This window comes from Hyperoodon ampullatus (genome assembly GCF_949752795.1).
Source record: "Hyperoodon ampullatus genome assembly, chromosome: 19".
Lineage (NCBI taxonomy): Eukaryota > Metazoa > Chordata > Mammalia > Artiodactyla > Ziphiidae > Hyperoodon > Hyperoodon ampullatus.
In genome coordinates this window covers 5,140,874-5,391,555 of record NC_136932.1, presented here as the reverse complement: position 1 = coordinate 5,391,555, position 250,682 = coordinate 5,140,874, and the positions used below count along the sequence as shown (strand labels likewise).

At 42.3% G+C, this 250,682-nt stretch overlaps 6 protein-coding genes and 1 pseudogene across 13 annotated transcripts; 3 read left to right on the top strand and 4 right to left on the bottom strand.

Annotated features, from left to right (window-relative positions):
- Nucleotides 1-28,893: 28,893 nt before the first annotated feature.
- LOC307067993 (large ribosomal subunit protein eL19-like) lies at nucleotides 28,894-29,736 on the bottom strand (annotated as a pseudogene). Its single transcript has one exon. The product of its transcript is annotated as a large ribosomal subunit protein eL19-like (transcript).
- A 25,173-nt stretch (nucleotides 29,737-54,909) lies between these two features.
- Nucleotides 54,910-93,829, bottom strand: CDK12 (cyclin dependent kinase 12; the record flags this gene model as incomplete). 2 transcript variants are annotated; one of them, XM_079725014.1, is made up of 14 exons in its annotated part: nucleotides 54,910-55,736; nucleotides 59,604-60,056; nucleotides 61,143-61,354; nucleotides 63,166-63,297; nucleotides 63,776-63,892; nucleotides 65,137-65,214; nucleotides 71,049-71,150; nucleotides 71,538-71,594; nucleotides 76,833-77,022; nucleotides 79,901-80,071; nucleotides 80,860-80,999; nucleotides 81,934-82,110; nucleotides 87,766-88,647; nucleotides 92,781-93,829. In XM_079725014.1, 14 exons carry the CDS (start codon nucleotides 93,827-93,829, stop codon nucleotides 55,024-55,026), a joined length of 4,473 nt encoding a protein of 1,490 aa, XP_079581140.1. In that variant the 3' UTR covers nucleotides 54,910-55,023. The 2 variants fall into 2 exon arrangements, with proteins under 2 accessions (XP_079581140.1, XP_079581141.1); XM_079725015.1 differs by having other exon boundaries at nucleotides 54,910-55,709.
- A 2,599-nt stretch (nucleotides 93,830-96,428) lies between these two features.
- LOC307068385 (tumor suppressor candidate 2-like) lies at nucleotides 96,429-96,751 on the top strand (the record flags this gene model as incomplete). Its single annotated transcript, XM_079726215.1, is given in 2 exon segments — nucleotides 96,429-96,447; nucleotides 96,450-96,751. Coding segments are annotated over 2 exon segments (321 nt in total).
- Nucleotides 96,752-102,505: 5,754 nt separating this feature from the next.
- MED1 (mediator complex subunit 1) lies at nucleotides 102,506-127,687 on the top strand (the record flags this gene model as incomplete). Of its 3 annotated transcripts, none has more annotated exons than XM_079725980.1 (18): nucleotides 102,506-102,530; nucleotides 104,510-104,616; nucleotides 107,325-107,403; nucleotides 108,904-108,958; nucleotides 109,063-109,195; nucleotides 109,903-109,931; nucleotides 112,716-112,787; nucleotides 113,537-113,611; nucleotides 114,133-114,206; nucleotides 114,848-114,937; nucleotides 116,212-116,323; nucleotides 116,847-116,971; nucleotides 117,226-117,344; nucleotides 118,122-118,323; nucleotides 119,775-119,870; nucleotides 119,994-120,099; nucleotides 121,961-122,101; nucleotides 127,371-127,687. In XM_079725980.1, the coding sequence occupies 18 exons, from the start codon at nucleotides 102,506-102,508 to the stop codon at nucleotides 127,399-127,401; spliced, it is 1,671 nt and encodes a 556-aa protein (XP_079582106.1). The 3 variants fall into 3 exon arrangements, with proteins under 3 accessions (XP_079582106.1, XP_079582105.1, XP_079582104.1); XM_079725979.1 differs by lacking the exon at nucleotides 127,371-127,687 and adding an exon at nucleotides 122,296-122,410; XM_079725978.1 differs by lacking the exon at nucleotides 127,371-127,687 and having other exon boundaries at nucleotides 121,961-125,446.
- Nucleotides 127,688-129,726: 2,039 nt separating this feature from the next.
- FBXL20 (F-box and leucine rich repeat protein 20) lies at nucleotides 129,727-224,401 on the top strand (the record flags this gene model as incomplete). Of its 4 annotated transcripts, none has more annotated exons than XM_079725211.1 (15): nucleotides 129,727-129,774; nucleotides 169,908-169,969; nucleotides 192,901-192,955; nucleotides 195,569-195,643; nucleotides 196,233-196,327; nucleotides 197,031-197,099; nucleotides 209,314-209,409; nucleotides 211,040-211,166; nucleotides 212,455-212,529; nucleotides 215,906-216,036; nucleotides 217,969-218,029; nucleotides 219,184-219,228; nucleotides 221,460-221,516; nucleotides 222,519-222,731; nucleotides 224,294-224,401. In XM_079725211.1, the coding sequence occupies 15 exons, from the start codon at nucleotides 129,727-129,729 to the stop codon at nucleotides 224,399-224,401; spliced, it is 1,317 nt and encodes a 438-aa protein (XP_079581337.1). The 4 variants fall into 4 exon arrangements, with proteins under 4 accessions (XP_079581337.1, XP_079581338.1, XP_079581336.1 ...); XM_079725210.1 differs by lacking the exon at nucleotides 129,727-129,774 and adding an exon at nucleotides 130,305-130,624; XM_079725212.1 differs by lacking the exon at nucleotides 209,314-209,409.
- Nucleotides 158,207-158,461, bottom strand: LOC307068493 (small ribosomal subunit protein eS27-like; the record flags this gene model as incomplete). The annotated part of the gene is made up of 1 exon (XM_079726359.1): nucleotides 158,207-158,461. One exon carries the CDS (start codon nucleotides 158,459-158,461, stop codon nucleotides 158,207-158,209), a length of 255 nt encoding a protein of 84 aa, XP_079582485.1.
- A 9,542-nt stretch (nucleotides 224,402-233,943) lies between the features above and the next one.
- Nucleotides 233,944-242,255, bottom strand: LOC307067560 (transcription factor CP2-like protein 1; the record flags this gene model as incomplete). Its single annotated transcript, XM_079725013.1, has 15 exons — nucleotides 242,158-242,255; nucleotides 241,508-241,659; nucleotides 241,298-241,371; nucleotides 240,455-240,560; nucleotides 240,240-240,346; nucleotides 237,977-238,129; nucleotides 237,627-237,737; nucleotides 237,055-237,152; nucleotides 236,785-236,839; nucleotides 236,408-236,501; nucleotides 235,924-236,014; nucleotides 235,388-235,470; nucleotides 234,779-234,924; nucleotides 234,583-234,634; nucleotides 233,944-233,981 (listed from the first exon to the last, which is right to left on the bottom strand). The coding sequence occupies exons 1-15, from the start codon at nucleotides 242,238-242,240 to the stop codon at nucleotides 233,944-233,946; spliced, it is 1,443 nt and encodes a 480-aa protein (XP_079581139.1). The 5' UTR covers nucleotides 242,241-242,255.
- Between the last annotated feature and the right edge of the window lie 8,427 nt (nucleotides 242,256-250,682).

The following is a 250,682-nucleotide window of genomic DNA, read 5'->3' as shown; positions in this document are numbered from 1 at the left end:
CAACATGGAAACTAGCATATATTTGGAGTTTATTATGTATCAGTAACTGACAAGCATTATATATGAGCTGATGATCATCTCAACCACCCTATGAATTTGGGACTCTGGTTATACCTATACTATAGGTAAGGACACATATTTGGCCCAGCTTGTATCCTAGGCTTGGCTTCTTCCCTCTCGATAGGAAAAAAAAGAAAGAATAATTACGAGGTCAAAAAAACTTTAGGAGATCCAGTATCCTTTCTTTTCCACTTACTCTTCTCCTTCTGCTTCTCTTCTTCCTCTGCCTGCTCCTCATCCTAAGTCAAATATCCACTCTCCAGTGATCATCCACACATGCTGCTTTCTCTTCCTGCCACTGGGGCAAATAGGTGGAAATACCCCCAAGGGGGCACCCACTCCTCCCATTCCACCCACGGGGAAACCACACAGGCAGATTTGATTGCATCTGACCTCACCCGCCCTGTTTGCTAGGGCAGCTTCTCCTCACATCCATAGTTTTGGCCCATGGGGCCTTTTGCTTGAAGCTCTGGGTGAACGATGCCACTGTGAACAGCTCCAGGACTTCCAGTCTAATCTGGGCCCCTGGGAAGCTCGAGAGAAGCAATTTGCTCCACCTGGCATTCTTCCTCTGCCCTTTCCCTGGACACTGCAGTCTGTCTGAGTCATTCATGCCCTCTCTCACTCCTGTCATCTGCATCTCCACCCTCCCCCTTCCTCTTTCTCCAATCTCTTTCCTCTTCCCTTCCTTCTTTCATCCTTTATCTTCACAATTCTTTCTCTTCTCCTTTCCTCTTTTTTCTCTCTCTCATTTCCCCCTTCATTCTCTTTTGCCTAGTTATATGGTAAACCTTTTGGTCCTTGAAATCCTTCCCTCCCAATCAGGAAAGTGACCATTACTCGTGTTCCATAAATTTCACAACTAAGAGGTTGCTGGTGGGAGATCCATTCTTACTAGGCAATCCTACCAGAGGGAAGCTTTTATCTCAAGAGAGGGAGATAGGAAACCATAATCCAATCTTGTGGATAAAATTAAGCAGTCACTAAATCCCTGCAATCCCCAGAACAAATCCAGATCAACATTGTTGTCCACTTGCCCAACACCATTTGGGATAAGAAATCATGTGGGGAGCTATCTGCAGGGTCATTATTGGGTTTCCCTGGTGTCTCTCTCCTTACTCTACTGTTTTAAGATCCTCCAGGGCAAGAAGACACCCTGAAAAAGACAACTGGGGGTCAACAAAAACCACACATCCAGGGTCCCTCACATGCCATTGTACCCCTACCAAACTCTGTTCATTCTTGGCCCTGAAAGGCAAAGATAGATAAATCCTTGAGCCTGATACTGCACTTGGGCGGGAATGGAGGACTGAGATCACCTTCCATTATCACCTCCCTCTCCTTGTCCCAGTGTTCACAATACTTTGGTTCTCCTGGAATCTTCTAAACTCTCTCTCTCTCTCTCTCTCTCTCCCGCCCCCCCTTTATCTGTGGATTTCCCCCTCCCTTCTCTTCTCTCTCCTCCATTCCTTCTTTCTTGTCCATTACCTATCCCAAGTCTCTTTCCATCTCTTCCTTCTGTAAAGAGGTCTGTCTGATTTCAGCACCACGGACAGAGGCACTGGGTGGGTTTGCCTGACCGGCGGGGCCGGACCCTAGCGGGTCTACTTCTGCCTGCCGGGATCTGTGCAAGTGGTGACTGCCCACGAGTTTCTTTCGGCATGTGTGATTGTGCGTGTGTGTGTGTATGTGAGTGTACCCAAGCCTGTGTGAAGCCCGTGTCTGTGCCTCTCTGGGGCACACGCCTGTGGGCATTTCCAGGTGCATCTGTGTGTTTGTATCTGTCTGTGCTGTGTCCCCACCTGCTGCCTGTGTCCCTGGCTGAGAAAGGGGACGGGATGGGGACGCTCCGTTCTGGAGGTGGGGGAGGGAGCGGGTGGCTTAGTATCCCAGCCGGGCCTGGGGAGCGTCATCCTTGCCCAGACGTGCTCCAGTCACCATGTAGCATGTGTGCCAGCCGGCACAGGCTGAGGACATTCTGCCCCGGTAAGGGGGGGAGGTGGAGGGGGATGCAGGCAGCTGGAGACAGGCAGGAAGAGGTGGGAACTGAGCTCAGAACTCAACTCTGGGGCCAGGCCCTTTCCATCCTGCATGAACTCCACTCACAGTCACGGGCATGAAGCAATGTACAGATTATTTGCCTTTGTGAGGGCCTAGACAGCCGGATACCTCACACACACACTCACACATATCCAGAGGGAAATGCATGGGAGGCAGGCCTATTCTGGCTTGCACATGTGTGCAAGTCACCTGGCCCTTTTTGTACCAGTTCCTGCACAAATGCACACACACAGACACAAACGCCCAAGCCATTCTTAGAGTGTGGGGGAGGCTTTGTGTCACAGAACAGGACGCCTCATCATGTGAGTGGGCACTTCCCTCCAATGATACCAGGCAACCACCGTAAGGGTCTGGTAGCTCCTATAATAACTGTTCCTTCCCCAACAACTGGGCAGTGCAGGCCCTGGGGTTGTCATCAGGAGTGCCTGCCCTCTGCACCCAGGTCAGTCTGGGAGGATGCTGCTGCTTCTGTGCTTCATGTGGGAAAGAATGAGTGAGGGGGAGGGGAAAGGCACCCGGATGGCTCCTCATGAAACCCTCATCCTCCTCAGAGAGCCTGGTGTACTGGAGACAATCCTAGATTACTCATCCCAGTTTCAATACTAACTGGCTGTGGGACCCTGGGCAGGTTATTTCTCAGTGTAATTTAAATACGACAGTTCATGGGGCTTCCCTGGTGGCGCAGTGGTTGAGAGTCCGCCTGCTGATGCAGGGGATGCGGGTTCGTGCCCCGGTCTGGGAAGATCCCATGTGCCGCGGAGCGGCTGGGCCCGTGAGCCATGGCCGCTGAGCCTGCGCGTCCGGAGCCTGTGCTCCGCAACGGGAGAGGCCACAACAGTGAGAGGCCCGTGTACCGCAAAAAAAAAAAAAAAAAGACAGTTCATGTAAAGGGCTTATAGCTCAAGAGAGTTGTCATTAAGTGATCACTGTTAGTATTGTTACATTAATACTATGGAAAGGGTGGTTATAGCCAGATTGGATGAGAAAATGTAGCTAAAGCTTTCCAACACAGTGTCTGACCCATAGTGGGTGCTCAATGCATACGAGGATAGTATAAATTTAGTGGTAGAATCTCAGGAACTTAGGCAGTTAAAGGGAATTGAGAATGGATGACAGTATTCTCTCTCCAAACCTGAGAGGCATATGCACTCCCAAGCACAGCAGGAGTGGAAGTTAGACTTGCAGAAAAGCTGAAGGGCAAGCTAGGAAGCAAAGGACTGGGGAGGTGAGAGGGAGCCCCATGGTTGTGGGGCATTCAGGTCTCTGTCCTTCAGAAGCCTCTAGAGGGTCTCCATTCCAAGTCTGAACCCATTGTCCACATGTCTTCCCTCTTGTGTCTTCTCTTGGCTTCCCCATCAGTAAATGGCACCACCCAGTTAGTTGCTCAAACCAGAATCCTGGGAGTCATCCTCAAGTTCTCCCTACCTCTCACTCTCCATATAGACTCTCACCCAAAACCACGGATGTACCCCGAGTCCAGACCCCTCTCTCCTTCCTCAGTGCTTCCCCCCTAAGGAAGCTCATGTCACTTCTCATCTGAGTCTCTGCTCTACCTCCCACCTTGCCCCCCTGCAATCCAATCTCCCACAGCAGCTAGGGTGATCTTTTAAAAACAGAAGCTGGGCCTTTCGCTCCCTGTCTTAAAATTCTGCAGTGGCTTCCTTAGCACGTAGACTAAAATCCAAACTCCTTACCTGCTGGGTCTGGACCCTGCTTCCCTCCCCAGTGTCATTTTCTGCCTCTCCCTCTTCATACTCCAGCTTCATTGGCCTTTCTTTCCACTCTTCAAACATTGGAAAGATCACCTTCCCGGGCTTCCCTGGTGGCGCAGAGGTTGAGAGTCCGCCTGCCGATGCAGGGGACACGGGTTCGTGCCCCCGTCCGGGAAGATCCCACATGCCGCAGAGCGGCTGGGCCCGTGAGCCATGGACGCTGAGCCTGCGCGTCCGGAGCCTGGGCTCCACAACAGGAGAGGCCACGACAGTGAGGGGCCCGTGTACCACAAAAAAAAAAAAAAAAAAAAAAAATCACCTTCCCCCCCTAGGGACTGAGCTGCTTTCTTGGCCCAGATCAATCCTCTTGCCTCCCTCTCACTCTCTGTGTGACCAGCTCCTTTTCACCCTTCAGGTCTCAGTTGTCCCCTCACCCCCACGAGAAACCTTTCCCGATGTCTTTCTCCAGAGTGGTGCCCTGATTATTCTCTAGCTCAGCATTCTTTTATTTCCTTTGCAGCACTTTACTTAACTCTTCATTTTATTTTTGTAAATTTATTTTATTTATTTCTTTTTGGCTGCGTTGGGTCTTCGTTGCTGCGCCCCACCTTCCCCTAGTTGCGGCGAGCAGGGGCTACTCTTCGTTGCGGTGTGTGTGCTTCTCATCACGGTGGCTTCTCTTGTTGTGGAGCACGGGCTCTAGGCTTGCAGGCTTCAGTAGTTGGGGCATGCGGGCTCAGTAGTTATGGTTCGTGGGTTTAGTTGCTTTGCAGCATGTGCGATCTTCCCGGATCAGGGATAGAACCTATGTCCCCTTCATTGGCAGGAGGATTCTTAACTACCGCGCCACCAGAGAAGTCTTTAATTAACTCTTGACTTGGTTTCTGTCTGTCTCTCCTGCTGGTCTGTAAGCTCTCTGAGGGTAGGGACTGTAGTATTTGTTCTGTTCCCACGGTAAACTCTGGGCGCAGCATGCAATAGGTACTGAGCCAATGTGTTTGTATGGTTGAATTGATGAGTACTTTGACATATTCGAAGAGGAGTGGGGGAAGGGTAAGCAGGTCCTGTAGCCTGGGCTCCAGCCTACACCATTAGGGGTCTGTCTCATCTCTCTTTCTTCCTCTCAGGGGGCCTGTCTACTGGCAGCCTCCTAATTATATTTTACTTGACTATAAATCTTTTCGTTAAATGTAATTGAAAAATACACCTTTCCAATCATCACATTAACCTAGCATCCACTCCGAGGCTGTAATTAAAGACTTCCTAGAATCTCCCACTGGCTTGGGGAGAACTGGCTCAGGGATCACCCTCTGCCAATCCCAAACGTGTCAGCATCAGCCTTCCTGCCCCAGAGAAGGTGGAAGCACAGGACACACGCTGCCCACACTTCAGGTTCAGGGGGTCGAGTATATTTTCCCTCTTCTCTCCCCGCTGCAGGACTCAGACAGCTGAGAGAAGTGCTCAGACCCCAGTCCAGCACTCCCTCTGGGACCTGAGGTCTGCAAGATCCCCCCTCCTCATTCTCTCCTGGGCTTCTGGCTCAGAGCTGTCTCAGGTGGAAGGTCAGGGAGGAAGGGGACAGAGAATGAATAAAAGCTCTCCCAGCACCTTAAATGAGTCAGGTCTGTCCCAATCAGTCTTTGCAGCTCGCTGAAAACGGGCTGAGGAAACTGATGCTGCGAGGGGCTCTGCAATATGTAGGGATACAGTCCAAATTGAAAGGCCAGGCGCTTAGAACCTAACTCATCACATTGCCCCTTTCAGAGTCCCGGTGCTGCCCTTGGTGACTGGTGCCCTCAGGCTAGCCCCTCTCCCTTTCCAGGACTCTAGTTCCTCAACTGTTCTGGTTTCCTAAGCCCAAAACTCCGGAGTCATCCTTGATAATGCTCTTATACACCCGCACCTGATTCAAAAGCAAATCTGTCTGCTCGGCCTTCAAAATAAATCCAGAATCAGAGCACTTCTCAACTCCCCACTGCTACCACCCTGGTGCAAGCTGCCATCTTCTCGCTCTTGGATGCCCACAGCTTCTGTCCTTGGTCTGCTTCAGTCTCTTTTTGGTGTAGCAGCCAGAGTGATTATTTATTTATTTAATTAATTTTTGGCTGCATTGGTTCTCTGTTGCTGCGCACGGGCTTTCTCTGGTTGCGGCGAGCAGGGGCTACTCTTGGTTGTGGCATGCGGGCTTCTCATTGCAGTGGCTTCTCTTGTCGCAGAGCACGGGCTCTAGGCGTGCGGGCTTCAGTAGTTGTGGTGCACAGGCTTAGTTGCTCTGCAGCATGTAGGATCTTCCAGGACCAGGGCTCGAACCCGTGTCCCCTGCATTGGCAGGGTAATTCTTAGTGACTGGGCCACCAGGGAAGCCCCTATTTATTTATTTATTTATTTATTTATTTGAAATATAGTTGCATACAATATTACATTAATTTCAAAGAGTAACTTTTAAAAAAATAACAGCTTTAGGGAATTCACTGGTGGTCCAGTGGTTAGGACTCTGCACTTCCACTGCAGGGGGCACCAGTTCCATCCCTGGTGGGGGAACTAAGATCCTGCCAGCCACATGGCCAAAACAAACAAACCAACAAAAATAACAGCTTTATTAAGATATAATTCATCTGGGCTTCCCTGGTGGCGCAGTGGTTGAGAGTCCGCCTGCCGATGCAGGGGACACAGGTTCGTGCCCCGGTCCGGGAAGATCCCACATGCCGCGGAGCGGCTGGGCCCGTGAGCCATGGCCGCTGAGCCTGCGCGTCCGGAGCCTGTGCTCCGCAACGGGAGAGGCCACAACAGTGAGAGGCCCGCGTACTGCAAAAAAAAAAAAAAAAAAAAAAAAAAAAGATATAATTCATCTATTTAGGTATACAAGTCAATATCTTTTTTTTTTTTTTTTTTTTTTTTTTTTTTGCGGTACGCGGGCCTCTCACTGCTGTGGCCTCTCCCGCTGCAGAGCACAGGCTCCGGACGCGCAGGCTCAGTGGCCATGGCTCACGGGCCCAACCGCTCCGAGGCATGTGGGATCTTCCTGGGCCGGGGCACGAACCCATGTCCCCTGCATCGGCAGGCGGACTCTCAACCACTGCGCCACCAGGGAAGCCCTCGATGGCTTTTTAGTATATTAATGGAGCTGTGTGACCAACACCACAGTCAATTTTGAACATTTTCACCACCCCCCAAAGAAACCCATACCCGTTAACACTCACTCCCCATTTCCCCGCTAGGCAAACAAGATTAAACATCACCTTCTCTACGAAGCTTTTCCAGACTACCCCATCCAAAGCTGTACCTTGTTTCCCTTTCCCCCTTCTTTGCTTTGTTTTTTTTTTTGTTAGTATGTATCACCATCTAAAATACTATGTATGTTACACATTTATTATGCTCACTGTGTAGTTTCCCCATCCCCACATCATACACAGCAAGGTTCCTGAGGGGGGCGCTTTATTTACAGTAGCACTCCCAGCACCTAGGACAGGAACAGGTACATAGTAGGTGCTCAGTAAACAAATGTTGCATGAATGAATGAACTCAATAATAAAGGTACTGAGATCAAGGATCTCAAAAGTGGCATCCATTCTCTAGGGGCTGGCAATGAAGACCCATCCTGGGGCCAGCTCTTGGGTGCCTGGATTTCTCTTTTTTTTTTTTTTTTTTTGCGGTACGCGGGCCTCTCACCGCTGTGGCCTCTCCCGTTGCGGAGCACAGGCTCCGGACGTGCAGGCTCAGCGGCCATGGCTCACGGGCCCAGCCGCTCCACGGCATGTGGGATCCTCCCGGACCGGGGCACGAACCCGTGTCCCCTGCATCGGCAGGCGGACTCGCAACCACTGCGCCACCAGGGAAGCCGTGGATTTCTCTTTCTCCTCACTCTTCCCTCTTGGTCTTCTTTTCTTTCCTGCTTCAGGCACATATTCCCCTCACCTCCCCCCTCTGGGCAATCCTTAACACAAGCTCCCTAACCTGTAGACCTGACCCTCCTCCTACTCTCCTTCTGCCCTGACCAATCCCTGGCTCTTCCCCGCTCTGTTTTCAGACTCAACCCTGGAGAACATCAAGTGGGCGGTCTTCAGCAGGCTATCGGAAGAATTGTCGGTTTCACTGCTTGAGTCCTTCAAGAGTGATGAGCCCTCCAGTAAGCGTTCACATTACTGTGCATACTACTTTGGCCAGGCCCTGAGTTGAGTGCTTTGGACCAGTGCCGTCAGATAGAACTTTCTACAATTATGGAAATGCTCTATTTCTTTTTCTTAAAATTTATTTTATTCAAGTATATTTGCTTTACAATGTTGTGTTAATTTCTTCTGTGCAGCAAAGTGATTCAGTTATATACATTCTTTTTCATATTCTTTACCATTATGGTTCATCACAGGATATTGAATACAGTTTCCCTGCGCTATACAGTAGGACATTGTCGTTTATCCATTCTAAATGGAATAGTTTGCGTCTACCAACCCCAAACTCCCAGTCCATCCCTCTCCCTCCCCACCCACCCCCCACCTTGACAACCACAAGTCTGTTCTCTACGTCTGTGAGTCTGTTTCTGTTTTGTAGATAGGTTCATTTGTGCCATATTTTAGATTCCACGTATAAGCGATATCATATGACATTTGTCTTTCTCTTTCTGACTTACTTCACTTAGCATGATAATCTCTAGTTGCATCCATGTTGCTGCAAAGGACATTGTTTTGTTCTTTTTTATGGCTGAGTAATATTCCATTGTATATATGTACCACATCTTCTTTATCCATTCATCTGTGGATGGACATTTAGGTTGTTTCCATGTTTTGGCTATCGTGAATAGTGCTGCTATGAACATAGGGGTGCATGTGTCTTTTCAAATTATAGTTTTGTCTGGATATATGCCCAGGAGTGAGATTGCTGGATCACATGGTAACTCTATTTTTAGTTTCTTAAGGAACCTCCATACTGTTTTCCATAGTGGCTGCATCAGTTTACGTTCCCACCAACAGTGTAGGAGGGTTCCCTTTTCTCCACACCATCTCCAGCATTTGTTAGGAAATGCTCTATTTCTGTTCTGTTCAATACAGTAGTCACTAGCCAATATGAGGTTATCAAGAGCTTTAAATGTGGCTAAATATGACCAAGGAAGTGAATTTTAAATTTTATTTAATTTTTGGACTTCCCTGGTGGTGCAGTGGTTAAGAATCTGCCTGCCAATGCAGGGGACACGGGTTCGAGCCCGGGTCCGGGAAGATCCCACATGCCGCGGAGCAGCTAAGCCCGTGCACCACAACTACTGAGCCTGAACTCTAGAGCCCGCGAGCCACGACTACTGAAGCCTGTGCACCTAGAGTCTGTGCTCCACCACAAGAGAAGCCACAGCAATGAGAAGCCCGTGCACTGCAACAAAGAGCGGCCCCCACTCGCTGCAACTAGAGAGAGCCCGCGTGCAGCAACGAAGACCCAACGCAGCCAAAAATAAATACAGTTATATTTAAAAAATCATTAAAGATTTTTAATTTAATTTAAATCAACTTAAATTAAAATAGTCACATGTGGCTAGTGGCTTCCGATTGGGCAATGCAGGTTTAAACATGTTATTTTATTTAATCTTTACAATTATCTTGAGGAGTATGTATGATTGCCCCCATTTTACAAATGAAGAAAAGTGGCTAAAAATGGGACCACCCTCCAATCTAAATCACCTTTTCATGAATTCCCCCCCCCCACCATAGCATTTACTGCCTTCTAATATAATTTACTGATGTACTATGCCTGTCTCCTCAGCCAAAATATAAGTTCTCTGAAGGCAAGAATCTGAAACATCCCAGAGCCTCAAACAGTGCCTGGCACATGGTAGGATATCAATGAAATTCTGCTGAATAAATGCACACACATGCTCAAGGTACTTCTGCCTTTGCGGCAGGAGGGATGGATTCTAACCGGAGCCCCTTTGCTTCCAATGCCTGAGTTCTTCCCCTTGAAGCCATTTTCTCTTAAGTAGTCTCCCCAGCTCTCTCCCCAGGTTCTCTTCCTTGGGGACCCTGGCCTGACCCAGGAGTTCCCCGCTCCTGCCATTTCGAGCCCAGGCAGAGATATGGCTTCTTTTATATGACCTTGGCTACGATGCCCATGAATTTGACTAAATTTTACCAAAACTCAGAGATCCTCCTGCCTTCAAGGCAGGAGCCCTGGGTCTGTTTTTCAGGCTGTGGCCCCAGGAGGTCTCCCTCTCCTCCTTGGTTCTCTTCCCACCTCAGACACTGCTCTTCCTTCCCCTCTCTGCTGAGGAGGGGCTGGGCCGGGTGGCCTGGTCATTTCCTCCTTTCAGAGGGACACCTCCGGGGATGCAGTGACATGCAGGTAAGTAGGTAGAATTCTCCCCCATCCCCTGAGTCCCACCCCGTGAGGAAGGTGATGAGGTATGTCCTCGTGGCTGGGTGGAGGGGCAGGGGCTCTTCCTTGAAACTGGCAACTGGGGTTGTTCGTGACTCCTTTAGGAGAGATGAGAGTTAGATAGCAGGAAGGACTTCCCAAAAGTAAAGGTATGATTCCCAACTTAAGGGTTAAGAGAATGAAATGCACTCGCTTTCCTGTGCACCTTCTTGTACATCTTCCTGAATGGTCAATCACAGGTAAAAATGACTGCCGGCTCTCCCCTCCAAGCTCCAGAGCTCATCCTTCTCCAACTTCTCTTTTCCACTCCTCCGCACCCCTTTTCCCACATCCCTCAGCTCAAGGCCACTTGCTGGGGCCAAAGGGGAGGGGGACCAGCTCCCTAGGTATCCCAGGGAATATTAAGCCACATCAAGAGGGAAGAGCTGACTTCTGATGTGTGGCCCAACCACCTTCTGGCAGTGAGATGGGAGGAAAGGCTAGGGCTTCAGGTCAGTCCCAGCTCTTCCGGATCATAGCTGTGTTGTCCAGAGAAGCTGGTCAACCTCTCTGAGCCTCAGCTTTCTCATCTGTAAAATGGAACTAACAGTATTTGCCCTACAGCATTATATGAGTTGGAAATGGCTCATGGGAAGTTCCTGGCACAGGGTAGACACTTAATTATTATGATTATTATTACTTAGGTTCCAGGAGGCCCTCTCTTTCATCCCCATGGATGAAGGAGGGCCTTTCCCCTGTCTTGTTCTCCATTTAGACCAGTGCAACGGTTTCCTTACTGGATTCGCTGCCTCTAGTCCCACTCTGTTCCAATCCAACCTCTACACCCTGCCAGAATTCTTTTTCTAAAACTCAATACAAACACATCACTCCCTTCTGAAAATTCCTCCCAAGTTTCCCACTGCCTACCAGGACACAGGAAGCATAGTGGATTAAGAGTGTGGCCTCTGGGGTCAGACCTAGGTTTGATGCTCAGTTCTGTTGCTTTCTAGTTGTGTCTCTTGGGCAAGTTACTTAATACCCCTGAGCCTCAGTTTACTCATCTTAAACATAAAAGAACAGTACCTGCTTAGTGTGGATATTGAATGAAGACACAAGGCAATCAATATAAAGTGTCTGACACATGGAAGATGCTAGCTCTACCTATTATAACAGTATGAAAAAGTTGTAACTCCTGAGAATGGCATGCAAGGCTGTCTATACCAGTTAGACAATAGGAAAGACTTCCCAGTTTTTAGAGCAGGATTGTCATGATGAAGCAGCTGGCCTGCCTGTCCAGCCTTGTTTCTCCCCATCCTCCACATGAACCCCATGTTGTGGTTGGCACAGTGTGTTACTCACCATCCCCCATGCTGAGACTCCTTGCAGCGCCTTTGCACATGGTGTTCTTTGCTGCCTTGAATGCTCTTTCCTTGCCCTCCTGGTAAATTCCTACTCCTCAGTTAAGACCTCATTCAAGCCTACTGTCCTCTTCAGAGATTTCCCAGGCTCAGTCGCGTTCTGGTCCTTCACCATCCCAGCCCTGACCTCTGCTCAGCATCGGGTTAAGAGCCACCTACTTCAGGACCAGGCAGCCTGGGTTTGAATTCTAGTTCTGCCACTTCCTAGCTGGGTGACCTCAGGCAAGTTACTTCACCTGTCTGTGCCTCAGTTTCCTGATCTGGAAAGGGGGATAATGATAATAGTATCTATGTGATAAGGGTGTGAGGAGTAAATGAGTTACTACTGTAAAGAATTTGCTCCCACTTGGCACAGGGTAAGTAAGGGTAAAGCTGCCATAATTATTATTCTAGCCTCTCTTGCCTTCCAGGGCAAGGTTTGGTCTACCTGTGTGTCTTCCTCACTAGGCTGTGAGCTCAGAGGTTAAAGGCAGGAGCTGAATCATAGGCTGGTGCAGAGTAGACACTTGGCACCTCCACCTGGATGGACAGTCACGAAGGCTCTCCTTTATCAAGAGCTTTCTCGTCTGTCCCTTAGGGTAATTCTATGAGCTGGGTACTAATGTTCTTTCCATTTTACAGATGAGGAAATTGAGGCCCAGAGGTAAATGCCTTGGGGTCCGAGTACGCGAGCAAGTAGCAGAGCCAAGGGCTACTCTTGGACCCAGATGACTCCAATCAACCCCTCCTCCTCCCACTCCTGAGCCTCAATTTCCTCATCTATAAAATGGGATGATAGCTATTCTTCCCATGTCTCAGGTTGACAGTGTGGATTAACTTGTGTAAATGTAAGAGATCTTGAGGAAGAATAAGGTTGGAGTCTCCCTTATGAACTGGGTAATGCTTTGTCTAGGATAAAAACAAGAACTTTTCTAGGGGTGAAACTGAGGAGTAGCTGAAACCCAAAAGGCCCCAAAGCCCCAGTTCACCCCTCTCCTTAGGGTTTGTCTGGAGCCTGGGGTCAATTCAACAACCTCCCCCCCTTTCCTGGGCCCACTGCCAGCCCCTCCGCTCCTTCCCCCGCCACCCATTGCCACTGGAAGACAATGGTGGGCAGGCCCAGCCTTTGTGAGAGGGGTCAGGCCAGTTAATCTTGGGCTGGGCTGGGGAGGGCGCATAGGGGGACCAGGGGAAGGGAGGAGAGAGGATGGCTAGTGGGGACAGACAGCAGCGGGTCTGTGAGGGCTGCGAGGACGTGGGAGGCCAGAAGCCTGAGGAATAAAAGCTTGAAACAGGCTTTGGGGAGCTTTTCCTCCGAATGTAGATTTGAGCTCCTATTAAACTTGCCAAAAATTTGTGTTAGCTAATGGATTCTTAATTCTGTCTAAAATGAGAGAGGGAAAATTATGCCATTCATCTTGTATTGGTTTGAAATTACATCTGACACCTAATCGATCATACTGTGGAACATTAACTCTTTGGAAGAGGCCCAACTTTTCCTCTCTCCCTTGCTTTCCAGTGTTCTCCAGCCGCTCCCACCCCCTGACTCCTTCTTTGGTATTTCATTAACTAAGCAAAGCTCTGGCTGTCTCTGGGGGTGAGGGGTGGGAGTTAGGGAAAGGGTTCATTTGAATCAAAGGAGATAAGCAGGCCCCCAATCTTTTGCCCAAAACCAGCGCCCCAGCTTCCAACCTTCACGTGACCTCCTCTCTCTGCCTCCTTTTTCCTATGCATCCTGAGATCTGGAAGCGCAGAATGGAAGGCATTGGGGTGTGGGGTGACCTCAGAGCCACCTTGGGGGCGCCAGGGAGAGGCAGGGAGCCAGTCAAAGCCGAGCTAGCACCTGGGGCTGGGGCAGGGGCCGTGGCAGGGGGCTCACCTGCGACTTGCCTGGCAGATGGGTGAGGAGGAGGAGGGCAGATGACAATAGATTTGCCTCTGGGGATCCTGATGAGCTCTGCCTGAAAACCCCAACCCCAGACCTGCTTTTCCAGGAGGAGGACTTTCTGGCAACAGGGAGAGCCCACTGGAGGCTGACAGACCTGGGCTAGGATCTTGGCTTCACTGCTGATGAGCTGTGTGACCTTGGGCAAGTTACATAACACCTCTGAGTCTCAGTTTCCTCCTGTGGCACAGAGCTGTCTGTGAGGGTGAGAACTGGATGAGACGATCCAGGTAAAACAGGGACAGAGCCCATCGCCTGGCACACAGTTGGTGCCCGATAAAGGCGACGGTCAGAATCCAGACCAACGCCCTCCGTCCCCACTTCTGCTTCCCGCCCTCGCTCCCCTGCCCACAACCCCATTCTTCTCTCCCTCCTCCAACTCCCCGGCCCCTCCCTCAGGGCAGACACAGGGCTGAGAAGCCACAGGGTCAGGTCAGGCCAGGAGGGCCAGTCAGTATCTCCTCCTAAGAGGACACCCCAAGGAGGCCTGGGCCCCTGGGTCTCTGCAGCGCCCCCGGCCCTCTTCCTTCCTGGAGCTCCTCTGTCTCTTTCACGAGCTGTGGGCGTTACCTCCCGCATGGAGTTCCCTCTCGGCACTCCCCTCCCCGCCCGGAAGGTAAGGTCTCTTGAGGAAGGGGGTCTCTAGGAAGTGAGGCCAGGAGGAGGGGCAATCCAGCTGGGAGAGAGCCGCTTGCTTCTACTGAAGCATCTCTGACCTCTGCCTGTGGATCCCAAAGGGCTCCTGTCCTCAATCCGGGCATCCCATCTTTTATTGGCGAGGGGTAGATTGGGCTGGGAGGGGGGCTTGGTCCCTCAAGAGCATGGGACGGCAAAGGGAACCAGGTGGGTGTGAGAGAGGGGAAGGGGGCAGGGACATTGCCACCACCTCTATTCCCCAGGGGGTACCATGGCTTCTCCCCTTGGCTGGCTTCGGGCACTAAGGGAGGAGAAGGTTCCAGCGCCCTCCGGCTCCGTGTCAAGGGGGTAATCATGGAAGGAATAGAGCACGCAGCTGGTCTCTGGTGCAGGACGGCATGGGGGGCTGAGATGCCTTTTCATGAAAATCTGGGCCATTGCTGGACCGTCTCAGTGTAGGCTACTCTTGTTAAGCACCCACAAATACTAGAATAAATAAACGTGCCGATGAAGGGCCCAGGCTGGTTTAAGTGACCAGTCAAGGTCACACAAGGAATCATTAGCTCCTATCAGGTACCTGCTCCAAAGGCAGGAAGGAATGGCCTAGAATGCCCTCACTGCATTCTCGGGCCTTGTGGAGGAGCTCCAGTGCGGGGGCTAAGAATGACGGGGAAGGGGCTTCCCTGGTGGCGCAGTGGTTGAGAGTCCGCCTGCCGATGCAGGGGACACGGGTTCATGCCCCGGTTCGGGAAGATCCCACGTGCCGCGGAGCGGCTGGGCCCGTGAGCCATGGCCGCTGAGCCTGCGCGTCCGGAGCCTGTGCTCCGCAACGGGAGAGGCCACAACAGTGAGAGGCCCGCGTACCGCAAAAAAAAAAAAAAAAAAAAAAAAAAAAGAATGACGGGGAAGTCTCACCTAGCGCCCTCATTTTACAGAGGAGGAACCCAGGACTCCTGGGTGCAAAAGGGGTGCAACTGACCGGGGCCACAGGGTGAGGCAGGCAGCCGAGGACATGGGCCTCTGGCTCTCAGTCCCCTGATCTTCCCCACCCGCATCATGAGTCTGAAGGGATGTTTTCTGGGTCACTTGTCCAGCAGAACCCACACTGTTTCTGGGGAGGGGGCTGGAGTTTTGGGAGGGAGTGAGGAGAGATGCTGAGAGATGCTTTCCCTGAAGAGTGAAGAGCAGAGGGGGATGGGTGGGGGTTTCTTAACTCCACCTCCCACCCCAACACACATACAAACACACAGAGGCAGGATTTTACTTCCGAGTGTCCCTGCTCTGGGGAGCTTGCTGTTTCCCAGGAGACGCCTAGTGGAGATGCTCCTTCCTGCCAGTCTCCCTGGTAGCCACTAGGCGGCTGTGGCTCCCTCTTCTGCCTAGAGACACCACAGCAAGGGTCCCACGTGGTTTGTATTAATAGGAAGTGGAGCCCAGGCCTATGAACGCTGAGGATGGAGCGGGCCAGCCAGGGGCAGGTGGGCAGCAGGGTCAGTAGGTGGACTCAGGCAGCTGCTCACAGGGCCACACTGATCGAGGGCCCTGAGCAGCCTGGCATGCCTAGATACGTCTGGTGACCAGAGGGGGGAAAAATCCTCCCTCCCTGACATCTTTTTTCCCAAACTGGGAATGTTTTTATTGTGTTCTTACCCTGAATATGAAAGTAATGCATGATTGTTATAGAAACAGATAATTCCAACAAAACAGAATAAACCAAAGCTCCAGGCTCAAATTTTAGGGTCTGCCTTTTCCCATAGGAAAGCAATTAGCTTCTGGCTCAAGAGTCCAGGGCAAGAGTCTGCTGTGTTCAGGAAGGGGGAAGTGTCATGACACTGTGGAATGTTCTATAATCTGGGGGATCCTCCTGAAGTAAATACCCTTGTATTAGAGAGGCTGACATGTGTGTCTGTCTGTTTTGCCCCCAGATCCGTGGCTTCAGAGTAAAGTGCTTCCCACCCACTCTGTGTTATTCCCAAACTCCCACCTGCTGGGTGCACCAGTGTGGTCACCCAGGAAATACAGACTGGAAGAATAAATGAATAAACTCACCCATGAGGAAACACGCCCAGAGACAGATACTGAGTTGCCAGAGTGGCCCAGATCAGGTTCGCAAACCCCACTGCCACCGGAAAAACTGGCCTCAAATCCTTCACCAGCTTTCTCTTTCCCAGGGCTGAGGAAAGCTAAAGGTTGGAGTTAGCCAAAAAGCCTAAGCGTATATAAGAAATAGTCCAGGTTTGGCCCTTGGAAAGGACAGGGCCCAGGCGCTAGAGGGAGACTGTCATGGCTTGTAGGAAGACAGGCCCCACCCAGAGAGGCATGGAGAACCTGATGTGAATTTAGAACTTAAGTCTATGCCAGATTAAGCTCTATGAGAACTCTTGAACAACAAGATTTGATAAGCTTCTGGGCTGGTGAATGTATCCATGTGCTGGGAAGGTGGTGCACCCCCGTTCCATGGGGACCCTTCTGGACCTTGCCCTGTGTACCTCTTCATGTGCTGTCTGCTGTTCTTCTGCAATCTTTATAATAAACGGGCAAATGTAAAAAAGAAAAGAAAAAGAAAAAGGAAGGGAGGAAGGGAGGGAGGGAGGGAGGAAGGAAGGAAGGAGGGTGGAAGTTAAGTCCATGCCACGCCAATGAGGTGGAGAGAAGTTTTGTCCCTTTTCCCTGACAAGGAAGCAGCTCTGGCTGGAAGGTTCCAGGTCTTCTTCCAATTAAAAAGGGATGTAAGCATGTGGAGACTTACCTCCTTCAAGGAGAGAGCAGGGATCCACCCAACACAGCAGCAGGGATGGAAGCCAGCCCATCTCCTTTTCTCTTTCTTGCCAGAATTTAGGCAGGGTCCTGCCATCAACATATTATCCCATTCAGCTATTGACAACTGTCAGGGGAGTCTTAACCCCATTTGACAGATGAATAAACCAAGGCTAAGAAAGGTAAAGTCACTTGCCCAAGTCACAAACCAAGCAGCTGACCTAAGAAGAGCCTCTAATCTCAGGTCGGGCCCCAGATGCTCTTTCCACTGAGGCCTCCCCTCAGCACTTGGCTTCCTGGGGGCCAGGATTTCATGGCCAGACCACCCGTGCTAGATGTGGGGACAGGTTCTCTAGAGGCCCCTGGCCTTCCTTTGAGCTCAGATCCTTGCCGTGTCCTGTGTTGTTTGAGCAGACCCTGTCCCTACTTCCCCTAAGAACTGTACTTAAGGCACCCAGGGAAGCATCTGATAAGACATGTGCCACCCGGTCTTGGCCCATGTGATCAGTTCTCCTTGAAGATGTCACATTTCCCATTTTGCCAAGGCTTGTTCCACCGAATTTCTCAGTCCATCACTGTGCTCCCTCCCCACCCCAAACCATCCGTACCCTCCTGGGGAAGGGGCAAAACTTTTGCTGAAGGCAGGCCCGAGGCCGGCGGTGTTCGTGGCCCAGGGAGGGCATCTTGGGCCCTTGGGACGGAGTTCAGAGCCGGACTCAGCTCCGCTCCTCCTTGAGGCCCTCCCCGCCCACCGGGGGCAAAGGCCGGCCGGCTCTCCCTACCCGCTCTTCCTGGCCTGCCGCAGCAGGGCACCGAGGACCCGGCAGCCCGAGGAGCGACTGGGGGCAAAGGCCGGGGAAGGGGCCCGCAGATGCGGCCTCGGCCCCCCCTTCCTTGGCCGGGGCCCCCACGGTGTCGGGGAGCAGGAGGAATCAATCAGGATAATGAAGCCGCAGCCTGCCACGCACCGCGGGGGCACTGAAGAGCCGGGGCCGGTGCCAAGTCCGCCAGACGGTTCGGAGGAGCCGAACCCGTGGTGGCGGCGGCGGCGGCGGCGGCGGCGGCGGCGGCGGCGGCGGCGGCGGCGGCGGCGGCGGCGGCGGCGGCGGAAGCCCGGAGTCGGTGCGCGGAGGCCGGACGCAGCTCCGCGCAGGCCCCTGGCAACCGCGCCTTGGCAACCGGGACGCCCAAGAGAAATCTTAAAGCTGCAGCGCCTCTTTCCTTGCCGCCGCCGCCTCCTGGACCCCAGGGGAAAGGGGCGTGCCCTTAGTGGTGGGAGTCAGGCTCTTTGCCTCTCGGGATTTGGGGGTCTGACTCATACCCTCACTCGTTTGTTTATCAAATGTAGATTGAGCCTACGCGCCCAAGCAAGGGCTAGACTGGGGAGGGGAATGGGCAGTGATTAAAAATTGAGCGAGGTCCTGCCAAGAGGAGTTCACAGTCTAGCGCGCAAGGCAGACCAGACTGGTTGAGGTGAGCAAAGAAAGCCCTGTGTTACCCAGGATGAAGGGCTTCGGCTGGAGGGCTGAGGGGCTGTTACAAAATAGTCTCACAGCACCTGCCTTGCTCCAGGCTATGGGTTAGCTGCTGCTTTCCTGTTATTATACCCCCACCAGCCCTGTGAGATGGTATTATTATCATTATCGATCCCATTTTAAAGATGAAGAATTAGAGGCCCAGAGAGGTGAAGGGACTTAGCCAAAATCTCATTTTATGTTTTGGACAATCTAGGACCGATTTACGTGACTTCTTACGCTGGCCAGTTTTCATTACAGCATGATGTCTGGAAGGTTAGGCTTGAGTGAGGACTTCCCAACACAAATCGTGTAAGAAGTGGGGAGAAAGGGTAGCTGAGATAAGAGATGGCTACTTCCCCCTTCTCTGCCCACTACCCTGACCCTGTCTGTCCTGTCCTCATGCGCAGGCCTGTATGTGGGCAGAGGGCTAGAAGCGGTGACCTCCAGAGTTCCCTCTGGTTCTGTGATTTGATATCTCCTGCCTGAAGTCCAGGCACTGTGCCACCCCTCTGGGCAGCAGTAGTTGGCAGGGGGCTACAAACTGGGGGAGATTCCAGTCTTCTGAAAAAGGGGGTCAAGGGTGATGGGGGAGGATTAAAGAAGTGGTAAGGGGTCTTTGGCAAAAGAAAACCTGAGTCAATATCATTAGGCAGGTTGGGCCTCATCTTCCTGTCTCTTGTCCACCTATCCTTCTCTTTCGGCACATCTATTCAGGTAAGAAATTTGTGCCAGGGCATGAGGTAGGCTCTGAGGCTGCTGGTGAGGCAAAAATCATGCTGGCTTTGGAACCAAGCTCATCTGGTTTTAAATCCTGCTCTGACACTCATCAGCTATGTGAGTTTGGGCAGGTGACTCAATCTCCCTGAGCCTGATTCAGTTTTTTATCTGTAGAGTAGAGGCATTAATATCTACCTTTCATAATATCTTTATTGTGAGACTTAAATGCAATGAGAAAAATGTATGTATGGTGTTTGGCACATGGCAAATGCTTATCAAAAGGTAAATTTAAAGATGTCTTTGCTTATTTTGGTAGTCTAAAGATATGTCCACATTCTGATCCCTGGAACCTGTGAATGTTACCTTATCTGGAAAAAGGGCCTTTGCAGATGTGATTAAGTTAAGAATCTTGAGATAGAATATGCTGGATCATCTGGGTGGGCTCTAAATGCCACAAGTGTCATTATAAGAGAGAGGCAGGGGAGATTATACACACACAGAAGAGGAGAAGGCGACGTGAAGACAGAGGCAGAAATTGGAGTGATGTGCCCACAACCAAAGAATGCCCAGCAGCCACTAGAAGCTGAAAGAACAGATTCTCCTTTAGGGCCTCTAGAGGGAGCACAGTCCTGCTGACACTTTGATTTGGGCCCAGTGAAACTGATGAACTACTGGCCTCCAGAAATGTGAGACAATAAATTTCTGTTAGAAGTCACCAAGGTTGGGGGAATTTGTTACAGCAACTTGTACTACAATACAGCAATACAATACAGCAATGTATTGGGGAAACCAATACATTTACATTGGAAATTCCATCTTGAACAAAACCCAGTACCTGCCCTCTAGGAGTTCACAGTCTAGTGGGAAATGAGAGAAGTAAACAGTGCATAGGGATGCCCAGAGGGTGGAAGGGTAAGGTAGGTAAGGCTGTTGTAGTTGGAGAAGAAGTTAGCCAGGTGAGGGGCTAAAGCAGGAAGAGCATTGCAAACAGAAGACACAGTGTGAGTAAAGGCACGGAGTAAGAGAAAACACTGCCTTCGGGAAACTACCCACATTTGGAATGGCAGGTGCATGGGGATGTGGGGGGTGGCATGAGAGAACTGCTGAGGTGGGAGGCAGGGGCAAGAGAGCCGAGTAGCTTCCACCCCTGAATGGAATCAAGCTGTCTGCCCTGGGCTGGCACTACGTCCCAGATCAGAGAATCCCAGACTGTCAGTTATGCACAGAAGCCTTAGAGACCATCCTGTCCAGTCCTGCCATTTCACACATAGGAAAATTGAGGCCCATAGAGAGAGTCCATCCAGGGAATAAGCTAGAACCAGATGGCCACACTCTGGCCTCTCTTGAGCCTGGGTGTCCCATATCTGAGGGTCTCAGAGACACTGCCTGGTGGTCCCTCGGTAGCCCACTTCCAAAAAGCACAGGCCCTGTGGTCTCTAAACAAAGAGGGGGTTATTTGTATATTATTTGCATGTTGTTAATTAGATGAGGGAGGCAGACTCACTCAGCCCCTTCCCTTCATGTCCCCCTGTCCTATCTCACTCCCATTGAGTTCTTCTTCCTCAACCATCTCTTGACCTCAGCAACTTCTCCCATAATTCCAGCCCAGGCCTCACCCCTCAAGGCCCCTTACCTAGCCCCAGCCCAACCCCTACTGTATTAAGTGTTTGGTCCTGTCTGGAAAAAGTACCTGGTGTGGCTTTAGTATGTCTAATCTGGATGGAGGTACTTGGAGCACGTTGTATTGGAAAGGGAGTTGATGGGCTTTCCAGCTCGAGGTTTTCTCTGAGAATGGGGAGCGGTGAGCTCTGTCTTCCTGTAGCCCAGGGGCCATCTAAATGGGGCTATGGAGTGGGGGAGGAGGGTGCTCCTTGGGGATCTGGGGGGCAGGTGCCAGCTGCATGCCCCAGGCCTGCCCCAAGCCTCTTGGCTGGCAGCCACACCAGCCCACAGAAGAGCTGGCTCCCTCTTTGAGGGAGGGGGAATCCTGGGGAAGGTCAGGGAGCATCCCTTGGCCTAGCAGCCTACCATGGATAAGGTTGAGGTTACCATGCGAGTCATTATGGATCCTCCAATGGGGAGAGCACATTCAGATTCTGGGGCTGTCATCAACCCAGTCCAGAAAATTATGAGGCACTGTGCTAAACTAAGCACAGTGTCTCCCCGAGGGTAGGCACTCAATAAAGTTTTTCTGATAATGAGGGGAGACAGGTAAGGAGGAAGGCGGGTCACAGAGAGGCACAGGCTCTGCTTCTCTCACCTGCCATTAGCCCCCTCTTCTCTCCGAAACCAAGGCTATGCCCAGAACCTCTCTCAGATGAGATGTCTGAGCCTGTCACCCGATGGTCACCAGAGAAGTCACCACACTGTAGCCACAACAGGTACACAGGATGAGCTCAGGTGCCCCCTACCCCATCCTGGCAGAGTTGATCTGGGGCTCTGTCACAAGTACGGCTGACTCAAGGTAGCTGCCAGGAGCTGGGGAATGTTGGTGCATTAGGATTCCTGGAAGAACCTGAGGCACAGCTCTGGCTAGCACCTTGCAGAAACCAACTTGCTCTGGTTAGGACAGTGGCCTGGATATGAGAAGGATGACTGACCTGCACATGTGAATAATTCTTCTCCATGTATGAGTGATGTACAAGGTGCGTGTATACATGCTACAGGGGGACTCAGGAAGCATTCTGACCTGCGTGCACAGCTGTGTGTACATATCCCAGTGTGCACAAGTATATGTGGCATGTGAGTGTCTTCATGGAATTCTACCTTTTCTCCGCTCTGGGACTTCTTTTCTTGTTTTCTGGTAAAATGGGAAGTGGGGTAGGAATGTCAGTTTCACCATCCCTGCTCCCTTGTGTAGAGGTTCCCTGGCTCCATTTGCCCATGACAGCAAGCAGTGGATCCGTCCCTGGTCCTGAGTGGGGGGGTTCTAGTTGCTTACTGGCCTGGATGACTCCATCCTGCACCGATTCCTTCTTCCCCTAGTGTGCCCCATGCCACTCCCGCATCTAGTGTCCAAGTCAAGGGGAGAGGAGGAAGGAAGTGGGGTGATGCTATGGGAGTGGGGGTGGGAAGGGTGGATCAGATACTGTTCGATTTTGCCCGGGTCCCTCTGGATCACTGCTGCACATTTAAAATTCTGATTTAAAGCCGAGCGGCTCTTTAAATTTCCACATTAGCATGCTGCCCTGATGCCAGGCCAAGATGTTGGGATGGATTTGGCAGGAACGCCTCCAACAGCAGCAAGCAGCAGCACTTGCCAGCAATAAAACAACGCATGAATAAAAGAAGGCTGGCTTGGCGGCAGCAGCAGCCCAGGTGAGTCAAGGAGGGGCCCTCATATTCAGAGGCTCAGAGACATGAGGGCCTGTGCAGGGCACATGTGAGTGCAGGACCCTGCGGCTGTCGGGGCCCTCACCCTCAGTCCGTGCCTGCAGTGGAATCTGCAGTGAGGGCCCAGGAAGGATGGGGGTTCCTACCCTGTGCCTGTCTCACCCCCCTCCCCACAGGGTTATCTTCTTGGAGGGAACAGATGTTGCTTTGGATGAGGACACTCGGACTTGGCCCATAGCCTGAGTTGTCCTCCTTCATTAGGGACCCAGAGAACAGGTGGGGTCAGAGAGAACAACACTGCCTAGAACGGCTTCCAGATCCATGACCCCGGGTGCCTGGGTGCTGAGGGGCACTGTCAGGATAAGGGGGCTGGGTATTGTCCTGAGCTGGGTGGGAGAGATGCTCTGGGCTGGGTGGTTGGCTAGAATGAGGAGTGGCCAGGGAGAGCAAAGGGCTGCTGGGCCTGGCCTAACTCCTGCAGACTGGGGAATATTATTTGAGGTCAGATGGCAAAGGGCAGCCAAGAGGTCAGATAAAGCGCTGGACTGAAGCCTGGCCACTCCTCGAGGTCACTTTGTCCCCCCCTGCTTCCCAGGGTCTAGAGAGTTCAGCTCCAGAGGACTTGAGGCCGCTGGATCCTGGGTTCTTCTGCTCCGGTCACCTGGCTGAGGCTCATCACCAGCCCCCAAGAGATTTCAGGGAACAAGCGGACTATCCTGCCCTTACCACCTACCCCTCCCGCTTGGTCAAAGCATCTTCTTCCTTGAAGCCCAGGGGAAAGAGACAGAAGCGAACAGAGGGGTGATAGCAGATGGTCTCTGCAGCCTCAGCTAAGGCAGTAAGGCAGAAAAGAGGGGTTTTATGCAGAGCGCCCTTCCCCAGTGGAACTCCTCCCTTCCAGCTCACGAGGGATTTCAGGCCCCAACATGGGGAGATATTGTTGGGACTTTGAATTCTCTCAATCCCTGGAGAAGCTGGAGGGCGGACGGGCAGGACCAGGCTTGGGCAGGGCAAGGGCCCCATATCCTGGGACTTGGCCTGTCCTCTCCTGATAGCTTTTTCCAGGGAAAAGGAAGTGGCCTGGCCTCCCAGGCACCTTGTTCCCTGTTCCACACATTGCAGGTGAGTCAGCACTGGGGTGGGGGTGTGGCTACTAAGCTGAGTTTAGGCCAGAGAGATGTCCTTCTGTCATTTTTTCATTCACTCAACAAATATTTACCAAAGAGCTGCTTTATACTAGGCCCTGTGCTGGGCACTGGGCTCACACTGGGGAACACAGACAGACATGGTCACTGTCCTTGTGGAACTTTCCATCTGGTGAGGGAAATAGGATCATTATTCAAATGACTGCACAAATAAGTATGAAATAACTGCACTAAATGTTATGAAAGAAGACGATATAGTACCATGAAAGTATATAATCGGGGGACTTGGCTGAGTCTAAGGAGCTGGGGATGAGCTTGCAAAGGAGACAGAGAAAGAGCAGCTAGAGCGGTAGGAGAATTGGCAGTGACATCACAGAATCAAAGGAGGAGGTGGTCAACTGTGCTGAGAGATGCTGTGAGCTGCTGAGACACCTATCTGCCCTGACTCTTCACCTGCTAGTTGTGAGTACAGGTATGGAAAGGCTCTGGCATTGTGCCTGGCTCACAGTTGTTGCTCTGTAATGTTAGCTCCCTTTTCCCCCTCCCTAAGCTGAGCCTCCCTCCAAGGACCCCAGATTTCTGGAACAAAGGAACTGCCTAGGCTTAGCCTCCTCTGTCAACTCAGGCCCCCAAACCCCAGCCATCCATCGTCAGTGAGGGACTCTGGGCCTCTCCACATTAGTCCCTTCACATAGAGCTCTACCATCCCCCAAACTGCTTCTTCCTTTGCATTGGTCTTCCATGAAGAGGGGCTGGGGTCTAGGTCTTGGAGAAAGATGGCATTCTGGCCGTGCTTCTGGGGCTGAGTCTGAGAAGGCAGTTGGAATCCTCAGCATCTCTCAAAGCTGCCCGGGGTGAATCTGAGTGTCTTAGGTAGGGAGAGGGAGTAGTGGGGAGATGAGGAGGGGGGCTGCCCACCCAAGACGGCGTAGAGCCCAGAGCCTTTTCCATTGCAGACACCCCATCTGTCTCCCACAGAAGGCTCGGGTTGGAGGAGGTGCCGAGGAGGGGGTACAGAGGGTGACATTGTACACTCTGACAGTGAGTACAATGGCAGTGAAGGTGCTGACTGGGGAGAAGGTGGAGGGTCAGCACGGGGAATCGGCAGGAAGAACTAGAGGTCAGAGGCTGGGAATGGAGGTGGGGAGGGTAGGGGAACTGCATGCTACTCTCCCATAGAGCTTTGTGTTTGATTTTGATTTAAAGTGCCCTACCCCACTGACCAGAGGGCAAAGAATCACACTTTTCTGGCTAACCAACTAATGATGTTCCTAAGCCCAGGGCCAGGCTGGATTCATGATGCTTCCCTCTTCCCAGCAGTCAGACCTTTGCCAAACCTTAAAATAATAGTTTAGTTAAATTGGATGGCTTCCAAGGTGTTTCCTTTCACATATTACTTTAACTGATCCTGCTAAAGTCCAGGGAGGTAAACATTATTATTATTCATCTATAAATAAAACAACAAGGAGTTTAAAAGATTAAGTGAATAACTTGGATCACAGGAGAGTAAGGAGAGGGGACCGGAACCCAAGTCTCCTGACTCTATACGCAGCCATTAGGCGACTCTTGGGACTTCCTTGTTCCTCATTTTTGTTGATTATTGTACCACCTCCACGGCCAGGTCAAGTCTGAGGTTTCCTAGTAGAGCGCTCAGACCTCCTTCCCTGAAAAACCCAGGCCTTGTTGAACACACATCAACACAGCACCCCCTTTTCTAAAGTCTAATCCAGACATTAGAAAACTGGACATCCCCAGAGGGATGGGCCTCCCGTATACGGAAATATGAGAGCGCTCTAGACCAGAAGTGGTGAGGATGGAGGGACAGGGCAGGGTGTGGGCAGAGGAAAATGCCAGGCCAGGAAGCAGCTCTGTTGGCATCCATTCGGGGTCCTGAGTGGACCCTTGGGAATCCCTTTGGACATCCCCTCCCCACATTCCAAGCTCTAAATACTAGTTTTTTTCCTCTACCTATACTTAAGAGAATATGAGTCCACAGCTTCCCTACCTACTCCAGTCTTTTCTCCAACTCTTCCCTGTTTGGACATTCTTCCTAGGGTGTAACTTTATAAGGCTGCAGCTTATTCCTTCTAAAACAGACGCCAAGGGAACCCAAGACAGGGCTTCGGCTATTAAATATAAATAGACAAGGGAGGGAAACTGAATATAGAGACAGATATTATATCTCTCAGTCTCTGCGAGTTATTAGGAAGAAGGCACTAGTGGTTGCTAAGCAACAGGTTTCCGTAGAGGACAAGGCACCTAGAGGAAAGAGCCTCCTTTGACTGAATATTGGGGTGAGAGAGTAGGGAAGGTGGGGGGTCAAAGGGCTATAGACTGGCAGGCTGGGCTTCTGGGGAATGGTTGGTGTGTCCTCCAAGACCAGCCCTATTACCCAGGCCTTAGCAAACTCCGCCTTTATAGCCTTCAGGATTGGTGGAAGGAGGAAGGCCTCAGGCACTCCTCCCTTCCTGCCAGGACGAGGGAACCTGGTTTCCATAGCAACCCAGAAACAAACCTGGCCTTGTTTTGCTTATGGCTTCTCTGTAACCCCCTCAAGGAGCACCAGCTTTCATAGAGCCCTTTCTCTGACCTCCAACTTCTGATTTGAGGGGCAGGGCCCACAGGAAGGTTAGGGGTGGGGATGCCACAAAGCAGGTACACTTGGCTCTAAAGTGACCTATTAAGACTCTAAAGGGGGAGTGACTTTTAGGGGAAAGGACTTCCAGGTGTCCTCTGACCTCTGCACCTCCTAAGGGCTGAAAAAAGCAGGGGCAAGTGGTGGCCTCAGAAGCAAATTCTGGGCTCAGGCTTCCTTTCTAAAGATCAGGTACAGGCTGGGGCTGGGGGTCAGGAAGAGTGAGGAGGCAGGGTCTGTTCTTTGCCCCTTGGCCGCCCAGACCCCCATCCTCCTAGACCTGAAGTCCACCGTCATCAAGCCCCGAGAATGGAGATATAGAACATTAACGTATGTCAAGTATAAGTGAGTGGCACCGAGGGGCATAATCTGTTTTTCTAATATGACCACAAGCAGAGTGTTAGAAGAATTAGGCCGACAGCTGCTGGTTTCCCCCTCCCTTTCCACCCCCCCCGCCTCGCTCTCCCTCTCCCTCTCCCTTGCTCCTCGGCGTTTGCACACACCAATGGCAGCCGGGCCCTGCTCGCGATTTCTCTTCATCTTCCTCCGCCATCCTGCGCTCTTTCCGCAGGCGGTGCTGCGAAACCGGCAGAACTCCGCGTCACACCTTACTGCTCTCTGAGATTGCTCCACAGAGAGCTGAAGGAGATGGCAATCCGGCGCTGATGCCGGCTGGCAGCAGTTGGGAGAGGGGCAGGAGGAGAGAGGAGGAGGAAGGGGGGGGGAAGTTGGCACGGATACCAAGCTTCTCCCTAGAGAGACATGGTTGGGGGGGGCGGCAGAGAAGAAGGGAGAAGATGACACAGAGAAAAGGAAACGAGGAAAAAGAGGCAGAGAGAGAGCGACAGAGACAGAGAGAGAAGTAAAGTTCTCTCAGACATTCACACGTAGGCATCCTCAGCCCACCTCACTCATGACCCTCTAAAGATCATACCACACGGTCGGGGTTCCCAGCCCCCACTCTCTCTCTCCTTCTCTCTCCCCCAGCCAACCTGGAAGTCAAATCGGCCGAGGCATGTTGTGTGTAGTGGTGCAAGTGTGTGTGTGTGTGTGTGTGTGTATACGCCTGTATGTTGTCTCTGTTTTGGATCGCAGTAGAATGCAGTATGTAAATGAGATGGTTATTACCGCAATGTTCATCAAGCTGAGCCGAGAAGACATTAATAGCCTGATGAATATGCATGTGAATTTGTTAATTAAGTTAATTATTCTGCTGAAAATGCATTCGTCTTCCAAGGACATTTTCCCAATGATTTTTACATGCTCTAGCCATTAGTCATGCTATATTTTATCAGGGAAATGAGTTTGCTTAAGTTGTAAAAAAAAAAAAAAAGAGAGAGAGAGAGCAAGAAGAGAAATAGAGGAAGGAAGAGGGAAAAAATGAAAGAGGAAAGAGGAAAATGTGTTGAAGTTGAGAGTCGGAAGGCATCCGAGGCCAGCCTGAAGTTTGAGGCCCAGCTGGGCTTTTGAAGCCTGCCCTCGATTTTTATGGGTATCTCACTCTACAATTTTTGCCCTTTTTTTGATGACAAACTTTTTTTTTCCAGTGCCAAATTTCCAACACATTAATTAATTGTTGTAGCCAATTAACTGTAGTTGTGCAAATGAGTTTAGCACTAATTACCATGCAGTGCCTGTAATCACATAAAAAACTTGCTGAGAGAGAGAGAGAGAGAGAGAGATAGAGAGAGAAAGGAGGAATGGGAAGGGAGTGGTGGCAGGAGAGGAGGGTACCTGGAGTACAGGGGCAGCCAAGGGAAGGGAAGAAGCAGGGGTCCTGAAGTTTCCTGATAAGGCGCCATCTTGGTTTCAAGGGCAGGTAGCTGTCTCCACATTCAGGACCTCTGACAATCAGGAAATCTCAGAGGGGATAAGAGCCAGTAAACAGTGGTCTCCTTTTGTCTAAGAACTTCCACCCAGGGAATTTCCTGGCGGTCCAGTGGTTAGGACTCCATGCTTTCACAAACAAGGGCCCTGGTTCAATCCCTGGTCAGGAAACTAAGATCCTGCAAGCCCCTAGGCACAGAAGAAAAAAAAAAAAATGTCCACCCAAAAAAGAGGTTTAGAATGGATATCTCTGGTTGCTTCAACAATGCAAAGTACTCCCTATACATTCTGAAGCCCTCAGTGTTTATCCCCCATGGCTGGAATTACTGGATAAGGATGGAGGGCACCATTGGGAGAAGATGTGCCATTTCTGATGGGCCATGGAAGATGGAGAAGAGTGATATATGCTCTCAGCCTGGTTCTGGAGCTTTAAGTAGACACGGAAAGTTGTTATAAGTCCACCAGAGCTACTAGAATAGGCCAAGGGAGCAATGGTAACATCAACTGTAAAAGATCCAGTTCCAGCAGGAGGTGGGAAGAGGCAGCCTTTGGCCAGACATAGCTCCCAGGAGAAAAGCCAAACCTTCTCTCCTGAAAGCTGGCATTTCTGCCATTCATCACGTTTGGGCTGACTCTAGGTTTCCACCTGTCAGCTTCTACCAGTGCCCAGAGGCTGAGGGATAGACCAAATGATTTCTCTAGCTCCTTCTGACTTAGCTTCCATGATTTGGAGAGAAAGAGCAGTGGTAAAGTGAGGACTAAGTGTGAACTGGCATTTTTTTTTTAAGCAGATAAAGGCTTGTTTTTTATTGAATGAGTGATCTATGTAATTGCCGAGGCCACTATGAACAGAGAAGAGGGAGAGAACTTTATTCCTTGGTCTCTTCCTCCTTGGACAGAGTCTTGATGATTTCCTCCTTCTTGGCCTGGAGCCACTCTTCACGCTTTTGGGCTTCCTTGGTCTTAGACCTGCAGGCCTCAGCCTGGTCCGCCAGAAGCTTCTTGCGAGCCTTGTCTGCCTTCAGCTTGTGGATACATTCCATGAGAATCCGCTTGTTTTTGAACACTTTACCCTTTACTTTCAGGTACAGGCTGTGATCACGTGGCGGTCAATCCTCCTAGAGTCACGGTATTTTCTGAGCAGCGGGCGCAGAATTCTCATCCTCCTCAACCAGGTTACCTTCTCGGGCGTTCGAGCATTGGTAGCACCCTTTCTCTTACCTATGCCCATGTGCCTGCCCTTCCGGCGGGCCCAGGTGTGTTTCCAGCATCAAGCCCAGGAATGGACTGTCACAGGCTTCCAGATGATCAGCCCATCTTTGATCAGCTTCCGGATCTGCTGATGGGAGTTGACATTGGTAATTTCATTAGTCTCATTGGGGTCCAACCAGACCTTCTTTTTGCCACAGCAGGGGACACTGAAGCCAAGCCTTTTCTGAAGCCTGAGCATACTCATGCCTGCAACCGCAGCAGCAAAAGAGTGAACTGCCATTTTTTTTTTTTTTTTTTTTTTTTTTTTTTGTGGTACGCGGGCCTCTCACTGCTGTGGCCTCTCCCGTTGCGGAGCACAGGCTCCGGATGCGCAGGCTCAGCAGCCATGGCTCACGGGCCCAGCCGCTCCGCGGCATACGGGATCCTCCCAGACCGGGGCACGAACCCGTATCCCCTGCATCGGCAGGCGGACTCTCAACCACTGCGCCACCAGGGAGGCCCTGAACTGCCATTTTTGATTCCGCTTTGTGCTTTCCCCGAACCATGTCCCAGACACTGAGCCTGCCCAAGGGGGGTGTGTGTGTGTGTGTGTAAATGACCTATAGCTCACCTCCACACTAAAAATAAATTAAAATGCTATTTCTCCCTTACCGCCCCCCGCCCCAGAATAGAGAGCTCACTTGTCATGGGACTCAACTTCCTCAGACCTCAACAGAGATACACTCAACTTCATACTTCCAAGGGGACCCTTGACCATTTATCCTCTGATAGACACCCAAAGGCTGAGTCCTCCCTTTCCTATTCTAGGTCCCAGGTCTGTGGGCAGATTGCTCACAGGCTCCAACCACTTCAGTCTTGAAGCGGCAAAGGGGAAACAATTTGAAGGGCATAGCTGTATTGCCCCCTGCTCAGGACACTGATCTTCTAACCTATGAACCAAAGTTAGGTGTGAGGACCTGAAGTGACCCAGGCTGCTCCAGTGCTCTTCCTGCCTCCGACATCCCTCTTCTGGTTCTGCCTACACCCTCTTCCCAGCAACCTTCGTCAAGGTCTGAGAAAGCCTGGTGTCGTAGGAAGAGCCCTACTGTCTTGAGTTCCAAGCTCTTCTTTGCCATTTAACAGCATGTGATCGTGGGAAAATCATTTACGATAAGCCTCAATTTTCCCTGTCTATGAAATGGAAATAACAATAGGTGCCATGCCTGAAGGGTTAAGAAACTTAATAATTGTGATTATAAAACAACACTCAGGACACCAAGTAAAACAGGCTATTTCATTAATTGCTAGTGAGTACAAAGTGGGAGCACAGTGTTCCTTTTTTAAAAAAATATTTTAATTTTATTGGAGTATACTTGATTTACAATGTTGTGTACAAAGTGTTCTTAACAGGTGAATGGTTAAACTGAGGTACATCATATCATGAAATAAATAAAAGAAACAAACTATTGATACATTCAAAAACTTGAGTGGATATCCAGAGAATTATGCTGAGTGAAAAAATCCAATCCTAAAAAGTTACATAGTGTATGACTCCATTTTTCGAAAGAAAAAATTGTAGAAGTGGAGGATAGATTAGTGGTTGCCAAGGGTTAAGAAGGGGGTGATGTAGGCGTGATTATAAAAGAGCAACATGAAGAACCCTTGTGGTGTTGGAACTGTACAGTGTCTTGACTGTAGTGGCAGATGTAAGAATTTACACAGGTAACAACATTGCACAGAACTTAATATACACACATACACAGGTAAAACTGGGGAAATATGGATCGAACTAATGTCAATATTCTGGTTGTGATGTCATACTATAGTTTTACAAAGCGTTACTACTGGGTAAATGTGGGCAAAATGTACAAGGGATCTCTCTGTATTATTTCTTACAACTGCGTGTGAATCTACAATTACCTCAATTTTTAAAAAAGGATATGATAGATTATTAATGTTTCTGGTGGGTTTAGGAGAAAGAAGGGGCTGGCCATGTGTTTCCATTGAAGAATTCCGAAGAGGAAGATTAAAAATATTATTCTTATTATGGTACATCAATAAAGTGATCATACCTATGGGGAGGGGGGATATTTGTATCTGTTGACCCAATAATTTCACTTCTTGGAATTTACTATAAAAAAATGCATGAAGTGGGCTTCCCTGGTGGCGCAGTGGTTGAGAGTCCGCCTGCCGATGCAGGGGACACGGGTTTGTGCCCCGGTCCAGGAGGATCCCACATGCCGCAGAGCGGCTGGGCCCGTGAGCCATGGCCGCTGAGCCTGCGCGTCCAGAGCCTGTGCTCCGCAACGAGAGAGGCCACAACAGTGAGAGGCCCGCGTACCGCAAAAAAAAAAAAAAAAAAAAAAAAAAAAGCATTAAGTTTTAGGATAGGATGTCCATCATGGTATTATTTATAACAGTAAATATGTCTAAATGATTAAAATAGTGGATGAGCTTTATACATCATAGCATATCTAGGTGATGAAATACTCTATAGACTTTTAACATACTTAAAAAAAAACATACACTGAGCACAAGGCCTGGCAGTCAATAAATGGTAGTTCACTTTACTGGGATGTTCTGGGTATTAAAAGAGCTAATGTAGGTAAATGCACTTGACAAACTGTAAAGTGCTTGGCAAGTGCTCTGTGTTGCTATCTTTTTTTTTTTTTTTTTTTTTTCTTTTTTGGTTGCGCCATGTGGCATGTAGGATCTTAGTTCTCTGACCAGGGATCAAACCCATGCCCCCTGCAGTGGAAGCACAGAGTCCTAACCACTGGACAGCCAGGGAATTCCTCTGTGTTGCTATCTTAATGGCTGTCTCTCCCAGCTCCATCCTAGATGAAGCTGTACTTCCAGGCAGAACACTACGTAAGGAACTCCTAGCTGGAGGCATGGGAATGGGGAAACTGACTTCTTTGGGAGTATGAGTCAAAGGATTGGGGCTACTTCCGTTCCAAGAGACTGCCAACCCCTGCTCCAAATCATCAATAAAACTATGGACATTCTCCCCAGCACACGCACATACTCACATTTGGCCTGTAATTCCAGGGGACTCATAGAGTCTTTGACACGGTGTCAGCCCTGATGATTCCATAAAATTAATAGACTCTGTTGTATCAACCACTGTTGACTGAGCACCTACTGAGTATCAGGCACTGTCCTAGGTACTTTACACACATTATTTCACTAAATTCTCTTCACCACCTTAAAAGGTTGTTTATCTGCATTTCACAGACAAGGAAACTAGGGCTAAAAGAGGTTAAGCGACTTACCAAGGTGGCACAGCTCGTAAATGGCAGCACTGGCATTACAGTCTAACCACCACACATACTACGTTTAGAAGAACTGAGGAGGAAACCGCACTGAGGCCCACATCTGGAGGAGCCCCAGAAAAGCACCCTTTGTTCTTCCAATGCCCCCTGGGTGGACACAGACTTAAACTCATACCAGGCAAAAGAAAAATCTCTAAAGAGAAGTAGGTCCATTCTGAAGTCTTATATCCCATGAGTAAGTTTTTCCATGTATCTAACCTCTATCCTTTCTGCTAAAATCCAATCCCTTTTCCTCTCTTGTTTCCAGTGGGGATGGTGAATATATGACATGGTGCCCCTCCATGAAAGGTCCTGAGTCAGGAGGGGATAGAGGAATTTCTCTTTCCCCAGAACTATTGAGGCCTCAGTTCCCTTGGTCTCTTGGATCTTCCCCAAGGTATCAAACCAAAAGATGAGCAGCAGAAAATGGACCGGAAGAAAAGCGGAGAGAGTATCCTACCCAGACCAAGGAGCCCAACTTGGAGGACGGCCTGGGACTCTTTCAGGACCTAAGTCCTGGGCTCAGGGTGAAGTTAAGGTGGTCAGTTTTCCCCACCAGGCTCAGCAGCCAGCTTCACGTTTGACATCTATCCAGCTGTGGAAGTCTGGCCAGCATCCCTCACGCCAGAGCCTCTTGTTTGTCACAATGTGACATCTCTATAGAAAGGAGGGATCTGGGGGTTCTGCCACTCTGCATTTATTCCTCCCGTCTCAATACTACCTTGCTGTACTTGCTCAGGACCAGCCAGCCCAATGGGAGGAGCTTAGAGAATAATCTGAGGAAAAAGAATAATCTTGTGAGGAGGAGCCTGGGATCCCAAGACTAGGTCCAAAGCTCTTTTCTCTCAACATGAGAGCCAGGAGGGAAACTGGGGCCTGAGTCTAGACATAGATTGGGAACAAGAGGTGTCTTGGGAACAAGAGGTGTCTTCCCTCCGTCCATCCTTCCTTCCCTCCTCCACGCACTATTCTACCCTGCCAGGGCCTAAGCATGCTCACAGCCCACTTTGGCTTCCCTTGGCCCATCTACCTTATGGACAGGAGAGAGTTAAAGGCATGGTATGGGCAAGCTATAAATTTCCCATCAGTGTGGGGAGAGGAGGACTGTTGGCAGGGAGGGGGTTGGGCTGGGGGGGGAGGGGGAGCTGGGAAAAAGCCAGGAGGTTGTCTCTAGGTAACAATAAACACTGCAAGCAAGGAGCAGCTGTTACACTTACTCTCTCTGCATCACAATGCTGAAATAACACTAATAAACCAGTGTGCCCAATACACAGGCATATGTGCATTTGCGGCCAAGCCCCACTGTACCCCTAGGGCTGCCCTTTGCTTCACGTCAGGGGCCTTGGTGCCAGTGGACATACCTGTCTTGGCCTGGCTATACTTATGTGGAGGATGAGGACTGGTGAGTCAGTCTCAGAGCCAGAGTGGCATTCTCAGAGGAAGGGGGTGATTCCAGGTTCAGATGCTGACGGCATTCACTGGTAGGAAGAGGTCAAATGGGGTAACCCTTGGCTGGGAGTTGGGAGGAGGGGAAGAGAGTGAGAAAGAGAAAAGTGTAGGGAACAGACAACTACTTACCATGTCTTCTCAGATTGGAGGGCATGAGGTAGCCAGGAGTGGAGCCAGCTGAAGGGAGGTGGAAGAAAAGGGGGACGGAGGAGAAGGTTTACGAGGAGGAACACGTGGTATTGAGGAGTGATCCTTGTATCTCCTGGGGCTGAACTCCCTACACCTGCCTACATCCCACCCGGTGCACCCAGGCTCCCCCTCAGCACCACTTTTATACCAGAGCCAGGTGATATGTCAGTTCAGTTCAGGATTGGGCTTTATTATGGGTGTTCCAGCAGGGGCCCCTGGGCTCCTGATGCTGCCAGGGAGAGCTGGGGGAGTGGAGCTGGTCCCATCTCCCTACACGAAGAGCAGCTGGTCTGTCCCTGCCTCCAATCAAAACTGTCTCTGGATCCCCAGGAGCATCCCAGCAGAGGGCCCCTCGTCCCAGCTGGACAGCAGAGCCGTGATCAGTGAAAGGAATAGAAACAGGCAAATGAAAACTTAGGCTCTGTCAGAGAACTCCCCTCCTATTCTTCTCTGAGGTTAGAAGGAGGATATTTATTGTGTGTCTGGATACACTGGTATCCGAGATCCCTATTTCCTTTTGCTGAAACAGGGAGGCCCTTGGGACTGTGGTCAGAAGCACAGCTGATTCTCCTGGTCCACTTTCTGGCCCTGTTCTGCTGATGTGACCTCAAACACAGTAGTCTATCATCCCCCTGATTCAGAAAGTCAGGAGAAGATGCACATTGCCCACCTGACCTGTAAGGGAAGAGAAAATCAGCACCTTTGAAGATCATGGTTTCTGTTTCCAGCGAAAGAGTACTGAGACCAAGTAGTGGTAATCCTTCCAGGTTCTGGTCTTGTAATAGTGCCTTTTTCTTTTCTTTTTTTTTTTTTTTTTAATTTCTAAGTCGTGTGGTGTCAGCTGGGTACCCAGACCTCTGGGCAGGTAAGTGAGAGTAGGGGGGAGTAGCTGTGTCTGCCTGGAAAGCCCCTTTCCTGAAAGGTGCCTAGGAGCGCTGAGCTGACTCAGGACAGAACCCTCTGCGCAGCCCATGGATACACTGGGGCAAGAATGACTAGCCTCTCCTATCCTTTCCTCACTGGGAAGCCTCTCCCTGGGAATGCTCAGCCTCCCCTGCTATCTTCTCTCCCATTTCCCTCTCTTCTTTCTTAGCTGGGGCCTCTCCTTGCCCCACAATCCAGATGAGAGACCTCTATCCAGAGCTCAGGGTGGGGGAGAAATGGGGTAAAAGAGAGCTCTAACAGGCCTGGACCCCCTTCCCCTCTGTTGTTTTCATGAGCCACCCCTGTTGCTATGAGCCACCAGAACCTTGAATTCAGGTGAGCTGCCAGCAGCCTGCTCCCTCCCCACAGCCGCTCCAGCCAGGAAGACACGCCCCTAAAGGGCCCCAGAGCCCACTGTCTTCCTACTCGCAGGGCCACAGCCCCCTCCTGCATCCCTAGGAATCTGCACCACAGACACACTGGGATGAGTTAGAAAGAAGTGCGACAGACCCCACCACGTGCTCCGTGCTGGAGCAGAGGGCCAGCTGCCTGTACAGCAGAGCAGGGTCACCAGCCAGGAGAGCTGGCACACCTTGGGCACAGAGCCTTGTTGGCATGTTAGAGGGGGCAGGGGAGGGGATGGGGTAAGAAGGCTGTTTCAGGAGCACACGTCTCCTCCTGGCTCCCTCTCTGGGCACTGTTTCTTCTCCTTGGCTTCTCTCCCCGGGTACTGATGGACATCATGGCGCTGCCACCTCTGAAATGTCTTCCTTCACTTCTTCCATGGCTTTGGGAGCTACAGAGGGGATCTGCATGATAACCTTCGAGGTGGGAGGTTCAGACATCCAGCTCTCTCACCAACCAGTGGGACACACTGAGGGAGAAGGAGGAAAGGAGTCCCATCAGAGTAAAAGCTAAACCCTGGGCCAGCAACGAGCTCCTCGACAATTCCCTCTTCTCTAGAGCACAGGGGATTCTGGGTACCGCTACCTCTGCCTTCTACTTATTTCAAGTCTATCCCTCCTTCCCTGCAAAAGCTCAGGGTTTCTTCTGGATTCCAGAGTAGGCTCCAGGCTCTGACTCCAGGGCTGTAGATCTCATACCCTTGGCTAAACCTTGGGAGTATGAGGCAGGGCTGGTGGGGACTGAGGGGAGAGAGATCTTGTTCCTTAGAGAAACATCAAGAATCTAGATTGAATGCTTTAAGGGCCTTTTAGCCCCTCCAATATACCTCTAATCTGGAGTAGGGGTGGACAAGGGGGGAGACAGAGGGCCTAGAGAAGCCCGACGCCTCCTCTCTTTCTTCACTGCGTGCCCCTCCTGTGCTGCTCTCTGTTTCAGAGGAGAAACAGCAGCTCTGCAAACAGGAGCCATCTAATAACCCCCCTGAACAATACTCAGTGCGAACGGCCTGCCTTATGTTAGGCAGCCAGCCCCACAGGTGGGACTACAGGCCTCAGTTTCCAAATTTCCCCTCTCTAACTTCTCCCCTCTTTCAGGCTTCTCCCCCATCTCCCCCCACAAGAGAATCTTCCTTTTCAACTCCCTGGCACAGTTTTCCTCCCCGACCCCCACTTCTGCAGGCCCTTGGAAACAGGGGAGGAGCTAGATGGAGTCTATCCAGACTGTCCTGAGGCAACGCAAGGGGGCCCTTCTCATCTTGTTGGTAGTAGACAAGGCAGAGAATTAGATAGCCAAGGAGATGACCCTGAGTGTCTAAGAGAGGGCAGTGTGAGTCTGGGGGCACTTAGAGAGGTGCGTCTTGCTCTTCCCTAGGGACTCTGGGGATATTAAATGGTGTACTAGGATAGAGGAGAAGACAATCCTGGGAGTAAAGGATAAGTGTTGGGGGTTTGGAGGGTGTGACAAAGTTTCTACCCATACTGCTTTCCAAGCTCTGTGGCCATCCTCGCCCTGACCGCAACTTAGTCTCATGAAGCACAGAACAAAGAACGCTGAATTTTTTGAGGAAGGAAGGAGATGCCAGGAAATGCCATCTTTGGCAACTTGGTGGGCAAGCCACTTCTCTCCTTCATTCTTTCTTAACTCTGGTGTCTGAATAGTGAAGGAAGTGGGGGTGGGAGATGGGGACAGCTGGAAATGTGCCCCTCTCTCCAGTGTGCACCAACACCGCATAGAGCCAGATGGGGCTTGACTGAGAGCTCCGGGCCATGGCACCGCGTGAATACAGGGGCATTTCTGACTCAGCTTTCAGAGCCTTGAGTTTTAATTCTGTCTCTCTTCTTGGCTTAGACATGGGACAAGACCACTCCTCGCTACATTTTTTGGCATAATTTTCTCTAGCAGCTTATATTGCAGCAGAGAAACCTGTGATAAGATCTCAGAAAAAGCTCAATATTTAGTCACCATTGGGGGATTTATTTCTTGGTTAAGGAACTGGGGAAGTTAGTGTATTTCCTGCCCTGTGGACCTTTTAGAATATGGTAAAATCTCATGGGAGTGGGAGGTTCTGGGGGATCTGTCTACTTGGAAGCAAGGGAATGGATGAGATGACCTCTGGAACAGGCTGTACAAGGGAAATGTTCCCCAGTAATGCACGCACCTGGCTCCGCTGAGTTGCTTCCAAGACTTAGGAGCCAGAGACACGAGACTCCAAGCAATAGAGAATAATATTCTGCCTACCCTCTTCCCTTGACTTTCCTCCCCACACCCTACCTACTTACATTTCCCTGTGTTCCCACGAACTCTCCAAATCCAGGAACAAAAGCAACTCCAGGGCAGGATTCAACTGAGTTCCCTTCTCTGGGTCTCTGTTTTCCCATCTGTAAAATGAATCGTTTGGCAAGATGAGCTCCAGGTTCTCTTCCTTGCAACAGTAAGGGTCTATGATTCATACCCCAAAGGCACCAGCCCTCATTTGCATGCTGTTTTGCATGTAATCTCCACGGCACTTATTTTACGTCTAAACACACAGAAGTATCTCTGAACCCTGCCCTTCTCCTCCCTGTCACCACAGTCTCTGGTTCTACGGTCCCTAGTTCTTGTCCTCCCCTTCAAGGAGCTCAAAGCTCTGTCCCCACCTTCCTTTCACAGTTGTACAGCACTCAGTGGGACAAGCTCAACCAAACAAAACCTCGGGAACAAGAAAACAGCCTTACCTAATATCCTGGCTGCCATTTGGGGGCCCCAAACTGAGTCAGCTGGTACAGTTCCATCCTTTCTGGAGGTCCTGGCCATTGGGGGGAAATCCTGGTGCCTCTCCCCATGCCTCCCCTCCTCCTCCACCTTGCTATTCTCCATGCCAGAACGCAAAGTGGCCAGTGATTGATGGGCCTGGGTTCCTGGTAACCGCACCCAGTGGCCCAATCCTCCTCCCTTACCCAATCCCTCCCCTGTCCCTATTCAGAGATCAGATTGTCTCATGTTGGTCCCTGAGGTCCCATTAATTAAAAATACATCCAATTAAATGGCAGGTGAAAACGTGCTATTGGAACTCTCCACCCCCCTGCCCCAGCTTGGTCCTCCCCACCCCCATTTTAAGGCTCAGCTGTGCTTTGAGCTGAGAAAAAAAAGAGAGAGAGAGGAAGAAAGAGGGAGAGAGAAGAGGAAGACATAGAGGTGGGGGTATTCAGCGGGGGAGCTATTTGAACCTCTGCCAGGGTAGCATGTGCCAGCCTGGGAGGGTGGCACTGTGCCCTGGTGTCTAATTTCTGGAGGTGTGAGTAGGTTCAGTCAGCTGGGTACCCACTTCCATTTCCCTTAAAGGGGCAGAGGGAAGTCAAAGGGTGTGTCTAGCCACACTGCCCCCCTTCTGGGCTTGGTGAAGGAAGCAGTAGTAGTATAAATGGTAGAGGGCCCTTAAGAGGGGGTGTGATGTTCAGGGGTTGGGAGAATCTGAGGCTTCCATTCTGGGCATATCCCTGCTCTTCCCTGAACTGCAAAGACGATAACGAGAAGCTGTTTGGGACCCAGGTGGCAGGGCATGGCAGTGCTCCCAAGCCAGGCTGTACCTACCCCTGCCCACAGGAAAGCTGAGAAAAAAACGGAGGGATGAAGGAAGGAGCCATAACTTGGGTGGGAGCAGATGGGTCAAATAGGATAAAATATACAAGCGTGTACATTTGTGTGGGCAGCACCTTATAGGCAAGAGGATCTGGAGGGACTTGTCCTATTTGCCCTTTCTCTAGGCAAAAAGAGGCAGCAGTAGTGTGAAGTCACCTCAAACTGGCAGGCTGTGAGTAGGGCATCTCTTCTCCTCCACATTTATGGTGTCCCCAGCATTTTGTCAGGTAAGGCATCAGCCCCACCCTCCACCCCTCTAAAGCCCTCTGGCCCCAAGCAATGCAAAGCTAGTAGGCACTGAGAGATGTTGGGAGAGGAGCTAGGAGAAAGAGGGTGACTAAGGGTGGTACTCAGAATCCAGGCAGTAGTGGGGGTATCTGCCGACCGAGGGCCCCCGTCTGGCCTCCTTGGCAGCCTCAGTACCTCCTCACTTCACTTTAACGCTAATTGGAGATTTTAATCTGCACTGCTGCTCTGCCCAGGGTGCTGGGGGGAGCGCCAGCTGTGCAGCAATTCCAGCAGCACCGACTGTTTAATCAAGCTGTCCTCCTGGGGAGGGGCCCTCGATCATGGGGGTAGGAGGGAGGAGGAGAACCTCTGTCATCTCCCTTAGCCTGCTCAGCCTGGAAGGGCTTCATGGAGACTGAGGGTCAAACATGGGACACCTCATCCCCATAAGGGCTCCACGGCCACTTGGATCCCTAGCAGAGACATTACACAGTACGGGGGCGGCATGAGGATCAAGGGTCAAAGCAGCCGCCATCCCCATCCTGCTTTCTGAAACTATTGTTGTCGCAGAGCCCCAGAGTGTCCTGGGTGTCCTCCAGCCATTCAGGTGGTAAACATCCTCCAGACCATCTTGAGCTCTGCAGGTTTGTGCTGGGGGAGGTGATGGGGGCATAGAAGACGGAACTTTCCTAGTCTCTCAGTCTCTCTGAGAGAGTCCTCTCCCCAGAACTCTTTCCTAAGAGAGCTAGTTCTTTAAGAGCTACTTCTCTTAAAAAAAAAAAAAAAAAAAAAAGAGCTACTTCTCTTAAAACAATTGTAAGAGATTTTTTTTTATTTTTCTCTCTGAAAAACCAGACACCTCCACCCTCTGGGCCAGAAGGAGACTGTGTCTTAGAGGCTGGGGACAGTGGGGTGGACAGCTGGAGCCTGCTACACCTTGAAGGAGAGAAACACCTCTGCAAGGTGTTTTGTGACTAGAGCTAGGGGGCTTCCCAGGTTCAGCTGGGAATATAGTGACGTGTCAGTCCACTAGGGAAGAGCATTCAGGGTCTCAGGCCATTTTTAAGGAAGAAGCAGTGGAAGAACAACTAATTATTCTTCTGGCTCCTTGGGCCCCTGGTCTCAGGCTCTCTGGGGGGGTTTCTGACCCCCGTCCTGGAGAAAGATTGCAGTGTCCCCCTCTCGCCTCACCCAAACTCTGTCCGCAGAGGGGCAGGAGTTTTAATTGGTCAGCAGTGCCCTCGTGTGGCAGAAACCAAGACTGCAGCCGCCGAAGTGGACCAGCAGCTTTGAGGGATCGGACATCCAGGTTGACAGAGAGGTAGGCAGGGTACCCCAGGTACCCAAAGCATACTTACTGCTCAACCACGTCCAGAGACATTTCCTACTTTCTAACACCTACTCTATCCCTCCATCCATCCCATCCTAACTGCTTCACCTCCAACTCAAGGTATGTGCCTACCAGGGGAGGGAGCACCTTACCCAGACCTGGCACTTATTTAGGCCTGCTGCTTGTGCTGTCCGGATTGCAGGGGTGAGAGAGGCATTGTTGAGAGAGGAGACCTAAGGTCAAAAGGGTAAGCTGATGTCAACTCCAGTGGCAGGAGAGGCTCTGGCAGCCCTGCCAACTCCCTATAAGTGCCAGACAAGAGCTGCCACCCGAGCTCAAGACAGAGTATTACCTATTGGTGGGTTCTTCCCTGCAGCAATCCATTTGCTACCCCCTGGAGGGGTCTGGGAATGAATACGGAGAGACTCTCAGAGTCTGAGATCCTTGTCCTCAGGAATGGACACCAGATAAAACCTTTCCCTCAAAAGATTCAAGTATTCCCCAAGGATGCCAGGCCGCTGGACAGAATGCACATCTGGGCTTCAGGCTTTCAGCTCGAGGAGAAGGGTTGACTGTCATTAGACGCTTCCCCTCCAGTGTCAAATACCATCCATTGACTGTTTACTGTTCCCTTCTTTCCACACGCACTAAATGGGGGAACTGGTTTTAAACTGCAGGAAAGGGGGTGGAGAGTTAACATTAGGAAGGTCTCTCTAAAATTTAGGGCTGGGGGCTTCCCTGGTGGCGCAGTGGTTGAGAGTCCGCCTGCCGATGCAGGGGACACGGGTTCGTGCCCCGGTCCGGGAAGATCCCACATGCCGCGGAGCGGCTGGGCCCGTGAGCCATGGCCGCTGAGCCTGCGCATCCGGAGCCTGTGCTCTGCAACGGGAGAGGCCACAACAGTGAGAGGCCCGCATACGGAAAAAATAAAAATAAATAAATAAAATTTAGGGCTGGAAGTCACCAAGGTGGAGAGCTGAGTCACAAAGGCCTTCCCCTCGTTGGAGATATTTAACAACAGAGAGAAATAGTCCCAGAGAGAAATATGACCCTGTTTAGGGTTGGTGGGTAGGGAGAGGAGCACACCTACCTGGCAGCAAGAAGGGTAGGGGTAGGCATAGTAGGTTGGTGACCTGCCCAGTTCTAAGCATTGAGGATGGAAAGAAGCAGGCTGGCAGACCTCTACTTCTCGTGACTTTGCACAATGTTTGGACAGGGGGGATCTCCCATCAAACCTGGAAATGATGTGGAGAAGCTGATGAGAGGTAGTAAGAAGGGATATCAATGCCCTACCCTCATGCAAAAGAAAGAAAGAGAAAGTAGCTTCTTGGGGAAGAAGAAGGCAGGACTACGTGTACGTATGAGGTGGTGGGTGAGTGGGGCAGGTGTTGTAGAGAGGCTGAGAGCAACCAATATCAGCATCACACTACTGAGGAATATTCATTAGCACAGCCGGCCAGGAGAGAAGAACAGGAATGAAATGACCACCAATGCCAATTGAGGGGGTTACCCACTCCAGCCAGGAGGGAGGAATTGCTAATCAGAAGATGCGACACCATAATAGGGTCAAGTAAAAAGCTAAGGATCTCCCAAGGCAATAGAAATAAAAGCAAAAATAAACAAATGGGACCTAATCAAACTTATAAGCTTTTGCACAGCAAAGGAAACTTATAAACAAAACAAAAAGACAGTCTATGGACTGGGAGAAAATATTTGTGAATGATGTCACCGATGAGGGCTTAATTTCCAAAATATACAAACAGCTCATACAACTCGATAACAAAAAATCAAAGTACCCAATGAAAAAATGGGCAGAAGACCTAAACAGACATTTCTCCAAAGAAGACATATAGATGGGCAGTAGACACGTGAAAAGATGCTCAACATCACTAATTATTAGAGAAATGCAAATCAAAACTACAATGAGGTATCACCTCACACCAGTTAGAATGGGCATCATTAAAAAGTCTACAAATAACAAATGCTGGAGAGGATATGGAGAAAAGGGAACCCTCCTTACGTTGTTGGTGGGAATGTAAATTGGTGCAGCCACTATGGAAAACAGTATGGAGGTTCCTTAAAAGACTAAAAATAGAGTTACCATATGATCCAGCAATCCCACTACTGGGCATAATATATCCAGATAAAACTATAATTTGAAAAGATACATGCACTCCTATGTTCGTAGCAGCACTATTTACAATAGCCAAGACATGGAAACAACCTAAATGTCCATCGACAGATGAATGGATAAAGATGTGGTACATATATACAATGGAATATTACTCAGCCATAAAAAAAGAATGAAATAATGCCATTTGCAGCAACATGGATAGACCTGGAGATTATCATATTAAGCAGTGTAAGTCAGACAGAGAAAGACAAATACCATAGGATATCACTTATATATGGAATCTAAAATATGACACAAATGAATTTATCTATGTAACAGAAACAGACTCACAGACATAGAGAACAGACTTGTGGCTGCCAATGGGGAAGGGGGTTGGGCGGAGGGTTGGATTGGGAGTTTGGGACTAGCAGATGCAAACTATTATATAATATATAGAATGGATTAAACAACACTCTATTGCATAGCACAGGGAACTATGTTCAATATCCTGTAATAAACCATAATGGAAAAGCATTAAAAAAAAATGCTAAGGAAACTCCTCTGGAGATCTTTGAGTATAAGAACTTCCCTGAGACTGTGCGTGTGTGTGTGTGTGTGTGTGTGTGTGTGTGTGTGTATGTATTAATCCCTTACAAAAGCAGGCCAGTGGCCTCTGATTGGCTTAAGGTCCCTACCTGGCCTTAAAGTCTGTGAAAGAGACTGAATTTTGCAGGGGTCCGGATGTCAGGTAATTGATGGACATGACCAAATTCCTCAGGGGCCATCTCTCCTACTGCTGCTGCCACCTGTAAAAGAAAATTACAGGTTATATTAGAAATGAGATAAGGGATTAGACACCAAAAAGGGTCTATGGGCTTTCACCCGGGGAGCATGGCCTTGGTAGGTAAAGTGATGGTGATGGTCACCACTCTTCTAATTCACAGAGCTGAGAAGGATTCTGGTGAACCTTAAATATGCTCCCTTAAATAAAGAGAGCTGTAAGTGTTCTAAGATTCCTAGCTCCAGGGAACTAGCTTCCAGTCTGATAAAGTAAAAACCATGGTTCCTATACTTAAAAGTTAGGAATTCAACAGAAATAGAAGCTGTGAAACCCAGAATTATAAAGGGCAATGAAGGTTCAAGGCAAATGGAAAGTTAATGCAAGAAAGTGACTCAAAGGAGGGCATCTAGTTTTAGATCAGATAATCAGATTGTATTTGAAGCCTCTCTTGTCCAAAACAGCTTCTTGAAGAAAGGCTCAGAGGCCAGAAAAAGGTCCTATGAGATAGAAAGGAGGTTTGTGGGACAGCAGATTTGATGCAATTTGGGCAGGTAGGTCTATACACTCCCTGTGTAGGGATTAATCTGCATGGGGACCAACTCCACATTCCTCCTGTGCTATCAACCAGGGTGTGATGGAGGAAACGTAAAGATATGTACTGGAATCTATTTGTCAACAGCAGTCAATACTCATTTTGCAATCTCCCTGCCCCTCTGACCCAGACCTATAATTCTATCTCTAAGCTGCCTTACTCCCTCCAAGATACTGCTTCCACTTTAGGAACTCATTAGCATTCCCCTCCCTGCTTGTCAGTGGCTCCCAGACTCATGCTCAGAAAATAAGCGTTGGAAGGGACTGTAGAAACATCTGGGAGAGGTCCAAAGAAGGGAGGAGAGTCTCAGCACCACAGTGAGATGACTTTAGAACCTGCTGTGCATGTCAGCCCTTTGAGCACACTATTCAGGGCTTAGGTCATTGTGGAGCACACCACCTTCCTTCCACCCCAACAAAGGAGAAAACCAACCCAAAACTAAAAATCAGGGGGGAGGAGTACAGCCCCGTCCCCATTTGCCTGTAATCTCAGAGAATATCTTATTTTACTCAGAGTTCTATAATCCCTTCTCTCATTCAGCAATTCCCCTTAGTTTCCCAGCAAGTGAGGTGTTTTCTTTCTCCTTTCCTTCTGATTTTATTTTTCAATATAGCTGTATTATAATGCAAAGGAGCCTGAGTTGAGCTTTAGGGTAAATTCCTCACAATGCCTCTGAGGATCTTTTCCTACTAGCCAACCCCCAGAGATAGCTGGCAATGAGCTCCTTGAACTATGGTGTAACTCTGAGGCATCAGGATCTTTGGCTGTGGCTTGCCACTTGCTTCCCAATAAACCAGAGTTCTTGACTCTAAATAAAAAGTACAGTTGTACAATTTGCATGTCATTGAAAGATTAATCTTCGAGGTAAGAATATATAAAGCTTCTCAGTTTTTCTACGAATTTTTTTAACCTAACTTTTCCCCTCAATCTGTCCTTCCCCCCTCAAAATCTCACAGCCCTACCTTCCCTTCTTGAGGAAGCACAGGGCTGTCAGGAATTGATGCTCTTGGATGCTAGTCTTGGCTGGCTGCCACTAACTCACTGTGAGACTGTGGACAAGTCATTTTCCTTCCCTAAGCCTCAGTTTCTTGCTCTGTAAACTGAGAAGTTGAATTAGGTGGTCTCTAGTTCCCTTTCTAGCTCTGGCCATCTATGATTCTATCAGGAAGAAGACACAAGTGTCCTTCCATCAGGAAGTGAGATATTCCTGCCCCTCACACCTTTCTCTCAGGGCCACTGCATAAAGAAGCTCCCCTGTAGATGCCTGCCTTTCTCCTGCTGGCTTAACTAAAGGGACAAACAAGTGAGTTCCAGTAGGAGGCCAAACTCCTCTTATTATGAAGAAAAGATGTTAAAAAGGTGATCTAATTCTAACATTGAATCTTGAAAGCAGATAGGAGAAAAGGCAGGTATGGGGCAGGAAAGAGTATGATAAGCACGCCTCCCTAACACACTGAGCATACTCACCCTAGGGAGCCCCGAATAACCAGTGACTGCTTAGCCAACACAACTGTGTGTGGATGGAAGAAGCAAGCAAGGACATGTGTAAACACTTCAGGAGCATAGACGTAAATGTCCGATCAATGCATATACACTCACTCCTGTTCTCTCCTACTCAGGCCTATACGTGCCTTGTAAGAAGCTATAGTGGGAGTGGACACCACATCCCAGTCTTCTCCCTCCCCAAAGTCAGAAAGGAAGAGACAGTGGGACAGGAGATACTTGGCTTCCTGTAAATTGTTTTGTCCTTCCTCACAGCTGCAATCAGAAGCTAAGGGCTCCCGCAGGCCTTGTTCTGATCTGCTGCAGGCAACGGAGGGTTTTTGAAACCGAGAGGACTTGGCTGCGGCCCCGTTTCAGCTGCCATTGGGGCTGGCTAATGGGCTCATTCGGGAAGACCCCCGCCTGCTGCACTAAAGAGTCCCCTGCCGACCCCTTCCCCAGTCCCAACCCAATTAATAAATGGGGGCTCCCACTTTATGGCTCTGGGAGCAGGAACCAGAGATACAAATGACCCCCAGGGAGGGAGAGAAAAAGGCCTTCCAAGAATCAAGCCAGAGAGTTGTGCATCCACAGGCACATGCTGCCACAGGCTAGTCATATCCCATTTTCAAAGCATTAAAGGGGAAGAAACTGGCAAAAAAACTGTATTTTCTTTCCCAGATCCAGAGTGGGATAGCATTCCTGAAGTCTGCAGGTACACCCCAGGAATAAACTCTCTTTCACCTGGTTCTCCAACCTGAAAAAGGCAGAGTGCAGGTGATCATCTGGGCACATAGCATGTGCTCAACTATTTTCCAGGGGCTGTGCCTCCTCCTAGACTCTACAATAATGAACATAGACATATTCCATCAATTGGTTAATAAAGTAAACACTTTCTCCTTATTAAAAACAAAGCAGCTGCCTCTTTCCAAGTTCTCATCACCATCAACAGCATAGATATGTCCTGGGGTTATCATCTGCAGCCTGTCTTTTATTCCTCCCCTCACATCCAAACTATCATCAAGTCTTGCTAATTCTACTGCCCCCTCTCTTTCTTCTCCTTCCCCTTGTCCTACTCTAGTCCTGGCTCTTCGGGCCTTACATCTGGATAAGAACAATAATATCCTAGCAAGCTTTCCTGCTTCCATGACCTAGTATAGCTGCAAAAGGCCTCAACGTCATATTCATCTCATCATGCTCTGCTGTGTTACTGCTTACCAAATCAAAGTCAAATTCCTCATGCAGGCCAACAAGATTGCTCCTCCAACTTCATCCCCTAATATTCCTTTCCCCTACTACCCTGACTACTCCACTCATAGCCCTCTGCACAAAACATAATTTCCATAAGTTTTCTCCCTCTGATCATCTTCCTCTTTTCTGTTTCATGTCCTCTATCTTTATTACCTTCGAGGAATCTTTTCTGGTTAACTCCAGTTTTTCTGATTACTTCTTTGCTTTGGTTCCTTCTGTACTATGTTACTATTTTATTTTATAACCTGCATTAATGTACTGACTTATAAATACCAATTTCCCTACTTCCCACCAGGTATAAGCCTCATCTCTCACTAGACCCAGAAGCTTCCTAAAGTTGGGACCCTCTCATAATCTTCCCCACAAGTTGCCCTGTACTCAGGACATGATCCAGCTAATGTATTACTGCTCCCCATAGAAGCAGCCCTCATGGTATAATTCGGGATATCATATCAAACAACTACAAGAAATACAATCTTATTCTCAATGTCCGTTTTCAGGCTGCCACCTACCCTTACCAACATTGAACATGACTTCAAAGTGTGTTGCAAAACAAAACAAAAACCTAAAAAAAATAAATAAAAATACAGTAACCATAGGATTTTATCTTCTTAATTCATAGTATATATACTAATTTTTTTAAGACCCCTTAGGATGAGAAGCCCCATTTTTTTCCCTATTCCTAAGATTAATCCTATGTTCTCAGGTCATGACCTGATTTTCTAGAATGCAAATCAATCCCAGAGGCAATAGTAATCTTGTTTCCTACCAGCCTTGTCTCTAGCCTGCCTCTGACCCATCACATTTTTGGAAGGTATCTAGGAATAGAGAAGTTATTCATGAGTCTCTCTCAACTACTTAGCAAGTACTTCCTTAGATTAACCTCACTCTCAAATGTTGACTCCACTTCCTCTAGTTTAGCCCTGTGTGCTTAGACAGGAAAAAATGATCTGCCAGGCCCTTTTATCTCCTACATATTGCTCAGGACGATAAGGATTTGCCTTTTATTCTTTCCATCCCTTGGCCTCAAGGTGCTTAATAATCCAGATAATAAAAGCAAAGGTACTATGGTACCTGACGCATAGTAGGTTCCAGACAATGTTAGTTCCCCATTCTTTCCCTTCTTCCTCCCAACACTTTCTCAACCTTTTGGGTCTGTTTTTTCACTGGCTAACGACGGCACTGAACTAGACAAACTAATGTCCTTTGGTAGCTCTAACGTTCTGTGACTCTAATTCACATCTTCTGGTTTGTTTGCTCTTCTATGCATCATCCTCACTTGGGTCTAAAATGAAGGGGAGAGGGATAATTAGCTTCCACGTTGACCTAAAACATACAAAACCACTTGCAGGAGAGTTTTAGAACTCCAAAAATACAAATAATTTTTAGCTTGATGCATCCATATCATTTCCTTCTTATTCCTGAAATACTCTCTTGAACTACATAGATAGCAGTGCTAAGCAAAATGTCCTTGATATAAATTATTTGCTTAATATAATCTAGCTTCCCTTGTGAAACTGTCTGCAGAGCATCCCCCAGCTTAAGGGTTCCAGGCTCATCCTCCAACCATAAAGGTAACACTACTGTAATCAAGGGGACACTTTACTCTTTAATGGGGCTTCCTTGAAATGAATTGTGAACCTTTAAGGCAGTTATCCCCTTTCAGAAAGAACCCCAACAACAATTTTTCCTTCCATCCTCATATCTGTATCTCTTCTTTATAAGCAATGATACACTGTTTCTTTCTGCAGCCCCGCCACCAGACTCCTCTGGTTCTCCCTGCTTTCCCTTATTTCCATCTCCTTCTCATATTGCTTCATTTTATATGAGGCCTTTGGTCCCCAACAGAAATTGCAAATACTGATACAAGGCCAAACCTAGAAGTTCCTGAATTTATAAAATGGATCAGACTCCTAGGCTTTCTCTAGGTCTCTGAATTCAGCCTCCTTTCTCCAGGGCCAAAAAGCATTCAAAATTGCGTTAGCCTTGGTAGGGAGGGCTATCTGCCTACAAGCTGATCCTCACCAAGGGTGTCCCTCATCAAACACAAGAGGAAGAAAGATCCTCTCCTTGAGACAACCCATCAGGCAGGCGCCTTCAACTAAAGACAAGATGCTCTCAAAGACCCAGGCTCTGCTCTTCACTTAGCTTTGTTTCATTATAGCCTTTTTAAGGTTTCTCCATGTTGCCGGCGTCAGGGATGGTTTGGCTTGGATAAAATGTCCTTCATTCTTTTAGAACTATCAATATTATCTTCAGGTTACAACCATGCCAGAGTAAAACATCCCCAAATCCATCTATTTCCAGGTCCTAGGGAACATATGTCTAAATGAATTTACTTCACGGCTATACCCTCTCATTCCAGAGAAGTATGATGTGGCTGAGGGCTGCATATTGAGAAGGCTTGGCTAACAACTACCCACCTAGGGAGTGTTAAAGACTAACTGCATATAAGCCTCTTTGTCTCAGCCTTGGACTAGTAATTCTTGAGATAGAGATATGAGAGCAACCCAGTGGTCCAGTGTTTTGGCAACCTAGTGATTAATCACCAGGGCATCAAAGCAACCCTCATCTGCTTTCTCAAGGATAACAGGGCCCTCTTCTCATCAAGCTTTACTTCCTATAGACACCATCTGCAACCGAGCTTCGAAATGTTATCAGTAAGAGCAACAGTCTCAGGATATGAGGGAAGAGAATGAAGAAGCAATGGTTAACCAGCTAAAGAATCTCTTGTACCCCACACAACATAAATTAAAAGCTCCTTTCATAGCTTTTAGCAATAAGAAAGTTATCTTGCTTTCTCCTTCACCTCTCACCCCATTAAGTTGAGGATCTGGAATAGACATTTGTCTCCTGAATTGCTTCTCACTACCCTTCAAAACTACTAAGCAGCAATAACTCTAAATACCCTGCAGGGTTAATCAATCAATGTCTCTGGCAGGACTAAAGCATGTGAGTTGGGTAGTGAGTTGGGAGAAAAGAGAAAAATAGGAAATGAACGGAAGTGGGTGGACAGGAGATGGAGAGATAACTGCACATGGTGAGGAGTGGTAGAGTACCACCAGTAATTCCTTTAGGTGTCATACCTCCCCCAACTGGCTTGGAGTATACTCTCACTTGAGAGTATTCCTAAGGCTATATAGGAACACTAGAAATGCCACACCTGGACAGTAAAATTAACCAAAGTGTCCAGGAATGCTCACCTTTCCTCTCAGGACAACCAGAAGACTCAGCAGTTCCATTTCTCCCTTGGAATGTTTGAATATTTACTCACTTGAGGAACTCCCCACTTCCATTCCACCTAGCTGTTCAGGACGACTAAGTTGTGAACAGAGAAGTAACTCAATACAAAAAAAAAAAAAAAGTCAAGCTATTGGGCAGTCTTTAGTAACAATGTAAATCCCAGTTCAGCACAAAGAATATTAACTGTTAACTTCCTTGAGGCATTAACCTTACCACACAGTTAAGGATGCCTGTCTAGGAAAAGATAGTGCCCAAGAAATTTAGGTACTGAACAGTATGGTTTCTACTTAGAAATAGCCTTGAGTGTGATAGAGAAAAAAGTCCAGGTTAGTTAGGTCCTCAACTTTCAGGCCCAGAATTGAAGACAGCCATTGCTATGAAGTGGAAACTATTCTCTACTAGGTTGAAGTTCACACTCCTAGTCATGAACTTGCAGTACATAAAGATCAAAAATGAATTCCTTTTCTCTGGAGGCTAACAAGGAACACAGGACTCCAGGAATTGGAACAATCTTGAGCTCTCCATTCTCCTTCTGGGTAAAGACATGACAGCCCACAGGCAAGGAAACACCTTACTTAAACTGTGGGGATTCAAAAACAAGCTGGCAACCCTCATCATCGTGTTTTTGAATTGGATTTCTTCCTAATTTCCTTGTTCTGGTGTACCCCTTAACCTTGTATGATTGCTTACCCCACTCACAACTTCCTGATACTTGTCTCCCCTCTTCCTGTCTCCTGATGCATTTTTTTTTTCTGTCCTCTGCCTACTTATGTCATAACTAGCAGACTGTAGCACATATTACAAGGGAAAGTTTAGTCCCCAGTGTCCTAAACCATGAAAGGGAAGGGAAAGCAATTTTCTCCTCATGTGGAGACAGGAAAAGATTTTGGAAATAATAGGAATTTTACCCTTATAAATAACTTCGACTTACTTCCTGGATTGGCAATGTATCAGGAAATCTCAACAGAACTAGCAACACTAATCCATCCCCATGCTGGCCCTACTCAAGGTAACACAGGAACTGGCATGAGGGTGAGGGTTTCTGATTTAAGAGAATATATATTTTTTTGGTCTAAACAGCTTCTTACCAACTTGATGACAGTTGAGCTCAAACCCACTTACCTCTCCTTTCAGGAGGAGTCAGGGTACATGAAGCTCAACTCTTTTGATGGCCTGGCACCATCATTACTTTTGTGCAACTGTTTTTTACTTTAGAAAATCACATCTTATGATTTCCCCCAATTCTTTATTCTCTAGTTCCTAGTCTAGTGTTTTGAAGCACCTCTTCAAATCCTGAGAACTTTTTTTTTTTTTTTTTTTTGGTAATTTATGAGTCTACAGAGATTCTGAGACAAAGAACCCCTAGGATAAAGTGGAGGAGAAATGCCCTTTATACATATAATTAGATCTGCTCAAAGGGTACAGATTAAGAAGTAAATGCAATGGAGCAAAAGTGGTATAGTAACAGGAAATATTTAATTTTCCAATCTCCACTTTCCATTTTTATAAACTGAAAGAAAAAATTTAATATATTACAAAATATCTATACATAGACAAGGTAAACCCGATGGAGGGCAAAAGCAAGAGAGAGAAAGGAATACAGTGTCAGGAACCTAAATCAGGGAGAATGAGGTGGCAACTGACACTTTTCTGATGCAGCATTCTCTCTCAAAACCTGCTGGTAACCATTCTAGTACTGTAACTATATATGCATATTACATACACACACACACGCGCGCACACACACACACACACACACAGGTGGCTGGGTGATGTCTATGGCATAAGCTAACAGAAATCCTACTTACAAATTCGTGCTAACTGCCCTGCTTTTAAACATATAGATCTGATATTTTCAAATCCTTATCGTTCCCATGGACAGTTGAAGAAAAAAACTAAAGAAACTGGGTCAGGCAAATTTGTTTTCAAAACACAAAAATGATCATGGTCAAACCAGTTTTGCCTCTCATTCGTGAACAGAATCAGACTTCTCATCTGTTCAAAATAATGTATTTAATGGACAATACCTCCCATGGTTCAGTAACTAAAACCAAAACCACTTTTGAATATAATTGGGTTTGTAATTTTCTAATAGCCAAGCAGAAATTCTGCCAAACCTGTACTTCCATCACGTTTATAGGTAACATAGCTGAAAAATTAGCAAATACCTTTCCTTCCTCCAGACAGATTACAGGTTCTTTGTCCCTCCGCCTTTAGAAATAGTCCAAAATATTTTTTTTTCTTTTTAAAGGTTAGACTCCCAAAATGGGGGTGGGGGTTGAGATGGGATCATACATACACAAACACACACACACACATACTCACCCCCTTCCCTAGTAGTAGGGATAGGGGAATGGAGATTTAAGTATATTATTTAGAGTATTTGGCATAATTAAAAATAAGGGGTGGAGAGGGAAAAACACTATTGATGACTGCTGATAACCAAAATACAATTAAAATATATAGAGAATTTTATTCATATTTGATGGGAAACCAATGTTTCTCACTGGATACTTTTGAAAGTATCCCAGGCTTACGTTCTTTAATCAAAAATGGGAGAGCAGGGCTCAATGACTCTAATTCAAATATTCTAAAATACAAAGGCCCATGTCTGAGGACTAAGAAGTCAACAGACAAAAGGTTCAGATGAACTTTAATGCAATTTACCAATAGCATGTCAGTGAGCCTAGCAAATCTAATTGGACACACTGGTATAAAAAGCCATCAATGCCAAAATGGCTAGAAGGTCCTCTTTTTAATCAATGTTTGGCCCTGAGGGCAAGGCCAGACCAAAACCCAGAGAATAATAAAGAAATGCACACACCGGATATCTGCCTATTTCAGTAACAGGGGAAATTAGTCTTCATGTAAGTATCAGAAGAGGGTTCTTCTTTCATTTCTTTAAAGATTTTTGTTGTTGTTGTTTTTGTTTTATTTTTTAATTAACGCACCTCTCTCTTACAAGTAGTGTTTATTTTTTAATATAAGAACTTGGCATTGAAACATGAAACTTTACTTGAGGTATGTAAACTGTTCTCCAAGATGCTGAAACATATTTGCCTTTTCTTTGTAAAACGGGACTAACCTATGTTTCACAAAGGCCTAGGTCTGTGCAGATAATTTATTTAAATGTATATGTTTTAAAAACACGTTATATGCTGGTACTCACACAAAAGTGGAAGCCAGAATGAGAAACCTCCCAGGTTATCCCACCCTGAAAGCCTTTCCCTCTTCCATTTTCTGTTTATAATAAGGCAAAATTCTTGCCATGAAGTCATAATTTAACCCCTTTTACCAAAACCAAAATCAAACCTCTCTGGAGGGAAATCCCTAAAAGAATTGGCAGGATATACATGCTGAGATGTGTATATGTCAATACTGTTCTTTCTTATGGTCTGCTCTTTTAAAATTATTTTTTTAAAAAAGGTCTCAGGTAGTGATACATCTTCAGAAAAATATCCACCCTAAACTAAGTTACATTTCCATGTATTTTCAGGATGTATTTTTTTCTCTTTGACAATATTACAATGCTCTGTTTCAAAGGTTCTTCTTGACATAAAAATATATGCGTAAACAGTATGTATGCTAACTGATCTTAGTAGCCCTCCATGTATGGAGGCATCATCTCCTACCCTAGCTCAGCAGCAATGTCCTAGGCTGGTTGCATCTACAAATCAACTTCACCATCAGAACGTGGTTTTAAAAAAACCAAAAAACATTTTAGAATTGAAGATTTACAGAGAACAATATAGGAGTTTGAATTTCCTTTCCTTTATTTCAAAAAAAGTAAAGAATTATCCCAGGTTTTTGGGCATCTCAACAATTAATTTTTTCCAAACAAATGCCTCAAAAAAGAGAGAAGACAGAGCGAGCGAATGAAAGAAAAACTATAAAGATGGGGTAAACGGCTTCCCTGGTGGCGCAGTGTTGGGAGTCCGCCTGCCAACGTAGGGGGCACGGGTTCGTGCCCCGGTCTGGGAAGATCCCACATGCCGCGGAGCCGCTAGGCCCGTGAGCCATGGCCGCTGAGCCTGGCCTGTGCTCCGCAACGGGAGAGGCCACAACAGTGAGAGGCCCGCGTACCGCAAAAAAAAAAAAAAAAAAAAAAAGATGGGGTAAAAAAGGTAAGAGACGGGGTAAAGTCCACCTACTTGCCCAAGAATGCCACTTTCTACAACCTGCTTCATGTGCAGGGAGAGACAGGGCATGTTTTTTCTCAAAGTGGAGCAAACTTTAAGGACAAGCAATTTATTTGGAAAAAAGGTATGTTCAAGATGCTCAATGGGGTAAAAAAAGAGTTCACTTGAAAGCAAAAATGTGAGATGGTGGAGAGGAAGGAAACATTTATTTAAATCAGCCAGTCACTCTGTTTCCCTTATAGCAAAAGCCTAAGAGCAGCTCAAATTTTGTGAACACTGTTCTCTTAAAAAAACAAAAACAAAAAAGCCCACAAAACTTTAAAAACCTAAAGAGAGCCTCTCCTGAACCATCTCAAAATTGAAACTGTTTCCTTTTTCTTCTGTTCAAGAAGTACAGGGAATGAACTAATTAAACATTTACTTTTCAATTGAATGACCCTCTCCGTACTCTCTACTTATATTTACTAGGTAGAGCTGAAGTAAATGTTCTGGCTATAGCCCATCCAGGGGGAACTGGTGCCAACATCACTATTTTATAAGTCGCTTGCTAGTGGCAAGTGAGCAAGAAATACAACAGACAGCTTTGCAGTAGCCAAATGCAGATGATTACCTCGCTCTGGCAAATGATTTCATTAAAGGTTCAGAGGACTGGGTGGAAGGATGGATAGGGAAGGAATCTTTCAGGACTCTGAAGTCTCTGGGTTAGTAAGGAACTCCTCTCCCTCTTCCCCCTCTTGGAGGGACTCTTGTAGGCCCCCGATAGAGTTTTCCATAAGCAGAAGACTGAGCTGGGGCCCCCCAGTTAAGGCCTGCTCCTGAGCTGCTGGCCCCAGTGGTTCCTGGCCCCAGCTCCCCATAGTTTTGCAATTTGGTCTCTGCATGTACCACAGAGTTGCTGCTTCCCTCAGCCTTCAGGAATGGTTGCCCGACCACTGAGTGTAATGCTAAGGGGACCCTGGCAAAACGGAGGTCCTGGTCCCCTGGGAACTGCACTGACCCTGTGCCCTGGTAACTGCTAGACTCCCCAAGGTGGCTCACAGAGCCCGAGAAGGTCCTGTTCTTCACCAGGGTCTGGGCCAAGGATTCTGTCAAGGCTGGACCAGAGTGGCGTTCATCAGTGTCAGTGGCACTGAACCCTGTTTCAGGCCCATCATTGTTTCCATAAGTCCTGTTGGGATGGGGTCGGGTGGAGTAATCCATTGGTCTCAAGGCCTGGTGCTCATGTGGCAGGTGGCCAGGAGGCTCTGCTTCAGGCTGGGATAAAAGTTGCAGCAAGGCGGCTGTCACGGCTGGGTTCAACTCCTGGGGGGCGCTGGAAAGATCGCCTTCAACCAGAGGGGGTGGAGGTGGCGGCGGTGGAGGTCCGGGGGGCTCAGGGGGCCTCTTCTCTGGTGGAAGAATGTGAGGAGGACATGCTGTGGAAGGGTTACTTCTTTTAAACACCATCTTAAAAATCACATGTGACTATAAACACAAACACACACACACACACACACATACACACACACACACACACACACACACTGCCCGACATAAACAAATATCAATACAAGTAACCAAATATATATAAAGAATAAAACCTTGGGATCAGGAAATCGCAATTTATAAATAAAATCAAGTGATTAAAAGTAAAACAGTTGCATTCTGGATCTAACAGCTGGTGTAAAAAGATCATATATTTCAAATGATTGTCCTGATTTTTGTCTGAGATTTCCTCCATTTCCTTCCTTAAGGAATTGTTCTAACATGTAGGCTGTTGGTAGCCTCCCCGCCCCTTTTTTGCTGTTGGATCAAAACATTAATGAAAATTAGAAAGAAGATGAGAGGGAACAATACAAATGCTGTGGTCACATATCTAGGACATAATCTTGCTGTACAATAGGAGACCTTGTATGGACTTAGCTAACACATTTTACAGAACGTTTGATGATATAAGGTTAACACGTAAAACAGAACTAAAAGAATATACAGGAGAGGTGAAATAAAGTAAAAACCTTCCATTACCGTCATGTATAAATTATACACTTGCTTCTCCCAACTTGAGTCCCTTTTCCCCATAATCACATTCTGAAGAATAGGATATTAACCACCATACTGTCATTCAGTTTCCTTTGTTACAGTAATTATAAAAAATCACTATAGCAATGTCATGCAGAATGGGATGTTGATAAACATCTGTTTATCTTGGAGACAGTGACAAGAAACGAGTATTTAGAAATGTACTGAACTGATACTACACTCCATCTTTCCAAAGATCTTACTAGAACCACTCCCTAAAGTTTTTGTCACCCACTGCTGGATTACTTTGCCTAACCATGGCAATCATTGTCTGATAATGAACTCCTGCCAAGGCAAGAGACTAGAAATGTACAATGGCGTGAGTTTGAGGACACACAAAACCAAGTACAATCAGAACTGTGACTTTAGAGAGTTGGGAGTCATCCTGCTGAAGAAAAGACTTAAAGTTTTGGGATATCTTCCAAATGATTGATTTTTCTGTTCCCTATGGAAGCATATTTTTAAATGTCCATATAATCAATTCTTTATTATTATCTGAGATAGTGATATAAAGTCATTACTCAGGCAAGCCAAAAGTAGTTTTTATAGTTATTAAGTATTTTGGTTGTATATTTACCACAATTGTATTTTGCAAAAACAATCAGGAAAGTAAGCATGCCCTTAGCGTGCAGATGAAAGTACTCTGAAAACACTACAAAACTTTTGAGCAGTAGGAGGATAAGGTTGGTGTGTAACATATAAGTAGGGTGACCAAGAATCCCAATTTGCCTGGGACTGAGGGGGTTCCCAGGTTGCTAACTTTCAGTTTTAAAACCAGGACAGTACAGGGACAAGATGGTCATCCGATACACAATACGCACCCAAGTTACTTGTTAACAGACTGGCTGGTTGACTAGGTGGTAGAGAAAACTGAATTAAAGGACAAAAAAATTAGCTGTAGAAAACTCACAACTTGAAAAGTAGACATCCAGAAAAGGGAGAGCTAACTGGACTACAAACATCTATAGATTTCAGAGCTTTTTGCCGTGAACACTACATATCTCACTACATAAGAACATCAATCACAGTACCAGTTATTTTTTAAAGTATTTTTAGTCTGTACATGAAATGGAACACCAGTTTTTTTGTTTGTTTGTTTTTTTAACACTAAGGGCAAACAACTTTAAAAATGCCTAACTGCAAAAATGGACAAAGCTACACTTATTTTCTTCCATCTATACTACTTTTCATATTTGCCTTTTATGTAAATAGCCTAGTTGTGTTTCAACAGAACTAATTCTTGAGCTCACATTCTTTCACATGTATGAGAGGATGAAAACTATTTCAAAATAGCAAAGGCAGATGGATTGTAAAGAACTATTAAAGGTTAATAAAACGTCTTAAGAGAATTAAAAGTAAAGATCACATTAAAAAAACATACTGTTATAAGATTCAAAGTATTAACAATATTGCCAATCCTTAACAGCCTGTACCGATGGCGGGAGGGATTAATGAAATACACAAATAACTTAAAACTTCATTTTACTCATTAGATTTCAACCAAAACCCTTTCCCAACGAGTACAGAATAGCTGAACAGTAGCCAAAGTGATAGATTTTTACCTTCTCTGGCTAACTCAGTCTGCCCTCTGGTGGAAGTGCTAATGAACACTAAAATGGCCAAATGAGAGGTAGCAGGGGAGAAACTAGAACATAGAAACATCGGAGAGACACCAACGGGATAATCCAAAAGTGACTGTATTCACTAGGAATGGCATTTCTACTCTCCTCTGAAAAGTAAATCCAACAATTTCTGGCCATGAGCCAGGCCTTAATTTTAGTTCAATTTCACCATTTGGCTGAGAGCCTGTTGACTCAATTACTGGGTGAATTTCTTTCAATCACTATGCCATTGAACTTGAACAACTTCTTTCACATATTTTGATTATAGCTGAATTTTTTTTTTTTGGTTGGGGGGTGGGTGGTGGTGCAAGGAAGGAAGGTATGAGAGATGAGACAAAAAGGCCTACTTTAATTCTAGATTTGCTTTCTCTGTTATTCCACGTCCTAGAGTCTCTTAAAAAAACTGGAATTGTTATGGCATAATAGCAAAGTGAATTAAGAAACACATTAAAAAGAAACACATTAACAAAGTACAGGAATTCTAGTTCTGCCTCTGCCAATAATACGATTTCAGCAGTGGGACCATAGGCAAGCTTATTTAAACTCCCTGGATTGCAGTTTCCCTATCTATAAAGTAAGGGGGTAATTTTATTTATGTTACCTTCTGTTTTTTTTTTAACTTTACATATGATAAATAGTTTATATATTTGACCTTGTACTAGTGGAAATAAGGCATATATTCTCCATACCAACCCATATGAAATGTGAATGCAACAGCCTAAAAGTTGAAGGTTAGTGTACCCCATCAGACCTTGTACATCTTCTCATTTCCCCAATTCATGGGGTCTTCATGGACAGCAAAAATTTCCAAGGAGTTGGAATCACTTTCAGATAAGTAAAGATTTTGCAAGTAAAGACTGTGAATCAGAATTCATTAGAAAATTTAAACTTCTTTTCCCTCTAATAAATTGTATGCTGTGGTCATGTGAGATCAAGGTATACATATTTCCTTTTTTCAGATTTTTTTTTTTTAATATAATGCTCAATTCCTAATCTGGGGTCCATTTAATTAACTCTTTCAGGAACACAGATTTAAAGGAATCATTTTTATATGCTATTTTTTGGAAAGGAAATGTACTTTGTTAATTATCTACTTAGAAATCTCAAATTATTCTTCAGGAGATTAACAATGATATCTTATTAGGGCTTTCTTGACTGTATGTTTCTGGCGAGACTCTGGTATCTAGCATCCACTATACTAGAGTACAATTGACTATTTGTACAATCTGATAATGGTTTGTTTGGAAGGCAGATTTTCAAGTGCCAATACTAGCTGGCCACCACACACACAGTGGTTCAAGATGCATCACTAGCTACAGTTGTGGTTTCCTTGTGTGAGAACACAGGGACTTTACTTACCTACTTCCTAGGAAATGGAAAGATGGAAAAACAATCAGTATATGAAAGGTGCTTTAAGAAGCTTTGAGACTTAAATAAAAGAAGCTGGGCAAGAAATACATCATTTGGTGCTATGTTCTCCTGTAGACTAGGTGACAGAAAGACTGAAACCGAGGCCACTGATGTGAAAAAGAAAATGTTAGAGATTTTTTAAGAGGATCAACAGCACCTGAGCTCAATGAGATTCATGACCGGTCTGTTTACCTGCTGCCTCCTCCTGTGGCATTGTGGGAGTTCTTCGGGGCCCCTGTGGCCCACTGTTCTTGTCACTGTTGTTTTCCTCCAGGTTGCCTGCTGGCTCCTGGGTTTTCATTAGTTGACTCAAGAGAACTGCCAACATATTCTGCATGTCAGCTGGTGTGCTTGAAGCTTCAGGGGTTGTCTGTTCTGCTGAAGGTTGGACCACTGGGGCAGGGGGTGCCTCCTTCAAAGACTCCTCTGGGGCCGTGGGCTCTGAGTCCTGCTGGTGGGAAGTGGCTTCTGTTAGGGCACTGATGGATTGGTTCAGGGCCTCCAGCTGCTGCTGTATCTCTGGATTGGAGTGGATGTTAAGCAGCTGTGCCATTTGAGGAATACTCAGGTCGGTTTGGCTCTGGAGCAGGTTCAATAACACTGCCAATTCACTTTGATTCAACTGCTGTGTGATGTCACCGAGGCCTGTGGAGAGACAGTGGAGCCAATATAAGAGGATGAGGCAAGGCAAGGACCTTTGCCTTCTTCAATTGGCAATAGCAACTTACAATATCCAATGAATGAAGTTTCATTTTGAATGTCTCATTTTTCATTCCTCCAACTGTCATGACACATTTGTTATTCTTTATATTTTCACTTAAAAATACAGGGACTAATTAAAACATCTCTGTATTGTGAGTAAAAGTGACTTCATTTTATCTATATTCTTCAAGGTCAGTGATTTTCAACCCTTACTGTACATCAGAATAGGAGAGGTTTTTTGTTTGTTTGTCTTTTTGTTTTTTTAATATCTTTATTAGAGTATAATTGCTTTACAATGAGAATAGGAGAGATTTTAAAATTCAGAAGCCTCAGGTCCCATCCCTAGAGATCTGGCAATTGTTTGGAGGTGTTTATATTTAAAGCTTTTTAGATGATTCTAATGTGCCGCCAGCATTGAAAACCACTGTTTTAAGTGGAAAAGGAAGGAAAAATGAGCCAAGGAAGGAATAGCTATAGTTCAGAAAAAATGGTTGCACCACAGGAGAGCTACTTTGTTGTTTATAATAATTCATTATTATACAGTTTTTGATATATTTAGATCAAATAACAGGCTACAGAACTAACTACATTTAGCAATTGTGACTTAACATGATTAAATTCTAAGAAGGTCTTAACAAATCTAACATAAACAGGGCTCCAGTTATATTAGGGAGCCATGGGTAAACTAATCTTAAATTAAAACACACACACACAGGGCTTTCCTGGTGGCGCAGTGGTTGAGAGTCCGCCTGCCGATGCAGGGGACACGGGTTCGTGCCCTGATCCGGGAAGATTCCACATGCCACGGAGCGGCTGGGCCCGTGAGCCATGGCCGCTGAACCTGCGCATCCGGAGCCTGTTCTCCGCAACGGGAGAGGCCACAACAGTGAGAGGCCCGCGTACCACAAAAAAAAACAAAAACAAAAAACACACACACACAAACACACACACCCTTGCACTTGACCTTCAAAATCTGCCAAGTGCTTAGTAAAAGCACAAAGGCTCTATCCCAGCACTGCCAGCACTGACCTATTGTGTCCCCAGCCCCAGGCTCCACCTTGCCAGGAGCAGGCTGAGGTGGTACTGGGCTGCTGTTCTTCACAGGCTCAGCACTTGTCCCTGAGATAGTTTCTTTTCGAGAGGCTTTGGGTGGAGGTGGCTCTTCTACCAAAACACCGCTTTGTCGCTGCCGTCGCCGTTTCTTACTCCATAATTCATGGCAATCCTGCCAGTGGGGGAGGCTGGAAAAAGACAAAAGAAATGTGTGTGGGAATGCAGTAGTGAGTGAATGGAGGAACAAGAGATTAAAATGGGAAGGCAGGGGCTTCCCTGGTGGCGCAGTGGTTAAGAATCTACCTGCCAATGCAGGGGACACACTGGGTTCGAGCCCTGGTCCGGGAAGATCCCACATGCCGTGAAGCAACTAAGCCCATGTGACACAACTACTGAGCCCGCGCTGTAGAACCCGCAAGCCACAACTACTGAAGTCCGTGCGCCTAGAGCCTGTGCTCTGCAACAAGAGGAGCCACTGCAATGAGCAGCCCACAACCGCAACAAAGAGTAGTCCCCGCTCCCCGCAACTAAAGAAAGCCCGCGCAGAGCAATGAAGACCCAACGCAGCCAAAAATAAATAAATAAATTTTTAAAAATAAAAAAAATAAAATAAAATGGGAAGGTAAAGAGCAAGGGGAAATAGAAAGGATAAGGAAAACATAAAAATAACCAGAAAAGTTAGTAAACAGATAGTAGCAATGTAAACAGAATCATGGCATATGGTAGTCTGAGAAACTAAAATTCCAAAAGCCCAAAGAATTTCTTTCTACAGTGAGAAATGAAGATCTTGCTAATACCAGAGACACACTTGCTATATAAATGCCCATATTCCAGTCAAACAGTTAAGTTTTATAACTATTCTTGCTTGGCATAACAAAAATAAAGGAGACCTTTATTGGTCAAGTTTCAGTTGGGAATAAATAGAACAGAGGTGACTGCCTTGTTAATATCTACAAAAAGTCCAGGCAAGGTGGTAATTTAAATCTTGGAACCACATGAGCATATCATGATTAAATCACCTCTGTGTAAAATCGATTTATGTATTACTTGGTCTGTAACGACCAAAAAACTGGTTCTTTCTTCTTTATGCCCACTGAATTTCATGACTGGATATTTTCATTTGTGAGGTTTATTAGTATATTTTAATATATTTCCAGACTTTCCTATACTCAATAAATTCCAGTAAGTCAAACCTTACCACAATAAAGATTATCATAGCCAAAATTGCTCTATAACAAGTTTCCAATTTTTACTAAAAAGCTTACATATTTCAATCACATTCAATGTATCAAAATTCAAACACAATAAATGAATTCAAACATTTCTTTGGATTATCAGATTTGTAGATATTACCTGTTCGTGTACTAACATCTCATACATTTAAGATACACAGTATTTCTATAAGAAAGAAATGCCCAAAAACTCTGACATGAAAGCTATAATGCTGTCAGTGAGAGTCAAAGATTTTTATCTATCAGAATGTGAGATGTGAGTGTAGAACCTTTGAGGATCTCATACAATACAGGAAATTAATAAGATTCTGATGGAAGAAAGACACATTCATAGACCATATTTTCTATATCAAAATTCAGGACACATGGCTTGATAGTGAGACAAACTATTTAAAATTAGGACTGTCCTTGCACGTGTGGGATAACATGGTCACCACAGATATAGGGAATTAAAAAAGATGAAATGGTTAAAAAGCAAAAATTAGAAGGAATACTTTCAAAGAGGTTATATAGAGCAATATGCTGGGGATCCAGGGACAAAAGAAGATAGCATGAGTCTAGTTAGAACAAATATCATATCTAAATCTATTCCTTGTTTAAGAAAAAAACATAAAGCAATAAACTTCTTATCAACCATAATACTCAAGGACACCTCTCTATTTGGTTGGCCACTGCAGTTCCTTTTTTAAAAAACCTATTATTTTGAGTTTCTCATCTCCTGAAGCCTCGGGAAGGTTTAGGGTCACTACATGGCCGCCAGCACTTACTCTGGAGGATCCATTTTGCTGAGCTCGACATCTTTAAGGAAGTCACTCTGTAGGGTCTGTTCAGCTGTACAACGTTTGCTAGGATCTAACGTCAGCATGTGGTCCAGTAAATCAAGTGCTGCTGAGGGAATGCTGTGAAAAGGAAGAGAGAAAGAATGAGTTCACAATGACCCCACAGTTCTTATACCGGTAAGCTTATGTCAAAGGTCTCTGAATTTCCACCTCCATGTAAAACTATGGGAAGGGAGTTGGAACCTGGCTAAACAAGCAAGCAGATTTACTTCCACAAAGGATTCAAGAAATGCAACAATAATACAGGTAGAAAACATGAAGCCAGCAGTTTTATTCTTTTTGTTTTAGGAAGATCAAAAGGACTATGAGAAAACTTGTATATCATTCAAAATAAAATGGTTTTCTATCAGCTAAAGCCTTCATATGAGAAAATTACAAAAGGGCTATGATAAAACTCATACTGCTGAAAAATAAAATGTTTTCCTATTGTGTGTTTTCATAATAAATTGGGACAGCACTAACTCCCTAGGACAGGAAAAAGTCAAGTCCAAACAACAGCCAAACACGGAAACTAGATGTACACATCTGTCAAACTCACAAAGAGAATTCTTCTCGTAGGCGCCTTCTATATTGCTTCTTCGGTTTCATTGTATTGAAGTAGGGCAGCTTGATAACATCAGGCCACACAGCTGGACAAGGGCTACCACAGAGTCGACTGAAAACAAAGCAAAAAGCAAGAACAAGGAAGTGAGTGAGTCAGCATCATAAATTCTGGAGATTCTAGACGCAGAAATTATTACCTCCTCAGGTCTGGGGGATTTTGGCTTATTAAGTTAAAAGGCATGCAGAGAGGTAAAACCTGATCGCACTGCTTTAAGGACAGAAGGAACAGGACAGAAAAACTGGTTACATGATAGTGAAGAGAAAATACTGGCACAACAGTCCAAACTGATCCACAGATTTGGTTTTGTAAAACACGTTCTTAATCCTCCACATAGGTTTCAACTACCAATTTTGTTCTGTTCAGTTAATATTAATTTCAAAGAGCTGAGCTGGTCCTATAATGTTCCTAAAAGGGAAAATTAGCAGAAGAGAGCCTAAGATTGGAATTTGTTGGAAAACTGAATTTACTGCATAACACATGAGTTACACACCACCTTTAAAAAAAAGTCTACATTAGGGCTTCCCTGGTGGTGCAGTGGTTGAGAGTCTGCCTGCCAATGCAGGGGACACAGGTTCGTGCCCCAGTCCGGGAAGATCCCACATGCTGCGGAGCGGCTGGGCCCGTGAGCCATGGCCGCTGAGCCTGCATGTCCAGAGCCTGTGCTCCGCAACGGGAGAGGCCACAACAGTGAGAGGCCCGTGTACCGCAAAAAAAAAAAAAAAAAAGTCTACATTAGCCTGTCGTATTCTTCCCCTTAATCTTATTGAAAAGAAAAAAAAAAAACCCGAAAAACAAAACTCAAATTCCATCCCAACCCCAGACCTTCCCAAAATCCTCTATTATAGGCTCCCTTTTATAATTATCTGTTTACCTGATGCATCACTTACTAAACTCTGAGTTCTTTGAAGGCAGGGACCTATCTTATTTATCTCTGAATCCTAAAGTTTAACAGAGATAGGAATTTATTATAGAACAGGCTCAACTAATGTTTGCTGGATAAAGTTGATCTTAATCTAACCTAAGTAAGAATGGAACAGCTATCCTGAAAACAGCATGCTTTTATATGAAGAACTAATAAAAAAAATGCAAAGAAAGACCTAAGAAGTAGGTGGAATACAACTTCTTTCCATATACAACCCATGACAAAATATATGGTAAACCTGATTGAGTGAAGAGAAACTTACATAGACATAAGGAGCATAAACTCACTTAGTAGAATGACTGAAAAGTGTTAGAAATTAGAGGATGAGAATACCTATCACCCTTGGGCACTCAGAGCACATGCACAGCTGTACCTGATCAGTTCTAGCTGAGCCAGTTCCAGATTGGCTTGAAAAATTGGCTTCTTTGTGAACAGTTCCCCAAGGATGCATCTAGAAAGAATAAAATTGAGAGGTCAGAAGAGAAATCCCTGGAGCCTATTTAAAATGTGTCTCAATAAACTTTTATAGTATATCAGACTGTATCTGATATACTAAATAAGCCCAAAACTCAGGGTCTGAGTTTCATAAAAGAAAATATTTCTTGCAGTGAAAATAGTACAAAGGATTTGCTGGTAGATCAAACTTTCGCCACCTATAAAGGACAATCTATAAGCAGAAAAAAAGGAGTCAAGAAGCCTTTTCTATCAATTCCACTGTAAATTTAGGAAATAACTAAACACTGAAAAACACAGACTTCAATTTTACAAAGATGCTCAGCAGTTTCAATAAAAAGAATATTAGCCTTTTTCATTCATCTGCTCTGCAGAATGTGCACTATGTACATGTACAGGCCTCTTGGCACTGTATTTGTAAAGAAAAGTTTATTGTCATCAGTCAGGCTCAGTTTCAATAGGACTTTCAAACATATTTTGCTTAAACACTTTTACCATTTTGAAAAGGCCTTTCAAAACTATATTGACATATTTACAGTCTCCAAGTATCTCTCCAAAAATTACTTAATTACAAAGGGAAAACTGATAACTATTTAATGTGGAAAAAAGACAACACCTTAACCAAGTGACCAAAATTAACATCATCAGTAAGAGGCAAACAGGGTTCATGTAAATACAAATGTAATACCTTAAAAAAAAACACTTATGAAATAAAAAAGAATGAAATTCTGCCATTTGCAACAACATGGATGGACCTAGAGGGTATTATGCTTAGTGAAATAAGTCAGATAGAGAAAGACAAATACTGTATATTATCATTAATATGTAGAATCTAAAAAATAAAACAAATGAATGAATATAACAAAACAGAAATAGACTCACAGATAGAGGGAAAAAACTAGTGGTTACCAGTGGGGAGAGGGACTTGGAGAAGGTCAAGATAGGGGTAGGGGATTAAGAGCTACAAACTACTATGTATAAAACAAATAAGCTACAAGGATATATTGTACAGTACAGGGAATATAATCCATATTTTATAGTAACTTTAAATGAAACATAATGAACAAAAATTCTGAATCCCTATGTTGTACACCTGAAACTAATATTATAAATCAACTAAACTTAAAAAAGAACACTTGGGCCTCCCTGGTGGCGCAGTGGTTGAGAGTCCGCCTGCCGATGCAGGGGATACGGGTTCGTGTCCTGGTCTGGGAGGATCCCATATGCTGCGGAGCGGCTGGGCCCATGAGCCATGGCCGCTGAGCCTGCGCATCCGGAGCCTGTGCTCCGCAACGGGAGAGGCCACAACAGTGAGAGGCCCGCGTACCACAAAAAAAAAAAAAAAAAAAAAAGAAAGAACACTTATGGAATATTCCATCCAAAATCAAAACCAAAAAAAGGCTAAGGAACTGTTCCAGATTAAAGAATGAAAACTAAATGTAGTATATGATAATGGACTGGATCCTCTATCAGGTGAAGTATTGTTTCCAGGACATTATGAGGGTACCGACAAAATCAGAGTATGGAATGTAGGTTAAAGTACTCTATTAAATATATTGTATCGATGTTAAATTCCCTGAATTTGATAATTATACTGTGATTATAAGAGAATATCTTTGTTCTTAGGAAACGTACATTAAATATTAAGAGGGAAAGGAGCATGATACATAGAACTACTTTCAAATAGTTCTGGAAAAACATATATGGTATACCTATATAAACGCACATTTTATTCTATGTATATACTGTACGTTGTATTATATGTAAGTACATATATATAATACATATACATACCACATAACATATACATACGTGAATATAAAAGGAAATGTGGCAAGATATTAAAAATTAGTGAATCTAACACAAATGATCTCAAAATAATTAATGCTGAGTAAAGGATGCCATAGCGGAAGGGCTTCCCTGGTGGCGCAGTGGTTGAGAGTCCGCCTGCTGATGCAGGGGACACGGGTTCGTGCCCCGGTCTGGGAAGATCCCACATGCCGCAGAGCGGCTAGGCCCGTGAGCCGTGGCTGCTGAGCCTGCGCGTCCGGGGCCTGTGCTCCGCAACGGGAGAGGCCACAACAGTGAGAGGCCCACGTACCGCAAAAAAAAAAAAAAAAAAAAAAAGATGCCATAGGGAAAAAGGAGCATATATAGTATGATTCTGTTTACATAAAATTCTAGAAATGGAAATCAATCTAAAGTGAGAGCAGAACAGTGGTTGCCTGGGAATGGGATGGTATGGACAGTAAAGAGAGACTACAAAGGAGCACATGGAAAATTTTGGAGGTGACCTTGGTGATGGTTTCACTGGTGTATATAAATAATATGTCAAAACTTAAATTATACACTTTGAATATATGCAGTTTATTGTAAATCTCAATTGAAAGGTTAAAAAAAATCAGTGAATCTGGATAAAGGTTATACTAAAGTTCTTTGTACTATTCTAGCATCTTTTCTGTACATTTAAAATGATTTCAAAATAAATTTAAAACATGAAAAAAATTACACGAATACTCTATACTTTTTTGTATGCCTGAATTTTTTTTTTTTTTCAAAAAGTGGGGAAGAAAAAAGTGAACGAATCTCTTCTAACCTGTGCTCTTAAATGAGATTAATTTACAAATATTCCCAAAACCAATGTTTTCAGTCAGCCCTCCGTATCCATAGGTTCCTATCCACAGATTCAACCAACCATGGATTGAAAATATTTAGAAAAAAAATTCCAGAAAGTTCCAAAAAGCAAAACTTAAATTTGCCACACTGGCAACTATTTACACAGCATTTACATTGTATTTACAACTATTTATGCAGGATTTACATTGTATTAGGTATTATAAGTAATCAGAGATGACTGAGAGTATACTGGAGGATATGTGGGAGGGTGTGTGTAGGTTATATGCAAACACTACACCATTTAATATAACAGACTTGAGCCATCCCCACGTTTTGGATGCAGGGGGTCCCGGAACCAATCCTCCTGTGGATACAGAGGGACAACTGTATATAGTTTAACTTTGAAATTCTTTAGCTTGACAGAATTTGAGAAAGCAAACAAACCCAGCTTTTAAAGTTATTAGCACTTTTCTTTTAGTATTTGTTAACTTCAAATTCTTATTTCCAATATTCTCACAAACCTTATCCAAAGAAAGAAAAGTATAAGTAAAATTTAATTGTTTCTAATACTGACTGCCAAATCAAATTCCAAATACAGTGTTATCACAACATGTAAAATAAAACACAGAAAGAACAAACCCAGATGAGTTTTCAGACTCTAGGTATCATGTGTTGTACTAGTCTTTCTGGTTTCTCCCGATTTTCAAACTGAACTGCTCCATCAATTAATTCTGTCAAGAACATCCCACAAAAATATCTTCAGAGAGACTACCATGGATCACCAAAGCAGTAAGTGCACAACAAAAGTCAAGCAAAATCTCAATTCAATGAGTCACTGAGCTTTAAAGAAAGTATAATTTTCTATAATTTTAATTTCCAATTGTGTTTTATTTCAGTTTCCAGTCCTTTGGTGGGGAAGACATCATTATGTAATCAACACTTTGCTACTGCACTGATGTAGCAGGTTGCACAGAAATAGTACCAACAGAGCTATGAACTTTCCCTGTGCATCTTAATGGGGCATTAACTTTAGAGCCTAGTTGTGACAATTTAAATGCTAATACTGTTAGAGCAAAGAGTCCAGAACATAAACACACCCAGCTTGAGTCAGTAAAATTTAACTAAAGCTTCATTTGAATTGGGTAGGCTACTATAGAAATTATGCTCTTTCTCCATCACCCTTTTGAATTTTGAAATAAAAGCCCTATACTGCTCCTTTTAAAGAATGACATTAACAGAGGAGAGAAAATGGAAAAAAGTGATATGCTCCACTGGGAAGTATGTGTGTCAGAATCCTGAAGTATGGAGGTCAAGGTCAGTGTGCATACATAAATCATACAGTGTAAGAAACAATTAACTAGGGGACTTCCCTGGTGGCGCAGTGGTTAAGAACCCGCCTGCCAATGCAGGGGACACGGGTTCGAGTCCTGGTCCGGGAAGATCCCACATGCCGTGGAGTCACTAAGCCCATGCGCCACAACTACTAAGCCTGTGCTCTAGAGACTGCAATCCACAACTACTGAAGCCCGTGCCTAGAGCCCGTGCTCCACAACAAGAGAAGCCACCGCAATGAGAAGCCTGCACACGGCAACAAAGAGTAGCCCCTGCTTGCCTCAACTAGAGAAAGCCCACGTGCAGCAACGAAGACCCAACGCAGCCAAGAATAAATAAATTAAATTAATTTATATATTAAAAAAAATGAAACAACTAACACAGCCCATTTAAAATGTCTATGCCCCTAACTTACAAATTGTGGCCTCTAAGTATCATTTTGTACTAAAAGGAACTAAGACTCCTTAGAGAAATGGCCAATTCCAGGTCTGTAGCAGGAAATGAACAGGATGAGCCTAGAATCAGAAAACAATGAAGGCTATCAAAGACTAATATGGTTGAGTCAAAAGGTCCCAAGAATTAACCTGCATAAACTCCCACTGACCAAAGACTGGACAGTTTGAAGAAGAATAAGGATGATAACTACAATGAATTAAAACATGTCAAATTTGTTTAAATCCATGAGTTCATAATGAAACTAAAAAACAAACCCCAAATAACTTCTCTTTGGCCATCTTTGGAGGATAATAGTAAGCCACCTCATTATTTTGAAAACTGGTAAATGAAGAATTCAACCTTTTCAAATTTTTTTTTTTTTTTTTTTTGGCTGTGCCACGAAGCTTGTGAAATCTTAGTTCCCCTTCCAGGGATCAAACCCAGGCCCTAAGGAGTGAAAGCATGTGGTCCTAACCACTGCACCACCAGGGAATTCCCTAATTAAACCTTTTCTGTATCATTTGTACCCAAGGGTAGCCAAATAGATAAACTGTCTTTATTTCAAGAAAGAATAAAATGATTAGAATATCGTATCACAAAACAACCACAAATGGATTGATGGATGTGGATCATTAATAGCTAATAACATTTCAAAAAGAGACAATTACATATTATATAAAGTGGTGTGTGTCGGTGTAAATCTGCTCCGATAGGGATGATTATTTTATTAGACATTGTTTAGAACTGCTTGTATAAGAGGATAATAAAAAGTAGACTAATTGTAATGGATTTTTAAAATTGTTTTTAAGTTCTCTACAGACAATGTATCCAGTTATTGCCTGTACTATGGGCAGAGGCTCCCACTGCTTCCTACCCCCAACTGTGATGTACAAGTGACTATGTAATCTGTCAGAAGTACTCAAAACCACCTGTAAAATAGTTTCAGGGTCAGTGGGTGTTGGGAATCAAACCTGAATTCACCTACAATTTACAGGAAATTAAAAAAAATAGAGAACCATGCTAAAAGATCACCATGAGAATGCAACCAGCAAAGTCCAGATTATGGGAAATTCTGTAGGACAAATGACCCAGTTTCTTCTAAAAAAAATTGTAAGGGGGGGAAAAAATCCTAAGAGAGATGGAGGGGGAATCTATAATTAAAAGACTTGAGATAATCAATTACAATCTATGAGCCTTATTTGAATGTATTTGGATCCAAATTCAAAGTAAGCTTAAAAAAAAAAAGAAAATTGGAGAAATGTTAAAAAAAAAACTATGTGTCTGATATTAAGAAATATTCAACAGATTTCTTTGAAATCTGGCTAAAAGTTGATCCCCATCCTTTTGAACTTAAAGAAGAGCGGCAAAAAGCCAATGTAGAGATAAAACAGGATACAAATTCAACAGTATGTGAGTTACAAACAAAAGAAAAGGTGAAAAAAGCCTTACCCACAGCTCCAAACATCTATCGCTGGCGTATAACGCTCCTCTCCCAGCAGAAGTTCTGGAGGTCGGTACCACAGAGTAATGACTTTGTTTGTATAAGGGCGGCTGAAATGTAAAACATAACCATGACATAAATTTACAATGGTTACAACGGTTTCTGATGAAAAATACTTGTACAATTAAATGCAAATTAAAATAGCTGCCAACTGGAGACAGGATCATCAAAACAGCTCCATAGCAACCTAAGAGTTCAAAAGTAAACTGGACAGAAGGTGATGAAGAAATAACTTCCATTCCAATTTGGGTTGATTTATTTCAGTCTAAGGCAGATTCAAGAATTTAGATAGAATTTACTGTCTAAAATCTAGGTGGTAACACATTTAGAAAATTAGGGAACTCTGAGAGTTATTGCAACTTGCAGAATACTAGCATATCCAAGAATGAAAAAGACTCTTTCCTATTTCCCACATGTAATTTTGCTGAATGACTCACCTCTCTTCAGAATTATAGAGCCGGGCAAGTCCAAAATCTGCTAGTTTGATCTGCCCACTGTAAAACAAAAATTAATTATTTTCATAAGTAACAACAGCAGCCTCCAAATTACACCTAAAAAGTCAAGTGCTCATTTAGGAGTTAAAGGAATTACAAAAATGAATTTTTAACCTCTGCTCTTTCAGTTCTACTCTTGATGGTCACTCTGCCAGATTAAGCCTCTTTTGACGACTCCACTATACAAAGCCTTAGGGAGTTTTTTTTGGACTACTACTGTATTTTTGGATTTGACTCCTTAACTAAATATTTCTTTTATTTCTTGGCAAACAACAGTGGCTAGAACCTGCTAGATTAAATACCTACTGTTGGGGAAAAAAGGAATGGGCTGTTTTAGATTAAGAGAGATTTAAGAGGCCTAACAACTAAATCCAATTCATAATCCTTGACTGATTCTGGTTTGAATAAACTAGCTATACAAAAGGCTTTTTTTTTTTGGCCATGCCACGGGGCATTCGGGATCTTAGTTCCCCAGCCAGGGACTGAACCTGGGCCACAGAGTAAAAGTGCCGAGTCCTAACCACTGGATCAAACGTAATGATATCTGTAATTTACTTTAAAATACGTCAGGCAGAAAAATAAAAAGGGAGCAAATATAGCAAAATGTTAATTGTATATGTATTATTAATTATATTAGTGTCTCAACTTTTTCTTATAATTCGACATTTTTCATAACAAAAAGTAGACTGCAACAATTCTGTGGCTATAACAAATTTTTCAAACAGAGAACATACCTTTGACCTGAACAAACAATTTTTATGATGAACAAGACCCCTTCTACCAACAAACTGCCATCACTTCCTATACCATGAAGATACACAATTATGACTTTAGAGGGGTTCTCAAACGTTATTATGAAATAAGAATTACTTGGAAAGCTTGTTAAATGTTTTCTGGGCCCCATTCCCAGAGATGCTGATTCAGTAGGTCATGGTCCATGAATCCAGTTCCAACAAGCCCACAGGTGATGCCAATGGTGCTGATCTGAGAACCACACTTTGAGAACCACTCCCTTAAAGGGATCACATCCACGTTTCATTCTGCTAAATATTCCGTGTTTGACAGTGATGTCAAGCAATATTTTAATAAAATGCAACACAAAATGTTGGGAAACTATTTAAAAACCATCATTAACTATTTTGGATTAATCATATTTATCTAAATTCTTGTGTAGTCTATTTATTCACATTTACAGTTTGCCTTACGTCTTACGGAATGAAAAGCCAATTCACCTTTTTTAAGGGACTGGGGATATCTCAGGTGCCTGATAGCTCAGATCAAGCAGAAAAGTGAGATAGAAGAGAAAAAAAAAGGGCTCTTCTAGGAGGTGCTCTTCAAAGTCTGAGCAATGGGACAAAATATTAAAACAAAAAAGCTACTAGCAACGAAATTTTACATTAAATCAACTTTTACCATTCCTAGTAAAGGTTATGGGCACCTTACCCACCTGTCCCAGACATCATCACATTTTAAGTTCGATTTATAAGCAAATTCTGAGAGAAGCAAAAAGGAAAGAAATAGCTGACTTGAGCCCTATATTGAGACAAAAAGCGTTCCTCAGATTTCTTGGCATCCTTACTTTGATCCCAAGACTCAAGGCAAGTCCTACTATGGTAGGACTGAAAATTAAAATGGCAATAGATATACAGTTATGGAAAATGAGGCTAGACCTAAACATCACCAGCACCTACCATATTTCCTAATCCATCCCCTCCCCCCTCTTACTCTCAGTAAATAACCTTCTTCATTGGAAACAGAAGCTATCAGGTGGGACCTATTTAACATACTTTTACCTATAAACTTATTTACACCTCTAACCTTGCTTTCTCCTTTCCCTTCAATTACAGAAAAAGTGCGTCAATCTCTTTTCTTATTCAAGGATAATCAGTATTACCACCTCTGGCCTTGACCCCATCTCCTTTAGAAACTCATTTCTTTAAATTACTTTGGTTCTTTCTTGAATCTTCAACTTCCCCCTCTCTACTGATTTTCTTTTTGCTTAGCATTTAAATATGCTCAAACCTCTGCTTCTTTAATAAAAAATTAATAAAAACAAAAAGTTGAAGTCACACCTACAATCACCTTCCCATTAATTGTGCTACCCACCCACTTACCCCACACTTTCACCACTGACCTTTTAATTTTCAGATTCTCTCCTTGGGCCTTAAAATCTACCTGCATCACCTGACATCTATGACCACTCATTTCTTAAACCTGCCTACTTTGCATTCATATTTCCTTATTTTCTTCCTATCTGTCTAATCAGCCCCTCGGGTTCCATCTTCTCACATCTTTTCTATGCTTGATAACTCCTGAATCTACAATGCTAGTTTGAAACTCCCATGTGACCATATGCCTATTTGATATCACTACCCTGGATATATAACAGACATATCCAAAAGGGGTTTACTCTTCCCCCGATGCATCCTGCTGTTCCTTCTGTATTCCCTATATTGACCACTGTGCCACCCATCTAGATAGTTTCTCAGGTCAGAAATCTTTGAGTTAAAGTACTTTGATTCATTCGCCACCATTCACTCACTCATCAAAGTCTACTGATCTACCAAGTCCATCCTGTCCATCCTCTTCTAGCAATGCCTTGGTTAGTTCAAGCACTGACCATTTCTTACATTGTTCTTAATAAGTCTCTCTGCCTCCTGTCCACACGCTATATGGTGACCATTTAGTGATGTTTCTAAAACAGAAGACTAATTATGTCTCTCCTATATCTAAAATAATTTGGTGTCATTTATACGTGTGTAATTAAGATAAAATAAACATCATGGAGCCCAACACTGCTCTCCTCCCTCTCGTCAATGCTTTCTCTTCTTTGTCCACCTGAGGACTCCTCTCTAGGCCATCTCACCCAGAAGTCTCTGTGTAGACAGAACTAAATGGGCAAGAGCAGAGGCTGGCTGGATCGGACTAGACCATGAGACTCCTGCATCCTGCTTAGCAACCTGAGAAGGAAATTCACTTTAGTCTAAAACCTTATCAGCTTCCTGAATATGGGAAGTCAGGGACAGAAAGGGGCCTGACCCACCAGAAAGGACACCAAGCAGGACTGCAGTTATTCCCTGGCCTGAAACATCCCCTAATAGAGGAGCAAAAGGAATAGAAAAAAGTATATTAATACTATAGTCCAGAAAGCTGCAAGATGATAGCCATCATCAAATTTTTGAAGCACTATTACTGTGGATACAGATTGACCAAGCCCAGCTTTAATGAGAATTGTGGTGGATCACAGGGATAGTGACAGAAAGGAATGACATATATATATATATATATATATATATATATATATATATATATATTTTATAAGACTTTTTTGTTGTTGTTGTGGACCTTTTTTTTTTTTTTTTTTGCGGTACGCAGGCCTCTCACTGTTGTGGCCTCTCCCGTTGTAGAGCACGGGCTCCGGACGCACAGGCCCAGCGGCCATGGCTCACTGGCCCAGCTGCTTCGCGGCATGTGGGATCCTCCCGGACCGGGGCACAAACCCACGTTCCCTGCATCGGCAGGCGGACTCTCAACCACTGCGCCACCAGGGAAGCCCATGTTGTGGGCCATTTTTAAAGTCTACATTGAACTTGTTACCATATTGCTTCTGTTTTATGTTTTGGTTTTTTTGGCCGTGAGGCATATGGGATCTTAGCTCCCTGACCAGGGATGGAACCCCCACCCCTCACATTGGAAGGCAAAGTCTTAACCACTGGACCGCCAGGGAAGTCTCCAGAAAGGAATGATATTTTTAATATCGTGTTTTGTCTCAAAAAGGTATTTAAGTACAAATAACAATTTTACAGTAATTTGTACAATTAATAATGCATTAACTGTATAATTTTAAAACAAAAAATTAACCAGCACCCTTCAATGGCTGTTACCTGTAAATAAAATTTAAGCTCCTTAGCAAGATATACAAGATCTTTAAATTGGCTCCTTGCAACTGTCCAGCTTCATCTCTTGCCATTATGTGCTTCACTCTTCTTGCCCTAGCAATACTGACTCCTTTACAGTTTTCCAAACATAACATGTTGTGTTATCTTCACATTTATGTGCTTTTGTACATGCACTCTTCTTTTGCCTAGAAATGTGAACCTCTGTTGTCAGTCTTTCTGATAAATTCCTATTCATTCCTGAAGACTGCATCTTCCCAGATGCTCCCAAATTCAAGGGGAAAAAAAAAAAGCTTAATAAATGTTTATTGAATTGAGCAACTTATTTGTTTAGCCTCCCTACTAAACTCTGAAATCTTCAGGGACCAACCATCCCATGTGGGACTTTTAGTGCTAAAACCAGGACAGTCTCAGGTAACACTGGAGAGTTGGTCACCCTACTCCACAAAGACAGGAAATATGTCATAACCATTCCATATTCCCATCTAAATAATGTTTGTTAAACAGAACTGATCCGAAATATTTAAAACAAAGGGTGCATCAGACAAAAATGGCTATAAACAGCCCACTACCTACAGAACCAAACACTGGCCTTATTCCAATGGTACCAGACTTGCTTTTTATTCCTCAGTATGTAGGGCTATCACCAAAGACTACTGTAACGCAACTGATATCACCAACGCAATTTAGGCAAATAGCCAGAGAGGAAGAAAGCAGATGATAAAAACTTCTGAAGAATTAACACTGTTCTTCACCAAATTCCTGTCTGTCTATACTATTAAAACCCAGGAGTAAGTGCTGGGCAGAAAGGTCAGTCACCAACTACATCTGTGTTTACTCTGAAATTCGATAACTAAGAAAGTCTCAAGAGCAGTTAAAAGAGCACTAAACAAAGGAGAATGTCATTAAGAACTTGATGTGTGTTTGAATTTGCCTAAGACCACAGAAGTATTATTTACTAACTATGGCAAAAGCTCTTTGAATATTCCTATAGGATGTAAGTAATTCTCTAAAATGTCTGCATTTAAAAAAACCTTTACAATCCTACCTCTTTTAGTCCTTACCAACACTGAGTCTGGAGACTCTGCTGATCAGAGTACCCCTATCACAAGTTGTTCCTAAGGTACAGACATCAGATGTACGTAAATGCAAAAAAGTGCATTATTGGGTTTACCTATAACCCCAATTAACTAGCTGAAACTAAGGGTGTCAGAAGAGAGGGAGAAACAGATGTATATGTATGACTGATTCACTTTGTTGTAAAGCAGAGACTAATAAATAAATTAAAAAAAAAAAAGAAGAGAGGGAGAAAATGCTTAACCTCATATGGTTACTGTGTTACCTGTTGTTCAGCAAAATGTTAGAACACTTAATATCCCGATGCAGGAAATTCTTTTTGTGACAGTAATCCAGGCCTTCCATTAGCTGTTTCATGAATGACTTGATATGATCCTCAGAAAAGTGCACCAAACCAGATTCCAACAGTCCCATTAAGTCATGGTCCATATACTCAAATACAAGGTAAAAGGCTCCTACATAGGATGAAGGAAAAAATTAAAAACAAGAGAAAAAGGATGCCGAAATAACAATGTGTCAAATATTAACATAATTTTGGAGTTGACCATAAGCTTTCTGGAAAAACCACTTAATTTTACACATGAAGAAACTAAAACTCAAGCAGTTGAATAACTGCCCATTCTAACAATAAATAACAGAACTATTTTTTGAATTAATCTTCTGACTCATAGTCCAGTGCTCTTTGGACTACTTATTTCTCTAAAGGGACAATTGCCCCAATTAGATTGTATAACTAGTCTTTTATGATCTAAATCAGTTGGCAAATTACAGACCCCTTGGGCCAAATCCAGCCTGTCTATTGCTGTAAATAAAGTTTTATTTGTAATATACAACCATGCCCATTTGTTACACATTGTCCAAGACTATTTTGTAGAAATCTTTACCCTAGTTAACAGCACTCACATAATACGCCAGGGGTACATTTAGTATGAATTATTAGTGAAATTTATAGTACTTAAGAATTGAAAGAAAAATGAATCATCTAATTCAACTCCCTAAATTTAAAAGTAGATAAAAGGCTAAGAGAATTGTGAAAGATCTGAAATCCACATTATCTTTCCACTTTCAACAGGGTGCATGATAGAGGCAAATACTATAACATAAGAAATACTAGACCTAGTTAGACAATGATCCATCTAGTCTAAAATTCTTCTCTCAGTAACATAAAGGCAAGGATTCTTAGTCTAGGGGAGAGGCTTCAAGGACTCTTTGAACTCTCTAAATAGCATACTACATTTTAAATACATGTGTATGCAACATTTTAAATGTATTTTTTTGAAGAGTGAATCCATAAGATATTTTAAAAGGTTCATGACTCCCAAAAAGTTAAGAACCACTGCATTAAAGGAATATCTTAGCTTTAGCTAAGCCCTCATATGAATTAAGAAAACACTAAAACTGCAAAAGAGAGTGGATAAAGGACACAAATGGACAACTCAAAAAAAGAGAAAATAAGTAAAATTGATAGACATGGAAAAAAACTCAGAATATAAAGAACGCAATCCAAAATAATGATATCATTCATACTTCACCTATCAGATAAGATGACAATTTTTTTAAAAGATAAACTCAATGTTAGGGAGGATAAAGTGGGATGAGACTCACTGGTGGGACATAAATTATTACTATCTTTCTTAAAAGCAATCTAACATTAAATATGAAAATTCCTTTGACCAAATAATTCTACTTCTAGGAAACTATATTAAGAAATAAATCAAAATACAAATATTTATGCAGTGCTATTATACTATTTTTTTAAACTGACAACTAATTGTTCAACAAGGACTGGTGAAATAAATTTGGATTCATCTATCTTTATGCACAGTCATTAAAACATGTTAATGATACAGGAAATTGCTTATGACAACTTATAAAACACTAAATACACTTTTATCTTGGTTATGTTAAAATAAATACAATACATATAAAATATAAAGTACTAGAAAAAAATATGCCAACATGCTAATACTACAGTGATCTTCTATGGATGCTCGTATACTGGGAGTGGGAGAGAAGTGATTGCCATTTTCCTTTTCTTACTTGCCTATGTTTTCAATTTTTCCACAAGGGGCATGCATCACATCCATTCATTCATTTATTATTTTATGATTAAAAAAATTTTTTTTTAAATTTTTTGGCTGTGCCACACAGCATGTGGGATCTTAGTTCCCTGACCAGGGATTGAACCAATGCCCCCTGCAGTGGAAGCACAGAGTCTTAACCACTGGACTGCCAGGGAAGTCCCCCATTATTTTATGATTTTTTTAAAAAAGAATTTAAACAGTACATGGTAAATTATTTAAACAGTACAGAAGGGCATGGATGAAAAGCAAGCACCTCTCCAGGAGCAACCAATTAACATTTTCTTACACATCCTCACAGAAACTAGTTATACACTGCATTATTTTTATAATCAGAAAAGGTTAAAAAAACACACCCAGAAATATATCTAGTATACTTAATTCTATTCCAATCTAACTTTCATAAATTTATCTAAGCAGGATTTCCTCTTTTCTTTAAAACTACTTCTACTAAACTCAAGAGGTATTACTCCCCTAGTGCTAATATATTTGAGGCTCTGTAAAGAAGTCCAACTTAACTTAATCCATTACCCTCCTAATTTTATGTATTTCAATCATATTCTCTGTTAACATCTCAGGCTATATTCACAGATGCCACCTCTTCACAGCTGCCCCTCTCTAAACTTTCAGATTTACTTTAATAAAAGTAGGCTGGATGTCATATATAGACTACTTCAAACATAAGTATGAAAACAACAAACGAATGTATCCCCCATAGACAAAAGTTACAAATCCAGGAAAACAAACCACTATGTGACCTGAAAACTGTTTTAGATATACCTGCTTTGGATTCGAAACTGTATGAGTAGAAAACTACATTAAAAAAAAGATGCATATAAATGAAGGATGTAAAAATGAGAATAACTGTCAAATCTGGGTTTTAATTTCCATTATTGTTATTACAATTTGTAAAAAACAAAAACAAAAAAAACCGACTTCAAAACGTTGGTTGGAGGAGAATCTTACATTGTTTATGTGCTGGCCTTATTAGGTGTTAACAGCAGACTCTAATTTTAATGATTAACAATGATTTCTAAAAGTATAAGAGTACACTAATGACGAACGGACATTTTATAAAATAAGCACTGTTCAGCATAAGAACAATCTGTTAACATCTTAACTCTGATGTGGATTAAAGAAAGAAGCTGGACTTTAGTACAACTTGTTAAAAAATGCAAACAGGCAAACAAGCTAATAAAGGGAAATAAAATGTACCAATCTCCCATGCAGAAACATGATTCTTTGCTAGTACCTTTGTCTTTCTTGAAATCCAGCGCGTCTTGTTTATCTGTGACAATTTCCTTCATGTTAACAACACTTCGGTGGATTAGCTGACGAAGGATTTTGATCTCACGAATGGCTGTGATTGGGAAGCCCTCTTTCTCATTGTCCAGTCTCACCTTCTTCAGGGCCACTAGCTCTCCTGTTACAACAAATTCAAACTGTTATATTACAATTAGCATTTTTTGGCCACAATCGTGAATCAAACAATATATGCTCTTGCTCTGAAACACAGACTTAATGCCTACTTTTTTTTTTTTTTTTTTTTTCTTTTTTTGTGGTTCGTGGGCCTCTCACTGTTGTGGCCTCTCCCGTTGCGGAGCACGGGCTCCGGACGCGCAAACTCAGTGGCCATGGCTCACGGGCCCAGCCGCTCCGCGGAATGTGGGATCTTCCCGGATTAGGGCACGAACCCGTGTCCCCTGCATCGGCAGGCGGACTCTCAATCACTGCGCCACCAGGGAAGCCCCTTAATGCCTACTTTAATGCTACATGGCAGATACTTTTATACTGTTTAAAAAAAAATTAAAAACCCCCATGTACCCTTTCTTTGTCTTTTTAAAGATTTTAACATTTTAATTCAATATTCTGTTAAGCCTAAAAATTTTGTATTATTAAAATATATCAATAATCCAACTACTTCATTTTATCTTCAAGGACTAGCCCTTTACTAAAGAGCAGCTGACAAATTTTATTTTTACCTTCTCTTAAATTCCCAGCAAGCTTATTATAAAACACTTACAATGGACAGAAGGAGGAAGGTTTTTAGACAGTAATAATTATACTATTCTTTTGGAAAATTTTAGTCTATTTCATAACTTTTGGAGACCAAATAAGAATTCAAAGTTTACTTTTGCTAAATCCACTTAAGACATCAGTACTGCTAAATTTTTAACCTTCTGACATCTAAAATTTTGTGGCAATATTTACCTGTGTCTTTGTCCTTGGCTTTATATACTTGGCCATAGGTTCCCTCTCCAATAATCCCAATAATGTCAAACTTGTCCACACAGCGTTTCCCCCAGTCACTTTCTGTTTGTCTTCTTTCTCCATAACGAGGACAACAAATTCTAAAAAAGGCAAAACAAAAATAAATACAAACAAAAAAGTTATTTTAAAAAATTAAGTGTATTCCTTTCTTTCTTTTTTATTTATTTATTTTTTGGCTGCATCACACGGCTTGAGGGATCCCGATCAGGGATCAAAACCGTGCCCCCTGCAGTGGAAGCATGGAGTCCTAACCACGCCAAGGAATTACCTAAGTGTATTCAAAGAACAAAACAGAATTCTTTTATGATGATTTCTCTGGCTCCTAAGTCTTTTATCAGTTTCTTTATTAAAAAAGCAGGAATCAAATGATATGAAATAAATAGTTTAAACAGTCTCTCACAGTGGCTAATCTCTCACAGATTTTTTTTTTGCTTCAGGAAGACATAAGATCAAATAACAATAGATTTGCTACTTTATTGAGTACTGGCTTCCTCAGCCATAGAATGGGAAAATAATCCCTACATCATAGGGTTACTATGAAAGTAAAATATAAAACTTTGGCAATAATATGTGCTCAATAAATGGCAACTATTTTTACTACCAAGAGAAGAATGCTAACAATCTGAAGATCAAACTCAGATCCTACTACATTTATGGCATGGCAATTTATGTAGTTCAGGGGAAAAAAAATCCCACATCTATTAATTCTTCATTAATGTGTACATGGTTGACACCCTCTGAATTAAAGGATTTTTTTCTTCTTCAATACGCTAAGTATTATGAATTCAAAAGATACAGTGGGATCAATGTTCATGGTATCCTTGGATTTGGGAAATTATTCTTTTTCTAAAAAACACAACATGGTATCTATGAGTGTAGATAAAAGGATTTTATCCATTAAAATAAAATAAGATCTACATTAGGCCCAATCCTCTATAAGCCTACTGGTGTAGGTTGTGGTCCAAAGGTAAGGAAGAAAGCTATAATTAAGGATGGGTCCCTCCAAAAACTCACTTTGGTCTCTTTTTGTATGGTTGATGAGGTGGTGTGATTGCCTTTGGTTCTGGAGAGTCTGGGGGAGATGGATCCCCACCAGGGAGCTCTGGAGGGAGAGGGAGGTCTGTGAGTAGGTGACGTGGCCTTTGTTCCTTCTCTTTCTTTACAGGTTTTGAAGGTAGAGTTTCTTTCGGACTAAACAACAGAGAGGAAAAAATGAAAAAGATCACAATTACTTAAAGGATGTGCAAATAAAACTTTTCAAAGATTATAATGTCTGGCTGTTAAAAGATTACAAAGATTTTAAGGGGAAAAAAACCCAGTAATATAACATAAAGAAATGGCGTTTATGACAGTTAAAGAGACTTGGATTTTGCAAAAAGAAATCTATAGTATATTAAAAAAACAATAAAAAATTTGGCATATTATTTGTAGAAACTTTAATAAACTTCTTTAATGTTCTTCCTAAGTTTCTATTTGGATTTTTATTGAGATGAAATAAAATGCAGGAAGTTATAATCTTAAATTTGCAAAGCAGCACTGCAACTCACGAAGTCACCAAAACCGCTCCATATTTTAACCAGCAAAGGTTTAAATGACTGAAAGCCCAGCAATGCAATATTGGGTTGGCCAAAAAGTTTGTTCGAGTTTTTCCATGTTACAGAAAAACCCGAACGAACTTTTCGGCCAAGCCAATACTATTATGTTACTAAAGATGTGGTGAGAAACTTGGAAAAAGCAAATAGTATTTTACAGTGTTTTGTAAGAAATACAGCTAAGTTGGAAATCAAAATAAGTGAAAAATATACTTATTTATTCTACTGGCTGGGAAGCAAAAGGCAACCATATCCAACCATCCAAAATGGATAAATAACCTTCAAACTAAAAATCTAAGGAGAAAGAGTCCAAGAGACTATTTCAGAATCATTAAAACACTGGTAGCAGAAGGTCTCTCATGATAATCAACAAATTTTAATAGTCAGTGGGGGAAACAGAAGGGATGGCTTTCCTGGAATAGATTAGAAAATTCAGTTTTCAGATCCAATTTTTGACCACCTCTATTTATGAGTAAAGGAAGGATTTTGTGCCATGCATGTCCTCAGAAAAGATAGTGCAGCATACTAATTCATGCCTACATATAAAACCATGCTAGATAGTCTTTTGTATTCCACAGTATCAGAAGTATTCACAGTATCAGAAGATTAAAAAGAATCTGAGAATCCTAACCATAGTACGAACCTCCTCGTTTTCAACAAGTGGTTATTTAAAAAAAAATTCTTTCATGAATACTTCCAGAGAACCATAAAGAACAGATCTACCCCTTACAATGTATCTTTTTTTCATTTTTTTTTGGCTGCGTTGTCTTTGTTGCTGGGCGCGGGCTTTTCTCTAGTTGCGGCGAGCGGGGGCTACTGTTCGTTGCGGTGCACGTGCTTCTCATTGGGTGGCTACTCTCATTGCAGAGCACGGGCTCTAGGCGCGTGGGCTTCAGTAGTTGTGGCTCATGGGCTCTAGAGCGCAGGCTCAGTAGTTGTGGCGCACGGGCTTAGTTGCTCTGCGGCATGTGGGATCTTCCCGGGACAGGGCTCGAACCCGTGTTCCCTGCATTGGCCGATGGATTCTTAACCACTGCGCCAGCAAGGAAGCCCCGCAATGTATCTTTTTAAAGCATACTGCTGCCCTCTGTGTGTGAAACACAATCCCAAAAGCTACTACTTCCTACCAATTTTCATCATTTTAATCTCTTATAAATCAGACAGAACAATAGAATCTAGTTTGTACCATATCAACCAGAACTGGGGTAGTCAATGGAGAGCAAAACAATCACCTGAAACTTTGTTAAATTACTGATAGAGATGAACTCACAACATTATTATAATTTGCACTAAGATTTTTCTACCCTGGGAACAAAGCCTGTTACCAGAAAACTCTTGAGTCAAGATGCCATATAGATTTTTTTAATTTCCCCAATTTTTAAGACATTTGGGAAAGAAAATTCCTAATTTTTCAACTAATGTCAAAATATTTTTTTATAAATTTCAATGACTCAGAAATAGATTCCATCTTGGTTCTGTGTCACTAGAATCAAATTATCTGAATTCTTTCACCATCATTTAAGTTCAGTCTATATTTTATATTTACACTTGTTTTCTCCAAAATTTACTTTATGGGTTCAAATATTGTTTGCTACTGTGAAAATGTACATTGCTTCCGAAAAATTATATGTTTAGTATGTTTATGTCAAGAAAGAATGAGTGGGCTTCCCTGGTGGCGCAGTGGTTGAGAGTCCGCCTGCCGATGCAGGGGATGCGGGTTCGAGCCCCGGTCCGAGAAGATCCCACATGCCGTGGAGCGGCTGGGCCCGTGAGCCATGGCCGCTGAGCCTGCGCGTCCGGAGCCTGTGCTCCGCAACGGGAGAGGCCACAACAGTGAGAGGCCTGCGTACCGCAAAAAAAAAAAAAAAAAAAAAAGATCATTTATCTCCTTCCCCTTAAAGCAGGTTGTTTAAAAAGTGATTTATTTTTATAAACTTCTATTAAAAATTTCAGTGAATACATTAAAAACACTGTATTAGCAATCTAGTAAAAAACAAGCATTCTATTACAAAAATCCTAAAATCTAATCTGAATGTTTACCCAGGTCTATTTACACGAGCTCAGTACTTTAAAAATACAGCCTTTAAGAATAATGTAGACTCTACTCAAGTCTGATAAAACTCCAAATGAACCAGGCTATCAAAAAAATAAAGAAAACAATATTTAAAAAACCCTATGTGGTTAACTGAAAATTTTTTAAAAAGCAGCAGATCCCCATGAACAGCTACGTTCATGAAGAATGTACTATATCACGGTGGATGTTTGGCAGCCTTTGCTTCTTGAAACCAAGAATTGTAGACCATGAATCAGAAAGGTTTTTGCCTTTTTGCCTAATTAAAGTGAATTAATTAAATTCACTCCTGCATTTGATACCTGGGTTAATACACTCCTGCCCAATATATATGTTTGAAAGAAAAATTTCATTCTTTTCCCAAAGGACAAATCCTCTAATACAAGCTTTATGTCATCCAGGTGGCAAATAATTTAACTACATGCCCGATGTCATTTCACACAAGCCCTGGCTCTGACTCCTTCAGCAGTTTTACTTATTCAAATAATCAATATTTAATGACTGCATTCTGTGCTCTATGTTTAAAGCACTGTAGGCAATAAAAAGATGTGTAAGTCACATTCTCAACATTTAAGCTTCTGAAGCCTCACATGAGAGAAATTAGAGAGGAATATGAGTCCCATGTGCAACTTTCAGATTCCTTCCTAAAAAGTTTTCTTACATAAAATTATTTTTTGGGACTTCCCTGGTGGTCCAGTGGTTAGGACTCCATGCTTCCAATGCAAGAGGGGCAGGTTCAATCCCTGCTCAGGGAACTAGGGTCTTGCATGCTGCGCGGTGTGGCCAAAAATATTTTTTTAAATAAATAAATATTTTTCATGTGAAAGATAGGTGCAGCTGGTACATGGATAGGGTGGCACCAAATAAGTAAATAAAGACAAGAACAGAAAAACTATCTTGAATTTATAGTTTTATAGTGAAAAAAAAAACTGATAGTGGAAGAAATCTTCACTTCCATTTTTCTACCTTTAATAAGGACTATAAAATAAAATAGTTACACTTTTGGAATCAGAATAAATATATAACAATTTTTTTTTTTTTTTTTGTGGTATGTGGGCCTCTCTCTGTTGCGGCCTCTCCCGCTGCGGAGCACAGGCTCTGGACGTGCAGGCCCAGCGGCCACGGCTCACAGGCCCAGCCGCTCAGCGGCGTGTGGGATCCTCCAGGACTGGGGCACGAACCCGCGTCCCCTGCATCGGCAGGCAGACTCCCAACCACTGCGCCACCAGGGAAGCCCAACAAAAGTAATTTTTCTCACTTCATTCTCTCTCTTACACATTTTTAAAGATAGCTACACATACTCAAATAAGCACTGACTGGTCTTACTTTACCCCTCATCCACAATCTGAAAGATAAAAATTCCTATGTGCTTTCTATCAAAATTGTTCCACCTCTGGAAACCTGCACTCTATGCTGACGCATGGTAGGCAGGTTCATCAGCTATTTGGTTAGCCAAGTAAACATTTCAAAAGGAAGATTCTTAGCCACACTGATATTGTCCTAGCCACTACGTAAACTAATATTTAAACAAGGTTCCTGTGGATATAGTGGCCTAGGTTCCCTTTGGGTGATACTCAACTGACTATTTTCCAACAAAAACTGTAAAAATATATCGCTTGTATCTATGAGAAGTATATTGTGTACCTCAAACAAATTTTTCTACATAAATTTCAGGTTCTGTTCTTTGCAGTTCTCAGGATGTGACAGAATTCATAAATACCTATTAATATTAGAAAGAGCATGTGGAATTTTTCTTTAAAATCAGATTTACAGCTATAGTAAATATAAATATAGTAAATATAGTAATGGAGCCATTCTTTTAAATAATCTCTTTCCCCCTCATTTATTGCACTTGCACCTTCTAAAAAAAGCACAGAGTGTAATCTGAAAAAATATAAACCTAAAGGGCTGAAATGTATCACTGTTCAAACTACTGATGTCACCTGGAAAGTAAGGGAAGCTTGGGAATTGGTCTGGGATGCAAGACTGATAATACTTATTTTTGTGCTTACAGTGGAAGTTTGTTGCAATAAGTGAAACTCATATCCTCCAGAACAAGAGGGCAGAATCTCCATAGAAAAAAGAATAACACAAAGATTGCCATGGCGTATGTCACTGCTAAATCATGTTTGTTTGGTGGTACTTGCCTGGCTAGGCCTGTCAAGAAATTAAACAAATATATTTCCTAATGCCTTCCATGAAATCAGATTCATGCTTCAAATCATTTCAGTTTTCAACACTCAGAGGACTCATTAAAATTAGAGCTCTTCCCATCACCCCACTGTGAATTTATATTCTAATTAGCAAAGATTCTACATATTGTTCTTTTCTTCTTACAGGATAATTAATTTTTTTAAAGCATCAGGAGGAAAAAAAAAGTAGCTATAAAAGACATTTTTGGGACCACTGAGGTTATTATTATTATTGATATGCTACTGATATTATTTAATAAATGAATGATAAGTTTTTTAGGGTGATAAAGGTATTGTGATTATATAGGAAAATGTTCTTGTTAGGAGAGACATGCTCAAGTATTCAGAAGTGTCATGATATCTACAGTTAAAACAAATATGGCAAAAAAATTAACAACTGGTGAATCGAGGTGAAGAGTATACAGGTATTAATTATATTCTTTTAACTTTTTTGCAGCTATTTAATATTAAAATTTTCAATATAAAAACTTAAGGAGAGGGCTTCCCTGGTGGCGCAGTGGTTTGAGAGTCCGCCTGCTGATGCAGGGGACACGGGTTCGTGCCCCGGTCTGGGAAGATCCCACATGCCGCGGAGCGGCTGGGCCCGTGAGCCATGGCCGCTGAGCCTGCGCGTCCGGAGCCTGTGCTCCGCAACGGGAGAGGCCACAACAGTGAGAGGCCTGCGTACCGCCAAAAAAAAAAAAAAAATTTAAGGAGAAAAACACGAGTTTTTAAAATTTGAATCAAAATTATCAATAAATACACTTATGAGAAAAAGAGTTACTAGACCTCACACTGTAATTCTCTTTTCCTAATAAATGTCATACATAAGGACTTTTCCACTGAAAACCAAACATCAAAGGCATTTCCTATTCATGAAAGCATTCTAAACAGCCATTCGTTAGATCAATTTTGACAAAGCTTGAGAACAAAAAATACATTACACTTAGAACAAGAGGGTTAAAATTTCCCAGTTAACTACAGGACTTACCTATCCATGTCATCATCTCCCAGTAATAAGGGTGGGAGGGGCAGAGGAGGCAACGTTGAAGTTTTTAGGTGTGGAATAGCAGCTGTTACAGATACTTGAGTCTTCACAGAAACCTGTACAGGGGGCTGAGAATTTGCCTGAGAGGACAGAGTTGATGTCCTTGGGTGAATAGAAGGGGGCAAAGTTGAAGTACTAGAAGAAGGAACCTGACTAAATGCTGGTTGGGGAGGAGGCAGAGGTGGTTGCTGTGGAAGAGCTGGTAGTGGAGGCAAAGGTGGCAAGGGGGGTGTCTGAGGTGGAGGGGTAGTAGTTGGCAAAGGAGGTGGAGAAGTAACTGTGGGAAGAGGTGGAAGGGTCTCCTTTTCAGATGTCTCTGTCTCTTTTGGAGTAGCAATCTCCTCTGTCAGTGCTACAGGTTTAGAGTCTCTTGTTCCCTGTCCTTTCGAATCTTTAAGAACAGGATGTTTTTCAGAGTTCTCATCCAACTTTATTTTCCCTGTATCTAAAGAATTTTTGACCTCTGTATTTAGATGTGTTACATTCACCAGTTCAGTATCTGGGGCAGATTTTTCCAATTTTACACCTCTGGGTAACTTTTTAGACTCCAAGCCTGAATCCTTAGCCTCTACTGAACTGTTCTCTTTTCTAGGCAAAAATATAGGTGAACCCTTGGATTCCTTTCCATCCATTTTTGCTGCAGCAGCAGCTGCTCTTTCCTTCTTTTTCCTACTGAGTTCAGCTCCCAAGCTGGAGTTCAGTGGAAGCCTGACAGGTGAGATACTGGAATGTCGACTGCGTGACCCGGATCTCTTCTTTTTACTATGAGAAGATGAGTGTCTTGAATATGCGGGACTTCTACTTCTAGACTTCATGGATTTTCTACTGGAAAAAGAAAAAAGCAGTTTAAAATGGATAAGACTACAGCAATGTGGAATAGATCAGTTAAACAAACTATGAAGAACTGTAACTTAAAAAACCCACTGAGTATTTAGCAATCTTAAAAATAGATTAGATACCATCAAATAATAATAATAATGTATCAATATTGGTTCATTAATTGTAACAAATGTAAGATGTTAACAATAGGGGAAACTGAGTTTGAGGACATAAAAGAATTCTTTGTACTATCTTTACAATTTTTCTGTAAATTTACAACTGTCCTTTACTTAAAAAAATAGATTAGAAGGAAATAAATCCTGCATGGCAACATATTTCAATCATATAATCTAAAAATTATCCGCTACTTATTCAACTGAAGGAAAATGGATGGATACTTTTTTCCCATGTTAGAAAATACCCATATTCACAATGATTACTTTTAGCATTTTGGTTTAAATATCTGATAAAGTGAAAACATGATTTTAAAAAGTCATACTTAATGCTAAACGTCAGTTATATCAATTAGGAAGTTAAAAGTAACTAGCACATTTCACCAAAACCTAAATTTTTAAAACTAGACAGCTATTTTATTGAGAAATCCCAGGAAAAGATTCTGTTCCTTGTATCCTCACTTTATAATTAAGTTGCGTCTATACTAAACAAACCCCCAATATACAAGAGTTAGGATTTACAAAAACTAGATAAACCGGAGAAACTGTCTTACCAAAATAATTTATTAGACGTTCTTAAAACTGTGATGGCTTCTAGTACTTTCAAATATAAAATGATTTCCAATAAACTTTTTAGGAATTCATAAAGCAAGGTATTATAGCATGTTCAACTTATCTTCTCCATTATTGGGGAAGGATTGGAAAGTAAAATCTGGGAATCTATAAGGCAGATTATTCTAAATTAAAACCCAAACCCTATTAATTCTTTTTTGCTTTTTCATAAAGCCTAATGTGCTCAGGCCTCAGTGTGAGGAGGAAAAAGAAATTAGCACAAAAAATGTGACTGGACAAAAGATAATTTGCCCAGTAGTGTAAAACAAATTGTTCCCATTCCAGATCTTCAATATCTCCCTTTATCGTTGATCATTGGTAAGACTGATGTGATTCAAAATGTTTCAAAACAAATAGCATATACATGGTAGGTGAAGCAACTCACATGATGTTAGTCATGATTTTCTTCTACCTATAATGCTTTTTGGAAACTTTCTTCCAAGTTTATTAAAATGTAAAGTTATCATTGGAATCAAAGTGCTCGAAACAACAATAACAACAACGTATATATGAACATGAGGATATAAAATACTGAAAGTAGTTAAGTGAATTTACCAAATATCCACTTACCCTTCAGAAAACTAATACTTCTCTTGTAAATAAGTGGCTAAAACAAGAGGTTTTCTCTGATTGAATTATAGGCTGGTCTAAAACTAACCCTATCTCAGGAAAACACTAAGTAATGTCAGAGACCCTGCTCTACAAACCACCGTTTCTTTCATCTTTCAGCATGACTAAATCTTCCTAAGGAACTCTGCTACAAACCTTCAACTTCTGAACAGAAGCCTACTGTTAATAGGACGTTTGGATGGCCATAAGTTATATAAATGTTACATTTGAGGTCCAGGTCCACTCTTCAAGGAAAAAAGGGGGTAAAGGGAACAACAAATAGGTAAATGCAGGCAACAAAAAAAATTGTCTTCAAAAACAAATGTATTTTTTCCCTGAATTAAGTTAGGTTCCACCATTTGAAATGAAATTTCTACTATTAATCACTACTAATTTGGTGGATGCAAAAACCTTGCGTTTCTGCCAAAGCATTTTCAGCCTTTAAAAATGAAATCTTTTGTTTAATTTTGACTGTCTCTCTCAAGGGAAAAAAAAAAGAGAATACCATAAAAGGGATCTGTATGTTCCTCCACTCTGACTCTAAGAAATTGAATGAGGAAAAATACGTACATAACGCACACACCCAAACACATAATGCTCTTTTCAAGCCAACTAAAAACGTGCATGTGACTCCAGGATTATTATGTAGTGTTTATATTTGTGTCCTATAATACTGTGTCTCCAATTCTTTCTTGATTTATTTTTACCATCACTGCACTAGTTCCAACTAAGTGAGTAGAGGAAGAGAGAACTTGAGATTTGACTCCAAAAGGAATCATTGCAAAGTAGCAGTTTTTACTGAAACTTGTTTTAGTGTTTTAGCCTCAATGTAATTCTGTATTCCCAAACCCCATAACAATCAAAAGTTCTCAGAACAGCCTTAATGAAACTACTCCCTCAAGAAAACAAATATTCTGAGAATATTTCTTAGGCATCCTTAAAAAACTAAGCAATTTTACAAATGGTACACTTAAGACATCCATTTCACTGTATATAAATTTACCCCTCATCCCTCCAAAAACAAAAAAGTCAACTCTAGCTAATGGTGTACATGCTAAAGTGTTTATAGTGAAGTATATGGATGTCTGCAACTTACTTTGAGATGAATCAAAACAAATGAAGGTGGAGAGATGGATAGAGATGATAAAATGTATAGCAAATATTAATTGCAGAATCTAGGTGGTACATACTTGAGTCCTCACTACAATTCTTTCAACTTTTCTGTGTTTGAAAAATTGTAATAAAATGGAGGGGAAAAGCCTAAGGAATTTCAGACTCTGACAACTAGGAACTCCTGTAGCTTGATGAATTCAAACTAGTTTATGAATAATTATAACTTTAAGTCAGCAAAAATTATTCACATTGACATATAAAAGACATGCATGGATTTTTTCAAATTCGCATAATTTCTCTACTAGTGTTCAACAACATTTCCCTCATTCATTGATAGAATTTACTGACTGGCTCCAAGTACCAGGCACTGTACCTGGCTTATGCATTCATATTTACTAATAAATCCTCACAACAACTCTAGAAGAAGGTAGTTATTATTCTCATTTCACACACAGAGAAATTAAATTATACGCCAAAGGTCACAAAGCAAGATTAGGATTCCACTCAGGTCTAACTCCAAAGCCCAAGTTCTGCTTTTGAGGAAAATGTTAAGTCTACAAAGAGGGAGGTACATCTCACCACCTAGAAACAAGAACAGTTTTCTGTAGACAATTCACTTCAACAATTAAATTTCAAACTAACATGACTTTCTCACCAAAAATATCACAGTGAAGGTACTATTACCAATTTTTAAGAGAAAGATTTTGAAATTCACCTGTGGTCACAAATAAGTCAATGGTGATGCTGTAAATAAAATCAAATTATCCTTGGAACCAATTTCTGCTAGGTTATACCATAAAAGGGAAAAAGAACTAATTGGCTGAATTTCCACTAGAAACATCACATAAAAGACAGGAGTCTCGGGCTTCCCTGGTGGCGCAGTGGTTGAGAGTCCGCCTGCCGATGCAGGGGACGCGGGTTCGTGACCCGGTCCGGGAAGATCCCACATGCCGCGGAGCGGCTGGGCCCGTGAGCCGTGGCCGCTGAGCCTGCGCGGCCGGAGCCTGTGCTCCGCAACGGGAGAGGCCACAACACAACAGTGAGAGGCCTGCGTACCGCAAAAAAAAAAAAAAAAAAAAAAAAAAAAAGACAGGCGTCTCTTGTAAGTTACCAAAAAATTGTCAGTTAGGAAATAAACTTACAAGTTTGGAGACTCAGGGGACAGCACAAATGGTAGATGACTTAGGCAAACAGCCCCGAGATAATACAAATGAAAAAATTTTAATTTCTTACATCTCCAATCAGGTCCAATGAAGCCTAAGGCACTAATACCAAGTGATTTTTAAAAAGTTAAGACAAAGCAACCGAAATAGCTGGATTAACTCTGGGCCCCAGTATCAATCCTATGCAGTCAGTAAGCAGAAGCCTATGGTTTTTCTCACATGGGAGCTTACAGCTGAAGATCCCACCCCTGGAAGTACCTACCTTTAGCAGCTGTAGGCATGTGAACTCTGCACTTCTCCAGTTCTGGGTTAAGAGGCCACCAGGCTCACCTACATGATGACTAGCCAACAGCGAAGTGTTCTAGTCAATGATGAACACTGGGGGCTTCAACAAAATGTTACCATGTCTAATCGCCAGTTCCTCATAAGCCGGCGTAAGAAAGAACGGGCTGTTAGACAGATAGCTCACCTGGGGAGCGGACTCCGGCTCAGAGAGCGCTTGCTCAGGAAAGGGCTGCTGGACCGCCTTCGGCCGTAGGGACTGGGTGATCTCCCACTGTAAGAGCCACTCCTTTCATAGCTGGAAGAACGTCGCCGGCTATAGGGACTCACGGACCTCTGTCGTCTACTGTAGGGACTGGGTGACCGTGTGCTGGACTGGTAGGCCGAAGGCTCCTTGTAAGGTGGGCTGATCGACTGCCTTCTTGAGGTACTTCCCGGACTCTTCTTGTAGGAGTCATAATTGCTAGAGGTGTGAGATCTCGGGGGACTAAGGTCATAATCTTGGCCGTAAGAAGCTCCTGAGGGGCTATCATCTTGCTTGGGGCTGTCCGACCACTTCCGGTGGGGACTCCTGGACCTCCGTTTGGGGCTGTCCACGGTTTTGTAACTTTTGGGTGTTTCCCGCTTCCGATGACTTTTACTCCGGTCTTTGTGCCCGGACTTCAGCTCACGTTCTTTCCGGGTCTTCTCCTTATGGAGTTTGGATGACCTGGATTCCTTGTTGCTGCTGCTTTTGGAGATCTGCGACTTCCCATGGTCATCATTCTCCTCATTTGAACGCTTTGAACTTCCTGATATCCGGTCCTTCATCGATCCCGACTTGCTAGAGGCTTCCAGGTTCTTTTCTTTCTCTGACTGTTTAGTTTTTAGTAAGTCCCGGGAACGTCTGTGCTGGTGGTGACGGTGTTTGTGCAGGCGGTCACTCCGGTCAGTCGCGCGACGTTCATCAGTCTCCCTCCGGTCCAGTTTGAAGGCCATGTCGTCAGAGAAGGTATCGGAATCAGAGCTAATGTCATCATACTCCACCAAAGGTTTGATAATTGTACCCAAAGGTGCTGCTTCGGGGGTCACCAACCCCATGTCTTTGGAGTGCTTGGACCTATGCCGCTTGTGCTTCGACACCAAGCGGTGACGCTCTCTGCTGTTGGAGCTGCCACCTCCCGATGACGGCTGCAAAGTTCCAGAAGCTCCTCCACTCCCGTCCTTCTTGCCCCCATGTCTCTCTGGATTGGGCATTCCCTTTCCCCTGGCCTCAAAAAGGGGAAAAAGTTCCCCAGCACTCCAAAAAGTAACCCCCACCCTCCCCCCCAGCCCCAGCCCCACGCCTACCAAAGCGCCCCTACAAGGGGGTGGGGAGGGAAGGGACGGTAGCCCAGGCTCCTCCTCCCTCCCGACTCCTCAGCACCCTCCTACATGAGGTGGGGGGTGAAGGAGCCAGGGAAGAAATGAGAGTTCCTCAGCAGTGGAGTTGCGAGACAACGGGTAGCCGCTCGAGTCTGTTTCCCCTCCTCCCCACGCCGAGCCAATCCTCAGGCCCAGGCGCCGGGGAGGTCGAGGAAGTAGGAAGCCGACGGCCCGGGGCTGTGGGGCCGACTCCGGCTCTCGGGCCCTGTGAGGGCTGCGCGAGCCCTTCCCCTACCCGGTAGCCCGGCTCGGGGCGGCTTCCTGTCGCTGGGGTCCCGCGGCCTAGGTGCCTCACGCCCCCTTTGTCCCTCGCTCCTGAAAGAGCCCCTTTTCTAGCTTCCGCCTCACCGCAATACCTCACACTCACTCGCTCCCTCTCTGAGGCTCACAGTCACACACTAGGTTAAACCGAAACGGCACTGGGAGGAAGGGGGAGGGGGTAATCCCAGGAAATATCGTGAGAATCTGCAGTTCTCTCGCGGTATTTCGTGTTTCCTTTCACCTCTCGCCACTGCCTCCTCAAACAACGCGAGAGCAAGTCCCGGGCCAGAAACGCATTCCGCCAGATTCTCGCGATAAGATCCCAGCTCCCCGTTTGAGCAAAACTTTATTGAAAAGGACCTAGGGGGAATTTTTGAATTCAAGACTTTATTAATAACTCATTGAACAAATACATATTCCCAAGTTCCGGCGCAAACTAATTTTTGCATACTCTGTAACAGCTCCTTTAGATACCAGGATGAAAATACTGTCAACAGGATAAAGGGCAAATGTGGGGCTATTTCAACCCAACTCCCTAAGTATTAACGATTCTTCCCACTTAGGTAGCATATACTAATACGTGCATATACTAATACTAATTCTCGTACTGGCGTGCAAAACACGATTTCCTCATCCCTATTTTACAGATAAGGAAACCCGGACTCAAAAAAGTTGAGTAAGTTACTTAGGGTAACAAAGCTAATCCAGCAAGGGCCAAAGAAGAGATTAAAATTCACGTCTGGGGACTTTCCTGGTGGTGCAGTGGTTAAGAATCTGCCTGCCAATGCAGGGTACGTAGGTCCGGGAATATCCCACGTGCCGTGGAGCAATTAAGCCAGTGCACCACAACTACTGAGCCTGTGTTCTACAGCCCACGAGCCACAACTACTGAGCCTGCATGCTACGACTACTGAAGCCCGTGCACCTAGAGCCTGTGCTCCACAACAAGAGAAGCCACAGCAATGAGAAGCCCACACACCACAGCGAAGAGTACCCCCTGCTCGCCACAACTAGAGAGAAATCCCGGGCACAACAACGAAGACCCAACACAGGAAAACAACAACAACAACATTCTTTTGTAATCATTTAGCCATTTATCTTCACACAGAAGATTATAGTTATGAACAAGCAAAGCATAGTATTCATGAACAGGAAAAAGTATCTTACACTGCCCCTCATTTTTTATCTTTCAAAACTCCTTGGCACGTGTTAACTCATTCCGTTCACAATTTACCTCTTCACAACTTACCCCTGAAATAGGTTGCATTAATGAGGTGACTAAGGAACAGAGAAGCTAAGTGGCTTGTCCAAGCTTCCCCATTCTTTTCTTCAATAAATATATGTGTGTGAGACTTTAAGGTCCTTCTCCGTGTACTAGTGCCCACTGAGACCCCTCAAGAAGGATATAGACAATATATTCATACCTCAAAATGTAAGGTAATAAATGTCGTAAGAATGATACAGAGCAGTGGGGAGGTTCAAAAGAAGGTTGGGAGTGGTAAGAGAAAGCTTTATAGAAGTATGACAGTCGTAGGGCTTCCCTTCCCTGGTGGCGCAGTGGTTAATAATCCGCCTGCCAATGCACGGGACACGGGTTCGACCCCTGGTCTGGGAAGATCCCACATGCCGCGGAGCAACTAAGCCCGCGAGCCACAACTACTGAGCCCATGTGCCACAACTACTGAAGCCCGCACGCCTAGAGCCCGTGCTCCGCAATGAGACGCCACCGCAATGAGAAGCCCGCGCACTGCAAGGAAGAGTAGCCCCCACTCGCCGCAACTAGAGAAAGCCCGCGTGCAGCAGCGAAGCCCCAACACAGCCAAAAATAAATAAATAAAAATTTTTAAAAAAGTATGACATTTGAGTTGGACCAGAAAGAGTAGATACGGATTTGTATATGAAAAGAGCAGCCAGTAAATTAGGAGCCAGAAAACATACTGAATGAAGGCAGAAAAACCTACTCTCCAAATCACTCCCTGAAAATGTTCTTGTTGCTTTGGGTACAAAAAAAGTTTTTTACTCAAATGTTTGAGCCCATAAATCTTCATTTAAAAAAAATGAGGGAAGGCTGCGGCGGCGGCACCTGCGAGCGGAGGCGGGGCATGGCGGCGCGGACGGCCCTGTGAGAGCGAAGCTGCCGCGGGGCCCGCCATGCGCCGGCGGCCCTGACATGGGCGCCAGCGGCTCCAAACTCGGGACCTGTGGCCCTTCGCCTCGGCGGCGAGGGGCGGCGGCCCGGAGGCGGCTGTCGCTGAGCAAGCTTTGGTGCGACCGCGAGGCCGAGTCGTGCCCCGCTTCGTATTCACTCGCCGCGGCTCCATGTTCTATGACGAGGATGGGGATCTGGCTCACGAGTTCTATGAGGAGACAATCGTCACCAAGAACGGGCAGAAGCGGGCCAAGCTGAGGCGGGTACATAAGAACCTGATTCCTCAGGGCATCGTGAAGCTGGATCCCCCCCGCATCCACGTGGATTTCCCTGTGATCCTCTAGAGGTGTGAGCCTGAGGGGTGGCAGGCATAAACACGCCCTGCCCCAGCAAGAAACCCCCAGGCTCAAGGTGTGGCTTCCATTGAGGAACCTAGGCTGGGGCCACAACCGTGAATAAACTCCACTGGCCCGGAACCTTCACCTGTGAGCAGGGCAGTCCTACAATGCTGGTTGGGTGTTGGTTTGTCTGTGGACAAGAGGTGGCTGGTGGCTGGCAAGGGCTGATGGCGGAGTTACCAGTCCACCTTTCCCAGCAATCCCTACAAGGAGCATGGCAGGGCATATGCTGGTCAGGAATGCGTGGTTCCTGTGCCCTTGCCTGGCCTGCATTCTTCCAAGCTTGCCTAGGGCCCAGCCCTGCTGGAGGCTACAGCACTTTACAAGTATGGTCTGCCTTTTTCCAGCCCCAGGGCTGTGGGAGCTGTACACAAATGGGAACTTCCTTTCCCTCACTTCCTTTACCCTCTCGTTGGAGCATTGCAGCTGTTTGCTACCTCGATTCCTCCTGTGTTGGACAGAAGCTGGAGGCAGAACAAGCCTGATTCTTCCTGCCTACCTGCCCATCTGTTCCCACCCCCAGATGGATGGACAGTTTGCTGGCTGTCAATAGGTGTGGGAGGTTTCTCCCTCTACCCGGGGCTGGGCTGATCCCTCCCCACTGCAACTAGTTGTTGACCCCCACCCCAACTGAGAGGGCATAGGATGGGGATCAGGAAGGGCTCTGGATGCCTGTGCCTATGGGGTGTTGCCACATCCCACCTACTGTGTCTAATCCCCCTTGCCCTTACACATCCACCACCCTGTGATAAGGGACAGCACCCTAGGGCTGGTGCCAGTAGCTCTGAGGAGCCCACCACCCCTTCCACTACAGTATACCCATCCCTTCAGGATCAGTAAGAGGAAAGTACTGGAGCCCTGGGTAGGGAGAGAAAGGAGAGAACAATCATAAAGGAATACTTAAAATGTGAAATCTTGTAAATAGTCTAGTCCAGGATGTTGGGGCAGAGTCTGATTTCTACATAAAAATGACTTTTTTTTTTAATTCCTTACTGGGCAAACTCTGTTCTTTAAGCGTGTGAGAAATGGCTTGGGGAGGGTAGCCCTCAATCTAGGAAGGCTGTTGTGTTATTTGTTCAATAAAATTATTTGTAGACCCTGCCAAAAAAAAAAAAGACGGGGAATTCCTGGTGGTCCAGTGGTTATGACTCGGTGCTCTCACTGCCAGGGGCCCCGGTTCCATCCCTGATGGGGGAACTAGGGTCCCACATGCCATGCGGCTCAGCCAAGAAAAAGACTAAGTTTTTCATGACAACTTTTTAATCATCTACTGAAGTAAAATTAATACCATCAAGAAAAAAGAAAGAAAAAAAGAGGATAGAATTAAGTACTTGAACTCAGGTGTGGTAACTCCTCATTCATTGCTGCAAGAAGGCCTGGATGTAAAGGTCTCCACCAGTGTCTAACATGATGGCAGATGACGTGAGACTTAATGAGCCAATTAGATGAAGTGACTGGTCCACTTTATTAAACGTTGGCATGAGTTCAGCAAAATTACTCTATCAATTTTCCTTTTTTTTTTTTTTTTTTGCGGTACGCGGGACTCTCACCGTTGTGGCCTCTCCCGTTGCGGAGCACAGGCTCCGGACGCGCAGGCTCAGCGGCCATGGCTCACAGGCCCAGCCGCTCCGCGGCATGTGGGATCTTCCCAGACCGGGGCACAAACCCGCGTCCCCTGCATCGGCAGGCGGACTCTCAACCACTGCACCACCAGGGAAGCCCCATGTATCTTTTTGAGTTATAGTTTTGTCCAGATACATGCCCAGGAGTGGGATTGCTGGATCATATGGCACCTCCATTTTTATTTTTGGGGGGAACCTCCATACTGTTTTTCACAGTGGCTGCACCAATTTACATTCCCATCAACAGTGTAGGAGGGTTCCCTTTTCTCCACACCCTCTCCAGCATTTATTATTTGTAGACATTTTAATGATGGCCATTCTGACCAGTGTGAGCTGGTACCTCACTGTAGTTTTGATTTCCACATTTCTCTAATAATTAGCGATGTTGAACATCTCTTTATGTGCCTGTTGGCCATCTGTATGTCTTCTTTGGAGAAATGTCTATTTAGATCTTCTGTCCATCTTTTGATTGTTTTTTTTTTGGTTATTGAGTTGCATTAACTGTTTGTATATTTTGGAAATTAAGCCCTTGTCGGTCTCATCATTTGCAAATATTTTTCTCCCAGTCTATAGCTTGTCTTTTCGTTTTATGGTTTCCTTTGCTGTACAAAAGCTTATACGTTTGATTAGGTCCCATTTGTTTATTTTTGATTTTTTTAAAAGATATGGTACATTTTTTAAACTATTTATTTATTTAGGCTGTGCTTGGTCTTAGTTGAGGTTCAAGGGATCTTAGTGGCCGCATGCTGCATGCAGACTCTTAGTTGAGGCACGCATGTGGGATCTAGTTCCCTGACCAGAGATCAAACCCAGGCCCCCTGCACTGGGAGTGTGGAGTCTTACCCACTGGACCACCAGGGAAGTCCCGTTTGTTTATTTTTGCTTTTATTTCTATTGCCCTGGGAGACTGACCTAAGAAAACATTGGTATGATTTATTGTCAGAGAATGTTTTGCCTATGTTCTCTTCTAGGAGTTTTATGGTGTTATGTCTTTAAGCCTTCAAGCCATTTTCAGTGTGTCTAAATTGTTAAATACAACTGCTGAGATTGGCCCAAAAACTGGTGAGAATTGTGCCTTTGTAAAATAAGGGTTGCTTCCCTCTACAGAAAAACTTTGAACTCTGAAATTCCAGGACTGCATGATTTGCTTTATTTGCATGACCTCCCAGGGCAGGGAGTCAGGGCAACTCTGGGAAGCCCAAGGTGATCAGTCAGGTGATGACTGTAGTTTCCCTGTAAATCTCCCAAAGCAGGTCAGAAAGCTTCTCCTTAGGCTGTACACAAGGGGAAATATTTAACTAAAGTTATAATTTTCCCCCACCCCAAGGCCAATTTGTTAGTTTAGATTTTGGTTTAAAGAGTCCTCTGGAGTCTCCCACAAAGCTTAGTCATTTAAAATTTGTCCATCCTCCTCTTCTTGGCATATAAGATTACTCCTATGTGTACCTTAAATGCTTTTCTTATTTAATGACTCGTCTCTCCTATCTTTACTTTTAGAGTACAAATTTTTCCACAATGTCATTTCAGCTGCATTTTCGGATGAGAAATAATAACTTATTCTATTCTGTGACTAAAATTTGGTAAAGTTTATTCTGTTTTCAAGTTTTGATTTAACGTTTCCTAGCCACACTTAGTACAGACATTATTGTTTATTTGTACAGAGAGCTTTCATGGGGAAATGTAACTGTGTATCCAACAGTGATACTTTGGGCATAAGAATAAATTAACAAAAATTTTTTGGGTGCCTACAATTATGGTGACCAGTCATATTTTCAGAACTCTAAATCAGGTGAGCCCATCAAGGGCTGGGGCTGTGCTTTCAAGTTTATATTACCAGCTCCTAATACACAAGTATTAGGACTCCACAGATATTTGTTGGATGAAAAGCACTTTGATAACAGGAAAGGAAACAGCATTTTATTTTATTTTTTGTTTTTATTTATTTATTTTTTGGCCATACCACACGGCTTGTGGGATCTTAGTTCCTCAACCAGAGATCAAACCCAGGCCCTTGGCAGTGAACGCATGGACTCTTAACAACTGGACTGCCGAGGAATTCCCACAGCACTTTAAATATGAACTGTCTTTGGAAATTCTCACTTGGATAAATGCTTTTGCTAGATTTACATGAACATACTTTTACACTAAAAAAATTTGTTGATTATCTGAAATTCAAATTTAATTGAGTGTTCTGTATTTTATCTGACAACACTATCAGTTTATCCCAACAATATGCATTGAGTCTCTGACATGTGTCAGGAGCTAAGCTAGGCAGTATCACTAGACAGTAGTGAAAGCAGCCGCCCTTCCTGGACTTGATAGTTTAGCAGGGAAGACAGGCACTGAATGCATCATCATGTACTTAATTAATTTTGATGGTGAAAGTGGTATTAAAGAGAAATTTGAAATAATATAACGGAGGACCTGATCAAGTGAGGGGTTAGAGAAGCCTTGCTTCTCTAGTCCAGAGCAAGAGACATTTACATTGAGATCTGAATAAGTCGGCCTCAGTGAGGAGAGGTGTGTGGGGTAGGGAAAGACCTCCCAGCAGTTAAAAAGGCATGTTCAAGGACCTTGGGAGAGGAAGCAGTGAAGGAATTCTCTGCAGGTGGAAGGTCAGTGTGGCTGGGGTTTGGCAAGGGGTGAAGAGCTGGGTCTAGAGGGGCTTTTTAGGCCCAGTAAAACATTTGTCTACTAAGCCCAGGTATAGTGCTAGGTAGTGGGGATTCAGAAATGAGAGGCAATTCCTGCCCCGAGAAACTCACTGTGTAGTGACTGAAAGGAATGAGGGCACGAGGAAGAGACAAGAAGTAAAATTTAAGTTCTACTTTCAAGGAGCATGGTTTATATCTTTGTGGCAATAAGCATGTGGCAAATAAAGATTTATTCTTATTAAATTTACACTGTGCCTGCTCATCTGAACTGCAGTTACCTGCTGGAATGGCTTTGGAGGATGTTTGCATATCATTTTTGAAATATGGGGAAAGTCTGAGACTAAAGAACCAGTGGAAATCCATTGCTTAATATCCTTACAGCAAACTAGGTAAAATCCAACTTTTCAGCAGTTATTCTCAAGGGTGTGTATGGAAAAAAAGAACATAAAAAAACAAAAAGGTAGCCTTAACTATTTTAAGAACTTCCACCCAATGCTAGCACAATTGTATTTTAGCCTGGCTCTTGTTCCAGTGACCACGAACTTCTCGGCATTACTCCAGCTTTCTCTTTGTGAGGACTTACTGATACAAGAGATATGACTACACATTCTTTGTGATTTGTAGAGTATTAGCTAAACTGCTTGTTTTCACTACGATTACAAAAAAGATACAATCAATTGTGAACACCTTTGGGATCCTAAAGATAATTAACAGCATCCGATGATCTGACTGCTGCAAACAAGTTTTCCTTAATCCAGAATCTCCCAGATCTTCCAAAATATTGGAATTGCTCAAGAAAAATATTTCTGAAATTAAAAAGAAAATTAGGACATGTAAATTACGTGTACCGGGCTAGCTTGGGACATTGTTACAAACACCCAACATCTTTTTTCCACCTAGTATCTCAAGAAAGCGAATATTTTAATAAAATATTCCCGATAACAATATTTTCGAAGAGCTAGTCTTTTAGTAAAGAGAGCTGGGGATTTAAATTTGCAAACTGCTTAAAAGCCAAAACGAAAGTGCCAATTTTCGCAGAGGAGCCGAACACTAACAACTACCAAACTCCACACCTAGGGGCCGAGAAGTCTGAGACAATTGAGAGAGCAGGAAGGGTGGGGAGAATCTCGCGAGTAGCAACGTATTAACCATTTTTCGCGATATTTGGTGCCCAGCCCTTTTCCTCTCTCTCGCAGGATCACGGTTAATCTCGCGATCTTTCGGAAGTTCTGTTGGGGAAGATGGCGGCGGCCGCGAGCACCCTTCTCTTCTTGCCGCCGGGGACTTCAGACTGAGCCTTCTCGGGAAGAGTGGGGACTGCAGGCGCCCTACGTCCCGGGAGCCCGAACCAACTTGGTTCCTCTGTTAGTGGTGAGGAGGGGCATATCCTCTTGTGTAGGACTCAGGCCCTTCCAGCTGTCAGGATGAAGGCTCAGGGGGAAACCGAGGGTGAGTGAGTGACTGAGGGGAAAAGCAGGGGGCGGGACACAGTTGGGGGAGCCAATCTCTGAGAGGAGCTGGGGGGCAGATGCTTCCGCGGGGGCCACTCTCCCGAGGGCTCAGAGTCTAGGAGGCGGGATGTGTGTGAGTTTTAGATTCTGACTGCCTTCCTTGGGGATGGAGAGCTTTGACTTTGGGGAGATGGGGACTCCCAACTTCTGTTAAGGTTTCCTGCTTAGCTAGGGGCAATCATTTGGGCCTCAGGACAATTTTAGCCTAAAGGGATGGGAGACGCGGCGAGTGAATGTAAAACTTGCTCCTTCCAGAAGAGAAGTGTGAATGATGACATAAAAACAGTAATACAGCGCTGTATGTCAAAGTACTGGAGGACGTTTTCGCGTGAATGAAATGATTAGGTACTTATGGTATTAAAAGCCAACAGTTCTCAAGAATGTCACAGTGTTCACATCTTGTGCTATTGTATATTCTAAAAATGCGTTGAATTTCAATCTTTCAATGTCTGAACTAATTCAGAACTGCTGAAAAACAACTTTTCTGTGTAACGTTACATAGATTCTCTGAAGCTCCACTTTCCAGTTTAAATGCTTCCTTAGCATTTTGGACATAGTTCTGTTGATACAGCTCACTATTATTTACTTGTCTTCTCCAATGTGCTCTGAGCTATGTAGATCAGGATCTTGCCTTACTCATCATTATATAGTCCCTGGCACATAATAGTTGCTCAAAAAATGTTTCATTAGAGCATTTGTGTAAAGATATTTATCATCAGGCTTCTTAAGGGAAAGAAGGGGGGTGTGTTTTGAAGGGGAGGAAGAAAAAAGGTATACTTCTTGGTGCAGAGGATGACAAGTGTAAAATGGAAACTCGAGGAGGCAGTTTTGTCTAGTTTGCTCACTGCTGTATCTCCATCATGTAAAATAGTGCCTGAGTGAATGAGTCTTGAAAGTGGGAATTGTCAAACATTTCTCCAGAACTATAAATTGGCTGGAACAAACGAAAAAACAGTTTTCCAGAAGATGAAGGCATTGGAGGGAGGAGTTGAATCTTGATTTAGAAGATGTCACTACCTCAACTCAGATTGCTGACATTCTATTCATCTTTCAATGGCACCTTTTCTGTAACATCCCCACAACTAATCACAAACTTTTCCTCCTTTGAATTTCAGTAGTAATGTGTCTCTGTTTTTAAGAACAAATCTCATTTTGCTTTGTGTGACGGTTATTTTCACATAACTTATCCACACCCCCTCACAGGTGTCATCTCAGGCATATTGTATTTTTGCACTGCCGGTGGTCTCCAGCACAGGTCCTTGCTCATGCTAAGCAGTTACAAGAATTACAGGAGTGTTGGAGGGTGTAGGAGGTCCCTTCACACACTATCCAGGAGCCATTCTTTTCTGCCTTTCTCTTAACTTTGCTGGAAATTCATCCTTTAGTCATTGACATCTTCCTTGTTCATATAGTTTGAGTTCAAATAGGAAAAATCTGAATGGCAAATAAAGCCTGTTTTCTTGATAATACTTATAAATCAATTTCTTAAAATTATGTGAAAAAATTAAGGAAGTCTGTATTTTCACTTTGAAAACCAACTAACCGTAGTTAGGCCATGTTCAAATGTATGCTCTGCATATATCATATAAGGGATTTCACGAATATCATGAAATTATTTTGTCACTAAATGGTAGTCTTGATCCTTAAACAGGATTAGAGATGGTTCTTTTTTTGGTTCTCATTAAGTTTGAATAGAAAGCAGTCCCCTTCTATGGTGTTCGTTAGACTAGACCCACAATTGTGTGTGTCTTCTTGTCATTAAAAACAAATTCTTCATATGTTTTGAAGTAAATCATATTGGAAAAGATTTTAACTGAGTTCTTACCAGGATGAAATATGGGAGTTTTGTTTGCAAGAAAAACTGTGGAAGGTCTTGAAAGAAGAGTTGCTAATGATGTTTTCTGATTTATATCTTAGAGTCGGAAAAGCTGAGTAAGATGAGTTCTCTCTTGGAACGGCTCCATGCAAAATTTAACCAAAATAGACCTTGGAGTGAAACCATTAAGCTTGTGCGTCAAGTCATGGTGAGGATTGTGCTGAAGCGGATAAAGTGTTGTGCTTAGATAATTATTTAATAAGCTAAGCTCCCTGTGTAGACTTTTTCTAACTAGTTATTATGGTGTGTCTTCAGTTTTATTTCTCATAAAATCATAAGCACATGATGGCTTTCAACTTTTAAGAGTCTACCTAAGAAGGAGGTGTATTTATAAAATTGTGTTAATTTTGAGTTATAGTACACTGGGGTACTTTAGGCAAAGTGTTAAGAAATACACCTGTAGGGCTTCCTTGGTGGCACAGTGGTTGAGAGTCCGCCTGCCGATGCAGGGGACGCGGGTTCATGCCCTGGTCCGGGAAGATCCCACATGCCGCGGAGCGGCTGGGCCCGTGAGCCATGGCCGCTGAGCCTGTGCGTCCGGAGCCCATGCTCCGCAACGGGAGAGGCCACAACAGTGAGAGGCCTGCGTACCGCAAAAAAAAAAGAAATACACCTATAAAAGATACACCTGATAGGGAGTTCCCTGGTGGCCTAGTGGTTAGGATTCCTGGCTTTCACTACCGTGGCCCAGGTTCAGTCCCTGGTCAGGGAACTGAGATTCCACAAGCACCACAGTGCTGCCGAAAAAAAAAACCAAAAAAAAAAAAACACACATGACAGACATGTAGAGAGACATTTATTTTTCACTTCCTGTCAAGCTCCTTGATTCTAATGTGTCAATACTGTCACTGTATCTATTCTGCTAGTTGAGTTTGCAATTCATTTTTAATTAACTTCACCTGTTTACTCTGTGGCCCTCTTTCTCTACAGTACTACTTCTCCTTTCTGAGTCATTCACCAGTGTGGGGAGCCCTTAGTTAGGTGGAATACAGGGAGTGGGGTGAGGGTAGAGGCTGGATGTTAAAAGTTCATCCACATGATTCCAGTGGTAGTAAAATGTTACAGGAGTGCTTTTTTATGACTTGACCTGGGCAATGGTTATATGGATGTGTTCACTTTGTAATAATTCACAATCTCTTCACTTCAGATTCATATACTTTTCTGTATACATGTTATACTTCAGTGAAAGTACCCCTCTACCAAACCTTACATCGGGTCCAGAGTAAGTTCAGTTTAGTAGATTTATTAGAGCTTAAAATGATCATATCAGTATATAGCCTAGTAAAAAAACTGAATTTGCTGTCAAAAAGCCTGTATTTTAGTCTTAACTCCAGTACTTCTACCTACGTGACCTTGGACAAATTATTTGTTCTTTCTCATCCTCAGTTTCCTCATCTGGAAAGTAGAGACACACAACACCAGTTTGCTTTTTCACACAGTTTTGCTGTAGGGATCAAATGAGATAATGGACACCAAAGTGTCATGCTGCTAAAAGATTTCCGTAACTAAGTTCTACAGATATCTTCTGGCTCAGGATTGTGTACATAAAAAAAGTTTTTTGTTTTTTTTTAGAAGTCTTAAAGAATGGCAATTTTTCCAGTCTGGGAATTTAGAGGTTGTCATTTTTATACTATAAGGCAGCCATATTCTAGTTTGAAATATGGTCAATAAGTGATATTGTCATTAGGGAGACATTATGACATAGAGGGATTCCAGGTGGCTACTAAGACCCTCTTTTGGGTTACCAGTTCTTGGTTTGGTCACCATAGCTTCCATTGTCTACTTCTCACTTTTGCAGATTCAGAAACCTACTTTTATTGGTACGTAAAAGATTTTGAAGAGTTTTCAATAACTGACATACTAACAAAATCTCAGTAGGTTAACATGGAAATCAGAATGCCAGTTTATTAATTTACAGCAGAGTGTTTGTCTTTCCAGCTACCAAAGTACTGGTATCCATTGTCCTTGCAATGGACAAGGTCCTTGTATATTCAGGGTACAAAGGGAGCTAGATTATTAATTAGTCAGATATTTGTGAGGGTGGAATTAGAGCAAAGAGAGATGGATTTAGGGCGTGGAAAAGTCTGAAAAACTATCCTTGTATCATAAAACTGTTCATACTTCTGGGGACTAGAATGTTGTGCAAAGAGAAACTTCTTCCCTGGATATGTTTAGAAAAACTATGCTAAAGTTTTTGCTCTTTGGCTTTCTCTGAACTATGTATCCTGTTTCTTAGAGTCAATCTAGTTTGACTAAGGTCTGGCTGTATTTCTTAGATTACATGCATATCACCTTATTAGATTTGGGAATTGTCCCATCTGAGCCACCCCATTTAACTTGTAGAATCTTAGGATGTAGTCACTTCTACAGGAGGCTGATCTCATTTATTACATTTTGATTCTTCCTAATTTTTCCCTGAAAGTTATCTTATTTTAGATCCGGAAATACCTTTGGTATAGGCTTTTTTTTTTTTTTTTTTTTGGCCATGCTATGCAGCATGTGGGATCTTAGTTCCCCGACCAGGGATCAAACCCACGTCCCCTGCGTTGGAACTGCAGAGTCTTAACCACTGGACTGCCAGGGAAGTCCTAGATCTGGAAATACCTTTTTCTACTTTCATGGATATGGATATGCCTGTATCCATGTATATTAACCTTTCCTCTTTTGGATGGATGGACAGACTAACAGTTAAAAATCTATAGATTATCTAGAATATATAGAAAATATAGAGTATATAGATTATACCATAATATATAGACTATCCTGAAATGTTATTTCTAGGATAATGTGTATGTTTACCCAAAACACTGTTGGCTTTGTTAGTTTTTACCTGAAATGTTTTCCTTCTTAATACAGGAGAAGAGGGTTGTGATGAGTTCTGGAGGGCACCAACATTTGGTCAGCTGTTTGGAGACGCTGCAGAAAGCTCTCAAAGGTTTGTAAACATCTTTGAAATATGCTAATTTCTTTAAAACCCCCCAGTTTAGGAAAGACTATTTTATACTTACACTAGAAATATAAATTGAGATAGGTCAACCGTTCTATGCTAGGTGTTGTTCTTGCTTTCATTATGGAGTTGAGATGAGCTCTTACCTGAACTTTTGAAACATTTATTTTTTATCCCATTTTGGAGGTTGGTAGAAACTCAAAAGATAATTGATGGAGGGTACCTATAAGATTGCAGATAGCAGGAGAAAGTTTTTTTTTTTTTCCTTCACATGTTCTCTCCTAATTAACTCAATAAGAAGATGGACTTTTTGACTCTAAGAGATTTTTACAGTGTTTATAAAGAATGTTTTCAGGAAAGCAAACATAAAATTCAAATCATGAGCTTGATTATTCAAGCTTATAATTACTACTTCTGTCTGTTTTTGAAGGAAAATGAAAGTAAAAACAGATTTTACTCTGATTATCACAAATGAACCTGATTCAGCTGAATATTTTTTTTTAATTGTGGTAAAATGTATATAACAAAATTTACCATTTTAACCATTTTTAATTGTACCGTTCAGTGGCATTAAGTGCATTCACATTGTTGTGTAACCATCACCACCATCCATCTCCAGAACTTTTTCATCTTCCCAACTGAAACTCTGAACGCATTAAACAGTAACTTGTCATTTCCCCTCTTCCCAGTTCCTGGTAACCACCATTCTATATTCTGACTCTAACAATCTGACTACTCTAGATACCTCATCTAAGTGTAATCATACAGTATTTGTTCTTTTGTGATTGGCTTATTTCACTTAGCATAATATCTTCAAGGTTCGTCCATTTTATAGCATATATCAGAATTTCCTTCCTCTTTAAGAAAGCTGAATAATATTTTATTGTATGTATACATCATATGTAAACAAAATAACATTTTGTTTATACATTCACTCATTGATGGACACTTGGGTTGTTTCTATCTTTTGGCTATTGTAAATAATGCCACTATGAACACAGAATATTTGTTTCTATGCTGGTTTTGATGTTAATCTTCCTTATTCCTGCATTAGCAGATAAATGGGTCTTTTTTTTTTTTTTTTTTTTTAGCCGCACCGAGCGGCATGTAGGATCGTAGATCCCCGACCAGCAATTGAACCCGCGACCCCTTCAGTGGAAGCACGTAGTCTTAACCACTGGACCTCCAGGGAAGTCCCTAAGTGTGTCTTCTTTAAATTAAAGATAACTTGTCCCAAATGAGTAATGAAAATGAGAGAGGAGAAAGGTCCAATCATTTTTTTCAAATAGATCTTTTTTTTGATCCTTATTACTGCTTAGGCCACAGCTAAGCCTTACCAATTAACTTTATGCACATTATAAGCATTTGAACTATTGAATGTGTTTCTGGCTTTGCAAGGATAGATATACTCTTGGGATATTTCTGGTTCTGAAGAATACAATTTATTTGGAACATCTTTTGTGATTTCCTTTTTTCACCCTTTTGTAGTAACATCTTTACCAGCAATGACTGACCGTTTGGAGTCTATAGCAAGACAGAATGGGTGAGTAGTGTATCTGTAGGCAGAAATGTTTAACTTAGTGTTGACTTTGGGTGGCTTTATTTATGTGTCTTCTATTAATTTTTGTTTTGATTTGTTCCTGCTAGACTGGGCTCTCATCTCAGTGCCAGTGGCACTGAATGTTACATCACGTCAGATATGTTCTATGTGGAAGTGCAGTTAGATCCTGCAGGACAGCTTTGTGATGTAAAAGTGGCTCACCATGGGGAGAATCCTGTGGTATGTGTTGTTGATATTTCACTGGAATCTGTGGGGTTTACTTAGGGACATTAATTTTAAAAGGAATTGTTGGGGTTTGAAATAGCTTGGGTTTAGGTTTTTTTCACGAGCCACTATAGAGATGATGTGATGGGCTACAACATCAGTAGCTGTAGAGTGGAATTTAGTATAATCTGGGTCCATCTCTGACATCATCCAGAGGCTTTGACAAAAGGAAACACCAGAGGAACCCTTTCCATTTCATATCAACAAACATGAGCCGCAATTGAACAATAGGTTCTGGGGATACAAATAATTTCAAGTTCCTACCTCAACGAACTTATAATCAAGAAGGACAGATAATCTTGTACATAACTAATGTCTCTGAAAAACCCTGTAATAGAGAGGAATGTAAAATGTGTATAACCAGACAGTTGAATATGGATTCCAAGGATGGCTTTAAAGAGAGGTCCTAATGTTTTAAACAAGCAGCTGAAAGTTGATTCCTTTATAAGCTATTTCATATATATTTTAATCTTTAGTTTCCTGACCCAACCCGTGGTTTACCAAGTAGGAAGAAGATATTTTTGATATCTTAATATAAGAACCTTCTGTAGTTTTAATGTTTTTGTTATAAAGCATGTGTTATTAATAAAAGAGAAAAACTTTTGATGTCTTCAAACGTCTTAAAGTAGTTTAAAGTTTTAACATAATTTCTTTAATTTCAGAGCTGTCCAGAGCTTGTACAGCAGCTAAGGTGAGCAGATGACATTTATATTCCCTGATATTGGCAGACAGTACTATTCTTTTTTTTTTTTTAATTTAAAAAAAAATTTTTTGGCTGCGTTGGGTCTTGCTGTGCATGGGCTTTCTCTAGTTGCGGCCAGCAGGGGCTACTCTTCGTTGTGGTGTGCGGGCTTCTCATTGCGATGGCTTCTCTTGTTGTGGAGCACGGGCTCTAGGTGCGCAGGCCTCAGTAGTTGGTGGCATGCATTCTCAGTAGTTATGGCTCGCAGGCTCAGCAGTTGTGGCACACAGGCTTAGTTGCTTCGCGGCATGTGGGATCTTCCCGGACCAGGGCTCGAACCTGTGTCCCCTGCATTGGCAGGCGGATTCTTAACCACTGTGCCACCAGGTAAGCCTGACAGTGCTATTCTTTTTTTTTTTTTTGCGGTACGTGGGCCTCTCACTGTTGTGGCCTCTCCCGTTGCGGAGCACAGGCTCCGGACGTGCAGGCCCAGTGGCCATGGCCCACGGGCCCAGCCGCTCCGCGGCATGTGGGATCCTCCCGGACCGGGGCACGAACCCGTGTCCCCTGCATCGGCAGGCGGACTCTCAACCACTGTGCCACCAGGGAAGCCCGACAGTGCTATTCTTTATAGCTAAGTTTTGAGGACGGTCAGAAGTTACTTTCCTGAGGAACAAATTTATTTTCTTGGGTCAAGATTTTTCACAGGCTGTACTTGTTCACTTTCAGAATTGACTTAGCTTGATTTTTTTTACCCTATTCCGTCTATCCCAGGGTTTCTCAACCTTGACAGTATTGAAATTTGGGTTGGGAAATTCTTTGCTGTAGGGGGCTGCCCAGTTCATTGTTGGATGTTTAACAGCATCCCTGGTCTCTCCCAACCAGTTGCTAGTAATATCTCCTGAATTATGATAATCAAAAATATCTCCAGGTATTGTCCTCTGGAGGGCAAAATCACTCCTGGTTGAGAACTACTGAGCTAACCTTAGGAATTCTGTGTGGAACAAAAATAAATAGAACCTAATTATTGAATCAGAGAAAGCTTGAGAAAATTGAGTCTATACCATGAAAAAACTTTTTTTCACTTCAACTTTGAGAAAAATTATTTTATATTTAAGGTATATGGGTCCCATTATAGTAAAGTGCTAGGCTTGAAGACAGTCTCTTTTAGTAATTGATGTTTTTTGCCATTGGCTTATCTTTTCTCTTTGAATTGAGTGGAAATTTTCATGCTTAAATTTAAACCCAGATTTAACTCTCTGGGAATTTGAGAAAATCATAACATCAATTTTATGTTTTAAATTATAGTGAAGTTATCAGATATCGCATGGAGGAGTCTTAGAAAAGGTGTTAATATTGAGGAAATAAGTTTTACACGCAGTCTTCTCAATGATCAGTTTAATGTCCTTATAGCCAAATACACCAGATTTGAACGAGCTTTGAAAAATTGCAGTGCAACATAAAAAATAACATTTTATGATTTCAGTAACTCAATAAGTCTAGCAAAGGTGTATTACCAGAATAGTCCAGGAAAAAAATATTTCTGGCTCTAATGTGGAGTAGGAGACCATACAAATTTATGAACTGATGGTGTTCTAAAGTTAATTTGTAGGCATGTTTGAAAGTGGGAACCTTAGGAAGAATATTAGTCTTTACCTGGTATTTTTTTTTAATTTATTTATTTTTGGCTGCATTGGGTCTTCATTGCTGCGCGTGGGCTTTCTCTAGTTGCGGCCAGCGGGGCCATCGCGTGGGCTCAGTAGTTGTGGCTCGCGGCATCTAGAGTTCAGGCTCAGTAGTGTGGTGCAAGGGCTTAGTTGCTCCGCTGCATGTGGGATCTCCCCGAACGAGGGCTCAAACCCATGTCCCCTGCATTGGCAGGTGGATTCTTAACCACTGTGCCACCAGGGAAGTCCTACCTGGTATTTTTGATCACTTTGTATAGATGGTAATTTTAAGGTAGGGAATATATTTTGCTGCTGCTCTTGCTTCCTTTTAATGTCTTCATGGCACTTTGGGCAGTAAGTGTTCAATAAATGCCCGACCAAGTATCTGACGTTGTCAGAGCAGTACAGCTTTCAAGAGACATTTTTTTTTTTTGTTTTTAAGTTTGAAAAAAGATGTAGAGAATTAGAGTTGTTGAGTTATGTTGGATTCCTGCCCACAAAAGCTTACTTGACTAGGAAACCATGCCTGAATATTAGGTTCTAGGAAGCCAGGGGTTCATGGTAGTAGTTACTTTTTCCTGGGGTAAAGCTAGTCATAGGAACATTTTGGAATATGTGGTTTGCCTCCACAGTACCCATTCCCCTTTTCCTTAGGTCTCCCATCTCTCTCCTAGTGTTCATTTTCCTTCTTTGCTCTTACGTTGCTATATACATGAAAAGTGTTCTATCTTCCCAATTTATTTATTTCCATTTTCTCTCCAAAAGTTTTTTTTCATGACATCTCATGACATCCAATCATCTCAGTTACAAATTAAGAGGAGAAGAAGTGATTTATTTAAACCAAGTCTCATTACTTAAGAGCAAATTACTGTATGAGTTATCAGGTCTTTTTGACTATCTTTTATACTGCTTATTAGCACCTCCTCCAGAAAAATGGGGCAGAGAAAGGAATACATTGCATTTTCTTTTCCTACTTTTGATTGATTCTAGAAAACTTTGGGGGAAAAAGAGTAAAGCAAATTATTAAGATTAGCTTTATATAGCCATGATTCTTGGCACTTTGCTGATAAGACTGAATAGTAATTGTATGTTTTATTCTCTTCCCTCTCCCCTGAACTTCTTATAGGGAAAAAAATTTTGATGAATTTTCTAAGCACCTTAAGGGTCTTGTTAATCTTTATAACCTTCCAGGGGACAAGTAAGTATTTTTAGTTTTTTGCTTTTTTTGGAAAAATTAGTATAAATCTATAAACCATTTTGTACTTAGAAATTTGCCAAGTCTTCTGCCCTAGCTCATTTGTGATTTCTACTCATACTGACAATGTATAGCTCAGCTTCCAACTTAATGTCTTTTAAAGGTATTTTAAATAAAAAAATATCTGCATTAATGGATTATAGTGCTAGAAGATAATCCTTGAGATGTCTTCAACATACTGATTTCTAGGCTGAAAGAAATTGTTATGGAACTGGGTTGCCACTTTTATTTTTAACCTACCTGGGATTCTGTACACCTGCTTGGCTCTTTTAAGTAGAGATAAAAATTAGCTTTGGTAGATCAGTAATGATTTTTTTTTTTTTTTTTTTTTTTTTTGCAATATGCGGGCCTCTCGCTGCTGTGGCCTCTCCCGTTGCGGAGCACAGGCTCCGGACGCACAGGCTCAGCGGCCATGGCTCATGGGCCCAGCCGCTCTGCGGCATGTGGGATCTTCCTGGACCGGGGCACGAACCCGTGTCCCCTGCATCGGCAGGTGGACTCTCAACCACTGTGCCACCAGGGAAGCCCTGATTTTTTTTTTTAACATTTTAAAGTTTTATTTTGTTTTTTAAATAGATATCTTAGTTGCCTCCAAGGTAGACTTACTCTCTAGGCTTTCATGTTGTGTGTGTGTATATATATATGTATATTTATCAACTATTTAATTCTTGTTTTCTTTATTTACTTTCTAGCAAACTAAAGACTAAAATGTACTTGGCTCTCCAATCCTTAGAACAGGATCTATCTAAAATGGCAGTTATGTATTGGTAAGACTGGCTAAAGTGTCAATTCTGTTTGACCTTGTTCTTAAAGTTTTTCGTCTATGGGGTTACTAGGCTCTTATTTTTTTAAATATATATTATAGATGTATGTTACTATGCATCTGTGTTTTACCTGTATTGTACATCTTGTCCATATCCTTTCAGTTCCCAAATGATTGCATTCCATTTTCTGAGTATCAGTATCCCTAAGTTGTTGGTTGGTATTCCTTAGGTTTTTTTTTTTTTTTTTTATTCCTTAGGTTTTATCAGAAGACTTGTCAAACCTGGCCTCCCTTCTGATAAATAATAGTGTAGTTGTAATTTTTGTTCACCATATTACATACTGATGTATTCTTAGAAATAATCCCTTCACTTTGAAGTTGAAATACAATTGTTAAATGCCCAAGTACAAGATAGAGTCATTAGGACAGAATTATAAGATGTTTAAGAGCTGAACTCATTATCACATTGTACACTAATACCTTCAGGGCTTAAATATAAGCAAACATAGATCATTTGTCTTGCAGGAAAGCAACCAATGCTGGTCCCTTGGATAAGATTCTTCATGGAAGTGTTGGATATCTCACTCCAAGAAGTGGGGGTATGTGATTCTATTTTGCCTGTTTAGAAAAATGTCTAATTTTAGTTGAGGGGTTATTACAATTTCACCTTGGGTTTATAAGCAGAAGGTGAAAATTACCAGTCATTTGTGTTTCTGTTTTTTTTTAATTGAAATATAGTTGATTTACAGTGTTGTATTAGTTTCTGGTATAGAGCAAAGTGATTCAGTTATATATATGTGTGTGTATATATATATATATTTTTTTTGCACATTCTTTTCCATAATAGTTTATTACAAGATATTATGTATGGTTCCCTATGCTTTACAGTAGGACCCTGTTGTTTATTTTATTTATAGTAGTTTGTATATGCCAATTCCAAACTACTAATTTATCCCTCTCTCATTTGTGTATTTTTTTAATGGTTTCTAAGGTGTCAACACCTGCCCTCCCCTAGTTTTTTTTCTTTAAATTGTGAAGTAAATTGTAAAGTGAACATTGTGAAGTAAATTGCTGCTAGAATCAATATTTATGCTTCTGTCATATTTCATAAGCTGCTTTGGATCATTAGTCCTCATATCTGAAACTCTTTTCTTGTATATAGGTTTATAGGAATGGGAATGTTTTTCTTTATTTGTAATTTACCTGATAAAAAAGTAGTGATAAGTTTTATTTTGCATAGGTCATTTAATGAACTTGAAGTATTATGCCTCTCCTTCTGACCTGCTGGATGATAAGACTACATCCCCTATCATTTTGCATGAGAATAATGGTAAGACTTTCACTGTAAAGTAACTGAAGGTTTTGCTCAGTGTTTAAAAAATATTTTCAAAAATTTGAATGCCCAGGCCTGCCTGTACTTGCTGGTTTGCTACTCCCAAAGAAAGTTGCCATCCCTACCAAAGTTTTCCATTTCTACCAGAGTTTGCATCTGATACATACACTTACACTCCTACAGATATACGTATCTATATGTACACATACATACATAATAATAAAAACTTAATAATTCCTTTTGAATAAGTAAATGAGTGAATAAAAAAATGTAAACCATCTGACTTGAAATAATCCCCTTTAATCATTACTTTAAAGGTAAAGAAATTAGCCAACTTACTAAAGAACTAAAATAATGGATCTTACTTTGAATTTGCACTTTTTATTTTTTTTGGCCGCGCAGCACGGCTTGATGGATCTTAGACCAGGGATTGAACCAGTGCCCTTGGCAGTGAAAGCCCGAAGTCCTAACAACTGGACCACCAGAGAATTCCCTATATTTGCACGTTAATAGACTAAAACATAATGAGAAATGACCTAATAACCTCATTTGGTCCCCTTTTAACTTCAATCGTTGACTATCCTATAATCATAATTCTACTTAAATGCTTTCTGAAGTTGGAGAAAATAAGTAAATATTGGTAAAGAGCCTTTAAAATTTTTTTTCCTTGGACTGCATTGTTACCTGTATTTTGTTTTATTTACTGACAGAAATATTGGTTAGAAAACTTGTAGCATTTCTGAGTTATATAGGTATTATAGTATCTGACAAACAAATTAGGGCTGACAAATTATACAGAAGTTAGCTTTTTTTTTTAATGTTAAGATACTTATAATTTATTTAATTTCTTTTTTAAAAAAAAATAAATTAATTTTTTTATTTGCTTTTATTTTTGGCTTTGTTGGGTCTTCACTGCTGTGCGCGGGCTTTCTCTAGTTGCAGTGAGCCGGGGCACTCTTCGTTGTGCTGCGTGGGCTTCTCGTTGTCATGGCTTCTCTTGTTGCAGAGCACGGGCTCTAGGCGCACGGGCTTCAGTAGTTGTGGCACATGGGCTCAGTAGTTGTGGCTCGCAGGCTCTAGAGCACAGGCTCAGTAGTTGGGGCGCATGGGCTTAGTTGCTCCGCAGCATGTGGGACCTTCCAGGGCCAGGGATCGAACCCGTGTCCCCTGCATTGGCAGGCGGATTCTTAACCACTGTGCCACCAGGGAAACTCAGGATCCTTATAATTCGTGTTACTTTGGAGAATACCATTTTTCTTTCCTTTTCTCAGTTCCTCGATCTTTGGGCATGAATGCATCGGTGACAATCGAAGGAACATCTGCTATGTATAAACTCCCAATTGCACCATTAATTATGGGGTCACATCCAGTTGACAACAAATGGTAAGTTAAATATAATTCTAGGATAGCAATGTCCATTTATTTCAACCTTAAGCCCAGTAAGAAACAGGTATTACTTTGACTTGGCTTTTCCCCCACTTGACTTTCTAGAGATGGGCTTTTTGTTTTACCCATTTAATTTCTTTTCAATATTTGCATGTTCCTCTTTGAAGTCTGCTCATAGAACACATTCTTATCCTGAGAGAGAAAGAAGAGAACTGTGCTACTTGCGCTGGTTTAATGATTGCTCTATGGGATTTTTCTATGGGACTTTATGTTGATTTAGAGCTATGCTGGAGTAGTAACTAGAGAACGTGCCTCAGGATAGATGTTTGATAAGATACTCTAGGGTTAACAAACAGAATATTTTGGAATTGGGGGAAGGAAGTTCAAAGAGTGAACTTTTGATAGGTTTTGTGAGTAGGTGGTTATATGATACAGACATGTCTAAGAATGAGTGTTTAGATTTTTCATTTTCACATCAATTCAAAATCCCAATCCTCCACCTTTTCTTTTTTTTTTGAAGGACTCCCTCCTTCTCCTCAATCACCAGTGCCAACAGTGTTGATCTTCCTGCCTGTTTCTTCTTGAAATTTCCCCAGCCAATCCCAGTATCTAGAGCATTTGTTCAGAAACTTCAGAACTGCACAGGTGAGTTTTAAGAAGCATCAGGAGCTAATAATTGTTATAAAAGTGAAAAGCAAACTTCACATTCAGATTATCTTAGACCTCTTTCAGTCTTGGCCTCAAAAAACCACTGATGGGTATAGATGTCATGGTGCTTTTGCTTATTAGTAAGTACTTTTTGAATAAATGGGCGAATGAAGTAGAACTCATGAAGGGAAAACTGAGCTGTCAACGTTTTCATCTTACTGTGATCATTGTATTGATCTTTGTTTTTCTAGGAATTCCATTGTTTGAAACCCAACCAACTTATGTACCCCTTTATGAACTGATCACTCAATTTGAGCTGTCAAAGGACCCTGACCCTATACCTTTGAAACACAACATGCGATTTTATGCTGTAAGTAAGGCCCTATGAATTGTTGTAGATTATGTTTGGACCCAAGATCAGAATGTTCCTTTTATAGGATAACTGAGGTCAGATGATGTTCTTTTGGACGGCTGGATCATGTCCTATTTCCTCAGTCAGGCAGGAAATTACAGAAATCTCTGAAACATACTGAAGAAAGAGCACGAGCTTCCAAGTCAGGAAACAACGTACATTTAATTGTTGAAATTTCAGGTGAAAGTGTCTTAATGGTATTCTGAACTTTTACAAGCATATAAGTAGGTATTAAGAGTTCTTGCTGTTTAATTCTTTCAAGTGTCATGAGCTTATAATCTGCAAAGTATTTAACGGAGAAGAAAGTACTGGAATGAATAAATTAAGGAGCGTTTTAAAACCACATCTGGACTTGAATTTATTTGAATGTTTGACAGTAGTCTGGATTAAGTAATAGTTCCCAAATTCTGGCTCTGTTATAACTATATAGGGTGTTATTAAAAATATAGATTTTGCACTTATGGTCCAGGGACCTCTTTTATACAGATTTCTGAGGTAATTTTTATGTTAGCTAGATTAGGAAACCACTAGCAGAACATTTACAAAGAAGGGGTATTTTCAGCCAAGCGAGTATTTGGCATTTAACATTAGCTGACCAAAGAACTGACTGTGGAGCTTTAATATGCAGCAAGAAATCGCTGATTTTTGAGGAGTGGGGGTTTTTTAAGGATAGTCTGTGGTTGGAGTACAGTGGGTGAGTGAATAGCATTCGTGTCCTTTGTTCTTTTTGCCCAGGCTCTTCCAGGTCAGCAGCACTGCTATTTCCTCAACAAGGATGCTCCTCTTCCAGATGGTAGAAGTCTACAGGGAACCCTTGTTAGCAAAATCACCTTTCAGCACCCTGGCCGGGTTCCTCTTATCCTGAATCTGATCAGACACCAAGTGGCCTATAACACCCTAATTGGAAGCTGTGTCAAAAGAACTATTCTGAAAGAAGGTACCGCCTTTCCTTTTGATATACTTACTGGTAAATGGAAACTGATTACTCTAGTAGTTCTCTGATTTTGTGGCCCATCATATCACCTGTGGAGCTTTTAAAACTACATATATTTGGTTTTCATACCCAAATGAACTTAATGTGGGAGAAGTTGTGAATCTAGTTCAAGCTCCATGAATAATTTTGATGGAACCAGTCTGTAAATTGGCATTTGGAAACCACTGGATTTTTTTGCAATGGACTTACTCTTGTTCTGCATGCAGCAATATAACTGGGTACCTAAGGGCCTGAACCTTGCAGCAGATATATAAGGTAGAATTGGGGATTCTGCAGGAAGAGAGGAGTTCTTGACATCTAAATTTTAGGTTGTTAGGACAGTGGTTCCCACGTTTTATTCCTGAGTAAATTTCCTCTCCCCGTTCTTTGGAGAACTTAATCATATAGCTTAAAAAAGGATGAGACCTGTGCCCTTCTCTTTTTTCTCCCAGGATGCTGGAATGCTGATGTTTTCCAAACAGTTTGCTATTAGAAATCTTGATACGAATTTTGGCTGCTCTAGTTAACCATAGTTAATTTTTTACTTTAGTTGTAAAGCACTTCAGTGATAGAGCTGTATCAGCGCAAATGGTAGGCAAGAAGAAATGGAAGGTAAATCAGGAGATATCTTTTATGGGAATAAGAATTGCTTTAGAAATGAGAAATTTTAGAAGGTTGGAGTAATGACACAGAGCATGTGCAAGTGTCCTTATGACCCTTCTATGTCATATATTTCAGTCCTAGGAGAATTTTCCACATAGCTTCACGGTATTTAAAAATGAGTTTTTGTGAGATAGTTATGAAGTTAGTCCTACAGAGATGCATCCTTTTTCCCAAGAAAGTATATAATCCTTGTCTCTGGGCTGTCAGCCTGTTTGGCTTAGAAACCAATGATAATAGTTACATATATATATATATATATATTAGTGTATTTGGCATAAATATATCATTTTAGATTGTGGCCCCTACATCTGTGCTTACCGAACTATGGAGTGTATAGCTAACAGCTGTATACTGGTAGAAAGCAGGGTTTATGGTAGTGGTTCTAATGTCTGCTTAACAAATAGAATGAGAAACTCCTCTTGGCCACGTTTATTTTCAGAATTCACTTTCAAGGCAGGGTGTTTATATCTGCCAGGGACTTTATCAATTGGGATTAAGTGCCTTCATTTTAGAAAACTGAAGTTTAGTTACTTATTTGTATTGGAGTATTTGTAACATGTACTGGTAGATTCCTTGGAATCTGATACCTTTAGTCACCTGTGGGTGACATAGTAGGTTTTGTGTATTAAAAAAATGTGTGGGATTTAGTTTCCAATGAGGGAGAGAAAATTTCATAGTTAATAATTACCATTTACATGTCTCATGTCTTTTACTTGGTTGATTATTTTATGATCCTTTTCTTTGCCTTTTAGATTCTCCTGGGCTCCTCCAATTTGAAGTGTGTCCCCTCTCAGAATCCCGTTTCAGCGTATCTTTTCAGCACCCTGTGAATGACTCCCTGGTGTGTGGTGAGTTATGTGGGTGGCTAGCACCTCTCTCAGGGCAGCAGTTTGGTCTCTTTATCTTTTTTGGAAAGTCAGAAACTGAACCTGAATCTATCTTAAATGCCTCCTATATATTTTGTCTTTCAGTGGTAATGGATGTGCAGGACTCAACACATGTGAGCTGTAAACTCTACAAGGGGCTGTCAGATGCACTCATCTGCACAGATGACTTCATTGCCAAAGTTGTTCAGAGGTAGCACTGGCCCTTTTCCATCAGAGTCCCATTAAGAGATGTATAAGGAATGTTGTTTTCAGTATTAGAGTGAATTGGAAATTTAGTAGGAAAGCATTTAGTCACTGCTTTGAATTCACCCTTCTCTGCTTTTGGATCAGAAGCAATATGAGCTTTTGGTTTTATAAATCTCATTATGAGAGTAATAGGAAGTAAGGTAGGTAACTTCAGGCCCCGCATTAGGGCTCTTTTATGAGGGAGAGAGCTGAAATAAGATGTAGATCTTTTTCCACTTTTTCCTCTCTGTCATTTTTTTTTTAAACACATATAATGTGTCAAATGGCAGTATGTGGGAAGATCCTTAAGCCAGTCAGCTTCCCATAAACATTAATATGTAATTTCAAGATTTTTTTGGAGTAGGTACCAGTGGTCTGTTTAGTAAATAAATTTTATTAGAACACAATAAAACATACCTGTAAGTGAACACATCTTTTCATTTACATATTGTTTATGGTGGCTTTTGAGCTAAGATGGCAGAGTAGTTGGACAGAAACCATATCATCTTTGAAAGTCTAAAACATTACTCTCTGGTCCTTTAAGAAAGGTTGCTGACATATTCCAGAGCAAAATATTTTCAAACATGTTTATAAACATAAATTTATCTGTAACAGGGCTTCCCTGGTGGCGCAGTGGTTGAGAGTCCGCCTGCCGGTGCAGGGGACACGGGTTCGTGCCCCGGTCCAGGAAGACCCCACATGCCACGGAGCGGCTGGGCCCGTGAGTCATGGCCGCTGAGCCTGCGCGTCCGGAGCCTGTGCTCCACAACGGGAGAGGCCACAACAGTGAGAGGCCCTCGTACCGCAAAAAAAAAAAAAAAAAAAAAAAATTTATCTGTAACATCAAAAGTGCTTTGCTTTAAAATAAAAAAGATTTACTGCCAGTGGTAGCACTTTTCACAGTATAGCTTTGGGGTGATCTAAGCCATTAAAGTTTAGAACTTGATGGGTCAAGAGGTTTTTCTAATGGTTCATCAATTAGGATAAATTACATATACCATTAATCAGATGTAAAGCCCAAAAGGAGGGCATTTTCTTACTGAGTTCATTATTACCAGTTTTATTTTAGTTCACTATGATGTCTAATTATTTGGACTCTTGTTTATGGTTGGTTTATTTGGTGGCACTTCAGAAGAGGTTGATGATTGCCTCTGGTCCAGATTCTTTTTTTTTGGGCTGTGCCGTGAGGCTTGCGGGATCTCAGTTCCCCAACTAGGGATCGAATCCGTGCCCCCTGCAGTGGAAGCATGGAGTCCTAACCACTGGACCACCAGGGAATTCCTTCCAGATTCTTTTTATTTTTAATTTTTTTTTGGCTGCGTTGGGTTTTGTCGCTGCACGCGGACTCTCTCTAGTTGCAGTGAGCGGGGGCCACTCTTCGTTGCGGTGTGTGGGCTTCTCATTGCGGTGGCTTCTCCTGTTGCAGAGCATGGGCTCTAGGCACGCGGGCTTCAGTAGTTGTGGCACATGGGCTCCAGAGCACAGGCTCGGTAGTTGTGGCACACGGGCTTAGTTGCTCTGTGACATGTGGGATCTTCCCAGACCAGGGCTTGAACCTGTGTCCCCTGCATTGGCAGGTGGATTCTTAACCACTGCACCACCAGGGAAGCCCCCAGATTCTTTTTAGAATGAGTTTACCCAAAGCTCTGGCATTTCATAGAACTGCTCCTGCCTTGCGGGTTATTTGCCTTGCCTGAAAGCTGCTTATTGTAAACCTTTTGGCATATGTAAGTCTCAGGCAAAATTAAAGCCTGTTTTCCCAAATAAATTGGTTTCATTAGCAGCTAGTGCAATATTAACTTTGTTTTTTCCATCTTATTTTACAGATGTATGTCCATCCCTGTGACGATGAGGGCTATTCGGAGGAAAGCTGAAACCATTCAGGCCGACACTCCAGCACTGTCCCTCATTGCAGAGACAGTTGAAGACATGGTGAAAAAGAACCTGCCCCCGGCTAGCAGCCCAGGGTATGGCATGACCACAGGCAACAACCCAATGAGTGGTACCACTACACCAACCAACACCTTTCCGGGGGGTCCCATTACCACCTTGTTTAATATGAGCATGAGCATCAAAGATCGGCATGAGTCGGTGGGCCATGGGGAGGACTTCAGCAAGGTATCTCAGAACCCAATTCTTACCAGTTTGTTGCAAATCACAGGGAACGGGGGGTCTACCATTGGCTCGAGTCCGACCCCTCCTCATCACACGCCGCCACCTGTCTCTTCGATGGCCGGCAACACCAAGAACCACCCGATGCTCATGAACCTTCTTAAAGATAATCCTGCCCAGGATTTCTCAACCCTTTATGGAAGCAGCCCTTTAGAAAGGCAGAACTCCTCTTCCGGCTCACCCCGGATGGAAATGTGCTCGGGAAGCAACAAGGCAAAGAAGAAGAAGTCATCAAGGTTACCACCTGACAAACCCAAGCACCAGACTGAAGATGACTTTCAGAGGGAGCTATTTTCAATGGATGTTGACTCACAGAACCCTATCTTTGATGTCAACATGACAGCTGACTCGCTGGATACGCCACACATCACTCCAGCTCCAAGCCAGTGTAGCACTCCCCCAACAACTTACCCACAACCGGTACCTCATCCCCAATCCAGTATTCAAAGGATGGTCCGACTATCCAGTTCAGACAGCATTGGCCCGGATGTAACTGATATCCTTTCAGACATTGCAGAAGAAGCTTCTAAGCTTCCCAGCACTAGTGATGATTGTCCACCCATTGGCACCCCTGTTCGAGATTCTTCAAGCTCTGGGCATTCTCAGAGTGCCCTCTTTGACCCTGATGTCTTTCAAGCCAATAATAATGAAAATCCATACACTGATCCAGCTGACCTTATTGCAGATGCTGCTGGAAGCCCCAGTAGTGACTCTCCTACCAATCATTTCTTTCCTGATGGAGTAGATTTCAATCCTGATTTGTTGAACAGCCAGAGCCAAAGTGGTTTTGGAGAAGAATATTTTGATGAAAGCAGCCAAAGTGGAGATAATGATGATTTCAAAGGATTTACATCTCAGGCACTAAATACTTTGGGGGTGCCAATGCTTGGAGGTGATAATGGGGAGACTAAGTTTAAAGGCAATAGCCAAGCTGACACAGTTGATTTCAGTATAATAGCAGTGGCTGGTAAGGCTTTGGGTCCTACAGATCTTATGGAGCATCACAGTGGTAGCCAGAGTCCTTTATTGACCACTGGGGACTTAGGGAAAGAAAAGACTCAAAAGAGAGTAAAGGAAGGCAATGGCACCAGTAACAGTAGTCTGTCAGGGCCAGGATTAGACAGCAAACCAGGGAAGCGCAGTCGAACCCCTTCTAATGATGGCAAAAGCAAAGATAAGCCTCCAAAACGGAAGAAGGCAGACACTGAGGGAAAGTCTCCATCTCACAGTTCTTCTAACCGACCTTTCACCCCACCTACTAGTACAGGTGGATCCAAATCTCCAGGCAGTTCAGGAAGATCTCAGACTCCCCCAGGTGTTGCCACACCACCCATTCCCAAAATCACTATTCAGATTCCTAAGGGAACCGTGATGGTGGGCAAGCCCTCCTCTCACAGTCAGTATACCAGCAGTGGTTCTGTGTCTTCCTCAGGAAGTAAAAGCCACCATAGCCATTCTTCCTCGTCTTCTGCTTCCAACTCAGGCAAGATGAAAAGCAGTAAATCAGAAGGTTCATCAAGCTCCAAGTTAAGTAGCAGTATATATTCTAGCCAGGGGTCTTCAGGATCTAGCCAGTCCAAAAATTCATCCCAGTCTGGGGGGAAGCCTGGCTCCTCTCCTATTACCAAGCATGGAATGAGCAGTGGTTCCAGCAGCACCAAGATGAAACCTCAAGGGAAGCCATCATCACTTATGAATCCTTCTTTGAGTAAACCAAACATATCCCCTTCCCATTCAAGGCCACCTGGAGGCTCTGATAAGCTTGCCTCTCCAATGAAGCCTGTTCCTGGGACTCCCCCATCCTCTAAAGCCAAGTCTCCTATCAGTTCAGGTTCTGGTGGTTCTCACATGTCTGGAACTAGTTCAAGCACTGGCATGAAGTCATCTTCAGGGTTAGGATCTTCAGGCTCATTGTCTCAGAAAACTCCCCCATCATCTAACTCTTGTACAGCATCTTCCTCTTCCTTTTCCTCAAGTGGCTCTTCCATGTCATCCTCTCAGAACCAGCATGGGAGTTCCAAAGGGAAATCTCCCAGCAGAAATAAGAAGCCGTCCTTAACAGCTGTCATAGATAAACTGAAGCATGGGGTTGTCACCAGTGGCCCTGGGGGTGAAGACCCAATGGACGGCCAGGTGGGGGTGAGCACAAATTCTTCTAGCCATCCTGTGTCCTCCAAACATAACATGTTAGGAGGAGAGTTCCAGGGCAAGCGTGAGAAAAGTGATAAAGACAAATCAAAGGTTTCCACCTTGGGGGGCTCAGTGGATTCATCTAAGAAGACCTCAGAGTCAAAAAATGTGGGGAGCACGGGTGTGGCAAAAATTATCATCAGCAAGCATGATGGGGGATCCCCCAGCATTAAAGCCAAAGTGACTTTGCAGAAACCTGGGGAAAGTAGTGGAGAAGGGCTGAGGCCTCAGATGGCCTCCTCCAAAAACTATGGCTCTCCACTCATCAGTGGTTCCACTCCAAAGCATGAGCGTGGCTCTCCCAGTCATAGTAAGTCACCAGCATATACCCCCCAGAATCTGGACAGTGAGAGTGAGTCAGGCTCCTCCATAGCAGAGAAGTCTTATCAGAACAGTCCCAGCTCAGATGATGGCATCCGACCTCTTCCAGAGTACAGCACAGAGAAGCATAAGAAGCACAAAAAAGAGAAGAAGAAAGTAAAAGACAAAGATAGGGACCGGGACCGGGACAAAGACCGAGACAAGAAAAAATCTCATAGCATCAAGCCAGAGAGTTGGTCTAAATCACCCATCTCTTCAGACCAGTCCTTGTCTATGACAAGTAACACAATCTTACCTACAGACAGGCCCTCAAGGCTTAGCCCTGACTTTATGATTGGGGAGGAAGATGACGATCTTATGGATGTGGCCCTGATTGGCAACTAGGAACCTTACTTTTTAAAGCAAAAACCATGGCCAGAGAAAAACTAAGTGTATAGGCAAATCACCATAAGGAGTGAGACAGGTCTGATTTTGTGTTTTAAGAATCTTAAATGGCATGGCTTTGACACCAAGTGGGGTGAATTTAGAAAGGCATAGCCAGACCCTACTAAAGAGACCATAGGGTTTGATTCTGGTTACCACGAATCACTTGTTCCTTTGCCAGGAAAAAAAAAAAAAAATTAAAATACTTGCTTATGAAAGGGAGGGGGTGGGAAGGGCTTAGGGAGAGGGAAGGGTGGGAAACAGTTTTGTGGGAAATATTCATATATATTTTTTCTCCCTTTTTCCATTTTTAGGCCATGTTTTAAACACATTTTAGTGCATGTATTTGAAGGGCTGGGCAGAAAATGAAAAAGCAATACATTCCTTGATGCATTTGCATGAAGGTTGTTCACCTTTGTTTGGGTAGTTGTCCATTTGAGGCGTGGGCAAATGAAGGACTTTGGTCATTTTGGACACTTAAGTAATGTTTGGTGTCTGTTTCTTAGGAGTGATTGGGGAGGAAAGATGATTTTAGCTATTTATTTGTAATATTTCAATCCTTTATCTGTTTGCTTTTATACAGTGTTTTTTTTTCCTAATTCTATGAGGTTCAGGGTTCAAAATGATGGGAGGTGGAAGAACGAAGCTTATTTGGTGGTAGGGAGCTTGTAGCTTGTGCTGGTACTGCAGCATCAAGCTGAAGCAGATTAGTCAGGGTCCACCTTTGGAGTTAAGTAGAAAACCAAAATGGTATTTTTGTTTTAGGAGGTTTTTCATAGGGTTCAGACATCATAGGAATATTAAGAGTTATCTTTCTGTGGAGGTATTGATTTATAGTTTCTTTTTCCTTTAAAGAAAGCTGGGCTGGCTTTTGGGTATGTAAACGTGTTTTCAGATGCAGTGAGGGTTAAAAGTGGGACAGCCTCCTTGATCCAGTGGCATGAAAACCAGTACAGAATTAATAGTTCTCCTATTTCTACAATGTGCCAAAAGTCCACATCCCAGCATTTTGTTTGTAGGAGAACTGATGCCATTCCTGAGAGCTGGGCTCCTTGTTTTCCTTCATCACAAGGATAAGGAGTCCAGACTTTAATTATTCCATTGTATGCTCCCTTAGATAAAACAGTAAACAAATTTGCAGCCATAGTTCACTTAAAACAGTTCCAAGCTCACCTGCAGTAATGGGGGGGCCTGGAATGCTAGCTGGGTATGAAGATAAACCCTTGCTACTATGTAGCAACACAACTGGACCTTTTTGGAGGAACAGGTCTGAGTCTGGATTCTGGGGGACATCAATAAGAAGCCCTTCTCATAAATATAGAAATCCAGGAGACCATTTGAGTGCAACACAAGTTCTCAGTATTTGGAGGGTCCTCTCAAAATTCTGCGGCCTTACTTTGATTTTGACACCTGCACTGTGCCATTCCTGATGATTCCATTCAGGTTCTGTGTCAGCAGGACGGGGCATGATCCCCAGCACAACTCTTCTGGATTAAAAAAAAAAAAAAAAAAAAGCCAGGTGATTCATTTGTGTGTGTGTGTGTGTGTATGTATGTATGTGTGTGTGATAAATGGAGTGACTTCATCAGATATTGAAGATTTCTATATTCATCCCTTTCTGCAGGTTGGAGTTAGCATAGAGTTGGAAAATCAGCTTTGGCTTTCTTTCCTGACTGTCTCTGATTTCCTTTAGTGTTCTCCCTTTTCTGGTCATCAGCTCACAACAACTCTGCCACTTTTGTGTCCCAAGGTAATAAGAAGTAGGAAACGAAACATTGCAAAGTGGAGCAAGAAAAGTTATCGGTTACCGTATCAGAGTCAAATGTCTTGGGTGACACTAAGGAGGACATGGGCAAGGTGATACCAGAGTGCTTTATCTTGTGATGCTGATACAGTAGCAGCCTCTCAGACATACAACCAGGTTGGATTTCTCACCTAGTTTTGAATCCTATCCCATTGGTTTCTGCAGGAAAAAAAAAAAAAAAAAGGTTTTTAAGTTTGTCTGGGCGGGGAAAATCTTATGGGGAATGTACTGCATAGTATCAGGGGCTCAGCTCCCCCAAGCAGAGCCAACAAATACCAAAATGAGTAAACTGGGAAGCTTTTTCTCTCTTTCTGTCTTCATCCCAGATCAAAGAATCCCGAGTTAGGATCTGGATGAAGGATAAGCCCCTGACTTGTCGATGGGCACACCCCACACACTGACCCAGCATCTGAACTTGCTTAACAGGGAGCCGGGGCTAAACTGCTTCACCCTGCCTGAGAACCAGGGAGCACTGCATTTCTCCACAGGGTGGAGGAGAAGAGGCAGAATAAACCAAGCCTGGGACACCTCCCTCCTGTCTAGGTGTACTCATTCTCCTGTTTCAAAAGACGGCAAGGACATGAAGTCAACTTCTACCTATCTTCTGCTGCTGGAGTCTTTATGTATTCTTAGTTTGACCTGATTCCTCTTCTGTCTTTTGGCTTCATGTTAGGGGTTCTTGGTCAAAACCTGCTCTGATGTACATGAAGATTCCAGGTTCAAAAATCAATTTCTTTTAAAACAAGTATTTGGTGGTGGGGGGTGGGGGGTGGGGGGAATGAAGCAGGATATAATTGCCAAAACTAGGCTTGAGGTTGGTGGCTCTTGGAAGGATTTTCCTTAAGGCCTAGGTCTGAAAATTTAGGGCAGCACTATTATGAATTCTCAAAAGAAACCTTCCAGGGAGCCAGTGAGTCATAGTATCCAGCTGAGTCACTTAAAGCAGATGCCAGTATAGGAAACTCATTATTCACAATCCCTAAGCAATCTCATTTTCTTTTACCTTTTTTTCCCCCCAATCTCCCTCCCCCCGATTTCTACCCTTGAGTTAGTTTTTTGAGGGGTAGGAAGTACTTAACATATCAGAAGCTAGGTTGGGAAACATGCTCAGTTGGAAAAGCTGAGCTTTAAATTGTGTTTCAAAAATGTACATCAGGAGCAGATGGGGAGGGTCTTTTCTAAAATCTTTTCAAATTTGATTTTCTGTGCATATGGCCGTTCTGTAAATACTTTGGGGTTTTTCATTTTTTTGAAAGTAGACAAAAATCTGGGATTTTTCCCCCCGAACATTACAAAAACGTGTTTATTTACATGCGAATAAATTTCTTTGATAAAAAGCAACATGCCTATGTGTAATAAATTTTTAACCTTTGAATAATTTTTGTTTATTCAGCTTTTTTAAAGTCCAGTCAAAAAATTTTAACAAAGTAAAAGTCTTTCCTGAGTATTACTTGAAATTAACTGGGAAGTATAATTGAAATTAGGGAAACAGACCCGTGAAAGTTTTCATCTGATTTATCTGCTCAAGCCAGTTTTACTAACTTTTGCAGGCCTTCATCACTAAATTCATCAGTAGTGCTTGCTGGGAGAAAACTGCCCTTAGATGAGGTGCAACTAAAAGGCTGTTCTTATTTGAAGTGAAGCAATAACAGTAAAAGTATCTGGGACAGGAGGAGGCTGTAACATCTAAACCTGGCTTTGTGGGCCTGAGAATGAGTTTCTGAAGCTGGGTTCCTTGCTTAGGAAGCCCGTTCTAGGATAAAAAAGGTAATTTTTAAAAGTTCTTGAAGAGTTGGTTAATAAGCCTTCCAGCTAAAATATGCCTATTTTAAAAGATCTCCAGCACTAGTTGCTCTTAAATAAGCTCATCTCTTAATCAGACATTCCTAATAAGCCAGTCGCTGAATGTGAAAGTGAAAAGAGGTAAGAAGACAAACTCATCTACTTTGTAATACAATTAGAAGTGGTCCAGCCAGGACTGCTAGAATTTATGATAGTTTCTAATATTTTATCTTTGGGATATAATTCTGTAGTTTGTCGCTCTAAGGGTAAACTCTTATTCGTTAATTCATAGAAATTAGATCATAAGTTTTGAGACCTTGGGGGCTGGGGTTGGTAATGTATAATATGACACAACCTAGCTTCTGTAGAAAGAGCCATAATGAATGTTACGGCTGGGCAAGCGTCCCCGCCTGCTCCTTCAGACACGCTTGTTTCTCCCGCCAAAGTGGCGTCAGGATCAGGTTCTCACCAACCAGAGCCCTGATTGGAGGGCGGGTAGGCACTAGAGCCCATTGGGTGCCAGCGGCGGTCGGGCGCCGGAGGAGCGGGTGAAGCCAAGGCCTTTCTGCCTCACCCGCCCCCACCTCCACCAAGGCGCGCCCCTCCCCCAGCTAAAGGAATGGTCGCCCAGCTCCTACACCGCACCCCCTGACCCCAAGGCACGAGGTGCGGCCTTGCCGCACGTCCCCGGAGCAGAGGGCAACACAATTGTCCCCCTGTCCTCCTGATCCATGCACAGGAAGATCCACGCTCCGCAGCGGCCCCCCAATCCTCCCTGCAACACCCGGTAATGCAATCCACGGGGGCGGGGGAGGCGGCGGCAACGGCGACGGCGGCGGCGGCGGCGGCGGCGGCGGCAGCAGCACTGCCCCAATCTAGAGACAACCAGAGACGAGGAAAATGGCTCCGAGTAGGGACCGCCTGCTGCACTTTGGGTTCAAGGCGACAGTGAGTGATAGGGGAAGGGAGTTGGGTGGCTGGGAAGGACATGTGTGCCAGCACAGGCTACCGGGGAAGCGACAAGACTTAGGGGGCTGGGAGGACAAGACAGACAGCTCAAGTGCTTGGTGAGTTGGTGCGTGCTGTTTGACCGCGGAGGAGAGGAGAGGGGGCTCGGGTGCTGTGTGCAGTTCTCCTGCTTTCTTCTCTCTCACCGGTCGGCGAGCACGCGCGCACTCGCATCCGCCCCACAGCCCCTCCCATACATAAATACACACAGACACATAGGCACTTCCCTGCCTCTCCTTCTCGCGGTGGGCTTTCCTGCCTTGGAGGCGAGAGCGGGCTCGTGCCACCACCGCCGCCGCCGCCGCCGCCGCCGCCGCGCTCCGGCTGCTCCCGGGCTGATGGTCGCCGGCTGCGCCCGGGGGTGGGGGAGGGGTGGTCCGCCGCCGCCGCCGCCGCCGCCGCCGCCGCCGCCGCGCGCTCCTCCTCCTCCCCCTCCCCACGCAGTTCCGAGGCCCGGGCGGCTCTGCCCAATGAGGAGCGGCGTTGCTGGTAGGTGGGGAGTGTTTTTGTTTTGGGTTGAAGTTGAGGCTGAGGAGAGAGAAGAGCTAGCGACGAGCAGTCGTCGCCACCACCGCGGGAGGTGGAGGAGGCCCTGCCGGAGTCGAGAGGTCTCTCCTCCCCGCCGACGGCCCCTGCCCAAAGCTTCTCTGCCTCCTCTCGGTGCTGGAACTCCCGGGCCTGCCCGGGGCCCCCAGTCTTTGCACTCCGCACGCCGCAGCGCCCGGCCCCGGCCGCACCCGCCGGCCCCATGAGGAGGGACGTGAACGGAGTGACCAAGAGCAGGTTTGAGGTGTGCGCTTGGAGGGAGCTGGGGTGGCGGGAGGAAGGCGATTCCCTCTCTCGTGCTCCGAAAAATTCTCTCCGCACCGAGCCTCCTCCCTTGTCTGGCGCCGTCACCCCCCGGCCTCTAGGACTGCCAGACTTCTCTCCCCCTTCTCGCGACCCGAAAGCCCAGTGCAGCCCGGCTTCCCTCTTCCTCCCGACCGGTCGCCTCCTGCCTCTTCCACCAGCGGGGCCCCGGCGGGGGATTAGCTCTGGCGCCCTAATTCCCCCTCCCCCCAGTATCACTCAGCTTTCCATTCTTTACACAACCCTTGGCTTGCCTCCCTTCACCCGGCAGAAAAACCATCACAGCTCCGATCGACCGGAGGGAGCTAGCTTCTTTTCTTTCTGCCACTTTCTTCGTGAAGCGAGGGGGAAATTATGGGCCAGGGGGCTTTTCTCCGAGTTTGAGAGACCTTGGTTAAACTAGGGAAGTGGGGGTGGTAGACTGAGTTGGTAGAGACGACCACGAGTTTTCGGTGCTGTTTGCTTTGGGTATTGTTCTGATACTTCCTCTTCTTTCCCGTTTAGTCTGTACTTTTGTAGCTCATTGTTTCTGGGAACTCTTAGACGTGTACAGGCTTTGAGATTGGGACGAAGGTCTGAGAGACTTAAAATCCATTCAAGTCTCTTTGTCTCTAAGAACTCCACCTCTGGCGAGAGAGGTTTATAGTAATGGAGTTAAGGAATGGGTGAGGAAATAAAACATCCGAAAGCGTCTTCAGAGAGTAGTCAGTGTCAGGAAGTGGTTCCTTTGGGAAGTGAAGTATCGTAGCTACAGGTGAATTACAGCAGTATAGTAATATACGGGAAGGTTTTTTGAGGGGATAAGAAAGAGAAAGAAACTACAGCAAGAAGAGTAAATGTTGCCTGGCCTTTTTTGGCAGAGAATCAGGCTGACCTGGGATCACTCACAGCTCAGTGTACATCTCACTTGGTGTTTTTCTTCATTTCCATTTGAAGGATGAAATTGTAAGACGGTGAGACAGAAGTTTCAGGAAGCTTGCCAACTAGTTGCAGAGGATGAAGTTGTTACCTAAGGTCTTCAGTTTAGTCTATTCCTTGATTTCTTTTTATGCTTATGGGAAAAATATTTTAATTTACCCATAAAGATCAAGACAGGGAGTGTTGGGGAGAGTTTAACTGCAGAGCTACAGTGTTACTGTTGCAGGCCAGGAGTGGAGAAAAATCAAGGAATTGGTCTCCTTAGAGTTTTCATATTTAACTTAATCATGGGAAGAAATTATTATAGTAGATATGTTTTGGTGTTTAATAGAACTTTATGTTGCCCTAGTGTAGAGAGACCCAGTAAACTTAATTTATGATGGTTTCCTATTCAGTACTACTGTAAAAGTCCAGACTGTCATTAAAATTACTGAATAGATATTTAGCAGCCAACAGAAAAAGGGAAACCCAAATACTGAAGAATTGAGTGGAGGATGGCCTTTTGCCACTACAGTCAGCTCTTTATCGTTTTGCTCTTCACTTTTAGGTTGTGTGAGTAATTGTTGCAAAGAGTGCTTTGTAGTTTGTGCTTTAAAATTGCATTGCTATATCCTGTTTTTGTAATTATCTTATATTTTAATTTGTAGTTTATCTGTACTGGTGGTACTAAAATAATAAGAGAATGTATTGCTTTTTTGAGCATGTCTGGGTTTTTAAAATAAATTTATTTATTTTTTATTTATTTTTATTTTTGCCTGCGTTAGGTCTTAGTTGCTGCACGCTGGCTTTCTCTAGTTGTGGAGAGCGGGGGCTACTCTTCATTGTGGTGCGCAGGCTTCTCGTTGTGGTTTCTTGTCTTGCTGCAGAGCACGGGGTCTAGGCGCGTGGGCTTCAGTAGTTGCGGCACACGGGCTAGTTTTGGCGCACGGGCTTAGTTGCTCCACAGCATGTGGGATTTTCCTGGACCAGGGCTTGAACCCGTGTCCCCTGAATTGGCAGGCGGGTTCTTAACTACTGCGCTACCTGGGAAGTCCTGCAAGCATGTCTGTTTACCTTGATTGGTACAACTAAAGTTTTCTGAACATGTCTAAGATAAAAAGGGAGGGAAAACTCCTTCTTCTACAGTGTTTATTTGTAAACAAAAGGCTACTCTTATTATGAAGTGAGGTATTCATGCTGAAATACAAATGAGAAGGGACTGGAAATGATATGTGTTAATGAGTTTCATTGTCTGATGTTCCTTAAAGTCATTTACCCCTTAATGACCTAATTTACAGGTAATGAAACAGTAAACTATTTGGTCTCTCATGAAGTAATAAACCTTGCTGATTCGTTGAAAACATTTTAAATATTTACTTTCACTGGATAAAAGGTGTAGATAAGATAAAGCAGCCTTTTCATATCTAAAATATTTACATCAAATTATTTTTTTAATTCTCAAAAATCACAGGTTTTTAAAGGACTGATAATTTTATGATTGTAAGCAGATAGCTCTGAAAATTTTTGTGAGTGCAGGAAATTTCTACAGCAAATATATAACAGCTAATTTCAAATTAGTTATGGTTAATACAGAAAGTGAAAGATTGATTTCTTGGCCACATTTTTTTTCCGGGCAGAAGATAACTAAAGCTTATCGTTTTTTATTTAATTCTTTAAAATCCTTTTTAGGGAATATTGTGTGCATTATGCTTTTGGGTGTTGTAAGTGAAGGCCACACACTTTAAATCTCACACTCGGGGTAGAGCTGTAGAAAACAGTTTTTTTAAGTTAAAATCAAGGAAGAAGAGTACCTGTTAGGCAGCTCTGTAGTATCCTGTGGAACAGCCAAGTAGATGACTGTTGCATAAGAGTTTAAAAAAGCTATGGAGGTGTGAAAATTATTGTTCTTTGCTGTATCACTTTGGCATTAAATCTGTACTATAATAACCCTTATATGTTAACATAATGTGTACTGAATTGTCTTAGTCTTTTAATTGAAATTCATTCAAGTACTTTTATATTACTTGCAGTACACTTTGTTTTGTGGCAAATTTTGATAATTTCCTTTCAAATTTAATAATGATTATTAAATATGTCCTGTATGCCAGGTGCACTGAGCTAGATGTTTTACCTTGGTTACTTCTAATTCTCACAATTCTCTTTTGAGGAAAGCTAGGGCCCAAGAAGTATTCAAGTTGCACAGCTAGTACTTTTGGGAGCCAAGATTCCAATCTGCATTTTTTTTTTACGCCACTCTATCATTCTGCTCTGTTTTTAGCATAACATAGCATAAAAGCCCATGAAACGTGTGGAAAAGAGCTTTCCTGAAGTTCTTCATCCAGTACATTTCATTTTGCTTTTGCTATCGAGAGAATACAGCTATCCTTCATTTTAAGTGCTGTAGCCAGTGCTATCTTAACATAGTGAAATTAATGACAGACACGTGTAAATATCTAAGCTAGCCCTTGAATCCAAGTTTAGATTTTTTTCAGTTAAGACTCTCCACTTGTCATACTCTTAGTAGCTCCATTATAAGAATGTAGTACTATTGGAGGAAAAAATTCTTATTTGGGTTTATTAAAAAGTATAACTTAAAAAAAAAGTTATAGTGGTAACATTCACTGACATTCACATACCATTTTACAGTTTAATCATTACCTGGAGATGTTAAGACTCACATAGCTAGAAAGTGATGAGTTCCAATTTGGGTATTTTGAATCCCTGTTCATTTTTGTTTTTCATTATACCTCACTGCCTCTCTGATAAATCTATAGTACTACAGTTTGTACGATTAGGTTGTAATATTTCTTTACCTGCTTCATTTTATTGTTTCAATTTGTCCAAAATAAGAAAAATCATAAACTGTTTTGTGGCAGAAAGAAAATACTGCATTGGGAGTTAAGAGAACTGGATATTAGATAACCTTGATTTTTGCAACTAACTGTAGCTTTGGTCATCTCTTTTCACTTCTCTGGTTTAGTCATTTACCTCTTCTGTAAGAAAAGGGAGTTAGAATCAATTATTAAGGTTCCTTTTGTTCCAGATCCTATGAATCTGTAATTTTGGAATAAAAGCCGACCATGGTCCTTTTCTTCTGAAATAGCCACTCCAGTATTTTGTTAAAGTTTGTAGACTCAGTCACACAGTACAGTTAAGACTGCAGTAATGACCCTTTTTCTCCTTTAAGGTTTTATCTTCTAACCTAAAGAACATTCTGCATAGTAAATAACCATATTTTCCAAGTTGGTGCATGTGGAAAATGTTATATTTTCCAGTAGGTGAGAGTCATTTGTGTCACTCTATTTGAAAGGCCTTGCAGTGGGAAAGAGTACTAGTAAAACTAAGGAATTTTGTTTTTAATGCTTTAGAGATTGGTTTGAAAGCAATTATCTATCAGTACTATAGAAAATCCAAATTAAAAATCTGGACTTTTTAGGCCTCTTCAGACAATCTGTCCTTTTTTGAATAGTGTTACTGATATTTCTTTATTGTATAATCATGGGCCCTTTTGAAGCACAGTACACTGTATCATGTACTTATATTGTAGTCATTCATTATTTAAAATAAACATATGTTTGTGTCTTGCTACAGTATACATAAGATAAGCAGTTATGTATTGAAAATTATGCTTTCCATTAAGTCATTAAGTTTTAACTTGGCAAAAACTTCACAAGATGTATTATTGATATTTAATCCTACTTATAAGATGTAATCTATTTCTTTTTTTAAAAATAAATTTATTTATCTTATTTATTCATTTTTGGCAGTGTTGGGTCTTCTCTGCTGCGTGCAGGCTTTCTCTAGTTGCGGCGAGCGGGGGCTACTCTTCATTGCGGTGCGCAGGCTTCTCATTGGGGTGGCTTCTCATTGTGGAACACGGACTGTAGGCGCACAGGCTTCAGTAGTTGTGGCACGTGGTCTCAGTAGTTGTGGCTCACGGGCTCTAGAGCACAGGCTCAGCAGTTGTGGCGCACGGGCTTAGTTGCTCCGCGGCATGTGGGATCTTCCCGGACCAGGGCTCAAACCCGTGTCCCCTGCATTGGCAGGCGGATTCTCAAGCACTGTGCCACCAGGGAAGTCCCGATGTAATCTGTTTCTACACTGAAGATTTTCATTCATTAAAGCAGTATTTCTGTTAGAAGTACCCACACTTTTAAAGTCATGTCTTCATGTTCTAGGCCTTTTGTCAGTTTTAACTGTTAGTACTGGTGTTGTTTTTTAATCTTAATTTTAAAATATCCTTCTATTTTCATCCCCAGAGTTGCCTCTTTTCAAATTTTGGTCTCATTTGTCTTCTAAATTAATGAGTACTTTTGTTATTCCTAGCCCTTAGATTACTGTTTCCCAACTGGTGACAGATTGGAAACTAAATTAAAAATTTCAGTAATCTAACTAATACTGTGGTCTTGCAAGGGTATTTTTAGATGTCCAAAATAAAATATTCTGTTACACCAGGAAAATCCAAGGGAGAGAGGAAGAAGAAAGAATGCCCTTAAACTGACCAAATTTAGCTGCTTGTGCAATTGTCTTTACACTGTTTTCCTATTTACTATCCCAGATTTAGTGAATTCTTAGATCAGACCTCCACCCAAAAATTGCCTCAGAAAAATGAAGGCATCCACCTGTGGTTTTATAGTTTTATGTCTTAATGCACTTGAACCCATTTGGTAAAAGATTTTAACTTAATAGCAACTACAGTAGGTGGTGGTATTGAACTATGCAGTAGTATTTATGCTTGATTCATGTTGCTTTATTATATAACTTTAAAAAGAAAGGTATGTATTCAAATGTAATAAATCCAAAACAGATTTGCGTTAGCTTTTGAAGACTATTTCTGTTAAAAGAATGGCTTTGCTGGCTAGTTATTTTCAGCACATATCAAGTAATGATTTAGCAGGCATGTGATTTAAAGCTATAGGTAAGTAACCTATTTATTCCCGAATCATATTTCCTCCAATTTGATTTTATGATATTCTCTTGGCTTTAATAAGCCTCATATCTGACAGTTGTAATCAGGTGGAAATGTAAGTAATTTAATCCATTTTGCTGTCTTCTAAGTTGCTCTGAGGTAAAAGTCACCTATTAAAACACGGTAGACAAGGGTTTAGTCAGTTATGAAACATATATTGGCAATGTCTTCTGTCATTTTTGTCCTTGATCCCAGGAATTTCTAGTAAAAAGTAAAAAAGGGAAATAGAACACTGAAAGTAAATAGTAAATTGATTTTATGCATTACTTTGGTGCTAAGACAGAAATCATATCTAATAACAAGGAGGTGAAGGTTGACAATATATCGAATGCCTGCCCAGTTTTATATAATCAAATGTAAAAGCTGTTGTGATATTTGTTGGTGAGTGTAACTTTCTGATTAACTGAAGGATACAGGCAGATAAAATTTCACGATCATTTATTTATTTTTCGATTTATTCTGCTACTTTATTTTCATGTAATATTTCCTACATGACTTAAAAAGAGTTATAAATTAATTATATTTTAACAGGGGTGGATAATTATGGGTGCATGCACAGACAAAACTCAAGAATTCAGAATCAGACTGTGGTTTATTCCCTACCTTAGAATTTGTAGCCAAGGGTTTCTTTGTTTTTTTTCCCACCAAGAAGAAATAGATATCTCAGGGACTGAGAAAGTGGGAGATCTTTGCTGACATGAAAAGAGTTGTACTTTCAGAATGGGTTAGAACAACAAGGGGAGCATATACTAACTCTTCGCGGTCCTTTCAAAGTAAAAAATGGAAAAGCATTCTTAGTTTTACTTACAATTTGCAATAATAAGAATATGCCATAGGTATAGCTATTCTGGGTACTTTTTTTTTTTTTTTTTTTTTACTATATGCAGTATGAAGGTATTTATGTGGCAGGAGGGACAGGCAAAAAGAAAGCAGTAAAATTTCTAGATTAGGGCAGGTTTCTAAATGTAGAGTACCTTCTGTCATCCTTGGTTGACAGTTTAGGCCCTGGAAAGGTCATCGCAAACTGCCTGTATCCTGAATTGCAGTTCCCAGCGAAGAGCTAGATTTGTTTTGTTCTTTGTTTTCTTTTTTCCTTTTTTGAGGTGGGTGGGGTGAAGGAAAAAAAAAAGAAGGGATTTGCAGTTCCTTGAAAATTAACAGTTAAAAAAAATGTTTCTGAAGAACCTAGGGGCAGGACAGGAATAAAAATGCAGACATAGAGAATGGACTTGAGGACACGGGGAGGGGGAAGGGTAAGCTGGGACGAAGTGAGAGAATGGCATTGACATGTATACACTACCAAATGTAAAATAGCTAGCTAGTAGGAAGCAGCCGCATAGCACTGGGAGACCAGCTTGGTGCTTTGTGTCCACCTAGAGGGGTGGGATAGGGAGGGTGGGAGGGAGACGCAAGAGGGAGGAGATATGGGGATATATGTATACGTGTAGCTGATTCACTTTGTTATAAAGCAGAAACTAACATAACAATGTAAAGCAATTATACTCCAATAAAGATGTTAAAAAAAGAGAGGAAATTAACAATTTAATGTTAACTATAAATGTTAGCTGCAAGGTGTACCAGAGTTCTCTGTTAGAATATGTTATCCACTTTTTTGTCATCTTATTTTTTGAACCAGATGATCTATGTACTTTAATGTTCTAATTTTGAAATTAATTTGAGTAAGGAGAGGATGGAAACATTAAGATGGGACTTCCCTGGTGACGCAGTGGTTGAGAATCTGCCTGCCAATGCAGGGGACACGGGTTCGAGCCCTGGTCTGGGAGGATCCCACATGCCGCAGAGCGGCTGGGCCCGTGAGCCACAACTACTGAGCCTGCGCGTCTGGAGCCTGTGCTCCGCAACAAGAGAGGCCGCGATAGTGAGAGGCCTGCACACCTCGATGAAGAGTGGCCCCTGCTTGCCACAACTAGAGAAAGCCCTCGCACAGAAATGAAGACCCAACACAGCCATAAATAAATAAATAAAAATTAAAAAAAAAAAAAAGAGTAGCCCTGCTCACTGTGACTAGGGAAAGCCCGTGTGCAGCAACAAAGATGCAATGCAGACAAAGAATAAGATAAGATAAATTAATTAATTTTAAAAAAAAAGAAAATGAAAACGTTAAGATGCTGTGTTAAGGATTTTACAGGGGGAAGTAACTTCTGAACTATGAAGTACACGTGTATGTATTTTACATACACATATACGTGTGTATCTATGTGACCTTGGGTAAATTGCCTTTCTGGACCCCACTGTCTGAACTCTAAGGTTCCTTCTCACATGGAAATTCTGTGACTCTCTGTAAATAAATCCCCCAACTTGCTATGAGTTAGACATTAGATATTCAGTTTATTGCCAGTGTTCTTACATTTCTTTGTTTTTAATTGCCGTTAAACACAAAACACTTAGCCTTTGTGACCTGAACCTATATTCTGCTTTGGATTCCTGCTTGTTTTTGCCCTGAATTTTGATAAAAATGGAGGTGGGCACTGGCAAAAGAAAAAGACAAAAAGTATGGTATATGTATATACCACAAGTACATGTAAACCATATGTACATGTATGTGTATATACAGCTATGGTGTATCTGTCCCAATGACCTTTGCCAAGGGAGTGAGGAATGGATATGATTGTGTGATATCCTGGAGTTTAGGGTGTTGTGATTCAATTTTTAATATTTATGAAATTTATGTACTTATATATAGAGAACCTATTTAAGAGCATTAGCTTTGAAGTCTGAGTTGGAACGCTGGCTTGGAAAAAGTGTATTATAAAGGAAAGAATGTAACTAATGATCTCTTTTCATCTGATTCAATTTTATATATCAGTTTTATTGAACAGGAACATCTATGAATTTTAACCAATGTAGTTGAACAGTAATTAACAGTGTTTCAATTTGGAGTTTATACTGTAACCATTATTGCATTCATTGTTAGGCAAATGTGGATATATGTCTCCTAAGATGAGAATCTGGAACTAAATTGTAAGTTGTTATTTAAAACAGTCAGCTTTTACCCCAGAAACTGGTCATTCTTCCGTCTCTGATTTGTAGAAAATAAAGCTATGGCATGACTGAACATGGACAAGTAAGTAGAGATGCATTTATTTTTTTAAAAGAGCACTGCATTGCTAATACCCTTTCCCCACATTCATCCTTTTCAGTTTATTAGTAAAATTACTTACATGTCCTTCATGTGAAGACACTCATGTTGCAAAAATCACATCATAACTTACTTCTGCAACCCATTTGTAGGAAGGAAACATGATATATTTTGGAAGTATCCTTGGATAAGTTAAAGCATTTATTTAATAATGTAACTTTCCTAACATTATCATGAATGGTAACTTCAGGAAGATAAAGCACTTAATATTCAGTGTTCTTAGTCACAGCTGACTGGAGTTATACAAAAACAGCTTCCCAAATCTAGATCTACACAATAACAAAAAATGCAGTTTTACTGAGGTCAACACGTTCCTTAAGAAAGAATAATTGTATTTAGATTTTTTGCCTCAGAAGGTGGGTTATAGGCCCTAAATGACATAAATTTCTTCTGAGCTCATCAGTTTCTGGTCCAGACAGAAAAGTTTGGCCTAAATATAGGAATCAAAAACTCAAGGGGCCTAATGTTGACAGTACTGTGAACTCAAACTGAACACTGGGGAAAACCACTTACTTCTTTGTCTTTACAGCTCTAAAATAAGATTTCCAATATCTATTTCCCTGTCTTGATACAAACTGGATTGATGTTAAAGATTGAACCTAATATAATGTTGTATGCCAATTATACCTCAATAGAAACAAAAAAGATTAAACCTAAAACCTCTAGTACTCCCTGAGTTAAATGGGTATTATGAAGGAGAAATAAATGAAACTAAATTTAATTTATGGCAACTGAATTCCATAGTAGAGATAAATAAGTAACAACCTGAATGTCTAATCAGAATCACCAGTGAAGTTTTTTGTACAATACTAATCCCTTGAAACACTGGGATAAAGGGTACAAACTTAACTTGTATTTGCAACCTGAACTCCACGAGGAAATCAATTTACATACCATAGATTTGCCATTATAAAACCAATATCTCTTCGTAAGTTTCTATCCTATCCTAGATGTTTTAGCCCTAGAAACAAGAGCAATATCTAATGTATAGCACCTAAAATACAGTTATTTTACAACTTGTACATTTTGCATGAATCAGATACATTCAGTTTTACAAATGAAACCACCACACCACACTACAGCCTCTCAAACTACCAAGAACAGATATGTCTGGGAACTCAGCAAAGCTTATCCGACCTTGTCCGGGGCACAGAAAATCTCAGTATAGAAAACCAGGGCGGGCTTCCCTGGTGGCGCAGTGGTTAAGAATCCGCCTGCCAATGCAGGGGACATGGGTTCGAGCCCTGGTCCAGGAAGATCCCACATGCTGCGGAGCAACTAAGCCCGTGCACCACAGCTACTGAGCCTGAGCTCTAGGGCCCGCGAGCCACAACTACTGAGCCCGCGTGCCACAACTACTGAAGCCCGCATGCCTAGAGCCCGTGCTCCACAACAAGAGAAGCCACCGCAGTGAGAAGCCCTCGCACCTCAACAAAGAGTAGCCCCCGCTCGCTGCAACTAGAGAAAGCCCCTGCGCAGCAACGAATACCCAACACAGCTAAAAATAAATAAATAAAATAAATTAATTAAAAAGAAAAAGAAAACCAGGGCATGGTATTGGTAGTTCAGTTCTATTCAAATTTTATTTAGCACCAATATGTGTCAGATATTGATAGGTGTTAGAGGTACAAAGCTGCTCCGAAGCATTGTCTTTTCTTCAGGGAGTTTGTAGTCTAGTTAAGAAGAAAACTGCATGAGAAAAATAATTTAGTGGGTTCTGGTAAATGCAGTGATAGCTATATGGGAGCGTGATAACCAGTTTCATGAAAAACATTCACACTTTCTGTGATCCTCATACTGCTTATATGAGATGCATTACATTTTATTTAGTGCTTTTAAAAGAAAACAAAATCCATTGAGGCTGCTTTTAAAAAATATTAGCACTATACTACTGTCAGGTGTAAGAATTTATTTTTTTAATAAATTTATTTTTTATTTATTTATTTTTGGCTGCATTGGATCTTTGTTGCTGCACGCGGGCTTTCTCTAGTTGCGGCGAGTGGGGGCTACTCTTCGTTGTGATGTGTGGGCTTCTTGCAGTGGCTTCTCTTGTTGTGGAGCATGGGCTTTAGGTGCGTGGGCGTCAGTAGTTGTGGCACATGGGCTCAGCAACTGTGGCTTGCGGGCTCTAGAGCGCAGGCTTAGCAGTTGTGGAGCACCAGCTTAGTTGCTCCGCGGCATGTGGGATCTTCCCAGACCAGGGCTCGAACCCGTGTCCCCTGCGTTGGCAGGTGGTCTCTCAACCACTGTGCCACCAGGGAAGTCCAAAGTTTATTTTAAAAAGTACAGGTATGAATTACTTATACTTATCTGTACCAGGGACAACCGAGGGAAAAGAGGCATGTTATCATTAGTAATTTCTTTGGTTTTACTGGTACATCTTTAGAGAAACAAAACAGTGGGACTACTAATGATAGAGCTAATCAGAGTAACTGCTCTTCTCTAAAGCTGGACATTTCTCAGAGATGTAAGCAGAAATTAAACAGGGTTAGAAGAAGAGTAACAGGAAAGTAACACTTTCACCAGTAATTCCAGGAATTAATTATATAGTAGGTAGTTATACACATATTGTTCCATTTGTTTTAAAAGCAAAGAATAAATTTTGTTAAGGAATTTATGAATGACTGAATAATACTGACCCTCATTTATGAAGGGCACCTGCTAACCTTCCTTCAATAGGACAGATATTTTGAACTGCCTTAAATAACCGCTTAATATAGTGTTTTACACATTAAAGAACGTGTTCCCATTTATGATTTCATTTGAACTAAAAAAAAAATCTTGTGGGCTTCCCTGGTGGTGCAGTGGTTGAGAGTCCGCCTGCCTATGCGGGGGACACGGGTTCGTGCCCCGGATCCGGAGGATCCTGCATGCCTTGGAGCAGCTGGGCCCGTGAGCCATGGCCGCTGAGCCTGCGCGTCTGGAGCCCGTGCTCCGCAACGGGAGAGGCCGCAACAGTGAGAGGCCCGCGTACCGCAAAAAAAAAAAAAAAAATCTTGTATGTTAGGTAGGGGATATTTTTCTGCTATTTTATAGGTAAGAAAGCAGATGCTCTGGAAGGCTGTTATTTTACCAACATTAAATAGCTAAGTATAAAAGCCAGAACTTTAATCCAGTTGACTTGAAGTTTCTTATACTTGCCTCTAGGGCACACTGACTGAGAATTTTTCTTTTTTTTTGCTTTCTTTTTCTTTTTCTTTCTTTCTTTCTTTCTTTCTTTCATTGGAGTATAATTGCTTTACAATGTTGTGTTAGTTTCTGCTGTACAGTGAAGTGAATCAGCTGAGAATGGGTTTTTTTTTAATTTTATTAAAAAAATTATTTTGGGCTTCCCTGGTGGCGCAGTGGTCGAGAGTCCGCCTGCAGATGCAGGGGACACGGGTTCGTGCCCCGGTCCGGGAAGATCCCACATGCCGCAGAGCGGCTGGGCCCGTGAGTCATGGCCGCTGAGCCTGTGCGTGCGGAGCCTGTGCTCCGCAACGGGAGAGGCCACAGCAGCGAGAGGCCCGTGTACCGCAAAAAAAAAAAAAAAAAAAAATTATTTTTGGCTGTGTTGGGTCTTTGTTGCTGTGCGCGGGCTTTCTCTGGTTGCGGCGAGCAGGGGCTACTCTTCGTTACAGTGCGTGGGCTTCTCTTGTTGTGGAGCATGGGCTCTAGGCGCACAGGCTTCAGTAGTTGTGGCACATGGGCTCAGTAGTTGTGGCTAGTGAGCCCTAGGGCGCAGGCTCAGTAGTTGTGGCTCATTGGCTTAGTTGATCCGTGGCGTGTGGGATCATCCCAGGCCAGGGCTCGAACCTGTGTCCCCTGCATTGGCAGGCGGATTCTTAACCACTGCACCACCAGGGAAGTCCTGAGAATGGGTTGTTGTGAACATTTTACCCATCGTTATTCTTTTGATCCATAACAAGTATTTATAAGATGTTTGGTTAGGATTGATTAACACTTGAGTTTGTGGCGAAAGAATTGAGCAAAGTTAATTTTGTGGGGACTGCAAAACATGGGCATTGAACCTGTACTTTGGCTTACTAGCCAACTTAAGTAACTCTTAAACAGCCATAAACAAATATTCTGGATAAATCACGCTAAGTTGTAAATTCCTTTCAGATACCTATGTAATAAATTACATTTGTAGCAAAAGCTGTTAGTGTATCATTCATATGTTGAATAAAACTGATTTGATTACCTTCTTTACTATAATTCTTCCTCATGAAGACTAGGAGTGAGATACTAAAAGTTTTATAATAAGTATTTGTAGAATCTTGAATATAAGCTTATGAGGCTTCATGTTCAGCCTCTTTGCAAGTTTTGCTCTTAGACTTGATGTATAAAGTCTGGGCAGCATTTGACTCAATTTATCATAATATATTATTAAAGATGAAAGGTAGCAATATACCACTGTTGAGTGAAAAATAGTAAACATTTAGGATATAGTATTTTATGAATAAACAGACATGTCTAGATAAAAGATCAGGTAGGTTTAGTAGAATTAAAAAATTTTAATATCAGAAAGAATACCAGGAAACAATATTACCATCTTCTAGAGTGTTTAAATTATTTATTTCAATAATTTGAAATTTGCATTAAAAATGATCCCATCCATAAAATGCAAGGTGTTCTGGAGTTATGGCCAAGATCTATCTGACCCTTCTAACAGCTATCAAATATATATTCATATGAAATGTGTGATAATTCACTACATTACCTTTTTAGTCTTGTCTATACTATATACCTACCTAGGATCCAGTTTTATTTTTCTATGCTTTACATGTTCTGGCTGTTGTCAAGTGACTGGGGTCTTGTCGGTATTTCCAGTAACGATATTGTTTCAGAGATGAATTAACAAAATGAAAAATTACAGGATTCCATTCAACATTAGGCTGGGAACCAGGGGAGAATATATATGCTCCACATTATCCTTTTTATTTTTTTAACATCTTTATTGGGGTATAAATGCTTTGCAGTGGTGTGTTAGTTTCTGCTTTATAGCAAAGTGAATCTGCTATACATATACATATATCCCCATAACTCCTCCATCTTGGCATCTCCCTCCCACCCTCCCTATCCCACCCCTCTAGGTGGTCACAAAGCACCGAGCTGGTCTCCCTGTGCTATGCGGTTGCTTCCCTACTAGCTATCTATTTTACATTTGGTAGTGTATATATGTCCATGCCACTCCACATTATCTTAATTGGAAATAATGTTTTTCTCTTGTGGAATTAGGCCTGGATACACATTCAAGTTGAAGGTGCATAGCCAGCCAAATAGTATTTGTAAGTAGTTGTTTTGCTTAACGCCAGTGGTACTAAAAAGGAAATGATCAAATTGAAATCTAAGTAAAACTTAACCAAGAATTAGCTCAGTAAACTTTCTTATAGCTTTTATTTACTGCGGCTGAGTTGGACTATGGCTTATTAAATGGCATGCAATCTCCGTGAAGTGTACCATTATTTTAGACAAAGTCAGTTTTAACGTCATCCGCTTTGGCTGTCCTAAAGTAGCCTCAGATCTCTCAGTTTAATGTGTTTCAGGGATGTGTCTTTCTTCTGCCCGCTTCTATTTTGCAAAAATAAGACAGTTATAGGCCTATGGTTTAATTTGGGACTGGTAATGGGGGTTAAATTAAGTTGTTGCTTTAGTATTTGTTCTTGGAAGAGAAGTTAAATTATAATTTACTATGCACCTTAAAGTGAGTTTCAAGTGAAAAGCAATTCCTCCATCTCTCTATTCTCTAGAAGAACAGTTGTTAACTGTTTAATATGTATCCTTTTAAAAATTATTTATCTATTTAATATGTATGAATATGTTCACATTTTATGAACAAACAAAATTATGCTGGACATACCGTTTAGAAACTCGCTTTTTTCTTCTTTTAAAAAATTATAGTAAGTTTTAATTTACATAAGAAATATGTGGATACATTTTTATTTAAAAATTAAAACATTCTGAGTATGATAATTCCTTTTTATACTGCCCATAATCCTGATCCTCTTCACCTAAAGAGATAAGGGCCATATAAACAACAAGATCCTACTGTGTAGCACAGAGAACTATATTCAATATCCTATGATAAACCAAAATGGAAAAGAATTTTTAAAAAAAGAATGTATGGGGCTTCCCTGGTGGCGCAGTGGTTGAGAGTCCGCCTGCCGATGCAGGGGACACGGGTTCGTGCCCCGGTCTGGGAAGATCCCACATGCCGCGGAGCGGCTGGGCCCGTGAGCCATGGCCACTGAGCCTGTGCTCCGGAGCCTGTGCTCTGCAAGGGGAGAGGCCACAACAGTGAGAGGCCCGCCTAACCGCAAAAAAAAAAAAAAAAAAAAAAAAAAGAATGTATGTATATGTATAACATATACACATTGCTGTACAGCAGTAACTAACACAACATTGTAAATCAACTATACTTCAATAAAAAAATTAATTAATTTAAAAAGGGGGAAACCAAAAAAAAAAGAGAGAGAGATACGGACCAATTTTAAATTTGATGAGTGTCCTTGCAAGTCTTTTTCTGTGCTTTTACATAGCCTTAGTTTTCTGTGTGTGTGTTTATGTAAGTTGCCTCATACTGTATCTGGCATTCGGAAATTTTAACTACGATATGTCTTAGAGGTCTGTTAGATATATTTCTTTTCACAGTTGCATAATATTCTATTATATGAATATTCTAGTTTGTATAACTAGCTATTAATTAACCTTTAGGTTTTCTCCTTTGCATTACAAACACAAATGCAATGAATGTTCTTATATATGTGCAAGTGTTCCTTTATGTTAAATACCAAGAAGAGGGTTTTCTGGGTCATATATGATTATTAACTTTATCAGATATTGTCAAATTGCCTTCCTAATTTATGTTTTGGCCCATAGTGTGTGAGTGGACTTGTTTCTCCACATCTTTACCAACATGTGATATTTCCCAACTTTAAAATTTTTCAGTGATAGAAGGAAAATTGTGTTTATTGTATTTTGTATTTCCCTCATTACTATTGAAGTTGAGTATCTTCTTGTTTTAGTCTTCATGTTTTATTGATCTCATGTGTTTCTTCCATAAGAAAGAAATTTTTCTTTCTTGTTTATTTTATCCTTTGTCAAGTTTTAAAAATTAGTTCGTGCCTTTTTTGTTTGTTTGTTTTTTAATCCCTTTAGGCATTCTATATATTGGATACTAACCCTTTGTGTACCCATATATTTGCAAAGGTTTTCATTGAATGGGCTTGTCCAGTGTTTCTTGGTGTTTATTAGGAAAAGGGCCTCCTATCCCCAGATCATAAATATTCTTCCATATCTTGCTACATTAATTTTTGTAAAATCTAAGTCTTTAACCTACCTAGAGCTTATTATATAAGGTAGAGTTTTAACTGAATTTTCCCACATATTGATAGTTCATCTTCTCCCCACTGGTTTTGAAATGCCATTTCTGTCATAAAACCAATTAACTGAATTCAAAGGTCTGTTTTGAACTGTGTTCTGTTTCTTTCATCTATTTTTTTATCGCCAGTACCACAATTTTAATTAATTGGTTTTATACATTAATATGAGGGAATTTATATAATATTTTCCTTCCCATTCAAGAATATGATAGGGAGTTCTTCCTTTAAGATCTTAACACAGTTTGGGTTTCCCTGGTGGTGCAGTGGTTAAGAATCCGCCTGCCAATGCAGGGGACATGGGTTTGAGCCCTGGTTCGGGAAGATAAGTCTGCCATCAGACTTACAGAAGTCAGGACATTATTCTTTGGAGGAATTGAACGTGAGAAGTTCAGGACCTAGGACCCTAAGCCCAGAGGCGAATGAGGCTAAGATGCCACAGCGAACAGTGGAACCTGCTAGTCTCCTTCCCTCACCTAGTTCCAGAATTCCATCAGGCAGGTAAGAGATTAGAGTCTTCCTTCTACTAAGAGAAGGCTCCAGAGAAAAGATAGCTGAATTTAAAATTCTGCTTTTGTATCAACAGGCTTGTGCCTATCGGTGTTGATTTTTTAAAAAAAAATCTGTTAGCATGTTTTTGTTCATTTTTTATGGCTGTTGGCAGACAACCTCGTAAAGTCATTCATGACCAAACTCTTTATAGAACTGTCCCATAAAGCATACATTCTAGGAAATCTACAAAAGCCTTGGATTAGTAAAATGGGGAGAAAAAAAGGGAGGGGGGCTAACTAATAAAAGGTTGCCAACATTTTTTAAATGTGTCATATACCACTGATATTTTAAAACAAAATACAGATTAATTTAAACCAAATCTAAAGGGTATAATCCCAGCATTTAAAAATAGAATGCATGTAGATTTATGAAAAATATCATTGTCCTTATAGTTTTTGTTTTGTCTTGGGTCACCACTGGTTTGGGGAGATAGGCTCAAGCATACTGCCAAAGAACAGAGTTATCAAGCCTGTGTTCTAGGCTAAGTCCTAATTTGTTTGTACATCCAGTAATGACACTGGCTTGCTTTTTCTCAGTCTGTATTGATTTTTTTTTTTCTTCCATACGCGGGCCTCTCACTGTTGTGGCCTCTCCCGTTGCAGAGCACAGGCTCTGGACGCGCAGGCTCAGCGGCCTTGGCTCACGGGCCCAGCCGCTCTGTGGCACGTGGGATCCTCCCGGACCGGGGCACGAACCTGTGTCCCCCGCACTGGCAGGCGGACTCCCAACCACTGCACCACCAGGGAAGCCCTGTATTGATTTTAATTTTGATTTTTTAAAAAGATTTATTCATTATTTATTTATTTATTTATTTATTTTTGGCTGCATCGGGTCTTACTTGTGGCAGGTGGGATCTTCGTTGAGGCATGTGCGATATCTTGTTGCGGCACGCGGGCTTCTCTCTAGTTGTGATGTGCGGGTTTTCTCTTCTCTAGTTGTGGCAAACAGGCTCCAGGGCGCATGGGCGCTGTAGTTGTGGCGCTCTGGTTCCAGAGCGCATGGGCTCTGTAGTTTGTGGCACATGGGCTCTCTAGTTGAGGCGCGCGAGCTCAGTAGTTAGTTGCCCTGCAGCGTGTGGGATCGTAGTTCCCTGACCAGGGATCGAACCCGCGTTCCCTGCATTGTAAGGCAGATTCTTTACCACTGGACCACCAGGGAAGTCCTAATTTTGATTCTTTTTTAATATTTAAGAAAAATAACTAAATGTAAATCTATTTTAGTATATTCTGTATGCCTATGTAAATTACATTTGTTTATTTATGTTGGTTCCCTCTTTGGTTTCTTTCTTTTTTTGTATCCAGCTTTACTGAGATATAATTGACATATAACATTGTGTGAGTTTAAGGTACACAGCATGATGATTTGACATACGTGTATTTTGCGACTACCACAGTAAGGTTAGTTAACATATCTGTCATCTCACATAGTTAATGATGTTTGTTTTGAATGTGTTTTTATTTTATTTTATTTTGGCTGTGCTGCATGGCATGTGAGATCTTTGTTCCCTGACCAGGGATCAAACCCGTGCCCCCTGCAGTGGAAGCAGAGTCTTAACCACGGGACTGCCAGGGAAGTCCCAGTGGTGTTTGTTTTGTGGGAGAACATTTAAGATCTACTCTCAGCAACTTTCAAGTATACAGTATAGTAATGTTCACTATAGTCACCATGCTGTAGATTAGATTTATAGAATTTATTCAACTTATAGCTGGATATTTGTACCCTTTAACCACCTTCTCTCATTTCCCCCACTCCTCAGATCCTGGCAACCACCGCTTATGAGATTATACAGTATTTGTCTTTCTCTGATTTATTTGACTTAGCACCATGCCTTCTAGGTTCATCCATTTTGTTGTAAAAGGCAGGATTTCCTTCTTTTTTGTGTCTGAATAATATTCCATTGTATATATATACCAATGTTTTCTTTATCCATTAATCTGTTGACAGACACTTAGATTGTTTCCATATCTTGGCTATTGTAAATAATGCTGCAGTGAACATGGAGGTGCAGATATCTCTTTGAAATAGTAATTTCATTTCCTTGGATATATACATCAAGTGGGATTGCTGAATTATATGGCAGTTTTGTCTTTAATTTTATGAGGAACCTCCATACTGTTTTCCATAGTGGCTGTACCAATTTACATTCACACTAACACTGCTCAAGGGTTCACTTTTCTCCACCTCACCAGTACTTATTATCTCGTGTCTTTTTTTTTTGCCGTACGCGGGCCTCTCACTGTTGTGGCCTCTCCCGTTGCGGAGCACAGGCTCTGGACGCGCAGGCTCAGCGGCCATGGCTCACGGGCCCAGCCGCTCCGCGGCATGTGGTATCCTCCCGGACTGGGGCACGAACCCGTGTCTCCTGCATCAGCTGGCGGACTCTGAACCACTGCACCACCAGGGCAGCCCCTCATATCTTTTTGATTATAGTGATTCTAACAAATGTGAGGTGATATCTCATTGTGGTTTTGACTTGTGTTTCCCTGATGATGTTGAACACCTTTTCATATACTTTGGAAAAATTTCTGCTGAGATCCTTTGCCCATTTTTATTTATTTATTTATTTATTTTGTTATTAATGTATGAGTTCCTTATATATTTTGGATAATAATCCCTTATCAGATATATAGTTTACAAATGTTTTCTCCCATTTTATAGGTTGCCTTTTCATTTTGTTGATTGTTTCTTTTGCTGTGCAGAAGCTTTTTAGTTTGATGTAGTTCCACTTGTTTTTTGCTTTCCTTCTTGTGCTTTTGGTGTCATATCCAAAAAAATCATTGCCAAGACCAATGTTAAGGAGCATTTTCACTATATTTTCTTCTAGGAGTTTTAGGCCTTACATTTATTTAAGTCTTTAATCCATTTTGAGTTAATTTTTGTGAGTGATGTAATATAGAGGTCTAATTTTATTCTTCTGCATGTGAATATACAGTTTTCCCAGTACCTACTATTGAAGAGACTATCTTTTCCCCATTGAGTCTTCTTGGCTCCCTTTTCAAATATTAGTTGACCGTATATTCATGGGTTTGTGTCTGGGCTCTTGATTCTGTTCCATTGGTCTGTGTGTCTGTTTTTATGCTAGTACATAATGGTTTTTTTTTTTTTTCTTTTTTTATGGTACGCGGGCCTCTCACTGTTGTGGCCTCTCCCATTGCGGAGCACAGGCTCCGGACGCACAGGCTCAGTGGCCATGGCTCATGGGCCCAGCCACTCCGCGGCACGTGGGATCTTCCCGGACCGGGGCACGAACCCATGTCCCCTGCATCAGCAGGCAGACTCTCAACCACTGCACCACCACGGAAGCCCTAGTACATAATGTTTTGATTACTAAAGCTTTGTAATGTAGTTTCAGGTCAGGAAGCGTGATGCCTCCAGCTTTGTTCTTCCCTCTCAAGATTACTTTGGCTATTCAGGATCTTTTGTGGTTCCATATAAATTTTAGGATTGATTTTCTATTTCTGTGAAAAATGCCATTGGAATTGTGATAGAGATTGCATTGCATTTGTACATCACTTTGGGTGGTATGGACATTTTAACAATATTAATTGTTACAGTCCATAAACATGGATATATTTCCATTTATTTGTGTCTTCAGTTTTTCTCATCAATGCCTTACAGTTTTTATGTACAGATCTTTCACCTCCTTGGTTAAATTTATTGCTAGGTATTTTATTTCATTTTTAATTTTTTTCATTGCAGTGTAGTTGATTTACAGTGTTGTGGCAATCTATGCTGTACAGCAAAGTGACTCAGTTTTATACATATAGACATTCTTTTTAAAATATTCTTTTCCATTATGGCTTATCCCAGGGGATTGGGTATAGTTCCCTGTGCTATACAGTAGGACCTTGTTGTTTATCCATTCTAAATGTAATAGTTTGCATCTACCAACACCAAATTCCCAGTCCATCCCTCTCCCTTCCCCCTCCCCCTTGGCAACCACAGATCTGATCTCTATGTCTGTGAGTCTGTTTCTGTTTTGTAGATAGGTTCATTTATGCCATATTTTAGATTCCACATACAAGTGATATCATATGATATTTGTCTTTCTCTTTCTGACTTACTTCACTTAGTATGATAATCTCTTGTTGCATCCATGTTGCTGTAGATGCCATTATTTCATTCTTTTTTATGGCTGAGTAATATTTCATTGTAGAAGAAGATGTACTACATCTTCTTTATCCATTCATCTGTTGATGGACATTTAGGTTGTTTCCATGTCTTAGCTATTGTGAATAGTGGTGCTATGAACATAGGGGTGCATGTATCTTTTTGAGTTATAGTTTTGTCTGGGTATATGACCAGAAAGTGGGATTGCTGGATCATATGGTAATTCTATTTTTAGTTTCCTGAGGAACCTCCATACTGTTTTTTATAGTGGCTGCACCAATTTATATTCCCACCAACAGTGTAGGAGGGTTCCCTTTTCTCCACACCCTCTCCAGCATTTGTTATTTGTAGACTTTTTAATGGTGGCCATTCTGACTGGTGTGAGGTGGTACCTCATTGTATTTTTGATTTGCATTTCTCTAATAATTAGTGATGTTGAGCATCTTTCCATGTGCCTACTGGCCATCTGTATGTCTTCTTTGGAGAAATGTCTGTTAAGGTCTTTTGCCCATTTTTTGATTGGATTGTTTGTTTTGTTGTTGTTGAGTTGTATGAACGTTTGTATGTTTCAGAAATTAAGCCCTGGTTGGTTGCATCATTTGCAAATATTTTCTCCCATTCCATAGGTTGTCTTTTTTTTTTTTAATGGTTTCCCTTGCTGTGCAAAAGCTTGTAAGTTTGCTTAGGTCCCGTTTGTTTATTTTTGTTTTTATTTCTATTGCCTTGGGAGACTGACCTAAGAACACATTGGTACTATTTATATCAGAGAATGTTTTGCCTATGTTCTCTTCTAGGAGTTTTATGGTTTCATGTCTTATCCTTAAGCCATTTTGAGTTTATTTTTGTGCATGGTGTGAGGGTGTGTTCTAACTTCATTGATTTACATGCAGCTGTCCAACTTTCCCAGCACCACTTGATGAAGAGACTGTCTTTTTCCCATTTTATATTCTTGCCTCCTTTGTCAAAGATTAATTGACCATAGGTGTGTGGGCTTTCTATTCTATTTCTGGGCTTTCTATTCTGTTCCATTGATCCATATATCTGTTTTTGTACCAGTACCACACTGTTTTGATCACTGTAGCATTATAGTATTGTCTGAAGTCTGGGAGAGTTATTAGGTATTTTATTTTTTTATATTATTTTAAATGAGATTGTTTATTTTCATCTAGTTTGTTCTTAGTGTATAGAAGTGCAACAGATTTTTGTATGCTGATTTTGTAACCTGCAGCTTTAATGAATTATTAGTTCTAATGGTTTTATGGTGTAGTCTTTAAGATTTTTCTGTATAAAATCATGTCATCTGCAAACAGAGATACTTCTACTTCTTCCTTCTGATTTGGATGCCTTTTATGTCTTTCCTACTTAATTGCTGTGGTTGGGACTTCCAGTACTGTGTTGACTAGGAGTGTTTAGATTACCTTTGTCTTGTTTCTGATCTTAGGGGAAAAGCTGTCAGCCTTTCACCATTGTGAAGTCAGCTGTGGACTTGTCATATATGGTCTTTATTATGTTGAGGTACATTCCTTCTATATCCAGCTTGTAGATGATTTTTTTTTTTTTTTTTTTTTTTTTTTTTGTGGTACGCGGGCCTCTCACTGTTGTGGCCTCTCCCGTTGCGGAGCACAGGCTCCGGATGCGCAGGCTCAGCAGCCATGGCTCACGGGCTCAGCCGCTCCGCGGCATATGGGATCCTCCCAGACCGGGGCACGAACCCGTATCCCCTGCATCGGCAGGCGGACTCTCAACCACTGCGCCACCAGGGAGGCCCTGTAGATGATTTTTTATCAGGAAACAATGTTGAATTTTCTCCAGTGTTTTTTTTCTGTATCTATTCAGATCATATCATTTTGGTCTTTCATTCTGTTAATGTGGTTTATCACATTGATTAATTTGTGTGCATTGAACCATCCTTGTATCACAAGGATAAATCACATTTGATCATGGTGTATGATTTTTTTAATGTGATGTTGAATGTGGTTCGCTGTTATTTTACTGAGAATTTTTGCATCTAAATTCATCAGGGATATTGGCCTATAATTTCCTTGTAGTTTCCTTCTCTGGCTTTGGGTAATGCTGGCTTCATAAGATGAGTTTGGGAGTGATTGCTCCTCTTCAATTTTTGGGGAAGAGTTTGAGCAGGATTGACATTAATTCTTTCTTATATGCTTCCTAGAATTTTCCAGTGAAACTATCTAGTCTTGCGCTTTTCTTTGTTGGGAGGTTTTGATTACCGATTCAGTCTCCATACTCATTATTTGTCTATTCAAATTATCTACATCTTCATGATTCAGTCTTGGAAGTGTTAAAAAAGAATAAACAAAACCTGTTGCACATTAAAATGTTGAAGAGTTTATTTGAGCAGACATTAATTTAAATTGCATAGCACCGGTCCAGAAGAGATTTTAGAAGTGCTCCATGCACAGGAGCTATGGGCAAGGTTTTTATAGACAAGACACCGAAGCAAAGTAGTTATTTGATGGGCTGTATCTTAAGCAGTTGCCTTATTTGGGATTGTTCTTAAGTTTCATTTTCTCAGATTCCAGTGCATTTACACTGGCTTAGGTTTTGGTTTGCAACGTGGGCTACCAAGGCATTAGAACCACCTCAGACAATTGAACCCCAATTGCCTCCTTGTTTAATTACCTTAACAGTAAGTGGTCATGCTTCTAGGAATTTATCCATTTCCCATAGGTTGTCCATTTTATTGGGGTAAGATTGTTCATAGTAGTCTCTTATGATCCTTTATACTTCTGTGGTATCAGTTGTAATGTCTCCTCTTTCATTTACATTTTTTTTCTTTTTTTTTTCGTTTACAATTTTATTTGAGTCCTGTCTTTTCCCTTGGTTAGTCTAGCTATAGGTTTGTCCATTTTGTTTATCTTTTTAAAGAACCAAGTGTTAGTTTCATTTATCTTTTATATTGGTTTCCTTTCTCCATTTCGGTTATTTCTGCTCTAATCTTTATTATTGCTTTTTGCGGACATTGGGCTTAGTTTGTTCTTTTTCTACTTCCTTGAGGTGAAATGTTGGTTGTTTATTTGGGATCTTTTTTTTTTCTTAATATAGGCATTTATAGCTATAAACATTCCTCTTAAAACTGTTTTTGCTGCATCCCGTAAGTTTTGGTTTGTTGTGTTTCCATTTTTGTTTGTCTCAAGATATTTTTTGATTTCCCTTTTGATTTCTTCTTTGATCTATTGGTTGTTCAGTAGTGTGTTGATTGATTTCTACGTATTTGTGAATTTTCCATTTTTCCTTCTGTTACTGATTTCTAGTTTCATGCCTGTGATATTGTGATTTATACACATATATTTTGGTGTTTGTTCTTGATTCCTGACTCACAACTCCCAAAAACCCTTGTAATTTCCTAAGTGAGCAGTGGGAACATCTTTTGTTCTCAGTTCAAAGCCATAAAGGTGAAATGGGTGTCTTTTTATTTACAACAAGCCCCTTTTAACCACACCTGAGTTTGTTAATAAGGTGAATTTTTGAAGGCCCCTAGGTAACTGAATGATGGAGACCAGTTGCCAGGGGAGCCAACTATGATTAGAGGGTTGGAACTTTCAGTTCTACTCCCCATTTCCCCCTTCCCCGCCTCTGGGGAGGAGAGAGGAGCTGAAGGTTGAAGCAGTCACCAATGGCCTGTGGTATAATCAATTATATCTATGTATTGGAGCCTCCATTAAAAAAACCCAAAAGGATGAGGTTCAGAGATCTTCCATGATGGTAGCATCTGCATGCCAGAGGGGTGGTGCACCCCAGTTCTTATGGCGACAGAAGCTCCTGCACTCAGGACCCTTCCAGACCTCACCCTGTGTTACCTCTTTATCTGGCTGTTCATCTGAATCCTTTAAATAAGCTGAGAGGGCTTCCCTGGTGGTGCAGTGGTTAAGAATCTGCCTGCCAATGCAGGGGACACGGGTTCGAGCCCTGGTCCAGGAAGATCCCACATGCTGCAGAGCAACTAAGCCTGTGTGCCACAACTACTGAACCTGTGCTCTACAGCCTGCGAGCCAGAACTGCTGAACCCCTGAGCCTGTAGCCTGAGGACGAAGAGTAGACCCGCTCACCGCAACTAGAGAAAGCCCGCACGCAGCAACAAAGACCCAACGTGGCCAAAAATAAATAAAAATTAAATTAAGTAAATTAAAAAATAATAATAATAAACTGAGAGACATAAGTTAATGTTTCTCTGAGTTCTGTGCACCACTTCTAGCAAATTAATTGAACCTGAGAAGTGGGTTGCAGGAACCTTCAGTTTATAGCCAGTTGGTCAGAAGCACAAAGTAACACCCTGGACTTGCAATTGGGGTCTGAAGCAGGGGTAGCCTTGTGGGACTGGGCCTTTAACCTGTGAGATCTGATGCTATCTCTTGTGGGACTGGGCCTTTAACCTGTGAGATCTGATGCTATCTCCTGGTAGATAGTGTCAGAATTGAGTTAAATTTGTAGGACACCCATTCAGTGTCTGCTAAGAAATCGGGTATTGCTTGGGTGTTGGAAAACACACGTCTGAATACCATTGTGATCAGGAAAGATACTTGATATGGTTTCTGTCTTACAGATCTTGTTGAAATTTGCTTTGTGGCCTAACATATGTTCTGTCTTGGAGAATGTTCTGTATATGCTTGAGAAGAATGTGTATTTTGCTGCCACTGGATGGACTGTTCTGTGTATGTTTACCAGATTCATTTAGTCTGTGATGTTGTTAAAATCTTCTGTTTGCTTATTAAATCTCTGGAAGATCTGTTTTTGAGAGTGAGGTATTAAAATCCCCTGCTACTATTGTATTGCTGTTCGTTTCTCCTTTTAGTTTTGTTATATTTGCTTTATATATTTAGGTGCTCCAGTGTTGGGTGCATAAATATTTACACTTGTATCTTTTTGATGAATTGACCCCCTTTATCATTATATAATGACCTTCTTTGACTCTTGGTTTCTTTATTTCTGTCTTCCTTTAGTGGAAACAAGCCTAATGTCATCTAGTTAAAGCTCCTTCTCAATGGAAGAATCTACTCTATGACATCGCTGATATTGGAGAGACTGGCTGACCAGTAATGGGGAGAGCTCACAGCTTTACACATTTATTTAAGCCAAATCTGTCTTAAACACATTGTCTCCACTTCTCCTAGGTTGGTTATCTTGAACAGTATAGAACTACTTGATTGTAAAGGACAATTTTTCAGCTATTCAATAGCAGCTATAATGTTCTTCCATTGAACATTTTGAGTATTCCTCTTATCTTTACCATTTTCCACAAAACTTAGCTTTAGAACCTCTCAATATCCTGGGATCCATTTTCTAAATGATATTTAGTTGATTTCCTTTCACAAATGTGACATTAGAGTTATTGACAACCACTCATTGACAACCACAACAGTAGTTTTGTCCCTTGGTCTGGTCTGCTTTCCATTAGTGTATCCTAAGATTACAGTTTTTCTTTTCTTTTAAAATTTCTTACAGGAAGTCACATAAGTAACTCATGATAAACTAAAACTCCCTGTTTTTTGTGAAACTAGGTTTCTAGTTTCATATTTATATAACTGGTAAATGCTTAATTTTAGTGAGAGATTTTTAAAAATTTTACCCTGTTTAGTTTCCTCATTATTTAACATTAATTAATTCATTCATTTTTGGCTGTGTTGGGTCTTCAGTGCTGTGTGCGGGCTTTCTCTAGTTGCGGCGAGTGAGGGGTGCTCTTCATTGTGGTGCGCGGGATTCTCATTGCGGTGGCTTCTCTTGTTGCGGAGCACGGGCTCTAGGTGCACGGGCTTCAGTAGTTGTTGCTTGCGGGCTCTAGAGTGCAGACTCAGTAGTTGTGGCACACAGGCTCAGTTGCTCCGTGGCATGTGGGATCTTCCCGGACCAGGGCTCGAACCCATGTCCCCTGCATTGGCAGGTGGATTCTTAACCACTGCGCCACCAGGGAGGTCCCTAGTTTTCTCTTGATACTGTCCTTTTGAAATCATGTTGAACCCTGATTCTGTTATCCAAGGTTATTATTTATCCTAATGAGTTTCATGGTATCCAGAAGTTTAGTAAATATGCTTATGACTTTATTCAAGCTATCTAAAACTATTGCATGGATATTTTGGTTAAACATGGGAGTTTGACTTAATACATTTATTTCCTTTCTTTTCAAATAGCACTAACATTATAATAAAAGAATAAAAAGGAGTATAAGATCACAGGAACAAGAATGACAAAAAAAATTTTAGAAGGTAAAAAAATTAGTAGAAAAGTGTTAAATAATTTAGCCAAGTAGAGGGAGGTACACTCTGGGTTGTCTGCAGAGACTAGCAAGCAAGTTTACAAAACCTCCAAAAAGACTCAACACTTGGGAGTAAAAAGTGAAAATACAAGAATGAGGCTTGAGATTAAAAGTAGGTAATGGTTGACGAAAGTTTTTTTTTTTTTTTAATCCAAAATGTGTTTATTGGGATGGTTTCCCATTCATCTTGATTCTGGGGGCTTTTAGTGCTGCTTCCATCTGAAGGAGCATCCTTCCGTAAGCCTTGCTTTTCCTCCTGTAGGCTGGCAGAGGACGGTAGAGCAGCCAACACACAAAACTACTGTTTGTGCATGGCCAAAGACAGTGGTGATTTTATAGCATCCTGGGCATTTCACATCCATGAAATAGGAATTAGGGCACTGCACCAGGCTCTTCTTCTTGTGTTTCCTCTTCTCCTCTTCTGGAGAGGGACCAAGGAGATCCTTTGAGAGAGGCATGTTCTCGTGGGGAGGTCGTCACCGTCGGAAAGGCTGAAGAAAGTCTTAAATTAAGTGGTTGAATCCTATGTAAACTACTTCTTCCCCCTCTAGGAAACTGGGCATTTTGTTTTCTTCAAGAAAATGGAGGCTGAGGGTTCTGGATCCAGGAATAGCAGATGTATGAAAAGGATAGGGATATGGAGCCAAACAGTGAACTTACAATAGCTTCTTAATGCCATGAAAAGGAGTGGACAGCCAAGGATAACCTGATAGCTGAGGAAAGCCTCCAAAATGAGAGGCCAAACAAACACATAAAAGAAACAAGGTAGAGAGCAGAGGGGAAAAAACTGCGGGTAGGGCAGAGGGGAAGAGGTATTAATCTCTAAGAAATGACATGTTGCATCTTCAGAAAACAGAATGCTCTTTTGAAACTCTTTCAATAAATAAGAAATAACTCTTGGAAATAAAAAATGATACCCCCCCAAAAAAATTAGTGGAAAGATTGGAAGTAAAGTTGAAGCAATTTCCTAGGAATTAGAAAGAAAATATTAAATGAGGAAAATAGGAGACAAATAATTTAAAAAATTAAAGATAGACCAGGAGGTCCAATATTTGACTAATAGGAGTTTGAGCATGAGAGCACAGAGAAAATAGGGGGAGATGATACCAACAGGTTTCCAAAGCATTTTCCAAACTGAGTCATAGATTTGCAAGTTGAAAGATCTGATAGAATAATAAAAAAGACACAGATCAAGAGGACTGATTATGAAATTTCAGTAAACTGGGATACAGAGGCTGTACTAAAAGCTTCCAGCAAGAGTAGCTAGAGGTTACATTCAAAGGACCAATCAGAATAGCATTCCATATCACAGTAGTAACATAGGAAGACAGAAATGCATTCAGCAGTATCTTCAGATATCTTCCGTGGAAAGGATTTCCAACCTATAATTTTATTCTCAGCCATATTATCAATCAAATGTGAGTCTAGGATAAAGATATTTTTAGACATGCAAGTGACCAGAATTTCAGTTCTCATGAGCCTTTTTTCCCCCGTAAGTTACTAGTGAATGTACTCTTAAATAGGAAGGGAAAAGAAATCGGGTCCAAGACTCAGAATTCAGTCAAAGAGAAGAGCCAAGGGAGAGCCCAAGGTGACAGCTCTGTACCTGGTCTACAGAGTCCCCCCCACAGAGGGAAGCAGAAGAAAGAACAAAGGGTTCTGGGAAGTTATGGCTTCGGGAAAAAACAATATCTGGTGTGTTTGAGCATATGGAAAATATTGATAGACATGTGACAGATGCTGGAGCATTTGAGGAAAAGTTAAAAATATATAGAAAGTAGAAAAAATGAGGTTGTCTTTAATTTGTAGGGAGAAAGAGTGCATGGTCCTATTGTTCTGCTTGGCTCAGCACTCAGTAGTATCTGTCCAGTATTACATTCACACTCACTCTTTATTTAAACAAAGATTGTCATAAAATTACATAGGGTATGGAGGCTAGAGGTAGAGGTTGAAACTGAATACTTACATTCCTTGGCAGTATGTCGATAGGTAATATCTAAATTTGATAAATCAAGCATATTAAGAAAAACAGAGGTAAATATCAAAAGAACCCCCTAGAAGATTCGATAGGGTATAGGGGTAGGGTGGACCCTACTGTTTTTCCAATGTCCTTTTGTCTTGGTTGACTTTTTATATAAAAATTCAGTTGTTATATGGTATATTATAGAGACCTCTTTCTAGATATATATATATATATATATATCAATTAATAACAGCCAAATATTTAGCTATATCATGCATCCTTTGTTTAGCTATCATGTTCATAATAGCACCACTGTCTTATTCATATCATGGCCTAGGAAGTCTAATAGATTTCCTTTGTCTATTAATTTGGTATCACTTTTCCTTAATGACTGTCTTACAAAGTTATTTCTTCTCTTCCTTTTTAAAGAATCTTTGTTCTGATTTAACATATTGTTTCTTTTGGTTCCTTTTAAATCTAAAATATAATTGCTGGCATGCAGTTAGGGTATCTAGGGTACTGTGTACTTTGTTTCTTACATTATCAAAAACAGGGGAATGCTTTTTCTACAAATAAGTAGCATGGCTGTATTATAATACCATTGCCTTGGAAATATTTCCAGAGCAGTAAGATGATTTAGAATGTGTGTTTGTGAGTGAGTTGTAAAATTACTATCTGACATATGTCTTGGAAAATTCCACAGATTCTGCCAGTTTTCAGTTTCTGGCACAATGACTAGAATTTGTACATGAGGAAGTCAAACCCTACTCTCCTCTGATTTACCACCCCCCCTGGCATTTTGGAATATGAGATTCAGTTAAATGCTTACTAATCCTGAGTCAGATCCCATCATGGCCTTGTATCTACTAGTAGTTCTTTTGTGTGTATATAGTGTGGTGGAGCTGGGGTAAGTGGAGGAGAAAAGGGGAGGACATATAATTATATTGCCACCTTGACTTTAAAATTCTTTCCTTTCACTTCATAACTTCAAAAGAGGTTTTCAGTAGGGCATGGAAGATTTCCAGGATTGAGCAGTACCCAAAAGGAGTTCCAGTCATATCCAGTAGTTCATCAAAGTTCATGGAGTCGTCTGGAATGTTGCTGTGGATAGTTAAAACTGATTAAGTAGAAGAAATTCTCAACAGAAAACAGAATAAAAATGTATACTTATTTTAGACTGAGAGCAATGGATTGGTAGTGGATATTGATTTCAGTTAAAGAAACAGAAGTCAGGATAAAAGAAAGCTTGTAATATTGAGTCAGATATTAGAAAGTGTCCATAGCAGAAAGTTTGATCTATTAAGTAATGTATCTGTTTTCTAAATGTATCCCTTCCTTGGTGTTTTTATCTAGGGATTTCTTTCTTAAGATAAATTTAGTCATGATATGGTAATGCACTGACAGCAGTTTGCTTCTAAAAAGCAATTATATTTCTACTAGGGACAAGATGTTAGGTGGAGGAATTACAAACTTACTTTGTTTTAGGTTTATTTAGCCATACAAAAATGTTTTTCCTCTTAGATTTTGGCAAGAAAACTAACCAGTTGGAAAAACATCTGGTGTTGGTTGAGTGAGGGAATGGCATAATCAGTAAAAACTACTTATAGGAAAAAATCGTTTTAAAAATATCTCTGCAGCTTCAACTCTGGATTTCTTTATGACGGTTCATTCAATCTCTCTCAGAAATTTTCTTCCCACCAAAAGATTTTACCTATGTTGGGCTACTTCAGTATGTCTCAAATTTTATTCAAATCTATGAAATTCAGATCACGAGTCATGAACTTCTAAAATGTAGAATGTGTTTTCATAACTTTTGCTGTCTAACAACCGCTCTAAAACCTAGTGGCTTGAAACAATTATTCAGTCTGGCAGTTCTTCTTCTAGTCACCCAAAAAGGTCGCCCGTGAGGCTGCAGTCCTCTGGTGGCTTGACTAGGGCTTGAGTGTCTAAGATGGCCTCATTTACAGTCTGAGACCTTGGTGTCACTGTCAGCTGGTGCTCTTTTTCCACAAGGCCTGTCATCGTTCACGAGTTTAGCCTGGGCTTTCTTACATGGTGGCAGGAGTGTTTGAAGAAGGTAAAGTTTTGGTTAAGGCTTAGCTTGGAAATTGCAGTGTTATTTTCACCACATTCTTTTGGTCAGATCAAGTCATCATGTGAACTCAAATGCAAAGGGTGGGAAAGAAAGACTCCACCTATTGAAGGGAGGTGCAGCAAAAGCCCATTGCAAAAGGGTATTGTAGCAAGGAGATAAGATTCTTTGGAGGCCCTTATTATAAGATTCTACCATGTCTGCCCTCTGGCTCCAATGATTCTCATTCTTGTGGCGTGCAAATCATTCCCTCCCAAGACCTCAAAAGTCTTATATCCAAAAACAACCTGTATAAATACACAAATAAATAATGGTGAAAACCTGTAACTTGTTATCTGCATTTGATTTAGAGGTGGATGAGGGTCCTCACCTGCAGTTCCTCTTGATCCAGAGACCTATGAACTAAAAAGAAAAGTTATCTGCCCCGTACACTCAACATATACCGTTATTCACAGAGATAGAATAACGGCAATATACATTCACCCTAAAAAGGGGAAGTAACAGGAGGCATGTAGCATATATCAATTCTGAAATGTAGCAGACACATTGTCAAGGTCACCTACTCCAGGTGAAATGGAACAGGACCCTATGGTCCTCCCCCACCACGTCCTCTGCCTCCTTTTGTCTGTAGAAAAACTTTAGCTAAAGAGTTTAATCAGAGAATTGAGAAAATGCAGAAGCAAAGGAAAACAGTCAAACAAGACCAAATATTAATAGTTCAGTTATTAAACAAATTCAAGGACCTTTAGTTCCTCCTCATGGGCTGTAGGTAATATTCTATGTCCTTCGAGCTGTTTTGTAGGTATTGAAACCCCCACCAGGTGGAAGAAGTTTACTACATGATGACCAGACTGTAGCCATGGCATGAGCTGCCATAATTCTGAGAACTGGCCTCAAGGAAATGGGAACAAACCGACCCTGGAACTGAAGATTAACTGTACTTAAAATCAGGATGACGCTGATCAGACCACCGCATGACCAATTCCAAGATGACTGTCAGAGCTGACTATTTGGTTCCTGCACGTAGCCCCCCTACCTCCGCCTATCCACGCCTGAAACTCCCCTTTAAAAGCTCTTGCCCACTGATTGTCAGTGGGGAGTTGGCCTTTGGGCATGAGTCCACCCTCTCCCCTGGTTGCTGGCCTCTGAAATAAAGCAAATTTTACTTTCCACCAACCTTGCCTCTCAAGTATTGGCTTTCGAGCGGCAAGCAAGCAGCTGGGCCCTACTTTTGGTAACACGGAAGCAGGAAACGTGCCTTGATTGGGGCCCAGTTCTGCTTCCTGGGAATGGTTCCCTAATCTATTGTTCTCTGTGATTCTTGGTACTGCATTAGGAGCTCTTAACACTGCTTTCTGAGAGGTCTGTCCTTTTACATAAGAAATATCTTATGAAGCTAATTAGCTTTCTCAGGGTACTTCCTCCCTATAGAAAGTTGGGAACCCAGTGGCCTTTTTTCATTTTAAATTGTTTCTGTCCCTTGTTGTACCCAGCAGGTACAACTTCCTTTAAAATTTCTGAAATTTTCTGTGAATCTGGTTTGTGTTATTCCATGTCCCCAAAGCTACATCATTATAACTCTTTTAAAGACAGACCTCGGGCCTCCCTGGTGGCGCAGTGGTTGAGAGTCCGCCTGCCGATGCAGGGGATACGGGTTCGTGCCCCGGTCTGGGAGGATCCCATATGCCGCGGAGCGGCTGGGCCCGTGAGCCATGGCTGCTGAGCCTGCGCATCCGGAGCCTGTGCTCCGCAACGGGAGAGGCCACAACAGTGAGAGGCCCGCATACCACAAAAAAAAAAAAAAAAAAAAAAAAAAAAAAAAAAAAAAAAAAGACAGACCTCTCCTGACTTGGGTTGTGTCTGTCTGCTGTGGCATAAATTCCCTTTAGCTTCTTAGAGGCCATTATGTCTAGTTGAGAGAGTCAGCTAGGTATGGCTTTAAAAGTTTCTGAATTAAAAGACAATTGTATAACCTTTGGTTAGGCAGAGTTCACATGTATGATATTCAAAAGCATGATGTGTTAAAAAAAAGGATAAATTGGACTATATCAAAATTAAAAATATTTGTTCTTCAAGAGACACCATTAAGAAATAGAAGTCACAACACACAGAATGGGAGAAAATATTTGCAAGTCATAGAGTAGATAATGAATGTGTATTCAAAATATGTAAGGAGCCCCTGAATCTCAATAGTAAGAAGATAAACAACTCAAAAGGGAAAATGATTTGAATACACATTTCACCAAAGAAGTCTTTTTGAATGGCTGAAAAGCACATGAAAAGGTGCTCAACAGCATTAGTAATTAGGGAAGTGCAAATTGAAACCACAGTGAGATACCACCCCATTAGACTGACTGAAATAAAAAAGACAACAACAAGGAACAGTAAGATGGGGACAGACTGGAAACCTCGTACATTGCTGGTGGGAATGTAAAATGGTGCAGCTACTCTGGAAAACAATTTAAAAGTTTTAAATAAACTTAACCATATGATACAACCCAGAAAATCTCCACCTTAGAATTTATCCAAGAGAAATGAGAACATATTTCAACCCAAAGACTTCTATGAGAATGATCATAGCAGCATTATTCATAATAGTAAAAAAAATTGTAACAATCCAAATGTTTGTCCGCTAGGAATGAATAAACAAAATATAGAATTCCATACACTGGAATACTATTCAACAATAAAAAAGAATGAACATGGTACATGCTACAACATAGGTGAACTTAAAAAACATGCAGAATAAAAAAAGTCAGATGCAAAAGATGACATATTTTATGATTCCATTTTTCTTAAATGGCCAGAAGGGAAAATCTACAGAGACAGAAAGCAGATTAGTGGTTGCTTGAGGTTGGGGATCAGCACAGGGATTGATTGCAGATGGGCATAAAGGATATTTTGGGGGTGATGGAAATTCATCAAAACTGAATTGTAGTGATGGTTACACAGCTTTATAAATTTACTAAAAATTATTGAAACGTACAGTTAAAACCAGTGAATTTTACGATATATGCATTATGCCATAATAAAGCTGCTAAAAATGCTGTATACAGATGAAATCCCATGATGGTGAAAACTTAGGAATTATTACAACTTTTTTTTTTAAACAAGAAATGTATCCTATCCCTTGAAATAAATGGACCATAAGTTGAATCTTCAAACTGTTTTCTTCAGGTATTTTAATCGTTATTTTTGTAATGTATTCAGTCTGTTGCTGTGTTGATGTCATTTGCATGTTATTTGCCGAATTTAGAGTAACATTCAGTTTATTAAATTTCTTTCTTCCTCCTCTCCCCTCCTCTTCCCTCCCCTCCTGGGATGCAAAGTGAAAAAACCATGGAAACCTGCTGGGAATTTACAGTCAAAAAGTATTTCCTGATCTGTTTAGTAAAAATGACATTCATTGGTTGAGGAATTTCTAGGCACTGTGTTGCTTACCGACTATACTGGGGTGAACTAAACAGACAAGGCCCCTTTCCTCTCAGAGCTTACAGTCTGATGTAATGGACACATCATCCTTGAGGAAGGAGTAAGGAAGAGGCACACTCTCTCTCATTAAGGACCCTCCTGATACTGCACACATCACTTTTTCTTACATCCCATTGGCCAGAACGTAATGAGAAATAAAGTCTTCTTTCCACACAGCCATGTGCTAGCTAAAAATTGGGAATTCTGTTACTCTAGATGAGTAGAGAGGATATGAGGGGATACTAGTATTCTATGCCAAAATACATAATTAACTTTTGTATTTCTCCCATAATGCTTGAATAACATAGGTCAGACCTTTTAATTTCCGTTTTTGGAGTTGGTAGCTATACTTCAATCAGCAGGGGTCACTGTTGAGAAAGTATTTCTTTTCCTGTTTCCTTTGTTCAACCCATCTGCATTTCCCACCCAGATCCTGTATTTAAAGCCTCTTGAATTGGTTTCCTGTGTATTTTTTGTGTGCTAAGCATTTAAATTTACTATGTTAGTAAACTAATTCCCAAAATGTGCCAAAGATTTAAAAACTGATCAGAAAGGCTAAAATAATAGCCCCCCAAAATGCTTCTTACTCTTCAGGAAGTCTATGTTGTAATTACAGTTTGCAACAAGTGGTTTCACAGTTATATTTCTCAGCTAGGTAATTTATAGAAAAACGATTACAGTTTTATACAAAACAACAATAAATGCTAATGTATGACAAAACAAATCACTTAGTTTTTTAAAAACCTGAATATTTAAGAATGTCCTATCCCTATAAGACGGGGAGGGGGGCGCTGTTGCAGTGTCTGTTTTTGTTTGTTTAGGGGATGATGTCCTACCTTGAAAGAAATAATCGAGAGAGAACAATGTAGTTGCTCTCATGTTGCCCCCCACAATATCCTTGTAATTTTTTGTGAATAGATTATTAAAATATATAATAATCTATCTACACATTAATGTGAAACCAGATAACCTAAGAATGTCAAATGTTTGAACAGTGACTTCCTCTACAACGATTATATCTAAAACCTTCACAAATTTGTTATAATTCATTATATCCTTGGTGTAATTGGATTTGACACCCTTTTTATTTTGTATGAGAAACCTAGAGTTTTGGATTCAGCTGAAATAGTAAGATATCTAAAACATGTATTCTGTTGCTTCTGTGAAACATTTATTTTACAAACAATACCATGGGGACTTCCTTGGTGGCACAGTGGTTAGGAATCCGCCTGCCAGTGCAGGGGACACGGGTTCAACCCCTGGTCCAGGAAGATCCCACATGCCCCGGAGCAACTAAGCCTGTGTGCCACAAGTACTGAGCCCACGTGCTACAACTACTGAAGCCTGCGCACCTAGAGCCCTTGCTCCGCAACAAGAGAAGACACCACAGTGAGAAGGCCATGCACCACAATGAAGAGTAGCCCCCACTAGTCACAACAAAAGAAAAGCCTGTGCGCAGCAACAAAGACCCAATGTAGCCAAAAAAATTAAACAAACAAACAAAAAAACCCAGTACCATGAACTGGAGCAGAAACCATTTGGGTTTCCTAGAAACCATCTAAAATTAATGTGTGTCTACCTCTAGGATTATTTTCTAAGCTCCATTGCTATGTCACTTCAAATAATAAAATACTCTGATTATGTGTTATAACTGTAATTTCTTACGTCCTGAGATTCTCAATCTATTTTATCTGTTCCATTGGTTCTCAAACTTTAGGAAGCATCAGTATCACCTGGAGGGCTTGTTAAAATACAGATTGCCCCTCTTCCCCTCCACCACCCCTGGCATCCTGTTTCTGATGCTATAGGTCTGGAGTACAGCCCAAGAATTTGCATTTCTAACAGGTTCTGTTTGATGCTGATGCTGTTAGTCAGGTAACCATGGTTTGTGAACCACTGATCTTTTTCTTGCAGACTTGGAGTAGGATACATATGTGCAGAAGGAATTGGAGGGAAATATAAATCTGGACAGATATCCTATACACATGATGTTTCCCAGATACTCCCAGGACACTGTCTATTCCTTTTTATCTTTTCTTTTTTCATATACGTCATGTTCTTACAGAGACAACAACATTTTGTCTGTTTAGACTGACTTAGGGGAAAAAATTGCTGCTGGGTGTGACTTTTTTTTTAATAAATAAATTTATTTATTTATTTTTGGCTGAGATGGGTCTTTGTTGCTGTGCGTGGGCTTTCTCTAGTTGTGGTGAGCGGGGGCTACTCTTTGTTGCGGTGCGCGGGCTTCTCACTGCGGTGGCTTCTCTTGTTGCAGAACAGGGGCTGTAGGCGTGCGGGCTTCAGTAGTTGTGGCACGTGGGCTCAGTAGTTGGTGGCGCATGGGCTTAGTTGCTCTGCGGCATGTGGGATCTTCCTGGACCAGGGCTCAAACCCGTGTCCCCTGCATTGGCAGACGGATTCTTAACCACTGCGCCACCAGGGAAGCCCCTGGGTGTGATTTTTGTTCCTTTTTGTATCTAGAATTGCACAAATCATGTGAACAACACATAGCAGGTTTATATTTTTTATCAATTTAATTACCGTATATATTCAAGTGAGCAAAGTGCCTTGGTGGGTGAGGTACGTAGCATTCAATTAAATACTTTGAATATACAAGCTAAAGAGCTTAGCATTTCTAGTATAAAAATGATTATCTTTTATATTTTGTGGATTTGAGTTGGTCATAGTCTAGTATATTGGGTGCTTAGCTTAGTGATATTGTTTTATACTTACTAACTTGATTTTTCCCCAAGATTTCAAGCTTAAGATATATGTTGTGTGCTAAGAAGTCCCCCAGGCAGGTCTCAATTTTGGATACATTAGCTGTCTTTGCAAGACATTGTTATTTATGTCATCAACCCTAGATTATTCAGGGTATACTTTGTAACTACATCATGCATTCTTTCCTATAAGTGTACCTGGAGAAGAATGATCTTAATGGTGTAGAGTCTTAGAAGCCGTGGAATTTGAGAACTTGTTTAGGAGGAAATGTGATGGCTTCATTTTGAAAGTCTGCCTTATAGAAAAGGGATATGATTTTTTCTTAATACCTTCCATTAATGGGTAGAGAATTTAGGGAAGCAGATTATTCTTTGATGTCAGGCAATTTCCAAAGACATGTAATTGTCAGGCAGCATTACTTTTTTTTTTTTTTTTACATCTTTATTGGAGTATAATTGCTTAACAATGGTGTGTTAGTTTCTGCTTTATAACAAAATGAATCAGTTATACATATACATATGTTCCCATATCCCCTCCCTCTTGCGTCTCCCTCCTACCCTCCCTATCCCACAGGCAGCATTACTTTTATTTTAACATAGTGTGTTTGCTGCACTGAAACTTGGTAGATGATCCAACTTTCCATCAGCAAGTCCTGTAGCTTCTTTAAAAATCCTTTTGTCTACTTTTTTTATTTTCCACTTCCACCACCCCTGTAATCTTACCTGCATCATCTTTTACTTGAACTATAATTTTAATATATTTCTAGCTTATCTCCTTGATGCCAGTCCAAAATTAGTATTTGCTTATTTCTGTGTTCTTCATTGTAGAGCAGGGGCTCCTAAGTACAGAGATAACATCTTACTGTTTTTGTATTTCATTGCCTAGAAAAGTGCCTAATACAGGGTGTTCAGTAAATGTTCATTGTATGAAGTCAGGAGGCATCTATGTCATACCTAATAGCAGGGACTGAACATATTCCTCTCAGCTTCAGTGACATGTGTATTGTTTTTAGTTGCTTTTTATTGGATATACAGATACTTGGTTTTTTTATGTAGCTTACTAGACAAGCTTATAGTGACGGCTCTGTTAAAAGTACCCATTGTGAGTTATTTCGTTTTGTTAAATGATCCTGCATGCATCCAGAATGCATATGGTGGTGGTTATGAGGCATTATTACTTTTCTGCATGATATATAAAATTTGAAAGAGAACATTTCCTATCCTAGGTTTCTGAACATCTCTGTGAACAAATAAATGTGAGTTAGATTTGGAGAATAACCTTACCTTAATGGCATTTTTAAATGGCCACTCTGTACTGATATGCAAATAAACCTTTTGTAACTCAGTTTCCTTATATGTACAATGAAGATTAAGGGTAGTATGAAGATTCAGTACACTAATACATAAAATACACTGAAAATAGCACCTGGCACATAATGTCATGCTTCTGACTGCTATTAGTTCATTTTTTTCCTAAAGACAGGGAACAAATTAAATGTCTCAGACATTTTTTAGCCTAAAGAGTTTCTGAAAATATGACTTTGGCTTATAACCACTGTACTTATTCACCTCTCTCCTAAGAGGATTACCTCTAAACTGTTGAGTTGAACATAATAAAATGTTAAGTGACACTTGACACAATGATTTTGTTTTTGCAGATGTTCTCAAATAGCGATGAAGCTGCAATTAATAAAAAACTTCCCAAAGAACTCCTATTACGGTAAGTCTAACTTTATGCTGTTTTGTGTGTGTGTGTGTGTGTGTATCATATTTGCCTGTTTAAAAAAATTTTAGACTTGTTGCTAATTTTCATATATGTATAGGATCTGTATTATGTAGATTTTAAAATTTATTGATTCTTTTATTAAACAATCTTATTCTAGGGGTTATAGCCTCTTAAAAATTAAAAAGACAAGTTATTTGAGACTTTCCTCTGTTAGACTTATGATTTTACCATCCTTATTTTTAATGTGTAGAAACTACATTTGGGATTACTTGTAACATAAAACACACAGCTCCCAATTTATATACCTCTGACTTAGGAATCACCTGGGAAGAAACAGGCATCCAGGGAAGTTGTTTTCAGTGCCCATTATTTGGGCACATAGTCATACCATTCTTTGTTCACTTTTGTAGAATATCATGACTGGGAAAGGCACATTCTCTTTGCAAATGTTAGAAGTTAACAAGTTACTGTGCTCGGGACATTTTTTTCTTGCTCATAGCTGCTACTGCAGTCTAGCCCATAACCAGCCCAGTCCCTGCTTCAGGGTGAAAAATTCTGCCCTAGTGCTGGTAAAGAGTATTCCTGGCATTCCTAAGTATTTGCATGCTGAGTCCCCCACTAGATTGCAAGATCCATGGAAGCAGGGACAAAATCCTATAAATCTTTACGTAGGACTTACACTTTGAAGATGCTAAGAAAAAGGAACTGAATTGAACTTGGAATGGATATTTTCTGTGAAAGCAAGACATACATACGTGCTGGTTGACTATAGTGTAAAGAACCTCCTAGACTACCCAGAACCATTGGAAAATGTATCCTGAATATCTTGGGTATCCCTCAAATTTCAGCGAAATTTTAGCCATCTTAAAGAAAAATATTTTTAAAACAGGTTATGTTCTTCACTGTTACCATAAACTGAGTACACTAAGATACACTTATTTTCAATATTAAGCATTATTTTGTACTACAGTAGTTTACCTTGAGACTCAGAAAGATATATGGAAGTTATTTGACTTTGATAACTGGCTGCATCCTGTTATGGTTATATTTTTATATTTTATTAGAGTTTTTCTGTTTTTGCCATGAAACTCAAATTCCTTACTGTGGCCTACAAGACCTCTCATGATATGGCAGGGGAATAACATGATCTGGTTTATATTTTTAAAGGATTAGTCTGGGTACTATGTTCCAACCAGATTGGGGGATTGGAGTGGAGGGCAACAAGAAAACTTTTAAAGAAATCCAGGCAAGAGATGAGGGTAACACAGATAACATTTTCTGTAATTTTTTACACTGCGTTGCCTGCCCCGGCCCTTTCTAGCTTTAGTCACTGTTTCTTTCTCTTTTCCCCTCCCTTCCCCTCCTTCCTTCCTTTTTTAGATATAAATTGACGTATAATCTATTAGTTTCAGGTATACAACGTAATGATTCAATATTTGTATATATTGCAAAATGGGGGCTTCCCTGGCAGTCCAGTGGTTAAGACTCCATGCTTCTACCGCAGGGGGCACAGGTTCAATCCCTGGTCGGGCAGCTAAGATCCTGTATGCCATGTGGTGCAGCCAAAAAAAAAAAAAAAAAAGATATATTGCAAAATGATCACAACAATAAATCTAGTTAATATCCATCACCACGGGACTTCCCTGACGGTCCAGTGGTTAAGACTTCGCCTTCCAATGCAGGGGGTGTGGGTTTGATCCTTGGTCGAGGAGCTAAGTTCCCACATGCCTCGTGGCCAAAAAAAGACCAAAACATAAAGTAGAAGCAATATTATAATAAATTCAATAATGACTTTAAAATTGGTCCACATCAAAAAAAAATCTAAAAAAAAAAGAAAGGGACTTCCTTGGTGGCACAGTGATTAAGAATCCACCTGCCAATGCAGGGGACACGGGTTCAAGCCCTGGTCCAGGAAGATCCCACATGCAGTGGAGTAGCTAAGCCCGTGTGCCACAACTACGGAGCCTGCTCTCTAGAGCCCGTGAGCCACAGCTACTGAGCCTGCGTGCCACAACTACCGAAGCCCATGCACCTAGAGCCCATGCTCCGCAATAAGAGAAGCCACCGCAATGAGAAGCCTGTGCACCGTGATGAAGAGTAGCCCACACTCGCCGCAACTAGAGAAAGCCCGCGCACAGCAATGAAGACCCAATGCAGCCAAATAAATAAATAAATAAATAAATATTTATGAAAAGAAAAGAAAAATATCTATCACCACACATAGTTACAAAATTCTTTTTCTTGTGATGGGAACTTTTAAGATCTACTCTCTTAGCAACTTTCCAAACATGTGTTACAGTATTAACTATAGTCACAAAGCTGTATATTACATCCTGAGGACTTATCTATAAATAACTGGAAGTTATGTATAACTTTTGGCCACCTTTACCTATTTCACCCACCCCCCACCCCTGGAAACCACCAATATGTTCTCTGTATCTATGAGTTCCATTTTTTGTTTTGTTTTTTGTTGTTTTTTAGATCCCACATATAAGTGGGATCATACAGTATGTGTCTTTCTCTCTCTGACTTATTTCATGTAACATAATGCCTTCAAGGTTCATTCATGTTGTGGCATATGGCAAGATTTCTTTCTTTTTTAGAGCTGAATAATATTCCATTGTGTGTATGTATACATATATATATATACACACATATACATAACACACACATATTCACATTTTTTTAATCCATTCATCCACCAGTGGACACTTAGGTTGCTTCCATGTCTTGACTATTATAAATAATGCTGCAACGAATATGGGGAATGCAGATATCTTCTCAAATTAGGGTTTTTATTTCCTTCAGATAAATACCCAGAAGTAGAATTGCTGGATTATATGGTAGTTCTATCTTTACTTTTTTTTTTTTTTGCGGTACGCGGGCCTCTCACTGTTGTGGCCTCTCCCGTTGCGGAGCACAGGCTCTGGATGCGCAGGCTCAGCGGCCATGGCTCACGGGCCTAGCCGCTCCGTGGCATGTGGGATCTTCCCGGACCGGGGCACGAACCCGTGTCCCCTGCATCGGCAGGCGGACTCTCAACCACTGCGCCACCAGGGAAGCCCCTATCTTTACTTTTTTAAAGAACCTCATACTATTTTCAGTAATGGCTATACCAATTTACATTCCCACCAACAGTGTATGAGGGTTCTCTTTTCTCCACATCCTCACCAACACTTGTTACTTCTTGTCTTTTTGATAATTGCCATTCTGACTGGAGTGAGGTGATATGTCATTATGGTTTTGATTTAGTTACTGTTTTGACTTTACTCTAGTACCTGCTGATGAGCTGTAAGGTCTATAGTTGCCAAAACAGATGGTATTTTGGGGAAGATTGGATAAAGAGGAATTTCTGTATCAACCAGTTTTTGTTACCACAAACAACTCCTAAATCTCACTGGCTTTTTCTTACCATTACATGAAGCTATGGGTTAGCTGAGGCTCTCTTTCAGGCAGTGGGTCAACTTTTTGTTTAAACCATTTAAGCCAAATAGGAAAGAGGCTTTTGTGGTATCTTTGAAATTACACTAAACAGATAACAATTGATTAGTGTAAATATTAATAAATTCTATCCAGGGCATTTGTAATTTTTTGAAATTCGTTGAATGTAATATTTCCTTAAGAACTTTGAATACCTTGATAAATATCCTGTGGGGAGATATGTGTTGTTACCTGTGTTACCCTGTGGGGAGATATGTGTTGTTCCAAGACTGTGTTGTTATTCATTTTTGTCCACTAATTTTAACATCCATTGCTGTTACCTGAAACAGTTACCACTGTTATGTTTGCCAAAGTTTTATATTTCTATAATTCTTCCAGCATATAAATTCTATTTCTGTTATTCTAATTAATTAATTAGAATTCTACTGTAAGGAAGAGCCTTCACTTCAATTACATTTACTTATTTATTCAGTTATTTATAACAGTATAAACTCATGGATATTTGTTGTATTTTATGAATTATATTGTTACTATCATGACTTATTGTTCAGCCTTTTTATGTTTTCTGAATTTGTGTGTGTGTGTGTGTGTGTGTGTGTTTGGAATTTCATACCATGTCTGTGTATTAGCTATTTTATTTTATTTTTTTTAATATTGTAACAAATTCAGTAAAGACTTTTTAAAACTATGTATTTATTTATTTATTTGGTTGCACCGGGTCTTAGTTGTAGCTCATGGGCTCCTTAGTTGCGGCTCACCGGCTCCTTAGTTGTGGCGTGCATGTGGGATCTAGTTCCTTGACCAGGGATTGAACCCGGGCCCCCCTGCATTGGGAGCATGGAGTCTTATTCACTGCGCTACCAGAGAAGTCCCTGTATTAGCTATTTTAAAAAATACAGATTAATAAGTAGCATAGAATATTTGGTTTGATTAGATTTTAAGTTACATGTTAACATTATTTGATCCACCATATATCAATCTACAAGGAGAAAAGTTGTGTTACTAGGGCCGTACTATTTTCTTGCAAATCCAGAGCCACAACCAAGTTACCAATGAATTAAGGAAGTGTTCTTGTTTTTTTTTAACTGTAACTTACTTTAACTTACTAATTTTCCTCCTTCCTTTTTGAAACAAAGTTTATTAGTAATGCTCTAGCAAGCTGGAATCCACTGCTTGAATAATGTGAAATTCAGTTAACAGGATTGACAGTACTTCCTTTGAGAGAAGAACCATATGCATTTATTTAGAAGTACCTCTTGAAAAATGAATGTCAGTGTTGATAAGATAGAGACTCTTATGTGTTTTCCAAGCGCTAATGTAAAGTGAAATTACATCAAAAGAGCTAATGTAAAGTGAAATTACATTACATTCATTAAAGTGAAATGCAAAGTGAATCTTTGTTTCTCAAAGATTCCTTCTGAGGATGATATTGATAACTGTGATAATAATGTGAGTGGTAAGACTGCTTGAGCCCACACATGCCCTTTTGGCTATAAAACAAAGTGCAGTTTCAGAATGAGGATTATCATTGCTTATAAGAATCTGAAACTTTTTTCATTAATTTTTCAACTCTTGGGGTGTTGGGTCATAATTGTCATGCAATATGTAATACGTATGTGTGAGTTGGTAGATGAACTTTCTGAACTTACGTGGAAAGAATGAATTGGCTGGGACTTTTTGTCTAAAAGAGATAATCGTGCTCTGTTGGGGGTTCCCAAGACTACTCCTAGGTTTGGTGATTTACTGGGAGGACTCAAGGCTCAGCATATAGTCATACTCATGGGTATGATTTATTACAGGGAAAAGCTACAAAGCAAAATTAGCAAAAGGAAAAGGTGCATGGAGGGAAATAGAGGGGAAACCCGGTGTAGGCTTATAAGAGTCCTTTCCCAGTGGAGTCACACAGGATGTGCTTAATTCCTCCAGAAATAAGTTATAACAAAAAAAGTAAAATGTTGTCTACCAGGGAAGCTTATCAGGGAATAGTGGGAACCGTCCCCAGTCCAAATTCTCAAATGCCATCCAAGGGTCAGCATTGCAAGCAGGCCTTTCTAATAAGGATAGGCCTGCTATGTGAACTCTTTTCTGTACACATGCTATCTTATATTCTCTTGCAGGAAGCTTACAACACTGATGATATCTAGTAGATTTTCATTCAGTGTATTTGCCAGGAATTCAGGGCAGATAGGGGTTTGTGTGTTTTCTTACTTTTAAAGGCACATAATGGTGAAGAACATGGACTCTGGAATCTGAACACCTGGATTCTGTCATTTACTAGCTGTAAATTGAGGATTTTAGTACCTACCTCTTAGAGTTATCCTAAGGATCAAAAGGGTTGATAAATGTGAAGTGCTTATTGGAAGAGTGCCTGGCACATAGGAAGTGCAATAAAAATGTTATGTATATCACTATTGATTCTATTTTTTACTCATAGACCATAAAATGATGTGATTAGATGCTAAGACTACCAAAAGTGATCATCTGTCACCTTTAAGGTGCATTGGCAGATGTTCCTGAATGAAAGAACAGAAAACCAATATTGCTCTTACTGAGCATTTAGTTTTCTAGCCTTCTCAATTGTCCAGAACAAATCAAAGAAACAGGAAGCAAGCTGGAAGAACAAATGTGCATTTTACTCAGAGGATGCGTGCCAGCCGTTTCTCAGGCCCTATGTACTCCTTTTCTTTTTCTTTTTCTTTTTCTTTAGACACAGTTATTACAAATTTGATTATGAATAGCAGTACGTAAAAATGGGATCAGAAGAGTTATGTTAATAGAGGGTCCACTGAGTTTTAAGAAGTAGCAATCTGATAGTAAGGGAGAATATATAAAAACTAATCTTAAAAACAAAAGCAGGGGACTTCCCTGGCGGTCCAGTGGTTAAGACTCCACGCTTCCAGTGCAGGGGGCACCTGGTCGGGGATCTAAGATCCTGTGTGCCCCGTGGTGCTGCCAACAAAAAAAAGAGAAAGGAGAAAAAGAAAAAAACAAACCAACAAGCAAGTAGGATTGAGAACAGAGCAGTGGATCCCAGGTGGGAAGGGGTGGTGGGGAGGGCAAAAGGTGTAAAGGGGGTCAGCTGTATGGTGGATGGGTGGAAAATAAATTTTTGGTGGTGAGCTTGTTATAGAGTATACAGAAGTAGAAATATAATGTTGTACACATGAAGCTTATACAGTGTTATAAATCAGTGTTATTTCAATTAAAAAGTAACATTCAAAACAGTACAGTACAGGGTTGCTTATTTAATGAGGAGACATTTTAGTCACTTAGTTACCCATGAGTATTTCACTGTATAGGATGACAAGAGATGTTCTTTATGAAAGCTATGCAACATCAAGAAATAATTAAATTATATTCCCTTAAACCTTTTGGGGAGGAAGTGGTTCAAGTGATAAATTTAATTAAATACCGAGAAAAATAAGTCAGTACATTTTGTTCTTTACTGATTTTTAACACAATAGTTACATATATGACTATAAACGTATATTTAGGCTGGTTTTTTCCTATACCATGATGCATTTTCATGTGAGTTTGCTACTGCAATTAATCGACATGTTTTCTTGGTGAGAGAATTTTGCATTAGCAGAATGGCACAGTTTAAAAATTACTACAGACCTCATTCTTTTTTTTTTTTTTTTTTTTTTTGTGGTACGCGGGCCTCTCACTGTTGTGGCCTCTCCCATTGTGGAGCACAGGCTCCGGACGCGCAGGCTCAGCGGCCATGGCTCACGGGCCTAGCTGCTCCGCAGCATGTGGGATCTTCCCGGACTGGGGCACGAACCCATATCCCCTGCATCGGCAGGCGGATTCTCAACTACTGAGCCACCAGGGAAGCCCTTGATAAGTCTTTTTTTAAACACACACTGATATGACAGCTATCACATACAGTCTAACAAAATTGTTTCAAATGAAGTTAAAGACAACTAAGTGCTACTAGAGCCACCTTATGGAAAAAAAGGAACAGACTTTTTGGCCCACTCAATACATTGGTGCAAGTGATCCATGAACCGCACTTTAGTAAACAGTGAAGCAAAAGAATACGAACTAAACCTTGGGAAATGCCTTCATTTGAAAACAGAAGTATAGTAAGTGGCAGATACAAGATGGTATCTGAGAAGCCAGAAGAGGAGGTTCTTAATAGGGAATGGTCAATATGTTTGGAGGAATAAGACTGATAACGGCCTTTGGATATCACGAGAAAACCATTAGTGTTCTTTAAGGTACAACTGCAATTGAGTAGTAAGGATAGAAATTAGATTGTAAAGTGAGAAAAAAGGGGTGATGACAAAAAACCCTTTTCTCTTTGACTATCTCCACCCATATTGACCCCATTGTTTTTTTACTTTCAGCAGCACTTATATTTTCAGGTCACACATTATGTTGGTTAATCATAAGCTGCCCTGTGTCTACATGTTTCTTTCTACAAGACGATAAGCTTCTGGAGGGCAAATATGTTGTCTTATATTATTGAATTTCCTCTCTGCCTAATAGAGTGCTGGATATAACTAAGAACTCTGTGGACACTTAATGACTTAACCTTTTTTCTTGTGTGACTGTGAATTAACAAGATTAACTTTTTTTGTTTGTTTTGCTATCCAAGAACATTGTGTGTTATTATTTTTGTCTTGATTCATGTCCTTGATGATACAGTTTCTTAATAAATTTCATTCTGTTTCTATTATTGCTAGTTGTAGGGAAAGCTATCAATTTTTCGTCTTTTAGGCACACTTTTAATATTAGTTCTAGTAATTTTTAGCTGTTTCTTAGATTTTCTATATATTTGTGTCTCCTGCCAAAAAAAAAAACTCTTCCAATTATTTATAGTAATTTTTTTCATCATTGCTTTAGCCACAACTTGCAGAATAAATGTTGAATGAAGGTGATGCTATCAGTCATTCTTGGCTTGTTCCTAACCTTACCATAGTTTTCAAAATCCATTCCTTGTTAGACTCTAGGTGTTTCCCCAGTTATCTGCTATCATAGCACAGCTATAATGATCTTTCTTCTTTTGAGTATTTGAAACTATCCTTTATGATTTCATTAGGATAAGATCCTAGACGTGTATTATTAAGGTGAAGAGTATTTTCCTTAACAATCTCAAATTTACAGAAAAGTTGCATTATGATACAAAAAACTTTCCTTCCTGAACCATTAGAATAAATTGCAAACCTGATACCCCATGAGTAGGTCCTTAATATTTTATTTTGTATTTTCCAATCCAACACCATATAAGTCTACTTTCCTCCCTTTCCAGATTTGAAGTCCCTTCTGTGACAGACCTGACTGTCGTTATCCTTAATGTATTTTGTTATTTACTCAGACTTCCTGGTTGTAACCAGTCTCCGACTGCTGCTGCTCCCTTTCACAAGGATTCCGTCTTCACCCCACTGGGTTCACACAACTCATGCCAGACCACTCTCCTCCTCTTGCACAGACACCCTTCTACTCTGCTTGGGTTCCAAAACCCATGGTGGATTTCTGCTCCATGTGGTTGCCCTCTTCATATGGCCCAGGCACTGACACATTGTGGTCGGTCACGCCATTGTATGGATGCCCTCACTTCTTTTGGGCTTCAACTCGTCACGTGAATCACCTACACGGACATCCTTCTCAGCCCCCTCAACCTGTGACACCCCACAGGCTGCCCCTTCACCCCGCTTGTCCAGTATCTCACTAGGTCACCCTGTTTGTGGATGCTGTCCTTCCTCATATAACTCAGCATTCTACTCCTATACTCAAATATATCCACACAAAAACTTACACGTGAAAGTTCATAGCAGCATTATTCATAGTAACCAAAAAGTGGAAACAATCCAAATGTCCATCAGCTGAAGAATGGATAAACAAAGTATGATATATCTATATAATGGAATATTCAGCCATAAAAAGAATGAAGTACAGATGTGTGCTACAACGTAAATGTATGATTAAAAACACAGTAAGCGAAAGAAGCCAGACACTAAGGCCACGGACTGTATTAGTCTATTTATATGAAATGTCCAGAACAGATAAATCCATGGAGATAGGGGTTGTCAGGGGCTGCAGTTAAAGGGGCAATGGGGAGTGACTGCTAATGTGTACAAGGTTTCTTTTAGGGGCGATGAGAATGTTCTGAAATTAGATAGTGGTGATGATTGCACACCATCATGGACATACTAAAACTCACTGGATTGTGTGCTTTAAAGTGGTAAATTTTATGGTTTGTGAATTTCCTCATGTATATAACTTGTATATAAACTTAATTTATAGTAATATAATTTATAATAAATGTGTAATAATATAGTTGTGGTAAAATATACAATTACATAATAAATTTTTACTTATATAAAATTTGAAACAAAAAATTCTGCCCTTTATTGGGAGGAAGTGATGGCCTGAACCTCATGATAGTAATAGGCTAGAGAGAAAATAGACTCAATCAAGAGATTTTTAAGAGTTACGTTTGGTGACATATTTGTTGGTTGATTTGATGCATTGTCAGTGGGGGTATGTATTGCAAAGGAGTGAAAGATGATACGCAAGTTTTTTTCCTTCTACTAAGTAGATAGTGGGAATACTCACAAGATAAAGAAAGTAGGAGGAGAAACAGGGCTAATGGGAGGAAAACAAGGAAAATAGTTCAGTATTGATAATTGAAAATATCAAAGTAGAGCTGTCAAAAGGCAGATGTATATACAAGTCTAAAGCTTATCAGCATGATTTAGAAGTCATCAACATATATATAGTAACTAAAGGCATGAGTCACTGTATTTTATTTAGCTCTTTTGGAATTACCAGTACCCGTGAGAAATAAGGAAACCAGAAGGAAACACAAGGCCTCTCAGACACTGAAATAAAGAGCTTTGGGGCCAAAACATCATATATAGCCTAGTGGTTGTCCTGTAGATTGGCAGCCTTTGGGTCAGGTGTCCAACCAGTTTCAGCCAGATACCAGCTTGGCATCATCACCTGGTGGTTGATGTGGAACTCTTTAGAAAAGAGCTGTGCGTGGTAGATGTTGAGGTTTGGCCATACGTCCAGACAATTGTACTCTTACATAGTCTCTCTTGGCTTAAATATTTTATATTAAGGTGATTGATGTCTTATGAGTTAGCAATATTTCATGTGTATCTTAATCTAATATATGTAAATCAGTATGTCAGCTCTAACTGAAACCTATTTGATTTTTATTTACTTCATTTAATTTGTCTCCAGAGCATCTGGGGTAGCTTAGATCAGGAGCAAATATAGTAAATACAAATAAATAATCAGAATCATGAGAAATATAAAGAAAAGTAGAAAACCAAAGCCAGAAAGTAAACAGATGCACCCTTGTACGAGCCTACATAGTTGCTATAGATGGGTCTCAAATTTAGCTTTAAACTTCTTGATAGCATAAATGAAATGTCATTCTTAACAGAAAAGAAGAAATATACATATTATTCCATAAAAACAGAGTGCTTCCTAGCACTGGTTTCTAAGAGAAATTTCTCAAAGGGGTGTTTACTTAGATTTGGTAGTTAAAATTCCATGGCTAAATCAGTCACAGATTTCATATGGTCACATCTTGTACATGGGATTACCAGATATGGATAGATTAGGTTTGCATAATTTCTGCTGAATATAACCTTGGTTAAAATAATAGTTACGGACTTCCCTGGTGGCGCAGTGGTTAAGAATCCGCCTGCCAACGCAGGGGACAGGGGTGCGAGCCCTGGTCCAGGAAGATCCCACGTGCCGTGGAGCAACTAAGTCTGTGTGCCACAACTACTGAGCCTGCGCTCTAGAGCCCACGAGCCACAACTACTGAGCCCACGTGCCACAGCTACTGAAGCCTGTGCTCCTAGAGCCCATGCTCCGCAACAAGAGAAGCCACCAAGATGAGAAGCCCGCGCACCGCAACGAAGAGTAGCCCTGGCTTGTCGCAACTAGAGAAAGCCTGCACCCAGCAACAAAGACCCAACACAGCCAAAAATAAAATGAAATAAATAAATTAAAAATTAAAAAAAAATAATAGTTAACTGTAAGTAACTGGATAACAAGACCAATTGTCTGATGTGTCTCCTCTTCGTATTTCTTATTTGAAATAAGGTCATTTCAAAAATGAATAGGAGACTTAGTTTTCTCTCCTTTATGGCCAGGGTTGTGCATCTGGTTTATTTAAGAGTGATTTTGCATTGATGTTCAAGTTTAAAAGGAATAGGGGACCAAAGCCCTGACTTAGGAGGTTGAAGATTATCTGATCTAGCAGATTATGTCTACCAGCTTTGATTCACTTAGTAGTATGGAAGATGTCATCTTTGTGTTCACATTAATAACTAAGCAAGTACAGAGAGCTTTTATAACTTAATATATAACAACTCATTCTTGTCTAAAGAGTCAAACTCAAATAAGTCCATTATAGCTACAGGTAGCATACGTTGCTTTTGGCAGAATTCTTCACAAGATCGTGGTTAATTACAATAATGTCATAATTATACCTGAAGTCCTCTTATCAGTTGTCTTAAATGGCATCATGCTCTTATTCAACCTGTGTTTTTCACTCATGCATATGTCAGGAGTATTTTCAAGAATGCCAATGATGAGAAACACATTTTCCCTTTCGTAGAATGTAAATTATATTCCACAGGATTCTTTTTTTTTTTTCCCACCTGGCATATCTGCATTTTTGCTTCTTTGGAGGCAGAGACTTTACTCATGTTCCATTTCCCTCCCATAGTAGTAGACCACCCATTTTTAGTTGAGTGTCCAGCCACTACAACAAAGACGATACATCCCAGTAAAACAGGAGCCTAGCAAACCTACATCTGTAGTCTGCTAATAAAGACACTAGCATATAGTTTTAATGAACAAGTCCTGCAAACCGATGGTCTCATGAGGAATAGGTTTGCAACTTTGAAAATATAGTATAGTTTCTGTCAGACAGTAGACAAGTATCAGAATTCTACATTCGGAGCAGGCTTTAACACTCATGTGGCCAAAGATCTGCATCTAGTGCCTTAAAAATTTTTTTAACAAATAAAATATAAATCACTCATGAGCCCAACACTTTTTTAAAAAAATGAAAAATCATAAACAAATTTCTTCCTTGTTCCGGCTTTCTCAACACCCCCCTGCAAAAAGCCTATTTTCCCCACAAAGCTAACATATATCCTCTTATATTTAGATATATAATATGCACAATGCTTACCTGCATGTGTTCATGTGTACCTACTTTATATTTTTCAAAACTGAAAACAAACTGTTCTACAGCTTGTTTTTGTTTCTGTCATTTAATAATCATTGACGTCTTTTAGGTCCGTTCATGTAGCTCTGTCTCGTTCTTTTAAATGGCTGCAAAGTGCAAATTTTTTTTTGTACCATAATATATTTAAGCATTTTTAAATTGATGTATATTAAGGTCATTTTCTAACTTTTTGATATTTCAAATAATGCTGCCATAAACATTCTGATAACTATCTTTACTCATACTTTTGCTTCTACAGCATGTAGTGTCTGTGTTTGTTTGTTTGTTTGTTTGTTTGTTTAATTTATTTTATTTTTGGCTGTGTTGGGTCTTCATTGCTGTGCGCGGGCTTTCCTGAGTTGCGGCTAGCAGGGGCTACTATTCGTTGCGGTGCGCGGGCCTCTTATTGTGGTGGCTTCTCTATTGCAGAGCACGGGCTCTAGGCACGCGGGCTTCAGTAGCTGTATCATGCGGGTTTGGTAGTTGTGGCTCGCAGGCTCTAGAGTGCAGGCTCAGTAGTTGTGGTGCACGGGCTTAGTTGCTCTGCGGCATGTGGGATCTTCCCAAACCAGGGCTCAAACCCGTGTCCCCTGCATTGGCAGGCAGATTCTTTCTTATTTTCTTTATTTACTTATTTACCTATTTATTTATTTATGGCTGTGTTGGGTCTTCGTTTCTGTGCGAGGGCTTTCTCTAGTTGCAGCGAGTGGGGGCCACTCTTCATCGCGGTGCACAGGCCTCTCACTGTCACGGCCTCTCGTTGCGGAGCACAGGCTCCAGATGCGCAGGCTCAGTAGTTGTGGCTCACGGGCCCAGTTGTTCCGCGGCATGTGGGATCTTCCCAGACCAGGGCTCGAACCCATGTCCCCTGCATTGGCAGGCAGATTCTCAACCACTGCGCCACCAGGGAAGCCCCGGCAGGCGGATTCTTAACCTCTGCACCCCCAGCGAAGCCCTGTGTTTTTTATTTTAATGGGTACTATTGAACTACTCTCCAAAAGAGTCGTACCCATAAATATCTCCATGATATGAATGGAATTACTCATTTTGTTATACCTTCTCCAGGATCGTGATATGCTTTTTAAATTTATTTAATAAACAGAACTATATTAAGAGGTATTGCTCAAGAAGGTTTGGGATTTTTGTCATAAGACTGTGAAGCCAAAGGAAGTTGGGAGTAAATCTTCTTTACAGAACCATACTATGGGTATGCACATCCCCAAATCTACCCCAAATCTACCCCAAATCTCGGTATTTACTTTAACAGCCAGCTCCATGTTCTCCAAGAAGCTAGTATTGAGGGTTTGGGGTTTTTTTTTCTTTCTTTCTTTTTTTATACAGCAATAGATTTATTTATAATCAGACCCCGTCTTCTTCCACATCATGTCTCAGAAACCTGGCCAAAGTCTTTTTGCGTGAGTGGGGAAGGTGAGGCCCACTTTGCCTCGAAGCTAGGCCAGTTTTTCAACAATCTATTGATAAGAGAAGGGGGAGGACTTTTATTGAAGCAGTCAAGCAGGATCCTTCAGCAATAACAGACCTTCCACTCTGCGTCAGTTTTCTTATCTCTTTGATCATAACCATTCTGGTTATGGATAATAGGTATCCTCAAGAAGGAATTATGTAAAGGGTTAAAGTGTAAGGTACCAAGCCTGAAGATGATGAAAAGCAGGAAGGTTCTAAGTATAATGTTTTATTGTTCTGGCCTATCATGTAAAAATGTCACTGTCGTTTCCCCTTGATTTATCCTACAAATACATACTTATAGTGATGTTTTTTATTTAAGTTAATGTTACCATATTTAGAAGAATAAATGTTCACTGTGAACCTCCTCCTCTCCATCCCCACCCCCACCCCCAATCACTGTAACTAACTCTAGCAGCTTATCCCATCAATCCTTATATTTGGGTTTCTAAAGGTAATTGTCTCTATTGTCAAGTAAGTAGAATAAATAGAAGTCAAAAGCTACTAAATAATAGCAGACATTTAGACAGACTGCTCGTGGAGTGTTAGAAGGGATTTAAGCACAGAGGCTTATCACATACCAGGGAGCCAAGTCAGGAGTGGAGAGTCCAAGCTCTTATTGCTTGATAGAGGAGCACAGCGACTGTATTTGTCTTCTCTCTCTCTTTTTAATGTACCATAATGTCAAACCCAGGTGAAAAGCCAACTTATGGGAATTTTGACATTAAGTACCCCAGGCAGTACATTCTAAGAATGAAATTATGATTGTTGGGGCATGTGCTTCAGAGAGTCTCCTAGGTCTGCATTTGACCTACAGCCTGAGGTTTCATGTCCATCTTTATTTTGTAAAGAATCTATCTGTTGAAAGTTTACTAAAGTCTAACTAGGATCGTTATCTAAAATTTCTCTCCTGTGCCCCCGCCATGTGTAATATTATATTTATGCAAATTGCTCAGGGATTAGTGGTAATTTGGCAGAAACAGGATCTTTAGACTATGAAGCTCCACATAAAGGCACATAGTGGATGACAGGAAAAAGCAGCAGCATTTAAGCAGTGTAAGAAGGTTTGTTGCATTAGATAAACTTACTGTTTTAGGAATTGAGGTACCTGGGGGTATATATATTTATTTGGGAATGATTTGTAATCAGTATTTTAAAAGATGGGAAATTTATTTAATTAATTAATTTATTTTTTGAATTTTTCAATTTTATTTTATTTATTTTTTTATACAGCAGGTTCTTATTAGTCATCAATTTTATACACATCTGTGTATACATGTCAATCCCAATCGCCCAGTTCAGCACATCACCATCCCCACCCCCCTGCGGTTTTCCCCCCTTGGTGTCCATACGTTTGTTCTCTACATCTGTGTCTCAACTTCTGCCCTGCAAACCGGTTCATCTGTACCATTTTTCTAGGTTCCACATACATGCGTTAATATACAATATTTGTTTTTCTCTTTCTGACTTACTTCACTCTGTATGACAGTCTCTAGATCCATCCACGTCTCAACAAATGACTCAATTTTGTTCCTTTTTATGGCTGAGTAATATTCCATTGTATATATGTACCACAACTTCTTTATCTATTCGTCTGTTGATGGGCATTTAGGTTGCTCCCATGACCTGGCTATTGTAAATAGTGCTGCAATGAACATTGGGGTGCATGTGTCTTTTTGAATTATGGTTTTCTCTGGGTATATGCCCAGTAGTGGGATTGCTGGATCATATGTTAATTCTATTTTTAGTTTTTTACGGAACCTCCATACTGTTCTCCATAGTGGCTGTATCAATTTACATTCCCACCAACAGTGCAAGAGGGTTCCCTTTTCTCCACACCCTCTCCAGCATTTGTTGTTTGTAGATTTTCCGATGATGCCCATTCTAACTGGTGTGAGGTGATACCTCATTGTAGTTTTGATTTGCATTTCTCTAATAATTAGTGATGTTGAGCAGCTTTTCATGTGCTTCTTGGCCATCTGTATGTCTTCTTTGGAGAAATGTCTATTTAGGTCTTCTGCCCATTTTTGCATTGGGTTATTTGTTTCTTTAATATTGAGCTTCATGAGCTGTTTATATATTTTGGAGATTAATCCTTTGTCCGTTGATTGGTTTGCAAATATTTTCTCCCATTCTGAGGGTTGTCTTTTCGTCTTGTTTATGGTTTCCTTTGCTGTGCAAAAGCTTTGAAGTTTCATTAGGTCCCATTTGTTTATTTTTATTTCCATTACTCTAGGAGGTGGATCAAAAAAGATCTTCCTATGATTTATGTCAGAGTGTTCTTCCTATGTTTTTCTCTAAGAGTTTTATAGTGTCAGGTCTTACATTTAGGTCTCAAATCCATTTTGAGTTTATTTTTGTGTATGGTGTTAGGGAGTGTTCTAATTTCATTCTTTCACGTGTAGCTGTCCAGCTTTCCCATCACCACTTATTGAAGAGACTGTCTTTTCTCCATTGTATATCCTTGTCTCCTTTGTCATAGATTAGTTGACCATAGGTGCATGGGTTTATCTCTGGGCTTTCTATCTCGTTCCATTGATCTGTGTTTCTGTTTTTGTGCCAGTACTATATTGTCTTGATTACTGTAGCTTTGTAGTATAGTCTGAAGTCAGGGAGTCTGATTCCTCCAGCTCTGTTTTTTTTCCCTCAAGACTGCTTTGGCTATTCGGGGTCTTTTGTGTCTCCATACAAATTTTAAGGTTTTTTGTTCTAGTTCTGTAAAAAATGCCATTGGTAATTTGATAGGGATTGCATTGAATCTGTAGATTGCTTTGGGTAGTATAGTCATTTTCACAATATTGATTCTTTCAGTACAAGAACATGGTATATCTCTCCATCTGTTGGTATTATCTTCAATTTCTTTCATCAGTGTCTTATAGTTTTCTGCATACAGGTCTTTTGTCTCCCTAGGTAGGTTTATTCCTAGGTATTTTATTCTTTTTGTTGCAATGGTAAATGGGAGTGTTTCCTTAATTTATCTTTCAGATTTTTCATCATTAGTATATAGGAATGCAAGAGATTTCTGTGCATTAATTTTGTATCCTGCAACTTTACCAAATTCATTGATTACCTCTAGTAGTTTTCTGGTGGCATCTTTAGGATTCTCTATGTATAGTATCATGTTATCTGCAAATAGTGACAGTTTTACTTCTTCTTTTCCAATTCGTATTCCTTTTATTTCTTTTTCTTCTCTGATTTCCGTGGCTAGGACTTCCAAAACTATGTTGAATAATAGTGGTGAGAGTGGACATCCTTGTCTTGTTCCTGATCTTAGAGGAAATGCTTTCAGTTTTTCACCATTGAGAATGATGTTTGCTGTGGGTTTGTCATATACGTCCTTTATTATGTTCAGGTAGGTTCCCTCTATGCCCACTTTCTGGAGAGTTTTTATCATAAATGGGTGTTGAATTTTGTCAAAAGCTTTTTCTGCATCTACTGAAATGATCATATGGTTTTTATTCTTCCATTTGTTATTATGGTGTATCACATTGATTGATTTGCATATATTGAAGAATCCTTGCATCCCTGGGATAAATCCCACTTGATCATGGTGTATGATCCTTTTAATGTGTTGCTGGATTCTGTTTGCTAGTATTTTGTTGAGGATTTTTGCATCTATATTCATCAGTGATATTAGTCTGTAATTTTCTTTTTTTGTAATATCTTTGTCTTGTTTTGCTATCAGGGTGATGATGACCTCAGAGAATGAGTTTGGGAGTGTTCCTTCCTCTGCAATTTTTTTTTTTTTTTTTTTTGCGGTACGCAGGCCTGTCACTGTTGTGGCGTCTCCCATTGCGGAGCACAGGCTCTGGACGCGCAGGCTCAGTGGCCATGGCTCACAGGCCCAGCCACTCCATGGCATGTGGGATCCTCACGGACCGGGGCACGAACCCATGTCCCCTGCGTCAGCAGGCGGACTCTCAACCACTGCGCCACCAGGGAAGCCCCTTCCTCTGCAATTTTTTGGAAGAGTTTGAGAAGGATGGGTGTTAGCTCTTCTCTAAATGTTTGATAGAATTCACCTGTGAAGCCATCTGGTCCTGGACTTTTGCTTGTTGGAAGATTTTTAATCACAGTTTCAATTTCATTACTTGTGATTGGTCTGTTCATATTTTCTATTTCTTCCTGGTTCAGTCTTGGAAGGTTATACCTTTCTAAGAATTTGTCCATTTCTTCTAGGTTGTCCATTTTATTGGCATAGAGTTGCTTGTAGTAGTCTCTTAGGATGCTTTGTATTTCTGCAGTGTCTGTTCTAACTTCTCCTTTTTCATTTCTAATTTTATTGATTTGAGTCCTCTCCCTCTTGATGAGTCTGGCTAATGGTTTATCAATTTTGTTTATCTTCTCAAAGAACCAGCTTTTAGTTTTATTGATCTTTGCTATTGTTTTCTTTGTTTGTATTTCATTTTTTTCTGCTCTGATATTTATGATTTCTTTCCTTCTGCTAACTTTGGGTTTTGTTTGTTCTTCTTTCTCTAGTTCCTTTAAGTGTAAAGTTAGATTGTGTATTTGAGGTTTTTCTTGTTTCTTGAGGTAGGCTTGTATAGCTATAAACTTTCCTCTTAGAACTGCTTTTGCTGCATCCCACAGGTTTTGGATCGTCGTGTTTTCATTGTCATTTGTCTCGGTATTTTTTGATTTCCTCTTTGATTTCTTCAGTGATTTCTTGGTTATTTAGTAATGTATTGTTTAGCCTCCATGTGTTTGTGTTTTTTACGCTTTTTTCCCTGTAATTCATTTCCAATCTCATAGCATTGTGGTCAGAAAAGATGCTTGATATGATTTCAATTTTCTTAAATTTACTGAGGCTTGATTTGTGACCCAAGATGTGATCTATCCTGGAGAATGTTCCGTGCACACTTGAGAAGAAAGTGTAATCTGCTGTTTTTGGATGGAATGTCCTATAAATATCAATTAAATCTGCCTGGTCTGTTGTGTCATTTAAAGCTTGTGTTTCCTTATTTATTTTCATTTTGGATGATTTGTCCATTGGTGTAAATGAGGTGTTAAAGTCCCCCACTATTATTATGTTACTTTCGATTTCCTCTTTTATAGCTGTTAGCAGTTCCCTTATGTATTGAGGTGCTCCTATGTTGGGTGCATATATATTTATAATCGTTATATCTTCTTGGATTGATCCCTTGATCATTATGTAGTGTCCTTCCTTGTCTCTTGTAACATTCTTTATTTTAAAGTCTATTTTATTTGATATGAGTATTGCTACTCCAGCTTTCTTTTGATTTCCATTTGCATGGAATATCTTTTTCCATCCCCTCACTTTCAGTCTGTATGTGTCCCTAGGTCTGAAGTGGGTCTCCTGTAGACAGCATATATATGGGTCTTGTTTTTGTAAACATTCAGCAAACCTATGTCTTTTGGCTGGAGCATTTAATCCATTCACGTTTAAGGTAATTATCGATATGTATGTTCCTATGACCATTTTCTTAATTGTTTTGGGTTTGATTTTGTAGGTCCTTTTCTTCTCTTGTGTTTACCACTTAGAGAAGTTCCTTTAGCATTTGTTGTAGAGCTGGTTTGGTGGTGCTGAATTCTCTTAGCTTTTGCTTGTCTGTAAAGCTTTTGATTTCTCCATCGAATCTGATTGAGATCCTTGCCTGGGTAGAGTAATCTTGGTTGTAGGTTCTTCCCTTTCAACAGTTTAAGTATATCGCCACTCCCTTCTGGCTTGTAGAGTTTCTGCTGAGAAATCAACTGTTAACCTTATGGGAGTTCTCTTGTATGTTATTTGTCGTTTTTCCCTTGCTGCTTTCAATAATTTTTCTTTGTCTTTAATTTTTGCCAATTTGATTACTGTGTGTCTCGACGTGTTTCTCCTTGGGTTTATCCTGTATGGGACTTGCTGCACTTCCTGGACTTGGGTGGCTATTTCCTTTCCCATGTTAGGGAAGTTTTTGACTATAATCTCTTCACATATTTTCTCTGGTCCTTTCTCTCTCTCTTCTCCTTCTGGGACCCCTATAATGCGAATGTTGTTGGCGTTTAATATTGTCCCAGAGGTCTCTTAGGCTGTCTTCATTTCTTTTCATGCTTTTTTCTTTATTCTGTTCCACAGCAGTGAATTCCACCTCTCTGTCTTCCAGGTCACTTACCCATTCTTCTGCCTCAGTTATTCTGCTATTGATTCCTTCTAGTATAGTTTTCATTTCAGTTATTGTATTGTTCATCTCTGTTTGTTTGTTCTTTACTTCTTCTAGGTCTTTGTTAAACATTTCTTGCATCTTCTTGATCTTTGCCTCCATTCTTTTTCCGAGGTCCTGGATCATCTTCACTATCATTATTCTGAATTCTTTTTCTGGAAGGTTGCCTATCTTCATTTCATTTCATTGTTTTTCTGGGGTTTTATCTTGTTCCTTCACCTGGTACCTAGCTCTCTGCCTTTTCATCTTGTCTATCTTTCTGTGAATGTGGTTTTTGTTCCACAGGCTGCATGATTGTAGTCTTCTTGCTTCTGCTGTCTGCCCTCTGGTGGATGAGGCTAAGAAGCTTGTGTAAGTTTCCTGATGGGAGGGACTGGTGGTGGGTAGAGCTGACTGTTGCTCTCAAGGGCAGAGCTCATTAAAACTTTAATCCACTTAACTGTTGATGGGTGGGGCTGGGTTCCCTCCCTGTTGCTTGTTTGGCCTGAGGCAATCCAACACTAGAACCTACCTGGGCTGTTTGGTGGGGCTAATGGCGGACTCTGGGAGGGCTCACACCAAGGAGTACTTCCCAGAACTTCTGCTGCCAGTGTCCTTGTCCCCACGGTGAGCCACAGTCACCCCCCTACCTCTACAGGAGACCGTCCAACACTAGCAGGTAGGTCTGGTTCAGTCTCCCCTGGGGTCACTACTCCTTCCCCTGGGTCCCGATGCACAGACTACTTTGTGTGTGCCCTCCAAGAGTGGAGTCTCTGTTTCTCCCAGTCCTGTCGAAGTCCTGCAATCAAGTCCCGCTAGCCTTCAAAGTCTGATTCTCTAGGAATTCCTCCTCCCGTTGCCAGACCCCCAGGTTGGGAAGCCTGACATGGGGCTCAGAACCTTCACTCTAGTGGATGGACTTCTGTGGTATAAGTGTTCTCCAGTCTGTGAGTCACCCACCCAGCAGTTATGGGATTTGATTTTACTGTGATTGTGCCCCTCCTGCCGTCTCACTGTGGCTTCTCCTTTGTCTTTGGATCTGGGGTATCTTTTTTGGTGAGTTCCGGTGTCTTCCTATCGATGATTGTCCAGCAGCTAGTTGTGATCCTGGTGTTTTCGCAAGAGGGAGTGAGAGCATGTCCTTGTACTCCACCAACTTGGTTCCTCCTCCACCATTCCAAATTTATTTTATTAAAGAGAGCCATCAGGGTGGTAGCAAGTCCGCCTCAAGGGAACAAGAAAGGCATTCAACGTTTCCATCTATGGACAGATGTAGAAAATGTGGTATACAGGTTTAAAAAGGAAGAAAATATTATTCAGCTTTATAAAGGAAGGAAATTCTGATACTACGTGCTACCACATGGATGGACCTTGAAGACACTGGTACTAAATGAAATAAGCCCGTCACAAAAGGGCAAATACCATGATTCCACTCATATGAAGTACCTAGAGTAGCCAAATTCATAGAGAACGAAAGTAGAGTAGTGGTTGCCAGCGGCTGGGGGAGAGGGAAACGGGGAGTCATTGTTTACTGTGTCCAGAGTTTCAGTTTGGGAAGATGAGCAAGTTCTAGAGATGGATGGTGATGGTGGTGGCACAACAGTGTGAATGTACTTAAATGCCCTTGAACTATACCCTTAAAAGTGGTTAAATGGTAAGTTTTATGTTATGTATATTACCCCAATTTTAAAGAGTTTCAAAAAACTTTATTTACAAAATGCATATAACTTGGTCTGATGTAATTATTAACTCAGTTTATTCCGAGTTCTAAAATGTGATTGACAGCCTCTAATCACTAAATAACAAAAGTTTGCTCTATTAAGCTAACTCAGAGTAATAATGGAATAGAAAGTGTAGCTTTCATTCGTCTCCAGATTAATGCTTCCTGACCTCCATTTTGTAACACTCCAGCTATCTCAAGGAATATCGTCTTTAAAGTACATGCTATATTGTACCTTTTGCCACCTGCACAAGAGCCTTACTTGTTATTCAGATCAAAATGATCTTTAAGGGTGTTCATGAGTAAGGAGAACTGTAAGCACAAGTAACCCATTCACTTTATTCCCAGGATGCTCTGACCTGTTTTTACAGGTGGCTTATGGTATAGAGAGTTATCGTCCTTTAGGCAAATTAATTATTTCAAATAATAATGCTACAAAATAAATATTTAGCCTTCTAAGACTGAGAAGAATTTTAGGTGGTGTTTCCTGACATTGATGTATTAACTGAGTTTTATAATTTCCCAGATTGGAATTAAATATATAGAGATTTAACATTTTATAGTTGCTCGTTTTTAGGTTTTACCAATATTTTATCTTTTTTCCTTCATAGCTGTAAAATTCTTTATAAAGGTAACCATCCCCTAGCCTATTTCTTTTGATAACCAGAATGTGGAAATTGTTTTTTTACTTAAAAAAGTATCAGAAATATTTTATCATCCCTTGATGTGAATAAATGAACTCGTTATGGTACTTACACATACGTTATCAAGTAAAAGGTTACCTTTTCCCCCTACATTTTTATTGGCAGTATTGTAAATTGCCCGAGCTTTTTGTTTTATTGTTTAAAGAACATCTGCCTTTTTGTGCATGTGTTAACATTGCCAATTATTTATAAGCAAAAATCAAGAGAAAGTAATTCATCATATAATAAAGTTTTCCTCCATTTCTTTTTAGGATATTTTCTTTTCTGGATGTTGTTACCTTGTGTCGCTGTGCTCAGGTCTCCAGGGTAAGAATGGCTGACATGATTACAAGAGCATCCCTTGCTGACATTAATGATAATCAGCTTCTGTAGTAGGCCAACTATTTACTTCAGATGGTAGTTGTATGTTATGTTTCCAAGGTTGTGGTTTCACCCATGGGATACCCAAACCCATGTTAATTATACAGTGGAATTCTACTATATGTACTATCTCTAACTTTAATTTTTTGAAATTCTTGACTATTTGTATAATACAAACAGAAGAAACATTTTCAAGGAAAAAGCACTAAACATGCAAATTAAAAGAATAGGCTTTACTCAGAACTGTAGTAATACAGTATTTCATTATGTTTCCCTTATTCATTTTATGTACATACATGGAAGGCTCTTGATATCTCCCTATATTTTTTTTCTCAGAAGGTTATAGCTAGAATTTAATTTTTAAGGAATTGTAGAGCAAACCAAATTCCATTCTCAAAGTCAGTTTCTGCATTACTCTTACTTATCCATTTTTGTCAATTGACATTACTATGACAAAACAGTGAAACATAATCTTATTGCTGCCACTAATATTAAGAATAGAATCTCTGTTGTGGGAAAATGGCTTTATGAATCATTCATAGTCTCTTTTGTAATACAGATATGTAATAATAAAATGAATGAGTACATACAGTTATCTTTTTATAAACTGGACAATGGCTTTTTGATGTTTAACAAATACTTATTGAGAACCTACTATGTACCAGGTATAGTCCTAGGTGCTGAGTATGTAATATGGTTATATGACAATACTCAGCATCAGAGTATTGTGCTTACCTCTGTTAAGTGGACCCAGGTTTTCCTTCAAATTTCCATCACCAATTTCCTTTAAAAAAAAAAAAAAACCCACAAAACTTGCCATAGAAAATCCACCTCATCTTGCTAACTTTAATGTAATTTCTACATCCTAAAAGCCATACTAAATCTGTATCTCAGCTATTTAAGAAACAATCAGGCCTATTTTGATGATTTCTATTCATGACAGTTCTGTTCCTGGTACCTGAGTGGTTACCCTAGTCATGGCTGGTACAAATGAGTAGGGTTTCTTTTTTGTCTCCATATGAAGCTGAGGTCATCATTGAGAAACAAAATTCCCAGACCAGTGTCTTAACCTGTTTGGTTGCAGAGTCTCATCTCAAGAATGTTGATTTGAGTGAGTTTTAATTGTTGTTTTCATGTTCAGGTTCCTCTTCCTTCTTAATGTGTTTTAACTTAAAAGGAAGCACAATGCCAATTTTCATTAAATCTGTACAATTGGAACATCAGTAGTTAGCCTGTTCTTCTCTGTACTTGAAGTATTTAGTTAATTTGCTTTAAAAAAAAAAAAAAAACTCTAGAGAGGAACCTGTCATTCCTAATTTTACTCTCACTTTAGCATGTGTCCTGCTTGCTGAAGAAAGTAGTATAAGGAAATGAGAGGTATCAAATCAGAGATACAGTTAGCCCAAGAATCTAGTAAACATATGATCTTTAAAAGTTTTATCTCTTGTCTCCCATGGAGCCATTTAAGAAACTGTTGGAAAAATATGAAGCCACAAAAGGAAAAGTAACATTGAAATCCTGAGAAAACCTTAAAGATTTCTATAATAATAACTTTGTTTACCCTCATACCCCTGACATCTTTCTTACTGATTGTGTGATAGTTACCTGGGGCTTATAAGTGTATCTTCAATTTCCGTTTTAGAATTTCAGTATCGAATCTGTGTTTTGAATTGTTGTAGTAAGAGGTAATATTCTAAGTTTATAACTTAACAGTGTTAAGACTTCTATTTACACTTTAAATTTAGTAGGGAAAACGTTTAAAGGCTTTCTGATTAAAATACAGAACGATCCGCAAATGGTTAACTCTTAGTGGAGTCATTTTTCACCTTATCCTGAAAGGTTGAAAATCTTGGAAGCTTTCTTGCCTCCCTTTAGGTAATTAAAGAAATGTATGAGAAGTCTTAAAACTCAGTGTTTAAAATTACTACTGAATCAAGTTGGAGGGAAAGATGACCAATTGAAAAACATGCCTGAGTGAGCAAATTGGTAATGAGGAAAGCATTAAGTCTCTGTCACGTATACTGAGAAATGATAGTGTCTTTTGTAAAACCCAGGTCACCATATCACAGTTTTGGGTCCAAACAAGTGATGCTATGAATAGCATATTTTTATTGAACATGGCATATGTATTGAACACACTACATTCAGAGTGCCGTCTTCTTTCTTTGGTTTCACACTCACCTCGTTCCTAGTTGAGGGATAGAGTAACAGACTTGCTTTTCATTAGCTGGATTATTTCATTTGGAGATTGGAAACTCAAGTTAGAAAACAGTTTCCAGCTATGATACGTACCACAACCTGTTCTTTCCCCAGCCCGCTAACATAAGATCTTTCGTAGCTACTAATTTCTGTACCCACACATTTATGAGATAATCTACTTGGAGAATAAAGTATGAATCAGAAATAAGACTCTGACTTTTTGTGAGTTAATGTTGGAGGTGCTAAGAAATTTTTTGGTCAATTTCAATCATTAGTAGGTTGAATTGTGAACTTGAATTTTGCTGGCTTTTCCCCTTCATTTCAGCTTCTGTTCATTCTGTCTCTTCTTCTTCAAAATAGGCCTGGAATGTTCTGGCTCTGGATGGCAGTAACTGGCAGCGAATTGACCTGTTTGATTTCCAGAGGGATATCGAGGTATGACTGTGTGGTGTGTGACCCCATCTCTCTCGTTAGAATGTAATTGCAGCATATAGGACAGATTAGCCCCAACCACATAAATCTCCTTTCCCTGGAGAGAGAGACTGTTCATTTCAGCGCATCTGAACTTCATGGGAACTTGCAATTTTCCCAAGAACTGGTTCAGTTTTTGAGAATGAGCAGAATTATTTTACTGAAATAATACTAAGTTATTTAGTATTAATAGGACTCAGAAATTTTTGTTTATATTTTTGTGGTGGAAATGTGAACCTTTGTTTGCTCTTTTTAAGGAAGTCTTTTCATATTTGTTTATTTAAAAATAAGTGGAGGGCTTCCCTGGTGGCGCAGTGGTTGAGAGTCCGCCTGCCGATGCAGGGGACGCGGGTTCGTGCCCCGGTCCGGGAGGATCCCACATGCCGTGCAGAGCAGCTGGGCCCGTGAGCCATGGCCGCTGAGCCTGCGCGTCCAGAGCCTGTGCTCCGCAACGGGAGAGGCCACAACAGTGAGAGGCCCGCGTACCGCCAAAAAAGCAAACAAACAATGTGGTGGCTTATCTTTTTTGTACACCTGTCTTCTTTTTTTACAGGGCCGGGTAGTGGAGAATATTTCAAAAAGGTGTGGGGGCTTTTTACGAAAGTTAAGTCTTCGTGGTTGTCTCGGAGTAGGAGACAATGCATTAAGGTAAAAACATAGCTATCGATTAACTGATCTTCTTGACTGAAGTGAAGAACAACACCGAACACAGCACTGTCTCACCCAGAAAAGGCTGGAATAGTTTTCATATTCCTAAGCTATTCTGAACCCAAATACACGTTCACTGCTTATAACACAAATATCCAGTAGTGGGATGTGTGGTTTTGAGAATAAAACAAGAACAAGTGCTCCCCCAAAAAAGCCAGATTCCCCATATTATAAATGGTTCGTTTGGAGCCTTGGGTAAATTTTTTTAAGTTTGTTTACTCGAAGTTAGGATAATTTTAACTTTGGTTGACAAAAAGATTGATGTTTAAAAGTTTATGGTTGAGGGCTTCCCTGGTGGCGCAGTGGTTGAGAGTCCGCCTGCCGAAGCAGGGGACACGGGTTCATGCCCCGGTCCGGGAAGATCCCACATGCCATGGAGCGGCTGGGCCCGTGAGCCATGGCCGCTGAGCCTGCGCATCCGGAGCCTGTGCTCTGCAACGGGAGAGGCCACAACAGTGAGAGGCCCGCGTACCGCAAAAAAAGAAAAAAAGTTTATGGTTGAAAAGTAATTTATTCGTAATTGTGAACAACTTTTTGTACCAGTAATATCCATTATTACCACTATTGGTATCTTCTATTATTTTTTTAATGCCGAGAATTGTGCCTGTTTTACCTCAAACCCTTTACTTTCTTTCCTGTAAAGGACCTTTGCACAAAACTGTAGGAACATTGAAGTACTGAATCTCAATGGGTGTACAAAGACTACAGATGCGTAAGTATTTTGTTTTAGAAGGGTAAGTCATAACCTCTTGTGTCCTGCCTATACTAGCTTTTAATGCAGACTACTAAATATATTTAGCAAATTTCATTTTGGTTTTATAGAGGAAAGATGTTTAAATTTAGAAATGGAATAAGATACTTATTTTAGAATTTGGCGCAAATTCTGTTTTGATATTTAAAAGAAAACTTAAAATTGTAGTCAGTGAATGTGCAGTAGGGAATACTAATATAGGACTACTTATATTTCAAGAAGACACTAGTAGCTGTCATTCAAAAGACACATAAACAGGTGATTCTATAAAAAGATGTAAAGTCTTAAACACAGCTTAGAGTAATCAATATAGAGAGTGTTTATTAAATGACTCTTTAAAAATACAGTGTCTCATGTCAGTCACAATATAAAAGAAAGAAAGCATAATCCTCCATCCTTTAGAGTTTACTGTCACAGACCCAATAGACATAGAAGGTAGACATAAAAAACATTCAGCCTAAGGATCTATTGGTAGTAACATGTATCAAATAACATTAAATATTATGTAGGGAAATTGTTGCCTATTGGAAGGTGAAGATGTTTACACAGGGAGTGGCCAGGATTAGTCCGTGGATCCTCCTGTTTTTCAAAAAGGCCTCATGGGAAAAAAAAAAAAGGCTTCATGAAAGAGATGGGCTCTTTGGAATTGCTTGAATGAGGGAAAGTAGAAAACACTCCAAGCACAGGGTACACATTGTTTATTTTATTGCCTTCTTTGAGGTTACAACTGGTTAACTTTTTCGTTTTTTAATTATTTTATTTATTTTTGGCTGCGTTGGGTCTTGTTGCTGCATGCGGGCTTTCTCTAGTTGCAGCGAGCGGGGGCGACTCTCCGTTGCAGTGTGCGGGCTTCCCATTGCGGTGGCTTCTCTTGTTATGGAGCACGGGCTCTAGGCGCCCCGGCTTCAGTAGTTGTGGCACACGGGCTCAGTAGTTGTGGCTCACAGGCTCTAGAGCGCAGGCTCAGTAGTTGTGGCACACGAGCTTAGTTGTTCTGCAGCATGTGAACTCTTCCCGGACCAGGAATCGAACCTGTGTCCCTTGCATTGGCAGGCGGATTCTTAACCACTGTGCTGCCAGGGCAAGTCCCACAACTTGTTAACTTTTAATTCAAGAAAGTGTCTGAGGATTTATATTTTCAAAAGAAACAATGGAAAAATCATCAAAAATGAATAAAATGGTTGCTTATGGGGAGAGAAAAAACATGAAGAGACAAGAATGAAAGGGAGACCTCTGAAGTATCATGTTTTGTAATTTTACTTTAAAATTAAATGTAAGTATTTTATATAATTGAAACATGGATTAAGTCACACAAAAAAATAATAAAAGCAGTCCCTAAAAATTGAAAACAAAATAGAACACAGGAACCGATCCATATCAAGTTGGAGGTATAACCACACAGATATTACTTCTACTGACTTTTGATTTCTTCTGAAAAATTTAAATATATGCCAATCTAGACAAAATAGTATAGTGAACCTTTCACCCAGCTTCAAACTGATAACTGAGAACCTGTCACTTTATGGCTAGTCTTGTGTTTTCTATACCCCTGCCCTTTTTTTTTTCGGTACGCGGGCCTCTCACTGTTGTGGCCTCTCCCATTGCGGAGCGCAGGCTCAGCGGCCATGGCTCACGGGCCCAGCCGCTCTGCGGCATGTGAGATCTTCCCGGACCAGGGCACGAACCCATGTCCCCTGCATCGGCAGGCGGACTCTCAACCACTGCACCACCAGGGAAGCCCCCCCTGCCCTTATATCTTACTCATTTTATCTTATTTTGAAAAAAGCCCTAGACACTGTATTATTTAATCTGTAAATATGCATTTCTAAAATATGCATTTCTGAAAGATAAAAGCTTTTAACATAAGCACATTAACTTTACCACTCCTATTAAAAAGAAACCATAATATCTTAAACTTATCAAATAAGCACTGGTTAATGTTCAGAATTTTGCATGTTCTAGTGACTTTAGAAATACAGTAAGTCCCCTACATACAAACGAGTTCCATTCCAAGAGCATGTTCCTAAGTCCAGTTTGTTTGTAAGTCCAACAAAATTAGCCTAGGTACCCAACTGACACAATCAGCTATGTAGTACTCTACAGTATAGATTTATAATACTTTTCACACAAATAATACATTTAAAAAACCACAAAAAATAAAACATTTTTAATCTTATAGTACAGTACCTTGAAAAGTACAGTAGTACAGTACAAGAGCTGGCATACAGAGGCTGGCATCGAGTGAACAAGCAAGAAGAGTTACTGACTGGAGGAAGGGGAGAGGAGGTGGGAGATGGTAGAGCTGAAGGATCGTCAGCAGTAGGAGATGGAGGGCAAGCTGCAGTTTCACTCACACCTGACATTGATGTAACACACGTTCACATCTTTGAAAGTTCGCAACTTGAAGGTTTGTATGTAGGGGACTTAGTGTATATTAAACATAGTTTAAAAGAAAAAAGATACAAACTTTAAAATCAAAGGTGGAGACTTCTGCTTCTGATGATTACAGTCACTGCCCTCCTGCTGTAAACAACTCTAAAACTGTACAAAACATAGAAAACAAGCAGTATTAGATGTTGGACAACATGCAGAGCAGGACTGAGAAACAAATGAGGTGAGCCCTATGATTGCCCTGGCTTTCTGCTTGGTGGCATTTTCGAGATAATGGCACGAGGAGAAGGAGCCCAAGCACAGCACAAAGTTTGGCTGATTTGAAGAGAAAGAGATCAGAGTTCAGGGAGACCAGCATGGCTAAATATGTGTCTGGAGAGCGGGGAGCTACTCAAAAAAGGACTACAGAAATCTACACAAATTTGGCTGAATAGTAAACTATATATACACATATTGAGACCCCACAAAGCTGGGCAAAGAACATCTAATAGGGAAAGAACAATTACTGGGAAACTGTGAACTGAAGAATTGCCAGAGCTTAAATAAGGTTGGGAGAAGTTCTAACTATCCAAAATGGAGAAAGCTCATTGAACACCTTGGGACATTTAATAGAGACTTCAGAAAGGTCACACCTTGGTAGTGGAGCTAAACTAGACCAGCCCTAATAAAGGCTAAAAGGAAAAAATTTAGGATCAAATTGATTTACAACTAATTTAACTGCCTGCTAAATCAAAACTCAACATTCTTTAAAGAGAGACACAAAATCTAGATGCTCAGCAATGTGTAGCATACAGAATTTCCAGCATTCCATCAAATATTACAGTACATGCAAAGAAGCAGGAAATGATACCAGAAGAAAAACCAGGCAATAGAAACAGACCCAGAAAGGACAGTTTATAAAATTGACCAGCAAAATGTTTAAAAATAGCATTTACAAATATGCTCAAGAATTCAAGAAAACTTAAAGATAATATGGAGATAGAGAGCAAAAGGATGGGGAGGGACTTACCTGGTGGTGCAGTGGTTAAGACTCCACACTGCCAATGCAGGGGGCCTGGGTTTGATCCCTGGTTGGGGAACTAAGATCCCACATGCCGTGGGGCAACTAAGCTTGCGTGCTGCACCCGCTGAGCCCATTGCTCTAGAGCCCGTGCGCAATGAAGAGCCCGCACACTGCAACAAAGACCCAGTGCAGCCAAAGTTTAATTAATTATTTAAAAAAAGAAAATTTCTCTTAAAAAAAAAAGAGTAAAAGGATGGGGGACTTCCCTGGAGACCCAATGGTTAAGACTCCGTGCTTCCACTGCAGGGGGGTGATGGTTTGATCCCGGGTTGGGGAACTAAGATCCCACATGCTGCGTTACATACCCCCCCCCAAAAAAAGAGTAGAAAGATGGAAAAAGATATACTATCACAAACACTAATCACAGGAAAGTTGGAGTGGTTATTAATATCAGATGATGTAAACTTCAGGAAGAAGAGTAAATGGAAAGTTATTAAATAATACCCTTCTCTTTCAGTAAAGATAAAACAAGTAGACAAAAAAAAATGGAAAAGCTATAGAAGACTTGAGCAACACTATCAGTGAACTTGTCCTAAGTGACATAGAATGCTGTACCAGAAAACATGCTTTTCATTACTGGGATATTCAATAAGATATACCAAATAATCAGCCATAAAACAAATTTCTGTAAATTTAGAATGATCAAGATCATATTAGTGTATTCTATGGCCTCAACAGAACTAAAGTAGAAATCAAATAGCACATACCGGGAAATTTTGAAAATGAAATATCACCCTTCTGAATAACCTATGAGTCAAGGAATAAATTACAAAGAAAATTACAAAATAAGTTTCTCTGTGTGATAGTGGCAACACAGTATTCGAATCTTGTGGAATGCATTGAAGGCAGTGCTTAGAGCAAAATGTATAGCTGTGAATGCTTATCTTTTTCTTTTTTGTATGGCTGTGTTGGGTCTTCTTTGCTGCACACAGGCTTTCTCTAGTTGCGGCGAGCGGGGACTACTCTTCGTTGCAGTGTGTGGGCTTCTCATTGCGGTGGCTTCTCTTGTTGCGGAGCACGGCTCTAGGCGCACAGGCTTCAGTAGTTGTGGCACGTGGGCTCAGCAGTTGTGGCTCGCGGGCTCTAGAGCGCAGGCTCAGTAGTTGTGGCACACGGGCTTAGTTGCTCTGCGTCATGTGGGATCTCCCCGGACCAGGGCTCAAACCCATGTCCCCTGCATTGGCAGGTGGATTCTTAACCACTGCACCACCAGGGAAGTCCTGGAAATGCTTATCTTAAAAGAAAGGTTTAAAATCAAATCTTCCACCTTTGAAAACTAGAAAAAGAAAAGTAAATCTACAATAAGTAAAAGGAAGGAAATAAAAAAGATAATGGTGGAAATCAATGAAATAAAAAATGGGCATAGAGTAGAGAAAAATCCATGAAACCAGAAGCGGTTTCTTTGAAATAAAATCAATAAGCTTGATCGACCTCTGTCGAAATTAGTCAAGAAAGAAGACACAACTCACCAGTACCAAGATTGTAAAAAGAAATATCACTAAAGTTTCTACACAGATTCAAAGGGTAATAAGAGGATGTTATGATCAATTCTATGCCAATAAATTTGACAGCTTAGATGAAATAGATAATTTCCTTGAAAGACACAAATTACCAAAACTGTAAAGAAATAGAAAATCTGAATAGCCTTATATCTTTATAAACTGGATTGGTGATTAAAAACCTTACCACCAAAAAGTAAAAACAAAAACAAAAGCCTCTAGGCTTGGACAGTACTGAATTCTATCAAATATTTTAGAAAGGAATAATCTTTCAAAAAAAATAGAGGAGGAGGGAAAACTTTCTAACTCATTATATGAGATCATCATTACCATGATATCAAAAATAAAATAAAAATTATGGGAAAAGGAAACTACTGGCCAATATCCCACATGCACATGTAAAAATCTGTAACAAAATATCAAATTGAACCCAGCAACATATGAAAAGGGTAATAAATCATAATCAATTTGGATTTATCTCGGAAATGTAAGGTTGTTTTAACATGCAAAATCAGTCAGTGTTATTAAGTTCCAGCTTAATAACAGATCAAAGAAGAAAAATCACATGATCATCTCAATAGATGCAGAAAAGGCATTTTACAAAATTAAACACCCATTAAGGATAAAATCTCTAAACAGACTAGGAGAAGGTAACTTCCTCAACCTGATAAATTGTATATATGAAAAACCTAATTTTAACATTGTATTTAGTCATAAAATACTGAACACTTCCCCCTAAGGTCGAAACATGGATATTAGGTCTACTACATCTATTCAACATTGTACTGGAAGTCCACCTAGGACAGTAAGGGAAGAAAAAGCGGGGTCATACAGATTAGAAAATAATTTTTAAATGTCATGATAGGGTTCTAGCAAGTTCACAGGAAACATGGCCAATATGCAAAAATTAATTCTGTAGCCGTAAACCATCAACGAACAAATGGAAAATGAAATTTTCAATATAGCAACATTTGTGGTAACATCCAAGAACATAAAATACTTAAGGATAAACTTAATAAAAATATGTGCATGTTACATACACTGAAATCAGATTTCTAAAAATTAAAGGAAAGTAGGTCTTAAAAGTTTTCATGGACTTCCCTGGTGGCACAGTGGTTAAGAATCCGCCTGCCAATGCAGGGGACACGGGTTCAAGCCCTGCTCTGGGAAGAGCCCACATGCCGCAGAGCAGCTAAGCCCATGAGCCACAACTACTGAGCCCACATGCCACAATTACTGAAGCCCACGCGCCTAGAGCCTGTGCTCCGCAACAAGAAAGGCCACCGCAATGAGAAGCCCACGCACTGCAACAAAGAGTAGCCCCCACTCGCCACAACTAGAGAAAAGCCCTTGCACAGCAATGAAGACCCAATACAGCCATAAATAAATAAATAAATATTTTTTAAAAAGTAAAAATAAATTTAGAGATCTGTAGCAATTATCCATCCAGTCTGAAGAACAGAAAGGTTAAAGAAAAATGGACAGAGCCTCAGAGACCTGTGGAACAACATCAAGAGTAGAATGTGAATGAATCCCAGACAAGACAGAAAAAGGCAGGAAGAAAAAAAAAAGTGAGAAATTAATGGCAGAAAGCCTCCCAAATTTGATGAAAAACGTTAATCTACAGATCTAAGAAGTTCAGTGAACCCCAAGAAGGATAAAAATATCCATACCTAGACATGTTAGGGCCAAACTGTTGAAAACTGAACACAGAAATTTTTGAAAGCACCAAAAGGAAAATAACTCATGTGTACAAAAAGAATATTTGATTAATGGGTGACCTAATCAGAAATCATGGAAACCAGAGCCATGTGACATATTCAGTGTGCTGAAAGGAAAAAAACAAGAATTCTGTATCTAGCAAAACTGTCCTCTGTAAATGTAGGCAAAATAATGACATTCCCAGATAAACAAAAAGGGAGAGAATTTGTCGCTAGTAAATATGCCTGGCAAGAAATAGTAAAGGAAGCCCTTCAGGATGAAAGGAAATAAATACCAGACAGTAACTCAGATCCATAGGAATTGGTAAATGAAAAGCATCAGAAACGGTAAATAGGTGGGTAAATCTATGACTCTAATTTTTTCATATCTTGTCTTAACTTCTTTAGAAAATAGAAGATTGTATAAAGCAATCATTATAACATTGTATTGTTAGGTCTATAGTATATATATAGAAGTAATATATGAAATATGTTTGAACATATGAAAATAATAGCACAAAGGAGAGAGGAGGGACCCATTATGTACTGGAGCAAAATGCTTGTGCTTTATGAGAATTAAGTTATTGGTTTGTTTGTTTTAATTTATTTTATTTTTTTGGCTGTGTCGGGTCTTAGTTGTGGCACGCGGGATCTTTGTTAAGGTGTGCAGGATCTTTCGTGTGGTGCGCGGGCTTCTCTCTAGTTGTGGTGTGCGGGTTGTTTTTTTCTCTCTCTAGTTGTGGAGTGTGTGTTCCAGAGCACGTGGGCTCTGTAGTTTGCAGCACACAGGCTCTCTAGTTGAGGCCCATGGGCTCAGTAGTTGTGGCACGCAGGCTTAGTTACCCCATGGCATGTGGGATCTTAGTTCCCCAACCAGGGATCGAACCTGCATCCCCTGCATTAGAAGGCAGATTCTTTACCACTGGACCACCAGGGAAGTCCCTAAGTTATTGTTTTGAAATAGATTGTGGTAAATTAAGATACATATTGTATTCCATGAGCAGACTATAAGAAAATAATTAGAAAAAAAGATTAAAAGTCAACAGAGGAATTGAAACAGTACACTTAAAACAAGAAAACAGTAAAGGAGACACAGAAAAACAAATTCGAAAAAAGCATGAAGCAAATAGAAAAGGATTGCAAAATGGGAGAGAAAATCCAACCATATCCATAATTTTACTAAATGTAGACAGACTGAACTCTTCACCCAAAAGACAGATTATCAGTATGGATTAAAAAGCAACACCCGGGGCTTGCCTGGTGGCGCAGTGGTTAAGAATCCACCTGCCAATGCAGGGTATGTGGGTTCGAGCCCTGGTCTGGGAAGATCCCACATGCCATGGAGCAACTAAGCCCGTGCGCCACAACTTCTGAGCCTGCGCTCTAGAGCCCACAGCACAACTACTGAGCCCACGTGCCATAACTACTGAAGCCCGTGTGCCTAGAGCCGGTGGCCCACAACTAGAGAAGCCACCACAATGAGAAGCCCATGCACCGCAACGAAGAGTAGACCCTACTCGCCACAACTGGAGAAAGCCTGCACACAGCAACAGAGACCCAATGCAGCCAAAAAAAAAAAGCAAGATGCAACTATGTGCTGTCTACAAGAGACATGCTTTAGAGTCAAAGTCGCAAATAGGTTGAAAGTAAACAGATGGAAAAATGCATACTATGCAGATAGAACACTCCACCCAAGGATTACAGAATAAACATTCTTTATAAACATACTGGAACATTCTCCAGGATAGAGCATAGATTGGGCCACTAAACAAGTCTTAATCAATTTAAGAAGATTAAAATCATTCAAAATGTGTTCTCTGACCAGAACTAGAGAATTAAACTAGAGATTCACGACAGAACAAAATGTGGGAAAAGCTCAAGTATTTGGAAATTCAGCATCATGCTTCTAAATAATTTTGAACTGAATGAAAATGAAAAGCTACCAAAATTTATGTGATTCAGCCAAGGTAATGATACAGCTCTGCATTCCTATATCACAAAAGAGGAAAGAAAGAAAGCTCAAATCAGTAACAACCTTCAACTCTAAGAAAATAGAAAGAAGGGCAAAGCCCAAAGCAAAAAAGAAGGAAAAAAATAAAGATTAGATTGGATATCAGAGAAATAGGAAACAAAAACAGTAATAAAATCAATGAAACCAAGAGCTGGTTCATTGAAAAAAGTTTTTTAAATTGACAAACCTAGACTAAGAAAATAAGAGAGAAGACTCAGATTATCAAAAGCAGGAATGAAGGAGTTCTAAGTACTTTAGCCAAAAGACAGATGAAATGTTTATCAGGTAAATACCATAAATAACTTCATACTAACAAGTCAGACAACCTAGGTGAAATGGACAAATTCCTGGGAAGGCACAGATTGCCAAATTTGACTCAACAGAAAAATGGACAATCTGAATAGATCTAGAGCAAGTAAATTCAGTAATTCAAAACTGTCCCACAAAAAAAGCCCAGGCCCAGATGACTTCACTGGTGAGTCCATCAAATATTTAAAGGAAAAATAACACCAATACTCAAACTCACTCATAAAGTAAAAGAAGAAATACTTCATAACTTGTTCTCTCCGGCCAGTATTTTTCTGATACCAGAAATATCTGATGTCAAAGCCAAACAAAGATATCACAATAAAAGGAAATCTACTGTATTCCTCAGGAACAGAGATGCAGACGTACTTAACAAAATTTTAGCAAACTGAATCCAGCAACATATAAAAGGGTTGGATCTTAACCAAGTGGGATTTATCCCAGAAATACAAGTGTGGTATAACATCTGAAAATCAGTTAATGTAATAGTTCATAATAATTAGTAGAATAAAGCAGAGATCAACAAACTTTTTCTGTATGGGGCTGGATAAGGAAATATTTTAGGCTTTGGCCATATGGTCTCTGTCACAGCTACTCAACTCTGCCAATGTTTTACAAACATTGCCAATGTTTTACAAAGTGGCCACAGACAATACATAAACAAATGAGCATGGCTGTGCGCCAATAAAACTTTATTGCATGGTGCTGAGATTTTCATTTCATTTCATTTTCACATGTCACAAAATAATATCTTCTTTTGATTTTCTTTCAACCATTTAAAAATGCCAAAACCATCCTTGTCTTGTGGCCATATAAAAATAGGCAGCTGGTGAGATTTACTGCCCTCCGGAATAAAGGACAGAAACCACATGATCATCTCACTATGACAGCCTCTAAAATGACCCCCAAATAACCCCTACCTCCTCATATTTGCACCTTTGTGTAATCTTTTCCCCTTGAGCGTGGACTGGACCTAGTGACTCATTTCTAACAATAGAATACTGCAAAAGAGATTGGATATCTCTTTGGAGATTAGGTTACAAAAAGACTGTGACTTCTCTCTTGCTCTACTTTCTTCTCCAGCTCTGGGGAAGCAAGCTGCCCTGTTGTGAGTACCTCTGTGGAGAGGTCCATGTGGCAAGAAACTGAGGTCTCTGGCCAGCAGCCAGCAAGAACCTGAATTCTATCAAAAACCAAATGCGTAAGCTTGGAATTAGATTGTCTAAGGTCTGCAAGCATCCTCCTAAATGAGCTTGGAAGGGAATCTGTACCTAGTTACCTTTGAGATGATTGCAGCTGTGGCCAGTGGTACCTTGATGGTAGCCTTGTGAGAGACGCGGAGTCAGAGTCACCCTGCTAAGCTGCCTGTGCCTATGTTCCTGATCCGTGAAAACCATGAGATAATAAATAATTATTGTTTTAAGCTGCTCATTTCTGAGGTAATTTGCTATGCAACAGTAGATAACTAATACATCATTAGATACAGTAAAAGCACATGACAAAATGCAACATTTATTCGTGATCAAAATTTTAAACAGGGAATTCCCTGGAGGTCCAGTGGTTAGGACTCAGCACTTTCACTGACAGGGCCCGGGTTTGGTCCCTGGTTGGGGAAGTAAGATCCTGTAAGCCTCCAGGCGCAGCCAAAAAAAAAAAAAAATTCAACAAACTAGGAATAGAAGGGAGTTTCCTTAATCTGATCAAAAGCTTCCATGAAAAACCTACTGCTAACAGTGTACTTAATGGTAAGAGACTGAATGCCTTACCTTAAAGTCAGGAGCAAAGTGAGTTTCTATTCAGCATTCTACTGGGGATTCTAGCCAATGCAATACGTTTACAAAAAAAAAAAAAAGAGCATACCAATAGGAAGGAAGTAAAACTGTCTTTTTTGGCAGATAACATAAATCCAAAAGAAATGCCAGATTTCTACTCTGAAAACTATAAAACATTACTGAGAGAAATTAAAGAAGATGTGTATCAAGAATATATAGAGAATTCTTACAATCAATAACAAGGCAATCCAATTAAAAATAGGCCTGGGACTTCCCTGGTCGTCCAGTAGTCAAGACTCCATGCTTCCACTGCAGGGAGCATGGGTTCAATCCCTGGTTGGGGAATTAAGGTTCTGCATGCTGCGCTGCATGGCCAAAAAAATTAATTAATTAATTTTTTTTTAAAAAGGCCTGAGCACTTAGACATTTCACCAAGGAAAGAGATGAATGGTTAACAAACACAAGAAAGAGTGTTCATTACAAAATTGCAAAATAAAACCACAAGATGCAATTTGACAAAGGCATTTATGAGGCAGTTGAGGAAACTTGAACACAGACTGGGTGTCAGACATTAAGGAATTAAAATCCTTATTTAGAAATATGTCCTGAAATATTTACAGGTAAAATAATATGTCTGGGATTCTCTGTAAAATACTGGAACAAAGAAAGGAGAAAAATAGATGAAATAACAATAGTAGAATATTGATAAATGTCAAAGGTTAATGATGGTACATGTGCATTCTCTGTTATTCATTCTTGAGTATATTTGAGATTTTCTGTAATTAAAAAAATTTTAAATGAGGAACTTGACCACTGTGGGAAAAGAGCCTTTAAGGAATTCATAAAGGAAAGCAGGCAGTAATTTACATAACTTAGTTTGTTTCAGCCCAACACTGGTCCATCCTCTGTATACCTTGCAAAAATACGATTTTTTCATTACTGCCATGCAAAAGGTTATCTGAGCAGAAAGAGATTTAAGTGAAAGAGCAGAGACAGAGGTTTTGGGCTTCATGTTTCACCACTTGCTGACAGGTACTAGCAAGCTTTCTGGTGTTCCTGAATTTACAAAATGCATGTAGATCTCTTATCAGCACAAATGTAGTTTGCTGTCAGTAGCTACTAACATTTCCAAATGTGAATCAGGCACCATCTTCCCCTCATGCACATTCTCATAAACAGCACAGCTTTTTTTCTCCTTTGTGAACCTGCCTCTTCCTCAGCATGAAAGGTCCCTGGATTTATAACTGCTTTTATTTGGGGTATGGAAATTTTACAGTTCTTGTAACACGTGAGAGTCATGTATGATATTCCAAGGATGTGTTCTTATTTGTTTATTGAGAATTGTGTATGATATTGGTATATCATACTAATATCCTTAGTAGGATGTGTTCTTATTTGTTTATTCATTATTTTCTCCTTTTTCCATTTTTCAGTACATGTACTAGCCTTAGCAAGTTCTGTTCCAAACTCAGGCACCTTGACTTGGCTTCCTGTACATCAATAACAAACATGTCTCTAAAAGCTCTGAGGTAAATTTCTTACAACAAGAATGTCCAGTAATCAGAACAGATACTTATTTTTTTATTAACTAAAATGAAGTTGGAATTGAAAGAAACTATGTTTTATAGATACGTACTGTAGTTCAAAATAGATCTTTTGTTTTATTACTTGCCCAAATTACAGGACACATTCAGGTGAAATGATGGAGGTAACTAGGATTTCTGAACAGAATAGTACAGTTTGTACATGAATGAAGTGCTTAGCAGGATTCTGTATATATAGTAAGTGCTCAGTAAGTTTTCATTGTTTTAATGTTACTGTATTTTTTAAAAGTACATTACAAAAAGATATATCTTAAAAGGAGGGTGAAATGCCCAATGTCTTTGTACTTTTACTTTTTTATCAGCCTTTTATAAAAGATCATGGTGCCATGTATTAGTTACATTTATGAATAGTAAGAATTAAGCCATTAAAAGACGAAATGTAAGTTTAGTTAAGTAGAGTGTAAGTAATCTGAAAATGTGTCTCCTATACCTTCCTTATGAGCACTGAACACATGTATCTAAGGCTGGTGTAGGATAACAAATAAGATAGCATAGCAGCGTTTATAGTTCATAAGTAATTCACATAAATGGTCTCATTTATTTTGAAATCTTGTGAGGTAGATAGGACCGACACTCTACAGATAAGAAAATCTAAAACATTTTTGAATGCCGGGTACTGTGATTCAACCATGGGAGGTAACTGAATAAGATACTATTGCTGCCCTTAAGTTGCTCAGAGTATCGTAGAAGAAAAAAAAACTAAATGTGTTGTCGTATTACAGCGGGATAAGTGCTATGGTAGAATTGAGTGCATTAGTTTGGGGAGAACATAGAAGGGCTACTGCTAATCTTGGTTTAAGAGAGGTTCTGTCAGGCTTCCCTAAGTGACTTGCCTGAAGTCACACTATTAATGTTGAAGAATGAACTTGAACCAAGATCCCCTGGCTTTATTTTATAAAACAATTAAAGCAGTATTTTCCAAAGAATGCCATAGAGCTTGGGATTCTTCCATAGTTTAAATGTGAAATCAAAGATCAAAGATGAAGCTAGTGTTTGATAGAAGGCAGAGATCTAATAATACAATATATCCTAAATTCAGCCTGTGGAAACTATACCCTAGATACTTCCCAAGAGAGAGAATTTACAGATCCTTTGTAATTTTTTAAAGTTTAAATGGCCTCATTATTACTTTGATAAGTACTTGAATTATTTGATAGAGAATTTGAGTTTGAATCTGACTCTTCATTAATTACTCTGTTAACTTGAACAAGTCGCTTAATTTCCATTTCCTATATAGAGACCGTTAAAATCTGTGATAAGTGTAAAAAGAATATACTTTGAAAAGTATAAACCTCCGTAAAAATCTAATGTATCTGAAAAACAGCATTGTGCTTGAGCTTGTTAGTTAAGGTGGATTTGAGCTAGCCCTCCTAGTGACGTAGTCCCACATGAACACCACAAGCATTGATAAATGCACCTTTTGTTACAGAATTGCCTGTATTCTAAATCTACATTAAGTAAATATGTCCCCAACTAGATGGCCAATAAAATGAGACTTTGGTGCCTTTGGAATTGGATTTAGTCATATGTTTGTTTCATTTTGTTTTATCCTAAGTGAGGGATGTCCACTGTTGGAGCAATTAAACATTTCCTGGTGTGACCAAGTAACCAAGGATGGTATCCAAGCACTAGTGAGAGGCTGTGGAGGTCTTAAAGCCTTATTCTTAAAAGGCTGCACACAGGTAATACTCCCTGTCTTACTTGTGAATGATAGAGGCACCATGAACTTGGTGGGCAGCCCAAGATGTTGGCTTGAGAGATACGTAGTAGTTGTGTATTACTGACCAAAGACCCATGCTTACCAAAAATTAAAGGGTTTTCCCTAGAGTGAAAAAATAGAAGAATTAACACCTGCCTGACCAAAGATAAATTTTTGAGGGGAGGCAAGACGGGAAGACAAAAGTGTAATACGGAGCAGGTGCCGCAGGCAAGAAGGGTTTCATGTAGTTTAATCTGAAAAGACAACTTGTCACGTTGTCACTGCCTGAGACCTTGAACTGGATAGGCAAGGAAGGCAGTCTTGGCAGTTTCCACTAGTTGTTTAACTACCAAGAGCTTTTCTTAAATGTGCCAAGTATACAGCAACCTACATTTTACAGTGTTGATGCTTATTTCCTGCCAGTCACATCACAAATCCAACATATTTTGTCATTAAAATTTTTAATATCTCAGTATTTTACAGTGGGGAAAAAAAAGGAGTTGATATGGTAACAACACCTGGAAGGAAATGATCAAGAGTGGGTTTAGAAGTGACTGAGAGAGTAGGGCTAGGGTCTTATTACCTTATTTTATTAATGGTTGCTAAAACCATGCCTTGTATTCTATTAAAAAATGCCCTCATTCTTTCACCATGAAGGGAGGATTCCCACAGTTTGAAACAGAGCTTTGAAAGTATGACCGCCTTAAAACAACAACTTGAGCCCCTGGTTATTTATGGAATCCTGAAAAATATTGATTGGGATGCATCATTATAGTCAATGACTTGCCATCTGTTCTCCGCACTGTATGCATAGCACTGATCTTCCAGCAGCAGATAAACTACAGATTTCTTTCTCAGCTCCTGTTCCCAAAAGTTTGCTGTTAAGAAACTTTACAGGGAGCGTAGCAATGTGAAGGTTATTTTAGTTTCAAAATCCCTCAGCAAAATGCTGCAAGGCATCTTTAATTTATCAGAAGAAAAATCCATAAACATTAGGCAATGTTTATTTTATCTTTCCCTTGATTTGGTGATAATATGAATTTGACGTGGTCAGAACTGATAACAAATACTGATAACTGTACTAACCATTTGAATTACACATTTATATGATCATTGTTCATTGTTTCTGGTTCAATTTTTCCTTTGAAAGTTGGTTGGCTATATTTAGAATGTGTTGATGAATGTGTACACTCTTAAATCTTTAAGATTTAAGGTTTTAATATTTTAAACAATGTCAGTAATAATTTCTTCTCTCTTTTTAATCTTTCTAGCTAGAAGATGAAGCTCTCAAGTACATAGGTGCACACTGTCCTGAACTGGTGACTCTGAACTTGCAGACTTGCTTAGTAAGCAGTCCTTCCCATAACTCTTCTGTATTAGTAATTCATTTCAATAATATTATTGTAAGAGTTTCAGTCATAAAGACCAGTAGTTTGTCTACTTCAACCCTGGGGACGCAGTAATCATAGATGACTTCTTAAATGCTCAACAGTACTTGCCCCTAGGGGCTTTGACATAGATGAGATAGAGGGTAGCTTATACAGAATTCCAAATAAGCTAAACTGTAGCTCCACCCCTTTCTCTTCTACTTAAGAAAACTCTACTTTTTAGAAGTAAATTTTTCACAGACTTCGGCATTTAAAATATTTTTGGTAAATTAATTGCAGTCACACTGACTAACATCTATCAGGGAGTAATGACTATTGGGAATCATTGATATAAGCAGATGACAAGCAAAATGTACTCTTTAAATTATTTTCAAGTAGTATTTGTAGTTCACATTTGGCTTGTTTAGACTATCAGCTTTTTTTGTGTCTATCCCAAACCCCCTGAATTTTGCTCAGAGAATTTGCTGAAACTATTCAGGATCCTAGAACATTGACAATACACCTTTAGCTTTTCCCTCTTGCCTTGAAAATTGCATATGTGTGTTGCCTTGGAGTGAGAGCCTCTCATAGCAATGAAAAACGTTGGTGAGGGTTTTCTTTGTTTTTGCTAAGCCTTCTGTGTATAATACTCTCCCCTTCTTGTTTGGTCACCTGAAACTTTAGAGCATAGTGGTTGTTTAGTTTAAAGGTGACACATATAGGGCCACGTTTTGTGCAATTTAAACACCCTGGGGCTTCCCTGGTGGCGCAGTGGTTGAGAGTCTGCCTGCCGATGCAGGGGACACGGGTTCGCGCCCCGGTCCGGGAAGATCCCACATGCCGCGGAGCGGCTGGGTCCGTGAGCCATGGCCGCTGAGCCTGCGCGTCCGGAGCTTGAAGAGGCCACAACAGTGAGAGGCCCGCGTACTGCAAAAAATAAATAAATAAATAAAATAATAATAAATAAACACCCTGCCCTCCCAGCCCTTAAGGGATGGTGCTGATAGCGATCTGTTTCAGAGGCTCCTAGAGACTGAGTTAAAGGAATGATATTTTGATTTCCATAGTTGCTAACTACCAGAATTTGCCTACTTTCATTTATGAAACAAATATTTGGCCTGAAAGAAAGATCTTACACAGCTATTGTAAACACGAAACTGTCATCTTACAGTGACAGGAAAAAACTGTTCTTGCACATCTTCAGATTTTATTTATATACATACATAAATATACACATGTGCACTCTGTGTATGTGGGTATATGTTATGTACATACACACACACATACATATAAATACATACATACCATACCTACCGTTTGCCATTTTAGTTTCATTTCCTTTATCCTTCCAGCAGACAGAAACCAATTGATAAGCATAAAGAACCAGCTCTGTCATATGTTTATTTTACTGTTTACCTTCACCCAGATCATAGGGCATGAGTCATTCCTTCTGTCATTCTGTACAATGTGATGAAATGATTCTCAGCATTCATGACACTTCTTGAAGTTTCTGCCCAAAACTATTGAAGTGACCAAAGTACACACTTAATGCCGTCTCTTTTTCTTGACTAATTTGAAAACATAAAAGTTTAGTAGATTTTGCTCTTTTAACAATTTAAACTATTGGTAATATGACTTTCTTCCTCAGTAATCCCTTATAGACTTCAAAACATTAAGAAAGAAAAGGCAGCACAGCCCTCCCAGTATTTTGTTAATAATGTGTGACACAAACTCCATTGGCCTGCTAAATATGCACGTTTATGGATTGCTGCTTCTCTCTTTATTTATATTTCTTTCAGTTATCCTTGTTTAGTAATAACTGTACGTCACATTTGTGTGGCACTTTAAGGTACTTCTACATGTTTACATGCCTCATCAATTTATTCTCATGACAGATCTTGTATCTGCCTTAGCATCCATTTTTCATCTGTATGTTGTTTCAGTTCTATAATACTGAGAACATACTGATTTAAGCAGTGAATATTTAAAGTTTGATTTTTTCTTCAGTTGTCCTTGCAACCTAAGAATACTGTTTGATTAAACAGAAATGACAGGAGAGCCTTATTCTGAGGCTTACACAAAATAAGCAAATCTATCAGGAATAATTAAAGTGCTGATCATATCCAACATGTTAAGATGTTTATATATGACATCTTTTTTTTAATGTAACATCTCTTGTGTTCTTTTTTCATTTTAAAATAATTTAAAATAATAATTTAAAACATACAAAATTATATTTGAGTTGGATACAACTATTTATCTCCATTAAATTAAGATAGTCTTTTTTTTATACATCTTTATTGGAATATAATTGCTTTACAATGTTGTGTTAGTTTCTGCTGTACAACAAAGTGAATCAGCTGTCCGTATATATATATCCCCATATACCCTCGCTCTTGAGCCTCCCTCCCACCCTCCCTATCCCACCCCTCTAGGGGGTCATAAAGCACCGAGCTGATCTCCCTGTGCTATGCGGCTGCTTCCCACTAGCTATCTACTTTACGTTTGGTAGTGTATATATGTCAGTGCTACTCTCTCACTATGTCCCAGCCTCCCCTTCCCCCACTGTGTCCTCAAGTCCATTCTCAACATCTGCATCTTTATTCCTGCCCTACCACTAGGCTCATCAGTACCAATTTTCTAGATTCCATATATATGTGTTAGCATACAGTATTTATTTTTCTCTTTCTGACTTACTTCACTCTGTATGACAGACTCTAGGTCCATCCACCTCACTACAAATAACTCAATTTTGTTCCTTTTTATCGCTGAGTAATATTCCATTGTATATATGTGCCACATCTTCTTTATCCATTCGTCTGTCGATGGACATTTAGGTTGTTTCCATGTAGGATAGTCTTTATATTATAAAACTAAAATTTAGAAATAAATGGATTTATGGTTGATATGAGATTACAGCTATGATCCACAGGTTGTTTCATTTTTTTAAAGTAACAATATCAGTATCAATTTTGAACTTGTAAATGCGTTTATACTATTAAAATACTGCTGTTTTTATCTGTTTTCTAGGTTTTAAAATCATTTAATTGAACCTACACCATGATGCACCCCCTCTGTTCCCAGTTTTGTCAGTCCCATTAGGTTAAAAGAACCCTGTTATAGCTTCTTCCCTTTGCACCAGAAATGAGCACAGATTCTCTTGAAAGTAAATCAAAAGGAACTGGAAGGAAGAAACAAAGTGTATTCATTTTCTTTTAGGTCTGCTGCATGGTTAATATCAAATCTGCTTTTATTTCTTTTTGGCACTTATTTCACAGAGGTAACTTTCTTCTGTCTTTATCTTCTGCCAAGTTACTAATAACTGTGGGGTTTTCCCTCTTGTTTTTTTTTTTAGCAAATCACAGATGAAGGTCTCATTACTATATGCAGAGGGTGTCATAAGTTACAGTCCCTCTGTGCTTCTGGCTGCTCCAACATCACAGACGCCATCCTGAACGCTTTAGGCCAGAACTGCCCACGGCTTAGGTAAACATTTCTTGTTTATCTCAAAAAATCAGGGGAAAGGAGCAGTGGCCTCCTTCACTCATATTTATTCCTTGGAACCTTGAATTTTTTAAGGTAGGCACTACAAGGCCACTACTACCCTTTCAGATGCGCACCTGCTTGCTTTGTACCTCATTTGATTACATGTAATTGGCCTGAACCAAGGGGGTAGTAGTCCTCATTTTCTGCTTCTTGGCTATCCCTACTAGAAAAATATCAACATTTTATCACATTACTTGAGAAAAGAAATAAAGACATTTTCTCTTATTAATGCTTTCATATAATTCCTTTCTGAAGAAAGTTTTTAGAAGCCCACCCTGTGATCATTTATATTGTGGTAATGATGCCAGGTACATAGCAGGGAGTATTTAAAGAGAAAAAACAGCTCCTCCTTTGTGCAGATGGTCTTTTAAAGCAAGCTTTATTTCTCTATGGCTCCTCATCTCTACCTAAATACAGGATTGGCTGAATATTTACTAAGAATGCTGTGTTAGCATGCACATGGTATCAAGCCCATATTGATTTTGTAAGAGCACACAGCACACTATTTTGTAATAAATAGGGATAATCCCCATATAACTTTTTTGTTCTTTAAAACAAAACTTATATTGTACTTATTATCTATTGAACATCAGCCACTGTTTTAAATTATTTACAAATATTAATTCATTTAATCATCATAACACCATATAAGCACTGTTATTATCTCTGGATTATAGGTGAGAAAACCGAAGCACAGGTCGAGTAACCTGTTGAAGGTCTCACAGTTAGTAAGTGCAGGAGCAAGTGTTCAATCTCAGGCAGTGCAGCTCCAGAACCTATGAAACCAGTTGTCTTACACATAAGAATCATTGTAAACCAATAAAAACTTTCTTAAAACATTTTTGTAATCACCTGGCCATGGGCCTTCGTAATCTCGGAAGCCTAGAGTAGAATACTCTCCAGGAGCTGAGGAGGTAGCCAGTCTTCTCTCTAAAAAATATTACATAGTACCTTTTTCTGTTTTAAAGACAGGGATGTTCAGCTCCATTCTCCTTCATGGTTTATTTTATTGTTAGAAAAGAAAGGCTCTCAAATGTGATACTTAAAAGTTGGGTTCAGTCAGGTCATACTTCCCCATTAGATACAGTATTTTAATTGATTGTCAGTTGATAATGATTCCTTATACTTTAACTTTATTTTTTTTTTCAACTTCTGTAGTAATTTGTAAGCAAACATACAATGTTCTTTGGTACTGTCGTGCAGACACCACCAGACTTTTCACAAAGAAGAGCTACTATTTTTGATTCCCCAGCCCTGTGGTTGGTATTTAGGGTGGTGTTCAGCAGTTCCTGATAGGGGCTCAGCTGCCCTCTCCACTGGGCCTCCCAGGGAGCCTGTGGGAGGAGGCAGGAAGCTGAAGGGTATTTTTTCATAAGTATGGAATTTCGTATTTGGGACAGGCCTATGATTAACCAGTCCCTTCATAGTATTTTGAAAAGCTATTTAAATCTTAGTGAGCCTACATGTAAAATAGGGAAGGAGAATAATTTACTTTAGCAACAGATTAACTGAGACAGAGTATTTATCTCCATCTCCTTTGTTTTCTAGGAGCAGGCTGCCCCCTGGGGGTAAGCAGTATGCCATCAAGAAGGCTTTTAAATGCGTTTCTCATGCATTTTGGCATTAACTACAAGCTTCTATTATATTCTTCTGATTGCATCACCCTAAAATGTGGTATTTACAGGACCACTTTATGGAGACTCCATGAAAATGAATAGCAAGATCTGTATACAGACTTGCTTAGCTGTGAATGTAACTCCGTGTCATATAGTCCTTAGGGAATAAGAGGTTGTTTTCTTAAATTCTTGCTGTTTTAATAAACCCAGTTTTCAGGGACCAATGGGTTGACTTTCACTTTGTTTTTTTTAACAGAATATTAGAAGTGGCAAGGTGTTCTCAACTAACAGATGTAGGCTTTACCACTCTGGCCAGGGTAAGTGTTTTCTTCAGGTTCTGTAGGTTTTGTTCAGGGTTTTTTTTTTTTTATTTCAGAAGAATGAGCAATGAGGGAAATGTGGAATGGCAGCAGAATTGAGGGTGTAGGATGTGGGGAGACGTCTCTGTGGCTGGTGTTCCTGAGCGTCCTTGGGCTGCAGCTACAGGCAGCTGCTCTGGAAAGGCAGACGTGCATTGGAGACCATGACATTCTTTCGTGAGACTTGATTTTCCGCCTCTTCATAAGATTATAAGTTAAACTAAGTGGGAATTTCCTAGTGCTTTTGAAAGAAGCTTATTTGGTTATTGGGTATGCAACTGGTGGATGAGAGTAATGTTGAAAGAAATATATAAGCCTGATTTAAATGGAGAGGTTTTAAGAGATTTTCTGTATTCTCCACAAGATTTTAATACATGGAGGGGTTTGTAAATCACTGTATAATAATAGTATTTAAAATTATACCATCTTTGACCAGTGTAATGGAACATGGGAAGGGCATTTGCTTTCAGGCAGATCAGTGGAATTCTAATGGGGTGGGGGGGCAGCCCATGGCATAACTAGATGAGGACATACAAATTCCCTTGATACAAATACAAAGAAATCATTTTCATTAAATTATTTTTGGTTGAAAGGATCTCTGTATTAGTTCAGTATCAATGTTCAGGAAATTTATTCCCTTGGACTTTTAAGATGTTAGATACTTTAAGTGTGGAATAATCGAGAAATTTCACGGTGATAAAGGCCTTTTAAAAGTGTGTAATTAGGGACTTCCCTGGTGGCGCAGTGGTTGAGAGTCTGCCCGCCAATGCGGGGGACGCGGGTTTGAGCCCTGGCCCGGGAGGATCCCACATGCTGCGGAGCAGCTAAGGCCCTGCACCACAACTGCTGAGCAACCCCCTCTCGCCATAACTAGAGAAAGCCCGCACACAACAACGAAGACCCAATGCAGCCAAAAATAAGTAAATAAAAATAAATTTTTTTAAAAAATGTGTAATTAATGGAATAAGGCAGGAAGTGATATAAGAATGACACCAACACTGAAGCTCTTAAGATTTCATCAGTCTATTTAATACTACTTCTTAGTTTTCTGACCTTAATTTTTTCCCAGTTTTAAATGTTTGTACTGTAATGTTTGGGTTTGTATCTTATAGAATTGCCATGAGCTTGAAAAGATGGACCTGGAAGAGTGTGTTCAGGTAAGATTGTGGATTTTTACTCAGAAATATAGTATGATAGAAACTTACACAATACATGCACATCAGAATGTTCAATTCCCTACCCTAGTATAGTGGGGAGCCTGCAGCACTGCTGACTCTCCATTTATTGAGGTGTCCTCCGGGCATACCAGCAGAGGTGCTCATGGTATTTTTGCTAAGGAACTAGGAAAATACATGCCATCAATAAGGTTGCCATTGGAAAAAAAGAAGACTCAGGCATTTAGACCATAAAGATACTAAGATAGGGGCTTCCCTGGTGGCGCAGTGGTTGAGAGTCCGCCTGCCGATGCAGGGGACATGGGTTCGTGCCCCAGTCTGGGAGGATCCCACATGCCGCGGAGCGGCTGGGCCCGTGAGCCATGGCCACTGAGCCTGCGCGTCCGAAGCCTGTGCTCCGCAACGGGAGAGGCCACAACAGTGAGAGGCCCGCGTACCACAAAAAAAAAAAAAAAAAAAGATACTAAGATATTTCCTTAGACCTACAGGGTTATGATGCTAATAAATAATGAAAGGCCCAGCACAGTGATAGATATCACTGCCCCTTCTTAGCTTAACTGGACCCTGCGCCCCTTACATCATTAACCCTGGAGACCCAACTGCGCCCCTTACATCATTAACCCTGGAGACCCACCTCTGTATGGAGCCCTGCCCTTCAGGCAGGCAGACTTAGCTTCTTATCAACAGTTTTTTTTATTACCCATTTTAAGAGCTTTCAGCTTATTAGTTGGCTGGGGAGAAATTTTAAAGAGGGACTCCTAAAAAGAAGATAGAACAGTGAATTTTTTTAATGGATACTTCAATAACTATAGACGCCAATTTTTCTAAATTACTTGTTATCCGGACACTACTTAGTCCCTATTCTTTTCTTTTTTTTTTTTTTTTGCGGTACGCGGGCCTCTCATTGTCGTGGCCTCTGCCGTTGCGGAGCACGGGCTCCGGACGCGCAGGCTCAGCGGCCATGGCTCACGGGCCCAGCCGCTCTGCAGCATGTGGGATCTTCCCAGACCGGGGCACAAACCCGTGTCCCCGGCATCTGCAGGCGGACTCTCAACCACTGCGCCACCAGGGAAGCCCCCCTATTAGTTCTTATTAAAGTAAAACTTACTCACATCCATCTGTTTCTTGCACATGCCTAAATGTCCTGTGTGTCCTTTCCAGGGTTAGTCCTTCTGAGTGATGTGCACACGCCTGCCCACTCCAGTCCCCCACCCCTGCCATTTCTTAGCCCCTGTGAAATTATGTGTATTATAACAACAATCTCAGAATTGGAGAGAAATTTGAAAAGAAATGCTGATTTACTCTCCATCCTAAGATAACTATAAAAGCTGTTCTTCCTTCAGGAGTTCTTCCTTACTGAATGTTCATAGTTAACCCAGCAGCAGCCTCTTTCTGCCACCCTTAGGGAAAATACCTGACATGCCAATTATCAATCCTGAGTTATGACATGGCTTATAAAAATATGGGCCAGATATCTAAAAATTTGAGGGTGTTCCTACATTAATTTCTTTCATGGAGCAGTGTCTTCTGATTCACTTCTGTGATGGTTCTAAGGAGGTCAAACAAAGTCCAGTGGGTGGAAGTTATGAGGGAACACATTTTCATTTGTTTCAAAAACAAACAATTTTCGACAGACCTGTTCAAAGATGACTAGATGAGTTTAAGCCCAGCCTGGATAGGTTCTCAAAGAACAGGTTCTGGGGCTTCCCTGGTGGCGCAGTGGTTAAGAATCCGCCTGCCAATGCAGGGGACATGTGTTCGAGCCCTGGTCCGGGAAGATCCCACATGCTGCGGAGCAGCTAAGCCCATGCACCACAACTGCTGAGCCTGTGCTCTGGAGCCCATGAGCCACAACTACTGAAGCCCCGTGCACGTAGAGCCCGTGCTCCACAACAAGAGAAGCCACCACAATGAGAAGCCTGTGCACTGCAATGAAGAGTAGCCCCCGTTCGCCGCAACTAGAGAAAGCCCGCATGCAGCAACGAAGACCCAATGCAGCCCAAAATAAAATAGATGAAGTAAATAAATTTATTTTTTAAAAAAAGAAGAAGAAGAACAGGTTCTGGTAGCTGATGGGATTTCAACCTTACAATTCTGTTATTTGATGATCTATATCAGGATATCAGTCTAAAATACTAGTGTAGTCAAGAATGAGGTATGACCTATGAGTTTTTTGGAATTATACCTAAAATAAACTTATATGTTTCTTTCAGATAACAGATAGCACATTAATCCAACTTTCTATACACTGTCCTCGACTTCAAGTATTGGTGAGTTTGACGGTAGAAGTTTTATGTATCTATTGGATTTAATCAAAACCCAGCTCTTACTTTCATCTTGGTGCCTGGCTACCATTTGGGGAAAGCATATTTCTCCAAATTGTCAACTTACAGAGGACCAAGGGAGGACCTGCGTGAAGGGAGAAACTGAGATAGAAACTGGAAAAGTTAAACATTTTCTGTATCAATGCTTGGAGCTTGAAAACTGACATGGAGAGTATGAGTTCTCGCTCCCACATGAATTAGACTCCAGCCTGAACAGTGCTTAAATTTCCAGAGATCCAGGAGATGAGATGGCCTGAAATACGGTTTGCTTCACATTGGGACCAAGTGTTCCTATAAAGTAGAACCAATCAAGGCTTTACTAGGGGTCGTTCTCTGCTACTGCTTCTAGTAACACTGTGGGAAAGCATTCTGGTTGACTATTCTGTACCTAGGCTTATTTTTGGTGTTTTGTGGCACATTAAACTATGTTTCGGTCGAGGGTTCTGAGTTTCGCATGGAGGAACCAGGGATTTAAGGAAAACTCGTAAAGTGAAGAGGTGACCACATCTTACAGCTGTAAGAGTCATCTTAGGTTAATTAACTATTTGGGCATGCCCCTGCACCAGGTATTCAACATTTAGTCCAAATTCCAGAAAATTTTTTACAGGAAAAGCTTGAGCCCCACTTGTCCCTGTAGAGAAGAAAAGTATCAATAATTTGTGTGTGGAGAGCGTGGGGGGAGATTCTTTGTTTATCAACTATTTCACAGTCATTATAGGAATTCACAAAATATATTTAGAATCACACAGAGAAATGATCATTGATTGTCAAAAGCAGAACCCCATCAACTCTAGTATGTGTTCTTTATTTCACCACATGGCTCCAGTGATGGCTCCATATACTTCAGACTCAAACCAGAAAATTCTTCTTTTTGGTTGCACACAGGCCTCTGGGTAGAAGAATGCCATTAAATATTTCAGTGTCCTTCCTTGCTCTGTTTGGCTACAGAGTCTGTCTCACTGTGAGCTGATCACAGACGATGGAATTCGTCACCTGGGGAACGGGGCCTGCGCCCATGACCAGCTGGAGGTGATTGAACTGGACAACTGCCCCCTAATTACAGATGCATCCCTGGAGCACTTGAAGAGCTGTCACAGCCTTGAGCGGATAGAACTCTATGACTGCCAGCAAATCACACGGGCTGGAATCAAGAGACTCAGGGTAAAGATGGTGGCATCACCCTCTGGCTCTAGTGTTCTCAGCACCCTTTCCTTCTTTCTTTATTTTTTCCCTGCATTTCCTTTTTTTAGATTTAGATTCCTGTGATTATTTATATTTATGTGGACATTCAGCAAAGAGAAAAAAAGATGGAGAGTAAACCTAAGGGTAGATAGTTCTTACCTGTTGTTCCAGATATTTGGTAGGAAAATACCCACTGAAGGGACGAAAAGTAGATCTCCTCCCAGCAGAGTCTCTCTAATAACATGCCCAGAGTCAAAAAAGCACATGCCAGATTTTGGTTCTAAAGGAAAAAAAGGAGTAACATAAAATATTTAGTTAAATGGGATTTAAACTTTTAATTTGTATTTCCCTTCATATCAGACTGTTTTGCTGGGGTTCATATTTTTTTAAGGCAACAAATGGATCACGTAGTTTTTTACCTTTTCCTTTTGCCCCATCCTTCATAATAGAGAGACCCATGTATAGCCAAATGCCTAAAAGACAGATTGCCAGCAAGGAGCTTATAAAAGACTGGATGAATCTATATGTTGGATTATTCAGCTCAACAAACATTTATTGGAACATCTGCTTGACACCTGTTGTGGGAAAGGCACTGTGTTCATTTGGCCCTTACAGTCAACCTTTAAAAATATCCATGTTGGCCTTATGGCATCTGAGTGCATAACGGAGCAGCACACTTCATCGTGAGTTCCAGTTGACCTCAGTTCCACCTCTCCCTTCAGACCTAGAGGACTGAGAACAGAACTGCAGTGGGGAGGCCTTGTACCCATATCTCTTCAACACCAAAAGAGCCGGAGAGCCACAGGTCAACCAGAGCGTCTTCTATGGCCTACGTACAGTAGGGTTTTGGGACCTGCCTGGCTGTCAGGAGTCTCTTCCACCTCTGAATCCTCAAGAGTCACTTAGCACTTTGACACTCTAATTTAGCTATTTATGTGCATGTCTAGACTATAAGTCCCCTAATATATTCAGGAAAAAAACGCATACACCCTTTTTGGCCAACCAAGCACACGGGCAATGCAAATCCGCACTACAAAGAAGTCTCACTTCCCACCGTTCAGGATCTCCATCTTGACCATCTTTGCAGCCCTTTTACGTAACTAGCACAGTGCCTTGAGCATAGTAGGAATTTAGAAACTATGTAGTAAAAATTAGAAACATGTTGTTACAAGAGGATAATGAGGTTTTTTTAAAATATCAGAAGAAACATTGTCCATAATGGCTTGGAAAAAATTAAGTTTTTAAGCTTATATAATTTCTTCCAGCTCTGGGAACCCCTTTGGGACAGGTGAAGATTAGCATGAATTTTTTCCCCAGTTTTATTATCCTGGAAGCAGTTACTAAAGTTAGGTGAGCTTTCTTGGTCTTTTAGAATAACGTGGGATGGTACAAAGTAGAACCCAGGTCTCTCAACATCCCGTCTGTGCTCAGCCTCTGCCCTGCCCTCATGTACACTCAGGCCCTCAGTGGTTTTTCTGAAAAGCAACATTGCTCTTTCTGTTTAAGCCCTCTCTCTTAGTAATGTTTCTGTCTTGTTTCAGACCCATTTACCCAATATTAAAGTCCACGCCTACTTCGCACCTGTCACTCCACCCCCATCAGTAGGGGGCAGCAGACAGCGCTTCTGCAGATGCTGCATCATCCTATGACAATGGAGGTGGTCAGCCTTGGTGAACTGAGTATTTAATGACACTTCTAGAGTTACCATGGATCTCCATTGGAAGCGACCCCAGTGTTCCGGGCAAAGGTTACAAAGTGAGGGCAGCGTCCAGATCCCCAGAGCCACACATACATACGCATACCGGCTCTCACCCCCACCCACTCTGTCTCTGTGACCAGGGGATTGGGTTTGTGCTGGCTTTATCATGTGGATTGGTAAAACTTAACCATTCCTGTTGGATGTGCCCAGAAGAAAATCAGAAGCAAGGTAGACGGAAGGGGGCATTCCAGCAAACCCAGTGTTACTGCTACTGTGGTTTCTTTATTTTGTTAAGGGGTTTCTTTGGCAATTTTGGAACAGCAGCTGCAGTCCTCCAGGGTCAAGGAAAGCATAGAAAAACAATACATGTTGTATCCAGGGACCAGAGAGAAGATTTCTTTGCATCCTGTAAATGGTAGCCATCCATTGTAAGATGACTACAGAGCTTCTGTGCTTCCTTGTTCCCATGCCAACATGCTGAGCATGCTCACAAAGAAGGCTTGTCCATTCCTCCTCCTGTGTTTTAGTATTTGGCCCAGAGGTTTCCTAAATGGTTGCATTGAAATCGCTGTGGTCCCAAAGTGATGACTTATTCACTCAAATTGTCACTTTCTGTAGCACACTGTGTACCTGTCTTTCATTCTCTGTTGCTCCCTCCTGCACTCTTGCTCGGTCTGTCATCTGTGCGTAGTCTGCTTACTCACACTCAATTGTTACTCCTTTGCTGTTGTTATGTTTACAGTCTGCATTTTGGAGGATTAGTTGGGGTTACCAAACATTTTTTAGAGACATTATCAATAAATATTTTTTTAATTCTAAATTTTACCATTAGGGGACCCTGCCTGAATCTTTGCCAGTCTGAAGGGAAACTATAACAAAAGCAAGAAAAATTATGAGAAGAAATTGAGCTAAGACTATTTCGATGAAAACAAACCTTGCCTTTTGATTTCTGTTATATCTTGTGATACATGATAATGTGCATGATACGCCCAGTATTCCCCCTGCACATTTTTCTTTCCATCTAACTTAATAAGGAGAGAGAAATGCATTATTAGGAAAGGGTGGAATGGCAGATCCCAAAACTGAACCTGAAAGCTGCCGCCACCCAAGCTCAGATGTGTTGTGTATTCACCGAAATCTAGGTGTGATCAGTGGCATCTAAGATTTGTGTCTCTGAGGGTTTGTTCTGCTTTAGCAGGAATGCTGCTAGAGGAGTTGTGCAGTCGAGCCGGGTAGTTTCTCTTTTTTCCCCCCATTTCAGCCTATCAGGGGTTCAAGAATGACCCTATCACAGCTGGTCAACTGTATGTCAGTGTTGATGGTACCATATCTAATGTTGGAGCCTCAAAGGACCAGAACCTGTCAGCCATATCTCTCTTGTGCTCCAGAGTTTCTGTGAATGAAATACTAGAGTAGCCAGGTGAAGGCACTGGGGCAGCAGACAGAGGACATTGAGAGGAAGTAGGGGCTTCAGTGTCTCTTCCCAGCCTGGTCACCAGAGCTGAGGGCAGGGAATTTAGTGCCCATGACTCAGAATCAAAGAAGAAGCTCCCCCCACTAAAAAAAAAAAAAAAGAAAAATCATGGAGGATGAGGGAAATAAAATGAGTTTCTGAAGTACGAGAAGTAGACTTCTAAACATCAAGGTTAGAGACCTTGTGTGATTCTTAGGAGGGTGACTTTTTGTCTTTTAGGACATTAATGTGCAGTCCACTATAATCTTAGGTCATCTTCTGCATGATCCAGGCTGTTATCAGGCTTGTTTTAATGCTGTAGGTGCTGGTTCTACCAGCATATGTAAGAATAAAGTGTGATTTGTTTTTCCACAAGCAATCAGTTGAAAAGGTCCTAGGAATCTGTACTATCCACCATTATTTAGCACTTAAGTTATTTTAAATCCCATTTTATTATTGTGCCCTTTTAAGCTCAGATTATGTGTGTTTTTCATTTCCCTTCCCTTATCCTCTTTTCAGATTACCATATAAGGAATATACTTTTTAAAGTGAGACCCACTCTCCTGGCTATACCGCACATACACAGATACACACATGTGCACACACACTTCCAGATGCGGTTGATAATATTCAGATCCCTGGGTCCTCACTCAAATAAAACTAAAAAGAAGAATATTTAGGGGGCAGCTGCTCTAATGTACAAGTGTTTTAAAAAAAAAAAAAAAACAGTGTCTGAACAAAACCCTGATTTATTAGTGAGTGTGGATTCGAATTTCCCAATAGTTGAAGCTCTTGAGGTACTTCTTTATTTAAAAAACCCTATTCACCAGTACATGAAGGTCTTGGAAATGCTGTTTCTGTTCTCAAAGAGGGTACCCATGTGCAGGTCCATGTGGAGGCGAGCCCTGCCTGTCTGGGCCGAGAACAGAGTCAGGTGAGGGAATAAAGGCCCTGGAGTGTGCAGCACTGGCATGTGTGTGGTCAGGCAGGAACCTTGTTCCTTTCTTTCTGAAGCAAACTTCTGGCCCATCAAGCTTGGAAGGACGTGTATTTTTTATGCCAATCTAAAACCTATGGCAGCTGATGACATGTACCAGGACTTCGAGAACGCAGAACGTGGTAAGTTTTGGTCAGGTGCAAGGGCCCTGCCATCTGAACATAGTATTTCCTGTCTCATGTTCAGGGACACTCTTGAAAATCCAATAAGGCTTTACAGATGTAGGAAAAACTCTTCCTTAGGAAAAACTTATTGGTCCATTTGTCTGACTCCAGAGCCACTCCGCAATATGCCTTCAATAATAAAAAAGAAATACAGAGTGAACGGAGAGAAGAGATTTGGGATAAGTAAGAAGGTGCCCTCAAAGTTATTATACATCTGGATCATCTCTTTCCTAAGCAGCCTTTTCCCCTTACATTTTTTAGCATCATCAGTATCTTTTTTTTTTTTTTTTGCTGTACACGGGCCTCTCACTGTTGTGGCCTCTCCCGTTGCGGAGCACAGGCTCCGGACGCGCAGGCTCAGCGGCCATGGCTCACGGGCCCAGCCGCTCCGTGGCATGTGGGATCCTCCCAGACCGGGGCACGAACCCGTGTCCCCTGCATCGGCAGGCGGACTCTCAACCACTGCGCCACCAGGGAAGCCCGCATCATCAGTATCTTTTACACCTTCATTGGCCGCATCAAGGTGATGATTCCAGCTTTTTTTTTTTTTTTTTTTTGCATTGACTTCTCGTACGTCCTACCTATACCCATCCTTGCCCTCTATTTTGAAAGCTTCCATCTCATTCCCAGCAATGCTGCTAATTTTGTCTCGTGTCTTCAGTTTAGCTTCCTCTTTGGATCCTTATCCTGATCTGGGCAAACTATCCTGGGCAGCCTTGAATTCAGTAACTGTCATGTAGCTCAGGCCATTGTTCACTGGGTGATCTTTGACGTTTGCTTACTGAATTTGAAATCAAACTGTTAGATATGAGGAATGAGAGAATCTGCCTTCATCCTGTTTCCAGTATTTGGAATGTGAAAGCACATCATGCTTTATGTAAAAAAATGTTTTCTCCTCCTATTCTGCTCTTTAGCGGATGTAAAAGTATTTCTTAAGTGGTTTTTATAAATTTCCACATCCATTAAGTTGATTTAGCAGACATATCAGTCAGAAATTTTTCATATTCCTTATATCACATTTTAGAGGGCAACCTGGTAAATATTTTTATGATGCTTTATTTGGGGCTTTCCAAACGTTTGAATGGTTCAGTATAGCTACAATGCTATATAGCAGTCAAGTTCTTTTATTTCTTCTAATTGCCTTGTAAAATGCATTGTTACTGGCCTGATAACCCACTAATGCCATGGGGGGAGCTAAACAAAGTATGAATTGGAACCTGTCTTGGTTTGAAGTTGTTAGGAAGTGTGAGAGTGTCCCTGGAAAGAAGAGGTGGTTTCCTGCCTGCCTGTGGGCAGCCTATCCTTGGTGACTGTATTGTTTAGAGGGGAGGAACACTTGATCATGGTGGACCCTTGTCCATTTAATGTTTATTGAAAGTCAGATTGCTTATGACAGTTGCCACTAGTGAGAGAGGAAATTGGACTGTTGTGCTTTTTCCCTCCTTGTGTGCATGATTTAAGGTTAGATTTCTATCCTTGTGCATCCTGGCTGACAGACCCTTTCAGTGGTATGCTCTGAGCTTCCGGAACATTTTATACAAAGATTGCCTTCTCTATCTGCCCACCAGTTCTAGGATTTTTAACCACCTCAAACCCAGGCCATGTGAATTAGTCGTCTTGTTTGAGGAGACATGTAGGATGTTTCATTGGAGGTCTTGAGGCAGAACCCTCCTGCTTACAATGATCTTGGACCAAAGAACACTAAAGTGTCAGGAGAGTGAGGGAAATTAATAGTCTCAGCCTCTCCTCACCTTTATTTCTCTCATAAATTTTAATTGTAAGATTGGAAGATACAGAAAGCTGTATACAACCATGTCGATAGGGTATAATTAACCCAGGTAATTTGGGAATAAAATTTGGCTTATATTTGCTGTATCCAGATGCCCAGACTTAACATCTTGGTTCTCCAGCAAAGAACATGCTGCTCTAGCCTTGCCCTCTCACTTGGGACAAACCTTCTACCTACCAGAAACTACCAATTGAGGCAAGTGAGTTTTCTGCGTGAAGGGCTTCTGCAGCACCGCCCCCGCCCCCGCGTGCCCTCCCAAGGCAAGTCTACCTATTTTGCCCATTTTTATTCTTAAGAACATCAGTTCTGCATCTCTGAAGCCTTTGATCCTTTGGAAAGTCAGTAAGACCTTCTCAGCTGAGTCTGAGTGAATCTTTGGAGCCCAAGAGAGTTACCCTTAATTTTCAGCAGAGAAAAAAATTGTTGGACAAACTCAAGTGTGTGTTAAGAAAATTCCATAATGAACTTCCTCTGTCTCTGCCTTTTGTGTTTGTTGAGTAACCCCTTAGTAGAGGTTGGTTCATAGGTGTTGAGACTCAGTGCTTCCTCAGCCAGGGTGGTTCACTGCCCTTTTAGGAAAAAGAACCATGAACAACCAAAACTATATCAGTTGACCCTATTTATTTTCTGTGTTTTTCAGTGTCTTGTTTTGATGAATTGGGGTGGGGAAATGATAGTTGACATTCAAAGTAGAGGAGAGAATCCGTTCTGGAACTGGGGTACTTTGCTTCAGGTACAAGCATCTGTCCTGAATATGTAGAAACAGCTGCCTCACATGTGAGTAGGTTTACTTTCCTCTCCATGTCATGAACTCCATGCCCTTCTTAGTGGCAAGCAGAGCTTCTACCTTCTACACACCTAACCAGTGTCATCCAGATGGGGATTGGCCCCACTGAACACCACCAGTGCTTCCCATCGGCTTCTGGGCATGATTTTCACCAGAGCAAGAGCAAGTAGGCAGTAAATGAGAATCCCCACCCCAGGGAGAGAGAAGAGAAGAGAGGTGTTCAGACACATACCTGTTCTCTTCTGCCATATCCCCAAGAACCCAGGGAAATCTTTGAAGTGATTTTTTCTTTTTTTTAATTGAAGTGGATGAAGAAAGATTTACCCCACTAAGCTTTAGCTTGTCACTGTCTCTTATACTACTTGTTGTTATTCATTCAAATCTCTAGTACACTGCTGCTCACATACATGTATGTGTTTCTTACCTTAGCCTAACCCTTCTCAGCCCCTGAAGTCATTATTCTATTTTGTGTTTTCTTTTTTTATGGCACTAGCGAATGAGAACCTAAAGTCTTAGAAAATCCTAACTTGAAAAGGAGTCTCTAACTGGCATGGTTTGATTAATTACTTTACCTTTTCCCCCTAAAGACTTGAATGATTTTCTTCCCTAGTGCTATATAATAGACCTGTAATAAGTGAAACCTTTGCTGCTACTTTTCTGGGTTTACATCATTTTTTTCCTTCCCTTAAAAATAATTTCTTATCTGTGCTTCTCTTATGACTGTTAATTTCTAGTAAGTACAGGAAGAGGTGAACCTGAGATTTCTTCTCTTACTCCCCTACCCCCAAATTATACACTAACCTCTAACATATATAAGATCCATGAGTTGGGGCTCATCGTAAGATGCTTGTGGGGTTTTTTTCCTCATCATGCTGCAGCTCTCAGAGCTGGCCCCTGAGGATCTGTGACTACCCAGTCCGAAGGGTTACTACAGGGAGAGAAAGGCTTTCTTAATTTTGCCTTTCTCCATTCCTGTTTTATGATCACCCTTCAGATGCCTCCCATTCTGGCTGCCTCCTTTTTCCTCCCAGGAATTGTTTCCAAGTAACCTGCCTCGGTCATTTCCCAACTGCTCTCCTCACCTTGACCCACCTTCCAGTGACCCTGAGAGCACAGACCTGAGAGACGGGGCCTGTGCAGAGCTCAGAGAACGGTGAGGACTACCCCTGCCTTTCAGACTCTACTTGGGGACAGAGATGGATGGGTAAATGGTGCTGTGGGAGAAATTTTTATCTTCAGACCAGGCTGTTTCGCCCTTGGCACTGCCCGGCCTCCATCCCCACTCCCCTGAGGAAGGGGTAAAATGCAGAGGATGGTTGACTAGCAGGGTCTGATCCCCAGCATTGCTCTCTGGCCTAAGCCTTGTCCAGCCATTCGGCCTGCTCTGGCGTGAGAGCTTCGGTGTGTGGGAGCTGCCGCTTGCTTGTTTCTCCACCAGGCCTGCCCCAACACTTAGCCGGTCCCTGGGGCCAACACAGTTCCCTACATGGTGACTTAACACCAGCCTCCATTAGCTGTCCAAGCGACTGTGTTTCCACCCAGTACTTTTGGCGCTTGAGGATGGGGGGAGGGAGGGAGGGTTATTTAAAATAAATAAAATCCAAGGTGGCAGTAGAGGATTCCTTTTGCTTTAAAAATCTTTGGACTAAAAAAATAAAAAATTTTAAAAAAATGTTTTTTTATATATGAATATATAAAGTAAATTGTTATGTAACTATTATTGTTTCCTGTATGTTCTAATTTTTGGTTTATGATGTAATTAAAGGAAATAAGCTGTGAAGACTTTTCATTTTACTGCGGAAATAGCCTGACTTGGAGCTGTGATTCTTAACTTCCTTGAACCCTTGATCTGTAAAGGTTCCTGAGGCTGAATGAAGGGGCTTCTTTTTGGCATCTTTATTTTTTTTAATATCCTTTAGTTAGTACCCTTTATTTATTGTTTAATAATCTTTATTTAGTACCTTTTCAATAGCCTTTATTTAATACCCTGCACTCCACTTGCTTCTAAGAAAAATGGAAGACATAAAATAATTCAGAGTTTCTAAAAGACTTTTGTCTTAATTAATTTGATAATAACAATTCAACCTGAGTCCCTTATCTGTGCAAAGCCTTGCCCTTACCTGGACTAGAAAGGAGTGAGGGGGTGGTGTAATGGTTAAACAAACTCACTCCACTGACCTTGGCCAGTTAACCCCTCTATCTCAGTTCTTTGTTGGTAAAGTGGGGATAACAGTACCTGCTTAAGAGTTGGGAAGATTAAAAGTGATAAGAGGGGCACATAGTAAACAAACGCTCACCTGCTTTTATTCGCTTCATTTCAGTATATTTCAGTATCTAGTCTGTGCCAGGGGCTCCTAGGTTGAGAGATGCACAAAGGCTAATGCCTTTGGTCCCTATCCTTTTGGTGGAGACAAGCAGTGGAGCCAAATCAGCAACCTCGATTTAAATCTCAGGGTATCTACCGTGCCCTGAAACACCTTTGGGGAGCCCTGTGGAATCAGAGGCCTCACTCGAAATCCGCTCATCCTGCATGAGTTAAATGCCTAATCTGGATTGGTCATCTGGGGCCAGCGGGGTCCCACAGTCCCTTCCAGGGGTGCAAGGAAGCAAGCCTGCTTCCTTGTCCATATTGACACAGCCTTGGCTTTTGAGGGAGGCAAGTTCGAGGTCTTTGAACTTCAATAAGCAGACTTTCCCTTCCCCTGTCCTTTAATCCTGTTAATTCAGCCAGTGTAGATCCTTCCTCCTTCCTACCTTCCCTAGCCAGAGGCCACCAGGTTTAGGACTCAACAAAGATGATCAGTAAATGATAAATGGGGTAAACGATTAATAATGGCATCTTGGCCTATCTCCCAGTGCATGCAAATGGGTTTTCTCTTTTCAGTATGTTTGAAATTTTCCATAATAAAAATTTTGAGGGAAGGGGATGAAAAAAGAGGAGTGGAATAAAATACCGCCCAAAATCACTTACCTTTTTAAAAAGTACTTTAATATAAAATTGGTTTTCTACACAGAAAAAGAAACACACAGAGAAAATCACTTTCAGGTAGATTATAGGCCTAAAAGTGAAACACAAAATTAAAGTTTGAACTTTGAAAAACATTCATAGGAAATTATATTTACCTTAATATAGGGAAAGATTTGTTAAGACCTAAAAATTAAAAGATTATTGGGTTTCCCTGGTGGCACAGTGGTTGAGAGTCTGCCTGCTGATGCAGGGGACACGGGTTCGTGCCCCGGTCCGGGAGGATCCCATGTGCTGCGGAGTGGCTGGGCCCGTGAGCCATGGCCGCTGAGCCTGCGCGTCCGGAGCCTGTGCTCCGCAACGGGAGAGGCCACAACAGTGAGAAGCCCACATACCACCAAAAAAAAAAAAAAAAAAAAAAGATTAATTTTAATTCAACTACATTTCTTAAATAAAAAATAGTAAAGCCCTATAGCCTCATTGTTCAAGAATAGCTATAGTGGGCTTCTCTAGTGGCACAGTGGTTGAGAGTCCGCCTGCCGATGCAGGGGACATGGGTTCGTGCCCTGGTCCGGGAAGATCCCACATGCTGCAGAGAGGCTGGGCCCGTGAGCCGTGGCCGCTGAGCCTGCGCGTCCGGAGCCTGTGCTCCGCAACGGGAGAGGCCACAACAGCGAGAGGCCCGCGTACCACACACACAAAAAAATAGCTATAGTAATTCCCAAGTCTCTAGAACTGAAGTTTTAAAATAAGCACAGTGATTTAATAGTTGAATAGTCTTTTGGAGGCTTTAGTGATTAGTTTTTGCCCAAACTAATTGGGAAAAGAATCCAGTTAGATTTATTTATATCTCTGTCCGAGACTCCATCCCTTGCCCTGGTCTGTAAGTTTAAGCAGGGGACATATCCCCAAGAGGACCATAACACCAAGAGAATTGGACAACACATTGAATATATATATATATATATATCTTTTAAAGGGGATGAATAAAATTTTAAATAAACATGAATTAATGTACTCTGTTCAGCAGCACTGCTTGGGGCAAAAGCTCCTTATCCATATTGCCAGGGGGTTTTTTGCCTCACAGGCTTGGCCAGCTCAGCTCAGCAGGGAAGGCTGTGTCTCAGGGGTTCCATCAACTTGCTGTTGAGCAGAAAGAACTGTGAGCCTGGGGGCTGCTTGTCTCCTCCCCAGGGGTAGGACACATGACGATTTGGCTCTTCAGCTGAAGGCTGGTGAAGCAGCTGAGGATTTTAACAAGGCTTCTGGTGAGCACAGGACCCCAGAGAACCAGGCTGGCACCAGTCTCCTCCTCTTGCAGCAGGGCACCCCTGGGCCTAGGTCAGAACCAGGTAGTAGCCATCTGGATTCTGCACTGAAAGCAGTAGAAAAAAAAAAAGAAAGGGCACCACCAGGATGAGATGGGCCCCAACCACTAACTACTGTGCTGCTTCTAACCCTCCAAGCAGCCTGCAGTGCCTCTGCCACACCCAAGTGTTCTTCCAGCCCCACCCTGGATCCAGCGCTTTAGGAAGCCTCCCTGGGTACTGGAGCACAGAGGAGGGATGGAGGGCAGGCATCTGAATAACCAGGACCACAAGCCAGCTGACCAGAAGTGCCCTGCTCCAGGTGGTGTGCAGCAAACACCTGCCCTTCTGACTTGCATGACTGGGGGGGTGTGGGCGGGAAGAGGGGTAGGGGCCTTTCCTTCGCTTCTGATAAACTCCCTGAAACTAGGGCATGTCTCCTTCATGAGAATGCGTTTATTCCGTTACTTCTTCCTAAGCAATAAATGGCTATCTCTTAGCTGTACGACCCTGTCCCTTTGACACAAAGCTGGTGTTGAGCAGATGTTTACCCCTTGATTGGGACGCAGCACCCGCAACACGCCTTCAAGGAACCTTTTACTCTCATTCAGGAGGCAGTATTATAAACAATCTTACCCTTTCTAACGCCTCTGCCTCTAAAAGCCCTACCTTTCTTCACCACGGCCACAAAGTACGACTCATCCTCAAGATTCTGAACCACCTGCAAGGGAGAGGGGTCACTAAGACGATTCTGTTCTTAGAACCAAACCGAATAAGCTAGGGCAGGGAGGGGGAGACTGGGCCTGGTGTTGGGAGAATGATCCAGGCCTTTGTGGGACCTTGCAGGGAGCCGCTGCCGACTTACCTGGTCACTGAGGAGAATGAGGATGCCCCCAGGGCCCTGGTGGAAGAGCCGATGGATCTGATTGGCTGGGAGGGCCAGCAGTTCAGCCAGTTTCCCCATGAGCTCTACAGCACTGAGTTCATCCAGAGAGATCTCTTGATAAAAGCCTGGGGGTGTGGGGCAGCACAGGGGCAGGAGTCAGTGGGGGCTGTGGCCCAGAGGGAGCCCCAGATATCAGGAGAAAGGAGAAGACAAGGCGACAGGCTCATTGGGAGGGCCCGGGTCCGGGGAGAAGCAGTAGAGAAGGAAAAAACCTTACAAATCCTCTTCACTTTCACCTCCTATTCCTCACCTTTGGGGAGGCCTAGGCTGAGAGGAACCCCCAGCTTAAAGAAGAGATGGGACACCGTATGATAGAATGACAGAATCAGATGGAGTCAGAGTGTAGAGCATGGAAGAATAAACCCAGGGAGTCATCCTGGAAGAAGACTAATCTAGTCATGGGAGATGAGAATGCCAAGGGCATCCTGGGTCCCAGGAGTGGTGGAGCTTCACCCTTTCCCCAGGCCAGAAGAGGTTTCATGCAGCCACACCTGAGTTTCTTGTCTTCTGAAGAGGCCAGAACCTCACCTGCGTCAGGGTTCTCAGGAACCTCATTCTCTTGCCTAGAGGCCTCCTGAGCGACATATAAGGTCAGCCGGTGACGGACGGGCCTGGGCCAGGAAAACAGTCTACATTCATACCTGAACTAACAGGTCCCAGTTTTAGCCCCCATCCCTGGGAGAAACCCTGCGTCCTCCCAGGTCTCTAGGGATAGGGGGTCACCAAACTTTTCTTAGGTATTTAGTGAATGCTGGACCCTAGGGGAGAGATGAGACAAATCCATCTCTGGCCCCAGAAATTGAGTGATGCAGATGGGATGGCCACAGAAAGAAGTCACAGGAGCCTAACTTTTAAGCCCAGTTCTGCTAGCCTTGCTTGCTCTGTGACCTCAGGCAGGTCGCTGTCCTTTGGGCCTGAGTTTCTTCCTTTGTAAAAGGAGAGAAGTGGGGCTAAGTGGTCTTTCAGGTGCCTTTGGCTTGAACAGTCTATGAAACATGAGTGTCAGCTGAGTTGGTAAGTGCCACTACAGTGGGAAGGGGACCCTGGTTGGCAGTGCCCAGCACCTGGCTCTTAGAGTATTGAAAAGGCGGATCCCGTCGGCAGCTCCACAGATCTGGATAAGGTCCTGGCGGGTAAGCTTCAGCAGATCAGTGCCTGCAGAGTCAGACAGGTCTAGATTAGGGGAAGAGAGCCCTGGGATCAAGGGTGTCAAGGGACACAATCCAACGTTAGCCTACAAATAGCCCTGGTATGCCCAGACATGGGAGCCAGACTTGGATTCAAATCCCACCTCTGCCACTTGCTAGCTGTGTGTCCTTGGGTAAGTTATTTAACCTCTCTGAGTCCTGTCCTCAGGGGTAGTGTATAAATTGTATGGGATAATACACAAGAAGAGAGCCTAGCCAGCATAGTGTGCTTGCCAACTCTTAGTTCTACATGGAAGTTAGTGGAAGCGCACACAGCAAGCCAGGACAGAGACAGGCTTCCTGCCCGAGTGTCTGCCCTCAGTCCCCTACAGGTCAGGTCCCTACCAGACCCCAGCCTCACCAGTGAAATTGGCCAGCGACCGACAGTAGTTGGAGAACCGGTGCCGATGCAACCACTGCTGTGTCTCTAGGATGGAGGCTCCAGGGTTCAGATCCTGAGGTATAAAGAGGGCAGTCCAGATAGCACCGTGGACCCACGGACTGAGAACAAGGTGGAGGGGAAACATGGCCCCTGCCCTTGGAGGTCCCAAGTCTGAGACGGGAGGCTCATCCTGCCGGAGGGAAGTGCCCAGCGCCAGCCGCGAACCATTTGGCTATCTGTGGCCATACCACATCTGCCCACCAGGGGGCGGGGCCACCCTATTCTGGAGAGTGAGATGACACTGCTGAGAAGGCTTTGCAATAGGGGGTGTGGGAGTGTGGAAAGGAAAGACTCACTTGAGCGGGGCTGCCCCCCAAGGTGTCCAAGGCGAATGGTGGTGAGGAACAGAGCCTGTGGGGAGCAGGGAGTCAGGCTCAGGGAAACAGTGCGGCCAGTCCCCTGCACCCCCATCCTTCCCCAGGCCTGTCCCGGTGTCACCCACGTGTTCCCCAGCAGCTGCCTCAGCTGCACTCTCAGGCCGGCCCCTCCCCCGCTGCCTAGGCTGAGGGGCTCTTCTCTTCATTCTCACCCCCAAGGGCTGACAGAAGGTGCTCGTCCTGCCTCACCTCTCCGGGGACAGGAGCTTGCAGGAGTTGGGGGAGGTCAGAGCAAGAGGGCTCAGAGGCGGGTGGGGTCCCGAACTGGGCTCTGGCCACGGTGAGCACTGCAGGTAGACAAGCAGTGAGGTTAGCCTGGACATTTGGGTGTGGGGTGGGGTGGGGCAGTGGTGGCTGTTGGCCTGCCTTGGGCCAAACTTGGCCCCTGCCGCAGGAGTCCCTGACAAGTAGATCAAGTTTCCACACAAAGAAGAGAGTAAAGTAGCCTGCAGCTCTGTTTGGGGGATTTGGGGAAGGCTTCCTGGAGGAGCTACAGCAGGAAGGGAGGTGCTCCAGGCAGAGGGAGCAGAAGTGAGGGGCGGCCACGGCGGGGCAAGGACAGGCAGCCTGCAAGGCGCCATCTCCTGGGAGTCTTGAACAACAGGCAGTGCAGTTTGTCCTCGCGGGAAACAGGTGGCATCACTGGGAGGCTGTGATGATCCTGGAGCAGTCGCAGCCCCTGAGGCCTCAGTTTCCCAGCGTGTACAACGAGGATCTTTTCTCCAGACCTCCCCTCCCGCCCCCGCACCCAGTACACACACCTCCATGAAGACTGTGCTCTCGCAGGCGGTCTGATACTTGTCTCTCTCATGCGCGGGCTGTTTCTCAATCTTCTCCCGGTCAGTTTTCAGTTTCCGGTCAGCTCCTTTGGGCTACAGGAGGGTGACAAGGAAACCTCAGAGACCCTCTTAACCTGCCCACTTCTCATTGCAGGAGGGGCTCTGAGAAAGAGACCAAGCCCCATCCCTCTGTGCACGGAGAATGAAACAGTCCCAAAGAGGGGAACCGCAGGCTGAGGGTCCGCCGCAAAGCAGAGCCAGATCCACACAGCCAGCAAGGCAGGGTGACAGCCCTGAGAGGGAGGGGACAGGGGCCCCCGTGCTGCATGTACCTTAAACACCTTGATGAGGCAGCCAGCTGAATGCAGGTGCTCCGGCGAAAGCTCCTTGTCACTGGGCTTGAAAGTGTCGATCTGAAGGCGGAAGGGAACACCTTTCTCTCCACCTTTTTTCCTAGGAGTGAACTCAGTGCTGATGCAGTGAACCTGAGGTGGGAAAATAAGGGTGATTCCAGGTCCCACCCACATTCAAAGGATCTCACCTGAAACCTGTTACCTGTCTGTCACCTGTCAGCCATTAATCACAGCAACTTCCCACCCCCAACCAGTGTCTATTCTTAAAGCATAACTTTTTCTTTTTTTTTAAGAGGAACAATTTTTTCCAGCTTTACTGAGATATATTTGACATATAACATTGTGTATGTTTACGGTTTGCAGTGTGTTGATATGATACATTTATATATTGGAAAATGATTACCACCCACCATAGCATTAGCTGCTAACGCCTCCATCACAGAAACACCCCATCACATAATTACCCTTTTTTTGGTGGTGAGATCATTTAAGATCTACTTTCTTCTTAAAATATAACTTTATTAGGTTCTTTCCCTTGTTCAAAATCCCTCAGCAGCTCCCCAAGTTTATGAGATGAGAAGCAAAGTCCCTGACCCTGGCTGGCACTCAAGCATCTTAAAGAGTCAAGCTTTTCTGCATGGCTGCTCTCTCTCCCCCATCAATGAACCCACTGACCTACCCATCCAGCCTAATCATCACCTCAATACACCTGCATAGCTTTTCCTCTACCGGGAAAGCTCTCCCTGCTCATGTCTGAGCTAATACATCCCATTCCAGAGTAGGGTTGCCAGTTAAGATACAGGATGCCCAGTTAAATCTGAATTCCTGATAAGAAACAAATAATTTTTTAGTATCAGTATTCCCAAGTATTGCATGGGACATACTGCTACTAAAAAAAAAAAAATTCTTTAGCTAAAATTCAAATTTAACTGAGTGTCCTGTATTTTATTTGCTAAATCTAGCAGTCTACTCCAGGAAGCCTTCCTGACCTGCACACCCACTGTAGCCCTCCCAAAATCTTGTGAAAAACAGGTAAAGGTAGGGAAGCTGAGGCTCACAGAGATTATGTGACCTGGGTAAGGTCCATGCCAGGAAGTGGTGGAACTGAAATTGTGCCACATCCACCTGACTCCAAGTCCAGATGCTTAGACTATAGTGGACACTCAAAAAAGGGACTTACAGGTGAGTTTGGACAATATTGTTTGATTATAAAAGGAAATCTTTCAGCATAGAAAATATGGAGAACACTGAAAAAGTATAAAGAAGAATACAAGCATTTCCCATCACCCCACCTCTCAGAGATAGTACTGTTAACATTCAAGTACTGTTTCTTCCTGTCTTTTCTCTGGGCAAGGAAAATAACCCCCACAACTTTCGTATACACACACACTTTTTACAAAATGAAAATCAAACTTTAAATACAAGTCTGTATTCTGCCTTTACTTATGGGAAAGTGGTTTCTCTTGTCATGAAATATTTCTTAGAGACATCATTTTAATGGCTACACAATTTCCATTATAAACCTGTACTAAACACTTATTTCAAAGTCAATCCTCTTCTGATGGACATTTTGATTATTTAAAATCTTTTAATATATAAAACGACACTGGCATGAATAGCTGGTAAATATATCTCTGTGTACTTATTGAACATTGCGATAGGATACATTTCTTGAAGCAGAACTACTGGGTAAATGAGTATGAACATTAAATTTAATAGAATTTGCCCACGTGCCACATACCTACAGAATGGGTGCACCAATTTGCATTCTCAGGATATGAGGGTGTCTGTTTCTCCAAACCTTACCAACAGTTTTTAAAAAGTCTTTGCCAGTTATATATATATATATATATATATATATATATATACACACACATATATAATTTTTATTAACATTATTAGCATTTTATATAACACATTATATGTCATACGTGGCAACTATTTTTCCCATTTGATGTCTCCTTTTAATTTTGCCTGTGTATTGCAGACCGTTACTTTTTATGAAGCTAAATTCTGTCCTATGTTTTGTAATTTCCTCCATTGCCTTAATGTTTAACAGGTCCTTGCCTTTGGTGAGATTCAATCAACATTTATCCATCTTTTTTTCCTCAAGGTGTTTCTGGAAGCGGTTCATTCTTATCACGCCCCCCACCACCACCCACACTCACCTTCCTTTCCCACCTAGGCTGCTGCCACCCACATCTGACCTCCAGCCTCCTCCCTGTCTCAGCTTCAGACTCACCTGCAGAAAGAGGGAGGTCCTCTTGGCCGGGTCCCAATAAAACTCCACCGTGTTGAGTTGTGAGGGTAGCACTTGGGGTTCTATCACCCCCACGGACAGTGGCACATCTGCAGGCACAGGGTTGCGGGCAGGGAGTCGGGTTCAGCCCTCCCCATCCACAAGGGCCTCTAAGACAGAAAGCAGCCCTAAAGGGTCCCTGGTCCCTCCCCATTCACCTATGTCCAGGATGCGGTCCCCAGGCCGGCTCCACCTCCACCCATCCAGCTGCTGCTGCTCCGTGTACTGCAGGCGCCGGTCGTGGAAAACCACACGCACCACACTCTGCGGGCACAGGAGGGCGCCTGGGCATTTGGGAACCAGTTCCCACACCTGGGGCAGGCCAACCTTTCCAGCCTCTCCCCCACCTTGCTTCCCACCCTCCAGGGGCAGAAGGACTTAGAATCACTAGATCCATGTCCAGATGCCACCTGCCACTCACAAGCTGTGAAACTGAGGAAGTAACCTAGAGCCTCAGTTTCCTCATCTGTAAAATGGAGGAGTTAATCCCTTCCCATTCGTAGTCACTCTACCCGTTTCTTTTCTTCGCTGCACTTATCAGTTTGCGATTTGTAAATCAATTTGTAATTGCATATATTAATAATTTGTGTAATTACATGTTTGTCTCACTCAGCAGAATGCAAGCCCCCTGAGGAAGGAAACCACCTCTTTACCCCTGAATCTCTAGCTCAACGAACAGTTTCTGGCAAAGAATAGGAGCTAAATACTTTTTTTTTTTTTTGAGAAAGAAGGAATCATGTGTGTGAATAATGCTATGTAAATGTACTTCTAAGTCCTGGTTCTGCTACTTACTGGCTCTGTGTCCTTGAGAAAATACTTAACTTCACTGTGCCTGTTTCCTCAACAATTCCTGCCTACCACTGAGCTGTTGTGAAGGTCAGATTGAAAGGTGGACTTGAGAGGGTTCTACTTGACAATGACATCACAGTGATGACATTGGCTTCCTGCCCAGAGGGATAGTCATAGCCAGCTCTTGCCAGTTTTGGAAGGGATGCACCTACCTTCAGCAGCCGGGGCCCCTGGGTGGCATCGCCCAGTTTGGGGTTGCAGAGCATCCTCACCTCATAGGACTGGCCTGGGAGAGATTAAGGGGATGTGTGAGCCCCACTCTGAGGGGCAGAGATGCTGCCTGCCACCCCCAGCCTGCCCTGGGCCCAGCCTCCAGAGCTTGCTGCCTCGCTAGCCCCTCTCCTTCCCCAGGCCCAGCTCACCCTGGTTCAGGTAGGTGAGGGTCTCCTCCTGCTGCTTCACAGCTGGCGAGGTGGCTGCACAGAGCACGTACTGGAAGGCGGGGCAGGGCGGCTCCGCACGGGGGATGTGGGGCGGCTCTTCCTGCTTCAGGTAGGACAAGGGCAAGGCCTCCCTGCCAGGGCGAGGAGGGCACTGCTGGCTTTCTGCCCTGTCCACCCCATCCTCTAAGAGGCTTTGACTCTTTCTGCCACGTTCTCCCTTCAGGGAGCCCACAGTGTGCTGTAGCAGGCACCCCTGCAGCAGCCAGGGCCTAAGGGGCCCCTGTTCCGCTCCTCTGGCCTCCAGCGGACCTCCCTTAAGGTACAAATCCCAGATACTACCAAACACTTGCAAACATCTGCTATCAATTACTTGTTTGCACCCTCAGGGCTTGCCTGACGCCCAGTGAATGCCCACCACAAGTGTCCTGAGTGGGTGGGTGGTCAGGATGTCCTGAGATGTCCTGGGACCCACTGAACTCCAGGTACATTTGACCACTTCCCCACCCCCAAAGGAACTCAAGAGCAGGAGGCCCATAACCTTTGGCTTGAAACAGGTGGCCCTACCACGTCCATCTCAACTCAGAGCAGGGCCTTCCTCGGGGACTGTGGGAAGGGGATGTGGCCCTTACCTGAGCAAGCTGCTTGGTGGCCCGGGGTACAGTTCCCCGGGGCTGGGCCACAGGTGCTCCGGCTGGCTGTGCCAAAACAGCATCTTGGAAAAAGAGCAGGACCAGCTGTGCCACAGAAAGCTCAGCACTGGGTTGGGCGGGACCCACTGGGCCATCCACCCGGGGCCTCGGGCTTTATATACAAGAGCATAGCCCCAAAAGGGTGGGGCAAGGCCTCAGCCTCTTATTGGCTGAGCAACCGGGGCTCTAGGAAACTCAGGGCCTCTTAGGCAGCCCAAGCTGGGGGGAATCAAGAAATGGCATCCCTGGGGCTCCCCAGCAATCATGAACTCAAAGGGGAAATGGTGGTGCAGCAAAACAAGTCACCGGGACGGACATCCACTGCCCCACCATTCCCCCAGAGGCCCAGAACAACGAGGGGCACCCTCAGGCTGAAAGATTGGCCCCAGATCCATAAGCCATGTAGAGTCCTGGAGACCCACGGGCCCAGACCCCTCACAGGACCCCAGGGTGGGTGGGTGGAGCCTGACCACTCCAGGGGACAGGAAGAGCGACCAACAACATCACATGGACCGACAAAGGGCCTTTGCTCCCCCTGGCCCCCTTCCTTGTCTCTACACGCCCCCCCATACACACAGGTGCAGCGATGGCCTGACACCTGTCCTGTCGCTGGGGGCTACCTGGCTAGGGGACTGGAGTTTACAGAACATAGTCCAGCTTGCTGTGGAAACAACTCAGGGGGTGGTGCTGGGAGAGAGAGCGCGCCTGGGAGGAGGACGGGGTGGGCCCGGGAGAGCCCCCCTCCCAGGGAGGTGGAAGGAGAGGAGCCCCAGCTGGGCTGGTTTCTCTGCCCTGGGGCTTGGGGTGCACTGTGTTTATGGACAAATACAGTCTGCCTGGGGGACGGCCCCCTTCCCCAGGCTCAGCCCCTGTTGTCACTGTACACAGTCAGCTCAGGGGGCCCCCTGACCCCACCCACCACTACTGTGTTGGGTGTAAATAGATAAGGGCCTTGCAGAAAGCACAGACGGGACTCTAAAGACGCGGCTTGACCTCATGTGACCCTAACTATCTAGGCTTTGTGATTCTGCGGGGCCTTCCTTGCAGGGAGAGGGAAAACCAAAGAGTATGCCCCCACACACAACGGGCAGGGTACCTCCAGGTATCTTGGCCCTTGATCTTCTCTCATGAAGCCAGACAAAAGGAGGAAAAGGGGATGGGAAACTTCCTGACAATGGGGGCCAAAGAAACCTGAGTCCCCAAGATCCGCAGCAAGACCCCCAAGACTTCAAGACTCACCCATTGCCCAAAGCTGGATCCAAGGTCAGGAGGTCCCCCGATGGGACCCTGCAAGTTTGGACAGAGCAAGATCCCAGGAAGGTGGGGGGAAGGGAGGAGGAGGGGTGCAGAGGGAGGGCTTGGCCCTGGCCTCGGGGGACCAGGGTGTAGGGGCAGCAGTGGGGCAGAGGGGATGAGCGGGTGGGGAGGGGCTTGTTATGCTTGCTATGCAGGATGGAGGTGGAAAAGGTGGAGGCTGGTGCGGGCCCCCTTCGAGGACACCAGTGGAGGGGACTCCAGCTCCATAAGCCGGTCCCACCCCCTACCCCGTCCCCCCGCCTGTCCTCTACCTCCAGAGCTATCTGTACCCTCCCCCTTCCCCCTCTGAGCGCCCCCTCCCCCCTACTCATTTTTTTAAAAAATATTTATTTATTTAGCTGCACCGGGTCTTAGTTGGGGCGTGCAGGATCTTCGTTGCTGGCAGGCGGGATCTTTAGCTGCGGCATGCGAACTCTTACTTGCGGCACGTGGGATCTAGTTCCCTGACCAGGGATCGAACCCGGGCCTGCTGCACTGGGATCGCGGAATCTTAGCCACTGGACCACCAGGGAAGTCCCGCCTCTCCCTTACGCTCGCCGCTACTCCCTCCTTCCGCCCGTCTCAGAGTCTCTGGGCCTCTGTCCCCAAGAGGTGTTGCTGGGCCTGTTGCTGGTTTTCCTTGGCTCTGGCTCTCCAAGGAAAGAAGCCAGGCTTGAGGCAGACAGACCCTGGTCACTCAGAGCCCCCACCAGACCCATTCGCTGGACCTCCTGGGCCAGCACAGCACAGGGTATAAACAGCCCATCCTCAGGCCCAGAGAGGCCTCAGGAAATTTCTGGTCCAGGCTCCCCACTCTCAGAGGAGTCTCAGGCTCTGGGTGGTCTGAGGCCCCCACGAGGCAGGGACACATTTCTTTTTTTCTTTGTTTTTTTGCGGTACGCGGGCCTCTCACTGTTGTGGCCTCTCCCGTTGCGGAGCACAGGCTCCGGACGCGCAGGCTCAGTGGCCACGGCTCACGGGCCCAGCCGCTCCGTGGCATGTGGGATCTTCCCGGACCGGGGCACGAACCGGTGTCCCCTGCATCGGCAGGCGGACTCCCAACCACTGCGCCACCAGGGAAGCCCAGGGACACATTTCTGAACCTACTTTCCTCATCGGTCAAATAGGAGCAAGGCCTCCCTCCCACTCAGCGTGGCAGTGAGGATCCGAGGACCTTCTGTGGCGTTGCCTCTTATCCCAGCGTTTAATCCTCAGGAGCTTCCTTTGGGGTAGCGAGGGACACCACTAAGGACCCCAGCCTCCTTGGCGGTGTCCCTCGCTAGTTCTGGGGGTACAGACATGACTGTCCCAGAAACTTCCCCCAACACAGATGAATTTCATACCCCAAATGCTCTATCATTTTCTAGGCCATGGCATAACACGATCCTAATAATACCCTTGGGGTTCCCTAAGCCAAGGAAGTAACTTTTTATCTGTCAGAATTGCTGAGAAATAAGTCAGTGTCTTTCTCCTCTAACCAAAATGTATTGTTTTGTTTTGTCTTCTATCCCAGGCAACATTCCAACCTGGAGAGTTGGAGAGTGAAGCCTACCACTCCCACAGAGAAACAGAGGCTGAGGAGTGTTCCTCATTCATTCAACAAAATGTTACTGAGTGCCTACTATGTACCAGGCTCTCTCTCCCTCCCTCCCTCCCTCCCTCACACTACTGTGTGGGACCTGGAGCAGGGTACATGGGCGGGTGGAATCCTAACCTATCCAGGGCTCAGGCACTGCTGTGACCCCTACATTAATGGTCAAAAGGTCTGGGGGCTTCCCTGGTGGCGCAGCGGTTGAGAGTCCGCCTGCTGATGCAGGGGACACGGGTTCATGCCCCGGTCCGGGAAGATCCCACATGCCGCGGAGCGGTCTGGGCCCGTGAGCCATGACCACTGAGCCTGCGCGTCCGGAGCCTGCGCTCTGCGATGGGAGAGGCCCGTGTACCACAAAAAAAAAAAGAAAAAGAAAAAAAGATCTGGGCACCGAGTTCCAGGGAAATGATTTTTATTTTTTTATCTTTTTAAAATTGGAGTATAATTGCTTTACAATGTTGTGTTAGTTTCTGCTATACAATGAAGTGAATCAGCTACTATATGTATACATATATCCCCTCCCCCTTGGATCTCCCTCCCACCCCACCCCCGGCCCTTCCCACCCATCTAGGTCATCACAGAGCCCCGAGCTGATCTCCCTGTGCTTTATAGCAGGTTCCCACTAGCTAGCTGTTTTACACATGGTAGTGTATACATGTCAGTCCTAATCTCCTAATCTCCCAATTCGTCCCACCCTCCCCTTCCCTAAAAGGAATGGATGAGAGCACGATTTTTCAGACACACTTGCACACACGCAGGAAGCTGGCAATACCATATGGCAATCCCTGTGTGCTCTGTGTGTCTGTGTACATGAATGCCCCCACCCTAGGAGGGTGGTCCTTTCTTCCAGCAAACTGCCTCTGAGGCCTCTGGGTGTGCGACTCCACAGGGCACCATGCTAAACAGCGCCCCCTAGAGTTCGAGGGTGCACAGGCCTGGCTCTAAGTCTCCAGTCTAATTCCTGAGAGCCCTTCTCACCACCAGTAAGTTTCACCTTGGAAAGGTACTCTGTTCACGCTTCAAACTTACTGCCTCCTTCTTTTTTTTTTTTTTTTTTTTTTTTTTTGCTGTACGCGGGCCTCTCACTGCCGTGGCCTCTCCCGTTGCGGAGCACAGGCTCCGGAGGCGCAGGCTCAGCGGCCATGGCTCACGGGCCCAGTGGCTCTGAGGCATGTGGGATCTTCCCGGACTGGGGCACGAACCCGTGTCCCCTGCATCAGCAGACGGACTCTCAACCACTGCGCCACCAGGGAAGCCCCAGTTTATTCTTAAATGTACTTTGTCTAATGTTTGTTTTCCCATCAGAGTGGAAGCCCCTTGAGGGTAGGGACTAAGAGGTAAACATACCTCTAGATAGACCCTGAGTGCAAGCGCAACTAGGTGGATTTGGGCAAGTAACTTAACCTTTCTGAGCTTCGTGCTGCAACTATAAAAAGGGGATGGTGAGAACCTCTACCCCACAGGGCTGGATAATAATGAATGAGATCATAATTGAGCCCTCAGTAAATGTAGGTGTCTTTTTCTCTACATATCTCCAGTGCATAGTACAGGTTTATTTATTTAACACTTAAAAGTGTAGGTTTATTTATATAACGCTTATAAATGTAGAGGGTCTGCTTATTTAGCAAACAGTTCTTCAGTGCTCAGTATGACTCCAGGGTGCTTTTCAGTCTATCTTTTAAGACAGATGCTATTTTTTTTTCCATTATTCTATTATCACCGCCCCCCTCATTATACAGATGGTGAAACTGAGGCTCCGAGAGGTTAAGTAACTATCTCAGGGTCACACAGCTAAGAGAAGACACAGCCAGGGTTTGAACCCAGGCCACTGGGTTACAGTCCTTGCTCCTAATGACTGTAGTATGACCACTCTGCTGGACAGACGTGTGTGGAATTCTGAAATTAACCAGGCAACAGTCCAACCTGGGGAGCTGGAGAATGAGGTCTACCACCCCTCCCCCAAAGAAAGAGGGGCTGATGGGGGGCAGTGTTCATCGTTCATGCATTCATTTATTTAACAGCTCCCAAAGAAGTATCAGACCCCGGAACCTGGATGGCAGGGACCCCTGGCCTTTCTGAGCTTCGGCCTCTTCTACTGCAAAATGGGGAAAAATACTTCCAGTCCTGGGCTGTGAGCCCTGAGGATGAGTAAATATAAATGACAGTGGCTGGAGTGCTGTGGTTTTGATAGATGGGGGCGGGGGGGTATTAATAATGGCAGGAGGAGCAGGAAACGGGATTTTTGTCTCCTCAGGGATGGCTATGACTTGACAATTCCCTTGGGATGAGCAGCAGTGGAGGCTGCAGGAGGAAATTCCCTGGCGGTCCAGTGGTTAGGACTCGCGCTTTTACTGCCGAGGTCCCGGGTTCAATCCCTGGTCGGGGAAATAAGATCCCACAAGCCGCGTGGCAAAAAAAAAAAAAGGCATTGCAGCCAAGGGAAGCAGCTTTTCAGGGGTGTGCGATCCTCCAGGTCTCACTGCATGTTACAACCACCCCTTGAAGTAAGAGGGTCCCCAATTACAGTCTATGCAATTTGTCCAAGGTTATTAACTAGTGAGGGTGGGCTGGAACCTGAGTCACCTCACTGCCATGCACCCAGACCAAGACACAGGACTCCTTCCAGGCCATCCCTGCAATGAAGCCTTTGGCCAGAAGACCCTGAGCCCACTGCTCTGGCTCTGTTTCCATGTGGCTGCCCTTGGGAGCCAGAGTGATCTTCCTAAGACACAGGAATGACCATACCATAATCACTTGCAGCGCTATTCTCAAGCTGGGCTATGGAAACACCTGGGTAACCATGCCCATCTTCCAGGGCATCTGTGGCACACCATAGTTAGTGCTTAAAATCATTTTTTGGTAGGAAAACCAACATAGATATTCTTGGACTCAAACGCAAGGCTTGCACAAACATTTAATATAGAGACACGTTTTTAAATTCCTTTCAAGTTCTGAGTGAACCACTTTGCCTACCTGTCCCCCGCACCCCATACATCCATGGTACCCCTGGATTGTTCACCTGGGTTCCAATGAGCGAGCTTGAGAAGCCCGTTTGTGCAGGAAAACGCATCTTCCTGGCCCAGCATCCAAGGCCGTTTGTCCACCTTTTTATGCCTTTCCCTGTCACCACTCCCACTCTCCCTTGCTTACCAGCAACTTCCAGAACAGTCTTTTCTGCTTCACACCTCGGTGCCTTTGCCCAGGCTGTTGCATCTGCCTAGAATACTCTGGCCCCTCTGCCTTCTGGTCCTCTTGATGGCCTCTATCAAATACTCAGCTCAAGGCACATCTCTGTCCCCGCTGCTTCCTACCCCCAAGTCCGCTCAGAGGGATCCTCTGGGCAGGAGGGCACTCTCTGGTTCGGGATTTACAGGAGGGCCTCAAATGCAAGAAACTGGCACCCCGGGTGCCCAGAGCCTCTCTAGGCACTTAGTAGGACCACATGGTTTAGATGTCTCAAATGTAGACCCTCAAAGGCCCCACCTACACACTCCTCCCTGGAAGACATCCAACGTGGTTTTCTGTGTAGTCTGCAGGGGGCAGTGTGGGCCCAGGCTGGCCCCAGGATCCCCAGCTGCTGTTTCCACTGGGTCTAGACTCTCCCAACCAGAAAACCTCTCCCCAGGAGGAGTTAACAAGCTGAATCCCGAAGGAAGAGTTACAGGCAGGCTCCACCCTCCCTGCCTCAACATCTCTTTGGCATCATCACCCTCACGTTTCTCCCACTTAGTAAGCCAGTCACCCTCACCCCTAACACCCAGATCCAGTTGCTTCCAGACTGCCTCCTCCCTCTTTCCCACCAGCTCTCAGCTGCAGCCCAGTCTGTGCCCAGGGCCCCTCTGCAGCCAAAGATCCTCCTTTAAGAGTTTGCGGGGCCCTCAGTGCTCATATCTCTACAATTCTAACCCCTAACAGCCCCATCCCATCCACTGGGCTCCACCTCCTTGCTCACCCCAAAGTGATGACATTGCTGTTACCTTGGTAACAGATGCTTTGTGGGTGGGCATGGGGAATGGACCAGGGAAAGAAAGGGGTGGCTTCAGGACACTATCAGAGGCAAGGGAGATGGGGGTGGGCAAACTGCCATAGGGCCTGGGGAGGGGCAGCCGGGGCTGTGACCCCCACCGCAGGCTGCCGTCGGCCCTATGTCCCCAGCCTCAAGGGGAAAAGAAACAGAATAGAAGGGGACATCTTTGTGGAAAGAGAGGTTTTCTTACTGAGAGAAAGGGAAACATCCCCAAAACCATTATCCCCCTCCCATGGAAAAAGGTCTCCTGGACAGCCTCGACTTGGCAGGGTAGGGAGAGGGGTGCACACTCTGGAGCCCATGTTGTTCCCCTCCAGGGAGCCTGGGGCACAGAGAGAGGGAACAGCTCGCCCAGGGCGTGTTAGGGACAGCGCCACAGGCAGTGGGAAGGCGGCTCTATGCCAGTGTCCCAAGCTCCAAGGGTTGTTGGCAGCAGGGGGTGGAGGGGCCCTTCTCCAGACTCTGGGGACCTGGCTGTTGCAGATGCCACAGCCGGGAAGTATGTCAGGGACTTGCATAAGAGCCTTCTATATTTCTGTAAAATCATAATTACCGATGCCTGCCATGGGCCTTAGCTCGTTAGAGCGGTATCTGCCTCTGAGGCCCTGGGGTGGTCTGGCAGAGGGACATAGGGGAGACTGGGCAAGGCCAGACCTCTCACTGTGTTCTCGGCATCCCCAGCCCCACTGAGGCTGGGTCCTCTTCCTCTCCCCAGCTGGGAGATGAGAACCCAGACTTGGCCTCAACCATGATGAACCCCCCTACCCTAGGAGCCCCGATTCTAAAGCTGGAGGGAGAGGCCAGCCACTCATGTGCTCAGCTTGGGCTGTCCTTGGTAACCCATGGGGGCAGAGGCCACAGCAGGGAAGGGCTTGAACTGAAGGTGTTTGTGGGAGAAAATAGGTCAGTCCTTATGGCATCTCAACACCTTAGTGGAGGGGCCCTGGGTCATTTAGGCCAGTGGTTCTTAACCTTTTGGGGATCTAAGATTCTCTGAGGAGCAGATGATAGCTCTGGACTCTCCCCCAGAAAATGCTTATCCTCCAAAATTTTATGCAGCTTCAAGCAGTTCACGAACTCACTGAAACTTACCTACAAGCCCAAGGTTAAGAATCCTTAAAAAAAATTTTTTTAATATTTATTTATTTATATACTTATTTTGGCTGCACCGGGTCTTAGTTGCAGAATGAGGGATCTTCGTTGCAGCACGCAGGCTCTTAGTTGCGGCATGCATGTGGAATCTAGTTCCCCAACCAGGGATCGAACCCAGGCCCCCTGCATTGGGAGTGCAGAGTCTTACCCACTGGACCACCAGGGAAGTCCTAAGAATCCTTAATATTTTTAAAAAATAAAATAATAATAATAACTATTTATCATGCACTTACTCTGGCCAGCTCTTTACATATGTTAACTCATTTAATCCTCAAAAGGACACTAAGAGATATACAATTATTGCCCCCATTTAATCCAACTCCATTTGAAACTAATCTAGTCCAGTTCTGCCAATCAGAAGAGAAGGAAACCAAAGACCCTCCAGAGATGGATAGCTCT